This window comes from Lynx canadensis, chromosome B4 (genome assembly GCF_007474595.2).
Source record: "Lynx canadensis isolate LIC74 chromosome B4, mLynCan4.pri.v2, whole genome shotgun sequence".
NCBI lineage: Eukaryota > Metazoa > Chordata > Mammalia > Carnivora > Felidae > Lynx > Lynx canadensis.
Genome location: NC_044309.1, coordinates 11,187,989 through 11,406,563, shown reverse-complemented (window position 1 = coordinate 11,406,563; position 218,575 = coordinate 11,187,989). Strand labels below are relative to the sequence as shown.

General features: G+C 41.3%; 4 protein-coding genes and 2 non-coding genes across 15 annotated transcripts; 2 read left to right on the top strand and 4 right to left on the bottom strand.

Annotated features, from left to right (window-relative positions):
* Positions 1–23,539: 23,539 nt before the first annotated feature.
* Positions 23,540–83,802, bottom strand: CDC123 (cell division cycle 123). 4 transcript variants are annotated; one of them, XM_030323201.2, is made up of 13 exons: positions 83,499–83,802; positions 79,959–80,030; positions 66,284–66,341; positions 66,009–66,041; positions 60,774–60,869; positions 58,204–58,310; positions 44,679–44,727; positions 39,759–39,834; positions 38,004–38,126; positions 36,235–36,263; positions 28,783–28,911; positions 24,638–24,775; positions 23,540–23,784 (listed from the first exon to the last, which is right to left on the bottom strand). In XM_030323201.2, exons 1-13 carry the CDS (start codon positions 83,570–83,572, stop codon positions 23,758–23,760), a joined length of 1,011 nt encoding a protein of 336 aa, XP_030179061.1. In that variant the 5' UTR covers positions 83,573–83,802; the 3' UTR covers positions 23,540–23,757. The 4 variants fall into 4 exon arrangements, with proteins under 4 accessions (XP_030179061.1, XP_030179065.1, XP_030179064.1 ...); XM_030323205.1 differs by lacking the exon at positions 38,004–38,126 and having other exon boundaries at positions 83,499–83,592; XM_030323204.1 differs by lacking the exon at positions 60,774–60,869 and having other exon boundaries at positions 83,499–83,592.
* LOC115519608 lies at positions 75,503–75,624 on the top strand. The gene has a single exon (XR_003970603.1). It is a non-coding gene; the product is annotated as a U6atac minor spliceosomal RNA (small nuclear RNA).
* Positions 83,772–108,685, top strand: NUDT5 (nudix hydrolase 5). 5 transcript variants are annotated; one of them, XM_030323209.1, is made up of 12 exons: positions 83,906–84,055; positions 87,974–88,079; positions 93,772–93,879; positions 95,123–95,190; positions 99,205–99,254; positions 100,225–100,332; positions 101,240–101,335; positions 101,893–101,994; positions 103,697–103,705; positions 103,840–103,893; positions 106,327–108,184; positions 108,434–108,685. In XM_030323209.1, exons 3-11 carry the CDS (start codon positions 93,817–93,819, stop codon positions 106,434–106,436), a joined length of 660 nt encoding a protein of 219 aa, XP_030179069.1. In that variant the 5' UTR covers positions 83,906–84,055; positions 87,974–88,079; positions 93,772–93,816; the 3' UTR covers positions 106,437–108,184; positions 108,434–108,685. The 5 variants fall into 5 exon arrangements, with proteins under 5 accessions (XP_030179067.1, XP_030179069.1, XP_030179066.1 ...); XM_030323207.1 differs by lacking the exons at positions 83,906–84,055; positions 87,974–88,079 and adding an exon at positions 83,772–83,855; XM_030323206.1 differs by lacking the exon at positions 87,974–88,079.
* A 312-nt stretch (positions 108,686–108,997) lies between these two features.
* On the bottom strand, positions 108,998–143,941 carry SEC61A2 (SEC61 translocon subunit alpha 2). Of its 2 annotated transcripts, XM_030323199.1 has the most exons (12): positions 143,838–143,941; positions 141,701–141,768; positions 140,532–140,597; positions 134,632–134,710; positions 129,620–129,751; positions 129,388–129,497; positions 124,059–124,212; positions 122,916–123,076; positions 122,394–122,591; positions 120,184–120,375; positions 112,756–112,832; positions 108,998–110,056 (listed from the first exon to the last, which is right to left on the bottom strand). In XM_030323199.1, exons 1-12 carry the CDS (start codon positions 143,842–143,844, stop codon positions 109,870–109,872), a joined length of 1,431 nt encoding a protein of 476 aa, XP_030179059.1. In that variant the 5' UTR covers positions 143,845–143,941; the 3' UTR covers positions 108,998–109,869. The 2 variants fall into 2 exon arrangements, with proteins under 2 accessions (XP_030179059.1, XP_030179060.1); XM_030323200.1 differs by lacking the exons at positions 124,059–124,212; positions 129,388–129,497.
* A 4,682-nt stretch (positions 143,942–148,623) lies between these two features.
* Positions 148,624–199,746, bottom strand: DHTKD1 (dehydrogenase E1 and transketolase domain containing 1). 2 transcript variants are annotated; one of them, XM_030321440.1, is made up of 17 exons: positions 199,507–199,746; positions 185,188–185,343; positions 179,877–180,088; positions 178,901–179,095; positions 175,980–176,249; positions 171,278–171,449; positions 170,057–170,255; positions 167,665–167,977; positions 166,346–166,430; positions 165,477–165,616; positions 159,422–159,572; positions 157,506–157,666; positions 156,283–156,447; positions 153,802–153,884; positions 153,297–153,466; positions 151,528–151,613; positions 148,624–150,606 (listed from the first exon to the last, which is right to left on the bottom strand). In XM_030321440.1, the coding sequence occupies exons 1-17, from the start codon at positions 199,661–199,663 to the stop codon at positions 150,505–150,507; spliced, it is 2,817 nt and encodes a 938-aa protein (XP_030177300.1). In that variant the 5' UTR covers positions 199,664–199,746; the 3' UTR covers positions 148,624–150,504. The 2 variants fall into 2 exon arrangements, with proteins under 2 accessions (XP_030177300.1, XP_030177301.1); XM_030321441.1 differs by having other exon boundaries at positions 157,506–157,612.
* On the bottom strand, positions 183,899–184,005 carry LOC115519550. The gene has a single exon (XR_003970556.1). It is a non-coding gene; the product is annotated as a U6 spliceosomal RNA (small nuclear RNA).
* Positions 199,747–218,575: the final 18,829 nt, after the last annotated feature.

Below are 218,575 nucleotides of genomic sequence, written 5' to 3'. Positions count from 1 at the left end.
GACAGAGAAAAAGAAAGTGCCAGACAACTCAGCCTCTTCTCTTTGTCCCTACAAACGTAGCTCAGGCTGTATCCCAGAAGGCTGCTGCACAGCTTGTCGTGACTCCTGAGCAAGCCCTCAGAAGTATGGCAGAGTGGGGGTGCGATCTTACCCTGGCCTTAAGCCACTCATCAAAGTACTTCTTCCTACCCCTTAAAATATTCTACCTCAGAAGAATTCTGGAAGATACGATTTTCCATCTCATTACATCTCCACAATATTTTAGTGTTTCTTACAGATCAATGCTCCTAGCACCCATAGGGCTAAGTGGTCTCCTCAAAGGCCCTGGGAAATACTACCGCTTCAGGAACGTATATTCAGAAGGTGAACATCTGGGCCTACGCTTCTCTCCAAGGCTCCTGCAGATGACCCGTTGGCCTTGACCACCAGAACTCCCCTGTGCTGGCTGAAAGGGAAAGATAAGACGGCAGGCATCCCTTCTCTTTGGAGTGTGTGTCATTCGGTGAACTCTGCCACAAGAGAGAGATAAGGGCTGGGTAGACTCACTTCCCACAGAGATTGTTTCATACCCAGTAGACACGTGCCTCAAAGCCAGAGAAGAAGTAGGAGTTTTGCAAATATTTACCTAGCTACTTGGCAACAGGGCAGTACCACTTAGAATACTATTTAACGTCAAGGACACACGCCCTGCACCCCATTCTCTCCACACACATAAAAAAGGAGGGGCGCCTGGGTGGCTTAGTTGCTTAAGAGGCCTTCTCTTGATTTTGGCTCTGGTCATGATCTCATAATTGGTGGCATTGAGCCCCATGGCAGGTTCTGCACTGACAGCCTGGGGCCTGCTTGGGATTCTCTCCCTTTATCTCTGCCCCTTCACCCCTCCCCCCGAAAAATAAATACATAAACATTTAAAAAAAGAAAAGGCTACATCCTTTCCTCTGGGTATCTTTCTAAGTGCTAAAAGCCATGTGAATGTCAGGCCCCTTTAATCCCCAAATCATCCAGTTATCCAGGATCTGAATATCCAATGGAGAAAATACCAGGTTTGCTTCCATGTGTGAAATGAATGGCTATCACTGAGCCTTGGAATTCAGACTCATCCTTACATTCTCAAAAATGAGAATCACAAGCACTTTGGACTTTTCTAGTTCTACTGCTGATCTTCCACAGATAAATTAAGGAAACCAAGTGTTTGGTGCTTTGGCAAATCCACAACAAACACAATAGAGAGAGGACCCAGAACATGACCTTCCCATACTTTCCATCACTTGCTAAGGGAAAAACTTAACAAATGCCTTCAGAGACCAACCTAACTAAGCCACCTTCTCCTCAAAATATGTAAGTAACTGTTGACTCCATGCCGTCACGATAATAGCATGTTACCAGAAAGGCTTGGTTGAGGGTGGAGCACATATAAAGAACAAACACAAGAGGAAGACTTTAGTCACTAAAACCCACACAGCAAGACAGACATTTGTCTCTGTATGCATAGCATTATCAGATTACCATATGCCACTGCTCTTGAAGTACGAGGGCCTAAAGTAAGATAAACAACATGCACAGGGTACGCCTTTGTATTAACTACTACTTGCATGGTGCCATCTTGTGGTGAGTCCCTTTAGCAACTTGCAAGAAACAAGACCACTTTTACAGAATTATAAAATTTTGAAACTATATACAAAATTAAAGTGTACAAAATTATGAATTTTATGAAGTGCAGTATTTAGACTATTTTCGACCAGTTTAAGAACAGTTTGAACTCCCACTTCCTAATTTTTTTTTTTAAAAGAGTCCTTGATATAATATCCATTGGGTCTAAAAATTAATGAGTACTGAGATTTCCCCACACCAGTATCAATAATCATAAAATTGAGGAAGGAATTTGACTGTTTCATAGAAAAAGATGTTTTTAATTACAATTACCTTTTCTTATTTGAGGGGAAAAAAGTTCAAGCTTTAGACTACGTTGTACTATCTCATGTCCGAATGGTTTAAAAGGTAAGGGAATTTTTCCAGATGGCCATTGATAGATTCATTTCAGACAACCTGAAAGGAACTTAAGATCTGGGCACATGGACTCTGGATTTTCCTATTTCTTTTTTTTTTTTTTTTTTTTTTTTTTTATCTCGAGAAAAGGTTAACCAATGGTGTCTCCCTGGAACTCACATGTCAAGGGTACAGGACAACCTGTACACTTATGAAAACTTCACAGGACTGAATGTGCACCTGCAGAACCAGAACTGAACAAAGGTTTCCTCATTTCTAGTCTTTGCTATAAATCTGAGTTCTCAGTGTAGATAGTGAGCCCACACTGGCTAGGAGCGGTGTAAGGTTGTACATTTTGGGTGGTTATGAAATCAGAGTGGCAGACCTGTGGTTGGGTAGTCAAGGGAAGTCACCTGAGAAATATGCCCAGACCTGTCAAGATGGGGACTGGAGACGGACCAGGCCACATTCAGGCCTCTTTATGTTGCCTGACTAGCCTTATAGCAAACAGACCCCCAAATTCACCAACCTGTCCAACACCCCAGCCCCCAAAACTTCCCAAGTCCTTCTCTTCATGGTGATACCACACCATGTGCCAAGTTCACAGGAAGTGTTCAGTGCATGCTCTTTCCTGGTTGACTGGGTGATATATCTCATCGCAGTGAACATCGTACAACCCAATGCCTGGAACATAATGGCCACTATACCTGTAATTTTTTTTTTAATTGTAAAAACCTACCAATAAATACCTGGAATTTTTTTTTAAGTTTATTTTATGTAATTTTTTTAAAATGTAAATCAGAGTTCTCTCTTGCTCAAACTCTGATTTCTTTTGTTCAGATTAAGATAAACCAAACATTTGTTGAATGCCCACTGGTATGTTCCAGGCACAGTCACATATATCTTCACTTGTGGCTAAATGTACATACAGCCGGCCTGGCTGACTGAGACCATCCTTCGGTAAACATGTATCTTTGTGTTGGGAAGTCACTCCACCACAAGAAATAATCAGTGATGGACAAGATGTTTCACAATTGATTTTCAGGGAATAGAGTGAGAAGGGTGTGACTGAAAATGATTTTCCGGGTCAGGAGGGCATCTGAGTTCAGCTCTCAGAAAGCCAGGTGCAGGACATAGCTTAAGCGGGGGGACAGAGAAAGCCACAGATGATGCCATCAGTCAGAGAGAGACAGAGCAGGATGTGACTGGAGAAAAAGGAAAAGATGAAAAACGATGTGGTTGGAAGTTCGTCATCAGGTTCTGAGGAAAAGAGGATCACCAAAGGAGGCCCAATGGCAGAAATTATTTTGGGGACAATCTTCAGGTGGAACAAAGACTCAAAGTGTGTTGACAGGAGATCAACTAGATGAACGAGTTTGAGAATTTTGTATCTCCCCAATTTCACTGCTCACTGTCATTTCATGGAAGGGAGAAATCAAGGGTCTAAAACGAGGAACAGTCATTTTTTTTGTTGGTCTTCACAGCCCACAGAAAATGTTAGAAAGGAAAGAAAATGAACACAAATGACTAAGAGTAGCGAGGGAATGGTGGCGACAAAGTGAGGATTTGGGGTGTCCATTTTCTCCTTGTTCCATTACTGGAATACTCCAGGGACATATGTGTGAGGCACCAACTTGGAAGGAAGGGTAGAGGCCCCAGAAGATAAGGTACAGATGGAAGGATTATGCCTAGGGCATAATTAGACAGTGGGAGGCAGGTTGGAGAAAACAGTCTTGGGAGAAGCAATGGAAATAGTTGCAAGGCCCCAGAGAGGAGCTGAAAGTAGCACTTAGGAAGTCATCCTGGGGGAGGCAGGGGACAGCCGTGCCCAGAACAGGCAAGTAGCGAAGAGGCGGGTGGAGGGAGGGCAGACAGGCACAGAGCTTATGGTGGGAGGGCATCATCACACCCTTGAGTGAATCCTGCTGCTCTGAGGAGACCCACTCCAGCTGCTCCCTGCCCCAAAGGCCGCTGCCCTTGCCCCCATCATCAGGCCAATGATTAAGTCACAAACTCAGCTTCAGGTGGGGGTAACTGCAGCTAAAACAATGATGCACTATAAGGGGAGATGTAAAAGGACTCTATTCTCTTCTCTCCCATCTCTCCATCTCCCAAAGAGAATGTCCATTATCATGGGGCCATCTTGAATAACAAACTCCAAGGGAAAGGGGAAGAACGGAAGCAATGCAGAAGTTTTTCTAAGAGCAGAATTTTCTAAGAGACAGCAGCAGCTCCCTTCTCTGCTTTTCACGGCCCACTGTGCATAAAGCATTGCCTGATGGTCTGGTGGCAGGAAAGCCCCTGGGGGTGGAGGGTTGTTTCTCCCTGTCTGTTGAGGTCAAGGCCACTGGGTGTGAGCATCCTTTGGGAAGTTACCTCTCTGTGGGCTCCATGCTTCCTCCACCCAACCAAGCCAGTTACTTAGTCTCTTTGTGCGTCAGTGTTCTTAACCATAAAATGGGATAATAATGTATTTACTTTACATGTTACTATGAAGATTAAATTAATTGACAGAAAGTGTTTAGAACAAGGCTGGGCACACAGTAAGTATTATGTTTGTTAACCACTATTGTAAGTGCTCAAAAATTGCTAAATAGTTTTCCATAGCCTACCTGATATATCATCAGCCTTGGATTTCATACCTAACAATTATTCAAGGATTAAGCTAATCTCAAAATAAATCCTATTCAGCCTGTGTTCTTATAGAATCCTTATCAAAACATTTTAAAACTCAGAGTGATCAAGAGTGTTCTTCTGGAAAAAAAAAAAAAAAACAAATCTCAATTGTAAACCATGTAAAACAGAACATAAATTGACATGTTTTTGCAAATTAGTATCAAGGTGCCACCTGTTAAATAAAGCTTAATCGTGTCCCTTCATTCAACTAAACAGAACATTTTTATCACAGATTCTCACTGGATACCTCAATTAGAACTTTTTGTTAACCAGTCCTTACCGTGAACTTTCTCAGGATGGTTATTTAAAATAGATTCACAAAGACAGAGGTGTCCATTCACATTTCCAGGAAATTTAAACTTGGATTCCTCTGTCAAGTTACATCATCAGAAACTTACTCATTTAAATCCCCCACAGAAATCCCTTCAAAAATTTTATTTTGATGATGTCTTTGGTGTTTAGTCAGAGGTTGATTTAAGAAATGGGTGTTGATTTCCAGCCTGGGCCCAGCAGAACGGCTCTCACACAGAAGGCTGGCAGGAGGAAGGAAGGGCCTTTCTGCCATCAGTGAGGTAGTGACCAGAGGGCATACCATGAGCCTTCACAAGCACATCCAGGGAGTGGGTTTCAAGAAGCATGTCCCCCCGGCACTCAGAGAGAGAGATCCAGAAATTTGCCATGAAGGAGACGTGAACTCCAGATGTTTACACTGACACCAGGCTCAACAAAAGTGGGCCAAAAGAATAAGGAATATTCCATACTGTATCTGTGTGCAGTTGTCCAGAAATGTAATGAAGATAAAGATTCACAAAACAAGTTCTATACGTTGGTTACCTATGTACCTGTCACCGCTTTCAAAAATCTACAGATAGTTCATGGATGAAAACTAACAGCTGATTGTCAAATAAAGGTATAAAATTGCAAAAGAGAAAGACAGAGAGAGAGAGGCATAGACAGAGGATGTGAATAGACATTTTTCCAAAGAAGACATACAGATGGCCAAGAGACACATGAAAAAATGCTCAACGTCACTCATCATCAGGGAAAAGCAAATCAAATGCAAATGCAATGAGATATTACCTTACACCTGTCAGAATGGCTACAATCAGAAAGACAAGAAATAACAAGTGTTGGCAAGGATGTGGAGAAAAAGGAACCCGTGCACTGTTGGTGGGAATGTAAAATGGTGCAGCCACTGTGGAAAACAGTATGGAGGTTCCACGAAAAATTAAAAATAGGACTACCACATGATCTAATAATTCCACTACTGGGTATTTACCCAAAGAAAATAAAAAGCACTAATTCAAAAAGGTATATGCACCCCTCTGTTTATTGTAGCATTATTCACAATAGCCAAGATATAGAAGCAACCTAAGTGTTCATCAATAAATGAATGGATAAAGATGTGACATACATATCTTTTATTTCGTTATATATACATAATGGAATATTACTCAGCCACAAAAAGGGATGAGATCCTGCCATCTGTGATATGGATGGACCTAGAGGGTATTATGCTAAGTGAAATAAGTCAGAAAAAGATAAGTACCGTATCATTTCCTCCTTTGTGGAATCTAAAAAACAAACAAATAAACAAACAAAAAGCAGAACCAGACTCATAAATACAGAGAACTGATGGTTGCCAGAGACAAGGGGGAAGTGGGGGATGGGCAAAATGGATGAAGGGGAGTGGGCGATACAGGCCTCCAGTGACCAGGATCAAAAGTACAGCTTAGAGAACATAGTGGTACCGTGTTAGCATTGTATGGTGATGGGGGAGGAGGGTAGCTACACTTGTGGTGAGCACAGCATCGTATATAGAGATGTTGAATCACCATTTTGTATACTTGAACTAATGTAACCTTGTCTATCAACTATACTCAAATAAAAACTTTTTAAAAGAAAGGACCATATAAATGTCTTTGCGTTTTCTGCAAAACTACTTAAGCATAAAGGTATAAAGACATTCACCATTGGGGCGCCTGGGTGGCTCAGTCGGTTAAGCGGCCGACTTCGGCTCAGGTCATGATCTCGCGGTCCGTTCGAGCCCTGAGTCGGGCTCTGTGCTGACAGCTCAGAGCCTGGAGCCTGTTTCGGATTCTGTGTCTCCCTCTCTCTGACCCTCCCCCGTTCATGCTCTGTCTCTCTCTGTCTCAAAAATAAATAAACGTTAAAAAAAAAAAAAAAAAAGACATTCTCCATTATACAAGTTTCACAAAATAAAATCCGAAAAGATAATGTATCTCTCCTAACAAATCAGGATGTTTGATAATAAAAATAACATTTTGGTGGTTCATCACCAAAGCTGCATATTAGAATCACCTGGGGCAGCTCGAATGGCTCTTGGGACTCAGTCTTCATGCTGTACCAATTAAGTCAGAATCTTTGTGCACAGGACTCAGGCGTTGATGGTTTTTAAAAACTTCTCCAAGGGATTCCAATGTACACCTAGGTCTGAGAAACCCTGCTGTAGTTTATCATTTTACCTCTTTAAAAATATCTTGACTTCTTTTTTTTAATTTTTTAATGTTTATTTATATTTGAGAAAGAGAGCATGAATGGGGGAGGGGCAGAGAGAGAGCAAGAGAGAGACAGAATCTGAAGCAGGCTCCAGGCTTTCAGCACAGAGCCTGACATGGGGCTTGAACCCACTAACTGGTAGATCATGATCTGAGCCAAAGTCAGACACTTAACTGACTGAGCCACCCAGGTGCCTCCAAAAGTATCTTGACTTCTAAGAAGTTCAAAGCTAAAGTTCTTACAATACTTGGCCAAGATTTTTCATGCTGTCCATTCCTCATCCTCCATGGTTTATTATTTTCTATTTGTCTCTTTAATTATCATTAAACAAGCCCTATAAAAATCACCTCAATCATTTTTGGAAGCAGGTAGAGAATAAGCTCTCATTTTTTAAAAAGGTCATCCATGATCTCCTGGAAATCCTTCTAAGACCTATTTGTTGTTTTGACTCCACGGGTTCTTTGGATAACTGGTTCCATAAATTTATTCTCTGGCATACAAAGCCATGTTAAATTTTAGTTGTTTAAAAACTAAACAACTTTGAGCTTTCAAACCTTCCAGGATTTAGTAAGTAAGTTCTGTATCAGCTTTCTTTTTTTTTTTTTTTTTTTTAATGTTTATTTATTTCTGAGAGACAGAGTGTGAGTGGGGAAGGGGCAGACAGAGAGGGAGGCACAGAATCCGAAGCAGGCTCCAGGCTCTGAGCTGTCAGCACAGAGCCCAACGCGGGCCTCCAACTCACAAACCGTGAGATCATGCTCTGAGCCAAAGTTGGACCCTTAACTGACTGAGCCACCCAGAAGCCCCGGTTTTCTATTGCTGTGTAAAAAATATCCACAAATTAATGGTTTAAAACAACACACAGTTATTTCATGTCACAGTTTCTGGAGGTCAGAAGCATGGACTTATCTGGCCTCTCTGCTCAAGGCCTCACGAAGCTGAAATCCAGGCATTGACTGAAGAAGGATTCGCTTCCAGGTGGCTGCATGGTGGCATGCCTCTTCAAAGCCAGCGACACAGATAAAACTCCTGCTGCTTTGAGTCTCTTACTTGAGGAAAGACCTCACCTGAACTGCACACACAGCCTCCCAGGTGCAGACACTTCTCTGCTGAGTGTGTTTCTAATACCCTTTGTGAAGACGTTCCTACATTTAGTGATGACTGCATCGGGCTGTGGCCTCGGAGGGCAGCCCGCAGTGGTGTCTGATTCTGTTAATGGGTGGTGTCTGACAGCTCAGAGCTTATAAGTATAATTTAGAATATCTTCCCCAAACACATTATTTTAATTTCCCCGCCCCCTTATTTCATCCTGTATCTTCTAGGGCTGCCGTAACAAAATACCACAGACTGGGGGGCTTACACACTAGAAAGTCATCTTCTTCCAGTTCTGAAGCTGGAAGTCCCAGATCAGAAGGTTTGGTTTCTTCTGAGGCCCCTCTGGTTTGTAGATTATCTTCTTCTCCCTGTGTCCTCAGTTGGTCCTTCCTGTGTGTGTATGTCCACATTTCTTCTTCTTCTAAGAATGCCAGTTAGAGTACATCAGGGCCCACCCTAACCACCTCATTTTAACTTAATGACCTCTTTAAAAAGCCTGATCGCCAAACTCAATCCTATTCGGATATACCTGGGGTTAGGGAGTCAATATATGAATTTGGCAGGGACAGAATTCAGCCCATTACACTTCATTGCCCACTCACAGTCATCTGAAACATTCTTGGATTGACCTCCATCTATTTGATATTTCACTATCTGGAAGAGCTTACTAATTGCCTAAGCCTTTTATTCCTTCCCTCAAAGGGCTTATGATATAAACAAACACCAGAGACAACCAGGAAAAAAATATAATCAGTAAAGTAGGGATGTAGCTACTGCTTTGGACAAAGTGGACTGTAGTTTTCTAGAAGTTCAGAGAAAGACTGGGAACAAAGGCACAGTGGCTGCAGTGTTAGGAGGGCTTCAGGAGCAGGACTGGTTTGTGGACACTGGGCAGTGGGCCTGCATTTCAACTAGTCATTCTAAAGTCTAGCAGTACCTTAGAAGTATCTGGCCGATCTAGCTGCGTCCTATGCATTGGTATTAAAAAACAAAAACAAAAGGGTGCCTGGGTGGCTCAGTTGATTTAGCATCTGACTTCAGCTCAGGTCATGATTTTATGGTTTATGAGTTCGAGCCCTGCATCAGGCTCTGTGCTGACAGCTCAGAGCCTGGAGCCTGTTTTGGATTCTGTGTCTCCCTCTCTCTCTCTCTGCCCCTCCCCTGCTCATGTTCTGTCTCTCTCTCTCTCTCAAAAATAAACATTAAAATGAATTTTTAAAAATAAATAAAATAAAAAACAAAAACAAAGCAAAACAAGCAGAAACAACCCTCTCCGGGGGATTAGAATGCATGGCTGGGCTGTGAACTGATGATTTGAACAGGTGGATGAATAAAGGAGGGTGGTGCAGGTGAGGAGGAGGAGATGAGCAGGGGCAGGAAAGCAGTAACCTGGAATATCCAAAGGACAAGGAGAAGACCCACCTGCCTGGAAGGGTGTGAGTGTGCTGGGAATAGTGGAAAATACGTTTGCATGGATGGGTCAGAGAGAAGTTCCTGGAGGTAAGTGCTTACGGAACCTGTGTACAGACCAGAAAGGTGGGAGGAAGGCAGACACCAAGTTAGCCAACTCAGCCAGTTGGTTATTCCAGAAAAATGGGTGTAAGAGAAGGAGGGCTTTGCACGTGGTGGCACCAACCCAGAAACGTATACAGGGCTGTGAGGTCAGGAAGGATGCATTGGTAGGACTGGCTAAGTGGGTAAATTGATAAGTGATTATAAATACGAGAGATTAAGACAACGGTGGAGTTGTAAATGTTCCCAAGGTTTCGAGGCTGATATTCTGGGCATATGCTATTAACAAAAAAATAGATGCATAAAAGAAATTGTTGGTGTGGACTAATAAGCATAAATTTGGCTAAAATGTATGCTTCCCTCTATGAGATTTTAAGTCAGGGGTCATGTCTTATTTATTCACACTTAGCATGACGTCTCGTATGCAACAACTGCTCCACACGCTGTGGTAAAATCGGAACATGCAAGCAGACATCAGGTAAGAAACCACACACGACAGAGAAGAGAAATGAGCAGAGAATAGGGAAGAATAGAGGCTTTGATGCAGCTGAGGCCCCGGAGTGCTGCCCCCCCCACCTCCAACAAGGACTGGTAAGAATCTCAAGAGATGTCTCCATGCAGCGCCCTTTCTCTTCCCCATCGCCCGCACACGTGGAATGAGTGGGCCTCTACTGTTTTGTCACCCTGCAACCCCGTCCCTTTGCCGGTTCCTATTTTGTCTTGAGGAACTTCCCTTCCCCCAGAGCATGCAGTCTTGGTGTGCCTATCAATCAAAGGGCTCTGTCCCACCCTGACTTGGGGTTCCAACCACTGCTTAAACATTGGGCCTTGTGCCTTCTCTTCCCCGAGAGCTTCCCAAGACCGCAGTGCCTTCCATCTCCCTCGTCCTTTCAGTTTCTGGGGAGCTATTGTCCACACTGTTCCAATCAATAGCATTCATTTCCCCTTGACCTAATAAGCTTGGCCCGTCAGACTCTCTGTCCTGGGATTCTGGGTCTAGAGCAGACTAACAGCAGGACAGAAGCCACAATCTCTTTGGTGGCTGAGTCCTGGTGACACTCTCCACTAGATCTCTGAGACTGCTTGGGTCCCTGTTTATTCAGCTTTGCTGTGAAGTCTCTGAGGTACCTCAAATCCTTCCAGTACATCCTCCTTCCTATGGTTAATCAGTACTAGTTTCTGTCGCTTGCAACCGAAGCTTCTTTACTGATTGACCACATTTCTTCCCATTATTCAAATTGTGCCACCACAGCTTTATTTTGCGTTCAAAATCCTGGGATCTTTATCTCTCTTTTTTTTTTTTTTTTTTTAAAGAAAGTTCTAATGTGAGGCTTGAACTCATAACCCTGAGGTCGAGAGTCAAATGCTCTACCAACTGAGCCAGCCAGGTACCCCTATCTCTTGTTTTCTAAAGGTGCTCACCCCAGGAACTCTCATTTCCATTTCAAACAACAGATGGTGACGGTGACAGCCTTGCACCCTTTCATTTCTCATACCTACTAACTTATTGGAAGAGGTCCTCATGATCCTTTTGCTCTGGACTGGATTTTAAGTCATCTGTTTAAAAATGTTGTGTCTCTTCCCACTCCATTTATTTCTCCAACCCTAAATCCCCTGGCAGTTCATACGCCACTGAAGAGTATTTGAGAATATGCCTTTCCATCCCTTCTTTCCCATGTCCCTACCTAATGTCCTCTTTTTTGGGGTGACTTTATTTTAAAAACTAAGAGCAACGATGCTCTCAGCGTCTCCAATGCATGTGCTCTGCGTCTCTTGTACGTGACAGAAACAGATATGAATTCTGGCTGGGGAAGTGTGGGCTTCCAGTGGGCCTAGAGATAAATGCCCTTGGCCACCCTGACAACAAACACCCCTAAAAGCAATAATGTTACTTGGCATCGATGCAACAACACTTTTCATCTAACAAAGCAATCTGTAGCCATTAAAGAGCAAGCTGTCAGTTCCTTCCTCAAGAATCAATGTATAATGCTGGGTATAGTCCTGTCCAGTTCCTCAGACTCCAACAATGGGCCATGCTTGTAAACTGTGGCTGTACAAGATGACTTCTTGGGAGGAAAAAAGGGGAACAAATGTGGGGGAACAGAAAGAGGAAGAAAGAAGAAAAAGACCTATAATTTATTGAGTGAATGTTGTGAGTCTGGCATGATGGTTTGGAGAAAAACCCTCCAGTGTTCTGCCCTGGCTCCACTGCTGTTTATTCTACTTTGCGACCCACTGAAAAGTTTCCACAGAGATTAGGTTGTTCCCAGTCATCTGTCAAGCTGTAGTATCCTATCTTTTGATGATTCTTCCTTCATGTTCCCAGCGCATGTCCTTATTCCCAACTCACGACCTACCTAGCACACCGAAGCAAATCAACTTTAACAGTTGTGAGTTCATGTGTCCATAGACATGTACATATACAACCTCCGTGCTATTTCTTGCCCCACTGCTCCCTTCCCCCTCCCTTCTCATTTGGGGCTGGGAGCTGGGGAGGAAGGTAAATAACGAACCATGTCTGTTAGCCCAATGTTTTGCAATGATGTGACTGGAAAGAACTCAATGAGATTAAGGATGGGCTTACTTCTTAACAAATCTATCCCATCAAAAGAAAGACGAGCCTCTACCTGCTCAGAGAAATGGTTGGCTGAACTTCTTAGCAGTCAGACACCCTGTGAACTGCAAATAAATGCAGGCAGGAAGGTAGTGTGCCAAAGCCTTTCAATGCTTTGCACACAAATCTTCCATGAAGACCACTGTATATCAGAGTTTAGGCACCCACACAGTATCCTCTTGTGCCCTGATTCTCCAATCACAACCAATAATCATTTATATCCTAGTCAGGGAAGTCTGACACAGAAAGTACAATTCCTTCAACAAGCCCTATCTCCCTTCTCAAATGCCATCATAGTATGCATACGGAGATGTGTGGCATTAAAGAAAACAGATATGCAACAAACCACATTTAGGACTGATCATTTGATGAATAGGTATCTGCATAATGAGACATATTGGGAGGACTTTTTTTTTAATTTTTTTTTTTTTTATGTTTATTTATTTTTGAGGCAATGCGAGACAGAGTGCAAGCAGCGGAGGAGCAGATGCAGGGAGACACAAAATCTGAAGCGGGCTCCAGGCTCTGAGCTGTCAGCCCAGAGCCCGACGTGGGGCTCAAACTCACCAACCGTGAGATCATGACCTGAGCCAAAGTCGGACACTTAACTGACTAAGCCACTCAGGTGCCCCAGGAGGACTTATTTTTTTAACTACAGAGTCCTGTTCTCATAAACTCAATAAATTATATTAAACCAACCTTTAATTTATAAAACTTCACTTTCCACACCTTATAAAACCAACTATAAATCAAAGCACATCTTCAATTACTGCTCTTTGGCTGTTAACACATATGTGTATCTACCTATCTTTTCTTGGACATTCTGTGTGTGTGTCCCTATTTCACCACTGGACTGTAAACCTCCTCGAGGTCAGGGACTATCACCTCCTACCAGTCCAGGGGAATCAGAATAAAAGGGAAATCAGCAGGGAAAAAATATATAGTAACCTAAGACCTAGAAACAAGTGAAATTCTAAAATATTGCACCGGCCCTGATGCTTATTCCCAGCAGCCACACGGTGCATCATGCTTACACTCTAAAGTGCTGAAGAGCAAGAAGAAAGTGCCCAGTATCAACACATAAGCTTTCAGATTTGTAGGTGTGCCACTGTTTTCTTCCAAATGTAATGAAAGGTGAACTATGTATTCAATCACAATTTATTTAGAACAAGAACACACGGGTACAACACCCAGTCGTGTAATGTGTAGCTTTACTACTGTTTTAGGAGAAGGGATGGCATTAAGCCAAAAGCTTAACTGAGAGCACACAATAAAAATATACAAATGGAGCCATGAGTACTGACACTGAATTACAGAACCAAGACAAAGCTGAGGGAGCTCGTCAGGTCCAGAGGACAGAGCACATGCTCTCAGGAAGGGCTGTCACCCCGGCCTCCGGGAGGAACGGTGGGCCTCTTGGAATTTCACTGTGGAAGTACAGTGAACCAACCTGATTTAAGTGGGCAGTGATTGGTATGCTGAGACAATCATTAACTCTTGAAACAGAACAATGAAAGCAGTCTGTCCCAGAAGTACAGAGGAGATTCAAGTTTCTTTCTGTATGCTTCCAAATTTGTTCTGTACTTGGTGTCTAGCTCGTGAGAGTAGGAGACATTTCTATCAATGGCCTCCGTCAGGATTTTCTAAGAACGCTCTATATACTCTACTTGTAGAGGAAAATTAAAAGGGCCACAGATTAAAGACAGTCTGGATAAACCCGCACAGACTCTAGGTTATTCTTCTGTGAGTTTTGAAGTAGTAGAACATAGAGTGAATCACGGAGGCTTTAGTCTAAAGCATATGTGGGTTTGAATCGTATGTATAACATACTGCTTGTTATCTAGACCAAAACCTACAGATTCATCTTCTGTAAAATGGGAGAAATTATTGCTTAATTCATATAGCTATAGACTTAAAAATTAGGTAATGTCCACAAAGCACTTGGCATTCCTTTATCCTAGAATTTTTTATTTCCAGGTTGGTCATTTCTTGTGTCTCCTGAATGGGTGTATTTGTTTCAGTCACTACTCTGTTGCATTAATATAATTATATCTGAAGCATTTCTGATATATCTGTTCTATTCTCAACTAAACGTTTACCCCGCATGCTGCTTCTTCCTTGTCCAAGGCCAAGTGGCTCCAGAAATGCACACACTGACACTCAGGAAACCAGAGTCTTGGGAAGCTGTGTGAATGTTGGTTCCACTGAAGGCAATGCTGTGGAAGGGCAAAGGCTGGGTATGCAGGTAGGATGGAGAAAATAAACACAGTGGGATCTCTCATTAGAACCCTTCCCACAAACAAAGAAAGGCAGAAAGCAGAAAATATTATTGGATTATTATAATATAGAAGTTAACAGCTCACTGAAATCACACGACAGTGATGTAATATAGCAAGTAAGAGCTTGTGTATACTGAACATGGGCTACGATGCCAAGAACTGTCCTACAATGATGTCTAGAAACAACCCTGAGAGGTAGTTTCTACTGCCATCTCTGTTTTGCAGACTGGGAACCAGAGGGCCAGAGAGATTCAGTACTTTGCCCTGGACCGCGCTGTCAGCAGGTAACAAAGCCAATTCTAAACCAGGCAGTCTGGTTCCTAGGGCTGTGGTGACATTCAACAACCCACAATCATGATTTTTCACTTCAATGTAAAACAAACAAAACAAAAACAGAACTACCTTCTAAGAGGTTATCGTTCTGAATGACTTTTAAACATATGGAAGGTACAGCCCCCCCAGACAGTGGCTACAGTTCTGTCTGTGCCTGCCTCATACTGAGACAGTGCTTGTTAGTGCTGGGGATGGGGACTAGAAAGGGGTACAAATGTCTGAAAGATGAAGAGCAAGCAAGCATAGAATATACTAAAATTCTACAGAATTTTTTTTAGAATAGGCAGAAATACTCAGAGTTTATTCACAGTTTAAGGGCCAGCACATGCTCTATCATGAATACTATGGCTTGAGATATCAGCAATAGGTTTTGATGATCTGGTTCAGTTGAGGGAAGACAAGAACTCTAGTAACTTTTTGGAGCAGTGATTCTATAAGATGAATAAAAAAGATGAACATACATAATTGAGTGTTGCATTATTCCAACTGTCGACCTTGAGAGTGATGCATTAGCTTGGGTGATGCTCTTGTTGTGGAAAGTGTTTAGGAAACTCATTTTGAATTGCATCTAAGTCAGATCACCTTCAATGATGTTAAGTCACATTCCATTTGGCCAAGACAGAGTACCAGACCACTGGGAGACAACAAAGCAAGGATTCCATTCTTGCCCTAAGTTTATAATAAGTAGAAAGATCATGATAGCTACATCCTACAAATACCGCATCAGGTTCTAAATGTAAGAGGAACAGTAATATCAGAGTGCCTTGAAAATTCCAGCACAGAAGAAACTCTCTGGATAATTTCATGAGGAACATACCACTTGAGCCAGTCTGTGAAGGCTGGCTTTTAATAACCAGAAGACTGGGCAGGAGGTGAGTGGGGGTAAGGGGGGGGAGGCACAGCAGAGGGAGCAGATGAGAAAGATAAGGACATCCTCAGCTATATCAAGTAATCTAGGTTGGCTGGAGAACAGTATGTGCTGGTGAGGATGAAATTAGCCCATAAAGACAGATTGAGGCAACACTGCACAGGGCTTTGGATGCCCACCGAAGCCTGTACTTTAACTTGCAAGCAATGGGAAGCCGAGAGGCTGTAAGTGTTAGAATGACTGGAATTGTGTTTCAGGAAGGTTAATGTCCTAGTGGCGCATAAAATGGATTAAGGCTTCTTGAGGATGACATGTGAATTTTGGAAAAATTCTGAACCATTTCTGATGAATAAGAAAGAAAAGTGATATGGAACTGTGTAACATTTTTGGTCAAAAAAACAAGGTATTGAACGAAACAGTAAGGTAGATTTTCTTCTGTGGCTTATAAATGGATCTGATGGAACTTCCCCAAAAAATTTAAGGAAAGGCTTCTGGAGTGGTGGTGGCATCACAAAATAAGTATATAGTCTTCTCTAAACCACCTGCTTCCAAGGATAACACCTATCCCAGTGAATAATCAGTTGCTCCTTTATTTATATACTTATTTATTTAATGTTTATTTTTGAGAGAGACAGAGTGTGGATGGGGGAGAGGCAGAGGGAGAGGGAGAGACAGAATCCAAAGGGAGGCTCCAGGCTTTGAGCTGTCAGCACAGAGCCCAATGTGGGGCTCAAACCCACAGACCATGAGATCATGACCTGAGCCAAAGTCGGACATTTAACCGACTGAGCCACCCAGGTGCCCCAGTCATTCTTTCAAACACAATCAGAATTATTACTTAAGTCACACAGTATACTCTTGAAATACATCTATTATAAGCCATCACCAGAATTAACTTCTAAAGTACAATGCAACCTTCTTATCCAGTCTGCGATGACTCTCCAGCGTTACTCAAACATTAACCTAGGTTCTGCTGTGAAGCGATTTTTGCAAAACTAACTAAAATCCCTATCTGTTAATTTTAAATAAGGAAGAATATCATGGTGGGCCTGACTTAACCAGTTGGAGGGTGTTAAAAGCAGGGCTGAGGCTTTCCTGAGAGGAGGAAATGAAAATCTATCTGTGGACAAGAGCTTCCACTCATGCTCACAGAGTTCCAGCCTGGCCTACAGATTTCAGACCTGCATGGCCAGCGCACCTCAACTGCATAAATCAATCCCTTGTAATAAAATATTTTATTGTATTTACACACACACACGCATATATTTATATATGTGTGTATATAATGTGTGTACATATAAACACACATGCAGTAAGGAGATTTTACATATGCATATGAATGCATGTACATATGGATTTCATACTGGTTCTTTTTCACTGGTTGAATTTTTTTTTTAATTTTTTTAATGTTTATTTTTGAGAGACAGAGAGACAGAGCATAAGCAGGGGAGGAGCAGAGAGAGAGGGAGACACAGAATCTGAAGCAGGCTCCAGGTTCCGAGCCATCAGCATAGAGCCCGACGTGGGGCTCAAACCCACGAACTGTGAGATCATGACCTGAGCCGAAGCTGGACGCTCAACCGACTGAGCCACCCAGGGGCCATTCTCTGATTGAATTCTAACACACAGTTTACTTTATGAGAACTGACAATCTGAAGGGGATGCACTATAAATGAATTAATTATGTAAACACCATTGTTAGAAACTAGTAAAGTTAGGGGCGCCTGGGTGGCGCAGTCGGTTAAGCGTCCGACTTCAGCCAGGTCACGATCTCGTGGTCCGTGAGTTCGAGCCCCGCGTCAGGCTCTGGGCTGATGGCTCAGAGCCTGGAGCCTGTTTCCGATTCTGTGTCTCCCTCTCTCTCTGCCCCTCCCCGTTCATGCTCTGTCTCTCTCTGTCCCAAAAATAAATAAACGTTGGAAAAAAAAAATTTAAAAAAAAAATAAAAGAAACTAGTAAAGTTAGAAACTCTTAAGTTAAAAGTGCAGGTACACTAGACATTATGAAATGGTCCCATTCTTACAACTACAGAAGCCTTGGCTTCCAGTCTGATCCTACGTGGCTTCAAACCAGAGATTCTTAATCTGGGGTCTAAGACCACCTCAGGCAAGCCCATAGCTTCCACCAGATTCTCAGAGAAATCCATTTCTCCTCAAATTATTAAGCATCACGGTAGCTCATTTAGAAGGTTGTAAGGTTATTTACACTCAATTTCCCAAAGATTGCTTGTATATACAACTATGAATGGGTAGTTGACTCCTCAGCTGCTTGCCTGGTTCCAAAGTCAGTGCTGACATTTTATAGACGTTTTTTCAAGAATCGAGGGCAGGCCACTTGTAATTCGCAGGAGAAATCCATTTAAGTCTTTACTTGACTAAAAGTCCATGAATAATACATGGGGAGATAATCCACCTAAGAACTCGACATATTAAACACGAGTCTCAAAGAGTCAAGAAAATCAGTGATGCATGGGAATGCAAGCTGGTACAGCCACTGTGGAAAACAGTAAGGAGTTTCCTCAAAAAATTAAAAATAGAACTACCCTATGACCCAGCAATCACACTACTAAGTATTTATCCAAGGGATACGGGTGTGCTGTTTTGAAGGGGTACATGCACCCCCATGTTTATAGCAGCGCTATCAACAATAGCCAGAGTAAGGAAAGAGCCCAAATGTCCATCGATGGATGAATGGATAAAGAAGATGTGGTATATACATACAATGGAGTATTACTCGGCAATCAAAAAGAATGAAATCTTGCCATGTGCAACTACGTGGGTGGAACTGGAGGATATTATGCTAAGTGAAAGTAGAGAAATACAAGTATCATATGACTTCACTCATATGAGGACTTTAAGAGACAAAACAGATGAACATAAGGGAAGGGAAGCAAAAATAATATAAAAACAGGGAGGGGGACAAAACAGAAGAGACTCATAAACATGGAGAACAAACTGAGGGTTACTGGAGGGGTTGTGGGAGGGGGGAAGGGCTAAATGGGTAAGGAGCACTAAGGAATCTACTCCTGAAATCATTGTTGCACTATATGGTAATTTGGATATAAATTTAAAAAAAATAAAATTAAAAAAAAAAGGAAAGGAAAAAATAAAGTAGGGGGAAAAGTTTTATAAAAAAAAAAAAGAAAGAAAATCAGTGATGCGGCAGATACAATGTAAGTCATATGTGGTTCCCACTGAGGCTTTCATAAAATTAATAATGCTCAGAGAATCTCAACATAATTATACTGCCATATATTATCAACTTTATTGTGTGAAGAGAGAGAGTTGTACTTGACACGTCAAAGTCAGTAAGAGTAACCATTCTATATTCACACTGCCCACAGTAAGTCTTATTACTACTCCTAATACATAAGCACAACTGTTCTGGTATATTCAACCCGCTAGCCGTGTCCCACCCAGCTGAACACAGAGCCATCGCTGGACCGCCGTCGCGGGCGCCCTGCGTGCCTTGCCGACCCCCCACGGCTCCTTGCACACAAGCTCCAACGGTGGAATCCGCTGTGTCTCCACATCCTTGTTTGGGTCAGTCACTGGAATCTCGAGTTCGTGTCCAAGACCAGCATTTCGATTTCCCTCGTCTTTTCGTCTTTCCCGTTAGACAAACCACATTACGTCGCGCCTGACGGCTCAAACCCAGAACCTGGGTTCCTCCCGCCCTTCCCGCCCTTCCCGCCCCCTCCCTGCCGCCCAGGCTCCCCCTCGGCCGTGCAACCACTGGCCCTCTGGGTTCCCCTCGAGGCCGCCCCCATTTCCCGATTCCCACCCTTCCTGCCCCCCCCTGCCGCCCACACCCCCCCTCGGCCAAGCCCCCATCGGCCCGTCGACGGAGCCACATTATCACCATGAGGCACCCTTCTCCCGACTGATCCGCTTTCCACACAGAAACCAGAAAAGCACTTCAAACACCTAAACTAGACCATCTCTCTTCCTCGCTTAAAACCCCGCCCCGGCTTCCCACCCCGCGGGGGCCGTGAGCGTGAAATCCTCACACCTCAGACGCTGGGCAGGTCCCTGGCCCTCCACCCCCGCGGCCTCTCCCGTCTTGGCGGGCGCGTGCGCCTGCGCGTGGTTCCCCCCCCCCCCCCCCCCGCCTGCGGCGTCCCTGCCCTGCCCCCACCCCACTCCCACCTCAAGACTGGGCTGGGCTCTCCTCAGCCCCAGGTCGCCCTTACTTAGCACCACCCCGGGGCTTCCTTCTCACCAGAGCGGACGTCTCTGTCCACAGCCCTTTACTCGCCACACACAGTGCCCGCCTCCGCGGCTGCTGGGCCACCTGGCGGGGTCCGTGAGGCAGGACGGCCCAGACGCCCACACGGCACCTGACACGGTCCTGCCCGGGGAGGGTCGGCCCGAGGGACGAGGGACGAGTCGCTGCGGCAGCACTCTTACCTGACGGGCTTATCACGCAGCCTGTGTGCACTTGCGAGGGTGGCTGTGGTTTGGTTTCCCTTGACTGAAAAGAGCCGCGTGTGCCTGCGTGCTCTCGAGGTCATGCGTGCCAGACCCGCGGGCTGCCCGCCGCCTCTGTGCGGCCGCGTTTCCTTCGCACGCCTCTCCGCGCGTTCGCAGGACCCCCGCGCTGCGTGTGCGCGGCCAGCCCGCCGTCACTTCCCGGCGTCCCTTACTTCCCGGCGTCCCTTACCGACGCTGGGTTCTAGGAGCCAGCGCCACGTGGGAACCAAGGAACAATCACAGAGAAATTCTGTCTTTAAAATGTCTAAAAGTCACTGTCACCTCTCAAGATCAGCCTGGTTAATATAAACATGAAACTGAATTCATCTTTTAAAGACGCTGATTTCATTTAATTTCCGCACTCTTTTCATCAAATTCTTCCACACAAATGTGAGGTGAATTTGTACTTACTTTTATTGGGGAAAAAAAAAAAAATTCCTGGCTACATACACTTGTGGTAAACACAACATCATGTATAAATCTGTGGAATCACTATGTTGTGCACCTGAAACTAATGTAACCTTGTGTCTAAGTGTACTCAAAAATTTTTTTGAAAATTCCATTATTAAAATAATAATTTGTTCTGGATGAAACTTATCTATAGAAAATATTAGGCTAAAAACCCTTAGAGAACAGCATTAGAAAAGTTCTTTCATGGCCCCGATTCTGCTACAATTTTGGACAAGCCCTAACTTCTCTGGGCAGCAGTTTTCTGCTGTGTTAAAAAATGAAGAAGGGGGGGGGGGGAAGGGCAGGGAGGAGGGAAGGAGGGTAAAAGGAAAAGAAACTGGGCTGAACAATCTCTAAAGTCCTCTACCACTCAAAATTTTCTTGATTCTATTAAAAAACCACCTGCCTCGGGTGGCCTGGGTGGCTCCAACGCTTGGGCGCCAATTCTTAATTTAGGCTCCGGTCATGATCTCACAGTTGCCAGATGGATCCCCGCAGCTGGCTCTGCGCTGATGGTGCTGAGCCTGCTTTGGGATTCTCGCTCTCCCTCTCCCACAGGCACACACGCATGTGCTGTCTCTCAAAGAAAAAACCCACAAAAAAAAAAAAAAAAGAACGAACGAACGAACTTGCCTTTAGCGTACTAGGTCTGCAAAGCATAATGATAATGATGGCTACCACGTGTTGGGGGGCTTAGTAAGTACAACACACTATATGAAAAGTGTTGCATGGGCTCTCATTTCACAAATGCATGAACTTACGGTTATTATTCACCGAACTTATAGGTAAGAAAGCAAGCCAAAAAACCCAATCATGTAACATTTCTGTTTGTTTTTTTGACACAGTCCTCAATTATCAGAAAGAGAAATGACTGAGTAGATGGGAAAACTTTATGAGAACTCAGAAAATGCACATCAACACGAGACTTAAAAACAGAACTTTTGAGGGTGCCTGGGTGGCTCAGCGCCAGACTCTTGATTTTTGCTCAAGTCATGATCTCATGGTTTGTGAGCATCGAGCTCTGCGCCGACATCAGTGAGTCTGCTTCCAATTCTCTCCCTCTCTCTCTGTCCCTCCCCTGCTTATACTCCCTCTTCCTCTCTCAAAATAAACATTTAAAAAGAAACGGAAAAAAACACAATTTTTTGGCAACATGCGCTATACTGGAGGCCCATCCTACATGCTACCGTTCTGTAGCACAACGTAAACATGTTTGTCCCAATCTGACTAAACAGATGCAAAGTCTTCTCTTCAGAAGGTAGGATTTCAGAACCGAGCTAATGAATTCACTTTCTAAATTCAAGCACAAACCTGAGGTACCTCAAAAAAAGGACAGATAATGCCAATAAAATAAAAAGATACTCAAAACTAATCTTTAGGAGGCAAAAATGATATTTCAACCGAGGAGAATATTTCCTGCATATTATCCTGTATTTACTATTCACATCAGGATAATCAGCCAAAATTAAATACACTATGGGGACAATGTAGAAAAGTCACATTTTTAAAAGTGAAGTGAGAGATGAACCCAATAATGTCTCAGGAAAATTAATGCCAAAATTTAGTGAGTTTTGCACCAAGAATTGTGCTTTTTATAAAAGATTTGCCAAATTTTGCTTCAGTCTTTTTATTACTTATAGTCCAATTTTTTCAATTGATACTAAAATATATCAACTATTTTTTTTTCTTTTGGGCTGGTGAAGTACCACCTTGACAAAGCCTGCTTCCAGAGCTAAGTTTAAATCAACTCATGATTATAAATCCCTCCATTATGAGTTAACAGTTAAGTCCCTCATGAGCAGTTTATTTAAAAACCAAAAATATTTTAAAGCACCTCAATTCCAGACAACTGGCCTCAGAAATGGCATATGATATACTGAGTACAAAGATCACAAGTTGATCTTTGTATTTTGTATTTAAAATACTAATATCCAAGTGATTGCAACTGAGAAACCACACAAAAAGCTACAATTTGAGATAACCAAAAAAGAAATACCTTTCTTCATTATGTATAATCTGCCTTAACCAAACGGAAAGGGGAAACTCTGCTCCATTTCCCTACCTTCCTATGGGAACATTCATATGTGCTCTCCTAAGTTGAAAAACATACCTCCAACTAGTAAAATATTCCTTCATACACACTACATAGATACCCTAGGAATGATTTCCTTCAAACTGTTCCACAATGTAAAACAATACACAAAGATCACATGGCAGAGTGTCTCAGTATATAGTAAATACTAAGTAAATTAGTATTGATGATATCCTCATCATCAGTTAGGGCAATGAAGAATAATTACTAAAATGGTGGCCTAAGTGAACTTACCTCCCCAAAATTCCGGTATTTTTTAAAAAGGCCAAATTCTAACTCTGTGATCATTTTACTAATACATATTAGACTAGTTGTAATATACTGACATTTTCAAGGTTATGTGATAGCTTGAGAAGTAAGTCTGTATTATTTTACCGACACACAAACCAAAGATAAACCAGTAGAAAACTTATATGAAAATTCTCTCAAAGTAGGAAAAATATTTTCTACAGTAATAGAAGGTTCAACTTTTTTCTGTGAAAAAGTAATGATTAAACAAGAACCCATTTCTGTATAACAAATATAAATTCGCCCACCTACCCAATAGGTATAAAAACAGCACAAGAAACATCGGTAAATCTAAACAGACTGAGCCAAAAGAGTGAGGTATTTCACAGAAGGTATTTTATCATCAGAACAGTATGCTTTCCTATGTTTAAGATCTATTTATTATTTATTTTTACAGGTAGCAAAGTCCCTCCATTTTCTTCCAGCTTAATATACATGGATATAAAAAGCTATTGATTTCACACTGTCTCCCACCCTGACCCAAGAGGGGGAACAGAAGTTGCGAGCTCAGAGCAGCCTTTTGACACCAAGGTGGTCTCCTCTTTACCTCGGACTTAACTCTGGCACTCTAATCAGTCATCCTCTTGCTGATTTCTTTTCTGTCAAGGGAAACCAAGATACATTAAAACAGCACATTCTACTGGGGATATATGTTCAGCCAAGATCACTTTTTCTGTCAGCAAATATAATTTTCTAGAGGCCCTGGTCAAAGATATGATTGAAAATCATGACGGAAAAATATGCCTTAACTAATTCATCGGACTAGTTTATCACTTTGGCTCCTGGGCACATTACCCTCAGCTATTTGAATACTTGACTTTCTTCCACGTGCGCAAACATTCCCACACAGAAACACACAAGTACAAATACACATATTCCCCCCCCCCCCCCCCCCCCGCCAAATAACCACAGCAGAGAGCTGGATCTTCTCTTAGCCCAATAACAGTATACAGACTTCCTTCCAAATCAGAAGTATTATGGGGCGCCTGGGTGGCTCAGTCAGTTAAACATGAGACTTTGGCTCAGGTCATGATCTCATGGTTCGTTGAGTTCAAGCTCTGCATTGGGCTCTGTGCTGATAGCTCAGAGCCCTGAGCCTGCTTTGGATTTTGTTTCCCTCTCTCTCTGCCCCTCCTTGCTTGTGTTCTACCTCTCTTTCAAAATAAATAAACACTAAAAAAATTTTAAAAAAGAAGTCAGAAGTACTGTGAAAATTATTCAAAAAGCATAAACATAAAACACATTTCCTATCATTCTAAGCGAATTATTCTTTCAGCTTACTTCATATATTTCTTTATAAGATGACCTCAGTAATTCTGCCCAATTAATTCATAATCACCAAATAAAACCTAGGTACTATATATAACTAAAATGAAATATTACAAAGTCAATTTGAAAATTTGAAAACAAAGGTGTACACGTATGTGTACTAAGTATATATATATACTTTACCAGTTTAAGAAAATCTATGAGTTTGTGAGCATCCTCCCCAGTAGACAGGTCTACAAAGTCCTTGGGAAGTCGGTAACTCAGATAGGGACTTGGTTGAACTGTCACTTCACTGTTTGTGCAACGGAAAGCTGGAGAATCCTGTACAAAGAAAAAAAGGGGAAAGTCTGTGAAAAATTATCTTTTTAAGTCTATTCGTCAAAGTGACAAAGATCCTAGTATAACAATTTCATGTTCCCTTCTGTATGAGGTAAGGAAGAAAATAAAACTTTTTTTGAGTGTGACCGTGTATGTACACATGTGCGAACACGCAGAGAGGGGGCAGAGGAAGAGAGAGAGAGAGAGAGAGAGAGAGAGAGAGAGAGAGAGAGAATCTTAAGCAGACTCCACTCCCAGCAAGGAGCCTGACTTGGGGTTCCTTCTCACAACTGTGACCTGAGCCAAAATCAAGAGTCAGACACTTAACCGACTGAGCCACCCACGTACCCCAGAAAATAAGATTCTGAAGTGAAAGAAACACCAAGATTTTAAGAATACTTCCACATGGGGGTGCCTGGGTGGCTCAGTCAGTTAAGTATCCGACTCTTGGTTTTGGCTCAGGTCATGATCTCACAGTCTGTGAGATCGAGCCCTATGCTGGGCTCTGCACTGACAGCACGGAGCCTGCTTGGGATTCTTGTTCTCTGTCCTCTCCCTCCACTCATGCGCACACTCTCTCTCAAAATAAACAGGAAAAAAAAAAAAAGAGAATACTTCCACATGTTCACTGGAAAATAAACACATAGTATCTGAAAACAGTGTCCTCATGGAGAGCTATGGTCAAGCCCTAAATGCTACCAGCCACTGTGTCCTGCATATGGGTTATGGGTTCCTTAGCCCCAGAATGGGCCCGAGGCCTATGGCTAGTTCTCTCTGACCTTGAGCAATCTCACGCAGGCTGGAGTGCTTTCTCAGTATTATCATTTTGTACAGGTGCACAGTTGAGAAGTACTGCCCTGGACCCTACACTTTTGTGCTTCTCTTAGTCATTTAACTTACTTATTTATCTCTCTCAGCACCTATGGAAAACTGCAAATTTGAGTTTCACATTTAACAAGTCTTCACATTCTTCAACGTACTTGCTTAGAGTCTTGCATTTAATATTTACACGTTGCCTTGTGCCAAAAAAGGATTTCAGAGACAGAAGGCCTCGGGTTTGGACTTCCTGGGTGGCAAATATCTAGGTGAGGGATGAATGGGGTCCAGCAGATGGAGACAGGCCACGAACTGGAGTAGAACAGGACCGCAGAGCCCTAGAAAGCAGGCCGTATCTTATGACAGACAGACCAATCATCTGACAAATACTTAGGAAACATCCACGTGGTGCTCACCTTGTCCTAGGTATAGAAGATCAACTGGTAAACCAGACTGGCAGCCAGCCAATAAACAAGCAAATAACTACAACAGCAAGGTCATTTCAGATAGTAAGAGGTGTTAGAAAAACACAACATCCGGGTGCCATAATATGAGGAGAACAACACAGGCTACTTCACCAGGATGGTAAGACCTTGCTGAGGAGGGGCCACGGGGACTGAAGAGCAGGACGAAAGCAGCCTCGTGAGGTCTGGGGACTCGGACAGGGACTGAGCATGGCCTGAAAGGCAGTGGGCACAGCCAGGGGGGACTGCGAGGCCCAGAAGGAAAGCCGGTTCTCTAGCGGTGGGGAGTAAGGATGGGGAGACAGCAGGACATGACACCGGGGAAAAAGCAGGAGCCAGTTCTTGTTCCCTGTCCTCCCCCGACCTCCAATATAATGTTGTTTAAATTAAAAAGAAAGAAAAGATTTGGATCATAGAGTGAATTTTGTACAAACTGTTTCTATCCACTGACTGTGTCCCTCATCTTTAAAAATAACCCTGTGCTGAATAATTTACATTCTCTTTCCTTGACGCTCAGATTGAATGGCCCCCAAATCTAAGATGCCAGCACAAAGAAAATTCCTGCACTCGTTAATTCCACAAAAATCCGCTGTGCCAGAATTGTGCCAAGCTGCACAGATCTGCGGAGAACACGAGAGATACTACCCCTGTGCTCAGAAACTTACAATCTGAGGCTGGACACAGGGAAGTACGACACAGCAGGGCAAGAGCCATGACAGGGAAAATAACCATCTGAGCCACATCCAGAAGAACAGGGCCCCAGAGGGCCCAGGACAGAGAAAGGATGAAAAGAAGCCTTTCAGACGGAGACAAGAGATAAGATGCGCACAATGAAGGCGAGGCGGCCGCCAGAAAAGCAGAAAGAAGGCCGGGAGGAGAGCTTGTGTCACGGAAACCGAGGGAAGAGTGTGGTGAAAACCCAGAGGGGTAACACTTGCCGAGAGGTTAAGTGAGAAAAGGGCGGTGCATCGTCCACTGGCATCGACAACGGGTCAGTGGAGCCCCTGCTGGGTGCGGTTTCCGTGGAGCGGCAGGGACGGGGGCACCCCAGCAGTGGGTGGAGGGCGCACAGGTGGGAAGCAGCAGGCAGAGGTGGCCAGGGAAGGAAGCCGGCCGCCAGATGCACAACTACTGAGCAGCTACAAAAAGCAGGTCACACGCTAGCATGAGTGAGGCTGCTACAGTCCCACTAGTGGGAAATGTGAGTGTAGGTGCCTACAGAAACATGCCCGCACTGATGTTAACGGAAGTGGTAAGGATGGCAATCTAATTCTGTCCTTGAAAATGAGCAGGTAGAAACACGACTTTGTAAAAACGATATAAAAAATATACATAAGGTAACAGGGAGGTAGTACGTTCTCATTTAAAAAGTTTGTATATATATTTACAGATATGTTATACATACCAAATATGATATACAAAAATATAAACCATGGTTCTGAAGGTGGTAGGATTACGGGCAATTTCAGAATTCTCTTTAAAAATGGGCATGGGCTGTGGCGCCTGGGTGGCCCAGTTAAATATCCGACTTGGGCTCAGGTCACAATCTCATGGGGTTTTTTTTTTATTTTGTTTTTGTTTTTTAATGTTTATTCATTTTTGAGAGAGAGACAGACAGAATGCAAGCCGAGGAGGGGCAGAGAGAGGGATACCCAGAATCCGAAGCAGGCTCCAGGCTCTGAGCTGTCAGCACAGAGCCCGGATGCGGGGCTTGAACCCACGAACTGGGAGATCATGACCTGAGCCGAAGCTGGACGCTCAACCGACTGAGCCACACCCAGGCACCCCACGATCTCATGGTTTTTGAGTTTGAGCCCCACATCGGGCTCTGAGCTGACAGCGCAGAGCCTGCTTCGGATCCTCTATCTCCCTTTCTCTGCCCCTTCCTGGCTTGTACTCATTCTCTCTCTCAAAAATAAACATTAAAAAAAGGGGGCATGTATTAATTTTCTAAGTAGAAAAAAGCCACACAAAGGTGTTGTTCAAAGAAAGTCTGGCTGTGAAGATGAGACAGAAGGGCTGGCTGAAGACATGGTGTTAAAAGGCGTTTGTCTATTAGGACAGAAGATGTGCGAACACAGATGGAGGGCGGGTACAGAAGAGAACAGGGACAGGAAGGAGTGAACGGCAGCATGGGTATCAGAAGAGGCAGGAAGGAGCGGCATGCTGTTAGACTCAGGAGGAGGGACGCAGGGATGCTTGTTGGTTCGAGGACAATTACATGGAGTCAATTCACACCAGATTTTCTTCCTGTGAGGGACGTGGAATCATCTGCTGAGGAGGAAAGGGATGATGCGCAAGGAGGCGTGAGGGGTGTGCAGAGGTGCGGCATGGCCACCGTGGGTGGAAGAGGAAGCTGGTGAGGCAAACACCATAGGAGGGCCCCCTCGATGGGGCAGAGACGGTGCAGAGCACCTGCAGTTTCGCTCTCTCAGGGGTCAGCAGGTGGGGTTAGGATCAGCGTCAACATATAAAGTGACCCAGGGTCAAGATTCTTCCATGTGGGCAGGACCGAAGGAGCCAAGAGAAAGAAAAACAACTAGGGAAATATATAAAAGGTGATCATTATTTGTTTTTATAATGTTAAACAAATGAATCACAACGCACACGCTTTTTTGGTCACCTCCACAGGCAAGTGTCTATTGGCAAATCTGTGTTCGTGCCTAAAGAACAAGCAAGCCATTATTCAGTAGATTATAAGGTTTCCTGGTATCCTTTTTATCCCCTTACCTGCTCCAGGCCTTCTCCTTCACTAAAATCACCTTTTAAGTTTCTTCCAGATATCAGTTCTTCCCAAGTAAACAGCAGTGAATCAGTTACTTCACCAAATGGATTAAAGTCAATCAGCCACACCTTCCCCTGGAGTGAAGAGAGAAAACTTAGTAAGCAGGGAAAAAAAACAAACACTTCCAATATGTCATCTGTCTTATCTGGAAGATCTTCACATTATTTTACCCGAAAGGTAATCTTAAAAATCTTTTAACTCATTTCAAAAGACAGTTCCTCCAGGTCCCAGCTGAGAAAGGGTCACCTGTCTAAAGAAAGCAGCGCCAGGCCCAGGGAGAAGGCTGCCGCTGAATGCAGAGAAGGGGCCTGGGAAAGCAAAGGCCTGACGAAGGCAGACACGTCAACTTCCTGCCTGGAATCACTCAGAAATTATAAGTCAAAAAACCCAAGCAGGAGAAAGGACAATCTCACAAAATGGTTCCACCAAAACAGCATGACTGGAACGCTTCTAAGGCTGTCTGTACACTTCTCTGACAAGAGGAAGCCAGGCGGAGGCAGGGAAGAGCCGGCAGATCTGAGAGCACCCTCCTTACCCTCAAGAGCCTGCTACAAAGCGGGGAGGAGGTTTAAAAAAACATATGAAAGATGTCGGAAAATGCTCAGTGCTCTCTAACCTTGATGCCTTAATGTAGTATTTGTTTTGTCTGCATGATAGAGCTTGCGGCTCATGAAGATCAAAACAAAACAAAACAAAACAAAACAAAACAGATCAATCTTTAAAAGAAACTTCTGTCTTCTGTTCTGAGTAGTGGTGGGCAATCGGATAGGTTCTAGCCTCGAGGAAGGAATACTTCTGACCTGATCATGAGTTAGGTTAGGGAGGTGCATCTTAGTATATAAAGCAGCAGAGTAACTGACGAAACACACCTGGGAAATCTGGAAAATCCTGCCAAGAGATTAAAGCCACCAGATCCATGTGACATTTAGTAGATTAAGTGTTTCCTTGAAACCTTTATCATTGTTCCTCTTGATTGTTCTCACGGAAACATTTATAAAACTGAACCAGGGGTGCCTGGGTGGCTCAGTCAGTTGAGCGTCCACCTTCGGCTCGGGTCATGATCTCACGGTCCGTGAGTTCGAGCCCCGTGTGAGGCTCTGTGCTGACAGCTAAGAGCCTGGAGCCTGTTTCGGATTCTGTGTCTCCCTCTCTCTCTCTCTGGCCCTCCCCCATTCATGCTCTGTCTCTCTCTGTCTCAAAAATAAACGTTAAAAAAAAATTAAAAAAAAAAACTGAACCATTTTATTGTTGGCAATTAATTTTTTCTGTAAATATGTAATCACGTCTTGATCGGATGTGCGTGTACAAAATTACATACACCTCAGGAACTGGACTGTCGAGCCGGCATTATTAATATCTAGCACTGTTTCTCATCCGGGTTACAGGACAATTTTAAGAAAGATGAAACACCTTATTAGGACTAGTTTCAAACATCAGAAACATGTAGTAAGTAGCCAAGAACCATTACAAGAAGTTTGGACCACACACCTTTTGGTAAGTTTCCTACTATATACAAACCCCAGGAGAAAGCCCGTAAGTCTTGCCACTTGAGTTGTTTCCTCACAGAGATTCTACAACCACTTGTATGTTGTTTGACTATGTGCAATGTCAGCCTTTCACCATCTTCTTCTGTGATGTTAGCTTTACTTTGGGGTGATTACTAAGATGTCTTTAACATACTGGATTTATTTTAACAAAATAGGTATTTTCTAACCTCCAAACTCTTTCTACTTGAGTTTTTACAACCAGTAAAACTACCCCATTATTAAAAAGGGGGGGGGGGAACCCTACCGTACTTGTTAGTATAGGAATGTTAAGCTCCGTAAACTAAAAATATGCCATCCTATAAAAAACAAGCAAAACAAATAAAAAACAATGTAGATCACCACCGTTAGGACTGACAGCTGGCAGTGTGTGTTCTGTAGCTCAGAAGGCAGCCTCCACTTTAAAGGAAAATGAAACCAGCTGTAATAAGGTATGAAACAAACCATCAGAATGAGGATTTTATAGCTGTAACATGTTTTTTATGTGATATCTCAGGCACAAGACATCCTGAGAAATTCTGTTTTTAGGCAATCCATCAGATAAGAGTGGTCACGCTGACTTATCCACCAACTAACCACCCCCTCACCCGCCCAAATAAATCTCTATGCACCAAACACTGCTAGGCACTGAACATAAAGATCAATAACACAGAATCTATTCATTCAAAGAGCTCAGGCCGGGACACACACACACACACACACACACACACACAGGATTGTTCACAGGAGTTTGTAAAACACTAGAAATAAGCTATGTATTAATTGACAGGAAAATAGCTAAACTATATAGTATATCCACAAAATTAAACACTACACCATTGGAAGAAACTGGAAAGCTCTAAAAAATACAATGTTTTAAACAAATGTGTATATAAAGCAAGGTGCAGTGTGTATATCATATGCTAACTCTTCTGTAAGAAAGATGAAAAAAATAAGCACACTGCTTGTTTTTGCATCAAGAAATACTGGAAAGATATATAAGAAACTGATAAATGTAAACCTGTAGGAATACAGAGGAAGAGGGTAAGACTTTCTACATATATTTTCACATTGATTTAACTTTTGAGCAACACAAATGTTTTATCAACTAAAAAGTTTAAAACTCAGAAGGTTTTACAGAGCAGTGTTTGCCAGGGGGTAGGGTATAGGGAGGGTCATGAGGAAATTTGGGGGAGTGATGGAGTTCTACATGTTCACTGTAGCAGTGATTATACAACTGGATATACCTGTCAAAACTATCAGAACTATACCCTAAAAAGGATGAATTTTACTCTATGTAAATTATTTCTCAAAAACTCTGATCAAAAAATGCAGTAGTTTTAAAAGACTGAAAATATAAAAGAAATCAAAACCCAAAGATGCAAGATACTATGAAAAAAAACATACACAGAACTGAAGTTACCAAATGGAACCTACAGAAATGACAAAATGTAGCTAATACAATTCAAACTTAGTGGAAGGTTAAAACGTATCCAGTTGGACACAGGTAAAAGATGTAAACCAGATGTATCTGAGAAAATTACACAACACAGTACAGGAAAGAAAAGAGGTAGAGAACAAGTTGGCACACATGAGGATAAAATGAGATGCACTAACATTCCTCTAAACAGATTTCCAAAGGACAGAACCCAGAAAGAAAGAGATAACATATGAAATGATAGCTGAGGGGCACCTAGGTGGCTCAGTTGGTTTAGCGTCCAACTCTTGATTTTGGCTTAGGTCATGATCTCATGGTCTGTGAGTTTAAGCCCCATGTGGGGCTCTGTGCTAACAGAGCCTGCTTGGGATTCTCTGTCTCCTCTCTCTGCCCTTCCCCTCCCCTGCTCTCTCCCTCCAAAATAAATAAATAAACTTAAAAAAAAAGATAGCTGAGAATTTCTCACAAGTGACAAAGGAAATGAATTCTTGGACTTAGGAAGTATTCAAAAAAGACAAAAGAAAAGGAAAAAAAGATGCCAACGACAACGGAGCAATGTCTTCAACATGCTGAGGCAACAGAACTTGTCAACCAAAAATTCTATACCCAGCTAAGCTTGCCATTCATGCTTGAAAGCTAAAAACTCTTCCAGCCAGTGGCTGAGGGAATTTCTACTAAAGAATATACTACTAAAGAGAAAATGGATCCAAAGACGAGTGGTAAGAGGCACTAGTAAGCAAAGAAAGTGAATAGCAACAGTCACGACTAATTTAGGGCTATTAAATGCCAAGTGGAACTCAAAATCAGAAATCATACGTAAAATGTAAGCAGGTACTGGGAATTAGTGTTCCAAGGTCTTTGTATCATGAGGGCAACAGGAAGTGAGAATAACTTTTGAGCTTAATAAATATCCTTATTAAGATTTAACAGTAACTACCAAAATAAATAAAACTCAAAACTTCAAAATTTAGGGGGAAAGGGTAGGGTGGAAAGAATAAACAAAAGCCAGTAATATAAATGAAAGAGAACAAAAACACAGAAAAGCAAATTGAAAACTCAAGATGGTATAAAGCATTCAGATAGCAAATATAATACATGCAAACTACACTCACCTGTTAAAGCCAGAAATTGTTGGTGATTAAAAAAACAAAACCCAACAATGTGCCACTTATAAGATATGTGCACACACTTAAAACCTAAAGGCTAAAACTAATAGGAATGAAAAAAGGTAAATTCTAAGACCAAAAGAAAATTATACTAACACTGTTAATACCAGACAAAACATACTTTAATGTGAAAACCACAAAAGCATTCTTAGGGATAGAGAAGGTCACCACCTAATGAGAATTCACTGGGTAAACAAGACCATTATAAACTAGCATTTGTCTAAGAACATACCCTCAAAATATGTTATCACAAAAACTGACAGAATTAGAAAGCTGGAGATTTTAACATACCTTGTTCAGTAACTGATAAATTAAGTAGACCAAAAATTAGGGAAGATACAGATATTTTTTCATGGTTTTTAAAGTTAAAAAAAATTTTTATATGAAAAAGTTTAAATACATACAAAGTAGACAAAATAGTATAAAGAACCCCAAAAAGCTACCACTCGGTTTCAACAATTATCCTGGGGAACATCACGGCCAGTCTTGTTACATCTATATCCCATCCATTTCCCCCAAATCTCTATCATCTTGAAGGTCTCCTCAGACATCATTTTGTCCATAAGACATAGATTTTCACATTATCACCAAGCTTAATGTAACAAACATCTACAGAATACTTCAGACGTCAGTTGTAATTTTTCAGTCACACATAGAACAGTCACAAAAGAAGTGATCAAGTTACAAAACCAATCACAACAATATCAAAGACTCAAGATCAGACAAAGTCCACAAAGCAATGAAATTAATAACAAAACAACAGCCATCACTAAAGGAATACATAAGGAGACTGAAATAATTTTTCAAGTCTCTGAAGAAGTTATTCTAAATTCTAGTTACGCGTTATCATCACTCAAGGAGCTTCTTAAAATACATATTCCGAAGCCTCATCCCGGACCTACTGAGTGTATGGGCCACCTCTGACATACATGATGGTTAGAATCTATCAACACTGAGTCACCTTGCCCAGCTGCAGTAAGAAAGTAGACACATCCAAGTACTGCCAGGCTCAAACACACTTCAATTCTACTGCACAGAAGAGACCACCATAGAGTTAGTTTTCTACAACTGTCATTAAATCGTCTATGCAACAAAGTTCCTAACAGTGATACATGTGCCACTGAGTAAATGCAAATGGGTTTTACATCATGGTTTAAATCTCTTCTCAGAAACTGTCAGGATGTTTATACTAGCATGCTTCTCACATGAAAAACACACAACTACTTTCAGTTCTGTTAGATCACAGCAGTAATTACTTCTGTATACGTGTCCAACTTCAGCTAAGACGTTTATATAACTCTTTCACCAAATTACACATCTGCAACCTTCTACCGCTATTGAATCAAAGCAGATCTTGACATCTGCCAGGGAAATATGGAGACCGTGGCAAATTCTAAATTTTTAAATGCCATTAAATATAACTGCATCAAAATATAATTGCTTCAGTTTTAATATGTGTAAAATGAGAACAAGTGATACATACCTCATAGGGTATATATGGATAACCTAAATTAAATACAAAGTTCTTCTCAGCTGCTCATCAGGGTAACAGGCTAGGTTTACTCACTAATTGATTTGATCCTGCCTGCTACCTGGCCAATTCCCTGGAATGTTTAAGCCTTGAAGATAAGCTGCTTGTAGGTCAGGGGATCACCTTGTTGGAAGCTTCTCGTTAGAAACATGGCATCAGACAGTCCAGGCTCTCTATAAATGTTGTCTACGTGAGTGATTATGTGGCCAGTGTGTATCTATCTGGCCACATAATTAGAAGCAGAGGGAGGACCAGAGCCTGGGCCCCTATCAGCTCCAATTTCGATCCATTCCATCACACCAGCCTCCTGCCCTTTCTCTAAGGTTTCTTTCCACTAAACAGAAAGTGTGAGTAACATCCCTCTTCCTTACCAAGTCTCAGTTGATAATTCCTCTTTCTTTTTCTTAATTTTTTTTATGTTTATTTTTGACAGAGAGAGAGAGAGAGAAAGAGACAGAGCATGAGCAGGGGGAGGGGCAGAGAGAGAGGGAGACACAGAATCCGAAGCAGGCTCCAGGCTCCGAGCTGTCAGCACAGAGCCCGACGCTGGGGCTCAAACTCACAGACCGCAAGATCATGACTTGAGCCGAAATTGGACGCTCAACCGACGGAGCCACCCAGGCGCCCTGATAATTTCTCCTTCTAACTCTTTTTTTTTTTTTTTAATTTTTTTTTTCAACGTTTATTTATTTTTGGGACAGAGAGAGACAGAGCATGAACGGGGGAGGGGCAGAGAGAGAGGGAGACACAGAATCAGAAACAGGCTCCAGGCTCTGAGCCATCAGCCCAGAGCCCAACGCGGGGTTCGAACTCACGGACCGCGAGATCGTGACCTGGCTGAAGTCGGACGCTTAACCGACTGCGCCACCCAGGCGCCCCTCTCCTTCTAACTCTTAATAGATGTTATCACCCTTGAAGACAGGTGAAAACAGAGGAAATGATGTCTTTTGGCTAAACAGAGGCAAGTCAACATTTAATAGTTATTTTGAGACACGACCATATGGGCCATTTCCTTGTGTCCAACAAATGATTCAAAGGTTATCGCAAGCATCACGACAGTGAAGCTGATACGAGCTTGGAGAGGGAGTGAGAAATAGGCGGGTAACATTTGGAAAACATATGGTCACATATTCGGAAAAAACACCTGCTGTCTTCTCAACAGCTTAGTAAATAAGCACTAATCGCAGGATGTTTAGTGACCCAAATTTCTTTGAAAAGATGGCATGTCTTGATAAGGAAATCTCTGCTGTAAAATGTATGAAGTCAGGTTTTTGTTTTCTTTTTCATTACACAAGTTTCCATCACTTGAAAGATTTAAAGAATACACTAATCCTCATCTTCACTCTAAAGATATAAGCGATTCCAATCATGCTAAGTGTCTTTCAGTTGACTAAAAATAATTATCTAAGTATCAAAGGAAAACTTCCTGGCCACATTTAAGGGCACAAACTGAACTTTTTAAGCAGGCCTGGACCACTGACAAAAGGGGAAAGCGGGATATAAGGCAGCCATTTAGCCATCTCCGAAATTAATAATCCCTAAACTTGTGACACAAAATTACTGAAGACACTATGTCTCCCAACGTTAAGTATGTGTTCAAGGAGATTCTTGAGCACTGTGAATTTCCAACACCTTAGCTGGTTTGAGAAAATATTTTTTGAGCAGTGGGCCCTCTACATGCATAACGGCTATGTACTCTGTACTCTGACTTTAAAGCATGTCAGAGAGCTGCTACTTACCCTACTGTCTCTATATACATCGAACACAACTGTAAAAGAGAAAAAATTCAAGGTTAACAATGAACCACTATTTTCATGATCTGAGTCTCCTTTTGAAAATTAAAATGCATATTTTTATTACTCAAATAGCAGAATTTAAGTGCATTGGGAACTTCATGCTTCTTAGTATCAAAACTTTCAAACATGATAAAATAGCCTACAATGTTTTATTTGTATCATTTTGTTTTCCTTTTGTCTACCCTCAGCCATAATCTTTTCATACAGTTGATCATTAAATAATGTGGAGGCTAGGGGTGCTGACTTCCCCAAAACTTAACTATTAACAGCCTACTGGTGACCCAAATCCTTAACAATAACATAAATAGTCGATTAACATGTATTTCGTGTATATATATATATTATATATATATATATAATACTGCATTATATATATAATAAATAAATAAATATAAATATGTATATATATATATATATATATATATATATATATATATATATAAAACTGCATTCTTACAATAAAGAGAAAAAATGCTAGTAAAATCATAAGAAAAATATATTCAGAGCCCTATATTGTATGTATCAGGAAAAAATCTGCATCAAGTGGGCTCATGTAGTTCAAACCTGTGTTATTTAAAGGTCAATTATAGTTAAAATTCAAACACATCATCTCAACAAATTCACCATCATAAACAACTTACATGTACTAGTGAAAAAAAACATCACTCACTTAACTCATCTGATGAGGAATGATATCAATATAACGTGTAGTAGAAAAGCATAAAACCAAGCTGTGGTTATGGCATGATGAATCTTTTTTAAAATCACATCTGCCATAGAACACAGACTTGGCAAGTGAAAAAATATAAATCAGAGCAGATGCAATTTTAAGATCCATGAAAACTCTCATACACGATGCGCTTTCTTAAAAAACAAGTCACAGGGGCGCCTGGGTGGCGCAGTCGGTTAAGCATCCGACTTCAGCCAGGTCACGATCTCGCGGTCCGTGAGTTCGAGCCCCGCGTCAGGCTCTGGGCTGATGGCTCGGAGCCTGGAGCCTGTTTCCGATTCTGTGTCTCCCTCTCTCTCTGCCCCTCCCCCGTTCATGCTCTGTCTCTCTCTGTCCCAAAAATAAATAAAAAACGTTGAAAAAAAAACTTTAAAAAAAAAAAAAAAAAAAAAAAAAAAAAAAAAGTCACAAATGTTTACTTTGTAACTGGTGCTGATAATTCAAATAAAAAAATCTAGAAAGGTAGATGAGTCAACTAATTCAGTCTGAATAACAGAAGCATTTTGCTCTCTGTAGACAGCCCTTTAAAATGAATAATAAAACATGTACAGAGAGAGAACTACCTCCATATTAAAAAGTGACTCTGATTAAATCAGGTAAAATCAACACGCAAACCATCAGTAATACTGAAGAGCTATAAAGCAAAATGCTGAAAATACAGTGTTTTGAATCCAGTTTTAAAATATGAGCCACCATGAGGGGCGCCTGGGTGGCTCAGTCGGTTGGGAGTCCGACTTCGGCTCAGGTCATGATTTCACACTCTGTGAGTTCAAGCCCCACATCGGGCTCTGTGCTGACAGCTCAGAGCCTGGAGCCTGCTTTGGATTCTGTGTCTCCCTCTCTCTCTGCCCCTCCCCCGCTCACGTTCTATCAAAAAATGAATAAACGTTGAAAAAATTTTTTTTTTAAAATATGAGCCACCATGAAATAAGGTTCAATAACATCATGTACTTCATTTCACTGGGTCAATAAAAATACTCACAGTCTTCATCTAAGAATTTGTACTGTATGTGTTTCTTGAAAAAGTCTTGTATGCATCTGCAAATCTCTTCCTTTTGTTTAGAAATATGATCATAGTACTGTGTATAGTCCCTTTGAGAAATACCTGACAAGAAAAATATTTTATATCCATTATCATATAACATTCTTTTCAAAAACACCAAAATGTGATTTAAACCTCTTTTTGAGAGAAGCATTAAAGTAGACCATGTAAATAATGCATTATACATGATTCAGCATTTTGTATCAATATAAAACTTATCAGTTGTAAAAACTTACCCATTCAAGGAGTTGTATCTAAGCTGCATATCATGCATTCTTACTTTAGAAATAGTATTTTTATTTAGCACAATGGAAAGAACTCAGTCATAAATACGTTCATAATGTAAAAAATGAAAGAGGCGGTTTTAAGCCTCTGCTTCTTTGATTTTTTCTATCAAACTCTCTACAAATTAGTATTCTTTCCCACTTTTCTTTGGGACACTTAAAATATTCCATAGGTCTTCCGTGTTCATATTGTATTTCACAGAAACTGGCCATTTTTCCTGCTCATACATGCTACCCTGCCTTCACAAGCCTGAGGTTTCAAGCCATGGAAAAGTAAACATTCCTTTCTTCAGAGTTACTTGCTGATTTTATTCCAAATACACTAAAGGGATTATTGTAAAAACTCTCTCAGTTTGCTCTAGGCCTAGGAAAACGTTTTCTGCTCTGAAAGAAGGGTTTCCACCCAATTTCTTAATCACATGCCAGTATGACTGCCTTCTTTAGCTGGATTTGTACTGCAGTTTTTCCAGGACTATCTAACAATATGATAAATTCAGACACCCCAAGTTACTTTTAGGTAAATTAACAGATGTCAACATCACATTCACTACATAAGAGTGCTGATTCGACTCTAAATCACACATTTCTTGGCTGAAGGCAAGTTACACTTCATGGAAAACATGCAAAGACAAAAAAAAAAAAAAGAAATTATCTTCAATACTTAACTTGAATACATCACAGCAAACAAAATAATAATCTGACAGGAAGAAAACGGGTGGTTTTTAGAGTAATGCACTTACTTGCCCACATATTTCCTCTGGTTAGAATAATAAACACTGCTCCAATAATAGAAATAAAGATCCCAAAACTTGGCTTTTTATGATGCTTAAAATAAGCAGTGTGTTGCTAGTAATACTTAGGAAAGTCCCAAGGAGAAAGCAGGTAATACGGTACATATCCTAAATTGGGGATGGTCAAGACCATCACTTTCATCTCCAGAATCCAGACAGACATAATTAATGGACAAGATTCTTTTTGTGGAAACTGAATATGGCCTCAGGGTCATTATCAATATAGCATTCCAGTGAGTTAGTACCAATTGATTAGAGGTAGCATCGAAAATATACACTGATTTATTACCCTGTCCTAATTACTAGAAATTCACTTTCATCAAAAGCTTGTCTTCTTGGGGTGCCTGACTGGCTCAGTCCGAGAGGCGTGTGACTCTGGATCTTGGGGTCGTACGTTCAAGCCCCACGTTGGGTGGAGAGATTACTAAAAATAAATAAACTTTAGGGACGCCTGACTGGCTCAGTTGGTAGAACATGCAACTCTTGATCTCGGGGGTCATGAGTTCAAGCCCCATGTGTAGTGGAGTTTACTTAACACACAATTTTTTTAAAAATTAAAATAAATAAGCTTAAAAAAAAAAAAAAGGCTTGTCTTCTTTCAATGGGTAAAAAAAACTCACCAATAAGCTTGTTTTCCTTTACAAAACATCTGAACTCAGCCCCCGGAATTAATTCACACCATTTTCGAAGAACAAGCTGTAGACAAAGGAAAAACGTAACAAAACTATGAAACAAGGGAATGCTTACTGGTCTAACAGACAATTTTATGTCAAAAGTATATCTTAACAATTGCCATTATCAAATAGTTTGGGGAAAAGAAGGCATAATTTCACTCATATGTGGATTTTAAGAAACAAAACAGATGAACACAGGGAGGGGGGCGGGGAAGAGAGAGGGGAAGGCAAACCATACCAGACTCTTAACAACAGAGAACAAACTGAGGGTTGCTGGAGGCGAGGTGTGTGTGTCGGGGAGGGGGGGGGGGGGAGGGGATGGGCTAAATGGGACATGGGCATTAAGGAGGGCACTAGGGATGAGCACTGGGTGTTGTATGTAGTAAGTGATGAATCACTGAATTCTACTCCTGAAACCAGTATCACACTATATGTTAACTAACTAGAGCTTAAATAAAAATTTAAAAAATAATAAAGTAATTACAAGACTTGCATTTTGAAGACAGACCCCCAAATATCATGTGACAACACTTTTCCCTGTGTATCTTTTCATTTATCATAAAATTGTAACATTTACTTAATAAATATGCTGCTCAAATTTTTAAAAATGGCATCATAAACCATTCTCATCACGAGACGTAGGGGACAGATCTATTAATTCAGTAAGCGGGGGAAGCACTATTGAAACTGTTTATGACAAAGCGCATCTCTGTCACTTACTCATCACTCTGAGAGCTCTGACATGATATACATATCCAAGGATGAAGTCGAACCCTACCATCATTGTGTACAGCTGCCCTGTAATTCGTATGTTCTTCACCCCTTTAAGTACATCAAAAAAATAAAACGATTTCCGAGTTATCTACATTAGCAACATTGTGTACGATGCTGATAAAATTATGATTTATCACTAAAACTCCCTATAACCCTCCCATGATTTTCCCGCTACTTTAAAGTAAAACAATTCTACCAATGGCCCAAGTCATAAATGGGTTCTACTACCATAATTATTTAACATGTATAAATTCTCATATGCTATTGAATTGCTACAATTTTATAAATAGGATAGTTGACAAATGCATGCTTCTGAGCCTTTCTTTGGAAAAGACTAGCCCTGTTTCTGTGAAGTATTAATTCTAACAAGTGGCCAGTGCCTCCAGGCTCCCTTTTCTTGGCACACACTTCGCATACACGTCTTTGCCCTTTAGGACCTAAGAGATGGAACCTGAATTCTTCTAAGCCTCATTCCTGGAATTCCCTCCAGTGGGCCCAGTATTCCCCCTTCCCATATCCTGTGCTCCCAGTTTCTTGTACCTAACATTCTAGAGTAAGCCCATGCATACCAAGCTGTACTGTGATAATCTGATACAGGTCTCTTTTCCTTCCTAACTAGCAACCTCCCTAAGGGCCAGGAACTGGGTCTTACTCATCTTATGTCCCCAGCACAAGTATGTAATAACTAACAGGTGCTTAAGGAATGTTATAAAGTAAAACAGCAAATACATAGGATAAACAGCCACTAAAAATCCTGATATAAAAAAACAGCTACTGAACTGGAAAAATGTTCACACTAAGTGAAAAAAAAATGATATGCAAAGTAATGAAGAGAGTGTATATATATATACAGATATACACATCTCAAGAAAGGGAAGTTAAATGCCAAAATGCTAATACTGAGGATATGTTCAGGTGGTAAATTCTGCATAATTTCTTATACTTTTAAATTTTTGATAGTAAATTTCTTTAAAAAAATCTACATTGTTAAAATATGTCTAAGATTTTAAAATGCACTGATTTCAATTTTCATTATTGTGAGCTCTTGGTCAAGCTTTTTTTTTTTTTTTTTTAATTTTTTTAACGTTTATTTATTTTTGAGACAGAGACAGAGCATGAACGGGGGAGGGGCAGAGAGCGAGGGAGACACAGAATCTGAAACAGGCTCCAGGCTCTGAGCTGTCAGCACAGAGCCCGACGCGGGGCTCGAACTCACGGACCGTGAGATCATGACCTGAGCCGAAGTCAGACACCCAGCCGACCAAGCCACCCAGGCGCCCCTTGGTCAAGCTTTTTACGTGCCGTATGTTTAAAATAGAAATGAATTGGGGCGCCTGGGTAGCTCAGTCGGTTAAGCGTCCGACTTCGGCTCAGGTCACGATCTTGCGGCCTGTGAGTTCGAGCCCCGCGTCGGGCTCTGTGCTGGTGGCTCAGAGCCTGGAGCCTGCTTCCGATTCTGTGTCTCCCTCTCTCTCTGCCCCTCCCCCATTCATGCTCTGTCTCTCTCTGTCTCAAAAATAAATAAAGGTTAAAAAAATTAAAAAAAAAAAAAAATTAAAAAAAAAAAAAAAAGGGGCGCCTGGGTGGCGCAGTCGGTTAAGCGTCCGACTTCAGCCAGGTCACGATCCCGCGGTCCGTGAGTTCGAGCCCCGCGTCGGGCTCTGGGCTGATGGCTCGGAGCCTGGAGCCTGTTTCCGATTCTGTGTCTCCCTCTCTCTCTGCCCCTCCCCCGTTCATGCTCTGTCTCTCTCTGTTCCAAAAAAAATAAATAAACGTTGAAAAAAAAAAAAAATTAAAAAAAAAAAAAATTAAAAAAAAAAATAGAAATGAATTATTAAATGAAGAACCCCAAACTAAAAAATTACACTGCTCTCATCTATTAAAAGCTGATACTGGGGCAACGGAGTGACTCAGTCAGTTAAGCACCAGATTTCAGCTCAGGTCATGATCTCACGGTCTGCGAGTTCCAGCCCCACATGGGGCTCTGTGCTGTCAGCACAGAGCCTGCTTGGGATTCTCTCTTCTCCCCACCTACTCTCTCTCAAAATACCGAAAAAAAAAAAAAAAAAGCAAAAACTGATACTGCCAAATATAGTTTTTTAGAGCTATAGTAATATTTACTTAAGCAACAAAGAAATAAGCAATTGCTATAAACATTAATTTTGGGTAGAATTTGCATAATGTTTACTAAAATGTTTTGGACAGGTAGCACATATACTATAGTCAGTTAAAAAATTACATGGCGGGGGCGCCTGGGTGGCTCAGACCGTTGAGCATCCGACTTCGGCTCAGGTCATAATCTCGCAGTTCGTGGGTTCGAGCCCCGCGTCAGACTCTGTGCTGACTGCTCAGAGCCTGGAGCCTGCTTCAGATTCTGTGTCTGCCTCTCTCTGTCCCTCCCCTGCTCATGCTCTGTCTGTCTCTGTCTCTCAACAATAAATAAATGTTAAAAAAAAAACACAAAAAACCATGAGGGTAAAAGAATTCTCCTCCCACCTCCCACCACCGTGCAAGACCATACAGTCCCTCTGTCTTCCTCCTCAGAGGTAATCAGTGCTGTCAATTTCTCACATATCTTTACAGAAGTAATCTATGAATACAGGAGCATGGAGTACACATACGTATCTTTTTAAATATACACAAAAGGAATACACGACTATCCAGGATTCTGCTTACAACTTTTTTCATTTTAATTATTCTAGTATTACTTTCCTGAGCTTTTAAAACTGACTTTTACATGCTGTGCCTTAACATGATGATAGGATATTCCCAAAAAAACCAATAAAAGCACAAATAGCTGGGGAAATGAATCTTGGGGACAGAAGATGACATCTCAACAAAGATCATGCCTCAGGGCAGACTAGAGAAACGATCTTTGTCACTGTGTTTTCAAGCACCAAGTAATAAGATACAGCAGGTGTTTAATAGATGTTTGTTCAATGAAACAAGAGACAAGAATGTAATATGTGCACAGAAATAATGTTATAAAAATGTTTAATGATTTGGGAAAATGCTCATACTGTGCTATTAAGCCAAAAAAACCCTCACTAATGGTACCTAAAAAGCTCCATTACAAGTTCTAAGAGATCCAGTTCAGTGGCCTAGGTAAATAGTAAATTATTCCACACCATGGCATGACCACAGAAGATACATCAATATATGCTTTAACTGCATCAAGTGATACAGTGAGTCAATGGACAAGTTTTGAAAGCACATGTGTACAAAAGTGAGCGGAAGCAAACAGACAAGGAAGAATTTTTTTAAAAGACCAGTGAACCGATTCTAATTGGTGTCATAAATCCCAAAATGCAAATGGTTTGCAATTATGGAGCAGGCTGGCTACTCTCTTCAACAAATTACAAGCTATCAACGTTTTCAAAAGTATTACATTTTGACAAGCCAAGTGCAGGAAGAACCAGGAGTGATGATAATAAGCAAGAGCCTATCAGGCATGTAGCTGAAACCTGGAGTCAGGATTTCAAAGAAAAGTATGTTCCAGATTCACTAGTGACAGCTGATGTTGGGATGGGCATGGGTGGGGGGTGTAAAATACCCTCAAACTAGGAAAATACAGAATATAAATTTGGTTTTGCTATGTCTGAATTCTCACTGCTACTTCTAATAACATTTTCACTATCCTTTCATTCTTACTTCTGCACGTAATTTGCAAAATGAATCAACAACACAAAAATAAAAAGGGCCACTGGGCCTAAACAGTAAAATGATGATCACTATTTTTCTTCATATACCAGGTTAAAAAGCTTACCCAGGTGAAGCTACATGGTGGGTACAAAGCTATTTGTGTTGTTACAAAATAGGTACATTCTATAGTGTATATATATATATATATATATATATATATATATATATCTATAGTGTATATATATATATATGTATATATATACACTTTGTATGCATGTGTGTATATATTTGTATGTATTTTTCATAAATTTAAAAATTCAGTGCTTCTAGATTGCCAGAGAGATTGATCCAAAAAAATTTATTCATTCTGCTTAAGAATAAATAGCAATTTTCAAAACATCTTCATCTAGGATTATCAATTTCATCAAAATTAAAAAAATAAATCCTTACCTCATATTCTATACAAGGATCTGGAGAATCATCAGTACAATGAATAAATCTTTAAGAGAAAAAAAAGGCAATTGAATCTTTTTTATGGTGCCAGTTTATGTACACACATTACTTACATTCAATGTGAGAGTAGGTTTTACTAGAAGCATCCAGAAACAGGAGGCTAATTCAAATCCAATAAACCTTTATTAAGCACTATCGAACATCAGACGTTAGCCGAGGCACTCTGAGATGTTATTTCACTAGTCCTCAAAACAACCGTGTAAGCGTTACTTCCATTTTTTGGTCAAAAAAAACAAAGAAACTTAGACCCAGAAAAGACCAAATTTAGTGACCAAGCCAGGACTACAACTCAGATTATCCGAAGATAGATTCCAAATGAAGGCAGGACAGCGCCGAGGTTTTACAATACTCATTGCCTTCTTTTTTATGGCTAAACCAGAAGTCTACTTCTCTGTTGACATCAACTCTACCATCTAAAGCCACACAAAGTTATAATCTAACCCTTCCACTGCACGCCATTTAAAAAAATATTTGATAGAACTACTCATTCCTTAAGTAAACTGCTTTCCACTCTAAAAATCCTCCATTTCATGAACAATTTTTCAGGTATTAAATGCCTTTATTAAATACCTCCCTATGCCAAGGACCGGCCAGACACCAGGAATGCTAAAATCACTTAAGTCCCCTGTTCTTTAGGAGGTTAGTCTAATGGGGAACGCCTAACAAGTAGACAAAGAACTTAAAACACTGGAAGTAAGAATAAAAATACTCTGGCAGCATAAAGGAAAAATGGATTAGCTCTCCATTGTATAGGGAGGAGGGAGGTCAGGAAAGCTTCAGTCAGCAGGAAGGCAAGGTCCACATTTAGGGCAGAGGGAAGCATGTGCTAAAGCAGGACGAGAAATGAGAACGGCCATGCAGAAGGTGGAGAACTACTGCAGATGGGCCCTGATGGGAGTGCAGAATGCAAGGGGAGAACTGCCAAAAATGGGCTTAGACCTCGCGCACCGCTGGTGGCCATGCAAGCTGGCACAGCCACTATGGAAAACCGTATGGAAGGTATTCACAAAATTAAAAGTAGAACTACCGTATGATCTAGTAATCCCACTACTGGGTATTTACTCAAAGAAAAACACAACACTAATTCAAAAAGAGATTCACGCACCCCTATGTTTATTGCAGCATTACTTACAACAGCCAAGATAAGGAAGCAGCCTAAGTGTTCACAGATAGATGAATGGATAAAGCAGATACGAGGCTTGAGTTAAACAAACAAAAAGCAAAAACAGACTCATATAAGAAACAGACTCATAAATACAGAGAACAAGCTGATGGTTGCCAGAGGGGAGGGCAGTAGGGGGGCGGGCAAAAAGTGAAGGGGACTGGGAGATCCAGGTTTCCAGTTAGAGAGTAAGTCCCAGGGATAAAAGGCACAACCAAGGGAATCTAGTCAGTGGGACTGTAACAGCGCTGTATGGGGACAGACGGTAGCTACACGTATGGTCAGCAAACCATAAAACACAGACTTGGTAAATCACTGGTTCACACCCGAAACTAATGTAACGTTGTGTCAACTAAACTTCAATTAAAAAAAAAAAAAAAAGATGAGGCTGGAGAGAAATTTGGGATAGGGAGGAGCATTCAGACTGTGAAGGCTCTTGTCTCCCTAGGGAGGCTGTGCTTCATTACACAGACAACGGGGCGCTCCAAGTTTCTAAACGCAGGAGGGCTTTCACTGTGGCAGCGGTACTGGATAGCCTGTGGGGGGGAGTGGCAAGTAGGGAGGCAGAGAACCAGTTAGAAGGCTCCGTCCGATAGCCCTGGGGAGCGATGAGGGTCTAGCAGGGAAGGAGGAAAGCACGTTGTAAAGATATTCAGGAGGCAAAGCCAAGATGGCCTGGTGCCCTGGTGGAAGTGAGGGGTGAGGGAGAAAGAGGTCGGGATGACTGAGGTCATCAACGACTGGCTGGCAGGTGATGGGAATGCCATTCACTGAGACCGGAAGGAAAGCAGCTGACGGGTGAGAGAACGATGGAAGGGAACTATGTTTGCATGTGGAGAGCTGGAGACATCCGGGAGAAAGAACCGCACAGAGACGTCTAGGAAGCAACTGGAAATTAAGAAACTCAAAGAGAAGGAGGAATTGGAGACAATTATCTGGAGGTGATCCCACGGGTGTAAGAGATAAAGCTGAGAAGTAAATGGAAGGGATCACCTCAGGCACATGACAGAACCTTGGAGAATACTAACAAAGAGTGAGCAAAACTTGTGGTGGAGAGACACTGTTATTAAAAAAAACAACAACAACAAACACAAAACAAAACACCACGCAAACAAAACAGAAAATACTTTTACAGATCTCTTTAAAAGAAAAAAAAATCTCTTTTAAGCAATTTAAAGTAAAATTGAGTTTCCAAAGATTTTAGGGGGCACCTGGGCGGCTCAGTAGGTTAAGTGACCGACTTCAGCTCAGGTCATGATCTCGCAGTTCGTGAGTTCGAGCCCCGCATTGGGCTCTGTGCCGACAGCTTGGAGCCTGGAGCCTGCTTGGGATTCTGTGTCTGCCTCACTCTCTCTCTCTCTCTCTCTCTCTCTCTCTCTCTCTCTCTGCCCCTCCCCCACTCACACTCAAGCGCACGCGTGTGCTCTCTCTCTCTCTCAAAAATGAACATTAAAAAAAATTTTTTTTTAAACAAAAGCTTTTAAATTTCCCTGAACATTTGATTAGGTTGGAATTCTCTGTAATCATTTGTGACCTATACTCCAAACAGAAACAATTCTAATTTATTTGGCTGGCTGAGGTCCTCAGAAAAAAACTTTTATCCCCACTAACAACTGGGCATCGGTTGATAAAATCTGAATTACAAAGAAGTACACTCAATGTGCTTTGTTAAAAAGCAGTGGGTTTTCCCTGTATTCTTGAATGGGCACCAAAGGAAGGATTTTACATTTGCTATCTCATTTAATCCTTTCAAAAGTTCTGTGAGAAAGTGCTATTAATATCCACATTTATCACATGAGGACACCAAGACTCTGAAAGGTGAGAGATCAAGCTCGTGGTAGGGAGGGTATGAAACCCTCGTCCAGCTGCTGCTGAAGCTCACAGATTTCAGCAAAAAGAAACAAACAAACAAAACCACAACAAAATACCACAAATACCAGATGCATCTAAATACCATCTTTTTCAATAGTCCACAATAGTCCATAATAAACTTTTCTTCATTTCAAAAGATCCCTCACTTTTTCTTCCTAGTTTAACAGTCTAAACATTTTAATTAGTAACAAATTGCTAATTATTTTATGAATTCTATCATAAAAATTCCTTTTATCCTTAAAACATTTTCCATTTATCCTTAAAACTTTAATTTTACCTTCTAATTTTAAGAATTAAAACATACATAAAAGTACAAAGTATACATGTATTGCTTTTATAAGAAACCAATTCAAGTTTACAAGTTAATAATCTACATTTTGGAACATATACAAATATGGAATCGTCATGTGGTACACCTGAAATATAACATTATGTCCATTCTATTTCAATAGAAAAAAAGTTAATATTTTGGCTTCCAACTAACCAATAGTTCATTATCATGTTAAAATTGAACTGACTGCCTGTCTTTTCTTAATGTAAATGTATCTACAACATACAGGGAGATGAAAGGAGAGAGATGACAAAGGACAAAATAACAGGGTATTATCTTAATGGTTAGTGTAGTCACAGAACTAGGACCATCTGTATTTTTGAAATGTGACTTTAATCGTGTGGGTGGCATACTTTTTATATGTCTGGTAACAGAGGATAGTTCTTATTAATATTCTATAAAGAACAAGGTAGATTAAGGTTCTATATCTACCTATTTTTAAAACACTACAGGAAACCCAAAAGGCACAATTCCAAAATCCATATACTCATTGTTGAATATTTTTAATGCTTCAATATTCCTACAAATACTGATTTCACTTGGTTAATCCTCATATTGCTACTTCAAAACAGATACACATTTTATTTTTTTAATTTTTATTTTAGAGAGAGAATGAGTGAGCGGGAGAATGGTAGAGGGAGGGGGAAGGAGGGAGAGAGGGAGAGAGCGAGAGAGAGAGAGAGAGAGCGAGAGCAAGAGAGAGAGAGAGAGAGAGAGAGAGAGAGAGAGAGAGAGAATCTCAACCAAGTTCCAATCTCAGTGCAGAGCATGACGCGGGGCTAGATCCCATGACCCTGGAATCATGACCCGAGCCCAAATCAAGAGTCAGACACTCAACCCACTGAGCCATCCAGAGGTCCCAAAACAGGTATACATTTTAAAACATATTTGCATTCTCCCATCTTGTAACATTATTTAAGTGTTGATTGGTTTAGCATTTAATGTTATTTTAAAAACCTGACTAGTTTCAAAAGGTAGAAATGAGAACGTCTGTGGTATGTGGGATTACTGTAGAAGGCTTTTTCATATTAAGATGATTAACCAAATGGTTGGGTACAGACCCTACAAGAGCAGAAAGCAGAGCCAGTCAATAATAACATTTATAGGAGCTCAGCTGAAATACTGCAAAGAACGCTGTGTGTGAATATTTAGATTCCATTTACATTCTGGAGAAGGCAGGTTTAAAAGAGTAAAATGAGTAAGATAATTACAGTACTAACAACACTGGAATTTTTACAATCCTTCTATGTAAATTAACAAACCTAAAACTTGTTCTACGAGTATCGATTCTTTTTATGAGTGTAAGTAATTAAAACACGTCATTTACATTATCTTTGAGACTTCTGCTTTTAAATTCATACAACTCTACTTCCTCTTGCCTGTCTTGCCTTGTCTAGTTTGGGGGCCTGGTGTGCTGTTTCCTCAAGTATTTCCGTATTTTTGCCGAAAGCACCCATCTGGTGCAGCTCATTTCTCTGAGGGTCCCCCTGAGGCCTGGGTTGCCGAAGTCTTTCCAGAGCACTTTGTGTTTGCATCTTCTAGGTGCCTCAAGGGTAAAATGATTCAGGGACTGACTTTTACCTTAATCTCTTAGTTTGGGAGAGCTCCAACCAGACAGGTGGTTTAAATTTGTACTCCAAGTTCGTTGTGAGGTAGAGGCCTGAGGTCTCAACACTTTAAAATGCAAAACCCAAAGAGCAAGGAGTTTCAGTTCTGCCTCCTGGTCTCTGTGCCAGTGGATGAATTGTTTTCTAGTTCATCCTTTATTGGAGGTGCAATAGGGTCTCTTTTCCAGAACTTTACTTCATTTTGGCTTAATGCTCAGCCTCCAGTCCCAGTAAGGGATTAAAAGTTATGTCCCTTATCAGTTCTGGTAACCGTCCCTAAAAGGCTTATCTACCTAAGCGTCTGATTTTCCATCCTCTTTCTATTTCTTGCATCTGGGATTGCCGTTTGTTTCTTGTGAATTCAGCTGTGCCTTACATTTTTGTGTCGTAGCTCATATCTTATCTAGCATTTTTAGATACTTGTAACAAAACATTTTTCAAGTTATCTTAGCCTGTTACTTAGGCAGAACCAGAAATTAATGATCAGTTTCTTAAAGTTCTTTTATAACTACAAATAAGAACATTTGAATCGCATTTGAAGATCTGCCAATCTGACCAGCCTAGCTATATTAGATTAGCACTTAATAGCCATTTTCATATACACTTATGACCATGTTGGTTTTTAAAAATTTTTTTCCTGGGTGTGGGGAATAAGCTTAAGAATTCCCTGAGCCTGAAGTGATGGGTTAACAAGGCATAAAGAATTAGAAAGCCATAGGGTGTACATACCCAAATTTGGGTAAACTAGATTAGGTAAAAGCAAAGGCCCCCAGTACAGGTAAAGCGGGACAAAGGCCCCCAGTATAGGACAAAGGTATAGGAATAGGGAATCTCAGGATGAAGACATCCATGATGAGGTAAACAAGATTAGGTATTCAGGGTGGTAACACCCCCCCCCCCAATTTAGTACAATAGCAGAAAGCTGCTTTCACAGGAAGGAAGGACCAAATTAGGTAAACAGGTAAATAGGGCTATGGACCCCCGCGGGGCGAAGTTTCCCAGGGTGGAGCTAGTTAGCAAAAGAAAGGTGCCTTGCTGACCCTGAGGTAGCAATCTCCGTCTTTCTGGTCCCCTAGGCCAGTTTAAGTAAACAGAGGTGGGGCCTCAAGTCCGCTGTAAACAACCTTCTGCCCAGCGCCAGGATTTTGTTTTGTATTGACCCAAACCCCCTTTCCCTCAGGCCCAGCCAGGAGTTGAAGTTCAGGATTTCCTTGTCTTTGTGCACATCCATCACTATGTTTGTAAGCCTTCTGATCCTAATAAAAATGGAGCAAGGACCCTTACTCGGGGCTCTTGTCTCCTCTGGGACATTAGCCTCTCTCACATTTTTTTTTTTTTCCTCTCACATTTTTAATCCTGCCCCCGCTTTCTTGCTGGATCAGAGAGAACTCTAGACCCAGAGTCCACGACACCTGGGTTAGTATTTTATTTTAACTTGGATAATTTTTTTGATTGAAATTTTCAACAAGGTAACAAGAGAAAGTAGTACTGAACTCCCTGCTTTACAGTCTGGATAGAAAGGAGGCCCCTGTACTGAATTACAATTACAGTTCCTCTAGCTCGCCATTAAAACTCTGAAATAAACACAAATGTTATTAAGGATGAACATCGCATTACCTACAATGGGAATTACAAAATAAAAAGAATTCTCAATATACAAAAATAAAGATTTTACTTTGGGAAAAAGCAACAAAACATAAAGGCCTATTCTGATGAAAGCTACTATGAAATTATGCCAGTGTATTTTTAATATATTTTGAAATTAGTTAACAAGAAGTTTTCAAAGAAATGTTCTAGAGCCGAATTTGTAAAAAAGAAAGAAGGGGCGCCTGGGTGGCTCAGTCAGTTAAGTGTCCAGCGTCCGACTTCAGCTCAGGTCATGATCTCACAGTCCATGAGTTCCAGCCCTGAGACAGGCTCTGCGCTGACAGCTCAGAGCCTGGAGCCTGCTTCGGATTCTGTGTCTCCCTCTCTCTCTGCCCCTCCCCTGCTCATGCTCGGTCTCTGTCTCAAAAATAAATAAAAACATTAAAAAATTTTTTTAAAAAAGAAAGGAAATAAAAGGTAGGTCCTAGCCCCCAACTGCAGGGACTGTGCTTGGCCAGCACTGGTGAGTGGCAGGCAGAGGGCCATCTTTTTTGTCTTTCACTTCTACTCAAGCTACTGCCCACATCATTCCCTCGACTTAAACAAGGTCGCATTTTCTATCCGCCAAGAGGTCTTAGTGTAACAGGCCTATTCATCATGCCCTAAACATCATGCCCTAAACATGTCTCAAGATTGACATACTTTTTTTCTGTTAACTTCCTAACTGTGCTCAGCAAGTTTTTATTATGCTATTCCAAATATTTCACACATCAAAAGAGAATATGATACGTTTAATGATAAGGATGCAGGTAAGTGGAAGAGCGGGAGCAAAATCAGGAAAATATGGATGTATTCTATCTAGTTTACAGAAGATGATGCAGAATGTGTCCCACGCCTCATTACAAGGAAAGGAGAGAGGAAGAGAAAAGCTACAATGTACCTGCACTCTGTTGAGCTGTGCTACGATTAAGAAATACACTGTACAAGAAAGAGCTAAAGGGAGATGAAAACAGAATACACCAGTGGAAAACATTTAAGTTGAAGATGAATCCTATTTGCTGGGGGTAAGGGGCGAGACTCTGGCATCGGAGGTACAGATTTACAAGATCACCTACTCACATGGGATGGTCTCTAATTTGTGCCCATCACATGGCAGGTGGGGGGGAAGGAGAATCATGGTGTTGGTAAACTTTGAGAGTATCACCTGTATGAATTTACCATGGGTAACTTAGTATAGCCTAAGTCCACTGACTGAGATCGCAATTTCAGCATTTTTATTAAGTAATGAGAAAACATCATCACTAAAGTTTTCTCAAGTGGCAGTAACCACAATCATTGATGCTTTAAAGTGGCATGCCATCCTAGATGTTTTACTAGGGCACAATTCTCGTTGGTAAGCGTTTTAAAAAACTTGAAAGCTGACATTATACCTCAGAGGAAACAATTATTAAGTATAAAAAAAAGTATAAATCATGGGCAGAGAAAAGAAAACTGTAAAGCCAGGGGACATGCAGTATCAAAGTTGTGGTGTTGTAGACTTTACTGCTTGTGAGGAACCAAGTTAGGAGCACTGGGGCACAGACTCCATTTCAGATTTCACCCGTGGTAGAAAAGGAATGATAAAAATAAAACGATACTGAACAAAGGGTCATTGGGTGTGTTCATTCAAATTTTCATAGAGGGGTGCCTGGGTGGTTCAGTCGGTTAAGCGGCCGACTTCGGCTCAGGTCATGATCTCGTGGTCCGTGAGTTCGAGCCCCACGTCGGGCTCTGTGCTGACAGCTCAGAGCCTGGAGCCTGTTTCAGATTCTGTGTCTCCCTCTCTCTGACCCTCCCCCGTTCATGCTCTGTCTCTCTCTGTCTCAAGAATAACTAAACGTAAAAAAAAAAAAAAATTAAAAAAAATTTTTTTCATAGAATTTTTCTTCAAAAAGATAAAATATGCTATCTAATATAATCTATAGCAGAAAAGTGTCAACTAATTAAATGGGTCTTAAAAGTCACAAGGCACAGGGGCGCCTGTGTGGCTTAGTCGGCTGAGCGTCCGACTTCGGCTCAGGTCACGACTTCACAGCTTGTTGAGTTCGAGCCCAGCATCGGGCTCTGTGCTGACAGCTTAGAGCGTGGAGCCTGCTTCGGATTCTGTGTCTCCCTCTCTCTCTCTGCCCCTTCCCTGCTCAAGCTCTGTGTCTCTCTCCTTCAAAACATAAACATTAAAAAAAAAAAATTTTTTTTTAATCATAAAGGTCTAACACACACAAAATTTTACTCCTGAGACTATCTGCTGAATTTTATGTTTAATAACCAGTTTTGTAATAATCTTAAGAATGCATACAAACTGGGGAGCCTGGGTGGCCCAGTTGGCTGAGCGTCCGACTTCGACTCAGGTCATGATCTCACAGTTCGTGGGTTCGAGCCCCGCGTCAGGCTCTGTGCTGACAGCTCAGAGCCTGGAGCCTGCTTCAGACTCTGTCTCCCTCTCTCTCTGTCCCTCCCCTACTTGTGCTCTCTCTCTCAAAAATAAACATTAAAAAAAATGCATACAAATTATGTCGAGCATAGCAGTTAAATTACTAAGCCAAGTGAAATTTCCTGACCTCTAGTCAAACCTATCTCATAAGTGACAAGTCCCTCAGAGAAACACTTAATGGATTAATTTTTTTATTTGCTCAGCCCTTTCTTCTAAATGCCAATTGAATAGCGAATATTATTTTCTTGCCTTGGCCTACTGAAGTGCCACTTAATCAAGAAAATAATTACTGAAAGCAGCCATGATATTCGACAAGTCTAACCACATAAAATGTTTACATCTGGGCCAATAACTTGCTCAGTGAGTACAGTGCAGACACACTGCGTTCAATGTGTCATACTTCAACTTCCACTTTTTAAAGCTTCCTGTGTACCATAACCAGTTGAGGAACGGGAAAAAGAGGAGTATTTAATATTCTGTCTTGGATTACAGCTGTGGCCGACAGTACTGGTCTCCCGCTAGCTCTTTCCAACCTCCATCCTTGCTAACACATCAGGAAGCACTCACGTTCTCGTTACCCTCCCGAATGCCAGGGATGCACGTGCCGGTTAATCTCAGCGGTCCTCAAGGTGTGGACCTGCCCAAGCATCATCAGGATAACCTGGGAATATTTTAGAAATTGTATTATTCTTGCACCCGGCTCCCAGCCTACTGAACCGAAACTCGGGGAGGGGACCAGCAACCCAATCTCTGTTTCACCGAACCCATCAGGTGATTCTGACGCGTGCTCACGTGTGACAGCCCCGGTCCAAACCAGTCACGGCATTTCTGTTCCCTGACCATCGCTGGATTAGGCTGGTCACACTATGCGACCAATGAGTCTGACAGGAAGTTTCCTGGAGAGCTTCCAGAATACTCTACTTGCTCACACACGGAGAAGAGTGAGAGGAAACACACCACCCCTTCTATTTCTGGTGCAGATACTGTCAGGTCTTCATGTGATGTTCAGAACCGCGGCAGCAATCATGTAACCATCGGGTGATGATCCCAGATACCAAGTCAGCGAGCCAAGGATGAGAGTGCGTAAACACTGAAAGAGCCGGGGTCCCTGGAGACCTCGAGGACCTGCTCAACCAACCCCAGAAACACCCAAGCTCCAGAGTCCTTGTTAAATAATATATTTTTTAAAACTCTGCATGTGTCAAGTGCTTTGAGTTGGCCCTCTGTTAACTGTAATGTCTTTGTTTCTTTTTTTGAGGCAAGCCCCAAAATAGTATAAACAACATAATGTCACTTTCATAATATTATATAATCTTATACATATCACAGATTATATAATACCCCATAATGCCTTATTATGGTCTATGCTTATATTTATTATTACTTATAATATTCCTTATTATTTAGTAATTAAATTCTTATAAAATTAAGTTCTTTACAATATTTTACTACATTTTAATTTGAAGCATTGCTAGGGGGAGGCATTTATAACCTTACTATAACCTAACCTTACTATAAAATACTGTAAACATTTAGCATGACGTTGACTGAGATCATACTCTGGTTTGGGCTCTAGTAACTAACTTGTGCAAACAAATTACTAAACAGATTTAGGCCAATTTTCTAGCCAACAGAAGGAAAGAGATTAAACCATTAATACAATCCTGTCTACTTTAAAAAATTAGACTCCTAATTTAATCTTTAAGGGGTCCTGAAAGGTCTAATATGACACAAGCTCATTTTTCGGTGGAGATCCTGTCAATAAAGATTTCTGCGCAGTGACAAGACTTACTGGCATGCAGCTTACTACCAACAAACGTTTCCAGAAATGGGTGATGACTCAGAGCCACCCAGATGAAAGGCTGCAAGCTCCGTGCTTGGGGTTTGCTCCTGCCGACTCTCAATTATTTAGACTAAGAGAAGGCTGGTTGGTATTCTTCGGGTAAACGCTCTTAATCCGGGGCCTCAAATTCACTTGCCGACTTTACTTCCCCCTCATGCAAAAATCAAAGAGTACAGAATACAAAACAACTGACGGGTATTTCCATCTTCTACTGGAGTCCCGGTTACATTCATGCACAAGGAGAGAGAGAGGTGAGCTGGGAAGAAGCAGCAGTTCACCAAACTGCAAAGGTGATGTAAAATACCACTAGCCACAGACAATTAAAAGTGACTTACAGCTATTTTTGGAAAGGAAAAGATGTCCTCATACTCTCAACGCAACTAGTATTAAAGGTACGTGAAAGCCTGTATCTGAAGAACTAACAGGTACAGAGCATTTTTTAATGTAATGTATTTTAAGGCCTCTTTACTTAAAGCATTAGATATCAAAAAGCTTTATAATGGGGGTGCCTGGGTGGCTCAGCTGGTTAAGCATCCGACTTAATTTTTTTTAAGTTTTTATTTTATGTTTTGAGAGACAGAGCACGAGCAGGGGAGGGGCAGACAGCAAGGAAGGGGTAGAGAGAGAGGGAGGGGCAGAAAGAGAGGGAGACCTAAAATCTTAAGCAGGCTGCAGGCTCTGAGCTGTCAGCACAGAGCCTGATGCGGGGATCGAACCCACAAACATGGGATCATGACCTGAGCCGAAGTCGGATGCTTAATGGACTGAGACACTCAGGTACCCCGCGTCTGACTCTTGATCTCAGCTCAGGTCTTGATCTCAGGGTCATGACTGCAAGCCCTGCGTTAGGCTCCACGCTGGGCATGAAACCTACTTAAAAAAAAAAAAAAGAAAAAAAAAGGCTTTATAATGGACAAAGAAGATAGCCATCACTTCCTCTAACCAGAGGGTCTCTCCTGGAATGGAAATGCCACTGCATTATTACTAAAACAAGGGCCACCAAACACCTAGTAATATCTGTGCTAACATGATCATAAAAGGTGGACAATGAAATATCAAAACAATACAAAGCTTTCTTCTGTAGATGAACCAAAAATATCAATACAGGTAAAACCCCTTTGTAATAACATTACAACATAACCACACTCATTTATTATTACTGAATTTCATTTCTTTGATTACTGTAATACTAAAGTCAATGCCTGAGGTACCGAACTCAGACATAAAAGGGTAGATACACAACTGACGTGCAGTGAATTTATTGTTTGGTGCCAGGCTCCTCAAAAAAAGATCTGAGGCTGAAATGGGGTGAATGGGCAGGGTGAACTACACGGACAGATGGGCAAGAAGTGGCAAGTGCACACCGTGTTTGCACCCCTGCTCACCTGCTTAGTTGCTGGATTTTGTGAGACACTTCACTTGCGAGGTCAGTTTAAGTATTAGTTTAAGTGAATTGACTGGTTTAAGATGGGAGGGATGGAAGGGGCGCCTGGGCGGCTCAGTCAGTGAAGCGACTGACTTTGGCTCAGGTCATGATCTCACAGCTCATGGGTTCGTGCCCCACATCAGGCTCTGTGCTGACAGCTCAGAGCCTGGAGCTTGCTTCAGACTCTGTCTCCTCTCTCTGCCGCTCCCCTGCTTGTGAGCAGTCTGTGTCTGTCTGTCTCTCTCTCTCTCTCTCTCTCTCTCTCTCTCTCTCTCCCCCCCACCTCACTATAAATAAACATTAAAAAAAAAAAAAAGAAAAAAGAAAAAAAAAGATGGGTAGGATGGGAAATCTAGAATACCTGCTATTTGGTGACAGAACAAGAGTATAAAGAGCTCACCAACAGGTCAACAGTGCAGGTGCATTACCTGCCTATGATAAAGACAGCACAGGGTCAAGTTCTTTAGTTACAGAATTAACTGGCAAAGAAAGGAAAACAGCAATTCCACTTCCAGAAATTTATTCTAAAAAAAAAAAAAATTAGGAACATGCACAAAAATTTAGCACAGGGATATTCATGGCAGGACTGTATAAAAATAGAGGGCTGATCAAACAAATTATGCCATAGCTATCCAGTGGAATACCATTAAGGTAATTTTAAACCATGATATACACAAGTATTTAATGACACATAAAGATGTTAATTATACACTGCAGTCTACTAAGCAGTGTGAACTACATGATCCCATTTCTGTCTTTAAAAAAAAAAACAGAATATGGTTAGGGACAGGCATATCTTTATTAGACGCATGCAAAGAAAGAATTCTGGAAGTATATAAAACCAACTGTGGTGAGATCATGGTGCTTACTTTCCTTTGTTTAGCTCGAATCCCTAATTTTGTTTTTCTATGATGAGCATATATTGGTTTTTCAATAAAAAAAATTATCAAAATACTTAATAAGCAGATATAAAGAAAGCCCTTGATATTTAGGAATATTCATTGTGGAGCATTTACTATCAAAGGAAAAGGAAGGTTTGCTTTAATAGGTCTGTTCTATGGAACTGCTGTTTTTAACAGTACTAGAAGTAATGGCATTTCGCCTTCAGAAAACTTCTCACAAGTACTGAACCTACTGACATGGGAGATCAAGAGACATACTTACGGCTGAGTGAAGTCACGAGTGATGAAATCAGAGCTCTTGAACAACAGAAAGATGTCGCTGAGGGTTTTACATTTCAGAGAACTGTTCATTGCTATCCAGTACGCATCCTAAATGACAAAGCACATGCTACTTAGGGTACATTCCAAGTTAGTTGTTATGAATGAAGCTCAGGCCTATACACAGAATCAACAATGCACATTACGTTTAAAGAAAAAGTTGAGGTAAGACATTTTAGCTGTACTGTCCAATTTCAAATTATACTTCTAAACAGTGAAGAGCGGGGCCACTGCATGGGGGACGCTGGGTTACAAACACACAGGTCCTCACCATCCCGCTCAGGCGCAAGCACTTCCCTGTGTTTTTCTCACCGATGATGAAAAGAGGGGTGAAGAAATATTAGAAATCTGACACTTCAGCTCAACGATCAAGGTGTAAAGAGTCTGACGAGCTACTCTTTAAGAAAAAGGAGATCCTTTCTCTCTTCCTGTTTCTGGGCAATGACAGCTGGGACACCTGAACTGTGAGGACTGGAGTTTAGACCCATGTCTATCAATCTGCACCATCACAGCTTTACACGGTGAATGTCTCACACACATGAACCAAAAAAAGGTAACAAGAGCAGGCATGTGAGGCACAAAGCTTAGCAGAACATGCCTAAAAAGGACAGAATAATTAAGTCACTTACACAGCATACTTCTCCCATAGATCAGACACAGGACAGGAATGTGATTTTAAGAAAATTAATGTTTGCAAAAAACTATCCAAAAATTATCCACACTATGTGAAAGAAAGCAGTGGCACATGGTAGGCACAGAGAAAATAAAATATAAATGAACAAATGAATAACTCAAAACCAAAATAATATACCCATCTTAAGTGGAAAGCCTCAGCCCAGTTCAGCAGTAAGGAATGATTCAAATTACTGTTCATATACAAACTACAAATGAGTCTCAATGACTTCGTTATAATAGCTTCTTTATAATTTCCCCCAATGAAAAAGATGATGAGCTTCTAGTTGAAAATGGTACACTGACCATAGATTTCCCTCCACTGAAACAACGGTTTATGCGTAGAAAACCATGAACTCCAGGAAAAACAAAACGTTGAGTAAGAAAACTGCGTCATCCTGGGGTGTCTGGGTGGCTCAGTTGGGCTAAGCATCTGACTCTTGATTTCGGCTCAGGTCGTGATGTCCCAAGGTTTGTGAAATCGAGCCCCACATCAGGCTCTACGCTGACACTGAAGAGCCTGCTTGGGATTCTCTCCCCCCTCTCTCTCTGCCCCTCCATGCATGCATACACATGAGCTCTCTCTCAAAATAAATAATCGTTAAAAAAAAAAAGAAAACTACGTCATCTTGTGAAGCATGTATCAGATGTGCATACAGTGTCTGTGTTACCCTAACAGGAGAAACAGGGAGTCCTGACCTAATGAAAACATGCTATTACTCGAAGAAGGAGAATGGAATATAAAACAATGGGAAAGAGAGGAATGAGCATAATCTTCTCATTCCCAAATGGGCAGCAATAATGAGTATTATAGCTACAGCTAAAGAATAGAGGAAAATAACAAAAGAACACACTGAAATATGTGAAAGCAGTTGCCTCTGAAGAGGAAGAAATGGTGAAGAAAAAGAAATGTTAGGATCTGCTTATTTGGGAAGCAAGCATATAGATCTTTTAAAAATTTAAATTGTATAAAAAATTTTAATTCTATACATGTGTAACTAATTTTAGTAAGTAAAAATACAGGCTAGATGAGGTAGAATTTATCTTTCACTTTAGAATAAGCAAAGATAGGCACATGGGATGATTTTTGAAAATGTAAATAAGTCTTTGATTCCTTAAAGGAGCTTTGCTGACATAGGTGTTTTCTATTGGATTAGAAAAAAGAACAAATTTTTCCACAAAACTTAATATAAAAAAAAATAATAAATCTTGTCAATGCACTATTATAATAAAACACAATTTAAGAAAACGTCTGTTGATTTCCCAAACAGCTCTATTTTTTAGGTGTTTTGACATTTTAAATTTTTTTTTAATGTTTATTTTGAAGGAGAGAGAGACAAGGGGAGGGACAGAGAGAGAGGGAGACACAGAATCCCAAGCAGGCTCCAGGCTCTGAGCTGTCAGCACAGAGCCCAACATGGGGCTCAAACCCACGAACCGTGAGATCACCACCTGAGCCCAAGTCAGACGCCCAACCGACTGAGTCACCCAGGAGCCCTGGTCTTGTGATGTTTTAATTTTCAGTACTTTTCAAAAGAGAAAATTTCCTGTTACACTGTGAACAGCTGAAGTTTTGAAAAGGGGCAGAGAATGGATTTCCTCAGATTTCTAGCATGATCAGCAACACAAGAGATTGCAACTGTCTTCTGGCAAAATATATAGTATTTTACAAACCCAGGGAAGTGCTAAATCAGGAAAATAGGAGGAGGAAAATAAAAATAAATTCCACAGTATTTTCCCTAGAATTAGGAATAAAATTTTATCTGTGGGGGATATAAAAAGAAAAAAATAGCAAAACAAAGAATATTTCAAACAGTGAGAGATTTACTGATGTGTTCCTACCCTTGGGGCACTCCAGTTAAGCTTAGGAAATACACTGCCCCCCAGGGAATTGATAGCTTCTTGGACCTTAGTGGTGAACTCGGGAAATTCTGGTGCCTATAGAGAAAGAAGAAAGCATTTGGGCATGTCAATAACATCACAATAAATATAGAAAACAAGATCAAAATCTCAAACAATTAAGCGTGTTAAAAGTTGGAATACAAAGTACTATCAGAATTTCTGAACTGAGCCAAATAAAATCAATGATCAAATATTTACCAGAAAGGGGTGAAAAATAATAACAAGCGCCCAAATGGCACTTTCTAAAACCATCAAAGCCCACATAGCTAAAAAGACAGACATCATGAGGCATCTGGGGATGTGAGGAAGGACTGAATGGTTCTCTTCACATCTACAGAACCCACAGTTATGAAGTGAAAAGAGACAGATGAAATGTCACCTGTACACATATTCCAACGTTCAGAAATTAACACCTCCCATTTAAAGGGCCAGAAGCCTTTCCATCTAGAGGAAAAGATTCTTGGACATATCCTCAAAAGGCTTCATAAGAATGAGAAATAAATGATGTGCTTAGCCATATTTAAACACCGCTATTTCCAGACAAGTTTTAATATAAACACACTCAAAAATAGGACCTTGGTTAAGTTAAAATGTTCTTTCCTTTTTGGCTGATTTTAAAATGTGTATTTTATATAAGCAAGTAATCAAAATGTCCAAAATGTGTGAAGGAATGCTCTGCCGTGAGCCTTATGTCACTAGCTAGGGAGTAGTTGGACACGAGTAGAGAAAAGGGGAGTAACAGATGTGGAAGTGGAACCGGCAGGGGACAGAATACGAAAATATGAACAGATTCGCTATGGGCACGTTATCCGTTTATATTTGCCGCCCCCTACTGGGCAACTGCAAATTCTGAAAAAGTCCAGTAATGACCAGTTCTTCCAGAGCGGGGAAAAGTTAGAATGGGTCTAGAATTAGCTCAACTGCACGCTGCAAAAAGAACCAAATGGCTTCTGTTGACCCCCATCATCTAATCCAGTTGCGACAGGGAGCAAACTGTGTCAAGAGTTTGGAAAACACACCAAAAAAATGTCATTTAAAAAAAATGGTGGCCTATTCCCCAAACTAGAAACCAGCGTTAAGCAACAGGCTAGTGAGTAAAGAAGGGAGAGCAGGCTGGACTCCCTTCCTTATGCTACAGAGGTCTGTGACTTCTAGACCGGCTGGCAGCATCTTTCGTATGTGCCACCGCATCCATTTTTTCGGACACCTTCAGTTTAGACACAGGAAATTAAACTGCAGCCATTCAGAGAGGCTTTCAAAATGAGTAACAGCCTTGAGTCCTTTATTTTCCATTGGCCTCTCCCCATTGAGAAGCAATCAGGATCTCTATTAAGCCAGTAATTTCCTTACGATCCCCTGAAGTTGCTAATATGACACGCCAGGGTTCTATCCATAAAAACGCTTCTCAAAAATCTGCTGTAGCAATGTTTTCGATGAATGGCAGTTATACAAATTTTATAACATGAAGGGATTCAATCTTCAAAGACAAGACAATTTAATTTTCCTAACCCGTAACAGTTCAGATTGCTTTATATTTATGTATTATATTTTAAGAGGTGACAGAGTTCCTCAAATCCTCAAATTATTCCACTTTAGGAAATCCTGCTATCAGGATCCAAAAACAAATTTAAATTATGAAAAGTTTCCATACTGTGGAGACAAATGCGTGCTTCGTGGAAGACCGTATTGTGCACCCACAGCGCACCCCCTGGATTATCTGACTGTAGCCAGGTCGACGAGTGGCTTTACGACTTGGTGAATTGCAGGTAAATGATGACAATGAAAAGTACTTCTTTTGGACACACAAATTCTATCCTGGCTGAGAGAAATCCAGCAGTCTTCCCTCCCACCCTTGAAGGAGGCAAAACCAATCATGCCTCATTTACATTTTCATTTCAGTATTTCTAATCTACAAAGGTGTCTCTTCTTTGGTTTCCCTTTGGAACCAGTTAAAATATCTGCCTAGCTCCCTCAAGAGTTAAATAAAACCTTCAACATATGTCAAAGGTTTTATTTCAATATGGGAGCCATGATTCTACCTTTTTCTGAAAATTATCTTTCAACAGATCATTTTAAGCTCCTCGCTCAGTGAGTCGATTTTAAATATGCAAAACACCTCAGTTTTCTGGGTAAAGGTTCCTGTTGTGAGGTAAAATCTACTCTTTTTTATCATATCTGTGGACTTTCTGTGATCCAAACTCTCCTGTCTTTCCAACTACACCTACCATACCCATTAAGAAAGGATATTTCTTCTTATATTTTTTTAAAATCATGAAATGTTTAAAATATACAAAAAAATACATATTCATGTTCCTGGACCCATATATTCAACAATTTGGTATACTTAACCCAGATGTTTAAATCTCTTAAGGGAACAAAGTGACAATACAAATGAAGTTCCTTACCTCCTCACTCTCTTCCCTAATCCTAACCTTTCCCCCTCCCCAAAGGCAACCAGCATTACAGACTCAGGCATATTCTTCCAGAGTCATGATTTTATAATTAATGATACATGTGACTGACCACGAATTATAGCATTTAAAAAATTTAACATAACTGCTGTCATTGATATGTACACCTTCAGCAAACAGCTCTCACTTTTGAGATTTACCCACCTGGACTGTGTTTTAATTTTTAGTTCCATGTCTTTGCATCTAGATTAATGGACCATTACCATTCGCCAATACCATGTATTACCTGCCCTTGGACCTTGGCTCACATTCCTCCACTAAGAGTGTGCTACTATGAATGCTCCCCTGCCCAACAACATCTAGTTCCAGCCAGTGAAACCCAATCACTTTAGTGACTTTTTATTTTGAAATAATTTCAGTCCTTCAGAAGGCTTAAAAGAAGAATAATCAGAATTTCCAGATACTCTTCACCCAAGCATTTACCATGTTTGTTTTATCCTTCCCTGCCCCAAATCTCTCTCTTATAGATCTATGCAGACATATGCATTTATTTATACATATGCACACATAAAACAAACTTTTTTCTTACATTCTTTAAGTAGAAGTCCCAATGCCTTTTTACCCCTAAATACTTCAGATGGTTCCTAAAAAGCAGTAACATTCTTTTATATAACCTACAAAATTATCAAAACGAGGGAGCCAACAATGACAGAATACCATCATCTCATCTGCAGATCTTATTCACCATGTGCCCATTTCCCCCAATAATGTCTTTTATAGCAAAAGAAAAAATTTTTCTGACCGAGGATCAGGTTGCCATTGATTACATTTAGCTGTTTTATTTCTTCAATATCCTTTAATCCTTCTTCCTGTTGTTATCTTTCACGACCTTGACTTTTTTGAAGAGTACAAAGCAGTTATTCTGTATAATTTCCAAAGAGTTGAGTATGCTGGATGCTTCCTCATGATCAGATTTAGGTTATGGATTTTTGGCAGGTGATGTGTCCTTAGTGCATTGTATCAGCAGGCACACAATGTCGGTTTGTCCCATCACTGACAAGGTTAACTTTGATCACTTGGCTGCCACGTCTTTCCTCTGTAAAGTTGCCATTTTCCTCTTTATAATGAATAAGTAATTTTGGTGGAAATACTTTGAGAATATTTAAATATCCTCTTTCTCACCAAATATTCACCCAGTGGCTTTAACATCTACCCCATCAATTACTATGATCATTGCCAAATGGTGATTTCCAAGTCTGTAATTCCTTCTACATTTGTGATTTGGTGCCTTTTCTACTCTAAAGGGTTTTCCCCTCTGCTCCGTTTAGTTAATACAACCATTTGTTTGTCAGTATGGGATCACAGACTCTCATTTTAATAAATGGTGACACTTCACTAACGTCCCTGTTTTGAGACTCCGCTATCTGGCCGGGGGCTGGCCTATTCAAGCTGGCCTCTGGGTCCTTCTAGTCAGGTCTGCCTCCTGCTTACTTTCTGACACAAGCTGTCACAGGTTCATCTTCACTTTCTGACCCCTGGTCTTGACTTTCTCCAAAGAGCTTCAATTTCTTTCAGTGGAGAATGGTATCTAGAAACCACGATCAAAACACTTGGTGTGCTCACTGCTGCCATGATGTCACTACATGACAGTTCCCAGGCCCTGGAGAACAGAGTCTGGTAGATATACACACATGTAAGTTATTAATTTCCCAATCTATCCATCTATTAGATAACAGGAGTTAGAACTGATAATCCTTAACCTTTTTAGGGTCCAGGTCAAATATCATTTCTCCCTTTACACATTCTAACTGTTGTCTGTTCTGACAGCACTTTGCCATCTACCCCCAAAGTGAGGCATCTTTCCCTGCTGGCTTATGAACTCCCTAATGGAAAGGAAGCAACTCAAATTCACCTTTGCTCGGAACTCACTACAGTGCCCTAAATATGGTCGATAACTACCATGTATGTTTAACTGAACAGGACTGTCATGAACAGAGAGGGACTGACCTGCATGACATCCAGAGTAAAAGGAAAACATAGAAACTTTCCCTTTCTGCCTATAATGGCATGCTTTTATACCTAAGGAAATACACTGGTTTAAGCACCTCCAGTTACTTTGCCTGTACTATATATAGCAGGTCTCTTCCCTTGAAATAAACAAAAGTATCTTCTTATTTAGAATTGTATCAGAATATAACCTCCCCTAAAACTAGTTTCCTTTGTTGTGCCTTTACGTCTATTAGCAGAGAATTTGATAAAAATGTCTCTTGTCTCACAGTATAAGAAGTTTCATTTACCTACTACATTTTTAGAAATACGTGTTTTACTTCACTCATTCCTTTAAAAATATTTTTATTAAAAATATATTTCAAGTTGACTTAGACAACAGCATTCTTATCCTCAAAGACTCCATAATACTCAATCCACTTCCACATTTTGATACAAGATACTGGTTAAAGCCACACATTACTCTCACCTGAAAGAAACTATAATTTTTATGCCATTTAAATATATTTGAATAAGTGAACAGAGATTTCACTTTAGGTTCCACAGATCTGGGAAACGTCAAAGTTTAATGTTAGGCTTGATTACCTCTTTCAGAGCTTAAGAAAAACAAGTCATAGCACCAACTATGCACCTTAATAAATAAAAGCCAACGAGAAAAATAAGTAAATGGGAATCCATCGAGATCTGCATTGAAATCCCGAAATATCCCAGGTGACAGTGTGAGGTTGAGCCCCGGGTGGCACAGCTCTGCTCTTACCGTTAGCGTGGCCGTGTTCTCGTCGTCCGACCACTGCACGGAGAGGACAGAAACAAAGTATTAAATGTGGATAGTGCACTGGGCTTCCCCAAAGCAATGCTCCATCTAAAAATGATACATAAATAAGAGACATCTTTTCCTGAAAACAAAGTACATGTCAAAGTGAGATTTTCATGTAATTTCTCACTTTACCAAACATAGGCTAAGATGTAAATATGAGAACCATTTCAGGGCTCACTGAAATGATAGAATGGGCTGTTTTATTCTGAACCAACCTGTATTTCTTCTGCTTCATCATCACTGTCTGGCTGAGAACATGTTGGTGGATCTTCCCTAGAAGAACATAAAACAAAAATTAAGCAAGAAAAAGGCTTCAGTACCATGTATGTAGTCATAAGTTCAGTCATACTCAATATATATTTGAAAAGGGAGAGGGTATGGTTTGCTCAGTTGGTTGAGCAACTGAGCAATTTTGGCTCAGGTCATGATCCCAGGGTCATGACTCCACGTTGGGGTCCATGCCAAGTGTGGAACCTGCTTGAGATTCTCTCTCCCCCTCTGCCCCTCTCCCCTGTCACACGCTTGCTCGCTCTCTTTCTATAAAATAAAAATAAAAAGACAGCCTCAGAATTGGAGGATAATGTTAGGAAAAGTTCATTTTTTGAGAGAGAAAAACCAATACAAAATAAAAAGAATACAAACTTCCTGCCCTCTTCTCATACATCACTAGAACCACGGAAAAGAAAAATTCAACCTCCAACTCCAAGGATACTAGCAGTCATCTACAACCCTGAATCCCGACATATGAGAAAGTACTGCCACAGACGAGGAAGATCAAGTGAGATGAAGAAGGCAAAAGGAATCATCGGACGAGCTGTTCTACTGAAGAGCGGGTCCCCCTGAGAGGCAAAATCAAGAATCTTTTTCTACCTAGTAAGAAAAGAGTGTGTGGGCTGGGGTCAGGTATTGCCCTGGACCTTGACTGGCACCACGGAAACGTGTGGGGAGAGACGGAACCAAAGACTTGACGTGTCTCCTTTGAAGCAGCTGGCAAGCACAGCACGGGTGGAAATGGACCACCTAGTAACCAATCTTCATTGCCTAGGGAGAAAGCAAAGGCCGAAAACACTCAGAAGGAATAACACTGCTTTGGTCTCTCATCAACACTAAACCACAAGTAACTGGCCTACGAAGAACTCACCACATCAATGAAAACAAATAATAATCCAAACAAGAACCAGCACAGGATCTGTACCAAGAAACTACCAGAAGAAGGGAAAGGGAGGCTGCTGGTTGACCAGGGGCATTTATCTATCCCTATGCTCCTCTGGAAACCCCACTAAAATGATAGGAAAACTCTCAAGGAAAAAAGGGATCAAAGAAGAGACAGCTGCAGAAAAGAGACAGCAACAGAACTTTGGAAAACAGAAAGCCAATGAGGAGGATAACCCAGCGAGCAAAAGGGAGAAGCTAGAACTACCACTGATGACGAGACCGAAGTTCTGGGCTACAAACAGGTAGGTTGCTTGTGTGAAGTCCACAGAAGGGACAGTAAGATACACGTAGCCTTCCTCACCCTGCACACCAAAACAACTAATCCTCTCCATGAACCAAAGAGGGTAAGGACTCAGGTCCATACTGCCCCGGAGGAATACGAGGGTGAAATGCTAGAATGCGACAAGCAGCCTTGTGAAAGTCACACTAACAGTGAGGCCCCTAGTCCCCTTCCTCCCACTCTGCTCCCAGAACACACACAGGTTACAACATTCTTCTCTGTAGAAACTCAACCACCCCAGAGGAAAGACCTGTAGATCTTTCCGGGAAACTTCCGTCAATTTCTGCTCATTGCTGGCACTGTTAGCCAGCCCCACCTGGTTTTTACAAAGTTTCCAAGTGTGTGTGTGTATGCGTGTATGTGTGTGTGTCCCCCTCACTCTCAAATATGAATAAAAGGCCTAGAATCATTAGAAAACTAAAGAAAGGCTCCAAGATGATGAAAAAAAGTTTTTTAAAAGGAAAAATATTTTTTAAATCATTAATATCCTTAAAAATAAAGATACTGCATCCACAAGAGAAGAACAGAGGGAACAGAGGACAGGATTGAACCTGTAGAAATGAAAATCTGGTACGGAAATTTAGTTGTCTTTATTTTTCCTAATTTTTTTTTTTTTGAGAGAGAGAGCACGCGCGCAAGCAAGCAAGGAGGGGCAGAGAGAGGGAGAGACCCAGAATCCAAAGCAGGCTCCAGGCTCTGAGCTGTCAGCACAGAGCCAATGTGGGGCTCGAACTCACAGACTGCGAGATCATGACCTGAGCCGAAGTCAGATGCTTAACTGACTGAGCCACCCAAGTGCCCCAAATAGCTGAAATTTAAAAATTCAATAGCATGAATATGGCAAAATGAAGGAAATTTCCCAGAAAGGAGAACCAAGAAGACAAAGAAACAGATAACAGAGAAGGAATGATAAAATTCAGAGAACCCAGCAAGATCCAATATCTAAATAATAGTTCAAAAAAGAGAAACAAGAAAATAAGAAAAAATTATCAAAGACACAGTATTTTTAAATGTCCCCGAACTGAAAAATAGGTCTCTAGAATGAAAGGGCTCACCAAGTACACAGCATAGAGAATGGAGGAAAAAAACCTTAAATGCTATGCAAAGATGGTCACAATAATTCTTGCCATCTAGTCTGATATGCTCGTCTGCAGGGCGACTTTGCCACACTTGCCATCAAATAATGGCATTTAATTCCCCATTCCTTTCATTTAAACTGGCATCAAGATTCACTGTGATCAGCAAAATGTAGCACAAGTGACAGCATGTAATTCAAGGTGTCAGAAGCCTTTACAGCCTCCACTCTCACATTTGGAATGCTGCCAACCCTATGCAAAGTAACTAAGGGTAGTCTTTCTTCTTTTTTTAAAAAAAATTTTAATATTTATTTATTTATTTGGGGAGGGGGGGAGACAAGCAGAGAGAGAGGGAGAGAGTGAATCCCAAGCAGGCTCCAGGCTGTCAGCACAAAGCCCGACATGGGGCTCGAACTCGCAAATCATGAGATCATGACCTGAGCCAAAATCAAGAGTCTGATGCTTAACTGACTGAGCCACCCAGGCGCACCCGGCCCCCTCCCCCAGAAGGGTAGTCTTTCTGAGATGAGAGTCCACATGGGAAGAGAAGCCTAACATCAACTGCCAGACACGTGAGCGAGGCCATCTTAGCAGAACCACCAAATGACGACAGCGACAAGAATGCCTTAGCAAGACCAACAGAAGACGCATCCAGTGTCAAGAAGTATGGGCGTCAGTTCCCTCTGGCCCGTCTAGTCCCGTGGGAGGTCAAGGTGTGGCCCAGGTTTGCATCACAACTGAGGAACCCTGAACTTAGGGAATCACGTCTTCTACAAGGTAAACCGGTTCGGTCTCCGACCCAAGGGCAGAAACACTGTCTTCACCTGTCCCACACAATAAAAAACCTGTTCTCTGCTAGAGAGGGAGCTGCTATCTCTACCTTCGAAGGCTCTCTGCTATATAAACATCCTTGAAAAGATAACAAGAATAAAAGGCATCAGTGCTTCTGCTAGCAAGGTAAGCAGGAAGTGAGAGACCCAAGGAGAACTCTCAACACCCAGCGACGCAATCACTGACAAAGTGTTCATTGTTTTTAAGTCAATACGTTTGGGCAATACAGAGGGCTATTGTGAAATGTAAAAACATGAAAGAGGAATTCTCAAAAACATTCATAAAGAAAACCAAGTCACAATAAAGGAACACAAATCAGAATGACATGGGACTTTATGGAAGATAGACCATGCCTTCAAAATCACAGGGAAATACTCTGCCTAAGATCCCATACTAAGCCAATTCACCCCCTCAAAAAAATCCAGAGTAAAATAAAAACGTTTTCCAGGTATGAAAAGACTCAAAGTTTTTCTTCCTATGCATTTTAGAGCATGTGCTTCAATAAAACGGGTAAATCAAGAGACCCAAAAACGTGATATCCAAGGAAAAGAAAATCGGGCACAGAATAGGAAAGTTCCAAGGTAACAACTGTATACTAGCCCTGAAGAGCTGCCAGACTGGAACAGGAAGATGGACTGCTAAAATGAATCTGGGAAAGGAAAATGGACCCGCTGGATCTGAAATGTCCTGGAGTGTTTAGAGAAACAGCTAACAGGCTTACGCCCTGTTTACTGGAAAAATTACTAAGTATTAGTGACAGACATATGGGAATTAAGTAAATTTAATGAAGCTGGCTAGTAGTTCCAGAGAAAACAAGGTTATAAAAAAAGAAAAGGTTGGGGCGCCTGGGTGATCTCGGGCTCAGGTCATGATCACATAGTTTGTGGGATCGAGCCCCGAGTCGGGCTCGGTGCTGATGCCGTGGAGTCTGCATGTGATTCTCTCTCTCTCTCTCTTTCTCTCTCTCTCTCTCTCTGCCCCTCCCCTGCTTGCACGTGTGCCCTCTCTCAAAATAAACTTAAGAAGAAAAGAAGTACAAAAAGTAATTTTTTTTAAAAAGGTCATCATAGTACACAACGTGGCTCAGCAGCCAACAGTAACATCATAACATTGTGACCACTGACTAGTGATTTAACCAAAAGCTGTAATGAAGATCTCGAGGGTGTAAGAAAACTAAATCTTCAAATATCATAACAGAAAGGTGGAGATAGCATCTAAGAAATAATTAGTGTAAGTACATTGTTAAATACAAAGCTACCAACAGTGGTTCCATTCAAATTTGAGGGCTTAATAAATTAAGTGTTATGGCAGCAATCACTGGAATGGCATATCCTCCTTTATAAATCAAGAAACTGACACATGGACTTATCAATAATTTAATCAATCAGTCAATCTGGTGTGATTTTGGTTAATGCAGATCAGTTCCCTACATTTTTTTTTCAAGTAAGCTCTATGCCCAACATGGGGCTTGTACTCACAATCCTGGGATAAAGAGTTGTGTGCACGACCTACTGAGCCAGTCAGGCACCCCAGGTCTCTAAAGTTCAATCAGTCCTCTGTAATCCTCAAGAATAGAGTTCCCAGATCCACAAAGCTAAGACCCAGACCCTGCAGTATAATGAGAATGCTAACACTGTCACCTGTGAGTTCCCTGCTCAAGGAGCTATACAGCCTTTCCTTCTCTTGCATCTCTTTCAACACCATACATCCTGAAATATGACATTATCATCTTTAATGTGGCTCCATCACACAAAAGGTACTCAATGAACTTGAAAGTGTGTTTTACCACTCTAAAACATCAGATGTTTTTGATTGTATAATGAAATACATTGAAAAATCATGTTTATAATCAGTGTCTTCATATAGTTCTTAGAAGGACTTATCACAATGCCTACTCTGAGGTAGCTCACAAAACCGGATCACTGTAAATGATGACGGAAGGTATAAATTCTCAAGTTTACTAGACTTTCTAAGGTATAGCTCTAAACACTGATGACTGGAATGGTCAAAGTATGATGCTAATATTTAGAACTATTCTGTATTTCCTGTATCACCTCCAGCACAGAGCAATGGGAACCCTTAAGAGCACTGGCTTTGGAAAAAGACATGGTCTGAGTGTGTCAGTTCTCCCACTGTTAGTCGAGAGCTTTGCCCCATTATCCCGTCTACAAAACCAAAAGAGAGGGGCTACTCTCGAGTTGTGAGGATTCAAATCAGGAACATATGCAACACGTGTTTAATAGCTGGTGTCTATTATTATTCTGCCTTAAGGGAGACAGGTCAGGAAAGAAAGAACTCAAGACCAGAAAGGAACAAATCAAGATTAGTTCTTGGAAGCAATGAGTCAGACCACCTGAGTCAGACCCAATTTGTGAGACCAGTTCAAGTATCACCTCTACTGCAGCTTACAGTGATTATTTAAACTTGAAAAACATGCTTATCAGAATATGGATGCTTTTATTAAAAAAACAAACAAACAAAAAACAAAAAACAAAACCCAGACACCTATTTATTTACATCTAACTTGGCCACTGAACGTGGATTCCCAAGGTAGGATACCCCACCCATCTTGTTATCTCAGTAACACACTCAGCACCCATTTCATATTAGGCACCTAATAATGTGCAAAAAATGACTCACTTGTCTCAGAAATGGATGTTACCAGCCTCCTTTCCCAACCCACTACAGACAGTAATAATCGAACCAAGCTTTCTTTCTTACTGAACCCTGGATGCAGCCTCAGAATCCTTCTCAACACATCACTCTAGGAAACCATTACCAGATCTGAGTTGGCAAACAAGATAAACCCAGTTATCAGCCTTGGTCTATACTATTCATTTGACTCTACCGTGGAAGAGAGTGAAGTAACCATGTTCATTTATTCATTCATTCACTCAATACATACTCATTAGGCCCAGACTCCGTACTAAGTTAAACATGTAAACAAGATCCCTTACAGAGGTGAAACGCAGAAATGAAAAAAAAGTACTGCATGTGGAGGTTATGGGAGATTAGGAATGAAGAATCAAGAGCTATGGAAACCCCAATACCCATTTCCCCACTTCTCTATTAATAAAACCTCCAATTTGTTCAGAAACTAAGTGCCCCTGTGCCTTGAGGACTTCTCCCTAACCACGCCAGTACCTACAGACCAGTCCACCGCTCATGGCTATTCCAATGCCCTGCCACTGAGGGGGACCCACCCCTGACCAACAAGGGACAGAGAGCTCCTGAGAAGGTTTGCTCTGCTCTTCAAGAGGAATGTGAGACAGGATCTCCTTTCTTCTGGCTTCTGGATATGACAGTGTGAGGACGTGATGCTTGAAATCACTATGGTGAACTTGGACCCTGGAGAGGAGAATCAAGAAGTTCACAGAGAAGCTCTTTTTGAGTCCTAGCATCACTGACCTACTACACTTCCCAACAATTACCATGTCATAGGACTTCTGAAATAATTCATTTGCCTCCTTGTTTAAGTCATGTTTAAAATGGGATATTAAGTTAGTCTGTCTGGGCCACTAAAACAAAACACTGAGTGGCTTTATACTGAGTGGCTTATAAACAGGAATTTATTTCTCACAGTTCTGGAGGCTGGAAGCCAAGATCAGGGTGCCTGCAGGGTCAGGTTCTGGGCTGCAGATGGCCACCTTCTCACCGTGTCCTCACATGGCAGAGGGGGCAAGGGAGTTCTCTGGGGTACCTTTTATTAGGGCACAAATGCCATTCACGAAAGCTCCACCTTCATGACCAAATCACCTCCTAAAGGTCCCACCTTCTAATACCGAGTATCTTTGGGAGTCAAGATGTCAACATATGAATTTGGGGGCCACACAAACACTCTGACCATAGCAGATATCCTGTATCTGCAATGAAAATCAACCCACTGACCTGGGGAACACACACAGGGAGCACTGGGTGGCAGGTTAAGGAGCGTACGTAAGAGCTGGAGGAGCAAAAAGGCCACATTCACTTCATGAGAGATGAAACTGAAGAAATTATATTCACAGCCTTGGTCTGCCTTTTAATTTCTTTGTACCAACTAACTTGGAAACCTAGAGGAAAGCATTTAATTAGGAAATCCACTTTCTGAGATAAGTACCTTAATACACTAGTGTTAAACATATAAATTGGTACAACGGTTAGTGAAAACTATCTGGCAATACTAGTCAATACAGGAGTCAAGACTCCTATAACTGGACTCTAGGATTCTTATTGTACAGAAATAATCCTACGTGCAAACGGTGTTCCATGCAAAAATATGTTCACTGAGGAATTATTTTTCTATAAACTTGCAAATGACCTAAATGCCCAACAACTATGGAATTAATTATAGCAAGTACATATCCATGGAAATTATGCAGTTACTAAAAATAATTTTATGCCAGGGCGCCTGGGTGGCTCGGTTGAGCGTCCAACTTCAGCTCAGGTCATGATCTCACTGTTTGTGGATTTGAGCCCTATGTCGGGCTCTGTGGTGACAGCTCAGAGCCTGAAGCCTGCATCGGATTCTGTGTCTCCCTCTTTTTCTGTCCCTCCCCCACTCACGCTGTCTCTTTCTCTCTCTCTCAAAAATAAACATTAAAAAAAGATTTTTTTTTTTTTTAATAACCTTATGCCATTTGAAAAACACATGGAGGGGTGCCTGGGTGGGTCAGTCGGTTGGGCATCCGACTTTGGCTCAGGTCATGATCTCATTGCTAGTGAGTTCGGGCCCCACGTCAGGCTCTGTGCTGACAGCTCAGAGCTTGGAGCCTGCTTCACATTCTGTCTTCATCTCTATGCCCCTCCCCTGCTTGAGCTCTGTCTCTCAAATATAAAAAATTTTAAAAATTTAAAAAAAACTTAAAAACACATGGAAAATTACACAATTGTGTTCACTGAAATAAAGAATATAAAATTATATATTATATAAAATATATATTATATACAAACATGTATTACGTATAATACGTATTACATATTAGATGAATATAGTATAAATTATATAAAATAGGACATTACGTATTATATAAAATGTAGTATGCTCATAAGATAGGCTAAAAAATGTATTTAAAAAGACTAGAGAAGATATTCCAATATTTGAACAGGATTTGCTTTTAGGTACTAGAATTATAAGTGATTTTTTTCTGCTTCTTTATATTTTCTCTATAAAGTTTTCAAGTTTACTATAATAAGCAAGTACTCCTTTGGTAATTAATAATAAGGTGGGGCATCTTTTACACATGACGGAATCTCTAGGCATTCATATTGTTCCCACTCCGTACCATTTCAGAATTTATCTTACCAAACAAAACTGAGTCATACACAACTCCCATAGTCTATGCTAAGGAAAGATGCCTAATCAACAGATCTGTGTCTACCAGCCATAGTTCACTACTGGCCTACTCACAATAGAAAGAATATTCAGTAAGTCTAGTCCATTAACTCCATTCTATTTATTTGTAACTATAATACTGTATTCCTCGATGCAGGGAAACATCCCATATAAAAGAGCTAAAATGTCCACATATTAATAGACACAATTGTGGTACTCTATTAATATTTTAAACACACACACACTCATTCAACTAATTGTGACTATCTGAACTCAGGGAGAAATTACTGATAGACAGAAACCAACCTGGATTACTCTGGCCTGAATAGAGATATTCTGGCCTGCAGGACTTCAATAGTTGAACAAATGAAACCACTGGGATGTCCGGATCCGAAGCCATAAACCCTACTGTCGATATGAACCCCAGGATAGGACTGTGCTGTTTTCCCTAGCGTAACTTGCTCCGTTGGTCAATATCGTGGATCGGTAAGTGATGTGATACTGTAACCAGTGCATCTAGATTGTAATCACCTGGAGGTTGTTTTGTTCTCCAGGGTCACTCACACCAAAACTGTTAACCCATTTAAAGTTTAATTATCCCTTTAGGTTAAGTTAAATTATGTTCTTTTTGGGTTAATTAAAGCTTCATGGGGTGTTCTCGTTTTACTTTTTTACCCCCGTACTCTTCCTGGGAAAGTCAAAAAGATTAGAATAGCAAGTGTTGTCTGAGCTGAGATGTCAGCACTCCCCCTGACAAGGACGGAAGGGGCCCTCAGGTCTGACCACACACATTCGGTTAAGGCACCGCCAACTACTGTGACACACCAACCATCATTTTTCAAGAAACAGACTCTCAACTATGGAAACAAACACCTGGTCACCAGAGGGGAGGTGGGTGGGGGTATGGGTGAAGAAGGTGATGGGGATGAAGGAGCGCACCTGTCATGATGAGGACCCGGTGATGTTTCCAAGTGTGGAATCACTGTATTGTACACCTGCAACTAGTATTACACTGTATGGTAACTGGAATTTGAATAAAAACTTAAAAAAAAAAATCGTAGGTTAAAAAAATAAAAAAGAAAAAAATAGCATGGACTCCAAGGAAAAAAATGAAAAGATTAGGACAGCAAAGAATATGCTGAGAGGGATGCACAACCAAACCCGCACACAAAACAACACTGAGCTTTAAAAAGACACATCCGGGGGCACCTAGCTGGCTCAGTCAATAGAGCATGTAACACGTGAGCTCAGGGTTGTGAGTCTGAGCCCCAGGCTGGATGCAGAGATTACTTACAAATATCTTTAAAACAAAAAGACAGGTTTGAAGAAAGCTACTTAGCAATGAAACAAAGTAACACATGAATCTCAAAAACATTATGTTGAGTTGAAGAAGCCAGACACAAAAAAATACATACTATATAATTTCACTTACACGAAGGCCTAGAACTGACAGAACTAAGCCATGGAGACAGAAATCAGACCAGTGTTCGCCTGGGGTGGAGTTGGAGGAGGTGGGCAGGATTGACCAACAGGGGAGAGTAGGGACTTTCCTAGGGACTGGAAATGTTTGATTTTCTTTTTCTCTTTCTTTCTTTCTTTCTTTCTTCCTTTCTTTTTTGTTTAATGTTTATTTTTGAGAGACAGAAAGAGAATGAGAACAAGAACAAGTGGGGGGGAGGGGCAGAGAGAGAGGAGACACAGAATCTGAAGCAGGCTCCAGGCTCTGAGCTGTCAGCTTAGAGCCCAATACGGGGCTCAAACCCACAAACTGCACGAGATCATGACCTAAGCTGAAGTCAGACGCTTAACCGACTGAGCCTCCCAGATGCCCCGGAAATGTTTGATACTTTCAATGGCAAGGTGATGAAACAAGTGTGCATTATTTATCAAAACTCATCAAACGTTACACTCAAGATCTGTGCATTTTATTGTAAATGTACCTCATTTAAATTTCACCTGTATTTTCAAGTTTTTACCTATAAAAATAATCCCACCTAAAATTACTGCCCTTTTCAAATCAAAGGTTTTTCTCAGCCAGAGTAAATGACACCTTCGTCCATCCAGATGTTCAGCCAGAAACGAGAGGGTAATTCTTGCCAGCTCCTTCTCTGTCACCAAGTTCTGACGGTGCAGCTCCAACACCTCACATCCACTCACATCTCCCCTCCAGTGTCACCATCGTAGTTCACGCCACTGTCAGTTCTAACTCGGTCCAATGCAGCATCCTCCTAACCGGTCTTCAATTCCCACACGGTAACCGGTCCCAGTTCAAACCCTGAAATCTGCTCAAGTCACTGTCTTGTTCTGAGCTCTTCAATGCATTCCTACTGACCTCAGAATAAATACTAGAATCTTTAACAGGACTCCCACACACTCCCTAACTACCTCCCGGGTGGCACCAACCAACTCTTGCATCGTTCGGCCCTCCGTGCTCCAGCTGCATGACTCCCTGTAGTTCCCCGCAGATCAAGACCTTCCACGCCTCAGAGCACTCCTTAATGCTGTTCCCTCAGCCTGGAAGATCTTTCCCTCCACCCATCAACTGACTACCTTCCACCCAAACTTCCTGACTGAGAGGCTCCTAAGTTACTTCTTCAGGGTATTCTCTGTCCTTCCCTGCCATCTTCAGCCACCCCACCCCCAGTGATTTAAAGTCTCATCAGAATTCTCAGTTACATATTTACTGGTGTGCTTGCTTAATCTTCCAGGTGAGATCAATGATGATGGTGAGAGCAGGTGGTGTTTCTTCAGAGCATACAGTAGACCAGGCACTGGGCGAAACATTTGACACATTATCTCTTTTCATCTGTGCAACAACCCACAGTAAGTTCTAGGGTGTCAGTCACCCCATTTACGGACAGGGAAACCCAAGCACAGAGCACCAGAAATTACAAAGACATGATCTGCCAGCAGGCAACGGGACTGGAGGACCGGCACTAGGCTGGATCCACTCCCACACACTTGAAGCTGAACCGCCAACTCCAAAAGGGCAGGATCCCTCTCTGATAGGTGCACTACTGTGCGGCAAGGTGCCACAGAGCCGTGCGACGGTATTTAGCAGGGCCCACCCACGCCACAAGCTCGCACAAACACCTGGTCAATGAAAAACAACACGGAGCTCTTCAATACGCTTGCAATACGGAAATCTACCCAGTACTTTCTAATGTTAGAAATTATTTTCTTTATAGTCCCATTTGTTTATTTTTGAGAGAGAGAGTGAGAAAGAGAGCACAGGGAGGGGCAAAGAGAATCCCAAGCAGCCTCCACGCTGTCAGTGCAGAGCCTGAGGCAGAACTCGATCTCACGGACCATGAGACCATCATCTGAGCCGAGATCAAGTGTCGGGTGCTTAACCGGCTGAGCCCCTCAGGCGCCTCTACAGTTCCATTTATAGAAATAAACTCATTATTGTTCTAGACTTGAGAATAATAAAATTATGTTTTTAAGTGCCCCAAAGTTGAGTCTTGCTTAACTATTCTACTGTTTCCTTATCCTGCAATTAGAATTCATGAGACTCTCATTAACAATCTTCGGGTTATTATGAGGCTAAGAATAACCAAAAACAGAAATGTAATCCAGAAAACTACACAGAAAATTCACAAGAGAAAGGGAAGCGGAGTATGAAATTAGTGTTACTGAAAACACACACAATTCTATTCCCAAGTTCCTTCATCCAACAAATGTCTACCAAGCACCTCTCACGTATCAGGTACTGCCCCAAGCTCCAGGAACAGACCTGTCCAAGTCCCCATTCTCATGAAGCCTGCATTCTAATAACAGAACAATTATGGGAATTATGCCAGATGGAAGTAAGTATTATGCAGAAAAATAAAATGAGGCAAAGAGTAAAAGTGAGGCACCAAAATGTGCCCACTCATACCATGAAGCAGTATTCAGCCTTAAATGGAAAGAAATTCTGACACATGCTAGAATATGGGTGAAGCTTGTGGACATTATCGCTGAGTGAAATAAAGCCAGTCACAAAAGGACAAATCCCCTACGAGTCTGTTCATGTGGGGTATTTAGAGTACTCAAAATCATAGGCACAGAAGGTAGAACAGTGGTTAGCAGGGGCTAGTGGGAAGAGAAATGAGTAGTTCGTGTCTAATGGGGGCTGAGTTTCAGTTTTACAAGACGGAAAGAGTTCTGGAGGTGGATGGTGGTGATGGTTGCACATTATAAATGCACTTAGTACCCCTGAGCTGTGCACTGAAAAATAATTATGATAGCAAACTTTATGTTATGGGCATTTTATCACAACAAAAAAAATTTTTTTAAACAATTCCAAGGGAGGGACGCCTGGGTGGCTCAGTCGGTTGAGCATCTGACTCTTGATCTCAGCTCAGGTTTTGATCGCAGGGTCATGAGTTCAAGCCCTGTGTTGGGCTCCATGCTGGGCGTGAAGAATACTTAAAAAAAAAAAAAAAAAAAAAAGGATAATAATAGTAATTCCAAGGGAAAATTATTTCCAACCTGGAATTCTACAAAAAAGGAGTTCTGTACACCAAGGGTTCCTGTTAAGCTAGTTCAGAAAGGAAGTGAGGGATGAGCATTTATTTAGGTAACATGACCTGTGAGCAGAAACCTGAATGAAAAACCAGGAACTTCATTACATTCTATGATTCTTAAACTTTTTCAAGTTTGCACTAAAAAGACTGAAGCATGGTAATGTCGTCCCTTTATAACTAGAGGAATTACAGCAACAGAGAAGGTGGAGGGGGGTTAACCATGGGGAAGAAAAGGTTAAGGAATTACACGATACCCTAGTAAAGCTTTCTATTTGTAATGGACAATTAATTTTTTATCTTAAAAGTTGAAAGATCTCAAAAAAAAAAAGAAAAAGAGAAAAAAGGCTGAAGAACTTCAGAGGGTCTTAATGGGCCCTCTTCCTGCCCCCGACCCCCTCCATTTTCTCAAGCAAGAGATGGAAGGAACTGCCCAGTTTCACAACCAGCAACTATCAGAGGAAGGAGTACTCAATTCTGAGTCTTATTAATTGAACACTGACAAGAAATACAGGACAAAGATCAGGATGTAATTTTAACTAGGGGGAGAAAAAAGGAGAGAATTGTGCCAAAGCTAATGTATTTATTTTACCTGGTAATTATTGAGATCTAATAACTGCAACATTTCTTTGTGATAAAGTTTAAAGAATTTTTCCTGGTACACTTTACCTTCCTGAAACCACCAGAGTTCCATCATCGAGTAAATAATCCTTCACATTCTGAGGAAGTGGAAGAATGACACTAAAAAAAACAAAAAACAAAAAACAAAAAAAACAATAATAATAAATAAATTTACCAAAAAGGCATCATTTTAAAAGACCAATCATAAGCAGAGAGAAAAATTCCAAACTCAATTTTTTAATTACTTGTTACCTTTATTTTAAAATAAAATGGGAAATGTTAATGATGTACATTTGATAGGAGACTGAAAATTAACAGTATCAATAAAGATTGTGGGAAACTAAATTCGGCTCATATATTAACAACCGTGGTGAAGAAACAAAAAACCACCAAATCCAAAGAACCGTACTGAAATTACAGCATGAAAGGCACAAGCTCAAGAGAATTCTGAGTGAGTACATGGGCCTTCCAGAAATCAGACACCAGCAGATATCTGCAGCAACACAGGAAATGCAGTAAGCAAATCAGAAATTTACAGCATCTGACCACCTTCTACGACAGAAGACAGAGGTAGCCTTAGGATCTGGAAACCCTTCCTTGGTTGGCAGTGAGCACCTAAGGCTAAGAATCCACCATGTGTCTGGATGTGTTTTGGTGGAATCCCATTCAGCAGACTGGACTGTCAGAGCTAGAAAGCTGCTTTAGTTTAATTTGTTTCAGACAATTAAGGGAGGGCAAAGCCACAACCTGAAGTCACTTCAGAATCTCATGGGATAATCTGCTTTTTACTCTGTAATAATAAATCATCAAGAAATTCTGCAACAGATACCTAAACGTAATGCTATTATTTTGACCTTGAGGCATATAGTCTTTAACAACTGAAAAGAAATGATGGCTTGCTTTCAGAGTCAAGAGGACATCGACTCATGCATCATTTATTAAGTTTTCTGGCAAATCAGAAATGGTTTGTGTGCACAGAGATTATTCATGGGCTAGTTCAGTTCTTAAAACTAATATCTGATTTGTCGAATTTTACAATTTTACATTGAAAAGCTTAATTCTTCAGGCTTTTAAGGTCAACCACTAGATCTTACTACCCTATTTGTAAATCTGCTAAACTTTAACCCATTTCAAGTGAGACTATGAAACTCAAAAGCTGAAAAAAAAAAAAAATCACCATCTAGCATGTTAAGTGCTACTCCAGGCGAGAATGTGCTTTACACAAACTAATGAGGCTGTCCAGAAAGAGCTTAGATAGGTCACTGAAATCCAAGTCAGGTCAGAGTCCAATGAGGTCTGTCCAACAGATGTAAAAGAATTAAATGACAAAGTACCTACTCCATTCTATATCCCATTCAGTACCTTATACATTCAGTATCCTCTTCTAGATTCTAGAATTCTAGATCTTATCTGATTCTAGACCAAGGGGACATAATTGTATACACACAGACAAGTTATTCTAATACAATTTTAAAGGTAAAAGGGGGCTTAAAAGATTATTTAATATAGCTTTTATGTTTGAGGAAAATAACCGATTTTAAAAAGTAAAGCAGATGGCCCAAAGTTATCTAGCTAATGATTCTTAAGCCTGAGTCAAAGTTCTAGAACTCATCAAAAAATAAACCTGTATTCTTACCCACCTAGTCATCTCTGAACCATGTAATAAACACTGAATAATAATGCTGAGTCAATAACAACAATATGGTCTCTCAGCATTAAAGCTGACAAGGACAATGACAAAGCTAACACAACACCACCAGACTGGCCCAGATTGTGGCGGGATATCCTGCTGTATGTTAGGTTCCCGTGACATTACCACAGAACTAAACAGACTGAAGAAACAGTTTAAAGACAGAGTAAAGAACAGTTTCAGGCAACATGGCTTAGTTGTGGACTTTTAAAAACCCCACCTCCTGGTTATTTTTCACCCTTTGCTTCCTAGGAGTGGTACACACTCTAAGTGAACTATAAAGTTATTTTGCGTCAATGGAGCTTTGACTAAATCCAAAATGTAACAACAAGCAGCATTTCCGTGCGTTTACTACATGCCAGAAACAGTGGCAAGCATTTTAAATGTTTCATCTAATTCCCATGCCAATCCTATTATTTTCTCAAATTTCCAGATGGGGCTTAGAGAGATTAAGCAATTTGCTCAAGATGCTGGCGGAACCAAAATCCAAAGCCAGGCAGACGGCCCCGATTCGAGAGTCCAATTCTTAACCATCAGACTTTTCCTGCCGAAGGCAAAGGAAAAACCACGCCACAGATGACAAAAAGGCACCTGCACACATTGCAGGTCAGCTTCAAGTGCACTCAGTAGGAAAATGTCTGACAGGTTCACAAATACCTCTCTCTCACCAACACAAATAACTCTAGCCTCATCTCAGACCTAAAGCTTATTCCGATTATACAATGTAACAAAGGATTGGACTATCATAAGGGAAGATAACGTCTTAGGAGGTAATGTCCACTGCAGCTCTTGAAGCTCTTCCTTTTGTTTTGGTGTCACTTCAACCACCTTCAAATGCAAGGATTATCTTCCTTGGAGCTGCTCTAACCTCCAACTAGAAACAGATCCTATGTATGAATACCAGGATGGAAGAGAACGGTCTTGTGAATAATCTCCTTACGCTCTTCCAAACCCTCAGGATTTCAAAATCGTTGGCCTCTCTGTATTCACACTCTGCACCAAGGGGACCAAATGAACAGAAGACAGTTGGTATCTAAATTAAGTGATAATATAGGCCTAAAGGGGGAGCGGGCAAAATACAGAAACTCCTGGCCATGAATATGCAGTTCTTTGATCTATCCCTCTTAGTGAGTGGCAGCCTGCTCTTGCATTATTCTCCAGATGTTATGATTGCTTTTGAACACTGGGGGTAGTCTCCTAGCTGCTTTGCCTATATTACCTTGAATGACCCAGTGAAGGGTGAAAGTTACTCTTCTGCTTGCCCTGCAAACCAGGGATGGATCCCCTGTTGTAGGCCAGAGAACTAGACAACGAATCCCATTCCACTCCTTTTCCAGGGATGGCTTCCTGTCAACGTACATCTCAATCCCTAACAATATATAACTACACTAATGCTTTCTTGCTATGCTATCTTATCGGAGCTTCGCAGGAGAATTTCAAGCAGGGTCTGTATCACTGTTCTCATCTTACAGCGACTGAAACAATTAAGACCCCAGCGGGTTAGTCAGTGGCAAAATCCAGACTACCCAGTTCTCCTGATCACTTCTTCTCTCCGGCAGTTCTACAAGCAGTGATGGTGAACTCCCAAGCCTGAACCGGCTTAATCCACTAGTCACCCCGCCATCTGACCTTCAATGAACCATGACCTGCCCTTCTACCCGCCCTAGCACACGCCCTGAACGCAACACGACGCACAGCAAACTCGCATCGACTTCATTAATCTCCCCACCTGAAATAGTACTAGGAAGTCGAAATCTGGGCGCTGGCGCTCCCATCCAGTCGCTAAAAGGCCTGTGTTGTTGTTGTTGTTGCTGTTGTTCGCTGATGGAACTAGGACTCGCCCCAAATGTCGCAGTTCCCTTTTGCCTATCGCCCCGGCGTAACCCCTCCTGTCTTACCTCTTGATGGTAAGGCTTCGGAACAGTGGATACCACGCGGAGAACTGACAGCGCAGCACATGCTCCTTCTTCATCCTCCAGCCGCCGCCGCCTCTCCCTCTCTTTCCAGCACCCTCCCGGAACCCAGGTCTTCCGTCCCGGAAGTACCCGCCGAGCTATTTTGGCTCAAGGACTCTTCCGGTCCATCAAGCCAGGAGGCAGTAGCAGAAAAGGGAGCGGAGGAGAATCGCGGGGCGTCCTTGTAGTAGTCACTCGTACCCGCACACACGCACAAACGCACGCGAGGCGTTCGCGTCCCGGGCAAGGAATTCCGGAAGTGTTGAGAAGCGGCTTCTAAGAAGTGCCCCGCCCCGGAAGGTAACTTTCTCAGGCGAGGTTACGGGCGGGGATTCTACGGGTACCGGGAGGGGCCGAGTGCACATCCTCATCACCGCGAGGTGAGGCTTTGCCTCCAGCAGTAGCACCGGTGTCTTCTGAGACTGCTGCCTCGGCTTCGTGCTTTCTTCTTTCGTCCCCCTCCCCAAAGGAGTACCCTCCCCTTCACCCCACACCTTGGAGTAGGTAACTGGGCGCGGGCCAATCATGCACAATCCCCTCTTTGGGGAAGAGGGAGGGAGCACATCTGGTGCGTGCGGGCAGCCCCACGCGCGTGTCCCAGTCTGCGGACTGGGTGCGCGACCCGGGTAGCGAGGGGGCGGCCGCTGCGAAGGCGCGGAAAGGAGGGCCAGTTTAGAGAAAACCAGGGACTGGGGTAGAAGAGCCTGGACTATTCGGAGCAGAGAAAGCAGGAAACCACTGCAATTAACTTCATTTGAGTGCAGTGTTTGAAGCATCTGCAAAGAGGATGATAGCACCTCTTCGTTCGTGGAGGGGAACTAGGAGAGATAGGGAGAGAATCCTGTCCGTACGCTCCTGAGGGTTCGACTTTGAAGGTAGAGGAGGAGAGAGAAATTTGGGAACACCGACGAAAAGGGGAGAGGAGTCTCTTTTGAGCGTGAAATTCATGTATTCCAGCCCTGCCAAAGTAACAGCCTGGAAAAATACAGCCAGATTGTATCAGTAGCCGGGCCATGCTGGAATCATAAGACTGGAAGAATTCTAGTCTAGTGAAATTTGCAGTATCATTCTTTTTCCTTCTCTTGCCTCCACCACTCCGTTATTTTCCTTATCTCTTCCGTAATGACGTTATCAGATGGCTACGAGACAACAGCATATTTTAAAAGTAAACTTTTGTTTGTGTCTTCAAAAGAATCAGATTCTAGTTGCTGAGAAATGCCTTTTAGAACCTAGCTTTCTTACAACTACATGCCCTGGACTTGCCCCAGTCACGTCTGTCTAAGGGCGTGTATTTTAGGTATTTTTTTTTAAATTGCACGCTCTCCGGAGATCTCCAGGTTGTGAGTTCAGGCCCCACATTGGGTGTAGAAATTACTTAAATCTTTTGTTTGTTTGTTTGTTTGTTTGTTTGTGTTTAATTGCACATTCCGGGTTAAGCAGTTTTAGGTTAGAAAGCAGGAAGCCCACCGACTACGGGCCTCTGTAGAAAAGTATTCATTAGGATAATTACAGGATCCTCTGCCTGTTTGGAGTGAAAAGCTCTTCCCCCAAAGAGTTCAATGGTTGGTTTTTCTCAAAAACGCTACTGGCTAAGTGGTTTAGTTGGGAGCATCACTTTTAAAGATACATTTTTCCAAGCAGAGGTAAATTACAATGTTGCAGTATATTCTGGGGGAGGGGAGGGCAGGAGTTTTTCATAAGTGTTTTGAGAGCCAAGATGATGCAGTTCTTTCTGTTTTGAGGGGCAATGAAGCAATATTCCATATATTGCTGGGAGAATAGTGCCAGACTGCCAGATTTAGAAGAGACCTGATGTGGGGGAGGGGGGGTTGGAGCAATCCCTCTAAATGTTTGTTTTGTTTTGATTTGACTTGGAAATCAACAGGTTACTGCTGAAGGAAATATTAGCAGTGCTGGGGTGAATTGGGATAAGGTATTTTCTGTTGAAGATAATCAATAGATGTATAGGAGGAAGTAGAAACTGGGAACATGGTCACTCCAGGAGGAGTAATATCTTAGCAGCCCAGGAAACCTGAGCGTCGAGGTTGAGGCAGCTGCAAAGCATTAATACAGAGCTGCAGTTATTTGTGCCGAAGCAGCCAAATTTGTAAACTTAAATATAAACACTGCAGGGAAGGAATTTGTTACAGATGTCTTCTATTCAGGCTCTATACTTGAGAAGCAGTGTTCAGTGACTTTTTAGGATTACAGTTAATTTTAAGTAACTAGTTACACATTTAACCAGCCTCAAATAAATCAACATTACAACCAGATGTGCCAGTATTCTGAATGGATACAGCTAAATTCCCTTCCATTATTTTTTAGCCACCATATTTGTCTTTTCTTAGCCATGAAGTGTTTATACTCAAGTTGCTTCAATAAAACCTTTACAACAATGGAAATAGTTGCTTTTTCTCATGCATGCCTGAAAATATCAACAGTTAAGTGATTGTGGAAGGGGGGGTTATTGTGCAATTCCAAATTAAATAATGGAAAAACATTTCCTTCCTTGAATCCCCCTTCTAAATTAATATTTCCATCTACCTGCTGGTTTTACCCACTTGGATATCTTGCCACCATCTCAAACTTAGTGGGCCCATGTTTGAATGCCGTACTGCCCCTTTCTCCTGATGTCCCGATGTCCTTTAAGAACATCTTCTTGCAGTAGCTTTGGAAACCCTGTCCCTAGACACTGGTTTAGGACAAGTAATAAGGTGTCATGTGCAAGTTTCCTTGCCACTGCGGCCACCCTAGACCAAACCTACATTCTCTCTTGCCTGGGCTGTGACTCGTGGTTCTTTGCTGGTCTCATTACTGTAGGCCTGTAACCAATTAACCTTCTCAAGGGTAATTAGTTCCCAGCCGGAACTAAATGTAATGATTATAGATCACCAAGTAGCATAATTTCAGTAGAATGTTAGTTACCTCTTTGCCCACCCAACCCCCACATCTGCCAGAAAAGAAAAGAAACTCGATGACTTTCCATAATTAACAAATTCACTACAGGAAGTCTTCATTATCAAGATAATCGTTGTCAGCAAAGGAAAATTCACATGAAGTGGATCCTTTTGATGTGGATACCGAAATTTTACCATAAGTGGTACCAAAGAAGGACCCCTCAAAATATTATCTTAAAAAAAAACTGAATTTTTTAAAGTTTTATGACTATAACCAAGACTTAAATGTAGCGATACTAATTGATTATTTGTTCATTGTAAATCAAGTGTTTTTTCTGTGTAATTCTGAAAGAATGTAGGATGGCATCTTGGTCAGGCCTGAGCATTTGATGTTTGACTTTACAAGGTCATAAAGTTATTTTTGCAAAAAAAAAAAATTTTTTTTTTTTTTTTTTTTTTGCAAAAATTAACCCTTTCCCACTTAATTTCTTTCAAAATGCCTTATTGTAAATGTCTCGATCTATTCATCAAACTGTTCCGACTGCCTGGCTTTGGTTCATCAGAAGCTTTGCTCATGATTTGAGTTTCCACACCTTTTATTTGGTTGAGTATAAATGGTGTTTCCAACATTTAGTTTTTACCTGGGAGAGAGGAGCCAGCGTGTTTTTTCTTGTGATTTTTTGCTTCACTTTGCAACCTCAGCAAACTGCAAGGATTCCGATATGGTAATAACTGAATAATGACAACCCTGAGTGCGAACTTCCCTCCCTCTTAACCTGAATCCAGCTCTCATTACTAAGACTGAAATACCTGAGGTTGTGAAAAAGTAACCCTTTCCCTTCTTCCCTGGAGCAGAGAATTTAAGGGCTGTCCTCAAGAGGAGTTTACATAGCAACAAGAGTTTGTGGCATGCCAGTTAGGGTTGCCCGCAAATTTGGGGGAGGGTCAGGCATCCAGCCAAATCTGCGTAAGCCCTTGGAAATGAGTTTGCAAGTATTAACATCATTCATTATATGTGTGGGCTTGGTTTCAGGTGTTTTTTGTTTGTTTGTTTGTTTTGGAGGGGGTTGGGAGGGAAAGGTTGAGAACAACAGAGTTTGCCCAACTCTACTGTACTTTCTCAACCCTTCCCCCAATTAGTGTTTTTGTTTTTCATCTGGTTCCTTCTACTTCAAATGTTCTCCCTGCCTTCTTGGTATCTAAATCATATCTTAATGACCTCTTAGTAGCAGCCTTTTCAAAGTCTACGATTTTCCCTGCCTCCCAAGTGGATGTGATTTGTCACGCGCTTAAAACACCCTGATACCGCATTATCTCTAGGATAGTCGTAGAGAACCAGGCATACCCTCTGGTTCTTTTCGAGTTGAACTATAAGGTCCCCAAAGGCAGGAATATGGATCAGTTTACACTTAGTATATACCTACCCAAATGTTTGAACTGCCCATGCTCATAAAGCCAGCTAGCTTCCTGCCTATCACTGTATGGCCCTCCTAACAATCCTTTGATGTTTTCCCTCACTAGAGTTTTTTGTGTCCTGGAAAAATCATACAGCTAACACATCATAGACCTCCAGTGTTTCAGACCAAACTAAGCGAAAATGCATTATGTGAATTAAAACAACTCAACAGTATGTATACGGATATTATTTTAAGTCTAATGTGCATATTAGTAAAATGTAGGTGACTTGAAATGCTAGCTAATGAAGTGGAGAAAATTTACACTTTACTTTTAACTCTCAAAATAGCATTGAGTCAGCTCAGGAAAGCTCTGTCACAGTAAGGGGAGGGGGGCGCAGGCTGCAATGGAGCCTCATTTGTTTCTGCGCTGCCTAAGCCTACGTGTAATGACTGCCTGTAATGACTGTCCCCAAATGGCACCATTTAGCTTCTGTTTTTGAAATGCTGCTAAAAATAATATTCTTTTTCTGTTTCAGTAGCATTTTTGAGATGCTTTTATAATCCTGAACATTTTGGGAATCACAGGGTGAATAATATACTTTGGAAATCACCCTTTAACCTCATTTTTTTTTTCCAGTTATTTACACTGTCAGCAGATTGCTACGAAATACTGTTGCCCCTTGGGGCTGATTGCATTCCAAGTAATTACCCTAGAGAGTCCCAGCCCTGTTTGCCACTTTTTTTCTTTCATGTAATTTATGTTTGTAGCTTGTTTTTTGTTTTTCTAGCTCTCTAACATTTCTAGCTTCAGTATTTTTTAATATGATCTGTTGAAACAACTGTTTAGAGCTTAACATTTGCTGACCAAAAATGCAGCTTTTGATTACGGAGACTGTTTTGTAAGGGAGTTTAACCTGATTAAATGAAGAGTAGTAGATGAGGAGCAGTCCTTCAGAAAAGTACTTTTTCACCTGTGGGCCATCAACAATCCCTTTGACAATCTAAGGGAAGCTATAAAGATACAAAGATAAGGAGACCTAGCAGATAATTTAAAGGAGCTGGTGGCCCCTTTGCCCCTAAAGATACTCACCTGGGGCTGGGGACTTTCTCCATTTTGTCTAGATTTACGGGCAATCCAGAGTAAGAACCCTTTTCATAGAAAAAGTGACAGATTATTTAGCTCTTCCTTTATGAACTTCTGGTGGTGCTTATACTTGTGAGGTCTGCAGTTCGCTGTTTTTAAGTTTGGGTAAGCACAGAAAAGTTATTCGGGGCCAAAATACCATTTTTCAAAAGGAGGTAGAGGGGCGCCTGGGTGGCTCAGTAAATTGAGCGTTAGAGTTCGGCTCAGGCCATGATCTAACGGTTCATGGGTTCCAGCCCCACATTGGGGTCTGTGCTGACAGCTCAGAGCCTGGAGCCTGCTTCAGATTCTGTCTGCCTCTCTCTGTCCCCTCCCCCACTTGCGTTCGGTCTCTCTCTGTCTCTCAAAGGCAAATAAATGTTAAAAAAAAATGTTTTTTTCAAAAGGAGGTAGAAAATTAATCCAAGTATTTTGCATCATTCTAGACAGATTACGTTGTGCAATAAATGGGGTCGCTTAGTTGCCTAAAGGTTATTTTCTTTTAAGTGTTAGAATTAAAAGCAGAGGAAATAATTTCTTCTCTGATGTATTTGTTAGTAATGAAAGGAAATGGCAATCTGGAAGATAAAAATCTAGGTAGATGAAGTTCTTTTATTTGGGTGTAGAGACCACAAATAGTGACGAGTAGCCAACCTTTGATTTAGCTAATGGTTAGTTTTCATGCTGTTTTGATTGCCTCTAACAATGTAGGTTATTTGTCATGTATAAACCAAGGCTAGTTAAAAGTTTACCAGGAATCACTGCCTGTTTTCTTATGCTATATGCCTGTAGCTAAATGACTGCCTCTACATGTCCACATAGCTTACTGTTTTATTACTTTCAAATGTCACAAAATTAAAGGGAGCTTTCTTGATCACTCCACGCCCCCCCCCCATCTTCTCTTCTTCTTCTTCTTGGCCTTTTTCTGTAAACTTAGCGGCTCTGACATAAATTATGTATGTTGTTCCTCAGTTTCCTCCCTCCCCCCCCCCCCCACCAGAAAGCAAGCCCCTGGAGGACAGGACCTTTGTCTGTCGTGTGTGCTGCTGTGTCCTCGCAGCATGAGACGGCCTCACTTCCAGTGGGTCTGCTGCAGGGTGCTTTAGCCGAGTTACCTAAGACACACACTTGATGTTGGTTTGTGTGTGTGCTTTTTTACAAACATTAATACAGTTTGTGCGTATCTCTTCAAGGTTTAAATGAGTGTGAAAATGTGTTAACATTTCTTTCATCTTTATTAAGTGGTTTTTATTTTTTTTAGCATAAAGTCATTTTTTCTTACCTAGGGCCTCAAGTTTTGCTTCTTTGCCAAAGTCCTTATTGGAAACTGAAATCGTAGGCTTGCCCACGTAATAATCCACAGGAACCGTATTGATCACATCTTAATAATACAACAGAAATACATTTAATTTTACAACAGAAATACGTGTTGAGTATCAGGCAAAATATACACCCAGAGAACGGTAGAATGGTTGCTTGGGTTCAGTCACTCAGGGCTCCTTTCACTAGACTCCCAGGCTTTGTCAACCTTGAGATTTAAGTTGGCTTTCAACAACCCAACTCTTTGTCTCTTGGGGGTTTTAAGACTGCAGAGGTGATTGTTGTTAATTGAAATGCAATTCACATACCATAAAATTCACTTTCTTAAATTGTAAAATCCCCTGGTTTTTAGTGTATTTGCAAGATGGTGCCACCATCACCACTATTTAATTCTAGAACGTTTTTCATCAAAAAGAAACCCCATACCCATAAGCAGTCACTCCCTACCCTCTCCTTCCCCCTAGTCTCTTGGCAACCACTACTCTGCTTTCTGTATCTCTGGATTTGCTATTCTGGGTATTTCATATGAATGGGATCATACAATATTTGGCCGCCTGTGTGTGACTTCTCTCACTTGACATAATGTTTTCAAGGTTCATCCATGTTGGAGCATGTATCAGTACTTCATTGCCTTTTTTTTTTTTTTAAGTTTATTTATTTTGAGGGAGACAGAGCACACACATGTGGGGGAGGGGCAGAGAGAGAATCCCAAGGAGGCTTGGCAGTGGGGGCTGGGATTCACAAACTGTGAGATCATGACCTGAACTGAAGCCAGATGCCTAACCAACTGAGCCACCCAGGGGCCCCTGTACGGATGAATATTATTCCATTGAATGGAATACCACATTTCATTTATCCATTCAGCAAATGATGGACATCTGGGTTGTTTCCACTCTGGAGCTATTACAAATAATACTGCTCTGAACGTTTGTGTACAACACGTTTCACTTCTCTTGGGTGTATATATACTAGGAGTGAAATTACTGGATCACATGGGAGGGACCTCTGTGGTTAACCTTTGTAAGATTGTTTTCCGAAGCGACTGCACCATTTTGTATGCCTTCTGGCAGTGAATGCCAGTTTCTCCACATCCTCACCAACACTTACTATTATCAGTCTTTTATTATAATCATCATCATAGGGGTGAACTGTGGTATCTCAGTGTGGTTTTGATTTGCCTCTTTTTGATGGCTAACAACACTGAACATATTTTCATGTGCTTATTGGCCATTGTATATCTTCTTTGGAAAAATATCTATCCAAGTCCTTTGCCTATTTTTAATTATGTTATTTGTCTTTTTAATTACTGGGTTTTAAGGATTTTTTTTTTGCATGTTTCAGATAGAGTTCTATCAGATTTATAAATTTTTCCCCCATTTTGTAAGTAGTTTTTCACCATCTTGATGGTATCCTTTGAAGCACACAAGTTTTTAATTTTGATGAAGTCCAGTTCATCTGCATTTACTTGGAATGCCTGTATTTATGTGTCACATCTAAGAGATTATTGCCTAAGATCATGAAGATATACACTTTTTTTCCCCCTAAGAGTCTTGTAGTTGTAGCTCTTACGTTAGATCTTTGATCTGTTTTGAGTTAATTTTTATATATGGTGTTAGGTAGAGGTTCATTTTCGTCCTTATGAATGTATGTATCTAGGCCCAGAACAATCTCTTGAAAAGTCTATTTTTTTATCCCCCTTGAATACATGGCACTTTTGTTGAAAATCAGTTAAGCAGGGGCACCTGCGTGGCTCAGTCAGTTGAGCACCCAACTCTTGATTTTGGCTCAGGTCATGATCCCAGGGTCATGGGATTGAGCCCCACATCAGGTTCTGTAGTGATCATGGAGCCTGCTTAAGATTCTCTCCCTCTGCCCCCTACTCTGCTCGCTCTCTCTCTCTCTCTCAAAAACAAAAAACAAAAAACAAAAAAAACCCAAAAACGACCATAAATCTGTGGGTTTAATTCTGGAGTCTCTTTTCCAGTAGTTTATATGTCTATCCTTATGCCAGTACCCACACCATCTTGGTTACCATGAAGCCTGTTTCAGATTCTCTCTGTCTCCCTCTGCCCCTTTCCGCTGCTCGTGCTCTCTCTCTGTCTCTAAAATAAAAATAATAAATTGTTTTAAAATGACAAGAAAACAGAAAATAGGAATGAAAAAGGCAAGACAGAAGATCAGTTCAGGAAGTGCAACAGTTCCTGAAAGAAAGAATAGAGAAAATGAGGAGATTTCTGTGAAGTAATTCGAGAAAAGTTCCCCATAAGCGCAGTACGGTTTCCAGACTGAAAGGACCCACTTGACAAAATAAGGGAAGGGGGATTAAAAGGTACAAACTTCAGTTATAAAAAAGACACGGGGACGTAATGTACAGCATAGGGAATACAGTTAATATTGTAACAACTTTGGTGACAGATGGTGGTAGATTTAGCATGGGAATGACTTCATAATATATGTAAACATTGAACCACTATGTTGTATACCTGAAACTAATATAATATCGTATGCCCACCACATTCAATAAAAAAAGAAGGACCCATGTGAGTACCCAATGCAATAACGTCTATGTGAAGGCATGAATAACCACAGATTTTCTGAGAAAGAAAACAGGCCACATAGAAAAAGAATCAGGAATCAGAATGGCTTCAGATTTCACAGCAGCAGCACCAGAAGCCAGACAACTGAGCAGTGCCTGCATATTTCTGGTAGAAAGTGACTTTCAGCCCATAATTCTGTATGCAGCCAGGTTATTCAGCCCATTTTGAGGGCAGAAAAAGATTTTGAGACATTCAGGGTACAAACGGGAGAATAAGCCAAGAATAGAGGACGCAGTAGTGGATAACAAAAGAGAGGGGGCCTTCTCTTTCCACAGCAGACATGGTGGTACTTGTCAGCTCATGGACAGCCGTGACTCTGACAATGTGTTAAAACTTCAAAGTGAAAGGGCCACAATGGGATTGTGCTTAATTCCACTGAACCGCACATTTCGAAATTATCAAAATGGTATTATATCCATTTACTACCAGTTTAAAACAAAAAAAGAAAAAAAGATACACGGGAGGTAGAAAGAGCCAGCCCATGCCACTCTTACAGTTGAGCTGTAAAGGGTAGATAAGGGACAGTAGTTAAGGGGTGGGAGTGAGGAATGGTATACAATTTTTGAACTGTTTACCCTGGAAAGTTTTTAAATTTGGAGTCAGAAAATGCAAGAATTTATATGTAAGTGCCTGATGCCCGCCCAGAAGGAGCTCAGCCCACATGGGCTGAATCTCACTGGGCCGGCTGTTGGTTCTTTTTGGATGTTTCCTGGGGCCTCTGCACTGACCTTCCCTCTAGGGCAGTTCTCCCAAGCTCACGTGAGCAAAGCAGCTTTGATGACAAATAAGTCTTTCACCACGTGAAGTACTTTGACCAGCAGCCTCTGTTCAAATGTTGAATTCGGAAAAATAACTGTAGCCTAAACAAATCTTATCTTACAGCGTGAACTTCTTGCCTGAGCATTGTAAAGACTGACTGGTTTGAAAATGGAAAACCAAGAACCCGCGGATCCTTCTCAAAATACCAAACAGTCTATTATTTCAGAGGAGGTATAAATTGTTTTTCACTACCCTGCTCTCTCCCCACACACAGCCAAGTCCAAATGAAATGTGTAGACTGTCGTTTCAAATGATTGTATTTAATTCTTAAAGATGGGTTTTAAACATTGTTCCTGCTCCCTTTTTAGGACTCAGGGACATTTTGCTCTTGTGTGGGAGCAATTGTGTATCTCTTAATTATATGCACTCGTGAAATTGAGACTGTTTTAAAGCGGATTTTGGCTCTTCGTACAAAAAGTCTCAAATTTTATTAAAAGTTTGCCCGGGTAGAAGAATTAGTCCTCTGGGAGTTTTAGGGTTTAGACATTTCATATTTAAGTCTCGCATCTTCGTTAGCTGTTTATGGTCTCAGTATATATGTTTAAGAACAATAAAAACCTAAGTTGTTAGTTGTAGTCTGAATTCCAGAACTAATGTACGTCTTACATGTTATTCAGTTTAGCTTTTAATAAGTCTCTTCCTGCAGGAACCATTGGAATGGATAAATTTTAAGTCCTTCATCTTGGAACTCTGATCTTGACACCTTCCTGCGGTTGTTTATGATTTAAAAATCTTTCCATGTTGTCTGTGAATAGATCTGCTGATAATCATTAGGTTGCTGCCGGCCAGAAGTAAAAGATAGGATAGTAAGAAAAAGGCTACTGCTTTCTGTCCGCAGCGAAACTCCCCTCTCAGTTCAGTATAGTGCCGTAGGAACGTTAGTCCTCATAACCGAAACTCAGTGTCTAAGCAGAATGACCCTGGGCTGCCCGTCTCAGATCGGGTGGGAAACCCACGTGTCACTGGAAATGCAGTCGTTGGACACGGTCTCCTCAGTCAGCCTTCCCATGTCGTCACTGACTAAAACGCCAGCGAGGAGTTTCTACCTACTGAACATACCTGTGTGACGGGTCCCAGGCTCAGAGCATAGAACGCTGGGTCCCAGAATACCCCTCACTTCTTCGTCCTTCGTCCTCCCTCTCTACCTACAACCCCCCCCCCCCCCCCCCCGCCGCCAGGATTTTTTCAACTATCATCTCTTTTCACCTCTCAGTATTACTTCCAAAACTCCAAAAAGAAGCACAACCACCCTTCAGGAAGATAGCTTTCCATACTTTGAACTGAAAACCTGCACTAATTATTGGGAGGGAAACGTGATCCCTGGGAGGGCCACACAGAGAAAATCTGAAAGAAAACACACCTTCTAAATAAAATCCTCGGTTTAAAAGCCTCCCAACTTATTGTCTCCTTTTAGTTAATTTCAGAAGGAAAATGGGTCAAGCTTGAAAAAACAACGTACATGGATCCTACTGGTAAAATAAGGTAAATGATTTTTTTCCCTTTTGTAAAATGCTCGGTATTCGGGTTCTCGGGGTCTCCGCTTACTGTTTGACATGAACTCTGATACTTTTCTTATTGTAAACTCGATCTTAAATGAGAAATCTAATTCAGTATTTTCCCACTCTCAGAATGTTTGGATCACTTCTCATCTCCGAATACAAGCACATTGTAAATTTGTTACATTAACTAATCAGGAATTGATTTCAACACCATTCTCCCTGAGTAGATTAGTAAGAACCTGAAATTTTGGTCCGAGCCCCATCGAAGCCAATAAAGCAGCAAAGTAATTAACAATCCAGATTGCCTCGTCCGAATCATACCAGGTTTTAATTTCTAAATTAGGATGAAGGAGAGAACATTGCTGGGTTTGAGGTAAAACTTACATGCTTTACACCTTGCTCATGGAAACGTAAATTGGAAAAAAAGAAAAAAAGTTTTGCAAAACATTTCACAGTATGTACCAATTGCTCATAAAGATATAACACCCTTCAATCCAAGTAATCCCACTCCTGAGACTGTTTGGAGTCAGATTTATGCATGAAAAATGTTCACAAAATTAAAAAAATAAAAACAAATCGAAAGCAACCCTAACCATCTTAGAAATGGGGAAATAATTGTTATAGTGTAGCATGATAAAAGAATATGTACAGTATGAAGGCATACAGTCAATGATATTATAACAACTCTGTAGGGTGACAGATGGTTACTACATTTACTGTGGTGACTTGTAATGTATATAACTTGAGTGACTATGTTGTACACATCAGATACAATATTGTATGTCAATTCTCAGTTTAAAAATGGGGAAATAATTTTTTAGTGTATTCATTTGGTAAAATCTATGCAGTTATCTACAAAGCAGATTCTGAAGACAATCTAGCAAGTTGAGAAAAGTTATTAAGTTGATGATAAAATAGGAAATTGTGTATATGCTTTTTAAATTCTTTCCAAATAATATATAAGAAAAGGCTAGAAGGAAAATTGGCAAAACATTAATGGCATCTGTGTGGTAAACCTGTTTTCTTCTGTTTTCCACGTTTTCTGTTTAGAATTTTTTCTTTGGGCCCCTGTCACTGCCCTGAAAAGAAATTTTTTGAAAATTATAATTAACTATCAGAAAAAAAAGTGTTAAAATAGATTAAACATTTCCCTAGTGAAATATGAAAAGGAATGAGATAGAATGAGAAAATATAAAAATGTAACTAAATATTAAAGTATCCAGATTACATGATATATTGATTCATAAAAAAAAAAACTCCATTTGCTAAGTGATCAAATGAGAATACAGAGTTTCTTCATGAGGAAATACTTCTGTCATCAGCGTGAAAGTACATGGACTTGCCAGTAATTGAAACCACTTTAATTATCTCTGCTAAACTAGCAAAAATATTCCTAAGGGCCAGTGTTGGAGAGCTGTGGGAAACATCAAGCTATCCATAGCACTCTTAAATTAAAACCTCAAAGCAAGAAAGCCAACCATGCTACCGCCCATCAACACAGTGGATGTTCTGCCTTCGGCAGAACACTTGTTTAAAGAGACCGATGTGCAGAACTAAACAGGAAATAAATAGTGGGGACAGGAATACAATACAGAAATGTGGCCAGGCCCGAGCCTGAAGGAACACAGTATGTTCAAACGGACTGATGTTTGTGAAAGCGTAGATTGGCACCCAGTTTGTAGTGATACAGCTTGGCTCTCTTTTCCCCGTTAAGCTGTTAAGGTTTATGACACAAATGTGCCTCTTGACGCTAATTAAAGAGTACGTGTTGGTTTGCACCACCTCATCTCTTCACTGGACTCCTCTTCCTCCTTCAGCATTTCTTAATCAGGGACGTGCATCAGAATCACGTGGAGACTCTTTCCGGGATACTCGTGTCCAGGTCTCACTTCCGGGGAGTCTGTTTGAGTAGCTGAGGCATGCACTGAAAAGCCTAGCGAGTACCTGCTTATGTGGCCTGCTTATAGCATGTTCACCTCCTTTCTTGCACGCGTAGGTCTTCCTCGTGAACTCCAGGGAGCTCGTAGGCAAAGCACTGACGTTTCTACCGCAGTGTCAGGCTTTGAAGAGGGAATCCCCGTGCTTTGCCATAGGTCATGACGTATAAACTCATAAAATGTTTTATCTGTTACCTGATGCAAAAGCATGTCGGTAAGGATGAGAGCAGCTAGAAAATCCTTTGTTCTACCATGTTATTCATGGATACGGATACGGAGTTGAGTCTAGTAGTGTAAACCTATGCTGGCAGTGTGCCCCTGATGGACATCGGGACAGAGCTGAAGTCATCCTTCGGTGCCCTTCCTGCCTCCTGCGTTTGTTGACCAGGGGAGGAACGCAGAGCAAGCTTTCTCCTATGACAGTTTCTCAGAAAACGGAGTCGCTTAACTAGAATCAGAATTCTAACGCCACAAGAGGCTTTTGAGCTAACATACTCTTAATTCCCTAGTTTTACATTGGAGGGAACGGTCTCACGGGATGTGTGGCTGTGCGCTCAGCTGGTAGGCAGGTGGAGACTGAGATTGTCTGACTCGGTCAGACGCTCATCTTTCAGAGTCCCTTGAAGATGACCGGAGCTCCCATGGGGCATCCCTGTTCTAGGATCCCGTGTAAATGCGTTTATATTTCATGGTTCACGATGTATGGCTCGTTACTGGTTATTTTACATCATCTGAACCATAACCATGCTGCTCTTTTGTTTCCCTTATTCCTAGAGTATCTGGGATGGCGCCTTCACGGCTCCTCCCAGCACTGCCTTCTTCAGTCTTTAGGACTAACCCTGAGGGGTGGCACAGAGAGCTGAAAAGGTTTTCATCTCTTGCCATCTGTACTATTTACTTACCAGAGTTGCTTGTTGGTTGGCTTCTTGTTACTAACAGGAATGTCGGACGGTTGTGAGTCGTCACAGCAGCGTTTGGCTTCCACAGGTTCATTTTGACACACTCGCTGCTCGAATTTGGGTATAATATCGAGAGATCTACAGTTTATAGAAAGGTGTTTTTGGGGTTTTTTTAACTAGACTAAATACCGGGATTTCTTTCACAGAAACATGACACAGTCCAACCCAGCCAGATAAAAAGTGCGAGGCTCCCCCCACATGGCCCGTCTCATCATTCCTGCTCTTCTGGAGGGAGGCGGATGTTGACGCCTTCCTTACTCCGGTCCCCAGAGCCACTCAGATGTCTTACTTCTCCCAGATCCAAAGCTGATCTGCTTCTCCACTTTCATTTCTTACCACTGCTTCTTTCCAGTTCAAGGGAGAAGAGAGTGAAGGGGACTTTGCCTCATATGTCCTTCCCCTTCAGACAGCATTGTACCAGTAACCGGATTCTCGGGACGCTGTTCCCCAGAAACAAACAGCTCATCGGGAATAAAGCCATAAAAGGGAGCAGAAACCTACCATTCTTCATCTCACTTTCTCCACTCTGGACCGTTTTCCCCTTAGATAAGAGAGATCTCACACATGCAAACTAGAGCACTCACCTAAATGTAATAATTCCTCAATTGGTAAATGGGGCGGCCCTGCTTTCTAAAATTGTTATTTAGGTCACATATAAATAACTGTCTCAGTGGTTCCTATTCTGCAGAGTATCTTTTGCTCTTAGCGAAAAGGCTGGAATTCTCCTAGGAGCTTAATTTGCACAGACTGGTCAATACTTTCATTTACTGCTAACCTGTAGATTTAGGATCAAACTGAAATCTTCCCAGTGAATGATCTGAAAGGCAGCTCAAGCGATCAGTAGGCCTTCTGTTTAGATAGCGCTCAGAGGGTCAGGCGTAGGGTGGCACGTTTTCTTCAGAAAAAGTTTCAGAAGCTACAGGAAAGCACGATGGAATTGGCTTTTCCCATATAGATCTGTACTGTCGTGGTCTCCTTGGCCATTATCATTATTACACTCGCATGCTTCGCATTTGTAAAGTTCTGGTTGTGGACTGAAAACCCAAGGGCATTCTCCTCTGTGACGTTAGTGATTTTGTTTTTGCTTCTCTGCCTGAACAGAACGTGGGAAACGGTGAAACGTACGACCAGGAAGGGGCAGTCGGCCGATGGTAGGAGTGCAAACCCCTTACGACTCTTCATGGAGGAAGTCACCGTGCTTTACTGCAAGAGGCGGGGTTCTTTTTACTTTAACCCAGACCTCAGAGCAGCTCTCTTCGATTATGGTCTTTTATGTTTAAGTCTGGTATTCCTTTTTGCAGTGCTTTGTGGCTAAATCGGGCTTTCTCTGTAAATAACTTCTGGCTTCAGTCCCAGTGTTTTTGAGGGAAGGTATACTAATATTTATAGCCAAACAGAAGTCAGTATAATTTGAAGCCACATACTGCATCTAGATAGGACTTCTAGAAATCCTGTGTTCTGTTCAAAGGACCTAGGTGAGAGCCTTTCGTTTGGAAAAATATTTGGCACTACTTCACGATGGACCAGTTGCTTTATAAATTGAGAAGGATGCGGAATTAGGAGAAGAGACTATCCATTCAGTTCACATTCCCTTCTAGGCATAAATGCACCGACTGCAAAGATCCTGAAAATCACCTGTGCTCTGGGGGAAGTGGGCAATAGGTCTTTGTTTTTCCCTTTCATTCCTCCCTTTCATCTTGTTCTCTTTTTAGTGGAAGTAAACAGAGTAGCTGCCACAGCTGCTGTTTTGGTCTGCCGGGAGAGTTGGGTGGAGGGAGGTAGCCAAGAACTACTTATGGGCAATTTGTGTTTTCCAGAACGCACTGGGGTTTTGTCTGTGTTCTGTTGTAAGTAAAATATTTCTCTCTTGGGAGAAAAGGTCCTTTATCCTAAAACAATAGACTCTAACTTAGCATCTACTACAAACACTGGGACTGACTCCATTTACTGCTGAAAGGAAATACAAGCACACGTAGATCAGTGAAAACGGCCTGGCTGCTGCAGGTTGAGAAAGAGGTCTCGGCAGAGGTTAGCGTAGGCAGGAATTTGGTCCTTGACCCTGTGCCAAGTACTCCCTGACCTTTCATGAGGGACCTCCTTGGTTTTATCTCCTGGTCACAGGTGTGGCGGTCATCCCAGTGCTGCAGCGGACACTTCATTACGAGTGCATCGTTCTGGTGAAGCAGTTCCGACCGCCCATGGGAGGCTACTGCCTAGAATTCCCTGCAGGTGAGTCCCTAACCGCTGGGCCGAGCACCTAGAACAGCCAGAACGGCAGTGCTTGGACATTTAACACCTTTTTGTGTGTCTCGGCGGTTTTAAGTTTTAAAGAAAAAAAAAAGCATCCCTCAAATGCACTCTTTGATGCACTGACCCCCCAAAGCGAGGCGAGGGTCTGTGAAATAATCCAAGTTCTACCGTCCTCCCCACTTGGCCTCCCTGGTTACTGCTGGCTCTGAGCATGGCCCCGCCCCCAGTCCGCCAGCCTCCCGTCCTCCTCACAGGTGGTCCTCATCCGGGCATTTCTCTGCGGCCTCAGTATTGCTCTTCGAGGGAGGAAAGAAAGCAAGATAGGTGACAGGGTCACATGAGGAAAACGGAAAAGAATGACAGGCTTCCTGGGCCATGCCACAGAGCCGGGTCCGTGAGCCGCGCCAGGGGGCCAACAGCAGCACCAAGCCAGCTCTCCTCACGGGTCCGCGCTGTCTGTGCTGCGGAGATGCCCACGGGAACAGTCGAGGTCTGAATAAGAGGAACAGCTGTCGGAACCTACTTACTCTGCCTGCGGTTTTATTCTTTTGCTTTTTTTTCTTCTTTTCTAAAGAGAGAGAGGGTGAGCGCGTGAGCAAGGGAAGGACAGAGGGAGAGGGAGAGAGAGAATCCCAAGCAGGCTCCATGCCCAGTGCTGAGCATGACGTGGGGCCGATCTCATGACCTGAGCTGAAATCAAAGGTCGGACGTGCAACCGACGGAGCCACCCAGGCGTCCTTGCCTTTTCTCTTAGAAAAGTTCCAAGCCTCAGTCAGTGTCACCTGTGCAACCGCTTCCCACAGTCCTCTGATTCCTCGCGTAGCTCCCAGCAGTACGTCAGGAGAGGGTTTCCCTGTCGCACCTCACAAAGGATTTGGACTTCCAGGTCTCATCGATGATAACGAAAGCCCGGAAGCAGCAGCTCTTCGGGAACTTGAGGAAGAAACTGGCTACAAAGGTGATGTGGCAGAGTGCTCTCCAGGTTTGTACTGCTCTCCGGGCGTGCGCTTGGGGACAGACCCTTGAAAATTAGCCAGCCATTACACTGTGCGTGGTGTAAAGGATCTTGCGTTGAGGCTCATCCACGGAGGAGAAATCCCAACTAGGTTCGGTCACTGTCTACAGGCGAGTCTCTCTCCGCGCGAGGGCAGGTTTGAACAAGGAGGCCCTGAAGCTGGAGAAGAGATGGGAAATTCGCTTACCTTCCAGAGTTTCTCAGATCCTGAGCTTTATTACCTCATCCACGTGCCAGGCTCCTCACTAGATTTTTTTTCTCAATGTGGTGAAAGGATCTGACAACATGTCAGCACCGTCTCACCCCCAGACTTAGCGCACTTAACCCAGGAACTCTGGAGGGAAACACGTATGCTGTGCTGTCCCACAGCGTATACTGAGCGCATCGGGCCGAGTGTAGTTTTCCCGCACGGGCTCCGTGGGCACTGTGAATCATGAGCCCGGTTTCCTTCCGAAGGCATTTAAGTAATGAAACGTGTCGTGTCGTACCGGTGTCTGAACTTGAGCGTTTGCTTCTCTCCACAGCTGTATGTATGGATCCGGGCTTGACAAACTGTACCACACACATCGTGACGGTAACTATCAACGGAGATGATGCTGAAAACGTGAGGCCTAAGCCAAAGCCAGGTGAGTGTGCACCAGCCACGGTTAAGGTGGTTCTGTCGCACTGATGATTGGTTAACTTGCTACTGCCTTTGTTTTTGATTTGTGAGAAGAGGAACAGGGTTCTAGATACTTCATCAGTACTCTGGGCTGTTTTGCTCATCGTGGGTCCTGTAGCATTTTTAACTCTTAACTGATTTTTAGGTGTTCTTTACAAATGTTAAATTCTCACATTTCCTATCTTCTGTATGGAGTTTATTCCCACTTAGGATTATGAGCCCGAGGTCTGAAGAGGAAACAGTGAACACCTTCAGAATCACAGATGTGTGTCTTTGTGTGTATTATAGGAATGGCAGAAGTACTGATCACTGAGTTCCGTACTTAGAGAAATGTTTAAGAACTTCCTTGCTCTGTTAGATTTCTTAGCAAGTTTGGGCTCCAGCTTTGATGCTTCTGTCGGTTCCCTGTAGTCTCCCACCCCGTTAAAGGGGCTGTCAGGTAGCACAGCCATATTCTTCCGTTTCTCATCACCTCGGTGGCTCCTGAATGTGTCAGGGCCCATCACAGCTGATTTTAAATGTTCGATGTTCAAACTCGCAGGTAGGCACCTAACGTGCCGTGAAGCAGCCTGCCAGTCCTCAGAGGTGAACAGAACCACCGTATCAAGTCCCCTCGGAGGTTTATACCCCAAAGCACAAAGCTCATGTAGGGACTTGCACACCAGTGTCAGCAGCACAGTCCCCAAAAGGTGGCCACCCAAGTGTCCACTAGCAGATGAGTGGACCCACAAAATGTGGTGTAGATGCCCCGTGGAATACCATCCAGCCGTTAGAGAAACACGCTGGTGCCTGCTGTGGTAGGGTGACTTTTGATAATGTCGCGCCGAGTGCTTCGGGAAGCCAGACAAAAAAGCGTAAATAGGGGCCCCTGGCTGGCTCGGTCACATCTCGGGGGTGTGAGTTCAGGCCCCACATTTGAGTGCAGACTTTACTTAAGAAAAAAAAAAATTTCAAGTGTAAATATTGTGGTTCCACTCATATGAGGTTACCTAAAATATTCATAGAAACAGAAAGTAAACTAATGGGCACCGAGTTTCTGTTTGGGATGCTGAAAAGGTTCTGCAGAAGGATAGTGCTGATAACTGCACACTGTGAATGTATTTAATGCCTTTAAATTGTATTTTCAAAAATGGTTAATGGGCACCTGGGTGGCTCAGTCGATTGAACGTCTAACTTCAGCTCAGGTCATGATCTCATGGTTCACGGGTTCAAGCCCCGCGTCGGGCTGTGTGCTGACGGCTCAGAGCCTGGAGCCTGCTTCGGATTCTGTGTCTCCCTCTCTCTCTGCCCCTCCCCTGCTCTCTCTTGCTCTCTCTCAAAAATAAACACTAGAAAAATGGTTAAAATGGTAAATTTTATATACTTTAACAACTTAAAAATACCTGTGTGTATTATCATAGAGTGTGCTTTCAATTTGGCTATTAAACATTTGATTTGGAGAACAAATTCTGTACTGTTGGAATGTTTTTTACATAGATTCTAATAGAATCTATAGAATCTGATTCTCCATAGATCACACACAGAATCTAACGTACATAGATTGGATTAGTAGAGACCCAGGTCTCCGTTGAAGTCTCAGACCCTTTTCGGTATGTCTTGCACTAACCTCTTCCAGTGTTTGACCAGAGCAGGCCTTGCTGCAATGTCCTCCCTCTGTTTCTTTTCAGGAGATGGAGGTACGTCACCCAACTCAGCAGTGGCTGACGTGCGTATGGCTTAGCGCAGTGGAAATGGCTACAGGCATGTTGTGGCGTTCTGGTAGGCTCTCTTATTCTGGAGCTTTGTTTTCACTTGCACTTTCTTTGTTTAGAATTTGTTGAAGTAATTTCCTTACCAAAGAATGACCTGCTGAAGAGACTTGATGGTAAGCATTCTTAAGACTGCCAGTTTTCTCAATTTTCCCCGTCCCCAGTCCCATTCAGTGAGGAACTAAGTATAATTCCATTTCTTTATATTCTTCCTCGTTAAAGCCAAATACCTAGAAATGTCGGAGAACTGCAGTTAACCAACAATAATTTTCTTTTCTGGGTGGCACTGAGTTTGAAAATATGAGCAAAACATTCTCTGTCAAGTTGAAGGCTTTCAGTGGGATTTTTTTTTCTATAGAATAGCCAAAACTATATTCCTGCAGATTAGGCAAAACTTCTGTACCTCATGTCGCTAATCCATGGCACTGAAGAGGCCTAAGTAGGTATCTCTTAGCTGATCCTCAAAAATGCTAGCATGTTGGATGGTACTTCGTGCAGGGTAGAAGTTAAAGGAGAATTTAACAATATTCTTTCTACAAAGACTGAGGGATCTGCTATATACAAAGAGCAACATGCTGATATAATGAACCAAACTAACAGCGTCACCCCTAGTAAATTACCGGTCATGAAATTACATTGTGTACTCTCTGGCCAGCCCATCTCCTAGGGATTTTGTAAAAAATTGAGTAAGCCTATGTGGGCAGATTAGGATATGCTGTACTGGAGCGTGACAGAGACCCTTCAGAGGGAGCTCCTCCATGCCGGCTGCTAAGTCCCCGATCACTCCTTTCTAAAGGAACAGACAGTCGTCATGACTTGAATGTTTTAAAGTTTTTACTTCAAAAATTAACTTGAAGCACAATTTGACCTGAGGCTTTGAGGGCTGTCTCTTCCTCCCCTTCCGTAAGTACCAGTGGCTTACAATTTTATTTCTAATGACTCTCTAGTTTTAAAAGTAAGTATGAGGGGCGCCTGGGTGGCTCAGTTGGCTAAACGTCTGACTTCAGCTCAGGTCATGATCTCACTGTCTGTGGGTTCGAGCCCCCACATCGGGCTCTGTGCTGACAGCTCAGAGCCTGGAGCTACTTCGGATTCTCTCTCTCTCTCTCTCTCTCTCTCTCTCTCTCTCTCTCTCTCTGCGCCTGTCCCCCACTCATGCTCTGGCTCTGTCAAAAATATACAAATTCATAAATTAATTAATTAAAAGTAAATATGAGCTTCCAAGAACTGTGATTCAGATTCTTAGAAAGCTTCCCTTCCTGCTTTGCCTTTTTAAAAACTAGACCTAAGGTAACAAGTACCTCAAGATCTCAGTCCGAATGAGAAGTGCTCATACTGGAGAAAGCCCTAGTTTCCTCAGAGAGTTGTGGCTGCCAGTAAGGGGCAACACATCTTTGAGTCTGTCGGGTCTGACTGGGTCTGAGGTTCCGCCGTGTATGGGTTACAACCGTGAACATGTGCCACAGCCTCTCCCGGCTTTTCTCCTGAAACAGGAACGAGAGGTTGCCCCTGTCTCTGGGGAGGCGTGAGTACAATTAAACAAGACAATGGGCACAAAAGGACTTAAATGTTAGATGCTATGTATCTTTACTGCATTTTTATATTACAGAAGTATTCTTTTAAAGAACGTCCTTCTCCCTTCCATCTAACTTAACCTCCCTGGATCTAGGCTTGGAAGAGGGGGCAGTACATAGTGCGAGAGAGCGAGGAAGGAAGGTAGACGGGGACAGATCTACAGGAGGAGGAAGGGGGGAAAGAACCAGTTTTCCTAGCTTTATTAGGTTGGAAATACAGTAATCAAACCATTTATTCAACAAGTCACATTTGAGAGATTGGGAGGAAAGTATCCAGAGTTCGGTTGGTTACACAGAATAGCTTTCAGCACTTCCCCAGCCCCCACCCTACACAGAGGAGTAGGACGCCAGCCTCCCTTCCGGGATCAACGTGTCTCTGAGCTTGCGCCTAAAATAGTGGCTGGGAGACCAAGTGACAGATTCCAGGTCTGATAACCTCCCCCTGAACAAAACAGAAGTTCCCCTCAAAGCCCATGGTACGACGTACGCTCCCGCGGCCTTGTTCTGGAATTCTCTAGAATTCCAGTCCTGTCGTGCACGCGGCTGAACTTGTAGGCGGAAAATCAGTGCTGTCTGGCAGCAGAGAGGACTCACGAATCCCGAGATAAGGCACTGAAGGGTCACCACAGCAGCGCTCTAGAGTGCACTCTAAAAGAAGTAGTGATTTGCATCTATAGACTTACAGCTTTGCTGTTTTAACGCATCAAGTCCTCACCTCTGATATGTGTGATCTTCTGCCTTTATTCTTTCTTCTTGTTCTGGTCTTTTGCTGGAAATGTAATCCTGCTTATATATCCTTTTCTCTTCTGACTAGAGCAAGGTCCTTGAAGGCAGAAGGGGTCCTGTTCACCGCTGCATCTCTATCTAGCATTGTAACCGGCACATAGTAGGAGCTCAGTCTGTATTGATTGATTGATAAGGGGTATTCTCCTTTATTCTCTTCATTATCTAACTTGTATTCTTTGCTTCCTGTAGCTCTGGTAGCTGAAGAACATGTGACAGTGGACGCCAGGGTCTATTCCTATGCTCTGGCACTGAAACATGCAAACACGAAGCCGTTTGAAGTGCCTTTCCTGAAGTTTTAAGGCCAAAGGACAGTAGCCATGTTTTTACAAACAAGACCACCCACCAGGCCTCCTTCACTAAGACTTTGTTATTCAGCTTAGCCTAATGTAGATTTGAAATTAGTTTTTTCATTAAATAAAAGCAACACAGAATACATGTGGTGATATCGAATTGTAATTACAGGGAGGCTGTAGCCTTCATATTTAAATGCTAAACTCCAGCAAATATTAATGAAAAAGAACATAAATGCAGATATGTTTAATCCAGTGTGTTTTAATCCAGTCTAGTCCAGGAGATAAGGGTATTTCTAGAGGAAAAAAGACCTGAATTCCAAATTAGGTCAACCGCACCCACCCTCAGCCCCCATATAAACTTCTGTAATGAGGTATGCAAATAACTATTTACCGTATTACTGTTGAAACAAAGATTTTTTATAAACAGATTTTTTTTTAAAAAGAAAGACCTATGTAGGGACTTTTTTGGTCTCCTAATTGCTGTATGGAATTAATATACATCCCTGCAAAGCAGAGAATGTACAATCAACAGAGAGTAACATTCGTGACGAGCAAATGTTTACATTTGGCCAGTCCTGCCTACCTATCGAGGGTAAACCAGCTCGTAGGTAATGAAAAGTGGCTGATTCCATTCATTGTAACAAGGTTAAGAAGCCACTGAAAATACAGGGCCCTTCCATCAAGCAAGTACATATATTTTGGAATCTCTTTTCCTACCCTTACCTCAGAAACCAAGTCCATTTACATGGCTGGTGGGCATTATGGTCTTGGTGTTAAATCATGAGTGTAGCCAGCAAGGTCACCAAATACCAGAAACCCAATACAACTACCTTAAAGGGGAGAATGGGGGACTGTTTCCAGCTCATTCCATGCCTAAAGCCCGTCATTCAAAACATCTACCAGTGTTGTGGGCCGTTTTCTCGTCCTTTGGCTGAGTTCCCCTCTTATAGTGACTTCCACAAGTCTCCAGAAGCTCAGGTTAGCCTCCAGCCAAAGTCTCACGGTGATGCTCCCTGGCCAGCCCCAAGTTGGGTTTCCAGCCCTGGGCTCAGGCCCCTCCAGTCAGATAAAACCAGGGTATTCATGCCAAAAATGGCATGATGTAGTTCACTTGTCTACAGGTCCGCTGTGCTACCCAGAGAGGTTTTTGTGAGCAAAAAAACACAAATCTTTCTATTATACTTCCTAAACAAAAGGGGAAGATATGGAAGTGGAGAACTGTCTAGATCAAATCTACTCTCTATAAATATTGCAAAAATTAGGCCCCAACTACTTGCTCTAATAGTAGCCTTCCCCTGGGCCCCTAACCCTTTTTTAAAAAATCATTATGGGCATCATGATGCTCCAGAGATCTTACTCTCTTCCTGAGCTCTCAAAGACCAAGTTCTATAATTTCCCTTGTTACTGTTCTCCTTCAAAATCAAGAACCAGATGGTGTAGAAAATCTACAGACTCAGGCTTAGAGCAGTCTCCAAATGGACCAGCTCTTCCAAAGCCATTCCCCACAGGAATTGAGGAACCTACTCTTAAGTGTGGGTAGAAGAGAGATGTTTGTAACCCCCACCCGTTCTGCCACCTTCTCTTCCTAGGAGTGCACATTAGAAGTGACAGCTAAATCCTAGAACCTACCCCTAATGCCATTTATATTAGCCTTTAAACATCCAGGGCTGTACTTTGGAAGTCAAGTCAGTTTGAGAGTTGGCAGCCTGGAGGTCTCCACTGACTGGCATGGTTAATTTATGAGCATTTAAAAGGTGAAGGTTTCCTGGGGCGCCTGGGTGGCGCAGTCGGTTAAGCGTCCGACTTCAGCCAGGTCACGATCTCGCGGTCCGTGAGTTCGAGCCCCGCGTCAGGCTCTGGGCTGATGGCTCAGAGCCTGGAGCCTGTTTCCGATTCTGTGTCTCCCTCTCTCTCTGCCCCTCCCCCGTTCATGCTCTGTCTCTCTCTGTCCCAAAAATAAATAAACGTTGAAAAAAAAAAAAAAATTTAAAAAAAAAAAAAAGGTGAAGGTTTCCTATAAAAAGCCCTGTTTCCACCTTCTCTTGAAAAAAAAAAAAAATCCTATATAACAACATTGGATCCACATTTCTATTCTAACGATGGTCTGAGCCCCTTAGGAGATGACCCTTGTTCCTATCCTGCCAGCCTTTATTTTATCTGCCTTGCCCCTGTAATTGTTTGGTTTTGTGATGCTAGGCTAAAAAAGATATACTTCCTGCACTTACTAAATAAACAACGAGAAAATCTTCTGAAAAGGATCTTTCAAAAATTAAGTTTGATCTCTTTCTGGACAACAGAGCACATATTTATAAAGAGCTATGTTATTTCAAATGGAGGCTGGGATGTTAATCTGACACCGTTTTCCTATCCTTTGTAGTATCAGTCACGTAACTGAGCACCTTTAAGTTGGTCAGTGTCCCTCAACCATTTTAGGATTAAACACTAGTTACATTTGACCTCTTACAACAGACATCTCAGGATGGGTGAGATGACTATGATGAACCTATACAAATAATCTCAGAAATCGTTTAATATCTGATTTTATTTTTCCAACACAACTGAAACAGTTTTATTAAATAAAGGTTTATTTTCTACTGTTTACACTCATGTTGCTGCTGTAAAGTACAACAACATACACAAATTCCTAGCATGAATTACTCATAATGTTCACCCCCACTGAACTACAGACATTGCTTGAGAATTAGATCTTTGCTTTAGGGGTTTAAAAAAAAAATGGGGCATTGTATCTTGAAAGCATATTCTCAAGTGATGGGTTGGAATTCGAAGGCATAGCCAATACAGTCAAACAGCACCGACTGCTGTCACTGGGAAGAAAGGAATGAAAATCAGCAAGAGTCCTCACGAGCGGTTGTTTCTAGGAACAGCTGTAACCGAAGCCTGATTCTGCCAGTCGGCTGAGTGGCAGCTTTGAGAGGGGACAAGAAGGGGCGGTGGACGGAGAGGGAGGGTGGGAACGTGGATACTATGAGTTAAAAAAGTATAAAAAGTTAATTATATCTAAAATACAGATTAGATATAAATGTTCCAGAACTCATTAAATAAGCTCAAAAATACTGGAAAGTGGCAATTTGAACTACATTTATTTTTAAACAAGTGGGGGGAATATTGTTTTGAATGTGTGCAAAACTGATCCACGTCACCATCTCACCGTCACAACTGAACATGGCAAGGCGGGCACATTGGTTTCCAGCATCACGGGCAACACTACGAGTACATTTTTTAACGAATAATGTAAACTTTAGTTTTAAGGCAGCTGGTACTAACGCTGCACACAGGCTTAGCTCAGTCCCCATTTCACAAATGGGACAGTCAGCACTTGAAAACAAAGTGTGAGGGAAGAAAAGGGGAACCAGCATTTGACAGAAACAACGTGTCAACATTATTTTCCCTTTCACACACACAAGAAATACTGGAACACTTAGAAAAACAAAGCACCCATCCCGCCAACTTCAGCCTGCTCCTTGACAAAAATTTCAAAATACTGATAAATAATAGTGACTGCGAGCAGAATCCCAGTGCCAGAGCCGATGGCCCCAAGGAAGTCGGCCAACACCGAAAGGGCTCCGATGCACAAGCCCCCAAACGCAGCTGCTGTGGGGATGTACCTGGAAGACAAAACCCTGGGTCAGGCGGTGCAGCGAAACAGGAAAAGGTGCAACAGTCAGAAACAACACACTGACGCATCGTTAAACAAGCCTGTCGTGAACTCCAGCACGGAATGACCCGTCGTGCACGGTAGTTACGTGTTGGTGAAAACTTTGCCATTAAGGTAACGACGTGACCCCGACTTCCAGAAACCAGTAAACAGCCGAGAAAAACAATACGTGATTTTTATGGCAGGTTAGGATCCTCAACAGATCTACGCATTAAAACATTTAGTACTTTAGGTCATCTTTAGCTCCCTCTTGTAGATGAAGAGTAAACCTCAAAATGCTTTCTAAGTAACAAATTTATGGGACAAGATGTGGAGGACCCTCTTTACGGTAATTCAACCTTGGCTGCGCATTAGAATCACCTGGAGAGTTGTTTAATATACTTGGATGATATTTAATATTCCAGAAAGGAAAAACAAAAGACTGGGGAGATGGTCGATGAACAGGAATGGCAGAAAGATGCTTAACTACTGAAGCTGGATACAGTTGAATACCCGGAGGTTCCTTATACTACTCTCTGCGATCTACATTCTAGGTAAATAAAAAAAATTACATAAAAATACAAATGCCTGTTCAACAAATAGTTCTGGAACAACTGGATATCCACACGCACAAAAAGAAATCTGGACCCGTCACACCAAACACAAAAAAAATTAGCTCAAAGTGGACCACAGACCTGAATGTTAGAGCCGAGACTCCTAATGGAAAATAATAAATCTTTGTGACCCTGGGTTAGGCAATGGTTTCTTAGATTAACACCAAGACCAGCACAACGCAACCAAGAGAAACTGAACGTTGTCAAAATTAAAAACTCGTGCAAAGGACACCAAGAAAGTGAAAAGACAACCCACAGAATGGCAGCAAATTATTTATAAATCATACACCGAAGAGGAGCCATATCCAGGATATTGTCACAAAAAAAATCTTACAACTCAGGGCGCCTCAGTAGTTCAGTCAGTTAAGTTCAACTCTTGATTTCAATTCAGGCCATGATCTCACAGTTCATGAGTTCAAACGCGGAGCCTGCATGGGATTCTCCGCGCCCCCTTTCTATCCCTCCCCAGCTCAAGTGCATGTGCGCGCATGCGCTCGCTCTCTCTCCCTTTCTCTCTCTAAATAAACTCAAAAATTTTACAACTCTAACAAAAAGACAACCCAGTTAAACATAAGCAAAAGATGTGAATAGACACTTCTCCAAAGAAGGTACACAAATGACTGATTAAACACATGAAAAGACACTCCACATCATTACTCATCAGGAAAAAGCAAATCAAAACCACAATGAGCTACCACTGCATGCCCACTAGATGGCTAGAATCAAAAAGCAAGAACCGGTGCTAGCAAAGGCGTGCAACGACTGGAAGCTTCACCCACTGCTGGTGGGATGGAGAGCAGTCCAGCCGCTCTGGAAACACTCTGGCAGTTCCTCGACACTAAACACAGAATTGTTAGGACCCAACGATCCCACTCCTACAAGAAGGAAAACATATGTCCACACAAAACATGTACAAGTACGTTCTGAACAGCATTATTCGTGATAGTCAAAACACTGGAAACAACCAAAATCTCCATCAACCGATGAACAGATAAACAAAACGTGGTACTATACACCCATATAATGGAATATTATTCACAAATAATGGATGAATCCTGAAAACATTATGCTAAATGAAAACTATTACAAAAGATCACAATTCCACTTATATGAAATGTCCAGAATAGGCAAATCTGTAGAGATCGAAAGTAAAAAGTGGGCTGGGGCGTGGGAGGGTGCAGTGAATGGGAATAGCCAACAGGTGCAAAATTTCTTCATTGGTGATGAAAAATAAATTTTTTTTAAGTTTAAAAAGTAAGCTTTATAGCCAATGTGGGGCGTGAACTCATGATCCCGAGATCAAGAGTCACATGCTCCTCCAACTGAGCCAGCCAGCTGCCCTGGTGACAAATGTGTTTTTTAGAATTACACTGTAATGATTCCACACTCTGAATATACTAAACACAAAAAAAACCACTACACCATACACTTCAAATGAGTGAATTACACAGTATGTGAATTACAGCCCAATAAAGCTGTTATCAAAAAATAAACTAATGCAAAAAAAGAAAAGAAGGGGCACCTGGGTGGCTCAGTTGGATAAACCTCTGACTCTGTTGCAGCTCAGGTCAGGACCTCACATTTGTGGGATCAAGCCCCATGTCGGGCTCCGCACTAAGGGTGGAGCCTATTGGCGAGCACGTGCCCATGCGTGCTCTCTCTCTCAAAAAAAGTAAATAAATAAACGAATGTATGGGATCCACCTTGGGCCAAATAAATCATAATTCCTAGAGGTTGAATATCAGTGCCTTTTAAAAGCTCCCAGGTGATTTTATGTGCAGCCAGACAACAAGGACTTCCAATCAAGAACATTTTACCACTGGGCTGAGGAGTGAAGGAAACACAATTTTACTCAAATCATTTAGATGTCAATTTTGATGTGGAGAACAATTCAGTATTGTGTTAAATTTTGGTTCTTCTGTGTGAAGTCGAAGAAAAATGCTTCATATTTAAGCAGGACAATATTTGACAATAAATTAAAGACTGAAAAGCCAGGTACATATGTATGTACACACACATGTACACACACATCAAGGGTTAAATTTCATGACCTTACCTATTGAGCTCATGAACCATAGAGGTATCTCTGTGGCCCCTCATAACCATTTGCTGTTCTTTAAGCTGTTTAGCAACCTGCCAAGAGAAAAACAACTTTTAAAATCAAACTCTAGGGGCACCTGGTTTGCTCAGTCAGTTAAGCATCCGGTTCTTGATTTTCGCTCAGGTCATAATCTCATAGTTCACGAGTTTGAGCCCCTGCACTGACAGCACAGAGCCTGCTTGGGACTGTCTCCCTCTCTCTGCCCCTGCCCCACTCTCTCTCAAAAACGAACATTTAAAAAAAAAATTAAACATGGGGCACCTGGGTGGCTCAGTCGGTTAAGCATCTGACTGGCTCAGGTCGTGATCTCTCGGTTCAAGGGTTCCAGCCCCAGGTTGGGCTCTGTGCTGACAGCTCAGAGCCTGGAGCCTGCTTCAGATTCTGTGTCTCCCTCTCTCTCTGCCCCTCCCCTGCTCACACTCGGTCTCTCAAAAATAAACATTAGTCAGTGGGCCACATGCTAGAAAGAACGTATTGGGAAGATGGTGGCATAGGAGGACGCTGGGCTCACCGTGTCCTGTTGACCACTTAGATTCCACCCAAATCTGCCTAAATAACCCAGAAAACCGCCAGAAGACTAGCAGAATGGACTCTCCGGAGCCAAGCGTAGACAAGAGGCCCACGGAAGACGGTAGGAAGGGCAGAGAAGCAATGCACGCTACGTGGACTGGTGGGAGGGAGCCGGGGCGGTTGACGGGCAGCCCGCCCGGCAAGACAGAGCCCCCGAGTCTGGCTTGCAAAAGCGGAGGGACCAGACGGAGTGTGTTCTCACAGCCAGCGGGACTTAACATCCGGAATGTTATAAGTCAACAGCTCTGCTCGGAAAGCGGGAGGGCGAGAGGACGCTGGGAGGGAGAGGTGTTGAGCCCTGGAAGACAGAGCTCAGCTCGGCGGGGAACAAATGTGCTGGCCAGCGCCATTGCCCTCTCCCACCCCCCCACCCCCCCCAGCCAAAATTCCAAAGGGAACCAACTCCCGGCACTGCGCAAACGCCCAACATTGTGCTTCTGTGGATCCATCCCTCCGATGGGCCTGCCTCCCTCCTGGTGCTGCAGGGCCTCTCCCACAGGGGACCACCGACAGCAAAGCTGGCTAAGCTTGCCCCTCCCGCCCCTGTGCACCTTGCGGATCCACCCCATCTGATACGACCTTGGCCAGATCCCATCAAAGCAGCTCCACAAGCCTGGCAGTGTGCAAGCAGCCCAGACAGGGGCCACACCACTCCACAGTGAGTCCTGCCCCTAGGAGAGGGGAAGATAAGGTACACATCAGTCTGACTGTGGCCCCAGTGGTGGGCTGAGAGCAGACATTGGGTCTGACTGCGACCCGCCCAGCTACCGCAGGAATAAAATGACAAAGCAGAAGAATTCTCCTCAAGAGAAACTCCAGGAAGTAGCGACAGCTAACGAATTGATCAAAATCGATTTAAGCAAAATAACGGAACAAGAATTTAGAGTAATAGTCATAAAATTACTCACTGGGCTTGAAAAAAGCATAGAGGACAGCAGAGAATCTATTGCTACAGAGATCAAGGGACTAAAAAATAGTCATGAGGAACTAAAAAATGCTATAAATGAGGTGCAAAATAAAATAGAGGCGGCCATAGCACAGATTGAAGAGGCAGAGGAGAGAATAGGTGAATTAGAAGATAAAATTATGGAAAAAGAGGAAGCTGAGAATAAGAGATATAAAAAAAATCCAGGAGTCTGAGGGGAGAATTAAAGAACTAAGTGATGCAATCAAATGGAACAATATCCGTATCATAGGGATTCTAGAAGAAGAGAGAGAGAAAGGGGCTGAAGGTGTACTTGAATAAATCATAGCTGAGAACTTCCCTGATCTGGGGAAGGAAACAGGGATTGAAATCCAAGAGGCACAGAGAACTCCCTTCAGACATAACTTGAATCAATCTTCTGCATGACATATCACAGTGAAACTGGCAAAATATAAGGATAAAGAGAGAATTCTGAAAGCAGCTAGGGATAAACAGGCCTTAACATACAAAGGTAGACACATAAGGGTAATAGCAGACCTATCTAGTGAAACTTGGCAGGCCAGAAAGGAATGGCAGGAAATCTTCACTGTGATCAACAGAAAAAATATGCAGCTGAGAATCCTTTATGCAGCAAGTCTGTCATTCAAAATAAAAGGAGAGAGAAAAGTTTTCCCAAACAAAAACTGAAGGAATTCATCACCACCAAACCAGCCCTACAAGAGATCCTAAGGGGGATCCTGTGAGACAAGGTACCAGAGACATCACTACAAGCATGAAACCTACAGACATCACAATGACTCTAAACCCATATCTTTCTATAATAACACTGAATGTAAATGGACTAAATGCTCCAACCAAAAGACATATGGTATCAGAATGGATAAAAAAACAAGACCCATCTATGTGCTGTCTACAAGAGACTCATTTTAGACCTAAGGACACCTTCAGATTGAAAGTGAGGGGGTGGAGAACTATCTATCACGCTACTGGAAGTCAAAAGAAAGCTGGAGTAGCCTTATCAGACAAACTAGACTTTAAATTAAAGGCTGTAACAGGAGATGAAGAAAGGCATTATATAATAATTACAGGGTCTATCCATCAGGAAGAGCTAACAATTATAAATGTCTATGCACTGAATACGGGAGCCCCCAAATATATAAAACAATTACAAACATAAGCAACCTTATTGATAAGAATGTGGTAATTGCAGGGGACTTTAATACTCCACTTACAACAATGGATAGATCATCTAGACACATGGTCAATAAAGAAACAAGGGCCCTAAATGATACAGTGGATCGGATGGACTTGACAGATAACATTTAGAACTCTGCATCCCAAAGCAACAGAATATACTTCTTCTCAAGTGCACATGGAACATTCTCCAAGACAGATCACATACTGGGTCAGTGCACATGGAACATTCTCCAAGATAGATCACATACCGGGTCACAAAACAGCCCTTCATAAGTATACAAGAATTGAGATCATACCATGCACACTTTCAGACCACAATGTTATGAAGTTTGAAATCAACCACAGGAAAAAGTCTGGAAAACCTCCAAAAGCATGGAGGTTAAAGAACACCCTACTAAAGAATGAATGGATCAACCAGGCAATTAGAGAAGAAATTAAGAAATATGTGGAAACAAATGAAAATGAAAATACAACAATCCAAACGCTTTGGGATGCAGCGAAGGCAGTCCTGAGAGGAAAATACATTGCAATCCAGGCCTATCTCAAGAAACAAGAAAAATCCCAAATACAAAATCTAACAGCACACCTAAAGGAAACAGAGAAGAACAGCAAAGACACCCCAAACCCAGCAGGAGAAGAGACATAACAAAGATCAGGGCAGAAATAAACAATATAGAATCTAAAAACACTGTAGAGCAGACCAATGAAACCAAGAGTTGTTTTTTTCAAAAAATAAAATTGATAAACCTCTAGCCAGGCTTCTCAAAAAGAAAAAGGAGATGACCCAAATACATAAAATCACGAATGAAAATGGAATTATTACAACCAATCACTCAGAAATACAAGCAATTATCAGGGAATACTATGACAAATTATATGCCAACAAACTGGACAACCTGGAAGAAATGGACAAATTCCTAAATACCCACACACTCCCAAAACTCAAACAGGAAGAAATAGAAAGCTTGAACAGACCCATAACCAACGAAGATATTGATTCAGTTATCAAAAATCTCCCAACAATTAAGATTCCAGGACCAGATGGCTTCCCAGAGGAATTCTACCAAACATTTAAAGCAGAAATAATACCTATCCTTCTCAAGCTATTCTAAAAAATAGAAAGGGAAGGAAAACTTCCAGATTCCTTCTATGAAGCCAGCATGACTTTGATTCCTAAACCAGACAGAGACCCAGTAAAAAAAGAGAACTACAGGCCAATATCCCTGATGAATATGGATGCAAAAATTCTCAGTAAGATACTAGCAAATTGAATTCAACAGCATACGAAAAGAATTATTCACCATGATCAAGTGGGATTCATTCCTGGGCTGCAAGGCTGGTTCAACATTCGTAAATCAATCAATGTGATACATCACATTAATAAAAGAAAAGAACCATATGATCCTGTCAACTGATGCAGAAAAAGCATCCTTTAATAAAATTCAGCATCCTTTCTTAATAAAAACCCTCGAGAAAGTCAGGATAGAAGGAACATACTTAAACATCATAAAAGCCATTTATCGGGGCACCTGGGTGGCTCAGTCGGTTAAGCGGCCGACTTCGGCTCAGGTCATGATCTCGCGGTCTGTGAATTTGAGCCCCGCGTCGGGCTCTGTGCTGACAGCTCAGAGCCTGGAGCCTGTTTCAGATTCTGTGTCTCCCTCTCTCTGACCCTCCCCCGTTCATGCTCTGTCACTCTCTGTCTCAAAAATAAATAAATGTTAAAAAAAAAAATTAAAAAAAAAAAAGCCATTTATGAAAAGCCGACAGCTAATATCATCCTCAATGGGGAAAAACTGAGAGCTTTCCCCCTGAGATCAGGAACATGACAGGGATGTCCACTCTCACCGCTGTTGTTTAACATAGTGTTGGAAGTTCTAGCATCAGCAATCAGACAACAAAAGGAAATCAAAGGCATCAAAATTGGCAAAGATGAAGTTAAGCTTTCACTTTTTGCAGATGACATGATACTCTACGTGGAAAATCCAAAAGACTCCACCAAAAGTCTGCTAGAACTGATACATGAATTCAGCAAAGTCGCAGGATACAAAATCAATGCACAGAAATCAGTTGCATTCTTATACACTAATAATGAAGCAACAGAAAGACAAATAAAGAAACTGATCCCATTCACAATTGCACCAAGAAGCATAAAATACCTAGGAATAAACCTAACCAAAGATGTAAAAGATCTGTATGCTGAAAACTATAGAAAGCTTATGAAGGAAATTGAAGACGATATAAAGAAATGGAAAAACATTCTGCGCTCATGGATTGGAAGAATAAATATTGTTAAAATGTCAACACTACCCAAAGCTATCTACACATTCAATGCAATCCCAATGAAAATTGCACCAGCATTCCTCTCAAAGCTAGAACACGCAATCCTAAAATTCATACGGAACCACAAAAGGCCCCAAATAGCCAAAATAATTTTGAAGAAGAAGACCAAAGCGGGAGGCATCACAATCCCAGACTTTAGCCTCTACTACAAAGCTGTAATCATCAAGACAGCATGGTACTGGCACAAAAACAGACACATAGACCAATGGGATAGAATAGAAACCCCAGAACTAGACCCACAAACGTATGGCCAACTAACCTTTGACAAAGCAGGAAAGAATATCCAATGGAAAAAAGACAGTCTCTTTAACAAATGGTGCTGGGAGAACTGGACAGCAACATGCAGAAGGATGAAACTAGACCACTTTCTTACACCATTCACAAAAACAAACTCAAAATGGATGAAGGACCTGAATGTGAGACAGGAAACCATCAAAACTCTAAAGGAGAAAGCAGGAAAAAACCGCTCTGACCTCAGCCGCAGCAATTTCTTACTTAACACATCCCCAAGGGCAAGGGAATTAAAAGCAAAAATGAACTATTGGGACCTCATGAAGATAAAAAGCTTCTTGGGGCGCCTGGGAGGCGCAGTCGGTTAAGCATCCGACTTCAGCCAGGTCACGATCTCGCGGTCCGTGAGTTCGAGCCCCGCGTCGGGCTCTGGGCTGATGGCTCAGAGCCTGGAGCCTGTTTCCGATTCTGTGTCTCCCTCTCTCTCTGCCCCTCCCCCGTTCATGCTCTGTCTCTCTCTGTCCCAAAAATAAATAAACGTTGAAAAAAAAAATTAAAAAAAAAAAAAAGATAAAAAGCTTCTGCACAGCAAAGGAAACAACAAAACTAAAAGGCAACCAACAGAATGGGAAAAGATATTTGCAAATGACGTATCGGACAAAGGGCTACTATCCAAAATCTATAAACAGCTCACCAAACTCCACACCCGAAAAACAAATAATCCAGTGAAGAAATGGGCAGAAAACATGAATAGACACTTCTCTAAAGAAGACATCCAGATGGCCAACAAGCACATGAAAAGATGCTCAACGTCACTCCTCATCAGGGAAATACAAATCAAAACCACACTCAGATATCACCTCACGCCAGTCATAGTGGCTAAAATGAACAAATCAGGAAATTATAGATGCTGGTGAGGATGTGGAGAAACGGGAATCCTCTTGCACTGTTGGTGGGAATGCAAACTGGTGTGGCCGCTCTGGAAAACAGAGTGAAGGTTCCTCAAAAAATTAAAAATAGTCCTACCCTATGACCCAGCAATAGCAATGCTAGGAATTTACCCAAGGGATCCAGGAGTGCTGATGCATAGGGGCACTTGTACCCCAATGTTTACAGCAGCACTCTCAACAATAGCCAAATTATGGAAAGAGCCTAAATGTCCATCAACTGACGAATGGATAAAGAAATTGTGGTTTATATACACAATGGAATACTACGTGGCATTGAGAGAGAATGAAATCTGCCCATTGTAGCAACGTGGATGGAACTGGAGAGTGTTATGCTAAGTGAAATAAGTCATACAGAGAAAGACAGATACCATATGTTTTCACTCTTATGTGGATCCTGAGAAACTTAACAGAAGTCTATGGGGGAGGGGAAGAAAAAAAAAAAAAAGAGGTTAGAGAGGGAGAGAGCCAAAGCATAAGAGACTCTTAAAAACTGAGAACTGAGGGTTGATGGGGGGTGGGGGGGAGGGGGGAGTGGGAGCGGGGGGGGGGGGGGGGGGGGGGAGGGAGGGGAGGGTGGGTAATGGGTATTGAGGAGGGCACCTTTTGGGATAAGTACTGGGTGTTGTATGGAAACTAATTTGACAATAAATTTCACATTAAAAAAATTTAAAAAAAACAAAAAACAAAAAATAAACATTAAAAAAAATTTTTTTTAATCAAACTCTAAATATTTCACTGTTTACTACCTCCAAGGTTCTGTGGGAAGTGCTTTCCACACATCAATAAATACAAGAACCCTGAAGCAGGTGCGGCCATACCATTACCATTACACCTGAGGCTCACTGCTGTGCAACCACCTAGTACCCACATACTAAACCATGGTTTCTCAATCTTTTTTACGTATCACCTCCCTGAACAGAAATTAAATACTAAGGAATAAGAATTTGTTGGGTAAGGTTAAGCTTTGGAGGGTCACAAACCATTGTAAAACTCTAAAAATTTTTCCACTTTCAGATACCGGTTTTTAATCCCCGACGGGTGACATTACCTCATTATGAACATATGACTTTAAGTTTAAATTACAAAAGTAATTAAGAGAGTTCCAATTACCATTTTTTGACAGCTAAAAAGTAAAAATGTTTATTTTCATATAAAACAAATACCTACATCTTTGGCTGAGGAACCAGACACCTCTATCCACGTCTTAGAAAAGAATGCACATGATCCCAACATGAAGATGATGTAAACAACCACATGGACAGGATCCTCAAATATGGCGCCCATGGACTCGGGAGGAGAAAGATAGTAACAAAGGCCTCCCACTGGGTAAGAACGAGCAGGTCCTCCCCCACTGACATCCTACAGGACAAGAACAATAAGGGCAAATGGTCAACCCATCTGGTCAAGATACATTTTTATGACTTTTCAAACTCCTCAACAATTATGACAATGTTGTAAGCTCAAAGCACCTACAGCTAATGATCCCATGTAACTTGAAGATTTACTTCTGTGTCTGATATTTTCACTCCTTCAAAATTATCTAGTGAGCATCTTTTACATAAAAGACACTGTGAATATATTATTAACAGAAGAGTGATCTTCTAAAAACCAACATTATAATACATCTACAAAAAAAATCCTCCTTCTCTTCCTAAAATGGTTCCATTTACAGGCAACCTCTGATTACATTTAGAATCTGAAACTTTCTGCAGTATACAAGACCATGCAACATATTCTTTCACTTCATAGAATTCCATGAAGAATACAATTAACTGAAATACTGACAGACAACAAACAACTCGCTGCCTAAACTTTTTATGTTTTGCATATTTTAAGACATAGTCTTTTAGTAAATATTTGTGAGGGTATTTATCCAAACATTTAAGAATTTTTATAGTAACAGAACTAGGTACAGCGTATGTTCTGGGGTATATGGGGTAGAAAGCAATTTCTGGCCACAATGATTAAAATGTCTGCTTCCTGAATATACATTTCAAAATGATTTCTTTACTGTGCCCCTAGAATCACTAATCCCCAATCAAAAGCACGGTTTATAGACAAATTCAATTTCCCAGTAATTATCTCATTAAAAAGAATCTTCGTTAGACCACAACACAGTCTATATACAACCACTCAATGCATTTATTGCTATGAAATTACCACAGTCATAATTATTGCTGGACTATTAGCTTGCAAGGGAAGGGACCACATCTTCCCTCATCACAGGTAATCACATTTCTGTTACATGAATGGAAAAAGAGTACTATAGATAAAGAGAATCCTATTTCCTTCAACTAACACTCAAGAGTTGCTGTCTTGACCTGTTAAACTTTAAATTTAAAAAAAAAAAATGAGGGGCGCCTGGGTGGCTCAGTCGGTTAAGCGCCCGGCTTCGGCTCAGGTCATGATCTCGCGGTTCGTGAGTTCAAGCCCTGCGTCGGAGCCTGGAGCCTGTTTCGGATTCTGTGTCTCCCTCTCTCTCTCTGACCCTCCCCCGTTCATGCTCTGTCTCTGTCTAAAAAATAAATAAACGTTAAAAAAAAATTAAAAAAAAAAATGATCACTAGAAGCAGAAAGATATGTCACTATAACTTACAATGGAAAAGCTAGCATATTAAGATAAATGCGTAGAATGAGCACATTTCAGAAATAAGGTAGTTGGTGAAATACTAATTCCACAGTTACATGTTCTGTAAAAGAATAAAGGCTCAGAGTCTCCTTCAATTCTATAGATGTAAGGGGGAAAAGTACTCCGTGGTCATATGACAGAATTTAAATCACTCAAAATTCAATCCGACAAGAACTCGCACTCCAGTAACAACAACATGGCTGGGCCTCTTTAGAAAAAGCTATGCTGACAGGATCTAAAATGGGAAGTCAGAGAGTGCTGGATTCTATTTCTAGTAACTCTGTTCTCTCTTCAGGCCAATAATCACGTGCCTATCTCTAGCCCAGTTCATCACTAGTTTATTGCCACTCAGGCTGTGAAAAATGGGGATGAAACAGGAGATCTCAGTACCCTACATACAGTCAGCAAATAGCTTCCTTAAAAAACATTCTAGATAACAGCAGAGTAAGTTAACAAAACAGAAAACCGCTCTCATGAGAGCAGCTGTGATTTTAACCTTGAGGTCCCTCCAGGGAGATGTGAAAATACTTCCTAGACAGTAAATTAACACAAAGAACCTGGCCAATCTTAGTTTTGCAACACTCATCACTCCTTCCAAATAAATGACAAATTCTGCTACAGGTCAGTGAATGTGAAAATGCTACAGCAACTGTTTCAATTTTGGCTCATCTCTTTCAACTAAAAATACAACCATGAAATGCAAATTACAATAAATTTAAATGCTTCGAATAAATAAGAAAATACTCACAGCCCACTGTCCTAGTAAATTTACCAAAAAGTTGCCACTAAATCGAACAGACAGCATCTGGGAAATAACATACAGGTTTGACACTAAGGCCGACTGGAGAATAATGGGAATGTTCGAGGTGTAGAAGAGCTTGATGGGATAGCTACTGTACTGTCCTCGATACCGGGCCGACTTGATGGGCAAGTCAACACGAAATCCCTAAAAAATGAAAGGAAGAGGAAGTAAGAGGAACTGTACACATCAAATAAAGAACATACAGACGGCAGACGGGACCACCACAGTGGGGAGTATGAAAAGGCCGTGCTAATGTTTTCCTTCCACATGGCACACAGAAACGGAAATCCTGTTCTAGGCGGTAACCACAAACATTTTGCACCTTGGAGTCTAAGAACAGAATCGTGTGCTTGACTAGATTCTGCAACACTGACTTGTTAGATACTAACATTTCAAATGGGATGCTTTTCTTTAAAAGCTAAATAAAAGTCCACATCCCACGTATTTCAGTGAAGAAAGCAGACTTACCTGAAAATATATGACAACGGCAAATACAAAAACTGTAGCAATGAGGTTCATGAGGTTGGGTAAGTTCTGCCGGTAGAAAGCCTCCCTTAGAGCTCGGACTTTGTCTGTCCTGGTGGCCAGTAAATGAAAGAGAGCTATGACTGCACCCTCAAACTCCGTACCTGATAAATGAAGATAGAAATGGACTGTAGACTCGTCACCCAAAGTTGTCCCAGAAGCAAACAAATAACCTTGAAACTCCAGTACATGGCAGAAAATAGGAGTCAAAATAATTCACCAATGTTTACTCTTTAACACAGCCATGTGTGGGGCTTCTAAAAGTAGCAACATCGTTGAGGCAAATGTATCTTTTTTAGCACAAATCTCAAGTTTTCTCAAGAGACTGTTCCTCATGAAAACAGCCAAAGTAGAATAAACCTAAGCAAATATTTAGGTCATAATGATTTGCCTCTCCTTTACTTTAGGGAAGGGAAGGGGACTATTTTTAGGTGGGGCTAGGGGGAAGCAGCAGCAAAGCAGAGTAAAGATGTCAGAATCAAAAGGTATGTGTTACTCTATCGTGCTTGCTTTTAAATTTGTTTTACCAAGAATATTAACAAACCATCATTGCTATTTTCCTAAGGCTGGGATCAGTTTAGATGTTAACCACTATGAACCGTGGATGGCATCTGAGAGAAATGGAAATGGGGAAAAGGAAAGACAGAACGAATTACTTCAAAATTTAGTTGCTATTACAAAGCCAAGTAGAATAGCAGCAAAAGTATTAGTGCTCCCTCATACAATATGTAATAGTTTTTTCATTTGAAAAATCTTAATCCACTACCTTTTTGTCCCCCTGGGAATGCGGAAATTGGTCAAATCAATGACTTCTGCAGCAATGACTTAAGCAAAAAACATTTTTGAAAAGCTGTTTGCAATCACTGAAATTTTCAATGAGCAGAGGCTAAAATTTAGTTATTGTTCTTTTTGAAGTAGTATTTCATACTCCACAAATCTCTGCTGCTTAACTCTTGAGCAATCAGCATCAGTGGTCCCCTGGGAGGGCAAACCAGGATGTCTACAGGCATGTCCTGCTCCGAGACAGGTTACTTTCCAGCACACATCCAGCAAAACTCGTGCAGTCGCAGACACTGTGCAATGTACCTCTGCCAGTGTTAATAGTAGTGGGACTAAAGGCCTTCCAGACAATGGTTTCACAGATGTTGGTGGCAATAAAGAGGGAAATACCAGACCCCAAGCCGTAACCCTTCTGTAGCAGCTCATCTAACAGCAGCACAATCAAACCAGCAACAAACAACTGTGGGGAAAGAAATGCAAGTAAGCTGAAGCAAGAATCAACTCAAGAAAGGGGAAGATGAACACCATTGACTACTTTCAAAGTACGGGCATTTGTAAATTTAAAACCTAACTGTTGCAGTATCACTGTTACTACTCTGCATCTTTTTAACCCCTCTTTAGTTCAGACAGAAGTCAGTTCTGCCAATCAGAGGGGTGGAAATATCGTTACATTATAAAGCAGACATTTCAACCTTTAAAGCATATTTATAAACCATCTGAATAGTTTCTCTTACAATGTTTACATAAGGCCTATTGAAAAGCACACTGGAACAAAAATGTTCAAGTTGTTGAATTTAGGACAGCAAGAAACTGAAAACATTCCAAGTAAGTGAAAGACCAAATGAAATAAGGTATAGTAATGAGGTGCAATTGTATACTGCCATTAAAGAAGTACGTGCACTACATTGACACCTTTTTAAAGCTACTGTATGTAATACTTTATAGATTATGTTATACATACAGTTGACCCTTGAACAACATGGGTTTGAACTACACAGGACCATGTATACACAGGTTTGTTTTTTTTTATATAAATACACTGCAGCACTATAAATGCATTCTCTTCCTTACGATTTTCTCAGTAACATTTTTTCTCTAGCTTACTTTATTGTCAGCACCCCAGCCCCTGTACTGTTCAAGGATCAACTCTAATACATAAAGAGTAAGTCAAAAAGAGCACAAATTAATATGCACAGATTATAACTGTGTAAAAAATGCATTCTATACATACAATGGCAAAGACTGAATGTAAATGTGAAGACAAGGATTTGCCAGGTTCTTAAGCTCCTCATTTTCAAAAAAATAAAAGCATACTAACTTTAGTTTATGTGAAACTGAAAATTCTTAACGTTCCTCTTGGAGAAGACATTTCTGTAAAAGCATGCATCAATTAAAAATAATCCAAAGCCTTGCAAGTGACCTCCGCAGTCATGACGCCTTCCCTGAACTTCAGTAACCTGATCAAGAGGGGAAGAAAAAAATGCTTCTATGCCCCCAACCTCACACCTGTCCCCATTTTAAAAACACCATCCTACATAAGTGAGGAAATGCCAAGTCCACTCTTCCCAGCTCTGAAGCCTCCCACCCAAGTATTAACTCAGTTTACCCAACATCCCTGGTTAGGAGAGAGAGCAAACAACTACCATACACATACACCATTTTAAGCATGCTTACCTTCTGCAGGGTTTTTTTTTCCTTAACTGTCATTTCAGTCCTTGGACACAGCCTACATTGTCTATTTACAGTCTTTTAGTTTGCCTTTCAAAGGACCGGAAAAAGGGTACAATTCTTCAAACTTCTAAGAGAGCTCATGAATCCTTTACTGTTTGAAAACCAAGTTTACCACTTTGACAAGATAAAAGAGAAGTTAGGACTTACTACTGAGCTTTTAGTTTGACCACAATTATGTAATAAGTAAATAAATACTCGCAATCAGAAACCCAACCCAATGCAGGGAATAAGAGCTGTCCACAATGTATCAGCCCACCAAAAAGTCTCAGCATGGGCTTCTGATTAAATGACCTGTCCAGAGTCACTATCACTCTGAAACACCTTTAATTCTCCAAACCCACTGTTCAGACCAATGACCATCAGACTACAGAGTGATTCTACATGTATCCTGTGAAAATCCAACTCTTATTTTTCTAACTGGAGAAAGGAATTCTAGAGAATCCTAAATGAGAGACAGTTTCTATAATCAAAGGAGTAAGATAAAGATCGTAAAAAGCAGAAGTATGCCTCTGAGGGTGATGAGAAACCAGGAAGTTACAGCACCTCACTGACTAGAACAGTGACAGAAAGTGAGCGCTACATGCATGCTCTCGCAGAACGCACCATATGTTTAAGTCTCTACAGTAGACTTTACAAATAAAGTAGACTTTAAAAATAACTCTACATTTCAACTCTGCTCATGCATGTGCACATGCACGCACACAGGCACACACATTTAGTGTGATGAAACACTTCCCTTTCGTATGTGCCATGCACACTGACAGTTTCTATTCTTTTATTTTAACCAAGAGCCACTACTTAGATTTCAAAACTCACTAGTTAAAAGACATGACCGTGAATGAAATAAGAATAATTAAGGTGAGAAACACCTTACAGAACTGCATGCAAACGGTTTTCAAAATCTGCTTCTAGGTGAACCACACTGCTCCAATCATATCTCCTCAGCATATCCACACATTTGCAATGCTAGCAATGCCTTAAAAGACGCACTACCATCTTTGATCAAACAAGACAAATTTCTCTCTACATTAACACCGGAAGCCTCAATCTCAGAATTTATGTTAAAAAAAGTATATATTCATGTATTCACTCCTGGAATATTACTATTCCTTGACTTCTGATACTGGAAAAAAAACTAAAATAGCTTAACTCCATTTTATCTCAAATTCAAATTCATAATGACTCCACAGAAGTTACTTCAATCTAGAACTGGTCAGATGAGGTTAAGAATCCAAAAGTATCCTAGGGTGCTTGGGTGGCTCAGTCAGTTAAGCATCCCACTTCAGCTCAGGTCATGATCTCGCAGTTCCTGGGTTCAAGCCCTACATCAGGCTCTGTGCTGACAGCTCAGAACCTGGAGCCTGCTTCAGATTCTGTGTCTCACTCTCTTTCTGCCCCTCCCCAACTTGTGCTCTGCTCTCAAAAATAAACAAACATTTTTAAAAAATTTTTTAAGGGGCGCCTGGGTGGCTCAGTCGGTTAAGCGTAGATTTCAGCTCAGGTCATGATCTCGTGGTCCGTGAGTTCGAGCCCCACGTCGGGCTCTGGGCTGATGGCTCAGAGCCTGGAGCCTGCTTCCGATTCTGTGTCTACCTCTCTCTCTGCCCCTCCCCCGTTCATGCTCTGTCTCTCTCTGTCTCAAAAATAAATAAACGTTAAAAAAAAATTTTTTTTTTTAAGTTTTTTTAAGAATCTAAAAATAGGGGCGCCTGGGTGGTCCAGTTGGTTAGGCAACCAACTTTGGCTCAGGTCATGATCTCGCAATTTGTGAGTTTGAGCCCCGCGTCGGGCTCTGTACTGACAGCTCAGAGCCTGGAGCCTGCTTCAGAGTCTGTGTCTCCCCCTCTCTCTACCCCTTCCCTGTTCATGCTCTGTGTCTGTCTCTCAATAATAAACGTTTAAAAAAATTAAAAAAAAAAAAAAGAATCTAAAAATAGCTTTACTAAAATACTAGAAAAATTTTTACTGGAGCATAATGTTCTAAGAGTTAGGTACCAATTCTGACTGTCATGTAAAAATCGGGGTTATTCTCAACTATGGACTGCATAAAGCAAAGGCCATAAAGAAACGGAAGATGGCAACGAGTGATGTATCAGTATTCTCAACAATGCCCAAAGCATGTGAAGAGATCCTGAGCACTGACAACAAAATCACTTTTGAGAGGATCTTCTCTCCCAAGCCATTCTAACTCTTCTGCCTCTAATTCTCAAAGGTTATAAATTTGCCAACCAAGTGTTTTTAAAACGGAGAAATAATGATAAGGTCATTCTAAAAAATTCTACCTTATACCAAATGAGAGTTCACTAGGGCTCAGAAACCTACCAAAGACACTGATAGTCCATTAAAATTTCCTCCCCTGGTCAAAAGACAAGATATTTCCATCTAGTGAGAAGACCCTCCCTGTTGTTAAAGATGCCAATAAATATACTTGAACAATCTAATTCTCCTTGTTCTCAATCAGACTTACTAAACGATCTTATTTTGATTTGCTTCTATGTAACATTTCTCATTAAAAAATAATGGTCAACCATGCCAGTCTGAAATGATCCTCTTTCTCAATGTATATATTAATAAGTTGGTATTTTAGTTTTATTTACTTCTAACCTTGATCCTTTGGCCATTAAAAAATGTTCCTAGGCATGCCTGAGTGGTTCAGTTGGTTAAGCATCCAACTTCAGCTCAGGTCATGATTTCAGATTTTATGAGTTTGATCCCCGCATCAGGCTCTCTGTTGTCAGCACAGAGCCTACTTCGGATCTTCTGTCCTCCTCTCTCTCTCTGCCCTTCCCCCACTGGTTCTCTCAATCTCTCGCTCTCAAAATAAATAAACTAAAAAGAAAAAATAAAGAAAACAGAGGAAGGCAAATGGTGTCCCTTAAAAAAAAAATGTTCCTAATGAATACTAATTCCATAGACAGAGCAAGAAGAGGCATTTCCAAAATAATCAAGACTCCAAATGCTATTTTTAGCTTCTCAAACTTCTTTTCAAAATCCCGTAATTATTCTAGAAAAGTACAATCCATTCGTGAGTAGCTTATCTAAATGATTTTTAAGGACTGCACATTAGAGAAATATCTTCTAAATTTGACACACTTTAAGATATTTAGAAGGAAAATTATGTTGGCCTTTAAAAATTCAATTCCAAAAAATAAAAAATAAAAATAAAAATTCAGTACCAAAGGGTTTATTTTAAAAATCCAGGGAATATATATATGTGGGCTCATGTATTTTACTGCTGAGATGTTATTTGTAATGCCATTATTCTGTGTACCACTAAGAGAAAAAAATAGTGTCAATTAAACTATGACACAATAGCTTATCAAAATTTTTATTTTCTACTTATAAGAAAAGTTACTTTACACCTAACCACAGATTTTATCATCTAGCTTGCTCTGTGCCTTTGTGCCCATAGTGACTGTTCCATAATAAATCATAGGCTTTTGAAGACATTTTAAACAGCAACTAAACTCAAAAACATGTTACATCAACGATGCACGCAACTGATCTAACGACCATGTGAATAGCCCCAACCAGAGGACACACACACACGCAGGCGATGATTACCATCACCACTGTTGCCTGGCTGACAGCAACCATGAGGTACCATGAGCTCTGAGAAAACATCCTGGCTTCAGAGACATCAGAAAGTAAAAAATGTGCATCTAAGAAACAGTGAAATACAGTTGATCCGTAATTCTTTATCCAATGCAGCTATGAGGCTATCATAATAAATTTTAGTTTTTACATCAATACAATTTACATGGGTCACTTCAATAATCAAAATCTTATAATTAGATAATACAAAAGTAAGAAAATTAATGTTCAGTCATCTAAAGAACTGCTAGAAAAGAAAAAAGAAATCAAACTGCTTTGTTATCTGCAAATGAAAAATTGGCTTTCTTACCTGAATAATGATAAGGAGACAGATGCCAGCACCCATTTCAGCAGGGTCCCCATACATGCCCGTCATGACATACACAATGGCTTGCCCAATGGTAATGATCATACCAAATACTGATGAAAATTGGGGGGAAAGGAGTACATGCTTACAACCAAAGACAAAAAAAGACTAGAAAAATATCTTTACCACAAAATTCTCAAATTTGGTAAAGACTCTAATTGCATTAATAGCTCACGTTTCTGGGCTCCATTGAACAGAGCTCTGTCTTTGGGTGTGTCTCCAACTTCAATGATTTTGGCTCCAGCCAGCAGCTGCATAATCAAACCAGATGTTACAATCGGGGAGATACCCAATTCCATTAAAGTTCCTGCAAAGGAGAAAGAAGGAAGCAAATAATCTTTACTATACTCAATGCAGATTAATTTAAAAGTGATGCAGTCCTTAATTATGTCTATTGAAATACACGCTCAAATGTTAACAAGCAGATTTTCATCCTTTAAACATTAACTGCCAAAAAAAAAACAAAACAAAAAAAACTCTCATTTATTAACACAACCTTGCAACAATTGACTGAAATAAAATTACTATACCATAAAAATGTAAATTTCTGTAAAGTCTAAACTTAAAATGTGAAAGAAATCTTGGAAGATTTTTTTATTTTTTATTTTATTTATTTATTTTTTAAACGTTTATTCATCTTTGAGAGACAGAGACAGACAGAACACGAGCAGGGAAGGGGCGGAGAGAGGGAAACACAGAATCTGAAGCAGGCTCCACGCTCCGAGCTGTCAGCACAGAGCCCGACACGGGGCACGAACTCACAAACTATGAGATCATGACCTGAGCCGAAGTCAGATGCTCAACTGACTAAGCCACCCAGGCGCCCCTCAAACCATTATTTTTAAAACTTACAATGAACGTTTTACTTTAATGCAAAATAAGAAGTTACATACCAAGCCTGAAAATTAAATACCAAATTAATAAAAAAAAATGATATTTAAGAATATTTGTGACTCTGGGGCACCTGGGTGGCTCAGTCATTTAAGTGAATGACTCTGGATTTTGGCTCAGGTCATGATCTCATGGTTGGTGAGTTCAACCCCCCATGTGGGGCTCAGTAGCACAGAGCCAGCTGGAGATTCTTTCTCCCTGTGTCTGCCCCTCCCCTACACGAACATGTGCACATGTGCACTCTTTCTCTCTTAAAATAAATAAACTTAAAAAAAAAAAAAAAGGCTAGGGTACCTGGGTGGCTCAGTCGGCTGAGGGTCCGACTTTGGCTGAGGTCAGATCTCACAGTTCATGAGTTCAAGCCCCATGTCAGGCTCTGTGCTGACAGCTCAGAGCCTGGAGCCTGCTTTGGGTTCTGTGTCTCCCTCTCTCTCTCTCTGACCTAGCCCCCCAAGTCATGCTCTGTCTCTCTGTCTGTCTGTCCCTCCCTTCCTCCCTCCCCCTCTCTCTGTCTCAAAAATAAATACACATTAAAAAAAAAATAAAATAAAAAAACTTAAAAAAAAAAGAGTATTTGTGACTCTTCTAATTCAAAATCTAAAATTACATAAAGTGTCATCTAAATCAATGTTGTAGAATATTTAGTGGCATGAAAAATGTTCGTGACCTACTGGGTAGCAAAAAAACATCTGGAAAATAGTATTACAGTTTGGTTTCAGTTAATACTTAAGCGGAAAAATAGTTTCCTGATATGGTTGCTAAGATATGATTATTTTTACCCAGTGAGATTATAGATAATTTTTATCTCCTTCTTCTTGCCTCTCTTGATTTTTTTTCAGTTTTTCTTTACAGAAAACACGTTTTGTACTTACAGTGAAAAATAAGAAAACCAAATACACCCAGTGTGTAAGGTAACATGTAGAACTAAATAATTCTACAGCAAGAATAGGTTTCCACTGGTTATTTTGTTACCTTAAATCCTGGCTTTTATAAATCCTCAAAAGGTACCCTTAATATGAGAAAAGATCCCATTCTAGAAAGATTCTTTATGTCTTCTCAAATACTTCTTCAACAGTAAAAGGTAACAACATTCCCTGCTGTTAAAACCACTAGGTAGAGAAATAGGTAGGAAGGTAAACATTTTTTTTTTAAGTCAAATCACAAAAATTTGTAACTGTCAAAAGGATGCAGGCCAAAATAAATCCAGTCAAACTTTGATGACAATTTCACACAGGAAATATGGCACCTCGAATCAGTAGGGAAAAGGACAAATGGACCTTACCAAGAGACTGGCCATCTATAAAAAATCATGCCTGCATTTCTTACCTCATGACTTATTTCAAAATAAAGGCCTGATGTATAGAAAATGTAACCATAAGAGACAAATAACAAAAAGACTAGAAGTGAGTATACTTGTCATCTTGGAAAGGAAAAAGCTTTCCTAAGCCTGACAAAAAAACCTAGAACCCACAATAAAAAAAAATCAGACCCCCTGGTTAGATATAACCATGAAAAATCCATGTGGCAAAACACTGCATAAAAGTTGAAAGAAAAAAAAAAGGCAGAAAAGTTAAAAGAAAAATATTCAAACACAAATGACAAAGAGTTCTTATCTCCAATATGCAAAGGGTTCTTACAAATCAATTAAAAAGGAACAAGCCAACAGAAAAAAATTTTAAAAAGGACAAAGAGAAACACAGTATGGCTGCTCCCAACAATGCTCTTTCTCAGGAAATACTGACAGTACAGGAGGGACCCCAGCACCCACATCTCAACTACATAACCCTGAAACTCTAACCAAAGCTGATAGAGCATGGTATAAATCCTGGAGTTTGGAATTTTGAGCTATGAACCAAAGAACCAGGAATCTGGGGCGCTAATTCCCCAAAAGAAGGTTCCCAGTCTCTGCTGCTGAGTCTCTCTCCCCGGCCAGGCTTAGTCCTTTTACCTCCTCTGGATTCCAAAAAATAAAACAGTTATCCTTCTAATAAATTCCATTTTTGTGTTTGAACTAGTAAATTTTCTCTTACTTTAAACAAGTCCACTCAGAAAAAATTCAAATCTTCAATAAAAATATAAAATGATGTTCAAGGTCACCAATACATAAAGAAATACAAATTACATAACAGATACCAATTTTTACATGTCCAACTTCCAAAGACTAAAGGACTAAATAATATCGACTGTTGGAAGAAAAATGTCATTCTCATATACAACTGCTGAGTGCACAAAATACAAATCGTTTGGAAGCTAATTTAGCACTATCTATCAAAAATGTAGGTGTATATATCTTGCAAACAGTTAAACTCCTAGAAATCAATTGTATTAAAAAATTACAGGACAGAGCAAAACAGTTATTGTGTCAAGGTAACACCAGTTATGATACAAAATCAGGGAAAACACTAAATGTGAGACTCAAGAGGACCCTAGTGGCCTGGAATCACACTTGAAACACTCCTTCATTTGTCTACAAAGCCATTTATAATCTGGCTCTTGGACTCATCTACAGCCACATTACTCCTTTCCTTATTTTCTTCCAGCCACAGTGACTCCTCATCGTTCCTTGAACACATTAAACACACCCCCATCTCAGGGCCTTGGCACATGCTATTCCCTAGAATGTTCCTTCCCCAGATCTTCACATGGCCTTCCATATCATGTCCTATAGGTCTCTGCTCAAATGTCTCTCCCCTCGCCCAAAATACACTTCATGTAGAAGCTACGTCCCCAAACAGCGTACTATAAACTCCATGACAACAGGGACATTGTCGTGACCACATCTCTAATCTCGGCACCTGGCACAAAGTTTGGCACACAGTTAAGAACTCAATAAATATCTGAATAATTTGAAAAAATCATGGCATATCCATCTAATGGAATGGTATATGGCCATTAAATGAAATACCTCATCCAAAATATTAAGTCAACACGCTAAAGTAATACAATAGTGACATAGTTTACCTTATTTTTAGCTTAAAAGAAAAAGTACAGTTGGCCCTTGAACAATGTAGGGGTTAGAGACACTGACACCCCACACAGTCAAAAATCCACATATAACTTCTGACTGCCCAAAAACTTAATAGCCTACTGTTGACTGGAAGCCTTATCAATAACATCAACAGTCAATTAAAACATATTTTATATATATCATATACTGTGTTTTTACAATTAAATAAGCTAGAGAAAAGAAAATGTTATGAAGACTGTCATAAGGAACAGAAAACAAATTTACAGCACTGCACTGTATTTACCAAAAAAAATCCATGTAGAAGTAGACCCACATGGTTCAAACCCATGTTGTTCAAGGGTTAACTAAATATAAATTTACATATGTGAGTGTATATGCAGAGAAAAGGTCTGGATAGATATTCACCAATCCATTACCTTCCCAGGAGTTAACCTTGACATGCGAGACTTTCATTTTCAGCTTTATATAAAACCATATTCAAATTTTGGGGTGCCTGGATGGCTTGGTGGAACACCTGACTTTGGCTCAGGTCATAATCTCACGGTTCACGGGTTCGAGCCCCACATCAGGCTTTGCGCTGACAGAGTGGAGCCTGCTTCTGCTTCTCTGTCTCCCTCTCTCTCTGCCCCTCTCCCGCTTATGCATGCTCTCTCTCAAAAAAGAATAAACATTTAAAAAAAATTTTTTTAACTATACAAATTCTGGTGCATTTTAAAATAATTAACCAATATGACTATCTTAATCTAAAAAAATTACCAACAAAACCCTTCATAATCCAGCCCCTACCTATCTCTTTAGCCACTGCCTTACACACATGTGCTGTTAGCTCAGGCTTCCCTCTCCCATGAATCCACACACTAAGTTCCAATTCAAATGCCATTCCAGCACTGTCTGCTCTCTGACACTGCAGATCAGGGTCATTGAGTCCCACACAAAACCCAAGGGCAGACTTTGGAGGGTCTGTGAATCTCCTGAGATTTTATGCAAAACATGTGTGTGTGAGCGTATACGAATTTTTCTCAGGAGAGTATACTTAAATTCAACTAGATTCTCAAAGGAAACATGACCCATAAAAGGATGGAGAACCAAAGCTCCAGCCGGCGCTATCCCTCTGTCCTCCATTGTACATCTAGACTCCATACATACTTCTATTATTACAATACATGGAGTTTTGTAAGTATTTATGTGTTGGTCTCTTCTCTTAGGCAACGAGTTTCTTTTACCATATGCTCCCCACCCCTGCAGACAACAAAATAGTTGTTTCCACATTGTCCCGTCTATCTGATGTCGGTACTAACGAGCATGGAGGCAAAAGCAGAAGTCCATACCTCTGTTGGATGCAAGAATAACTCTCATCCAGTAGAAAGGATCTGCAGAATCTGATGACATGATTCCAAATAGTGGTATCTATAATATTACATAAAACAGTTTCTAAAAATGAATTATGTCAATTAAGTTGGAACTTAATTCATAGTTCAATTACTTAATATTTGCAATACTTAAAAAAAAAAAACCGTTACTTCCCATGTTCTGTAACAAAACAAGTGTACCTAAAGGCAAAGTTTTTTAAACAAAAATAAAAAAAACAGAAATCACTACTTATAGCAATCTACTAGTAAAAATACCTAGCAGGATGAAGATTTGTTGCAAAACAACGTAAATGCACTTAACACTACTCAACTGTACACTTAAAAATAGTTAAGACGGTGGGGGCGCTTGGGTGGCTCAGTCGGCTAAACGTCCAACTTCAGCTCAGGTCATGATCTTGTGGTTCACAAGTTCGAGACCCACCATCAGGCTCTGGGCTGTCAGGGCAGAGCCCACTCCGGATCCTTTGTCCCCTTCTCTCTGCCCCTCCCCTGCTTGCGCGCTGTCTCAAGAGTAAATAAAGCATTTAAAAAAATAGTTAAGATGGTAAATTTTATGTTATGTGTGTTTTACAATTAAAAAAAATATATACCCCTACCAGGGCACCTACGTGGCTCACTCAGTTAAGCGTCCAACTCTTGATTTCAGCTCAGGTCATGAGCTCACAGTAGTGAGATCAAGCCCCACATCGGGCTCTGTGATGACAGCACAGAGCCTGCTTGGGATTCTCTCTGCCCCTCTTCTGCTCATTTTCTCTCTCTCTCTCTGTCTCTCTCTCTCTCTCTCAAAATAAATAAAGAAACATTTCCGGGCGCATGGGTGGCTCAGTCATGATCCTGAGCCTCGGCTCAGGTCACGATCTCATGGTCCGTGAGTTTGAGCCCCGCACTGGTCTCTGTGCTGACAGCATGGAGCCTGGAGCCTGCTTCAGATTCTTTGTCTCCCTCTCTCTCTGGCCCTTCCCCTCTCCCTCTCTGTCTCTCTCTCAAAAATAGATAAACATTAAAAAAAATTTTTTAATAATAAACATTTTAAAAAAATACCACAACCTATAAATTATAGGATATATCTACCTAGTCATAAAATAATTTTGCTAAGCTATGGGTACTAAGAACAGCCACAGTCACACTCCCAATGTAAGACTGAGGATTATATATACAGTGGAATATTATTCAGCCACTGAAACTTATACTTAAAGCAGCTTATAATAGCATACAGAAGTGCTTATTTTGCAACACTAAGTATGACACTGTTGTTATCAACCTGGGGCAATTTTACCTCCCAGGGGACATTTGGCACTATCTGAAGACAACTGTTACAACTTGAAGGGAGATGCTACTGGCATCTAGTGGGTAGGGGTCGGGGTGCTGAACATCCTGCAGTGCCCCCACAACAAAGAACTGACTGGCCTAAAATTCAGAGCCATTGCTGAGAAACCCTGGGATAAAAAGAAAGGTGCAGAATTGTATGAATAAAAGTTCAACACTATAAAATATGTTCAGAAGATAAAACTAAGTGTAAATATTTACAATCTTGAAGAATACTAATCTGTAGGGGTAGGATTATGGTTGACTTTATTCTTTTCAGCATTGGTCAAGTTTTCTATAGTGAGTGCGTCTTAATTTTTAATCAGAAAACAAAATAAATTCTTAACTTCAGAACGTTTTGTATTATATGACCAATGTTTAGGACACAACACCAGGCCATACCCCTCCCCTCCCCATGTGGAGATCAGACACAAAAGAAAAATACATTTCCAATCTCAAAAACCTCCTTTATAATAAAGCTGCTTTTCTTTTTTAAGTTCCAAAAGATGCTGCCAACAATGGTGAATGACCCATCTGGTCAACCTAAACCTCTCTAGATGTCTGGATTTATTAGCTGGGTAAGCAAAACTGGTGAAGCAAGAAGCATGGATATTTTACGCGTACCCTAATGCTGCAGATGGTCTTCAGAAACAGGGAGGAAGGAAGTTATTGTATTAAAACTAACACTATAGGACAGTCTACATCACAACATTCCCTAAGTGGAAAGAGGTCAATCAGTCAAATTACTTTCCTTAACTGCACCTGATGGAGATGGCCATTTCCTCCACAATTAGACAATTTGTGGGGACACTGAACAAGAAAAAGTGAGCCAAACTCCCCTAAGTAAGGGTATTCCCTCCTTTCCTGTAGTCAACAGGATTATTAAACTCAGTGTCTAATTTTATTCCTCTTAGTAAAATCCATAGCTGTAGGTTTATGTACAACAGTATTTGGGCAGCAACAGGAGCTATGTTCTGTGACCGTCACAGTTGCAAAGTTCCGGATTTTGCCCTAAATTACATACAATAATCAGTTTCAACTTGACAAGATACAGTACAGTACTTCAGAGAAGTGTTCTATATTTTAATGAAAACCCTCAACCGATAAGGTAGACAAAAGAAAATTAGCAGTAGGGATTTCCAAAGGCAGTGGGAATGGAAAGCCAAGCAAAATATTTCTGGGCTAAGGTGGTGAGCTGCAATTCAGTTACACAATATCCTCCCCAGTACATAAGAAAACACGATTTTTTAAAACGTGTAAAATAGTAAAAGCTAATACAACTGAAAAAAGCTAAGGAAAAAGAAAAAGGAAAAAAAAAATCTGTAAAACAGCCAAAGAAGAAAAGAATCGTAAACTTGAAGCACTAGTGGTCACGGGCACGAGAAAACCATAGACAACTGAGAAGTAGATAGAGACTCAGCACCAAGGCGGCTCCAACCATCACAATGGAAGGCAAGAGATTCCTCACAATTCCCACAACATTCCAAACCTGGAGAACAGCAATCTGCACGGACAGCCTTATCTTTTTTGCCTCCTTTGGTTAGAAGGGAGTAGAAACAGCAGCTGGGAAGAAACGGATGAGAGAAGTGAGCGGTGGGGCTCTCTGCTGGTCCAATTGACAATTACAGGGCAGGGACCTGATCTGAGGTTAGGAAGGAACAGAGCCCTCCTCAGTCGCGTGGTGAGAACCACCCAGGAGAAGAGAGAAAGCAGAGTGCAGGGAGCATTCGCTGCGCTTCTCATGGCTCATCACCCCTCTCGCCATTCCCTCAGGTCAAAGAACAATGCGTAGAACAGGAGACCCTAAGCCCTTTAACTGTGGCTGGGAGGGGAAAATAAACCTGAGATTCAGTGGTAAAAGAATCAAGAAATCACCAGCAGAACTGCCCAAGCATGAGAAAGACAAAAAACACAGCTTGGCAACTGTGCAATCATACTGTAGGGAAAAAAATAAATAATACAGTAATATAAAATGCATAAATTAATTTACTGCATGAAACAGTCGTGAGAAATGCCACAGTTTTTGAGCAATACAGTTCTTATGGTTCTTGGGTTCTAGCTGCCAAGCTTAAAATATTTACTACCTAGCCCTTTACAGAACGTTTGCTGACTCTTGAATTAGAAGATTCAATACTGTCGACACGGTAATTTTCTCTAAACTTATCTATAAAGTCAAAGCAATAAAACCATAATCTCAGCAAGCTTTCGTATAACAACTGACAAAGCTGACTCTAAAATCTATATGGAAATATGAAGAACCTACTTAAGCCAAAAACCATTTTGAGAAGGAAAAACAAAGTTGGAGGATTTTTATGACCTGATTACAGGACTTAACTATAAAGCTACAGTAATCAGTGTGGTTGACCATAACAATCATGGAATATACATCAGTGGAACGGAACAGAGTACAGAAATATATCCATGCTTATATGGCTAACTGATTTTCAACAAAGATGCCAAGGTAATTCAATGAAGAATGGGCAGCCTTTCAACAACTTGCTATCTATACAGAAAACAAATGAATACCAACCTTACCTTATGCCATAACACAAAAATTAACTTGGAATACATCACAGACCAAAACATACAAGCTAAAACTGTAAAATATTTAGAAGAACACAGGAGAAAATTTTCACTACCTTAGAAGAGGCAAAAATTTCTCAGGAAACAAACACCATGGGCCATCAAAGGACTTGATCAAAACTTAGGATGTTTGCTCTTCAAAAGATATTAAGAAAATGAAGAGCCAAGCTATAGACTAGGAGAAAATATTCACAGTACATACATCTGAGAAAGGACTTAATCCAGAAAATATTTTACAATGCATACAATTCAATGGACAATAATGTAATTATTTTCAATGGGCACAAGATTTGAAAAAGATATTTCACAGAAGCTAAACACCTGATAAGTACATGAAAAAGTTGCTCAATATCATTTAGCAGGGAAATGCACATTAAAACTTCAACATCATTTATCAGGGCAATGCAAATTAAAACCCTACCCGTTAGAGGACTAGTACTGAACTGCCGATCAGTATCAAGGGTAGGCAAGGACGCAGAGAAATGGAACTCCTATCCATGACTGGTGAAAATATAAAACAGGACAACCACTTAGAAAAAAGTTTGACAATTTCTTATAAAGCTGAACCTATAATTGCCATACAATCCAGCAATTCTACTTCTAGGTATTCACCCAAGAAAAAGGAAAACAAATATTCACCGTCTTGCACAGGATTGTTCACAGCAACTGTATTATAGCCAAAATTTGGAAACCAAGATGTCCAACAAGAGATGAACAAATCATGATATAGTCCTAAAACAGAACACTACTCAGAAATAGGGATGAATTACTGGTACACCAAACACACGGACAAACCTCAAAAAGCTAGTGATGAAGTCAGACGCTAAGGAATAACACTCTATGACTCCACTTATGTGAAATTCAAAAAAAAAGAAAAGAAAAGAAAAGAATCAAATTCTAGGTACAGAAAGCAAGTCGGTGCTTGCCTGACACTGGGGGTGAGGTGAAAACTGACTAATCAGATTACACAGAACTTTCTGGAGTGACAGAATGTTCTATATCCACTGAGGTACTAGATATGTGGGTGTATACATTTGTCAAAATACTTCAAAATGTACACTTAAGAAATGAGTGTATTTTACCATACATAAATTATACCTTCATAAAGTTGTGTGGTTTTTTTTTGTTTTGTTTTTTGTTTTTATGGAGAGGAAGGGAACTTCTAAGATGTTAAAAGCGGTAAAAATAAGATTATTTTTTCTACTTTTCCATATTTTAAAAAAGTTCTCTCTCCCTGACCACCCAAAACAATTTTAAACTACATACAGTAGTAAAATATTAATGATCAAATCATTTCACTCTTCAAAAAAATATATTTAGCTTTTCCCCAGATTATGGACTTAATGTACTCCACTGCTTCCTAATACAATTTTTTTTATATTTCCTTATATGTATCTCAATAGCTTTTCAAAATCCTCAAAAAACTTTCACCTAAATTATCTAATTTTTATCCACACGACAATCCCATGACATGGACAGGTCACATTTATTCTCATTTTGTGAACTTAATCTCTGCAAAATATCATTTAAACGCATCACTGAATTTCATCAACTTATACAGCATATTACTGGGGTTCTAGTATTTGACTTTGGGGGATTTTTAAATCAATACATGCTACTTACAACATGATTAAAGGCAAACAAAACAGAAAATACATTTGCAATGTATATGTCAAAGGTGTAACACATTTATATACAAAAATCCATCTTAAATCAGGAAAACAAAAAATCTCAAGAAAAAAGTGGGTAAAGATTATTAACTGCACGCTAAGAGAAAAAAAGGAAAAAATGTTCAAACCCACTACTAAAAAAACTAGAACAAGGTAACCATTTTCGTCACCAAGTCAGATTAAAAATAACAATGCTCAAATGGTATTTATTGTTTTAACTAAAATAAGTTGCTCAAACTCTAACCAACCAAAACCCTCCAACAATTGCATAGATATCTAATTAGTATTTGGTTTACATACCTGACAACATACTAAGAAAATGAAGAGAGTTATAGCAGTCCATAGTACCTTCTCTCTAAACTGGATCTGTACAACAAAATGAGGATGAGCCATCAAAACCAGGAAACCGCAATCACAGGGCAAAATTCCACATTAAAGCATAACATTCCGCATCGTGACATGCTCCTATTAGTTGCTATTACAATACTCTCACCTAGTTAGTAGCAGCCAAAGCAAACAGCTCAACTTTTCGAACATAACTTTCTTTCCTTTTCCTAGAGTTAAGTAAGTTACATACAGGGCCCCATCACACCGCACGATGTTAACGGAAACCAAAAAGGACAACATGCAAGACACAGACCCAATACGCATGCACTTCAGTTAACAGCATTGTGCAAAGCTGGGGTGCCCATGATAATATGCTACAAATATTTCACGGAATATGAAAAGCTAGAGCTTCTTGGGACGCCTAACATGGACCTGGAACAACTATTTTTAAAACCTCAAAGTAATAAAAAAAAAAAAAAAATATATATATATATATATATATATATATATATATCCTTGTAAATAAAACAGTAAGATGAACACAAGTTTTCCTTATTTCTTTCTACATCCCTCTCCCATTAGTTTTGTGAGATATCACAAGCACAGCAGAAGAGGACTGTCTGGGAATTGGCCACTTCGGGATTAACACTATTTCTGAATTTAAATACCTTAGCTCCAAAAGTGTACAGTGATGGAAGAACAATGTGATACAGTCACATTATTTTCTGAATGCATTTCTGTAATTTTTCTTTGTACTGAATGATCAAGAAATGCGAGGTCTATACTTGCACAATTTAATTCATTTATGTAAAACAGCTGTAGTCCTCCAAAGTGACCCAGCAGACTGGGTCATTCATAGTGCAGTGGGATCACCAGAGATAGAAGAGTATCTTATCTAACAGGGAGGCCAAAGAAACACTTGGTTTGGAAATGTCAACCTCAAAGAACCGTCATTTTTAAGACCACAAGATAACCTATCTGGATTTACACTGGCCCATACTAGTTTTACTCACTTTGTGCCTCTTGCGAGGAGGAGCAGGTAATATTTCTCCAATTACACCATAAGAGGGTTGGGGATGGTAAATCCATCAGGAGCACAAGTCATTTAGCTGCCCTCTATATTACCAAAATGGTATACTTACTTTCCTTTCAGGTTTCTGAATTTCTGGTAGAACTGCACAGAAAGGTTTGATAACTTCTAAAAACTTGACTGTTAAAAAAAAAAAGAAAGAAAGAATAAATGTCCCTATCACAAAGTTTTTAAAAAGAGATGTACCTTTTCACAGAAACAAATACAAATGTTCTCTAACTTTCAATGGCAATCCATCCCATTCCTACCTCCAAAAGTAATCATGGTGTTCTCCATTTCAAATACATCAGGGAAGAGAAATAATTCAAGGGACAAAAGAATCCAAAAGGTTTAAGGGTTTAGTCAGTGGAAGCAATACAAGCATTCTTTTACCATGATTTTGCTTCCTCATGCTTGAATCCAGCTTTATAATATATAGAAAAGGAATAATTCAACGAGCATCAAAATACATCAAAGGAAGCAAATGCAGTCTACTACGTTACCCACAAGACAATACGCCAGAGAAGAAAATAAGACCTACCAGAGGAGGAATACAGAAGGAAAGTACAACAGGAAATGGGCTAGACTGCAGGACTGACTTTAGATGGAAAGACGCTGAAATGGATACGTGAGAAACATCGCGGAATCACCTGCTATATAGATAGCTCTTTTTGAAGCATACAATCTCTACTTCATTTCACTAAGTCAACATTCATTGCCTGGTTGCTCTCCCACATAACAATCTCAAAGTACTTGTGTATGTGTAATAATCAGCCCAGAAAATGACAATTACATTTCATTAGAAAGTACTGCTTTCCCAGAGAACTCATTATATACAAAAGTAAGATAAACCAAGGTTCTTTAAGGATAGACACTATCTTCTGGCATAGCTTAAGTCAATTCCTGCCAAAGAACGGGAGAATGAAGATGATATTCTCTCAGTCTTTGCCAGCGTCTGTAATGTGCAGAAACACAAGAAGGCACAACTAGCTATTAGTTATGATCATCTTCCCCTACAGACACTGGATTCTGTATACTAACATCACGAAATTGTTTTAACACGGACCTGAGTAATTACGCTCTCACAGTTAACCAAAAGTTGACTCGATAATCTCATGAAACTCTCAAAATGATGGCAGTCACTGATGTTTGACAAAAGAATTCAGAAATTCTCATGGGAAGATATTCACTGCCCAAGTACGATTCTGGACTATTTGGAAAGCAAATCTGAATTATGGAAGAATTATTCTCTATGCAAAACAAATATTAATCACATCAGGAACTTCCTAGACCCCTTTATCCCTTTTCTGCCCCACCTCAATCCAAATCCCCTCCCAGATTTCTTGGCTTTTTATGATCATTTGTGTTGGAGAGTTCAAACAATGCTTTTGTCAGCCACTTGTCCATTCTTGTGTTGCAGAATTTCACCGATTATACTTAAATTCAAGGTCAGGGGTCTCCTCTACTTCCTTTCTAAATGTCCACTAGTTGGCCAATGGGGGCACGGCTCCCGTTTGCACTTACCCACTCATCCAACAAACATCTGAACAGCTATGTAAGTATCTATGTGAATACATGTGGTGTTGAGTGTTTAGGAGATGGCCCTCAAAGATGCCCATAATTCAAGGCCTTGTCCCTACCCTGAGGTTTATACAGCCTGACACACAGTGAGTTTTCAGTAAACGCTACAAAATGACTGAAATGAAAATTTTAGGGAAAACGCTATGCTACCAATCGCGCTTCTTTCCTCCCCTAACATATATATATATATGCCATGCATCACTTTCTAAAAAACCAAACAAGCCAGGGCGCTTTATTCATCCCAACTAACACGCCAAGGAAGGGTGATTTGGAAATAAAAATACGAGCTTCCTAAGCTCCTGAAAAATCAGAAGTGGTCCAGGTTTCACTCGGTTCCCTAACTCCCCGCCCCCAAAACCACTGGCCGCCCCTCGCCGTCCCCCGCTCCTCGCCACCCAGCGAGCGCAAACCCCGGGCCTCCGGGTGCGGGCCCCCGCAGGCAGCCGGGGCAAGGCCGCACCGCCGGAGGAGCCTCGGCGGAGGCCCCCGGCCCGCGCCCGCCGCAGCGGCCCGGCGCGGCCCGTGCCTCTCCGGCCCCCAGGCTGGGCCACCCCGGGCGGGCGCCCGCCCCACCGTCCGCAGCCCGTCGGGGCCCGCACCCCGGCGAGAGCCGCGCCGACGCTACTCACTGCCCATGGCGGCGGCTGAGGCGGCCCTGCGGGGCACAGCGGCCTCGGCACTGCCTTCGCTCGGGTCCCGCGGCTTGGGTCTCGCCGCCCGCTCCCGACGCGCTCCGGCCGGCCCCGCGCAGACTCCGCCCTGGACCACGTGACCCGCGCGCCGGCCCCGCCCGGCCCCGCCCCCCGATGAGGCCCAGGCAGTTGGCAGCCGGCGCGGCGGACGTCCCAGCGCGTTGCCATGGCTACCGCCGGCGCTCCTGTGGGCGTGCTCCCGCGTTGCTGCGGGCTTCGGGAGCTTGGGCGAGACCATGGCGGCTGGGGCCTTTCTTGCCTGAGCTCGTCTGCGAGCTTGGTGTCAAGCAGTGGCGGTTTCCTCGCCCGCCTGGTCCGGCCCAGGCCTCCCGGGCGCCCCGCGCGACGGGTCAAGACCCGGCCAAAGCGGCCGCCCGAGGGTCGCGGCCCTGAGACGTGGAGCTAAGCCGTCCGGAGAACCAGTGTTGACCCTAACAGCCTTTTTTATTTTGCTCCCGCCTTATCGGAACTTCTTGGAAGCTTTCAAAAATCTGTGACACTTTGGCTATGGTTAATAGCTTATGAACTTTCCACTATTACACGTGATCCTTCTTCAGCTTCTCTGACATACAGAGATCAGGATTTTGTCCTCTTTACCCTTCCTGGACAGCGTGGTGTAAAGGAAAGCAATCCTAGAAATCAGCCAGCCCCACAGTTTAATCCCTCCTCTCCTTCTTAATGCCTTTAGGCAGTTAACCTTCCTGAGCTACATCAGTAAAATAAGGATAATAGCTGCGAACTAAAGGTGTGAAAATTAAAGGACCAGATTGACATACAGAAGCCGTTCAAATGTATTTCCTAACTCAGTTTTAACCCCCTGCAGTGTAACTTCTCTAACTTCTAATAAAACAAGCTATTTCAAAGGCCACTAATGACCCATAATCACCAAATCCAGTGATCTGTTCTAATGCTTAGATCTGTGTCCAAGAAGGAAACAAATTATTCGTGTGTGTGTGTGTGTGTGTGTGTGTGTGTGTGTGTGAGAGAGAGAGAGAGAGAGAGAGAGAGAGAGAGAGAGAGAGAGAGATTTTTCTCCTTGACCAAACTCCATCCAGCCTCCTATGAGCCCTTTCTCCACTAGGCTTTACCTTGGACTAGAGAGACTAAAACAGAAACAAAATTTCTGACAGCTCCATCCCTAAGATGACATTAGCTCTCCCTTAGAGAATCTGCCTTGGAAAACTCAAAACTGCCAGAAAAATTTACCAACACCTGAAGATAAGGGTTTCTGTCTCCCAGACTCTGAGGAGGGTAGGAGCCTAACTTCCATAAGCACCAGCTAACAAACCCACAAGGGTGTCACATGGACCAATCCTTCCTCCTTCCAGCTCTCTGTAATTTTTCACTTCCCTGACTCTACTGAGCCCCACCCATCCCATCCGTGTTCCTTTAATTTCCCTTTAAAACTCCAGTTGCCTCTGTACAAATTAAAGTTGAGTTCAGTTCACTCTGGACTCTCTTTTCTTTTTTTTTTATTATATGAAATTTATTGTCAAATTAGTTTCCATGCAACACCCAGTGCTCATCCCAAAAATGCCCTCTTCAATGCCCATCACCTACCCTCCTCTCCCTCCCACCCCCCATCAACCCTCAGTTTGTTCTCAGTTTTTAAGAGTGTCTTATGCTTTGGCTCTCTCCCACTCTAACCTCTTTTTTTTTCTTTTTTTTCCTTCCCCTCCCCCATGGGTTTCTGTTCAGTTTCTCAGGATCCACATAAGAGTGAAAATATATGGTATCTGTCTTTCTCTGTATGCCTTATTTCACTTAGTATAACCCTCTCCAGTTCCATCCACATTGCTACAAAGGGCCATATTTCATTCTTTCTCATTGCCACATGGTACTCCATTGTATATATAAACCACAATTTCTTTATCCATTCATCAGTTGATGGACATTTAGGCCTTTTCCACATTTTGGCTATTGTTGAGAGTGCTGCTATAAACATTGGGGTACGAGTGCCCCTATCCATCAGTACTCCTGTATCCCTTGGGTAAATTCCTAGCAGTGCTACTGCTGGGTCATAGGATAGGTCTATCTTTAATTTTTTGAGGAAACTCCACACTGTTTTCCAGAGTGGCTGCACCAGTTTGCATTCCCACCAACAGTGCAAGAGGGTTCCCGTTTCTCCACATCCTCGCTAGCATCTATAGTCTCCTGATTTGTTCATTTTGGCCACTCTGACTGGTGTGAGGTGACGTCTGAGTGTGGTTTTGATTTGTATTTCCCTGATGAGGAGCGACGTTGAGCATCTTTTCATGTGCCTGTTGGCCATCTGGATGTCTTCTTTAGAGAAGTGTCTATTCATGTTTTCTGCCCATTTCTTCACTGGATTATTTGTTTTTTGAGTGTGGAGTTTGGTGAGCTCTTGGATACTAGCCCTTTTGGACTCTCTTTTCTACTGCAATAGTATACTACTGATTAAAAGCTGTCCTGACCATTGTAACCCGTGTGGGGCATTATTTATCTTTGAACACACACACACACACACACACACACACACACACACACACGGCAATTTAGGCTGGGGATGCACAGGTCTCTGCTCTAATTGGGGTCATCTGGGATAGCTCCAAGGCTGGGGATTTGAATAATCAGAAGGCTCTCTCACAAGTCCAGCATTTGCAGCTGGCTGTGCGCTAAGAGCTCAGCTGAAGCTGTCAGTTCCAGTATTTCCACAGTCCTTCACATTGCCTGGGCTTCCTCACAACATGGCCTCTGGGTGCCAAGGGGGACCTTGTTAGTGACGCAACATCACTTTCAGTGTATCATATTCATAGAGGCACCCACAAAGTCCTGCTCAATCTCAAGAGAGGTGGAAGTTTGACTCTACCTCTAGGTGTGGTTGTGGCAAGGTTCTGGAAGGGCAGATGGAGCAAAATACTGCTCTAGCCACTTTGGGAAAATCCAGTTTGCCCTAGTTATAACCTCACATCCTATGACGTAATTCTTTTTTTTTTTATTTTTTTTATTTTTTTTTTCAACGTTTATTTATTTTTGGGACAGAGAGAGACAGAGCATGAACGGGGGAGGGGCAAAGAGAGAGGGAGACACAGAATCGGAAGCAGGCTCCAGGCTGTGGGCCATCATCAGCCCAGAGCCCGACGCGGGGCTCGAACTCACGGACCGCGAGATCGTGACCTGGCTGAAGTCGGACGCTTAACCGACTGCGCCACCCAGGCGCCCCTTCTATGACGTAATTCTTACCTCACTCTACTTTGTATTAATCATTTTCATACTTGTCTAATCTTCCCTATTATCCATAAACTGCTAGATGGCATCATCTACAGTGACTTGCAAATGGTTGACTTACATACAGTTTTGACCCTAGATTATGAGGTAGTTTCATGAATATAATTTCCTTTCAGTAAAGATGTGTGAAATTGAAAGTCTAATTGACAGAAGGAAAGTTGTTTGCACTTCTCTTTACTTTCTATTTCTGCTACAACTCCATCTTTCAAGTAAGAGCCTGGAATAAACTTTGACACTCTAGATCACTGCTGTGAATTACCCTTTCAACATCCCTCAGTCTTTCTGCTACTACGTGCTACTCAGGACTTTTTCTTGTATAACCACAATATGCCACCTAATCTACAGCTGTCAGAAATCTCACTCTACCTTGACATCCCACACTGTCTTAGTACATCCAACAAGAACATTTCTCCCTACGTGTAAAATACTTTGTCTTCTCAAATAGATGGTTAGTCCAACTGAGGACAAATGGCAAACCATGTTCTCTTTTCTTCCTGTGTATTTCTAATGTCCAGAACAATGCCATATATGCAGATGTCCAATAAACTATTGAGGAAATACCATTCTACTCTTACAGGGTCATTTCTTATTTTTGTTCATTTGTAGCCTGTTCTCCATATGAATCAGAGAAGACACAGGGAAACAGCTCTAGAGTAACACACTTTTACTAAAAGTTTTCTAAAATTAACTGATTTTGCAAATGTCAATTGGGGAAATGACAGTGTGCTTTAGACTGTTTTATCAGATTTAAATACAACCATGACAATGAACTACAACTTCCATAGAGTAATTTAGGAGTTGTTTATTTGTGTCATCATGGGTTATAAATATTGAGGATTTAAGCATGTTGTCCAAATGTCCTGAAAATATGATGGTTTTAGCCTGAAACTTATGAGAAGCTGAAGATGAAAACCAAATACCCAAGTAAATCCAAGAGAAATGGAGGTGAAGCTTTTGGAACCCCAGGATCTAAAAGTCTTGACTCTTATCTGTGACTTCCTTCCTGTATAACCCCTAATTTCTTTCAACTGTAGTTCCTCAGTTTTGTAGAAGGGATACGATTTCTATTGTCAGTCAAGGAATTTTTAAATAATAAAATTTCAGAGGTAATTACAGTCAGGCTAAAAGAGGTTATGCTTTAGAATATTTTCCTCATAGTATGCAGACAGAAAACTTAGCAAAATGGTTCTTTTTTTAAATGGTTTATTTATGTTTGAGAGAGAGATAGAGCAAATATGGAAGGGGCAGAGACAGAGGGAGACAGAGGATCTGAAGCCGGCTCCACGCCGACAGCAGAGAGCTCAATGCAGGGTTTGAACTCACAAACCATGAGATCATGACCTGAGCTGAAGTCGGACGCTCAACCAACTGAGCCACTCAGGCGCCCCCCCCACCTCTTTTTTAATGTTTTATTTATTTTTGAGAGAGAGAGCGAGTAGGGGAGGGGCAGAGAGAGAAGGAGACAGAGGAAAAATGGTTCTTAAGGAAGAAAAATTTATTTTACAATGAATATGTCACCTGAGACAAAATGAACATTTTTTCATGGTTGTTAAAATTTCTATTCACTGAATACCCCATTTAAGTCTGCTCTTCATTGAACATGAACTTAATTAGCATAGATATAAACAGGATACAAATATCACATTATCGAATTTCTCTGAGAAATATAATAAAATATTTTTATTTTACTTTGTGATTATATTTTTATCCCATACTTTCTAATGAGAGTATTTGATTTGGAATTCTTTAAATGGTCCCTTCCTACAAGGTGATTCAAGATGCTGACCCGTGTTGCAATCATGATTGAGAGTAAGAAGGTTAAGATACAGGAGACGTCTTCTTTTTCAGAAGACACATTTGATGGCTTGAGGTGGAGAAGTGTAATAAGATACCAGAGATGAAAAGTTAGAAATTTGGAGAAATCTAAACTGAACTTAAAAAAAATGGAAAAAACAAACCAGTTTTCCATCTCATTATGTGCTTGAACTTTGAAATGTTTAGCCAAGAGATCTAAAAAACATGACAGTGCTTTTATGTTTTTCCAGTTCAGTATACCACATTGAAAACCATTCTCATTAAAGGGACCTTTGTAATTTTACCGATTTACATGCATGGCACAAAGTTACGTGATTTATAAGGCTTGACACAGGAAGGAAGAATTAAGGTGCATAGGGATAAAAAAAGGATGTGAGTTTTACAGAAATATTAAATCAATACACTAACGCATACGTTTAAGATGTGAATCATGAATCCACTCCTGTGGCCAGAATAACCTACACATCGATTCTGAAAGACATTACCAGCTGCCAGGAAAAGTCCCCCAGCATGTCCTCCATCACCTCTGAGAAAAATGTCATCGCACAAGAATGGTAGATGGCCGAGTCTCTGCAGCACCAAGCCACGTAAAGCTACACCATTTGCTGCCGTTTAGTTATGTGTCCACAAAGTTTCAGAAGTAACAGACTGGGTTGGTGATCTCTGTAAATCCCCAAGTACCTGGTGCTGGGAAGTCTCCAGCATCAAAGTTAAAAAGCTCCTTAAACACTGTGAATGAACATCACATCACGTTGTCATACCTTTCAGAAGTAAGACTGACTGACCAGGAGCTGAAATCCCCACATCAGATACCCAAAGTCAATTAAAAATACCAAGATAACAATTTAGGGGGGGGGGGAAGATACTATGTAGCCCACAAATCAATTTCATTGTAGCTAAAACTCCTTAATAATACCGTGCAAAAAGATTATACATCCAGAGACTTGTATTGAATGGGACCGATATATAAGGACAACGGGTGAAAACAACTATCCTGAAAAACACGAATCAGGACTAATATGGTTTTGCTGCAGCATTTGGTGAAACATTCTTCACAGTGGCTGGAAAGCAGCACTAGATATTACGTCAAAAGAAAATACTGATAGTCACAATGGCAGAATTAATGAAGTGACATGCATCAAGCAAACGGAGAAGTAATGTCGAGGTCATCTGGATGGAGCTGCAAATTCCAGCTAACAAACTTTTCCTAACGAACTTTTCCACCTAACAAACTAGTTAGCTAATGAGAAAGAGTGGCCTGAAAAAATCTGGTTCATTGAATTAGCTCTACAACTCAGAACCAAAACAAAACACTGCTGTACCTTTAAGGCTACAATGGACTGGTCAGATTCATGTATTCATGGATAATTCATGCCCTTGGCTATTCCACATACTCTGATTAAACTGCCCCCATGAATCCCAACATCTTAGAGGAACATAGGCTTTTCATGTTACCTAATGGAAGGGGAGAGTACAGAAGCAAGCCTTTCTTTTCACGGAAGTTTTCTTAAAGGAAGTAGTAGTGATTCGAAGGACACCATCAAGCAAAGGTCTTGGTGAGGACATCTTCATGCTGCTGCAGGTGAAGGGCGCCAATTCCTACAGCGGGTGCTGGCAAAGGGGGTCGGCTCACAAGACGGAGCTGTCATTGGAGCAGAAAAGAAATAAAATGGCATTTGAACCTGATGAGAGCCCTGCTTCCTTCTCCCAAGGCAGTCCATGCATTTCTCTTAGCTTGTTTAACCACAAATCACCTTTTGGGCAAAATAATGAGTTACCTAGAATAGACTGGAAGGAGATGTTTGTCACAACTAAAAACTAAATTCCAGGCACCATGAGGTGAGATGAATTCTTGAATTATGTCCTGTTCTTCAGTAATTATTAGCTGGTTTAACCTGCAGATTTTCCTAAATTAGAACTATCTATAGGTGAAAATGACTTGGGCCCAGCAAACTAGTAACAAATGTGTAAACTGAGTCCTGATCGAAGCAGAATAGGAAGATAAAGAGAAGTACATTTGCTCTTCTCATTGTTCTTCCCTTCCTACAACATGATCAGGAAGAATTTGGCCTTTGATGGATGCCAGCTATGCAGATGAGCCTGGAACAAGCGTTACTGGGCACCTTTTCTCCCACATTGTAAAATAAACCCGCTCATCACCCTGCTCCCCAGGGCTGGATACTGAGCTTTGGGACAAGGCTTCTGAATGGAGTAGTGGGAAAAGTAGACGACAGGGAAGGGCTTTTACTGTTTGAAGGATAATCATTTTTTTCTTACATGATACTAGCATGTACACATATGTGTCTTTCTTGATAAACATGCAACATTTTATTCTGAGAAAAGAGCCTAAAATTAGATTTTATGTTTTTGTTTATCTTTAAAACAACTGGAGGGGCGCTTGGGTGGCTCAGTTGGTTAAACACCCAACTTTGGCTCAGATCATGGGTTCACGGTTCATGGGTTCCAGCCCTGCATCAGGCTCACAGGGGACAAACCCATTTCTTGGCACTCCAGGAAAAAATAACACACATACACAAAACATTACAAGACAGAAAGCCATTACCTTGCAGGCCAGTTGCTTTTCAAACCTGGGAGAAACAAAGCACCATGGACCCATGTTCTGAGGCTCCTCCTGACTCCAAATAAAATCTATAACAGAAGAAAGTTCATTTCAGTATTCCAAGTAAATGTACAATAACACACACACACACACACACTCTATACATATATATATATGTGTATGTATATATACACACAGTGAATACATACATACACTATGTATCTACACACACAGACACATCATATCCATTTTTATACACATATGTACATATATAGCGTGTATGTATGGATAGCTCTCCTCAAGTAAATATATGCCTTTCCAATATGGCATAGTGTTACTTGGCTTTTTTTTTTTTTTTTTTTTTTTTTTTTTTTGACAAATGCATAGTCGTGTATCCAGCACCTCACTTGTGATACAGAAAAATTCTATCAATCCCCCAAATTCCCTCAACCTGGCCCTTTCAAGGCAACCCCTCCACCCACCCAACCTCTGGCAACCACTGATCTTTCCTCTCTCCCTATAGTTTATGCCTTTTCCAGAACATCAGATAAATGGAATCATATTATGTAGCCTTTGGTTCTGGCTCCCTTGAACTGGCAAAATCCATTTGTGATTTTGCCTGTAGCCATAGGTCACGCTCTTATTCCTGAGCAGTAGGTATTGTAAGAATGTAACATGGATTATGTATCCATCCACAGGTTGAAGGATGTGCTGGTAGCTTGGGGCAATTATGGATGAAGCTGCTATAGACATTTTTCTGTGAACATGTTTTCATTCCTCTTGGACAAATACCTCCAAGTGAACCGCTGGGCTATACGGTAACTCTGTGTGTAACCTTGTAAGGAACTGACACATGTTTCCAGAGCGACTACACCAGTTTCCATTCCTTCCTGCAGTGAATGCAGGTTCCGGGTGCTTTGCTTCCTCATCAGCCTTGGATACAATTAATACTTATTGTTTTAATTTGAGCCATTCTAATAGGTGTGTAGTCGTATCTCATTTGGGTTTCACTTGCATCTCCCTTATCACTGATTATAGTTGTGCATCTTTTTTTTAATGGTTGTTTGCCCTCCCATTCTTTGGTTCAAATCTTTTGCACATTTTAAAAACTTGGATTATTTGTTTTTCTTACTGTTGAGTTTTGGACACTCTCTGAACAATCTGGATAGTCCTTTGTCACATATGTATTTGCAAATACTTTCTCCCCGTCTGTGTCTCGTCTTTCCATTTGCTCTGCAACACCTTTCAGCAGTGCAAAAGCTTTTTGCTTTGATAAAGTCCAATTTCTCTGTTATCTGATGTTTAGTGTTACATCTAAGAACTTTTTGCCTAACGGAAGGCCACAAAGGTTTTCTCCCAGAAGTTTTAGAGTTTTACGTTTTACATTTAGGTCTGTGATCTTGGGTTAATTTCTGTACCCAATGCATAGAGATGTCCAGTTATTCCAGTCCAATTATTGCAGCCAAAAAAAAAAAAAAAAAGCCTTGCCTTTTACAGTTACATCTATTTATCCAAAGTAATATTATAGCAGAGATTACCTCCAGCCTCTCAAGAAATGACATGTCTTAAGTGAGAGAAGGGGAGACTGAAAGGGATACCAGAAAAGACAAGGAGACATTGGCTCTAGCAGTATTTTTTTTTTTCATATTTCTAGAGTCCAAGGTTGTTTCCTAATGACTCTCTCTGCCCCCAAACCTCTTTTCACGTGAGATAGCTGGAATAGGTTTCAGGTATCTGAATCAAGAAGAATCCCAACAAGACCAGTGCCATACCTTTAACATGTTTGTATTTGCTCATCTCTTGCTGTAACGAATCCACTGGGAAAGGACAGAGTTCTTCTACTCGGATGATGGCAAAGTCACCCTTCTTGGCCTCCAAGGATTCTCTTTGCTTCAGTAGGGCATAGAAATGTTTGCCACAGCAGAACACTAGACTCTTAACACTGTTGGGTAGAAAAGGGACAATGTGGTAGAGGAGAAATGTCTGAAAGAATTGTATCAGAAAAGGAGGAAACCACGCAGATGAACATGCTTCATTACTGAAGGAGTGGGGGTCTCTGTAGTTGGGTTCAGTCTCATGCTGTGCCCTGGCAAGTCTTATCCAGCAATGTATGCCTCTTCCGCACATATTCTAACTCCTACCCCACGGATGCAAAGGACTTTCTTCTATCAGGATACTGGAGATTTGGGTCACTTTGGGCTCCTTAACATGAACTAGTTTTCCCACTAATTAAAATTCTACCGCAGAGTATGAGAACAGAGATACACATCAAATTACTTTTTGGGATCCACAGATGAATCACCAATGACCGGCTTGAATGTTGTTCCTGGTGTCATTTCGTGAAGACTTGATACGGCTGCCTAAGGAGAGGGAAAAAGGCCACAAATCTAGCAGCTGAAGGCAAGGAGCCGAAGGTGCCTTACTTATAAGGGATCTTTACCAAGAAATAACAACAAATTTCCCTCCTAGCATTATATGTAAACATGTGTACTAATAAGCACAATATTTTTCCCAAAAATATCGATTCTGTATATTTCAGAATAAAATTATTTGTTCAAAGTGACTTAAAATTGCCTATTGTCTGATGCCACAATAACATTTTAAGAATCAACATTTCAGTTCAATCACACTTTAATATCCATCAAAAGTATGCTTTAATTTCTTGGAATTGGAGGGGGCAGTTCATGGAATCTGTGAATGAAAACAGCTCAGCCAGGGCAATGATTTCTGTCTTTAGGATTTTAACCATAATTTATAAGTGAAACCTAATGAGTCACAGAACAAACCAGGAACAATACACAAACATTTCTGTGATGGAAAGAAATGGTATTAAGGAGTTCAATTTAAATAAGTACTTGTTGCAAAGAACTCAGAATAGACCATTAATGAGGGTAAGGTTGGGGAGTGGATTCCATTTCCTCATCTAGTTCATTTCCCTATAGTCTAGTCCCAACTGGGAAGGTGACACTTTGACTGGGCCACTGATAGGCAGCCTCGCTGACGCAAGACACTGTGATGTAACCTAAAAAAATAATATTAGCGAAGAGAATAAAATAAAAATGAATATATATTATAAAATAAAATGTATTATATTTATATATTACATATGAGTTATAAATAGATACATTATATATAAATATATATTCTTTATTTATTCTTGTTGCTCAATAATGCACAATAGAATCAATCTTTCTCCATCTTGAACCAGAGCCCTTGGTCAGCTCACACTTCCTAAGGTGGGAATCAAAAGGGGCTGGAGGGGCACCTGGCTGGCTCAGTCAGTAGAGCATGTGACTCTTGATCTCTGTAAAGAGCTCACTAAGAAAAAAAAAAAGGAGCTGGAGTTGAGAGCTGGGTGGGAAATTGGGGTAGAATTTAGGTACCACTTGACAGGCAAACTCCCTAGAGCCTTGAGTCGTGTTTGTCACATGGTAAGTCATCTCCAAATGGGCCATGGAAACAAAGAGTGGACTTCTATTCTGCTAGATCACTTGTACCTACTGGTACAGTAGCTAATTTTCAGGAAGAAATCAGACTTCAATAACGGTGGTACTCACTTTCAATTACTAAAAGGACTTATATGTTTAAGGAAGATAGTTAACTACTTAATAAGAGTACATTTTGCTTGAAAATTGGTAGGAAAGCTATTGATATTTTAAAGGCTCCAGAGCAAGGCCTCACTTATTTCATAAGTTATAGATTAGACATGGGGAAAGGAGAGGAGTGGACAACAACTAGGGCCAGAATTAAATCTAACTCTCAGTTACAAACAGCAAAAGAAATTCTCAATAAAATTTCCGATAGTTCATTCAATACTTAGTAACATACATATATTATATTTAATATGATTATACTCTTTTAGAGCAATGATTGAGGGAGCAGGTGACAATCTTGCAAGTACAATGAAAGTTGGGTGAAGAATCCCAGGTGTACATATTTCTTAGAAATAAATTAATGTGTATTATGACTTGGCCCCTTTCACGTTGCCATTTCAAAATATCTGTGTCAGGGGCTCCTGGGTGGCTTAGTCAGTTAAGCGTCTGACTTCGGCTCAGGTCACGATCTCACGGTTAGCGAATTTGAGCCCCTGTGTCGGGCTCTGTGCTGACAGCTCAGAGCTTGGAGCCTGCTGCAGATTTTGGGTCTCCCTCTCTCTCTGTCCCTCCCCCACTTATGCTTTGTCTCTCTCTCTTTCTATCTCCAAAATGAATAAACATTAAAACATTTTTGTAATTAAAAAAATTAAAATTAAAAGATGTTTCTAAAAATTTGTTTTAATGTTTATTTTTGAGAGCCAGAGTGAGACAGTGCGAGCAGGAGAGGGGCAGAGAGAGAGGGAGACAGAATCTGAGGAAGGCTCCAGGCTCTGAGCTGTCAGCACAGAGCCCAACACGGGGTTGGAATTCATGACCTGAGCCAAAGTTGGACACTTAACCGACTGAGCCACCCAGGCGCCCCTAGATGTTTCTGTTTAAATACAACGAGACACAAAGGGAAGTGGGGGGGGGGGGTTAAATAGGTGATGGGGATTAAGGAACGCACTTGTCATGATGAGCACCAGGTGATGTATATGGAAGTGCTGAATCACTATATTGTACACCTGAAACTAATGTAACACTGTAAGTTAACTAACTGGAATCAAAATTTTAAAAAGGCCAAAACGTTTTAAATAAATAACATTAGATACAGAAAATAGAGGCAAATGCATATAAAAACGACAGAAGGAGAAAGGCTTCCTAACCAGTTGTTTCTACTTACAGGGAACCTGAGTAACATCTTCGGAGAAGCAACAATGAGGGGTTTTCGGAAATTCCGGACCATCTGTCTCCTGAGCAAGTGGAAATACTGTGCAGGAGTAGTTGGGTGTACCACGAACATGTTCACTGTGTCTCCATCCACCCCCTCTTCTACACTGTCACACATCTGGGAGAGAAATGAAAGAAACAAGCAAATGTTCCGATCATCTAATTCAATCATAAGGACACGGCTGTCCTAAGGGAAACCCATCTGTATACTCATGACTCCCAAACGATGTCTTCCGCATACTCATCCTATATTTCTTCCCAAAACTGTAGTTTTGTATTTCACATGTAGTCTTTAACTAACCTTCAGTTTTTTTATTTCTGTAATCCACTTTTTATAAAATCATTTTTCTCTATTATTACCTATCAACATAACTATCCATCTATCTACTGTTCTACAGTAGACTAAACTGTCATCTAGCTATACATTTATCTGCACATATGCTAAAATAATTAATGATATTCGTGCACTTAGGATAATGTGTACAGATTACACATCTGTGACCTGTACGTGGACACACATCTCCATTTACCCTGAAATGCATCAGCAGATAATACAGATTTATAGATAGAAGAATGATAGATGAGTAAATGTGATAAAAACAAGTACAGTATAATAAAATATTAGTGGTAGAATCTAAGGGATTGGCATATGAATGTTCACTGTAAAATTTTATGACTTTTCTGTATGTTTGAAAATTTTCTTAATACTAGGAAGTCATATGCATAAAAAGACATAGGTAATGATCCTTACCAAATATTAACTGTGGTTATTTCTGCATGATTATTGAAACATTTTTTAATGATCATGAATCACTTAATAAAAAATACTATAGTTACTCAAAAATAATTTTTTAGGTAAAAATACAGGCTAGGCCACACTCTGAAGAATCTGATCTGGTGTTGGTCCCTGGATCTCTATCTACAAAAAGCTCTGTAGATGATTTTCATTATCAGCATGGTTTAGAAACCACTGATCTTTTCCATACAAGAACCACTTTTTTGCCATAAAACCACGACACTAATATACCCAAGGCATCATGTTGATAAAGAATACTGGCAGTGCCTTAAACCCGTTTCATTCAGATACTACAAGGCCTTACAGTTTAAGGTACATATTAAGTATTCACAGGAGGTAGGTCTCTTTCAAAGCACCTAGGAAGCAGCGAGCGGACATACCTGCAAGAAACGCTCTATGCGACAAGAGGAGTGGTCAGGTCCAGCCCCGTCATACCCATGGGGAAGCAGGATAACAATGCCGCTCTGAAGGAGCCACTTGGCCTCCCCTGGGAAAGCACGTGACAGGGAGTGAGAACTCTCCGAAGCAGGAACAGAACCGTCTGATGTGACATGAGTAGTGACACAAACGTTACTTTGCCGTCTTATCCCCTAGAGTCATTTTCCATTCTGTGTGCTTTCCAGCAGTGTTACGCGCTTAGGAGGACAATGTCCATCTTACCGGCTGAAACCCTATATGACACACTCACTGAACGGGCTGTGGCAGATGAGAGACAAATCACGAGGTGAATGTACCGGTTTCAAGGACAGCATGGGCCTCTCTGCTTCCTTTGCAGACACGACTCCTACTGAGCACTGGTGGCTCTTGTCTTCCCCCCACAGCACCAATTACAACACAGCCCACTGTCCTCAGGCTGCAAGTGTGGACACTTCTGGATAGTCTCTGGACATGTCAAAGTCCAGTCTCCTCAAGGCACTTTTCTTCCCTACAACCACAAGGTCACAGAGAAACACGGCCAGAGGGACGACTGGAGTGCAAAGAATCCAAGGGGGTTGGTTACCCCCCGAAAATGGGGTGATGGGGACTCACACTTGTTCCTTACATACTCTGATTTTTATAATAAGTAGGTTCTGCTTTTGTAAATGATTATTAAAAACAATAAGGGAGCACCTCGTTGGCTCAGTCAGTTAAGCATTGAACTTTGGCTCCGGTCATGATCTCAGGGTTTGTGAGTTCCAGCCCCTCTTCCAGTGGGTGAGCTGGAGCCCTGATTCCGGTGAGACCTGCTTCTCTCTCTCCTTCTCTGCCCCTCATGGGATTCTCCCTCTCTCTTTCTCCCTCTCTGCCCTTCGTGGGATTCTCTCCCTCTCTCTCTGCCCCTTGCTCACATGTACCCTCTCATAAAACAAAACAAAACAAAACAAAACAAAACAAAACAAAACAAGGGGTGCCCAGGCGGCTCAGTCAGTTAAGCCTCCGACTCTTTGGCTCAGGTCATGATGTCATGGTTTCGTGAGTTCGAGCCCTAGGTTGGGCTCTGTGTTGACAGTGCAGAGCCTACCTAGGATTCTCTCTCCTCCCCCCCACCCCTCCTCCACTCACACTGTCTCTGTCTCTTTCAAAATAAATAAACTTAAAAAAAATTTTTTTTAAACACAAAACAAAAAAATAAAGATGTCCCACTACCAGCTTTCAGATAGTTGAACATCCTTGGGTTGAGGGAAGTGGATTTTCTTTTTTTTCTTTCTTTCTTTCTTTCTTTCTTTCTTTCTTTCTTTCTTTCTTTCTTTCTTTTTAATATTTTTATTTAATTTTGAGATAGAGACAGAGCATGAGCGGGGGAGGGGCAGAGGGAGAGAATCCAAAGCAGGCTCTAGGCTCTGAGCTGTGACATGGGTCTCAAACTTATAAACTGCAAGATCATGACCTGAGCCGAGGTCAAAAGCTCAACTGACTGAGCCACCCAGGCGCCCCGAGGGAAGTGGATTTTCAAGGCTGCCATTCACTCTGACCACAAATCTCTACTATGTCCCCACTGCCTGCTTGCTATTCATGTCACAGTTATGCAACATGCCCCAAGTGCAGACCGCAAAGTCAAACTACCTAGGAGCTGGCAGGTACATGCTCTTCTCCCTACAGCCAAGCACACTGCCCTGGAGAAAGTGCTGCCTGTACAGTGACCAAGTGGCCCCTAGCCCTCCAGCAGCTTCTGTAACCATCCAATAGCTGTCATGCCCCAGGAGATGGCAGGGCAGCCCCTAACTCTTGTGGTACAGCAGTTATGGCCCCGTCTCATTCATGTTTCCCCACGAGGCTGGTGCTATGCACCATTCCACATGCATATGCTGACACCCACCTCCAGAGATGAACGTGTCAAAGATGATCTGAGCACCATTGAAGAAATCGCCAAACTGAGCCTCCCAGATGGGCAGTAACCTGGGGCTTTCGATGCTCATCCCATATTCAAATCCCAGGACAGCCTCTTCTGACAGCGGGCTGTTGCTGATCTAATTAATACAAAGGAAGAGAACAGAAACACTGTCACTGCAAGGAAAGCTGGGGACATAGATCAGTCAAGGTAAAGCGTCACAAACCTCTCAAAAAGGAGGAAGGGCACAGAGGGGAGCTTTCTTTCCAGTTATCTCCTCATTTCTTGAGAAAGGACATCTACTGCTCCCTGTGAGTGACGCATGTGGGGGAAGGTGGCACAAGGAAAGGGGGAGAAGAATGCAACGTGGGCAGTAAAGGCGATCTTTAAGGATAAGCAAAATTAACTTCTTAGATGATCTACCTTGATTAGTTAGAGTAAGACTGTGTCATACAAGCTTTTAAAACACATATCACAAAGCAAAGGGGGGAAAGTTACCAAAAGAAGGCCTACCTTTGGTTAGAATCCATTATTCTAATATCCTATCTGCACAATAAATCAAAAGAACCGTCACAGCATGTTAAGATAAAAAAGAAAAGCAGAACACAAAATTAGATCTCTGAGGAGGCAAAAGAGGACAATTAAACGCAACGTGATTCTACTCAGTCGTATGACCACATGGGTGGATCTAGAGGGTACGATGCTAAGTGAAACAAGTCAGACAGAGATGGACAAAAACTATATGATTGTGCTTAAGAGAAACAAAAAGACAAACAAAAGTGGAAACAGACCCATAAACACAGAGAACAAACTGGTGATTGTGGAGGGAGGAGGAGCGGGGAATGGGCAAAATGGGTGGAAGAGTGTGGGAAGTACAGACTTCCAGCCATGGAATGAGTAAGTCACAGGGATGGAAGGTACAGCATAGGGAGCATCATCAATGATATTGTAATAGCGTTGTTAGGTGACAGACGGTAGCTACACTTGTGAGCGAAGCATAGCACAAATAGACCTGTCAAACCACTATGTTGTACACCTGAAACTAACACAACTTTGTGTGTCAACTATACTTCAATTTAAAAAATAATAAAATAGGGGCACCTGGGTGGCTCAGTCGGTTGTGTCTGATTCTTGATTGCAGCTCAGGTCATGATCTCACCATTTGTGGGAATTTTACCCTTTAAGCTAGTAGCGTCTAGCTTCTGTTCTCACTGCTCCACTAAAACAGCTGTGCGTGAAGTCAACTCTTGACTTTCCAGCGGCTAAATCCAATGGCCATGTTATTCTTCCTCATATTTGACTTCTTTCTTCTTCAGGTCATGACACAGTGACTCCTTGTTCTCCTCCTCCTCTGGATGCTTTCTAGGGAAATACTTTTCCCCTGCCAGCCCCTTAGAAGCTGTTTTTCCCAGGACCCTATCCCTTGGCTCTCTTCCCATTCTGCTCTCTCCCAGGGAGATTCTCCCACCCTTGTGGCTTCAATCACTTCACCCTGATGATGTCCAAACCTATATCTCAAGATCAGATTCCTTCATTAAGTCCAGACATACATATCTAATTGCCTTTCTGTAATGGACAGAAACTTGTATGTTATTCAGCCACCTCAAAGTCAAATGTTCAAAACTGAATCCATCAGCTTTCCTTACCAAACCTGTTCCCCCTCTTTATATTTGGGTGAGTATCACCATCATATAGCAATTGTCCAAGTCAGGAAGCCAGGAGATAAGCGAGACTAGTCTTCCTCACTCCCTCCATCTACCGCTAAGTCCCATAGCTGTTGTTTCGTAAATGTTCTCAAATCTGGTCCCATCTTCTGTCTGCACTGCTATTGCCCTAATTCAGGTCCATGTGATTTCCTGCCTAGACTATTGAGAAGCCTCCTTAGAAATTGTCCTATTATGGGGCACCTGGGTGGCTCAGTCGGTTGAGTGTCTAACTTTGGCTCGGATCATGATCTCATGGTTTGTGGGTTCGAGTCCCATGTCAGGATTTGTGCTGACAGCGCAGAGCCTGCTTTGGATTCTCTGTCTCCCTCTCCCTCTGCCCTTCCCCACTCACGCTGTCTCTTAAAAATAAATAAACATTAAAAAATTGTTTTAAAGAAAAAAAGAAATTGTCCTGTTATACCTCAATAAAGCTGGGTGGATACACCATCTGAAGTTCTCATCCATCTTCAGCTTCCAAAGTACCATGGGGAGGGTTCTTTCTGATACAAAAATCTGATCGCCTGTTCAAAATTCCTCCATGGTTTCCTACTTACATAACATTCCGAGTCTTTCACGAGGTGGGGAGTCTGGCCAGTCTCCTCTTCCTGACTCCTGTTTCCACTTTGCAACTTAACCTCCAGTCACATGAAGCTATTTGTAGGTCCTGTCTTCTCACTTCACAGGCTTTCTAGGTATTATGGTGTCCACCTGGAATGTTCTCTCTATAGGCATCAGACTAGGCAACTCCTTATGTCCTTCCAGGCCCAGTTCAAATCTGGCTTCCCCTCCCAAGGTTTTCCTGACTTCCCAAGTAGATTCTCTGCACCTTCTCCTAAGCATTCATTGTCATTTGTACTCATGTATACACATATCTACTTTCATTTCTTGGATTTATTAATCCTTTTATTTATTCCAAAACATACTTGAGATGGCTCATAAATATATATGATGTACAATGTGATGATGTAAATGTACATAGAAAGAAGATAAAGATTGAGACACAGAATAAAGGGGAAAGACAGCCTGGTGGCTTACAGTCACCAGAGGTCAGTGGCCTCCACCTCTTCCTGGGAGCCATTACTGACAGAAGAATGTGGCTCAATTGCAGAATTCACAGTACACACACCATAGAGACAAACCACTGCTCAGTCAACTCAGTCAATACCAGGAGCAGTACCAAGAGCAAGCAACAGTTCCTCCCAGGGTCCTTCATATAAAGGACATGGTTTTAATAGAGAAAAAAACTGAGGGTTGCTGGAGGGGTTGTGGGAGAGGGGATGGGCTAAATGGGTAAGGGGCATTAAGGCATCTACTCCTGAAATCATTGCTTCACTGTATACTAACTAATTTGGATGTAAATTTTAAAAAATAAAAAATAAAGTTAAATTATAAAAAAATAAATTTAAAAAAAAGAAACAAAAGAAATGAACAAATAGAAAAAGACACACACAAAAACAGACTATTAAAGAAGAAACTAGTGGTAACCAGTTTTTACAAGTGGTAACCAGTTTTTACCACTTGTAAAAACTGGTTTTACCAGTGGGGCATGGTTTTACCAGTGGGGGATGCGTGAAGTAGATGAAGGGAATTAAGAGTACACTGATCTAAGATTAGTTGGCCATACATTTGTGGGTCCAATTCTGGAGTCTCTATTCTATTCCATTGGTCTATGTGTCTGTTTTTGTGCCAATACCATGCTGTCTTGATGATTACAGCTTTGTAGTAGAGGCTAAAGTCTGGGATTGTGATGCCTCCTGCTTTGGTTTCCTTCTTCAATATTTCTTTGGCTATTCGGGGTTGTTTGTGGTTCCATACAAATTTTAGGATTGCTTGTTCCAGCTTCAAGAAGAATGCTGGTGCGATTTTGATTGGGATTGCATTGAATGTGTAGATTGCTTTGGGTAGTACTGACATTGTAACAATATTTATTCTTCCAATCCATGAGCACGGAATGTTTTTCCATTTCTTTTCTTCAATTTCCTTCATAAGTTTTCTATAGTTTTCAGCATACAGATCTTTTACATCTTTGGTTAGGTTTATTCCTAGGTATTTTATGATTCTTGGTGAAATTGTGAATGGGATCAGTTTCTTTATTTCTCTTTCTGTTGCTTCATTATTGGTGTATAAAAATGCAACCGATTTCTGTAAATTAATTTTGTATCCTGCGACTTTGCTGAATTCATGTATCAGTTCTAACAGACTTTTGGTGGAGTCTGTCAGGTTTTGCTTGTAGAGTATCATGTCGTCTGCAAACAGTGAAAGTTTGACTTCATCTTTGCCAATTTTGATGCCTTTGATTCCTTTTGTTGTCTGATCGCTGATGCTAGCACTTCCAACACCACGTTAAACAACAGCGGTGAGAGTGGACATCCCTGTCGTGTTCCTGATCTCAGGGGGAAAGCTGTCAGTTTTTCCCCATTGAGGATGATATTAGCTGTCGGCTTTTCATAAACGGCTTTTATGATGTTTAAGTATTTTCCTTCTATCCCGACTTTCTCAAGGGTTTTTATTAAGAAAGGATGCTGTATTTTGTCAAATGCTTTTTCTGCATCTATAGACAGAATCATACGGTTCTTATTTTTTCTTTTATTAATGTCATGTATCATATTAATTGATTTGCAAAAGAATATCCAATGGAAAAAAGACAGTCTCTTTAACAAATGGTGCTGGGAGAACTGGACAGCAATATGCAGAAGGATGAAACTAGACCACTTTCCTACACCATTCACAAAAACAAACTCAAAATGGATGAAGGACCTGAATGTGAGACAGGAAACCATCAAAACCCTAGAGGAGAAAGCAGGGAAAAACCTCTCTGACCTCAGCCGTAGCATTTTCTTACTCGACACATCTCCAAAGGCAAGGGAATTAAAAGCAAAAATGAACTACTGGGACCTCATTAAGATAAAACGCTTCTGCACAGCAAAGGAAACAATCAACAAAACTAAAATGCAACCAAGGGAATGGGAAAAGATATTTGCAAATGACATATCGGACAAAGGGCTACTATCCAAAATCTATAAAGAGCTCACCAAACTCCACACCCAAAAAACAAATAATCCAGTGAAGAAATGGGCAGAAAACATGAATAGACACTTCTCTAAAGAAGACATCCAGATGGCCAACAGGCACATGAAAAGATGCTCAGCGTCGCTCCTCATCAGGGAAACACAAATCAAAACCACACTCAGATACCACCTCATGCCAGTCAGAGTGGCTAAAATGAACAAATCAGGAGACTATAGACGCTGGCGAGGACGTAGAGAAACAGGAACCCTCTTGCACTGTTGGTGGGAATGCAAACTGGTACAGCTGCTCTGGAAAACAGTGTGGAGGTTCCTCAAAAAATTAAAAATAGACGTACCCTATGACCCATCAATAGCACTGCTAGGAATTTACCCAAGGGATCCAGGAGTGCTGATGCATAGGGGCACTTGTACCCCAAAGTTTCTAGCAGCACTTTCAACAATAGCCAAATTATGGAAAGAGCCTAAATGTCCGTCAACTGACAAATGGATAAAGAAGATGTGGTTTATATATACAACGGAATACTACTTGGCAATGAGAAAGAATGAAATCTGGCCATTTGTAACAATGTGATGGAACAGGGAGGGTATTATGCTAAGTGAAATAAGTCAGGCAGAGAAAGACGGATACCATATGTTTTCATTCATATGTGGATCCTGAGAAACTTAACACAAGACCATGGGGGAGGGGAAGGGGGAAACAAAAGTTACAGAGAGGGAAGGAGGCAAACCATAAGAGACTCTTAAAAACTGAGAACTGAGGGTTGATGGAGGGTAGGGGAGAGAGGAAAGTGGGTGATGGGCATCGAGGAGGGCACCTGTTGGGATGATCACTGGGTATTGTATGGACACCAATTTGACAATAAATTATATTTAATAATAAAAAAAGATACACCAGATGAGCACTGGGTGATGTATGAAAGTGCTGAATCCCTATATTGTACACCTGAAACTAATAAAACACCATGTTAACTATACTGGAATTTTTTTAATTTTTTAATGTTTTTATTTATTTTTGAGAGAGAGAGCAGGGGAGGGGCAGAGAGAGAATGGGAGTCACAGAATCTGAAGCAGGCTCCAGGCTCTGAGCTGTCAGCACAGAGCCTGATGCAGGCTCGAACTCCTGAACTGCGAGATAATGATCTGAGCTGAAGTCGGACACCCAACCAACCGAGCCACCCAGGTGCCCCTAAATTTTTTTTTAAAAAGATTGAACCCAAAGTTGCTGACATCTGTTTCTAGCTGCTTTAAGAATCCTGTAACTATAATTATCAGCACCTGGTTTTTACAATAGACACTAAGACATCCTACCTCTAGAAACCCTTTCTGATTTGGGTCCATATGGTTCAGAGGGATATAGGTGTCATCGGTGTTCTGGCAAACAACCATGGCGTGCCTCTGACTAAAAGTTCCACGGCCGACATCTTGCCCACTGAGACGGACATTAAAACCTTAAGCCAGCAAGGAGGAAAAAACAAAAAAAAACAGATTCCCGTGAATAACCTAAGTATTAACAACACATGCTGATGCTGAATTCTTACACATCAGTTCCTTGTGAGAATTTCCCTTAGCAATAGATTAACCACATTAAAATATACCTGTTCTGGGGCACCTGGGTGGCTCAGTCAGTTAAGTGTCCAACTTCCGCTTGGGTCATGACCTCACAGTTCATGGATTCAAGCCCCAAGTGGGGCTCTGTGCTGAAAGCTGGGAGACTGAAGCCTGCTTCGGATTCTGTGTCTCCCTTTCTCTGCCCCTCCCCTGCTCACACTGTCTCTCTGTCTCTCAAAAATAATAAACATTAAAAAAAATTATAAAAAAATAAAATGTATCTGCCCTATATTCAAAAGTCTGTGTAAGGCAAGATCACACAAGAATGGAGAGTCATTGCTTGCCCTACAATGTTTGGAGGAAAATATCTTTCCAATTCATCCGGCACAGGGCCCTTTGTTTCCTAGCAAGAAATGTTCTATAGTCTATTCTTTGATGAAGGTCACCAACACGATTTATCCTGAAGATTAAATAATATTGTCAAAAAAGAAAAGCTAACACATTTTAGAACCTCTCTAGTTACTGAAAACAATTGGAGATAGTTTTCCTCAGAACTGCAGGGGTCACATACATCAAGTGTCATATAAAGCAATCCCTACCAGCTGTGCAACTAAACAGAAATGTCTTACCCTGAGCAAGTAATGAGCCCAAGGCAAGAGCTTCTGCCGTAGCCCAGTCTAATTTTGTTCCATCCATCACTTTCTCCAGTCTGGACTGCAAAAAACAGAAGCAGAGGGGAAAAAAAGACACTTTTAACAGTCTATACCCTTTTCCACACTGAGTTCACAAAATGTAATGCAACAACGGTATGGATCAAAATTATAATGTTATATTAAAACAGAAAGTGCAGAAGGGAAAGATGAGAGTAAGATAGCAATTATAGGTTTTCAAACAGGCAAAACTAGCAGGCACTCAGGTTAGTGGTTAAGCCTGTGCACAATGGAGAGGAGACGGCACCAGGGAGGGCACGCAGAGAACTGTGCTTGTAATATTCAATTTCTTCACCTGGATGGTAAGTACACAGATTATTTTAAGAATCTCTGTACCTATAATAAAAGCCTAGGGGTGCCTGGGTGGCTCAGTCGGTTAAGCGTCCGACTCTTGATTTCAGCTCAGGTCATGATCTCACGGTTGCGAGATCAAGTCCCAAGTGGGGTCCTGCACTGACAGCAAGAAGCCTGCTTTGGATTCTCTCTCTCTGATGCTCCCCTGCTGGCTTGCTCACGCGCTCTCTCTCTCTCTCTCTCTCTCTCCCAAAATAAATAAATAAGCATTTAAAATAAATTAAAAAACTGGAAATGAAGTAAGCATCTCAAAATCATTCAGAGGACAAAGTGCCTCTATCCAAGTTTAAGAAAGACGAAGGCCTTTGACTTTTGCTCCCTCACTTTGAGCATGCAGAATCCCACGTTCCAGGAAATTCCAGAGTCCCAGGCAAACCAAAGTTTCAATCTATCTTTAACGTGAGACAATGTGTAAGAAACATCAACGTGTGTAAGGGCAAATGGTTGCCTTTGGGGGTATGTTTGTTGATGTGTACTTATTTTTATTCAAGCTGGCCCCCAAAATGAAAGTGTTTTCTGCTCACTAATCAGAGAAATCAAAACAGGTGTTTCTGTCCTGTATTTTTGATAATGTGCATGTAGTGCATGTACATGTATTAAACATGTATGAATGAGTAAGCAAATCGAGGAAAATGAGAAGTAGACAAAACCCGAATGGACTATCAGTACCAGAACCTGTTTGTGTATACAAAGGAAAGAAGAGAGAAAAGAGCGCAAGTAGACAAATCTGACTTAAGAGAGCATCACTACCAAAACATCACTAGAACCTAGTGGCATGCAATAAATGTCAAATTCATTAGCTGAACCGAAAAGACCAGATCAACACCAATTTCTTTGCTGCACAAGACAAACAAACAACAACCGGAAATTATAATGCTCCCTACCTGAACGTACATCTTCAGAAGGTGACTGTGCATGTGGAGTCCCTCCGGCACTTCCACGGACTTCCCACCAATAAATCGCAGGAGGTCTAGGGGCACACCAGTGTTCCAGGTTGTAATGGAAGCCTCCGGCTGGACCAGGCCCTGCCAGTGAGCCTGCAGGTTGGTGGCCGAGGGGCTATAGTGGGCCATGTTAGTTAAATGGTCATTTAACTTTGCATAGTAGGAGGTTTTGATATCCGACACCTCTTCCTCGGTCATGAGTCCGTTGGAAATAAGGTGCTCTGCATAGGTGTCTGGGATGCTTTTCCGGGCTCTGTCCAAGAGAGAGGAGAGAAAAGTCAATCGGGTTTGTAAACACCAAAGCGTGACAGATACACTAGTTGTCCAAGGTATCACAGAGCCACGTCACTATAAAAAGGCACACAGGAAATGTTCAGGAACTGGATAGAAGGGGTGGTTGTACTACATTGTCAATGTACTAAATGCCTCTGAATTGTACACTTTAAAATGATCCATTTTATGGGCCACCTGGGTGGCTTGGTCGGTTAAGCATCCGACTTCAGCTCAGGTCATGATCTCACGGTTCGTGAGTTCAAGCCCCACGTCAGGCTCTGGGCTGACAGCTCAGAGCCTGGAACCTGCTTCAGATTCTGTGTCTCCCCTACTCTCTGCCCCTCCCCCACTTTTACTCTGTCTCTCAAAAATAAAAAAATGTAAAATAAACAAATAAATAAAATAAAAATAAAATGATCCATTTTAGGGGTTCCTGGGTGGCTCAGTCGGTTAAGTGTGCGACTTCAGCTCAGGTCATGATCCAGCTCGATGAATTTGAGCCCCGCGTCAGGCTCTGTGCTGACAGCATGGAGCCTGGAATCTGCTTCGGATTCTGCGTCTCCCTCTCTCTGCCCCTCCCCTGCTCATGCTCTGTCTCTGTCTTTCAAAAAATAAATGAACATTAGAAAAATTAAAATAAATAAAATAAAAAATAAAATGATCCATTTTATGTTATGTACCTTTCACTCCAATGCATTATTTTTTTTTTTTAAGGCAATGGTGAGTAACAACTTCTTGCAGGCAAGCAAAAAAATAAGATTCATCTTTATAAGCTTTTATCTACATCAAGGTAGAAATAATTAGTAGAGTTTTTCTATGAATTGGTACATTCTGGAAAGTTATTTACAAGACTGACCTACATTGTCTTACCACTTTATTTCAAACAGTATTGAACTCAAAGTCACCAACATCTGTTTCAGGTGGTTTTAATAATCCGGAAACTATAATAATCAGTATCTCGGTTTTATAACAATAATAATGCCAATCTATGCTCAAGTAATACTTTAAACAACAAATCTTGCTCACATATTTTATCATATTTAATCATGACGAAAGTGACAGATGGACTGGATAGATTTTTTTTTTTTTTTTTAATGGGGCCTTGAGCCACATCTGGTCACTCAGCAGCTAAATTCAAAGCTAAACAGAGAACCCAGATTTGTTCTTCCAAGAGCAGGGTGCTACCTCTGACCAGAAAGACCTATGAAGTGTCACCAAATTTCTTTCTCTACTTTAATTTATATCTATGAGGAAATAAAGTGGGGGAGGGGGTTCTATTGTACTTTCTAGTATTAAAAAAAGGAAATTCCAAAGGAACACGTTCCCCTCCATCTCATTAACTTTCTGTCTCAATGCTGTCCAAGAGAAATGCAGAGCCAGCCAACATGTAATTAAAAATCTCTTAGTGGTCATGTTAGAAAAGGTTAAAATTAAACAGGTGGAATGAATTTTAATGACATATTTAATTCAGTTTCCTCAAAATATAGTCACTTTAATACTTTATCAACATAAAAATTCTTATTGAGATAGTTTACATTCTTTTTTTCAAGGTCTTTGGAATCTGGTGTGTTCATTACACTCACAACCCATCTCCAGCAGGAATGGCCACATTTCAAGTGTTCAGTAGCCATGTATGGTCGTGGCTTCCATATTGGACAGCAGAGTTCTCTAGGTTCCTTAAAATCCATCATGTTGCCTCTTGCTGAGGCACCACGTGAATCACAGAGGATCTATTTCTGATCCTGTCAGTGACAAACTAAGTAGCTTCGGGCTAAGGGCTCTGCCCCAGTCTTCCTACCTCAGTGAGATTGGTAAGTTGCCTTCATTTATTCATAGAGTAAACGTGTGGAGTTTGAAGACTCTGGGGAGCTTTCCCGGGATCCGTAGGATGATCATCCCGGTTTGCTCAGGACTACCCCAGTTTCAGTCCTGAAAGTTTCATGTCCCAGGCAACCCAGGGAGTTGGTCGCCCTACTTCAGAGTGTCTAATAAAAATAATTTTTAAAAAATGCAAGCCCTTGGGAGTAAGGGGATCTTCAACAAAGATTTATAATTATACCTGATGATTTTGTACATGACTGGATTTGTGAAGAAGGGCTCATCCAGCTCATTGTGGCCCCACTGCCTGTAGCATAACAAGTCAACAATCACATCCTTCCGGAACTGGCGCTGGTATTCAAAAGCCAGTTGTGTGGCCCGAACCACTTCTTCTGGGCTGTCTCCATTGACATGGATGATGGCACAGCCCACAAGCTTCCCTGAGGCAGAGAAGACAGATGAAGCTGGCTAGCCAACCCCAATGGACATTAGCCCACCTCCAAGTCCTCTTGTCTGCGTGGGGAGGCAGCCCACATACTCAGGGATGATTTGGCTGGGCTGTTAAGAACCCACACTTTGGAGTCCAGCTGATAGGAAAGAGGTCATGTCCTAGCTCTGTGACTCACTCTGTGACCTTAGTAAAGTTATGAATCTCAGTTTTCCCATCTATAAAACTGGGATAATAGCTCCTATACCTCCTGGTGATGTTGTAAAGATTCCGAGTTACTGCATATAAAGTGCTGAAGAGTGCCTGGTATGTAATAACTACTATTTATTTTGTTACTGTCATTGTTACTGTATCTTTCCTCCTGAGATAAAAGGGTCATTAAAGGACGAATCCTAAAAAAAATTGATTTTCTTCAAAGAAAAGCCCTAGAATGTGCTTCCAGTATCTTTGTCAAACTAATCACAAAACATTCACATAGATAGCTCCAAAAGGCATCCAGGCCAGGGGCTGGGTGCAAAAACGCAATAGTTCCTACCATCTAACAATTCAGGTAACTCTGTGAATTGGGGGATGGGTTTAAAAAAAAGCCCTGCCTTTCTCTTAATATTGCTAATTTCCAGGGTAGAACAAGTCAACTTTGCTTCTTTGTATCTGATTTCTAACCAAGACCCCTTAGCCAAATTCAATATCATTCTTGACTAAGGTCTTGGGCACCCTGGATCTGAATCTCCTAAAGATGAGTACCCTGGTGTTGTACTAATTGTGTTGATCTTTGGTTTCCATGACAGCATTCAACTGGATATCTGGGCAATTTGAGATGGCACCCTTTGTGTTTCCCTCTTGTTTCACCTCTTTGGATTCAAAGGTCACACTCAGATTTTAAAGGAATATGGATACCACTGTTGATGACTACTAACCATATCTGACCCCAAATTTAAAACGGGGTAACCAGGGAGGCTTACTGTTCCTAGTGAACTAGATGTTTCTCTAGAGATGCCTCCCTATGTCACATACCGATATCACTGCAGTATAAGGAAGACCTTCCTCTTTCTGCAGGAGTGGTGTAACCCAGCTGGTTATTGACAATCAGATGGACACTCCCACCAATTCTGAAATGTGGGAGATTAGACAGCGTAAATGTTTCGGGAACAATCCCCTGACCACAGAAAGAAGCATCACCGTGAACCTAAATCATAGAGGAGAAAACAAGAAAATGAACATAAGAGGTGGAGAAATTTATGTATCCAGTTTGGAATAAATTGTTTTCAAATAATAACAGGAATAAAAACAACCACGCTCTCACTGCTCTCCTGCCCTCCTAAAAATCTGCTGGTTCCGTACAGGACTTTCTAGGATGGTTAGGCTGATCTCAAGTTGGTTTCAAAGCCCCTCTACCTCTTGTGGCCACCACCAATTGATCTATTCTTTCACCCCCACATTGTCACTCGCATGCATCACTTCTAATATACCTATCAACATTCTAGAACATACAGCAGCACCACAGAAGGAAGGACTATCAGCAGTACTGAAGGAAAATCAGCTCCAGTACAGTTTTCATGAAAACAGCTTGCAAGACATGAGGAACGGTGCGTGGCTTTGAACTCTCTCTCTCTTCCCCAATCATCCTGCCCCTGAAAAGAGACGGTGCGCAGCTCACATCACCTAATCCCCACTGGCTGTGTTGGCCACACCGTGAACACAAAGAGGTGGGGGGAGGGAGATACGACAGCAAAGACAGGAGGCATGGGGGAAAGTATATCACAGGTAATTGAAAGGATGCTTTGAGGAAACAACAAAATACTATCACAAAACATCTGAAATGTGCTATTCTCCCAGCACATCTGAAGTCTGTTAGATCACAACATCATCACAAAACCTGATAGATGGAAAGTAGTAGATAAAAGGGGAGATCATTTTCACAGAAGTTGAAAGCAAATAACAAGGGAATTATAGATCTTAGAAGATCTTAGAAGAAGATATGAGTTCTACTGACTTCAGGCTACAAGGTGATTATCTGTGACATCAACATGTTATACACCTTAAATTGACATAATGCTATTGTCAAATATATTGCAATAAAAAAATAAATAAAAGTCTAGTATCATAAACAGTCAAAATGCTGAAATAAAGAATAAAAGTAGCGCCTGGGTGGCTCAATCGGTTAAGTGTCTGACTTTGGCTCAGGTCATGATCTCACAATTTGTGAGTTCAAGCCCTGCATCAGGCTCTGCACTGACAGCTTGGAGCCTGCTTCAGATTCTGTGTCTCCCTCTTCTTCTGCCCCTTCTCCGCTTGTACTCTGTCTCTCTCTCTGTCTCTCTCTCTCTAAAAAATAAACATTTAAGAATAAGTAATCTGGGGGCCCCGGGTGGCTCAGTCGCTTGAGCGTCCAACTGGTTTTTTTTTTTTTTTGTTACTTTTTTAAAGTTTATTTATTTATTTTGAGAGAGAGAGAGAGAGAGAGAGCGAGCATGAGTGGGGGAGGGGCAGAGAAAGAGAATCCCAAGCAGGCTCCATACTGTTAGCATGGAGCCTGATGCAGGGCTCAAACTCACAAAACTATGAGATCATGACCTGAGCCCAAAACCAAGAATCAGACGCTTAACTGACTGAGCCACCCAGGCACCCCTAGCATCCAACTCTTGATTTTGGCTCCGGTCATGATCCCAGGGTCAGGTTCCTCACTGAGCATGGAGGATGCTTAAGATTCTCTCTCTCTCTCTCTCTCTCTCTCTCTCTCTCTCTCTCTCTCTCCCTCTGCCCCTCTCTCCTGCTCGCACTGTCTCTCTCACTCTCTCTAAAATAAAATAATTAATAATAATAAATAAAATAATATGATATGTCCTAACTGAAGGTAACCACTGGGCTCTAATAAGAATAGAAGTAAAAGACCTAAATATAAATGAAGAAAGAATACTTCGAAGTACATTTTTTAAAAGGACATTGACAATGTCCTTAAAATAGTCATTTTTTTTAATGTAAGTAGAATATTTTGGCTAAGAAAGGAAGCACTCCTTGGCCTCAGTGAAATTTCCAGGCCCCGCCTTTGTTTGGCTAGGGTGTATAGGGATGACCTCCCATTTTGGAGTTATCTATACCTACTAATAACACACCCTTCCATTATCTCCACAGCATTAATCCCCTCAACAACCAGGTGGGGGCCAGGTAAGGAAGTCACTACTGTCCCTTTTACAGAGGAGGAAACCAAGGCTCACAAAGAGTGTATACTTCACATTGGACTAGACCCTGGGCCTTCTGTGTTTTTTCTACTTATGTCTCCACCCCTCCAAGCCTTTCTCCTGGATCAAGGAAGTTGTTATGTCCATGTTCTCATTTAATTCTCAGAACACGATGAGGAATATAACACACTCCCATTTTTCTATGAGATTCAGAGAACTACCATAACAGAACCAAGCACACCAAGCCAGAAAGCAGCAAAGCCAGGATTTGAACTCATCTTCTTGGTTCCGCAGTCTTTGCCTCTTCTATACCATGCTACACTGTCAAGTCCAACCCTTAGCCACAAGGGCCAGGGGCTCCTGGCATCTGAGCACTCCTCCTTGCCCATGGGATTTCTTGGGGGTAATGATATAAGAGGAGATCATTGGGGTGCCTGGGTGGCTCAATCAGTTAAGTGTCCGACTCTTGATTTTGGCTCAGGATGTGATCTCATGGTCTTGAGATGGATCCCTGAGTTGGGCTCCCAGCTGAGCGTGGTGCCTGCTTGGGACTCCCTCTCTCTCTTTTTTCCTCTCTCTCTCCCTCTGCCCCTCCCCTGCTCACCTGCGCATGCGCTCTCTCTCTCTCTCTCTTGCTCTCTCTCTCTCTCAGAAAAAAAGAAAAAAGGAAAGAATTTCAGTAAAGCAAGGAAGATGTGTACTTCTTCTGCTCCTTTACAAAAATGTTACACTAGAGACATCAATAAGAACATAACATCTGGTGTCAACTATACTCAAAGAAAAAAATTTTCAGGGGTACCTAGGTGGCTCAGTCACCTTGATTCTGGCTCAAGTCATGATCTCACAGTTGTGAGATCTAGTCCCAAGCTGGCCATGGAGCCTGCTTAAGATTCTCTCTCCCCCTCTCTCTGCCCCTCCCCTGCTCACCCATGAACGCACACACGTACTCTCTCTCTCAAAAAAAAATTTTTTTTTAAAGTAACATAACATCTGCTCATAACTTGCATCATTTTATCCTGGTCTTCGGATTCACGGCACTAAGGCACACAGGTATCATCTGTTAATTTTATTTTCTTCTTAAATCAGAAGAGAAACCACTCCACTATGCTGCATATAGCTTTTTGGGAGTGAGGGTCCATAAACACAAACAAATGCTGGATGAGGTGGAAGCTACGTAGCCAAAGATGGCAAGGGGGTTTGGACACACACAGATCACAGATGACAATCTACTTTCACCAGGTTTGGGACCAAAATAAACAGAAGAGGTCAGGCAGAAAAAGTAGCATCCAGAATCTCACCCACCATGATTTTATAGGCTCCAAATTTAGAGTTCCCACAAGAAATCAGCACAACAGGACACATACAGACACAGCAGGGCAAGTGATTTGGGAACACAAAGTAGACAAAAGAGGGAAGTTTCCTATCACTTTGAAGAAAATGTTGGGGTGCCAGCATGGCTCAGTCAGTTAAGTGTCTGACTTTGGCTCAGGGTACAATCTCGCGGTTTGAGAGTTTGAGCCCCGCGTTGGGCTCTATGAGGACAGCTTGGAGCCTGGAGCCTGCTTTGAATTCTGTCTCCGGCTCTCTGTGCCCCTCCCCCTCTCTCTCTCTCTCTCTCTCTCTCTCTCTCTCTCTCTCTCTCTTTCTCAAAAATAAATAAAGTGTCATTTTCATCTCTTGTTTCTGAAGTCCATGTTAAGACTTGCTAATGTGAATGACTAAAATATTTTACAGTATCGTGAATTAAGTCGAGCAAAAGGTAAAGAGAATGGCTAACAATGTAAGATTTCCATTTTGAAAAACTATGTCATTGTCAAATGCAATGCTGCATACCCCCAATTTACTTACTACAAGTTTCTGGCCCATGAAAAATTAACATGAATAAGATAAAGTTGTTATTTGTACATGCAGCCAAATATTCTCCTGCCTTACAGATGTACCTATTTCTACAGGGTTTAGAGACTCAGCCACTGATACCGAGAATTAATTACTGCCCGGTAGTTAAAGGTTCATATTTAAATGAATACTCATAGGGTATTCATGTGATCCACAGTCTGAACATCTAGGCTGTCAGGTTACAAAAAACTGAAACAAGAGCCACACTAATGAGATGTATGGGTTGCCTTAATGCCAAAGACCTTCATTTTAAAACAAACAAGCAAGCTAACAAACTAAATCCAGACTCTTACAGCCTTGTTACATATATGGATACCATGTAGTTTCCTAGAAGGCCATATTTTCAGAGAAGTTCTGACATCTGTCCCCTGAAAAGCATCAGGGATACTAGTCAATACCCCCCGAAATAACTCATAAGAGAGAAATAAACACAGTGAAATCTCAGTCTAAAGTCAGTTGCCTTGAGATGAGACCTCATATCTGCTGTTAATTTTAAAAACAAGCCCGGAATCTTCTTTTACCAAAAGTTCATCTCAATTTCATCTTGGATGTCTACCATCTCCTTTCAGAACTACCCACCTGGGCTTCCCTTCTTCCCGGTCTCCCCACCCTCTGGCCTCACTTCCTGAAGCTACAAGTACCTGTAAGCAAATGACTTTGTCCCCAGGCTGAGCCGAACTGTCTGGAGAGTAGTCCCCGTCCTGTCTAGACTGCTGCCTTCCCCGAGTCTTCCCGACAGCCACGGGGTTGACAGCTTCCAGGTGCGAGGGGTTTGGCAGCATGGTCACATGGAGGGGATGGTGCGCGCCGAAGTCCAGGTCAACCGAGGAGGTCAAGTGAGATAGGACATCACCGGTGGCTGAAACATCTTCTGGAAATTCACTTAAGCCTCGCATTTTACGGAACATCAGCTATTATGAATAAACATACAAGAAAAAAAATGTCTTTTATAACAATGGACAGCAGGGAAGAGATGGCTAGTTTAAATCATACAATTAAAAAATAATTAAAAAAACATTTTCTGTACATGCTTGTGTATTATTACCATGTATTAAACAAACTTTTAACTGCCCAAATGCACAGAACTATTTGAAGATCTTCATAATCAAATGAAGTACCAACAGTTTTTGCTTTGGTTTGCTTTATTTTTTTTAATTCTTGTTACTTATTTTTGAGCGAGCACAAGCAGAAGAGGGGCAGAGAGGGGGACAGAGGATCAGAAGCAGGCTCTGCACTGACAGCAGAAAGCCGAACGTGGGGTTTGAACTCAGGAACCGCGAGATCATGACCTGAGGTGAAGTCGGGCACCCAACCAACTGAGCCACCCAGATGCCCCTATTTATTTATTTAGAGAGAAAGAGAGAGAGAGAGAGAGAGCAGGGGAAGGGCAGAGAGAGGGAGAGAGAGAGAATCCCAAGCGGGCTCCTCACCCGATCTCACAAACTGTGAGATCACACATGACCTGAGCCGAGATCAAGAGCCAAACACCTAACCGACTGAGCCACCCAGGAACCCCTGAAGTAACAACACTTTCAGAAGAGCCTAACATGACAGACGTGTAGATGATAAGTTAGACATGTAGACGATAAGTTAGGCAGTAAAATGTTAGATAGTAAGTCACCTCTACCTTGTCATAAGCGAAATAATTTTTTCTTGAATACACCTGTTAGAATACATTTTCCAAAAGAATTTTGTATGAATCTTGTTAAAGGTACACAGGAAAATGGCAGAATAGAACTTAATCCCATTTAGACACAAGATAACATGCACTGATCAGCTCAAATCACACCTAAAAAAACCTCTACTGTCTGATTCTCAAAGGACTTCTTTGCATACATTCTCTGACTTCATTTTCATAGTCTACCACAAGATACATGTTACTACCCATTTTAAAAATGCACAAGCTAAAAAAAAAAAAAATGCACAAGCTAGGAGTTAAGATGGCAGAGGAGGAGGGCGACCCCAAGCTTGCCTCCTCCCTGGAATAGCTAGATAAATATGAAATTATTCTGAACGCCCAAGAAATCAACTAGAAGTTTTAGAGAACAAAGCTGCACATCTACAGACAGAAAAAAATGACCCATGGAATAATTCAAGCAAAAAATTTGAAAAGAAAAAAATTAAATATTTATGATTTTACATTTAATATTTATTTATTTTTCAGAGAGAGACAGACAGAGTGTGAGCAGGGGAGGGGCAGAGAGAAAGGGAAACAGAATCCGAAGCAGGCTCCAGGCTCCGAGCTGTCAGCACAGAGCCCAATGCAGGGCTCAAACTCCTGGACCGTGAAACCATGACCTGAGCTGAAGTCGGACATTCAACCGACTGAGCCACCCGGGTGCCCCTTTATGATTTTACATTTTAAAAAATGCACAAACAAGAGAAATTAACTAAATTGCTAAAGATCCTTGGCCGCTAAGTAACAAAGCTGGGTCTCAAGCCAAGACAGTTACCAAAGACAACATGTTATTCTCAATTATCCAAATGGTTTGAGTGACCCAAAAGCTTCTTACTGACCAATTTACAAACAGGAACACCCATACTCACACAGTGTGGGTACATATGTGTTTCTCACAAATACGCTCATTTATAATTCAGCATCTTGGAGTCATTTTTTTGTGATATTTTTGGGAATGCAATTTTTGGTTTAGGGATTTCTGCATGTATTTAAGCACATCTGTCAATCACTTTATTTTGTCATCGTCTGCCTTTTCTAAAGTCTCCGTCTTTTAAAAGTAGGTTATCAATCTCTCAGCATCAGAAAAACTGAGGTATGAGTAGTAGTGGTAAAGCTGGGCCCCAAACATGGCGTCATGTATACTTTCCAATGATGTAATGATGACACATCCTTCCATGGGCTCCATTCACTCCATTAACTTTCACAGTCCCTTTAACACTTATAATTACTTTTACTCTTCTGGCCCAGATCAGTGCTGAGGTTGATCCACACACAATGGCCACAATCTCATTAAATTACAAGTCATTTTGATGTTCCTGGCCATCAAATCTGCAATCCGGACTCACGAGTCTGTTTAGAGACTGATAGAGCAGCTGAGTCGGGCGAAAGAAGAACACCAAGATCCAGTTACCTACAGAACCACTCATGTGAGTGGTCTCCCAGGATGACAATAATACTAATGTATTATTAGTTTTAGTACAATATGTTAAGTATAAACTCTGCAAATAAATGGAAGGTAAAATGGACTCCTTGGAAGGTGAAATTGTAAATAATTGCACAGATCTTAATGTTTGAGCAATTTTTATTAAATTAGTAAAGCATGCTTCAAAGAACAGAGATAATTTCAAAGAAATTATCTATTCATATCATCCTTGAGAAAACAAACTAACTTTTACTTTCCCTGAGAGAAGAAAGAATCCATATAAGACTACACAGAAAATCAACCCAAATACCATATCTATCAGCAGTGTTAGGTTCCATCAATTAATTAAGCTACCTCCTGGACCAACAGCTGAGATGTTTACTCAGGCTTCTAGAAGGAATTACTAGCATCATCGGTTCTATCCTGTTACAGTCAATTGTACATCATAGAAAGTACCTTACCTCCGGAGGGAATTGCAGAAGGCCTGTCAATAAATTAAGCCTCCCTCTATGGGGCATGCCAATAATAACATCAGTTATCCCACTGTAGGCTGCCATTTTCAGCAACTCATGGAAAAAGCCCATCATGCTTTCAGCTCCTTCGCCTCCATACCGCTTCACTGTAGCAAACTTGGTGGCCAAAAAGTGGTCAAACTCCTATGGAACATCATGTCAGACACATTTGTGGCGGGAAGATAGCCAACTACTTAGGTCAAAATCAGACACATTCGTGTGTATTGTAGGAAGACCCCACACTGCTTCAAGTGACCGCAGCCGTGCCCCTTCACAACACATCCCAGAGACAGATGTAACTAATCCAGAACGTGGCTGGAAAGCCTAAAGGACAGCAGGCAGCAGTCAGATTGCAGAGAAAACCACCCGAGTGGTGGAATAACTTACCCCAAGAGGGATCCTCTTAGAATGTGTTCCTCTAGAGTAGGGGCTGGGCCTTAGGGGTCTGCCCCTCCTAGCCCTTGAGTTTTAGTACCAGGCTCTACGGTACTATTTTGTCAAGGCCGCAAATGACCCAGCTATCCAAATTACTGGGAACAGTTTCCTTGTCATCTTGACATGCCTGAGTCCTGATCATAGCCTTGACAGACTCAGGTCTATTAATCTGCACCAAGAGTCTCTTCCATGCATCGTTCTTTTTTTGATCACTCCAGGTCATAAAAAGAGAAGCAAGGTCTTAAGGGCTTTTCAGTCTTTTACAGAGTGAATAGGCAATTATATAAAAAGTATATATTTTGACTCAGTTGTTTGGGGTTCTACTTTTTCCTACTTAGAACAAAGTGGTGTGTGTTCTATTATCTAGTGTGTTGACGCAACGAGGTAAATAGGGGTAAGTAAATGCTTTAATTCCCTCTCTTCAATATTGATATATCTTTGTAGAAAAAGAGCCATCCTATTCCATTGATGTTAGCTGGTACTTTTATACCTGAGATTCAAGCATTAGTTTTGACAGATGTTTTCGCTCTTCTGTGGTAAAGGTCTCTTTTTTCAGTTCCTCAAACCGTTTGGCAAACCAGTCTTTCTCCTCCTGGCTCTCAAGTTGGGAGGTTTCAATAGAAATTTGCCCACAGTAGATTTGGTTGAGATAGGCTAATATTTCCTCAAGAGAGGCCTCCTCCTTCCCCATGTTCAACAATCCTACAAAAATGAAATCATAGGGATCGTTTTAAAAAGCAATCAACCATGTAATTAATTATAGAACATACCAAAATAATTATTTCAATTCAGAGCATTTTGTTTTGGATAAGTTGGGTCATCATCAATGGCTACCTAGATTTTTCTAAAGACAAAACTAAAAATAGGGTCAAAGGCCACAAAATAGTCAGACTAGGAGAGAGAATATCAGTCTTTCTCCACAAGGACAGAGCCATGCCGCTTAATGCCAAATTTTGATTCTATTGTAATTTCAGACTAAAAATGGAAAGTTAACACTCCACTGCTTTATAGCTACAGATCAGATATTCTACCTTTATCTGAAATATCTCCCCAAATGTTTAACTCTTATATTAATACCTATAAAGTAATGTCTACCATTGAACAGTTGGCCTAAATGTTATTAATATTGATAGCAAAGCGACATTTTAAGGTAAAGGGAAATCTACCTGAACCTTGGTCAACAAAAGGAGAGCACTGTAAGTGTATCAATAGCTCAGCACCAAATCAATGATCAGTCATTTGCCTGATTTTTTAACAAACCAACATTTACTTTATTATTGCTTATGGTTTCTTACAATAACTTTAGCTCTTTGATACTGATTGACCATTCAAGTTATAAAAATTGTTTTGCATATCACTTGGCTTCTCTGCCCCACATTTTAATCTATAAAACAGGAACACCTCAGGAGGTAGTTGTTAAAATTAAATAAGGTAGGAGGGTGCCTGGGTGGCTCAGTCAGTTAAGCGTCTGACTTCGGCTCAGGTCATGATCTTGTAGTTCGTGGGTTTGACCCTGTGTTAGGCTCGGTGCTGACAGCTCAGAGCCTGAAGCCTGTTTTGGATTCTGTGTCTCCCTCTTTCTCTACCCCTCTCCCCCCTTCATGCTCTGTCTCTCAAAAATGAATAAATGTTAAAAATTTTTGAAAAAAAAGATTAAATGAGATAGGAAATAACCTAATGTCCACTGATGGGATAAACAAAATGTGATATACCCATACTGTTGCAGACTATGACTCTGGAGTTCTCTCTTGTCCAGCAAGAGAGTGGACACAGAATTGAATACGAGAGAGACTAATGTCCAGAAGGAGACAAGAGCCCTGAACACATTTCATCTCGTATTTATTGAGCTCTCAAGATCTTACACATGTGTTGTACATGAGGAAATAATCAGATAGTAATCAATAACTTGTGTGTGGGGGTGCCTGGGTGGCTCAGCCAGTTGAGCGTCTGACTTCGGCTCAGGTCATGATCTCACGGCTTGTGAGTTCAAGCCCCACGTTGGGCTCTGTGCTGACAGCTCGGAGTCTGGAGCCTGCTTCAGATTCTCTCTCTCTCTCTCTCTCTCTCTCTCTCTCTCTCTCTCTCTGCCCCTCCCCTACTCATGCTCTGTCTCTCACTCTCAAAAATAAATAAACGTTTAAAAAAAATAACTTGTGTGTGTAAGAAGCAAAGGGTCTGCCTGGGGAGGGGGGGACAAGTGGTGTTTGTGATCAAAACAAATCTGGTATATTGGTACCAGATGGAAAGTAGTTTCCTGCAGGTGATATAACAAGTTACTTGTGATCCCATTATAATACTTTGCTAACTAACCTTGGGCACTTTCACCCAGTGGTGGCAGCTTTCTGACCTAAGCTTTCTTAACCCATTTATGTAAGTATAAGGAATTCTTGAACCTATTTCCCCACACCATATGACGGAATAGTGCTCAGCCACATAAAGGAATAAAGTACCAGTTTATGCTACAGTATGGATGAAACTTGGAAACATTACACTAAATGTAAAAAGCCAGACCCAAAAGGTCACATACTGTGACTTCATTTATACAGCATGTCAAGAATAGGCAAATCTATAGAAACAGAAAGTAGATTAGTGGTTGCCAGGGGTTGAGGAGAAGGCAGAATGGGGAGTGAGTAAGTAAGTTTACTAGGCACAAGATTTCCTTTTGGGGTGATGAAAATGTTCTGGAACTAAACTGATGATTGCGTAACATTGTGGCTGTATGAAATGTCACTGAATTATATACTTTAAAATGGTTAGAGTGGAGGGAGCCTGGCTGGCTCAAGCGGTACAGTGTGAAACTCTTGATCTCGGGGTTATGAGTTCGAGCCCCACGTTGGGCACAGAAATTACTTAAGGGGCACCTGGGTGGCTCAGTGGGTTAAGCGTCCGACTTCGACTCAGGTCACGATCTCACAGTCCGTGAGTTCGAGCTCCACGTCGGGCTCTGGGCTGATGGCTCAGAGCCTGGAGCCTGCTTCCGATTCTGTGTCTCCCTCTCTCTCTGCCCCTCCCCTGTTCATGCTCTGTCTCTCTCTGTCTCAAAAATAAATAAACGTTAAAAAAAAAAATTAAAAAAAAAAAAAAAAGAAAGAAAACACTACACTTTCCATTCCTGAAGGGCCATTTAAATTATGATGGAATAGATTTTGTCTCCAAGCCCCCCAAGTGAGAATTGCCTAGCTGATTCCAGGCAGATTCTAGAACTGCGAGATAATAAAATTGTTGTACCCTTAGAAGTTACTGCATTTTAGAGTGGTTTATTACACTGCAATAAATTACCAGAACATTACTAATTGATATATATACCAGAATTTGACATTGCCCAAAAATAACTTTAAAAAAAATGACATGACAGGGGTCACCTGAGTGGTTTAGTTGGAAGAGTATGTGACTCTCAATCTCGGGGTTGTGAGTTCGAGCCCTGTATTGGGTATAGAGATTACTTAAACATAAAATCTTTAAAAAATAGTAATAATAGGGGCGCCTGGGTGGCGCAGTCGGTTAAGCGTCCGACTTCAGCCAGGTCACGATCTCGCGGTCCGTGAGTTCGAGCCCCGCGTCGGGCTCTGGGCTGATGGCTCAGAGCCTGGAGCCTGTTTCCGATTCTGTGTCTCCTTCTCTCTCTGCCCCTCCCCCGTTCATGCTCTGTCTCTCTCTGTCTCAAAAATAAATAAAAAACGTTAAAAAAAAAAAATTTAAAAAAAAATAGTAATAATAAAATAAAATAAAATAAATAAGTAAAATAAAAAAATGGCATGAGATAGGAGCCCAGGATGCTGCCTGGTTATCTAGCCCCCATTTTTTTTTAAGTTCCCAAGCTGGGAAATAAAACAGGAAGGGAGAGCTGGATTGTCACCTTACCTCTGCCACTTCCTAGCTACGAGTTACTTAAGTTCTCTGAGTTTCTGTTTCCCTGTCTGCAAAATAAAGATGGCAGTAACTTCTTAGGGAGTAGGTATGGGAATGCATTGACAAAACAGATGTAAAGTGTCTGGTCCATAATGGGTGTCCAGCTTTTTTAAAATTATTATTTCAGGGCTTGCAATTTTTTATTCATTTTTTTAAAGTTCTTGGTTGTTTTTTTTTTAGAAATGTTTATTTGTTTTTGAGAGAGAGAGAGAGAGAGGTAGAGAGCAAGCAGGGGAGGGGCAGAGAGAGAGGGAGACAGAATCCCATGCCATTGGCACAGAGTCCAGATGTGGGGCTTGAACTCACAAACCATGAGATGATGATCTGAGACGAAACCAAGAGACGGACACTTAACTGACTGAGCCACCCAAGCGACCCTTATTACATTTTAAAAATAGTTTTCTTTTGTATTAAGAATGCTGAATGTAAGATCTGTTCTCTTAGCAAAATTTTAAGTATGCAATACAGTATTAACTAGAGCCCCTAGAACTTATTTATCTTTCATAATTGAAACTCTGTACCTTTTGACCACCATTTCCCTATTTCCGCTTCTTCCCAGACCCTGCGAACCACTATCTAAGTTTGACCATTTTATCATTTTTCTTAAATATAGAAGGCTTCATGAATTTGCGTGTCATCCTTGTGCGGGCACCACGCTGATCCTCTCTGTATCGTTCCGATTTTAGTATTTGTGCTGATGAAGCGAGCATAAGTTTGACGATCTTAGATTCCTCATATAGTGGGATCAATCATGCAGTGCCTGTCCTTTTGTGACTGGTTTTATTTCACTTAGTGTAATGCCTTGAGGTTCATCCATGTTGTCACAAATGGAAGGATTTCTTTCTTTTTTAAGGCTGAGCAATATTGGTTCCATATACCACATTCTTTTTTTTTTTTTTTTTTTTTTTTAAGTAGGGCCTATGCCCAACGTGGGGCTTGAACTCACAACCCCAAGATCAAAGTCACATGCTCTAGCAACTGAGCCAGCCAGGGCTCATTTTCTTTATTCATTTATCCATTGATAGACATTTAAGTGTTTTCATATTTTTTGCTATGGTAATAATGCCACAGTAAAAATAAAAGTACAGATAACTCTTTAAGACCCTGATTTCAATTTCTTTGGATAAATACTCAGAAGTGGGATTCCTAGATCATACGGGATTTCTATTTTTAATTTTTTGAGGAGTATCCGTACTATTTTCCACAGTAGCTACACCTACTTGCATTCCCACCAACAGTGCACGAGGTTTTCTCTACATCCTCACCAACACTTGTTATCTTGTGTCCCAGCCATTCTGGCAGATGTGAAGTGATACCTAATTGCAGCTTTGATTTGCATTTCTCTGATGATCGGTGATGGTGAATACCTTTTCATGTACTTGTTGGCCATTTAGTTGTTTGTTTGCTTTAATGTTTTTATTCCTTTTTTGAGAGAGAGACAGACAGAGAGACAGAGAGAGAGAGAGAGAGACAGAGTACAGGTGGGGGAGGAGCAGAGGGAGAGGGAGACAAAATCTGAAGTAGGCTCCAGGCTCTGAGCCATCAGCACGGAGCCCCATGAGGGGCTCAAACACACGAACCGTGGGATCATGACCTGGGCCGAAGTCTTAACCAACTGAGCCACCCACGCATCCCACCTGTTGGCCATATGTATGTCTTCTTTGGTAAATGTTTTTAAACTTAGAGGAAACGAACCCTATTGAAAGACTATTCTAGAACCTCAAGACCAGTCCTCTTAGACAGTGCTTGAATGTGCCCCTCACGGTCAACTCACACTCCATGGAAGCCTCAGCTCCAGTGGGCATGTGAGTTCTTCAAGAACAGAGAAAGGAGCCATACTGCATCTTGGCAACTAACCGTTACATGTACAGTCTAGTGTTGATGGGCTTTACCTGTGGTATTAAAAGGTCCCTGTAGGGTCTGCACAAGAGCTTGGACTTCAGGCACATTCTCCGGCAAGGCTTGTCCAGTGAAGAGGGGGTTGATTTTGGCAGCTTTATGACCATGTTCACAGTATACAGTCACCAATCTGGCAAGGCCATGATCAACTAATTCAAGGGGAAAATAAAACCATACAAACAATTTAGAAAATGCCCACAAACTAAAAAAAAAAAAAATCAGTTTTTCAAAGAAGACTTTGTGGCCTTAGACACTTTTAATGCATTCCTTCTACCTACCACATCTCAGGTTTATAGACTATCAGAATCCAGGAAAACCCACTTACTTTCTTTTAATGTTTATTTTTGAGAGAGAGAGAGAGAGAGAGAGCACGAGTTGGGGAGGGGCAGAGAGAGAGAGAGGGAGACAGAATCCAAAGCAGGCTGCCAGCTCTAAGCTGTCAGCACAGAGCCCGATGTGGGGCTTGAACCCACAAACCGCGAGGTCATGACTTGAGCCGAAGTTGGACGCTCAGCCGACTGAGCCACCCACGCGCCCTCAGGAAAACACACCTATTTCTTTAAATTTATCTCATGATTGCTAAAGTCAGTGAAGGAGAAAAAAAAAAAAAGGAGACAGAACTATGGGTGCACATTTGTAAAAATAACTATGCCTGTAGAGAAATAGCACTGAAACGAACTGTTAAAATGCTGAGATTCTGGATAATTAGAGTCCTCTTAATTATTATTTGAGATTTTTAAATATTTTATTTAAAAAATAGACATAGGTAGAAATACAAAATCAGAGTTACATCTCCTTCCCTATTGCTTAAAGACCCAATGTACAGAGTTATTTCATAGACTCATGAAATGTATACTAGAGAAAGATCTTTTTTTTTTTTCTTAATGTTTTTTATTTATTTTTGAGACAGAGAGAGACAGAGCATGAGCAGGGAAGGGGCAGAGAGAGAGGGAGACACAGAATCCGAAGCAGGCTCCAGGGTCTGAGCCATCAGCACAGAGCCGGATGCGGGGCTGGAACTCACAGACCGTGAGATCATGACCTGAGCCGAAGTCAGATGCTCAACCGACTGAGCCACCCAGGTGCCCCTAGAAAAAGATCTTAAAAATGATCTTGTCACAGGGCACCTGGGTGGCCCCGTTGGTTATCATGATCTCATGGTTCGTGGATTTGAGCCCGGAGTTTGGCTCTGCACTGACAGTGTGGCGTCTGCCTGGGATTCTCTCTCTCTCCCTCTCCCTCTGCCCTTCCCCTGCTCGCACACTCATGCTCATGTTCGCTCTCTCTCTCAAAATCAATAAGTAAACTTAAAAAAATTTTTTTAATGATCTTGTCACTCACATAATGCAAAACAAAACAAAACAAAACAGGAAACAAACCCTTTATAAAGCTCTAAATGAGTGGTTCCTCAGTCTCTGCTTGGAGGAGTTGCATTATCTTTTAGTGAACCCAATATGATGATTCTATTTTGAGCCCAAACTGCTTTTCTTCCCTCTTCCATATGAAAGTTATTCCAAAATTTGAAGAAAAAAAAAATCCTTCATGCCCACACTCTGCTAACCTTCAGTTCATCAAGGCAGCCTTACAAACAGCACAAATCCCCGACGATGAGCAGATCCACCATTTCTGAACATTTTCTGAACATTTTTTCATCTTATGTGTTTATTCTTAGAACCCAGAGAAAAGTTTAGCATATTTTGAAACATTTAATGACCATTTTATGAACATTTATTGCCATGCAGTGAGCTACATAGGTGCTTTGTATTCAGAGTACGGCCAAGTATGTGTCTTGTCACGGACTGACAGGAAAGAACAGAGAGGTACTGAATACGTAAAGGATGTGTTGCCACTGATGCAACAGTTAGGACGATCCATGCTATGTCTAATAAATTGGTAAGCTAATCAAACAATCCCAGTAAATGAATCGATTCCAGTCTGGAGATAAGTCTTATAAATTGCCATAGGGTTCTATTCTGAATCTTACTGAAGTTCTCAATTGCTGTGTTATAAAGTAGGAAACCTTCACATTTGTGGCTAAAATCCAGAAAGACCACGTCTAAAGCATTGTCCCCGCCGGTCACTTCTTAAAAACATATTCCTCCTCCCCACCAGAAGACAACCAAACAGAAAAAAAACAAACAAAAAACCCCACATTCTTCCCTGGGCTCTGCGGCATCACCAAATCCTGGCTTTTCTAACTCACTGGCTACACAACCTCAGTCATTTTGGGGAGGGAGCTCCTCTTCTTTGTCCATCTCTAAAATATTAGTGGTCTGCAGATCTGCCCGCAGCCTTTTTCTCAAGCTGTTTTCTCTCTGGGTGATCTCCTGCACCTTCCACAGCTTCCAGGAACATGTACAAAACTACATCTCTAGTGGGGCAAGTCTAATAGTAGACACGCACGGTTATCATCACCATCCTCAAATTAGCAGCCCTATTGAAAACATTCTCTTAGTGAACCCACATCAACTCAGAGATTATTGCTCCAATTTCTAACTGTTCCCCAGGCTTCTCATGCCATTCTAAGAGCAATGGCATGGGAGTTGGCACAAAAGCAGGCTGCTCGTTCCCAGGGACGTGTGGAAGCTACTATTCTGGCAGAGCCAGAGAGAGAGAGGTCCACACCCCTCCACACCTCTGGGCACATCCCACATCCAGCCTGGCAATCTATTTTCTCTCAGACCTTCTTCCTGCCTTTGCTCTGGTTTCTTTTTCCAGACCCAATCCCATATTCCTTCCCTCTCTGCCTCCCAGATCCTTCCACTGTGAGCTCTGGGATTCTGCCCCATGATTAATCAACCTCTCCGCATTCTTACCCTCCTCCATAAACATTCCTTATACCCCTATCCTAACTGGAACCTGCTTTCTCCCAGAGGAAAACGGGAGGTGAAGCTGCTCATCACCACACTGACCCCTCAAGTACTGAAGGTGGAGTTTCATTCCTCAGGGACATCCCCCCTCCCCCCACATTAGTCTTCTAACTCTGAAAATCTCCAGCCCCCAGGGGGACACGCCCTGTAGGAGAAGCTTCACGGAAAAGTGTCAGTGTATATAGATGAAAAAAACAACTATAAACAGTATAAATAGTATGAGCCTGCTCTTTGTTACAATGTATATATGTATAGTAGGTAATGTATATTTCATTACCTAGTCTATATAGCATAATATGAGTATCTATATACTTTATATATGTGAATCTGTGTACATATATCCCATATACATAAAGGAAATGGACCAAAAATTTAGTGATTATCCTGTACAAAATTCATCATTTTTTCTTTCGCTTATTTGCTAAGTTTTCAATGGCAAACATGTATAGCACAGCTCTTCAAATGTTATCCTGACTTGCTGCCTACTGCACTCGTAGGGCACTCCAGTGTACCTGTCCTCACCAGTGGGCTTTATGCTTGTAAAAATCAGTTATATTTGTTCCTAAGGCTGGTGCTGCGGGAGAAAGAAAACGTGGGGGGGGGGGGAATCATAAAAATCTAGAGAGATGCTGCATTCAGATTGCTTCCTTAGTGCTCTTAATTTTAAAGATTTGCAAAAACAAATCCAAGAAGAAATACATTTGTCAAAATACATGAAGCATCTCTCATTTCTTTATCATACTCCTTGCTTTAAAGAACTTTTTTTTTTTTTTTAAATTAACTGACTACATTCTAGTTTCAAATCCATCAGGGATGCCTGGGTGGCTCAGTTGGTTAAGTGTCTGACTTTGGGTCAGATCATGATCTCACGGCTCATGAGTTTGAGCCCTGCATGAGTTTGAGCCCTGCATCAGGCTCTGTGCTGACAGCTCAGAGCCTGGAGCCTGCTTCGGATTCTGTGTTTCCCTCTCTCTCAGCCCCTCCCCTGCTTGCACACACACACTCTCTCTCTCTCTCTCTCAAAAATAAATAAATACTAAAAAAATCCACCAGATATGATTGCTTCATCTATATTTTGTAGCAAACAGTGATATTATAAGATTTCAAAGGATGAGAACACATTGAATACGTATATTGTTCATAAAAAGAATTTCATATCACTGTATAAATAAGTCAAAGGGTTACTGTAAAAGAAAAATGAATATCTTCATGCTAGGTATACTACCAACCAAATAACTTGATACTCAGGATATCTATAGAAGTTCAGAAGAATTTAATTTGATGTTTAAATCCCTAAGAAGCCAGAGAGAATAGGGAAAACAACAACACATATACACACTCCTTTACAAAACAAAATGGAAAATATTGAAGGCATGCTTCTGGCTCAAGAGACTGGCACATAGCAAATGCTCAAGAAACATTTGTCATTAACTGAATGAAGTCCCAAGATTCAGCATATTGTAAGAGAGTCACAGAATCCTTGTGATGCAAGTTTTCCAGAGCCAGAGCCCTCAAACATGCAGTACAAGAGCTGCAGTGAATACATCTTCCACCTCACTTTGAGCTCCTTTTTTTTTTCCTTTTTAGAGAGAGAGACAGAGAGACAGAGAGAACACACGAGCTGGGGAGGGGCAGAGAGAGGGAGACAGAATCTTAAGCAGGCTCCATGCCCAGCACATAGTCCCACGCGGGGCTCAATCCCATGACCATGAGATCATGATCTGAGCCAAAATTAAGGGTTGGATGCTTAACCAACTGAGCCATCCAGATGCCCCTGAGCCCCTCTTTCCCAAGAACTGCGCTCTCCCATTCCAGGGAGTGGGTTCCTAAGACCACGTCTACCTCATTCCATTCTGCCTCCCTCCCAGTTAATGGATTCCAAAGACACCTGAGTCGAGGTGGGTCAGATTCACTCTTTCCAGAATTCATGACTTGGGATAGGGAGACACAGGTGGTCCACTATGCCTCCTGTTTGTGCAAACAACATGGTTAACGCTGAGCACCTGCTTTCCTTCTGGGAGTCTGGAATTTTGGCACAGGCAGAGGGTGTTTACATGGACGTCTGCCAATAAAAACCTCAGGTGATGAATCTCAAATGGACTCCCCTGGGTGACGTTGCACATATATTGCTGTATTGATGTTGCACGAACAGGAGTGTTTCTGTATCACCCCTCACGGGAGAGAGAGCACAAGGACTCCTGCACAACGGTGCCTGTGCTGTTTTCCGTGACAGTGCAGCTGTGTATCCTTATTACATCACTGTGATGAATCTGAGCCATGAGTACAGCTATAAGCCGAGCGCCATGAGGCTTTCTGGCGGATCTCTAAATGTAGGGGTGGTCTCGAGGACTCCTGACACGCATTATGGGTAGCACAGGAGCTGAGTACATTAACAGCTGTGCCCTGTGGGCCCACACACAGCTTCTGCCAATATTCCCAGAGTTAGTGCTGGTTTTCTCCCCCGCTGAGGCTTGGTTGCTGCACACATCCTTCAGCTCTGGAAGATATCCTTGTATCTTTTCAAATAAAATCCCCGCTTCCCCTTAGGTGGCCACAGTTGGTTTCTGTTGCTTGTGATCAAAAGAACCTTTGCCGATACAGGGGTAAAAAAAAAATTATGATAAGGATATCTACATCAATTACTTTATTCTCTCTGTAAGCAAGCACAGTCGGGGCACTGAAGAGTGTTTTATTTTCAGGAAAAAAGGGTTCGCATTAACCAGCATGAAGTACACTGACACATAAACTAAACTTAGTACTTAATCTAAAAGTCAATACAGTTCTTTTTCATCATCTGGTCATAAACAGCCTCCCCCCAAAAATATCTAGATCATATCCATGGGTTTCTTACATTCAAGGCAGCATATGCTTATAGCAAGTGGGAATGTTGGGTATCTATAAAATGACTGAAGATTCCAAGAAAGAGAATTTCATAACTGAAGTCTCTTCAAACCCCATTAAAATGTGATGGCTGCCCCCACCCCCCACCCAATTTCAGCTTAGGAACTTTGGAAATAACCACATTAAAACAAAGACTTCAGGGGCACATGGGTGGCTCCATTGGTTAAGCATCAGACTCTTGGTTTCAGCTCAGGTCATGATCTCACAGGTTCATGGGATAGAGCCCTGCATTGAGCTCTGGAGCTGAGCGTAGAATGTTTGGGATTCTCTCTCCTTCTCTCTCTCCCCCTTTCCCCTTCTTCCGAGCTCTCTCTCCCTCTCTCAAAATAAATAAACATTTAAAAAACAAAGAAATTAAGGCAAGACTTTGTACCAGACTATTATATTCTGTACAACAAATTCAGATAAACCTAGGCTGTGCAACTGAGTTTATTTTATATCATACCTTATCTTTCCACCTCAAATACAGTATCTTTATAAAATAAATTTATTTCAGGGTGCCTGGGTGGCTCAGTCAGTTAAGCGTCTGACTCTTGATTTTGGCTCAGGCCATGGTCTCAGGGCTTGTGGGATTAAGCCCTGCATCCGGCTCTGAGCTGACAACGCAGAGCCTGCTTGGGATTCTCTCTCTCCCTCTTTCTGCCCCTCCCCCACTTGTGCACACACGCGTGCTCTTTCTCTCTTTCAAAATAAATAAGTATTTAAAAAATAAAATAAAATAAAATAAAATAAAATAAAATAAAATAAAATAAAATAAAATAAAACAAAATAAAATTTATTTCATTCTTAAAAAAAAACAAAAACAAAAACCTTGTTCTGGTCCTTTCTGGGTTTTTTCCTAATCCTTTCTTAAATCACTGCCAAGATAGATAAGTAAGGATCACAGATTGATAGTGAATGATAGCAAGTACTAACTTTTGCTCAGTGTTTCACACACGTCATCTTACCCAACTCTTGCAACAACTCTGAAATAGGTCTCCTCATCTGCAGAAGAGTAAACTGAGGCGCAAAGAGGTTAAGTGACCTGCAAAATGTGACAGAGGTAGTAAAGAAGCTACCTTCAAGCATATTTGACTTCAGTCCAATGTTTTATCCATTATATTATAACAAAAATTGAAAAGGGAAGTCCAGAGCCTACAGCAAAAAGGATGAGAGAACTGGAAATCAGTGAGACATTTGAAAAAAAAAAAGTACAAGGGCTAATGTCATTAGCCTTTTCTGGTCTGCATTGTACCCCAGAATTATCTAGATTTTTTTAAATCTCTAATGCATTAAGATTTTCTTCAACTGCTTTTCTCATGAGTCCAGTAAAGGCTCCTATTATTTCTAATTTGCAACATACCCACAACCTCACTTCAACTACTAAAGCTCAGTGCCAAGGTCAGTAACGGCTAAATGCTGCTTGAAATTCTATGGCGCCCATCTCCTGCTGGTCCCTAAGTTCTGCCATATTTTTGTAATCTGAATCCTCCATAATGACATTGATACTCCTGAATCGGCACTCCTCCATTTTCAATTGGGATTGTTGATGAATAAACTGAAGTTTACCCGAATTGAGGTTTACAGAGGTTAAAGTACAAGCTGTTACTAATAGCCAGCAACAAAGAACACTCACCACAGGTCAAATTTTAACTAGTGAAACCACTGTCATTTAAGAGGTTACTAGAAGCAAATTCAATATCTCTTTAAAGCCTTAATGTAATGGATGTCTTAGTGAATGATGTAGTCGCCCCATGCAGGCATTGATTTTCAGCCAAGATAAATATTTGTAAAAAGAAGGCTGATGAAGGAAAGGCAAAGAGGAGGAGGGAGGCACCATAACTTTGATCGTATCCCATCTCACTATGTCACCCTGGATGTGGGAGGATGCCATGTGTCCATTTTCAGGACGGATTGTCCTTCGATTGACTTTGCCAATCCCAAAGAGTTGTGGACATGATCCACCAACCAACCCAATCATTTCTCTCAACCAAGATGGTACCTTTTAGGACAACTGGCAGGCGTCATGAAAAAGGCTTGAGCCCGTCATGATCTCACGGTCCGTGGGTTCAAGCCCCATGTTGGGCTCTGTGCTGACAGCTCATAGCCTGGCGCCTGCTTCAGATTCTGTGTCTCCCTCTCTCCCTGCCCCTCCCCTACTCATGCTCGCTCTCTCTCTCTCTCAAAACTAAATAAACATTTAAAAAATTTTTTGAAAAAATAAAAAAAGGAAAAAGACTTGAGCCAATTAAACCATGTACTCCTAATTAACGGAACTGACCATAAGCACCCACTTAAATGGAATTTAAGGAAAAACCCAGCAAGCCTTCATTGTGTTCATGAGCAAAAAAGAAATTATTAGTTCTTCTAAAGCATAGTAATATAGTATATTACCCAATGTATACAGTGCTTCCTTTCTTGATAATTGGTGTTACGGTTATACACGCAAAATTCAAATGCGCTAAATGTCACAAATAAATTGCATATACAGAATTGTATTTCCATTTCTTAGTAGGAATAACTCACGTAATAAGTATTCAGTTAAATCTAGAGCTGAGAGGAATGTAAGACAAGGAGCTTACCAAGCAGGATCTTACGGCATGAGAGGATGGTCTCTATATGAAACTGCACACAGTCATAAAAAGTTCAGTAGAGTCCAAGGGGTCTCTCGGACTGAGAGTTGAGGGAGATCAGATTAGGATAGCCTGGAGTTGTCTAGACAGATGTTACAGAGGAGATGGGAATGGAGATGAGCCATGGAGAATGGGTATGAAGTGGAAGGGCATACAGAATGAGCGGGGAGAGCCTTGGATAACGGCTGGAACATGGGGGAATTTATGTCAGAGAAAGGTAAGAAAGAAGGCAGAATGGGTCATGAAACATGAAGGGCATTCAATATCAAGCTAATGAATCTGGGATTTTATTCTGAGAGGCAAAATAGAGCCTTTGGAGAATTGAGTTAAGAAAACAACTCAATGAGGGGGCGCCTGGGTGGCTCAGTTGGTTGAGCGTCCAACTTTGGCTTAGGTCATGATCTCACAGCTTGTGACTTCGAGCCCTGCATCGGGCTCTGTGCTGATAGAGCCTGGAGCCTGCTTCAGATTCTGTGTCTCCCTCTCTCTCTGCCCCTAACCCACTCGCATTCTGTCTCTGTCTCTCTCAAAAATAAACATTAAAAAATAAATAAATAAATAAAAATAAACATTAAAAAAAATTTTTAAAAAAGAAAATAACTCAATGAAACCAATGTTTTAGAGAAATTGTAGCAAGACACTAGGCTACAAATTTTCATAGCAGTGAGGCTAGCAGTTTTATCTTTTTGAAGTCATGGGAATTCAATGAAAGCGACAGGCCCTTTGCCTAAAAATAGACACACACAGTTGTGCAAAAGCCACAGACCCTCTAAAACTTTTCCTCAGGGATCCGTAGACTTGGCTAGGAGCACCTGGATTAATATTTCTTGCAGCAGCAGCAGCAGACCAGAATTAAAGGCCTACGCTAGGATCCCAACAGTGAAAACAGAAAGCAAGGCTTTGAGAAACACAGTGCTCAAGATTTGATATGAAGTATGAGGTGAAAGTTGAAAGTGGGTTGTTTGCCCCACATTTTTACAATATGTCTGTAGCAGAGCCTACTACAACTCCTGAGATCCATTTTCTCTTCTCTTTCATGGTAATAATCAAATATACAGCCATGCAGAATAAAGATATATGTCCCAGCCTTCCAGGCAGCCAGTTGCCCATGTGACTAAGTTCTGATGAATAAGAAGGTAGTAGCCATGATCTGTGCAACTTTGGGGTCTTGCCCTTAAAGGGAGATGTGTCCTCTTTCCCTTCCCGCTTTCCTCCATCCTGCTGCACAGTGTGGACGCAGTGATGAGCCATCCTGGACCGGAGTAGACAGCAACACCCACAGGATGGTGAAGAAACAACATAGAAGGAGCTTGAACCCCTTCGGACCTTGCAGAGCAAAACTGTCATACCAGCTCAGACCTTTACTCGTCTCACTTAGGTCACTGTTCCTCCACGTGTCCAACACAGCCCCTGAACTTACCCTATCTATAGGGTATGGTCTCTATATGAAGTACCATTTGGTACTCGAGGTGGGTTGCTACCATAACAGCCTAAAATACATATGACCTTGGCTTAGCAGTCAGGCGGTAGATACCAAGAACCCAGATGTTTCTGACTAAAAAGCTAATGAGCACTGTGTTATGCTATCTGACAAAACGCGTGGTGAAACTGTCACCGGTGATGTCCTGCAAGGCAGACTGTATGTCCACGGAGTTGTCGCTCAGTAGCATGTGATCGTTGTTTCTTGTCACTTTCAGGAAAGCCCTGGGAGGGAGATGAGGTCAAGCTAGAGTGAGCTAGTTGGCAAGAAGAGATGGAGGGAAATTCAGCTCTGCTAGAAGGCAGATCCTAGCAGGTTTGGACAACTAGAGGCAATTATAAAAAGTGGTTCTGAAGAAGCTGTCTTACCAAGAGGGAAAACAGACAAACCCTTCTTCAAGGACCTTCCAGTAAGCATTCCCCGTTAGGCAATGAGGGACGCTGAGCCTCCAAGTTCCAATCAAGGGTATTACCTTCCCACTCAAGTCTATTATTTTTGATGGTCTCAAGGTAAGCACCTCTACATTTAGGAAGCTGAGTGGGTGGAACACAGAAGCAGTAAATAAAAGACTGGAGTTTTCAGGATTAAAAACGAGCTCTAGAGGAGATCTTTGTCTGGGGGCAATTTGGTCATAAAATGACCACAAGCAAAAAGACTGCAAGCCTATGAATGTCATGAGAAAACTGTACTGCCAAAGAAATCCCAACTTCGGCCATTAAAAATAAAAAAATAAGTAAAAACAACCGTGTCGTTGATAACCCCCTAAAGTAACTCTCAGGTGCCTAACCTTACCAAAATAAGGTAGGCTGTGGACGGTGAGCAGCCCCCAAGGAGGGCATACTCCCCAATGTCCAAGGCAGAGATGGCCACAGAAGACGATGGATAAAGACCCACACGGCAAAGCCAGGGGAATGTTATGAACTTGCTACATCGCCACAGAAAGGATCTCTTATCATTCCTCTCCAGCAGGATTTGATAACTGGTTTGAATAGTGACTACTAGAGTTCCTCATTCCTTTCTTTTCCAGATGGGAGTTTTCTTTGTATATGGAATGTGTCAGTAGGGGGTGCATGGCAGTTCATGAAATTCTAAAGCATTAGCAGACACAACCAGTCCTGACAGAGAGGACTGCACATTCTCGGGAGATAACAGACTTTGAAGTGGACTCAAAAACTGAATAGAGGAGACAGAATCCATTCTATAAACGGGGGAAAAAAAAAAGAAAAAGCTTAGGTTATTTGAGTGGCCAAAGGGGTGGAATGTGGTGATTACTAATTATTTTTCAGTATTTTCCCCAGATAATTCTTAGCTGATACATGGCCAACCTGAATAAAAATTATGCTTTCCAATCTCCTTTGCAGATACATACTGACCAAGTCCTGACGGTGAGATGCTACCAGAAGTGACAGCAACTCTCCTTGCCCCCTTTCTCCCACCTAGGCTAGTAGGAGACAGTGATCTACAAAATAACCGGTACCTCCTGAAACAGAAGAAAAAACTGCTACAGATCTGCATGCAATGGTAATTTTGAAAAAGGTATAAAGTGGACCACTTGCCTTTCCGTTTTATGCACAGTAGTTAAAAAATAGGAAGAATTGTGGGAAGGGGGGATGGGCTAAATGGGTAAGGGGCATTAAGAAATATACTCCTGGGGTGCCTGGGTGGCTCAGTCGGTTGAGCGGCCGACTTCAGCTCAGGTCACGATCTCGTGGTCTGTGAGTTCGAGCCCCGCGTCAGGCTCTGTGCTGACAGCTCAGAGCCTGGAGCCTGTTTCGGATTCTGTGTCTCCCTCTCTCTGACCCTCCCCTGTTCATGCTCTGTCTCTTTCTGTCTCAAAAATAAATAAACGTTAAAAAAAAAAATTAAAAAAAAAAAAAGAAATATACTCCTGAAATCATTGTTGCACTATATACTAATTAACTTGGGTGTAAATTTAAAAAATAAATTAAATCAAATGGTAAAAAAAATTTTTTTTTAAATGGGAAGAATGAAGGGCGCCCGGGTGGCTCAGTCAGTTGAGTGTCCAACTCTTGATTTTGGCTCAGGCCATAATCTCACAGTTCATGAGACTGAGCCCTGGGTCAGGCTCTATGCTGACAGCTCAGAGCCTGCTTGAGATTTTCTCTGTCCCTCACTCTCTGCCTCTCTCCCTCCCTCTCTCTCATTCTCTCTCTCAAAATAAACAAATGAATTTAAAAAAAAATAAGAATAAAAGATTGCCCTTAGCAACAGAATTTCTTTTCTTTTTTTTATGTTTTGATTTATTTTTGAGAGAGAGAGAGACAGCATGAGTGGGGTGGGAGGGTGGGACAGAAAGAGAGAGAGAGAGAGAGAGAGAGAGAGAGAGAATACAAAGCAGGTTTCAGGCTCTGGGCTGTCAGCACAGAGGCCGATGTGGGGCTCAAACTCACAGACTGTGAGATCATGACCTGAGCCAAAATCAGGTGCTTAACTGAGCCACCCAGGTGCCCCAGCAACAGAATTTCTTAAGCTAGATTCTGCAACTGTGCAACAATTATTTCCCAGCATTGATTTCACTCTTTCCTCCCAATACCACATGAGCACACCCTTGGCGTTCAGTCCTAACTCAATACTGAACTTTCAAAGTCACCAAGCACCTCACAGTATAGCAAAATCATTACCAGTCTGGATGGGCGGGGGGAGCGGGAAAAGTCAATTTGGTGATGAGGGAAGAGGGAAGGGATTACATATAAAATCAACCCCAGAGATATTTTTTCAAGCCACACCAGCCCAGAGCTCCCAAAATGATTTGGATACAGTCTTCCAGGTAAAAACCACTGGCCAAGTTTTCCAAGGCAAGGCTTAGTTTTCAGCTGCCAGGCTGAAGAATCAAATAGAGGGGTACCTGGGTCGCTAAGTCAGTTAAGTGACCAACTCTTGGTTCAGGTTCAGGTCATGATCTCATGGTTTGTGGGTCTGAGCCCTGCGTTGGGCTCCGTGCTGACAGCAGGGAGCCTGTTTGGGATATCTCTCTCCCTCTCTCTTTCTGACCCTCCCCAGCTTGCTCTCTGTCTCTCTCTCTTTCTAAATAAATAAATAAGAATCAAATAGAGGCCCAATTGTGAGGGAAAACCTTAAACAAGATCACAATAATTATGCACTGAACACACACTAATATGATCCTAAATGAAGAAGAGATTGTCAAACATGTCCTACACTTGTGAGTTATGACTATAACAGTATTTGGCCATAGATGGCTATAGACTTTCTGCTAAAGAATCACCAGTGGTGCCTGATAAAAATCCATATTCTTGAAATCTATCTCAGACCACTGAATTAGAACCCTGGGGTGGGGGGAGGCTTGGGAAATGGTATTTTAAAAATCAATTCAAAATGATTTGAACACACACTTAACTTTGAGAATAACTGACATAGAAAATTCTTGACACTCGATTTGCAAAGTGAAATAAGATGCCAATAGTCTTATCCCCAAGGATTAACAATCTATTTGGCCAAAATGAACCTAAAGGAACCCCACTGCATCTAAGAGAGAGAAATCAGGTTTACTATCAAAGTCACCTGAGGTCAAGAGCAAACTATTGAGGTCCCAGTGTGTAATATAAGAGTCAAAGTTCAGGTACTTATATGATGAAGAGGATCTTCATTGTCAATCTAGTAACTGGATCAAAGATGCCAAATGATCTTCTTCTAATAATCAATCTGTATTCATCTGTTCTGTGAAGATTAAATGCATCACAACTTTGCGGCACAAACCAAATACCCCAAATAGATTTTTTGTACATGAGCATACAAAGAGAGGTCTCAAAAACTAATATTCAGGTCTCCTAACCCATTAAAACCATCAGTGACATGGTTCTGAACTCAGCAAAGAATCTTAAACTCTGAAATTAAAGTAAGAGGCTAGTTAGGCCAAGGAGACAAATAATTATTACCATGCGGTGGTCCAACCACCAGCTAACTGCCCTCTTCACCCTAGCTGTACAGTCGTGATCCCCACACATTCTGCTCACAAGAGCCTTAGAGATGGCCCTGGAAATGTATCCTTGAGTAAGCTCAACGAGCTGGGAGATCTTAGAGCTCTTCTTTTCCCGCAGCTCGGCCTGCGCAAGAGCTAAGTTCCCACAAGTTTATTATATCCAAGGAACAGAAAAGACAAGACCTCACAAAACCAGTTTGAACACGAGCGATGGGAAGATCACCCACGCGTGGATCCAATGCCGAGACCCCGACTTCACGTTTTCCCACCTACTAAGGCTGGACAGAGGGTGACCCTCACACTGACAACCTCCCCCTGCCCAACCTGCCTTCCTTGGCCCCCTCATCTCCCCTTACTCCCTACGGGCCTGAGCGCACAGTGCAGACCCCCAGAAGTCCAGCCTCTCCCACAACAGCATCCCACCTCAGGCCTGTCAGGGAAGTCCCCTGCTTCCCCAGCCCCTACGTGCACGGCACGGCCCTATCCCCGACCTGAGGGGCGCGCCAGGCCGCCCCGGGGCTCCCGGCTCTCGGGCTTCCTCGGCCGATAGCCATAGACACCCTTCTCTGTCTGGTAGCCGCGCCGGAATAGGAGCGGAGGGGCTCGGCAGAAGCCTCGTCTTGCTGCTGCCACAGTGGTCGTGGCCATGTCTCGCCTGGACTCGGGGCGGAAGACAAGGGGCAGCAGTCGCCTGGATACGAGGGGTCAATCCTGGGCTGCCTGGAACCGGAGCAGGGGGAGGAGCGGGAAGCGGGAGGCTGGAGGCGGGAAGCGGAAGCCCCGCCCGAGACAACGCCCCCGCGCCTGATTGGCCAGGCGCCTGCCCCTGGGAGCCAATCCAGGTAAGCTGCCGGGGGGGCGGAGCCACCTGCTGGGCTCTGGCGCCAGGCGTGCGCTTCTGGCAGCCGAGGGAAGCCGGGAGTGCAGAGCCTGGCGTCGTCATCTGCTTTCCGGTACAAAACTCGTTATCTCTATATATCCTGCAGACCCCAGCCAGGAGTATTCACCCACCACCCCTCTGCTGGAAGCCCGCGAACACGACCACACAGAACGAGACAGGTTCTCGTACCGAAGGGAAAAATCAGCGACAGGGTGCAAAAAAGTCGTGGGACCGAGACCAAGGGACTCAAGAAGGAAAGGCCATCTGAAGGAGCCAGAAAATCAATATCGCTCCTTTTATTTTTTTCTTAAGAAACACTGAGGCGGGGTGGGGGGGCGCTGGGTGGCTCAGTCGGTTAAGCTTCCAACTCCGCCTCAGGTCACGATCTCGCAGTTGGTGAGTTCAGGCCCGGAACCAGAGCCGGGCTCTGTGCTGACAGCTCAGAGTCTGGAACCTGCTTCGGATTCTGTGTCTCCCTCTCTCTCTGCCCCTCCCCCACTCGCACTCTGTCTCTGTCTCAAAAACTAAACATTAAAAAATTTTTAAATAAATTTAAAAAAAGAAACATTGAGGAAGAAAGTAGAAAATAGGAGAGAAGGAGACTGCAAGAAAGGGATAAAATAAAAGTGAAGAGAAATCAGGCAGTGTGGAGATATTTGAGATTCTCGGTTGGTCTATCTCTGACAGAATTTCCCCAACTAATTTATTCCACCACTTACCTGCCAATGGAGGGTAGGGGGCAATGAAAGGGATCTGAATCCTTCCCTAGCCAGTCATCCACTATTCCAGTCAGCGGTGCAGCTGTACCCCCCGCCCCCCACCATACTCCTAGAACATTACAAGATATCTCTCCACCTCGCTCACTCAACCACTGTGCCCACAGAGCACTTCTCTAGGTTACAAAGATTCGTAAGAAACAGTGTCTGCCCTTCATCAGTTCCCAGTCCAGCTGCAGAGTGAACTCAACACACAGTATGAGAGATGCTTGGACACCCGCCTGTGCAAGTACCCGGCGAGCATAGACAATCAGCATGGAGTACAAACAGGTGTGCCAGGGAAACCTGCAAGGGGAAAGGACACCAGACCAGAATCTTCAGGGATGAAGCTGATTATGGCGATTATGATTTTTTTCCTTATAATTTTAACACAAAAGAGTCCAGAACATGTTTGAAAGATATTACAAAGTACTAAATCAAAAATACAGAAGGGAGGGATAATCCAATAGACTGAAGTCCATGCAGAGGTGGGAAAGGATGTGATCCAAGCACAGAGGATGCTGGAAAGGAGAGACATGTCTTCCATTGATTTAGGTGGAAATAAGAGAAGATTGGTACAAAAGCAATTGGAGTAATAGATTCAGTGGTGGAATTCTGAGGGGAGTTCTTCTATGTAAAGTATGAGGCTATAATTTACCCCCAAAGAATTATCCAAGAAGGTGCTGGGGAGTGGCAAGGCAAGTCAGAGTTGAGAATGGTAGAAACAGTACGAAACCGTTATTGAGGAGAGGAGTGAAATGTAGATTGTCCTAAAGTTTTGGGGGCCACCCCGTTGAGGTTGGTGACCACGAATAGAAAGTGATAACAATTTCTGCTCTTTTGTGATTTTCTCCCTTAGTGCTCATTTGGCTTGGTACAGAGAAGGTGGGAAGGATGATGACCAGATCCATTCAGGGCTATAGTTTTTCCAAGCAGATATAATAGGCCAAGAGACAAAGATGTCTAAGATACTAGTTAGAGAAGGGTGCCTGGGTGGGTCAGCTAGTTAAGTGGCTGACTGCGGCTCAGGTCATGATCTTGTGGTTCCTGAGTTCGAGCCCCGCATCAGGCTCTGTGCTGACAGCTCAGAGCCTGGGGGCTGCTTTGGATTCTGTGTCTCCCTCTCTCTCTGCCCCTCCCCACTTGCACCCTGTCTTTCCCTCTCTCTCTCTCTCAAAAATAAACATTAAAAATTATTTTTAAAAAAGATACTAGAGAATGAAATTAAAAACAAAAAAATGGACTCTATGCTGAAAATAAAAAGGCTAGAAATATAAGAATGGACTGATAAAAGGAGGGAGGTGCCAGTGGGCTGGCGATTCCAACAAGGTTGAAGAATAGGTAAACTGGGGGTGCCTGAGAATCTGAGCTAGAGCAGAAGATCTTAGCAAGAAAATGGGGTGTTTGATGTGATGATTGAAGTGATGCAAATTTTGACAATGATAAGGTTAGTTGGCTAAAGTAGAGTGTGGAAAATGTCATCAGAGGTGTGAAGGTCAAGGAACTGAGAGGTCAGATCTTTAGGCAAGTTGCCATTGGAACATTAATATCAGGTTGGAAATGACCAGAATTGAGGTCTTCGTCTTGCGTTGAAGCCTCTGGTGAATGAAGAGGAACAAGTAGGAAGGTGGCAGTTGACGCTGAGGAGAGGAAGAAGGTATGGCATGTCCATAAGGCATGGATTCATTTATTTATTTTTAAATGTTTATATTTTGAGGGAGAGAGAGAGAGAGAGAGAGGGAGTCAGAGAGCGCACATGCGCAGGCAAACAGGGTTAGGGCAGAAAGAGAAATCCCAAGCAGGCTCCGTGCTAACAGTGCAGAGCCTGACTTGGGGCTCAAACTGTGAGATCATGACATGAACGGCAACCAGGAGTGGGAGGCTCAACCAACTGACCCACCCAGGAGCCCCCCCTAACGTGTGGATTCAAATCAGCAGGGAAATGTGCAAAAACCTAGGCAGCAATTGGGAATAAAGATGATATAGATCCTGTCTCTGGACCCCAAGTACAGTATATCCGAAATAGTTCTCAAATCCTTCTACTCTCCATCATTACTGCCTAGTCTGGGCCATCAGCACCTGTCTCCAGGAGTACTGCAATGGCTTCCTAAATGGTCTTCCGGCCTTGGGTCGTTCCTGACCTTGCCATACTTCATCCACACTGAGTCAGACTTATTTCCTAGAATTAATATCTGATTCATATTGCTATTGCCTGAATTTAAAATTATAACATTCAATTTAAAAAATACATAGCAGACTGTGGAAAAAGAGCTATTATAATCATTACTAAACTACTAATACTGTTATAAAACTACAGTTTTATATAGTTTAATAGTTTTATTATTGCTGGAAAACAAATGTTTTGTTCTCTTATTTACTCTTATGTTACATCTACATAGGATAGATACAGTGATGTAGAGATGGTTCTATGTACAGTTCTATATAGATAACTAGAATTAAAATGTAAAGCTGTCGGGGCACCTGGGTGGCTCATTCGTCCGACTTCAGCTCAGGTCATGATCTCACAGTCAGTGAGTTCGAGCCCCGCGTCAGGCTCTGTGCTGACAGCTCAGAGCCTGGAGCCTGCTTCCAATTCTGTGTCTCCCTCTCCCTCTGCCCCTCCCCTGCTCATGCTTTGTCTCTCTGTATCTCAAAAATAAATTAAAACAGTAAAAAAAAAGGTAAAGCTGTCATAGTTGCTTGAGTGTTGTACTGGGTATCAGGCTACCAGATTCTAATTCTATTTTTTCCATTGATTGGCTATGTGACCTTGGGAGGATACAACCACTCTATTTCCTCATGATCTACCTTGTCTTTAAAGTTCCTTCAATTTCTAAAAGTTTTTTATTCTAAAGCTTTCTATAAAAAGTAAAAGAATGTGTATTGGGCCACTAGAGGAGAAGGGGAAATGTAGGCTTAACTTATTTATACCATGGAATTCCACACAGAAATTAAAAATAAATGAACTAGGGGCGCCTGGGTGGCGCAGTCGGTTAAGCGTCCGACTTCAGCCAGGTCACGATCTCGCGGTCCGTGAGTTCGAGCCCCGCGTCGGGCTCTGGGCTGATGGCTCGGAGCCTGGAGCCTGTTTCCGATTCTGTGTCTCCCTCTCTCTCTGCCCCTCCCCCGTTCATGCTCTGTCTCTCTCTGTCCCAAAAATAAATAAACGTTGAAAAAAAAAATTAAAAAAAAAATAAATGAACTAGATGTACTCATAGAACATAAATAGTTCCCAAGAATATAAAGTTGAGGGGAGATTTGATAGGAATGATATTCACACAAATTTTAAAAATATGCCAAATTAGTCTATGTGTTTTTAATGAATATGTACATATATAGTAAAAGTATAAGTATATGGTTAGGTAGGATGCATTTCAATTTCAGTAAATTGGTTACGGGGGGCATGGAGAAGAATAGAATGGGTGGGACAGCAGCTTTTATGATTTCTACAATGCTGTAGTACTTCTGAAAATTCTGATACAAATATTTCAAAATGTTATCTCTGTTAGTATTTCAAAATTTTAGCATTTGTCAAATTGTAGGAGAACATGGATATTTAGTTTATGATTTTCTGTATCTTTCACATTTAAAAATATTTTAAATTTTAGGGGCGCTTGGCTGGCTCAGTCAGTAAAGCATGTGACTCTTGATCTCAGGGTTGTGAATCTGAGCCCCACGTTGGGTGTAGAGTTTACTTATAATGTCCTTAAAATAAAAAGCTATATTTTAAATTTTAAACATTTATAAAATATTTTTAAAACTGTAACTGAAAATTAGAAAGGTCTGCCCTGATGTCCCTCTTAAAATCACCAGTGGCCTCATCACCCCTCATATGTCTGCTCCCCCTTACTCCACTCTTATTTTTACCATAACGCATATCATTTCCTAACATACCATACAATCTGCTTCTCATTTTTTGTCTATCTCCCTTAACTAAAATGTAAGCTCCCTAAGGATAAAGATTGTTGTAGTTTTTACTCACAATTGTATCTTAAGTGCCTAAAACAGGGCCTGGCACAAAATAGGTACCTCAGAAACATTTGTCCAGTGAATGTATGGATATTAGAGCCTGGCAGCCTGTGTTGAAATCCTGCTGCTAGCTTTGGGACCTTGGCCAAGTCCCACTCTAAGTCTTAGTTTCCCTATCTGTAAAAATGGGAATTGTAATACTACCTACCTAATGGTGTTGGTGTAGCCAACTATAAAACACTTTAGAACAACTCCTGGCATAATGTAAATAATACATATTAGCTGCTATCATTATTGTTATTATTATATTGTTATTACAAGGTCTTAATCATGGTAGTGGCTCTCAGCATAATTCCTAGAATGTGATGATCTTGAGCCTGCAGGAGGCCTGATAAGTAAGTCTGTGTGTCAGGGTACAAGACAATTAGCAATGGATTGAGCATGAGAATAGGAATATTCTAGGTATCCTCTAAAGGGGTTCATGGTATGCCACTCCAAAATATGCCACACTGGCATAAGGATCATTTTGAGCTGAAGGCAATTTAAGAAAATATAAAAGCAAATATAAGAAGGGCAGGATGATTCTTAATCACTGGACACAACTATAGACGCTAATCAGCTCAGAGAAGGCACCAGAGGAATCTACATAACAAACTCACTAAAATAAACCTTACCTTCCATTGACTCCCTTTTATATTTACCTTTCCACAGTTTGCCACCCCTGAAAGCCTAAACCCTGTTTCCTTTGTCTCATATTTTCTGCAGATTTATTGTTCTTCTGTTAAGATGCCGTACGGGCCCAAGTTCTAACCACTCCTTTGAGTTACTCATCACTGAATTTCTCCTGTGTTTGCACACACACAGTGCATGTGTTGATAAACTCTATTCTTGTTAATCTGTCTTTTGTCAATCTGTAATTTGAAGGATCCCAGCCAGAGAGTCTAGGAGGGTAGAGGGAAAAGTTTTTCCTCCTTTATACAGCTTACTCTGTTTTATTAACAGAATGTTCAAATATGAGAATGGTCAGTTCACCAAGCTGGAAACAGGTCTATTTTATTTTTGAAGAAAGGTCTTTCCTTGGGTTCTTTGCCCTATTTAAAGCACTGAGCATGCTAAAATGTATACTTCTGAAGGTAGACTAATTTCTTCCATCAGCAACTTTTTTTAAGAAGAATTTTCAAATTACCGTGATTATGGGGCAATACATGCATTATTCTTTTTTATATATAACCCAAAATTTATCTATTGCCAAAGGTAACTAATTTCATTTTTCCTCCTTACTCCTGCCCACTTTTACTAGAGATGTTAAGAAGAGTAAGGTAAATATGAACAACTATTCTGACCCAGGAAATTGAGGAGCAAAAGGTGAAATTCATTCCAATGAATATTTTAGGCTAAAAAATAACATCTTTCTCTATTACTGTTACTTAATCTCATTTAATTCCTGATTAATGGAAATTCTTTTAAAAAATGACTACTTCTTGGGGCACCTATGTGGCTCAGTCGGTTAAGTGGCCAATTCTTGATTTCAGCTCAGGTCATGATCTCATGGTTCAAGAGTTTGAACCCTGCATTGGGCTCTATGCTCACAGCACAGAGCCTGCTTCAGATCCTCTGTCTCCCTCTCTCTGCCCCTCCCCTGATCATTCTCTCTGTCTCAAAAATAAATAAATGTTAAAAAAAATTTTTTTTAGTGACTACTTCTTAATATCTTTACTTTCCTTGGGTTAATACCAAAGTTCTTCTCTTTGTTCTCATTAGTTTCCCCCCTACACTGTGGAATATATCTAACTTATCAAATATATATATGTGTATGTATATATATATATATATATATATTTACACACACACACACATATATATACATATATACATATATATGTGTATGTATATATATATATGAGTATATATAACATATAACATTAAAAATATATAAATAACTTTGATTATTATCATATCATTTGTCTGTTGCTGTATAACAAATTATCCCACAATGTAGTAGTTTGAAAAGACAAACATATTATCTCACAGTTTTTGTAGGTCAATAATCCAGACAAAGCTCAGCTCAGTACCTGGGGCTCCAGGCCTCTCACGAGGTTGCAGTCTGACTGCTAGTTGAGATTGTGGTCTCATCTGAAGGCTCATCTGGGGGAGAATGGACTTTCATTTCACCCATGTAGTTGTTAGCAGGATTGAATTCATCATTGGCTGTTGGTTAGAAGCCTCCCTCAGTTCTTTGCTGTGTGTGCCTTTCTGAAGAATAGGTCACCATATGGCAACTGGCTGCCCTCAGATTGAGAGAGAGAGAGAGGAAGCTGCATCTTGGTGTTTGTAAACTAACATGGGTACTAACACACCATCATTTGTGCTGTATTTTACTCACTGGAAGTTAGTCACTAAATTCAGCCTAGGCTCAAGGAGAGGGGATTACATGAGGGTGTGAAGACCAGAAGGCAGTCATCATTGAAGGCCATCTTAGAGACCACCTACCATAGCTATGTGACCCTTTTTAGAAATGTATGACTGCAGGATGGACTGTGCTCATCCTTTTGGCCTGTTATCCATGCATTCAATCTTGTGACTCTTCCACTGGCTGCCATGACACTTTGCCCTATTAGTCCTCTATCCTTTGTTTCTATTCTGAATGCTTTTTCTCTCGTTTTCCTTTTCCAACTTCTGATTTTCATCTCTATGCTCACTCTCTCAGAAAGTCCATCTGTCACCATTGAGACTTGCAGCCCAGGTCTCCCACCTGTGTTCTGTGAAACCTCTAATTGATGCACCCAAGCTGACCCCTTCCTTTCCTGAATTCCTATAACACATAGAGGCAGTGTTTTCAGCTGAACATTTTTTTCCTCTGTTTATCTTGTCTCCCAAAAGATAAAGTATTTGAGTGGGGATAATGATTTTTTTTAAAGTGTTTGCTTGAGTGGTATTTATCTTGAGTGTTCTGTGAGAGTACTTCCAATTCTAGCATTGTATAACTCAGTGACTCCCATCTCCTACCTAACACAATAGAACCTTGACATTGTTTTACTTTATTGAAAATCAATGTGGCATATATTCATATGATGGAAAGTAACAGGCATTTACTTAATATTTATTGAGTACCTACTATATGCTAGCATTGTGCTAGGTTCTTTGGAATATAGAAGTGAAAAAGTCAGACATGGTCCCTACTTTCAGGAGTTTACAATGTCAGACAGAAGTAATCACATGAATAGTTAATTATAATTGTAAAAGAATCATGAAGGGTGGGCATAAGCTGCTATGAAACCATGTAACTGAGGCAAATGTTACCTAGTCTGGAGGATTACATAAACTGCAACCTTAAAAATGAAATAGGAGTTACTCAAGTAAAAAGAGGTGTCAAGGATAAATAACTGAAGGACAACATCAGGTTGTAACAGCTCCTTATCCTCTCCTGCTGCTTAGTGACGAAGGGAGTGTATTTTTAAAGTACTTTTTTTTTTAAAACCATATTCTTTACTTGTACCATGGTCTTATTTTCACTTTCCTTCCTCTCACATCGTTTCATCAGAGCCATAACAACTATCATGTTAACACACTGTCTTTGCAAACTATTGTTGGGGTGCCTGGGTGGCTCAGTTGATTAAGTATCTGACTTTGGCTCAGGTCATGAACTCATGGTTCGTGGGTTCAGGCCCACATTGGGCTCTGTGCTGACAGCTCAGAGCCTGGAGCCTGCTTTGGATTCTGTGTCTCCCTGTCTCTCTCTGCCCCTTCCCTGCTCATGCTCTGTCTCTGTCTCTCAAAAATAATAAATAAACATTTAAAAAATAAAGAAAAGAAAACTATTGTAAATGTTGCTCCTTTAGAAAATATCCTTGAGGTAAGTGACCCATCCCCTGTCCCTTTCTTAGCTTTGCTTCTGGAACAACTGAGTTGATGTTGATGCCATTAAGTGAGATGAGGATGAGTGGGAGGGGTGGGGTGCCTGGGTGGCTCAGTCAGTTAAGCCTCAGAACTCTTGATACTGGCTCAGATCATTATCTCACAGTTCATGGGATCGAACCCCTCCTTGGGCTCTGCACTGACAGTGCAGCTGGGAACGAGGACAGGTTCCCTAACTGCTCTGTCCCTCATTTTCCCGATTAGTAAAATGGGCTTAATAGTACCTATCACATTGGATTATTGTAAGGATTAAATAATTAGTGCATGTAAAATGTTTAGAACAATGCCTGACACATAGTAAATAAGCAATGTTAGCTGTATTATGATTGAGCTGTTTTAAAATTTAAAAAAAGAATAGTTGATTCTCTCTCACCTTTCTCTCTGCCTCTACCCTGCTTGTGCTGCCTCTCTAAAAATAAATACACTTAAAAATTTTTTTTAAAAAGAAAAATATTTTTAAAAATAAAATAATAAAAAATAATAAAAGAATAGTTGCATAGAACTTGCAAAGTAGGAAGTACCGAGAGATGACAGTTTATGTCATTATTATTAAACTGACATTGAATGTTGGGTATGAGAAATTTAAACCAAAGGGTTTAGATGAGTCTTTCATGAAGATGGAAGAAAGGGAGCAAAACACAATACGAATGGCTACTTCTACAGCTTCTATGGGGAAAATTTAGGGAAGTTTAATGTAAACATAATTGTGTCTGCAGTACAGTCTTCCCAACGACAAATAAGTTGGAAATTACACCTATTCCTTTACCACTGACACAGAAGTTGGGGCACTTGGGTGGCTCATTTGGCTGAGCATCCAAGGGTTGATTTCAGCTCAGGTCATGATCCCAGGGTCGTGAGATGGAACCCCATGTCGGGCTCTGTGCTGAGTGTGCAGCCTACATAAGATTCTCTCTCTCCCTACCTTTGGCCCTCTCCCCTGTGCACACACACACACACACACACACACTCTCCCTAAAAAATTATTAAATAAAAATGAAACTACAGTCTATGATTGTTTCCTCTAAAGTATTGCGCCCTTTCACTCTAGTTTTTTTTTTTTTTTTTTTTTTTTTTTTAATGTTTGGTGATCTTTGAGAGAAAGACAGAATGCCAGCGGGGGAGGGACAGAGAAAGAGGGAGACACAGAATCTGGAGCAGGCTCCAGGCTCTGAGCTGTCAGCACAGAGACCAACATGGGGCTTGAACTTGGAAACCACAAGATTATGACCTGAGCCAAAGTTGGACGCTTAACCAACCGAGCCACCCAGTCACCTTATTTTCGCCCTGGTTTAATCCTACATCCCTGCATCAGTACACAGATATTTCTGCCTCTTCCAAGCCAGCATTTGTGGAAGAGAAAAAACTTTTCCTCTATCCTCTTAGGTGTTATAGCTGATGTGTATGAATTAAGCTAACAAAAGACAGATTGAAGGGGGGAAATGGTTTACAACTTTAATTGATGTTTTTAATTTTACATGCAAGGAGGCTACACAGAAAAGAAGTGAAAATCCAAAGAAGTAGATTCAGAAGCTTATATGCCCTTTTAACAAAGGGTGATAAATTATGGAAAAGTGATTGGACAAAGGAAAGGAGAGTTTGGACTTCTAGGGGCAGTAAATTGTGGGAAGGTAAATATATGTGGAAACTAATGGAACATAAGGCTTGTTTTAGTAAGGTTTGTTTGTTCAGACTCATCTTGGTGTCAACTTTCCATCTTCTTCATGGTCACAGATCTCTCAGAGAGAAGATCAATGGAAGTCCTCATTTCATAGAGGTTTCTACTTTCAGTCAGATAATGGAAGGCCCGAGGCGGCTTCTTTGTGCCTGTTGATTCTCAATTGCTTTCAGCTCAAAATAATTTGTATGCCAAAGTGGCATATTTTGGAGTGGAATATTCTAATCCCCTTCCTATTAATTCACTTAATAATTCTTCTATCAAAATAGTATTAAATGCCTTCTGTGGCCCCAGGACACAAAGATTAAGAAGCTATAAATCATATATTCAAGGAGCTCACAGTTTTAATGAGAAAACAAATATAAACAGATTATTTCAATATAATATAATGAATGTTATAACAGAGATGTTCAGAGGCTACTATGGAAACCAGGTAGGGCCAGGGACCTAATTGGATATATGTGGGCTGGTGGTGATAAAGAATCCCTTCCCCGGGGAAACGATGCTTGAACTCCTAATTAGAACACATTCATGGGAGAAAGGGCATTCTAGACCAAAGCATAATATGTGCACTAAGGGAAGAGGAAGTCTAGTCTGTGCAGGTTATTTATTATAGCTAGAACTTAGACCTGTGGGGAAAATAGGAAGTGAGACTAGATATATAGGCAAAAGGTATGCATTATTAGGGGCTCCTGCTGAAGACTGAGTTTTACCTCATATGTCAGTGGCTTCCAAAGTAGACCGGCACAAAGGGGTATGCAAGATGATTTACTTAGGCAAAAACATTAGAATTTCTGTGAGTTTTTTATTCTTACCTTTTCTATTGGGGGGGGGCTATATTTGTGTAGTATTACATATATACACAGTTTGTATCGAAGTAAATATACATGCATTGGGAGGATGCCCTCCTCCCCTCCCCATATGATTGTATGATCAAAGAAGTTTGGGGATGATTGCCACTAAGGGGAGTTAAATGATCTAAGACCCTCTGAGGTCGGAAGTGGAGAAGACTAGAAGCAATTAGGCAGGAGACCTAAGAGATGGTTGCCAGCAGTGTGGGTTTAAATTATGTGGGTATGAACTGAGGCTGTGGGGGTGGGGAGATGGGTGAGGACCCAGGCAAGATCTTTCTTTCTTTTTATTTTTTTTCAATGTTTATTTATTTTTGAGAGAGACAGAGCGTGAGTGGGGAGGGGCAGAGAGAGAGGGAGACACAGAATTCAAAGCAGGCTCCAGGTTCTGAGCTGTCAGCACAGAGCCTGATGCGGGGCTCGAACCCACAAACCATGAGATCACGACCTGGGCCGAAGTCGGACGCCCAACTGACTGAGCCACCCAGGTGCCCCTATCTTTCTGAGACATGCGGATTGTATTTGGACAAGGGGTGAGGAATAAGGACTACCTAACTACCAGAGAAAACCTTTTCCTCTATGTTCTTCATTTGGAATTGTGAATTAAGCTAACAAAAGATTAACAGGAGAAAAGACACACTATTTTTATTAATATTTACATGCACAGGAATTCACCAAAAAGAAGTAAGACACAAAGAAGCAGTTAGACTCAAGGTTTGTGCATCATTGTAACAAAGGGGAAGGGGCTTGGGCTTCAAGGGATGACACAGTGCGGGGAAGTGACTTGGAAATACATGGGGAAACTGATAGAAGATAAGGGTTGTTGTGGTTGATCTGTTTATGCAAACGCTTCTGGGTGTTGACTATCACCAGTGATAAGAGTCCCTCTCTTCTTCCTGATACAGGAGTTGGGGGTGGGGGCAGAAACCTTCACAAAGGGAAATTCATGCACTGCTTTTAAGCAGATAAGGGGAGTTCTAGAGAATTCTTCCTGAAGCTGTTGATTCTCAATTGTCTTCAGCTGAAAATAACGGTCATGCTGAAGTGCCATATTTTGGCGTGGCATATTCTGATGCCCTTTAGCACCATTAACTGAGAGAATAAAAATGAAAAAAGTAGTGGAGTTGCAGACCAGCATGAAGTCCAATTTTGAACATTTTAGGTTTGAAGTATATGTGGAATATTTCATCACAGCTGTCCCACGGCAAAGACTTAGAAATATAGTTCAGGAACTAAATTAAGACAATTAGATGACCTGGGATTAGCTTTCTTACCACTTACTCATTAGTTCCCTTCCCCCAAATATTGAGATTGGTTATTCTGCTGGACACACTGAAGTAAAACCAGAATTAGAAACAATATTTACAGGGACCCCCGGGTGGCTCAGTCGGTTAAGCATCTGACTTCAGCTCAGGTCATGATTTCACAGCTTGTGAGTTTGAGCCTTGTGTGGGGCTCTGTGCTGACAGCTCAGAGCCTGGAGCGTGTTTTGGATTCTGTGTCTCCCTCTCTCTCTGCCCATCCCCCACTCGTGCTGTTAGCGCGCGCTCTCTCTCTCTCTCTCTCAAAAACAAATAAACATCAAAAAAATTAAAAGTACATATTAAAAAAAAGATGATATTTACAAACCTCTGCCTTTATTGGTTACAACAGTTGAGAAATCTCTTCCTTTTTTTCCCCTGCTGGCCTCCCAGCTTTATTGGGGTAGAATTGAAAAATAAAATTGTAAAATATTTAAAGTGTACATTGTGATGATCTGATTTTCCCCCTTTTATTTTTAATTTTCATTTTAAGTGCATCTCCTTAGCACAAGATTTCCAATGCTTGGTGTAAAAGGTTTCAGGTGCAATGGTGTCATAGTTGCATTAAGGCAAGGAAAGATGTGTTGAAACACTATTTATATGAACTGCAAGGCCAATTAGATCCTTTAGATGACTGTGTTTAATATTTCTGAAATGATTTAGTACTAGCTAACACAGAGCATATACTGTGAGCTAAGTGCTTTTATTTGAATTACCTCATTTACTGTTCACAAAACCCTATGAAAAAGTAGTTATCATCAAGATTCTTAAGAATTAAAAGCTGTGATCTAAACTGACTAAAGGAAAAAAAAACTGGTTAAAATAATAGCCCAAGCTCAAATAGCTGGTGTATTTTGGAACTAGAATTTGAATTCACGTAGTCTGACTTCAGAGATACATGTGTCTTGCTTTCCATGGTGGCTTTTAAACTAGTTCTCTTCCATCCTCTTTAAAAGCCCTCAGCTCTTCTGGACTTGTTGGTCTCTACTCCCAGCTACCGCAGCTCTCCAGAACCACATTCTGACGTCCTCTCCTATCCCCTTTAATTCACTGATGTTCTTGGTTTTGTTAAGAAGCAAACCACGGGGCCCAAATGGCGTCACTTAGGTGAAGGCCTCATATCAGCAAACCAAGACTAACTACCTAATGCAGTTGCAGTCCTCACAGGAGTGTAGCCTTTAACCAGTCACCATGGAATTTCCTGGTCAGCACTAGGAATATACTCATATTCCTCCCCTTACGAGGGTGACCTTGCCTAAAACAGTGCATTCTTTGCTAATAATTTCCTTTATTCCACTCTCTGCCTTTAAAAACTGTCTCTTTATAAATACAGAGAGGGAGGGAGGCAAACCACAAGAGACTCTTAAATATGAGAACAAACTAAGGGTAGATGACGGGGTTGGGGAGAGGGAAAATGAGTGATGGGCATCGAGGAGGGCACTTGTTGGGATGAGCATTGGGTATGTAAGCCAATTTGACAATAAATTATATACATATAAATAAATAAATTAACTTAGAAAAAACAAACCAAAACAAAGCAAGAAACGGTCTCTTTTTGGGGCATCTGGGTGACTCAGTTGGTTAAGGATCCGACTTTGGCTCAGGTCATGACCTCACGGTTCATGGGTTCGAGGCCCACATCAGGTTCTGTGCTGACAGCTCAGAGCCTGGAGCCTGCTTCAAATTCTGTCTCCCTCTCTCTCTGCCCCACCCCTGCTCACGCTCTGTCTCTCTCTCTCTTTCTCTCTTAAGAAAATAAACATTTAAAAAAATACAAAAAAACCAACTGTCTCTTTTCTACAGCTTGATGGAGCTTTTTTTTCCTATTTCCTAGATGGTATACTGCCCAATTCATGAATCATTTAATAAAGCCAATTAGATCTTCCAAATATACTCAGTTATTAAACAGTTTTTTGGTCACCATTTTCTTTGCAACCTCTACTCCTGTCAATATGTTAACCCTATCCACACTCACATCTTGTTCCCTTTAACTTCCCTCCGTACCCATGATCCTTCATGATTATCACTCTCTTGCAAACACACAATCCCCTTACTCTTTTCTTTGTCATCCCTCTCAAGGAAAACAAACAAACAAACAAACCCAAAACAACAAAAAAACGAACTGTTCATCTCTTCTTGAGAAATTGGCATATGTAGGCTGGATGGTTTTACTTTAAATTCATGATCAGAAACATCGAGTAGTGTGTCAGCAACAATCCTTAGTATGCATCTCCATTGCTTTCACACTCTTCAAGGTGTCTCTTTCCTACTTTCCCCTCTTATTTCAAACCTCCCCCAATCTCTCCCTCACCCCACTCTTAGCTGATGACCTTGCCTCCAATTTCATTGAGAAAACAGGAATGATCAAGGAGGAAGTTCTTTATAATCCCCCCTCCAAGTCTACAAGCCTACCTGTCCACGCATCCATCTCTGTCTTCTCTCTTAATATCTTGTAGAAATGCCACTGCTATCAAAGGCACTCCTGCTTGTACTTTAGATTCCATTCCTTTTTACCACCACAAGGATTTTGCTCCTTTGTTACCTTCTTTCTCTCTCCTGTATCATTAATATTTCCCTCCCTATTGGATCATTCCCATTAATATATTTCCTCTATATCTCTCATAAAAAAATACAAAAAAGATATAAATGTAAAAAACACAAAACAAAATCTTCCCATAATCTCCTCCAGTTATATTTTTCTGCGGCTCTTCACAATAGTTTCTCAAATATCTGTCTTCACTTTTCCCATCCCTAACTTAGTCCTGAACCATTCCAAATCTGTCCCCATTATTTCACTGAACTGCCACCTACAAAGTCAATATTGATCTCTATAGTGTCAATCCAATGAGCCCTTCTCTGTCCCCGTATTATGTTCTCTTAACAATATTTTAGACAGTTAACCACTTTTCCTTTCCTGATGCTTCTTTTTTGGGGCTTCGTGACACTGCACTCTCCAGGTTTTCCCTTTCTTTATTCCTCCTTTTTAGAGACCTAACCACTATATTTGGAAGTTTCTCAGAGCTTAATCCTGGACCCTCTCCTCTTATTACATTTTCTTTGGTGAACTCATTCTTTCTTATGACCTTGAATACTAGCAATGCTGATGATGCTCTAATTGTCACGTCTATGCCAGAACCCTCCTCTCTGCCCATTGGATATCTATATATCAAGTTGCAAAACTTGAACCTTTCTTCAGGTTTTAGCTCAAATTTTGTATCATTACAGAAGCCTTTCCTGACCACTCTACAATAGCCAGCCTCTTCTTTCTCTCCAGTTACTCTCCATTATATTACCCTGTTTATTTCCTTTGCCACATATATTCCAACCTTTTAACTTTTTGCTTATTTACTATCCAGCTCCTTCATTAGGTTATAATCTCATTTACAGGACTTTCACTAATTTGTTAGGCACTGTTCTAAGCACTTCATAAAATCTTGTGATTTATTTTGCTTTTTTGACTCACATATTTATCAAAACTAAGGAAAAAAAAGAGTAAGCTCACATTGCTTCATTTCCATTTTGGTCAAATTAATAGAAGGCAGTAAGTATTAGTGAACTGATTTTCAATCTTCCAGTCCCATGAGATATCTCAATGATTTGGTAACTAGTACTATTATGTTTCATATATGTGATATTTACATTTGCTTAAATGTACCCTCACTTAAATATTTCTTATTGAATGAATATATCACAACACATTCGAGAAACTATTAAGTAGAGAGACAAAGGTAAAGTTGTTTGACAAATTTCCACCATATACTTTGAAGAGGTGGGTGCTTAAAGAAACAGGTAGCTTCAACTAGCTTAGTAAAACTGGACATTAGCATCTAAAAGACAGATGGATTTGTTCAAGATACAGCATTATTTCTGGCAGAGCACCAGGCAGTTCATCTCACATGAGGTGTTTTTTTTTTTTAATTTAGGATTTGTCCTGCCCTGATATTGTAATCCCTTTCTTTTGCATTTGCTTTCTTCTGAGAAGCAGCATTATAACTGGATTTAAAAACATTTAATGTTTATTTATTTTTGAGAGAGAAAGTGAGTAGGGGAGGGCAGAGTGAGAGGGAGACAGAGAATCCGAAGCAGACTCTGCTGACAGCAGAGAGCCTCATGTGGGGCTTGAACTCATGAACTGTGGAATCAGGACCTGAGCCGAAGTTGGACGCTTAACCAAGTGAGCCACCCAAGCGCCCCTTAAATAGAAAATAGTATCATAAATATATATATACATATCAGTTTTTTCTTTTTTCATATCATACAGTTCTGTCAACAGGCAAAAAGGAAAAGGCATTTTTTAGAATTTTCTCAAATAATGATATATCTAAACCCTTAAAAGCTAAATATAATGTAGTTACTGAAAAAGTGAAGTTTGAATTATCAGAATGCAAAAAAGATGGCTTCTTCAGAGAAATGTATTTCTTGCAGTTACAGATTGCAATGATACCCCACATTAGAAGGTTCCGGTGGCTTTTGACATCTTTCTTTGGAAAGAAAACAATGGGGAGCATTTTCAGTTTATGAAAAAGTCTAGGCATAAAGGCAGTAGGATACATCAAAAATATCTTGGGTTTTCAGTTAGATTTGCATATAATGCTATGCTTACTAGTTTTGTGGTATCAAATTAATCTGTGACTCAGTTTCTGTAAAATGAGAATCCTAATACTTACCAACAGTATTATTATGATTATTAATTAAAACGAATTTAAAATAAGCAAAATCTCCATAAAAATGCTCTCCTCTTGGGGCGCCTAGGTGACTCAGTCCGATAAGCATCTGACTTCAGCTCAGGTCATGGTCTCACAGTTTGTGGGTTCGAGCCCTGCATCCGGAAAAAAAAAAAAATTTTTAATGCTCTCCTCTTTTTTGATCCCATGTATTCAGTTGGTTTCCTTTTAATACTCGATGAAAGGCAAAAGTTGACTTCAGTTAGGATAAGCAGAATTTATTTATTAACAGCATAGGTAAATTTTCTTAGGGTAGCCAGACAAAATGAGAAATACTTTTGAAAAGAACACTGGTGGTCATCCCCAGTAAGGTGTTTTGGGACAGTTCTCTCCTAACTGTTTATCAGAGGTACAGAATTGTAGTACTGTCTTTCTCTTTCACTACCCTTTAAATGATTGACCTCTTGGCAGTGTTTTGGGGAAAAAAAATTAAGTACAGGAAACATTAACACTTAACTTGTGAAGGCAATTTGCAAGGTAAACGGGATAGGAAAATAGTAAATAGAAGCAAATGGGCAAAAGCTGAATATAAGTGAACCTAGACCTTCCTCAAGTAGTTGAGGTTGGTAGCAGCTCATTTTGTGGGCTTGTATATCGGGTGGGGCGCCACATGTCAAGCAAGAATCAAGACCAGTTTGGCACCTTTGTTCCTTTGGCTCCTGATCAGCCAAAGCCAACCTGTACGAACACCCGGTGAAATCATGTTGGCAGATCCAAGCACAGTTTCAATAAAAATCGGAGGCCGGATACACAAACTCAATTAAGTTGTGTCGATAAACTAATACCCATTTTAAGAAGCTTACTTCGTTTCACATTCGGAAGAAATGACAAGACTAGCCAATTGTGACTACAATAATGACTTCATGGAGGTCATTTCATTGTAATTTTTAAAATTCGTTTGCCAGAACAGGGTACCTTCTAAGACCTGTTGAGAAAAAAACCTTGATTCTTCTTCACTCTGGGTTGTTTTTACGTGGAACACCTAAAAACTGCTTCTGGAAATTCCCCCACGGGACTTTAGTAGTCTTTCTAGGGCACTCTTAAACCTAGACCCATTCCTAACCAACCTGTACCTTCCTCACCAGCCATATTCTTTAGCTTCTCCAGTTTCTAACTTCCTAAGTCTTCAACCTCACCCCTTGAATTAGTCCAATCAAACTTTCCCTTCTTAGACCTCTTCCTTACGTTCGCTCCTGGAAACTCCCCTGAGGATCACGTGGCCAATCTTGTCCTTAATGGCGCTCCGTAATCCCCCTACTGTTCCACCGCCCTTCCTTACCTCCTGTTAGCTCCGCCCCACCCCATTCTAGCTACCCACCCCCCCACCTCCTCCCCTCCGGCCCGCAGTACCTGCGCCTGCGCATCTCTAATTCAGGCGCTTTCCCTTTCCAGGCGACCAATCCACTTCCTGCCTTCGGTCCTTGTAACACTCCTCCCCTCCGCTGGGGACCTGGCTTGAGGTGCTGATTGTGGCTGCCCTATTTGTTGCC

Excerpts from the sequence above, each read along its gene's own strand:
- SEC61A2 (XM_030323199.1), bottom strand. Across the intron at positions 134,711-140,531 it reads TTTTCTTAGTATGTTGTCAG|ATACCACTATTTGGAATCAT; the intron begins GTATGTAAACCA and ends GTAATATTATAG. Across the intron at positions 120,376-122,393 it reads ATTTACTAGGACAGTGGGCT|GATGTCAGTGGGGGAGGACC; the intron begins GTGAGTATTTTC and ends CTTGTCCTGTAG.
- CDC123 (XM_030323201.2), bottom strand. The coding sequence starts at position 83,572 with ATGAAGAAGGAGCATGTGCTGCGCTGTCAGTTCTCCGCGTGGTATCCA. Across the intron at positions 44,728-58,203 it reads ACTCGTGACTTCACTCAGCC|ATTTATTCATTGTACTGATG; the intron begins GTAAGTATGTCT and ends TTTCTCTTAAAG. Across the intron at positions 28,912-36,234 it reads ATGTATATAGAGACAGTAGG|GGGAAGGTGTGGCTGATTGA; the intron begins GTAAGTAGCAGC and ends TCTTCACTCCAG.
- NUDT5 (XM_030323207.1), top strand. The coding sequence starts at position 93,817 with ATGGAAAACCAAGAACCCGCGGATCCTTCTCAAAATACCAAACAGTCT. Across the intron at positions 93,880-95,122 it reads AGTCTATTATTTCAGAGGAG|TTAATTTCAGAAGGAAAATG; the intron begins GTATAAATTGTT and ends GTCTCCTTTTAG. Across the intron at positions 103,894-106,326 it reads CCTGCTGAAGAGACTTGATG|CTCTGGTAGCTGAAGAACAT; the intron begins GTAAGCATTCTT and ends TGCTTCCTGTAG.
- DHTKD1 (XM_030321440.1), bottom strand. The coding sequence starts at position 199,663 with ATGGCCACGACCACTGTGGCAGCAGCAAGACGAGGCTTCTGCCGAGCC. Across the intron at positions 170,256-171,277 it reads CTTATACTGCAGTGATATCG|GGAAGCTTGTGGGCTGTGCC; the intron begins GTATGTGACATA and ends TCTCTGCCTCAG. Across the intron at positions 159,573-165,476 it reads ATCAGAAAGGGTTTCTAGAG|ATCAGCAACAGCCCGCTGTC; the intron begins GTAGGATGTCTT and ends TGTATTAATTAG.